This window comes from Anoplophora glabripennis, unplaced genomic scaffold (genome assembly GCF_000390285.2).
Source record: "Anoplophora glabripennis isolate ALB-LARVAE unplaced genomic scaffold, Agla_2.0 scaffold594, whole genome shotgun sequence".
Lineage (NCBI taxonomy): Eukaryota > Metazoa > Arthropoda > Insecta > Coleoptera > Cerambycidae > Anoplophora > Anoplophora glabripennis.
Window position 1 is genome coordinate 9,697 of NW_019416668.1, and position 288,358 is coordinate 298,054.

Here is a 288,358-nt window from a genome sequence, read left to right on the forward strand (position 1 = left end):
CGCCCGTAGCAAATAACTTCACACGTAATTTCATTGAGCTGTTAATGTGATACTCGCGTGTCTAAAGCGCGCTCTTTACAGTGTGGGATTAATTGGAACATGATGACTGTGGAAATCGGTTTTTCTATCTGATAAACAATTTATCGGCATGAATAAAATCCATAATATCAATTAAAAATGCTGTATTTTCTACTGTTTTGTGAATTTCTATCTAATCCTTAATAGGCGTAAATGTACCTACCAATTTTTCCTACTAATTTAAAGATTTTTGGGTAATTATAAATTGGCGTTTTCAGCTTCCATGTTGTGTAACATGTAGGCACGTATAAGTTTACTACGACAAAGTTGATTTTATTAGCCATATATAGTAATTAGTCCAGTGCATGATTTACTGCACAAAGAGTATAGTGCTATTATTAGTTACATTGTAGGTGTGCTGTAAACGGGCCCAATGAATTGTATTTAACTATTTATCGATTTTTCTGGATGCGTACATTATTTATGTCAAATTAGTGTGCAGGTGTTTCAAACCAGAAGCTTTCAAGTATATTTAAATAACAGCTGTGTGCCTAATAAGGAACAGAAAGAAACAGTTAAATCTGGACGATGTCCTAACTCGAATTTCGGACTGGAATCAAAACATGCGTGAAAATTTTAAACCGAAGCTGTCTGAGCACTTGTGACGACAGGCTCCGTATTTTTGAATATGTGTTACTGCACTGTCGAAATGGTTTTAGGGTTGTTTTTTTACTCCGGATGCTTTCTGGGTTGGATTCGAAACATGCTCAAATTTCGACATACTCCATACAATCTTTACAAGCTTCTGTAAATGCTGAATTATAATGACATAAGAGATGACCTGTACAGCGTTCGTTTTCTATAATCTGCTGCTGGAAGTATTTCTGTAACTTACGGCCAAATAATCGATCAATTAAATTGAAAGAGACCACAATAATCTCGGGGCAGATCAGTACCTTGTGTTTTATTCTGTTCAAATGATAGTCTCGGCATTTTGTATAAAGAGAACTATTATCTGGGGTTTAAAACGATGAGACATTTGCATTATTGGGAATCCCTCTGGGCTTCGATGCAAATCAGGTTGTCTACGACGGTTCCTCGAAGGCATTCGCCGCTATTATTACCAATTTCGTTATGACAACCAGTACTTTGCAGTTCCGTATTGATTGACTGGTGCCGAGAAGGGTTCATTTCTGTTGAAATTTGCCATGTTATACATAATAATTTCCGTAACTCCTTACTCCGTTGTTCGCGCTACGAAAAAATAAAAATAAAATAAAGTAATAAATAAATAAATAAATAACTCAACGTTATAGTCATAATTCGCAGTTCCTTTGACGAACAACTTAACAGTTATTTAGTTTGTAATGGAAAATCTGTGAGACGATGAGGAATATACGGAATAATATATCTTTTACTTCTTTATAGTAATTTTAGATAACAATGCCCATAAAAATTTTAAATACCCTCTAAAGTAACTTGTCAAAGGGTAATAGGTTTTCACACACTCACATTTCAACATAAATATACGACCTGGAATAATAACATTGGTGAAATTACCCCATAAATCGCCTTCTAAGGAATTTTAATCCAGTTTGAAACTATCTTAAAGTTTTCAAACTTAAAAAATGACTTTCTTAAGAGAAGCTTCATTGGATTTTATTGTTTCCCTTTATCCGATGTGAAGTCGCATTAAGGAGACCGTGTTGAAATGGCATTACTCATGTTTGCTTATATCAAGGAAATTGGGCCAAAGTTTTCAGAACTCAATCGATAATAGTTTAATCTGCGGCTAGAAAGTTTTTGGCCATAAACGTTTGCTGAAATTTAAGTCGGCTTAAGCCTTATATCGACAATTTCGGTTATGTCTAAAGCGTGCCGGAGTTTTACAGCGGTTCCAAAACAATTAAATCGATGTCGTTGAATCCGAGTCCGGTGTACGTTCGACGAAGCTAGCTCAAGATCAAGGTTATTTAAAAGTCAACTATTGTTTTTTTATGTTAATATAATTTTTGTCCCCAGCGCGGCGGTTCGACATCAAATAGCACAAGATCCGGATTTTAGAAACAAGGTGCTTTTGCTCGTTCGTCTTTATTTTGTTCACGATTCTGTTTTTTTGTTCTATTTCGGGTGTCAGAAAAATGGTTCACTTCCATGTTATTCCGGTGCCATCTTATCTCCCCGAAATTCCCGCGTCCCTTCCGCCCGAGTCGTAGCGAAACCGTCACTAATTCGAAATAATAACGTGGAGAGGCATTTAGCCCTAATGCCATATCCCCGTTGTTTGGCTTCCCTAATAAGATCCCGGCGTCGTTCCATATGAGGACCGGCGGGAGACAAACAGATAGCGAAGATAACTCCTTAATACGTCATTAGCAATTAGCGGCTAATAACATTCGAAACTAATGTATTCCAGACGCTCGCTATCGCCGGCTCATATCTGTTTGTTATAATAACGCGAGAGCTGTGACGACGTGCTGAAGAAGTTGATGTTCCGGGGGGGACTGGGGTTACGTAATTGGGATGCGTGGAGATTGTGTTAATTTTATCGGGGATTTTGAAGTCGTTTAACTGGAAAAGCAGGAAATAGTGTCGCGTTGTTGGCGTTACTGATTAAATTATGTAAAAGTCGATGTGAAGTGTATTTAAGGTTGACTAAATGAAAACGTGGTTTTGTGAGAGCAACTAAATACTCAATAAATTGAAAGTAACCCCACATTTATGAAAACTGTAAAATTACAATTTAATGCAATATAAATTCGAGTATAGTTTACTGGAGTAAAATTACATTAAGCACGTGATTTTGCACTTTTTGCATTATACATATAAGCAAATTATATAAGTCCGAGTAAAATTAGTTTAGTGAAGTAAAATTACAATAAACATATGATTCAATACCATTTCAGTAGGTTGAAAACTATAATGGATTCACACTTATAAAAAATGTATGAAAAATTACAGCATACAAATCGAATAAAGTCGGCTTAATGGGGTAAAATTACGTTAACTATGTGATATATTTACAATTATAAAAATTGTATGTAAAATTACATTTAATACCATTTAAATTCGAGTAAAATTACTTTTCACATTAGATAGATATAAGATTTTGCGGTCATTGATACATACCGCAAATAGGGGTGGTCCCAAAACGGTTCCCTGCGGGACACCGTAAGTAACAGTCCTTGGACAACTTCACAATTTAGGTAAAACTTCTTTTTTTATTTGAAGAGTGTTTTCGTCAAATTGAACTTATGAAATGAACGAAAAGAAATCCATGAGGTTTTACGTTTTATATTTAATCAGTTAAATTGCTAGCTCAGATCTCATCAGCTTATGTCGAGATATATCAGATAGTATCATTTTTTAAACTTTAAACAACTTGTATTTCAGAAGCTAACGGATTTTCGCTTAAAAAAATAGAATATAAAAATTTAACCCTTTACATTTCCCTTTGTTTGATACAACAAACTCGTTAAAAGATAACCTTTTGCAGATATTTCATCTGCCTTTGTCGACGTAGGTACTTTTCACGCATATTTCCGTGCCGCCGGATGTACAAGACATTGTATCTCCGCGTATACATACGAGAGATATATGTCGAGTTCCCCGCTGTGTCAACAAAGATTCCTCATCAGGTGGAATATTAAAATTCCCCGGCAATTAAATATTTTAATGCAGCAGAATGTCCCGGTTTTATACCTGGATCATCCGCCATAATTTGGAATAATTAATTTAAATGGAAGGTCTATGTACGTTTCTGGCCGACGCGACGTAAAATAATTAGGCGATTAATTTAAATTAGCGTCCCCGCACATGACAAAAATCACACTTCCCTCTTTTTACGACAATGCGGGTCGTGTTTGCGTATTACATGGGAATATTCAGCGGTCCTCTCTGATGTATTTCGGAGATAAACTGTAAAATTAGAGCTGTTTACTAAAATCCTGAAATTTCAGTAACAAAAATAATTGAAATTAGAATATTTCTTTAAAATATAAAGATTTTCGTGCAAGCCATTAACATAATAAATAAGAAACAAAGTATAAATATCTGTACTTTCATTATAAAATAATATTTTCTGTCACCCGGTTGAATCTCTTGTTTACAACTTTTTAGTTTTTTTATTTCATTACAAATATGATATTGGTTCAAAAGTGTAGCGAAAATCACTGTAGTGTACATAGTATATCCTTATTCTTAAGTAGTCAAGAACTACATTGTTTTAAGACACATCATCTGAAGACGATATGTCAAAAACTAGCACAGTCCAGTACAAAATCAATATTATTGGTCATGCATCCATTAGGCAAAGGCCAAGGAGAATTCCAGTGGCTAAGCAAGAGAAAGTGGAAAACCTTCTGAGGAACATGAAGCACCTAGGTGTAATCGAACTTTCGAGTAGCCCAATGAATTCATCGGTAGTGTTAGTTAGTTGGTCTAGAATCGATGACACTATCGATACCCCGGCAAATGCAAAATGCTTCTCTACGTTGGATCTAAAAAGTGGGTATTGGCAAGTGGAAGTCGACAAAGAAAAAACTGCTGTCTACAGGAACAGGTTAGCGGCGCTTCGATATCATGCTATTTGGCCTCTGTAATTCTCCAGCCACTTTCGACAGACTTATGGAGACTGAATTATAAGGGTTTACCTGGAAGACCTCTTTTGTAAACCTTGATGATGTTATTATATTGGGCAAGACGATTGAAGAACATGCGAAAAATGACGAGGAAGACAATCAGATGAGTAACCTAACCTAACCTAAAATTGAATCCCACTTCTGACATCATTTTGTACTGAACCATTATTTAGCGTAATTTTGTACAATAGCTTACAAACTTTGGCGACTTTGACGTTTCACTATAACTTTTATATATATTTTTTATATATTTATATATTTTTCTTGTTTCCCAAAATTTCCATAGAAATTCTAAGAACAGTGCAGAAGAAGAACATTATATAAGCTTCTAAGAACATGAAAGAGACAAATAGAAGATATTCTGGAAATATTATGAAACAAGTAAATAAATGTAGGAACTATGTATGCTAGGGTGTTTTTCGGGACAATACTTTTTAAAATTCCTACGACTTTTTTTTTTCGTGTCTTGAGCAATATAGGGAATAGAGCCATTTCCGCTCGACTCCCTGTACAAATAAATCAACGACTTACCTAACAGAAGGAGCGACGGAGCCGCCATCTTCGCCAACTGCCCTCTGGGCGAGGAACCTGGGCAAGTCCCCGGGCTCGGAGTGCTCCAGTAGGGCGCACATGGGCTCGTCCTGGCTGCAGAAGCCGACCACTCGCGCCAGGTTGGGGTCGCGAAGACCCGCCAGCCAACTGGTCTCCCTGAGGAACTCGTGCCTGGAACACGTGGGGTTGTTATTTTTTCGACACGCTTAAGAGGGGTGAGTGGATAATAAGAATTAATTTGGAGGGTAAACATCTCGATCCGAAATAATTGCGACGTGTTCGCGGTGGAAAACATGTAATCGCCTTGTGGCAATAATGAAGCATTTCAAAATAAATAAATTTATTTTAAACTCTCTAAGTATATCCACCGCTGTTAGATGAGTAGTCCTCAGCAAATTTTCGACAGAATTGTTCTAAAAACAGCCACGACATGTACTTACACCGATGTACTCATCAGAAGGCAAACACAGACAGATTGTATGCAGCAGGGAACGAATAAGGCATTTGCTGCGAGGGGTCTCAGTACTCTAATTCAATCTTTCCATGCGAATCATAATCAGAGTCAATACGGACGCAAGTGTTGTACGGAATAGTGAATTGGTAAAACCGATCAAATTTGATTTAGACGCAGGGTGCAGCGAGATGATTGCGACGGTGGATTGGGCCTGCTCTGTCTGGTTGTAATGGGGATTATGCTCGCGTGTTCCAGATGACGTTTTAACGAGAGGTTTACGGTTTTAAACGCTGCTTGGAAAATTCTGTATCGAGGTGTAATTACATGTATAGGTGCAACGACAGCGATCAATGTTGTTTTAAAAGAGCGGGATTAAAAGGACAATATTTTAAAAGAACGAACACTCACGCAATTTGAAATTTAAAATTATAACTAAAATTCAGAATATAAAGTGTCTCATAATTCACGCAAGATGTAATTTTGATGGAAAACACAGGTTTTTAATTGAAATTTATAAATATTTTATTGATTCATAAAGTATACAGTACAAATTACAAATTTCTTTATAAAAAGTAATTTGAGTTCCAAACTAACTCCAAAATCTGCTTAGAATGGAAGAAAGTCTGTTATTTGTGCATTAATTTATATTTAGACAAACTTTGTAATAAAATCTATAAAAATGTATTGCTGGTTGCCTATGTGCTATAGAACCCTCTTAAATATCTACACTATAATACCACAAGTATTACTTACGAAAGAGGACCTTTTTTATACTGTCTAAGATACATTATGAAACTTTGTTCTGTTCTTGTTGACAAATTGTTATGGTGTGTAGTTTCCTAATTATCATTAGCAAAATATTGTTAACATCGTCTCCGCGCCAGACATGGCTTACTTTACTCTTAATAACGTTAAGTGCAGAAGCAAATCAAATGTATCATTAAAAGGAAAATTTTAGGGTAGTCTTTTTTCATAAACACATTATATAAAGGCGGTTTTACGACTTTAAATGGATGGAATCTGTTTATATTCCCGCAATGGCGGCTATTTATAAAATATAATTACTGGGATTTCAAAGAATCTTTATAGCACAAACATCATCACTCGCGTATTTAGGCACAAACAGCATAATGGAATTTTTATTCGTTTAAATAAAATTTACGTTTTAATACTGCAAATGGAGGGTTTAATGAAATTAATTTTGTATAGGTATGTTTATTTATTTTGCACTCGCGGAAGACCCCGCTCTTATTTCGATACTTCGAGGGTTTACGAGAAACGTTAATTAAATAGGTAGATATACAGGCTGTCCCGGTACTTGATACGGGTTTTGGTTAACAAGTTACGGGCCCTCAAAAGTGGAAATTAAAAAGTTATTTTTATATACACTCTCTAAACTTAAGCAGGATGCAAATTTGGAGAAAAATGTACGGTGGATTTGATGCTCTAAAGAATTGAATAATAAACGGTGTCTGACTAATGAACTGTAATTTTTATTATTGTTATACTTTCAGTATATTAAATTAAAAAGGGCGATGCTTTAAATAAACCCACCATACTCGTAGATTTTTCTGTGTTGAAATCAATAATTTCCAATTTACACGAGAACTGTTAACTTTGGGTATAGGGAACTATAGTATCCTTTTAAAGTGAAAATTAATAACTTGAAAACTGTCACATTTTGGCACCTTATATGAAAATAGTCTAGAATTTGCTGTAGAATTAAAAAATGCATAAATATACATAGTGCTCCATTTGAGATAACAGAGATGATTATGACTTCCGGTATAACCGGAAGTGCGAGGAAGTTGATAAACCCCTGTATACAAATTTTCAGATTTCAATTCTGACTACTTTTTGAGATAATCCTACTGGTCCCTCTTCGTAATACAGCCGTATATAATTTTCATATAACTGCGATGATATTTGTGACATCAAAGTACAAAAACTTTGTTACCTTTTCGCATCTCCACAGCCTCTCCATAAGCTCTTCACGATAACCAGTTGTTTCTTGTGGAAAGAAGATCCACCGTTGAAGTCTGGAAGACCTTCTGCTTCGCACAGATGAACCTGCAGCAGAAATAAGTCTAACAGTTTTCTAAATACTTGAAAGTGAAACATTTATACTCTGAATGAAAATTCAAAGATTCTATGACTGATTAGATTAAACAGAAAGTTCATTGTCTTACGATAAAATGTTATTACAATCTCAGATAATCGTATTGTAAATGAATCTTCATGTAAATCAGTGCCAAATTGAATTAATACATATATGATTTATTCAGAAAACAAGCTAGGAATAAAACACGACGCAATAGCCGTTTCTTATTTGCCTTGATACGGCAGGAAAAAAGTCCTTCGACAATCAACGGGAGTTACACTCACAAATGCCGTATTTGCAGACCAAATTTATTTTTTCTCGGGAACCGCGTGTGTCTTCGACGCACCAGAATTTCAGCGTCAATATTGACTTGCAAGGGCAGAAAGAGGTAGGATATGTCAACTTATTGGACCCCTGGGCACATGAATGGGAGCCAGTATAAGATTTCGGCACGCACGGTCATTTGGCAGTTTCAAAAAGTCGGCTAACCTATTGTTTGTCCTTTCTTGTGCTTGATTCGAGATGGCGTTGCTTGCTAGCGTCTTGCAACTGACTGAGTTTTTTGATAATACGAGAATTTTTGCACACACCCGTACCTATTTTCTGTCATTTTATAAAATAAATTCAGATAATCCAACGACCACAGGAATAATAGTCTTGGGTAAGTACTGAAACTCAGTACTTAAAAATGTTCTTTTAATTCTCTGTTTTGGCGCTTGAAGGACTCCAATATCGCCGGTAAATCTTTATTGGAAAAACATGCCATTTCTTTCAATTAAACAAATTCGCAGGCACGTAGCGACGCCATTTTTATTTATCACCGTCCGTCCGGCGTTAAATGTCTAGACCGTGTTCAGCTGGTTCAATTATTCCGGAATAAGTAAGAGGAAATTCGTGTACAAGAACAGATGGGGAAATGTTTTTTACGTACACACGATTTTATGTTCCTTTTGTCCGTGAGGATTTTTAATACACCCGGTGGGTGGCATGGGGAATGCAAGAAGAAAAATAAAGGGTCTGCTCGCAATTGAAATAAGGAGGAATGAAAATAAATATGTGGCGGAGGGACATAAAAAGAGGCCGGGTGGGTAAGATGGATGGTGGAGATATACGAGATGTATGGAAGTCAAAGTGGTGATGTAAACAGTAAAAGAAGTACGCATTAGTCTGTGCTAGCGCACAAATCTGGCTGCTTGGCGATGAAGTTGTTTGTGTTTTTTGAAATTTGATGGAGATCAATGGACAATATTGCAAGAGTAGCAATTTATATTTAGATTTGGTTATAGTAATGCAATAGTTGGAACTGACATAATAGATGTTATAACTACAGGGTGTTAGAAGTTTGACTGCCTTAATTTTAACAGACGAAAAAAATGATCAAAATCTCCAACTTGATGTACAAAAGTTCGATTAATTAAGGAATATTCACTTCAGCTTGCATATAATACGATAAAATACAATGTTATATGTTTTTTGAACTTCTTTGACATAAATTTAAGATTCGATAAAATTCATATCGAGCAATGTGACAACGGCACGGCAGATAACACGAGCTACTAAGCTGTTCAGAAATACGAAATTCAGTGGATATCTGGAATTGGACCGTGTCTGAGTGTTTTTTGCATACCACTATTTCCTTTTTTTCGAAAGTGTTGTGCGTGCATCGAAAATGAGAATGGAAATTTTGAGCATATTATGTTGTAGTTTGTTTTGTACTTGACCGTTGAAAAATAACTGAATTTTGCTTTTTGGTAAGTACCTAAATTATTTTTAATACATCTGATTATTTGGACGACGTGAATCTTTAGGTACTTTAATTACATATTTTTCAAATACGTAATTTGACTAAAAGATAAGTTCCTGTTTTAAGACATTCATAATTATTAATATTCGTGCTAAAATTTAAGCACAGCACTGTCTTCGTACTACAAAATCGATACATTTTATTTTATTTATATAAAAATGGAAAACAATTGCCTTGAAATTTACTAAACGTTTCACAATAATAGTTGTTTACATTTTTTCCGTAGGACAAGTCGGCCGCGTGCACACGTGGTATGCACCAGCTGTGTAGCGTTAGGTTAAGCGCTGTTGTCACGTTGTGATGAAACTCCCCAATATTAATACTCGCTGTATTTTGAAAACTGTTAATCTTACGTAATATACAACTTTTTTGTTCATTTATGACTTTAGTACTCATGCTGAAGGAATGGCAGGCAAACTTCTAAACCATCAATCGTGAAGTTTTCTTATAATTACACTGGATTTTCAGAAAGTACAACTGCAATCATTCGTAGTTATTTGTCAGATAGATTTCAGTATGTAGAAACAGAGGTAACTCATCTAAACAGAGTATGGTGTATAGAGAGTACCGCAAGGATCCATACTAGGGCCTGTTCTATTTACTATTTATGTAGTATTTTCATAGGTTGCCGTTACTAGCAGAGGAACGTGAACATTACATTTTAAAATATCACTACGTACAAGTATAATCGAAATACTGGATGTATTACAAGCTCTATGACAAATTTTGACAGACGGTAGCTGGGTTAATTTCAAATAATTTTTCTTGTACGAACATAGGTCCGATGCGTTTTTGTTTAGAAGTTACAAGCATTTTAAAAAATAATTTCATATTCAATCGAAGTAGCCTGATAAATAAAAGTGGTGGTTGCTATAACAATAATAGCACGAGGCTTTTTTAGAGACTAGGGAAGAAACTTAAACCTCAAAAACGGACAGAGAGGAAAGAATGAGGACCCCTATGATATCAGTACTGATCATTATCGACGATCTAACATCACAAGAGTACTGAATCTTTCCGCACTGTTGTCTGTTTTTGAGGTTGAAAGTTTTTCCACAAAGAGTTCGTCTTTTATCTTCTAAAAAACTCGTGTGTCCTACATAGAAAACGTTGTGTTTTGCAATTTCATAACACTGCGGATTTGCCAAGATTTGTACAAAATTCGCCCAAATTTTTGTCTGTCCATTTTGCTGGAGGCCTCTTAGGAAAAAAAAGTTCTTGAACTTGAACAACAACGTTTTGATTTGATTCTAAAAAAGGCACCGACTTACAGTGATGATAATAATAGACTTTTTTTCTGGAGTGGGCACGGCTTTCTAGGGTGGGCCATGCACACCCCTGCCCCCCTCTAGCTACGCCCATGTTTACAAACAAAATTTCACTTCAGATCTGTCATAACCTAACTAACTGGCATATACGAGTAAACAAGCAACAACAGCCACAATAATATCCTCACAGTTGACAAATCTTACTCACCATGCCGAAGTCACCCTCGCCCAGCTTCTCCAGCAGTCTGAGCCTGTGCCTGGGGAAGTCTAACAGATGGGCGACTCCTTCCAGCGGTGGTCCTTCGGGCAGCTTAATCGGAGTGAATCGACCCGGCGTGAAATGTTGCTCCCGTCGCTCGCCCTGGAACGAAATGCATTATTTATTTCACGGATTGATGGTGGCCATCGCCGCCGCCGCTACCGCCGCCACCGCCGCCGCCGCTTTAGGTCGCGTTAATTGGTTCTTGGTGATTTGGGTCGAGCGATGGACGTAGGGAGCAATTCGGTCGCATTGGGACCTTTTGATTAATTGTGATGATTGCGGGCGTTTTAAAATTTTAGGTGTGCAAGTGATATGCTTTATAGATATCCACATTACATTTAAAAATAAGTATATGTTAAATATACAGGGTGTTTCATAATGACGTGCAAGTATTTTAAGGAGGTGTTTAGAAAGTAATTTTAGGAGGACTTCCAATATATTTTTTTGATTTGAGCCCCCCCCCTCCCTCCTCCCTGAGAAAATATTCAAAAAACAAAATGACCGAAAAAATTAACTTTAATTTTTTTTCACGAAAACGGTTAAACTTAGAAATTTGAATTTTGGTACACCTTAACAACTAGTTGATGGTAAACTAATGGAAAAAATTAAGGGATAAAAAAAAAATCTAAATTTTCGGCGATTTTTCAAATGGCTGTATCTTTGATAAAAATGGTCGTATTGGAGTAAAAAAAATTCTAATTTTTGGATCTTGCAAAAAAATTTTTTTTCAACTAACACGTATCGCGCAATCTTAATGAATATCATGAAACACAATTTTTCGAAATTTTTTTCAATCTTACTTTTGGTGTACGGACTTTAAAAAAATTTTTTCCAACTTAACCACCTTATGGATTAGATAGGTTGTTCATTTAGCTTCAATTTCTTTTTTTTTTTCGGTCACGATACGACCATTTCTCGCTGAGCTATCGGATTTTGAATGAAAATGGATCATTTTCTCTTTGTTCATCGATATCTCAGAAACCAATGGTTGCGCAGAAAATCGACGGTGGTTTTCAGAAACTTGAATGAATTATCTACAAGGTCCTGGCACGGTTTTTTAGAAAAAAAAAATTTTTAATCCTTAACATGACTGAAAAATCGTAAAAAATAGGACATTTAGGAGTCTTTTAGAAAATCACGTGCCACATTGAGAATATTGGGAAAATGACTATTGTTAAGTGTGCCTTTTACAGGTCATTGTACCCCTAAAAGTCCTACAGTTTCAATTCGTTCCATTAAGCCGTTTTTTTGTTTCATTCGATTGAATTTTTAAAGAAATTAAAGGATCACGTTTTTTTGCCTTTAAATGCTCATAATCTGTTAAAAAATGAAAAAAAAAATTCCTGATTCTTTTTACATTCTTATTGCAGAAAGCGTTTGAAATTATGAAAAAAAATTGTTCATGTTACGGATAAAAAAAAAAATTTCTAAAAAACCGTGCCAGGACCTTGTAGAGAATTCATTCAAGTTTCTGTGCAACCATTGGTTTCTGTTCCGCAACATTTTTTCTTATATGAACCGATTCGTTTTTGTTTAGAAGTTGTAGGCATTTAAAAAAATATTCTTAGCGTTAAGGTGCTAAATAAAAAATGCATGCTATCTATCAAAGTTTCTCATAGAGCTTAGAGAACACCCTGTATATAGAACTAATAAAAAATCTCTACATTTCAAATGTTATCACAAGAAAATTTCCATACATTTGTTTCTAAGTATGAAAATAAAAAATATAGGGGGGCGGAATGCTATGTACGTATAGCGATTTGTGTAAGCAGGCTCAGCTGAGCTATCGATGGATTCAGCAGTTCCAAAAATGTTTCCTCGTACTATTCGAATATCTTCTCCAAGTTGCAAATACCCTAGATATATTAATCTAGTCAATGGTCGTATTTTGTACAAAAAAAACTTAAGAAAACTTTCTACCGTCATCTGCTAAAAAATGTATTTACGGTTCCGACCTTTTCTGGAATTCTCCAGGCGTTCTTTTATAGTTCTCGGCAGCATACAATTTCACAAAACGTTACTAGACACTACATAAACGTATAGCTGTAGCAGCTGCATATTTCATTGCAGTTAATATTTAAATTTTACTTACGTCTTCCTGCATTTTTGTTTAGAGTCCGTTCCGTAGGTTTTATCCTCCTCGCGGGTTCCCGTACGCCAAATAAAGCGAGCAAAAAATTTTACAGCCATTTAAGACAAAAACCGCCGTAAATCCCCATCCTGGCCTCTCTCTCGGTATTCAGTCAGCCGGGCCACTTTTTACACCAACTAAATTATGTACATCATCGCGCCCAACACGGGCACTAAAATATAACCACGGTTATATAATACAGTAATTTCAGTAAGTCCGCAGGTTTTACGAGCAACGTATACGTAATAAAAAATAAACAATACATTTCTTCGCCGTTACCCACATAAATTGAAAAAGATTATCATGTTCATGCATTACAAATACGGAACTGGAAGATGTGCACTTCGCTGATAGGACCATGTATCATCCCTCCCGTTCCGCAACTGGTCCCACTGAAAAATGCATGGCACCAAGTGGCTGAATGATATATTTTTGCTAAGCGGACCGTCTCTATTACGTGACAATATACGTAGGGTGGGAAGTGGGAGGGGAAAAACGCATCTCGGTATCTCATGAAAAAGGTTTTAGTCCAACCAAATTATAATTGGAGAAAAAAAAAATTGTTACTTGTACTTTTATAAGTGGAAATGGTAAAAAGGTTTATAATAAACCTAAAAAAATAAATGCATGAGCAGGGGTGGCGGGGGGTTGATTTAGAGGGTTAAAAATTTGTGAAAAATTGTATCATTGGGATTTCTGGTGAAAGTTGACGTCAAACAAAAAAGTATTCAATGCAAAAGTTGTAGATCATGCAAAAATCTACAACTTTTGTAGAGGTCACTTTTTACGATAACCTCAAAATTTCCGAGAAAAATGCGAAAAACAGGTTTTTTCTTATTTTTCATTTTTTATTTCTCATTTCCCCAAAAATAATAATTTTGACGAAACTTGGTGAATGTATACCTTTCTGTGTCTTAAATAACCCCAAATCTTTTTAGATAAAAAAATCAAGAAGTTTCCGAGATATTCATTTTTTCCGGTCTGAAACACTTTTTCTTTAAAGAAAATTTCTACTTAGGAAAATCATCGTACAGAGGTCTGCCGGTGATATTTTTTTTCGTTTTGACATATACTTTTTAGTGAAATAAAGAAATCTGTAATCAAGTTCAAAAACATGCTCAAAAATATCTGACTGGAAAGTCTACTGTTGATGCGCAATCCGAAAACCTGAAATTTTGCAAAATCGTTTTATTTTTTCTGGCTCTATTTGAAAACGAATTTTAAAAATAAATTGCATATTTACATTACCATAAAAATAGCAGCGACATATTTAAAAAAATTAACCTGATGGTGGCCCCTCGAAGACGAAACGTCGGATCGGAAAAATGTTGACGCCATTGTATAGAGCGAAAAAAGTGGCATTGTAAATATGCAATTTATTTTAAAATTCGTTATCAAATAAAGTCAGGAAAGAAAATTAAACAATTTTGCAAAATTTTGGGTTTTTCCGGATATCTCCGGAACTACTCGGAATTTTAAAACTTTCTAAACGGCATATTGTTAGGTATAAAAAAACTAAACTTTCTTCTAATCTGAGCCACCCCGTATTTCTTACCGTTTTCTAGATCCTAATACTATCCCATCCTTATCTTGGACACACTGTATATCTATGAATTTTTCAAAATTAAAAAAAAATAAGTACACTAATAGATCCTACGGAAAAAAAAATTATTTATTTTATTTATTCATTATTCGATTTATGTTTATAGCAATACTGTACAAAAATAAAGTTTTCGGTCAGACAATGAAACAGTTTTTCTTGTATTTTTTCCGTAAAATTGAATGGTGTAATCAGTTTCTGATTTTTTTTTTAAATTTAAACAAAATATCAACAATTACTGAGAAATTCATTGTTGCAAGTAATTTTTTATTTATTTGCATTTTTTAGCATGTTTTTGAACTGTGATTATAGACTTCTTTATTTCACCAAAAAGTATGTCACAACGAAAAAAATTATCACCGTCAAAACTCTGTACGATGATTTTCCTCAGTAGAATTTTTTGAAAAAAGTGTTTCAGACCGGAAAAAATGAATATCTCGGAAACTTCTTGATTTTTTTATCTAAAAAAAATTGTTGTTATTTAAGACACAGAAAGGTATACTTTCACAAAGTTTTGTCAAAATTAAGTTATTTTTGCGGAAATGGGAAATAAAAAACGAAAAATAAAAAGAAAACCTGCTTTTCGCATTTTTCTCCGAAATTTTGAGGTTATCTTCAAAAGTGACTTCTACAAAAGTTGTAGATTTTTGCAACATCTACAATTTTTATATTACATACTTTTTTGTTTGACGTCAACTTTCGCCAGAAATCCCAATGATACAATTTTTCAAAAATTATCAACCCCCCAAACCTACTCTCCGCCACCCCTGCTCACGCATTTATTTTTTTTAGGTTTATTATAAGCCGTTTTACCATTTCAACTTATAAAAGTCCAGGTAACAATTTTCTTTTTCGGTCTATTTGTTTAAAATGAGATTCTCTATACAGAGCGTTATTATACATTATTTACTGTAAAATTGATTGAATTTCACTGAAAATGCTTCCGCGAATAATACCGCCATCGCATTTAATTTTTGCCAGGTATATTTATCGGAATTATCTTTTGTCGAGGAAGCCCTTAATTCTCTCCGTAAATTGCAGTTAACTATTGCGGAAACTATTCTGAAAGCTCGGCGTAATAGTGTAATAGTGCTAATAGTTTTCAGAAATGCGAGGAACTTTAACGCGAGCGAAATCGCGACGTTCTGGCTGCAGCGGAACAGCCCTGAATAGTTCAACTTTGCAGGAGGTTGTTAAGATAAGTTCTGATCTCACACATACAGAAAAAGCCGGCAGATATCTGTAATTAATGGAAGTTGTTAAAACTAACATCGGGACAATGAGAGAGGTTGCGCCGGAATATGTTGCTGTGCTGAAAGGTGGAACTCCAGGAAAGCTGTTCCTGATACGAGCCTGTAAAGATGTAATTGGTTTTTTTCGAAAATTATAATTGTAAAATGCTGTCTTTTACATGACGTTTATCTAATGTTGATAATGTTTTTTGTATACAAAACGTAAATAGTTATTTTTTATATTGATTGATATGTAAGATTACTAAAAATTGTACAAGGTGTCCCACTAAGGTCGGCGAGGTACGATATTAGAGAAAGTATAGGCCCTAGAGCTTCGAGAAAAAAATTTATTTGAGACAGAGTTTTGATCATTTATTTTAATAACTATTACCCTTTACTGGTTACGATATGAACAAATAATAATATCAACTAATAAATAAAAATACGTATTATACCAACAACATACCCCGCCAAGGAATGCTCTGCTCGGCACTGGTAAAGCGGCAAAGCTAAGTGAACCCGTCTACCATGCAAAAAAATTATTTACGACCTAGTAGACCAATGCAGGTTTGCTTTGTTGACCAGCGCGCCGCCGTCAATTCTACGTCAGGCGGACTAGTTTACCAATGCCAGACTCGCCGAATTGCTATTCGAGTATAAATTACGAGACACATCATGGTCAAATCATAAGAAGAAATTTCAGGAGAGGTGCATACGGTCCCGTGCTTTAAGATTTACAGGTTCCAATTGACATCTTAACAACTATACAAAAAACCTACTTTCCTAGTCGACAACGACCAAAATTTCACAGCTTGGAAACGTTCCATCTTAGATATTTGACGTGAATTGATGAAAGTTGGGCTGAATGAGTGAAAATGACTTAAGGGATAAAAATTAGCCGAGTTGTCTGACCCTTCCTGTATATTTATGAATGTTATGTTTTTTTTTTACTAACTTTGATTTAAATATACGAATAAAAGTGTCGATTTACATAGACTTGTGTTAGTCAACCTACCAAATTAATCGCGTATGTGATTTTACAAAAACATTTTTATGAGTGTAAGCGTGGAAAACAGGAACATCGTCCTGCCCCTCGGGTCCATGTGTTGAGGGCTCCTTCCTCGCAATCCCAGCTGCGGTGTATGTCCCATCGACGGAGACGACCCTTCTCGTTTTACTCCCAGGGCCCCAGGTGGCTTCACCGCGCCTACTACTCCGTCACTGACATCCTGAGGGGCTTGTCCGAAGGAAGTTTATGCGGAATACTTCCCGCGACTCCATATTACATTTAATAATGTCGGCCTTATGTAGAATAATTTGTTTCGAAATGCTCCCTCGGTGTAATTCTGGAAGTTTTTAAATTTAATTTCGAGCGGTCGACGCAATCTCGCCGCACGAGGAACTCGTCAGGGAAGTTTTTCCATTTTCTAGGCGCGTACGATGAATCTGGTCGTAAAGAAACGTTATCCGATGTATCGCGCGGGCGAAGCTCGCAGTGGATATTATGAATTCTTTCTGGCAACTTCATGGGTGTCGACATCTACGACAGCTTTTTTGTTGCTGAATCGTCTGTTTTGCTTTGTTCAGCAAAATCGGAGCATCTTCAGCATTTTTGTCAGCCATATTGGATCCGCCATTTTGAATTTCTAAATTTTGAGTAAGGATTCGAAATCAGCGACCTCGAAAACCTATTAATACCAAATTTCAGCACAATCAGAGCATCTTCAACATTTTTGTACGCCATATTGGATCCGCCATTTTGAATATCAAAATTTTGAGTACGGATTCGAAATCAGCGACCCCAAAAACCTTGGCGCACCATATTTCATAGCAATTAGAACACTTTTAGTATCTTGGCCATTTTTTCAGGTTCCTGGCCCACAGTGGGCCGCGCTGATCCAGAAACTCGCTGTATACATTGTCAAATATTGCTTCCAACAAAAGAGCAAAAGAAGCGATAGATACCTCCTGCGTCCTCTTATCTTTTAAAGATACACTAACCCAGCAGGCCTGATCAAACGCGGATACCGCGCTCCATTTCCACGATAATTGCAGTATCATTATGCCTTTTTAGCACTCCAGTTCCGCGATAAGGGGCGATGCGACATGGGGGAATGAAACCCGCTAAACCGTAGGCAACATAAGAAAAGCAACAAGTTTTTCCATCGTAAAAAAACGCCATCCAGATAAAAGATAAATGGAGAAATGGTAATAAAGTTCGGGTTATCTGACGGAACATCTCCCGTTTTACGTCTAATAAGGCATAATAACGTCGACCGTAAATCGTAATTTACTCCTTTTATTAAACATTTTTCACGTTTTTCGTTTTAATAACAGACGGCTTTCGTTAAGAGCAAACATTACAGAATTATGAGTGTGTCAGCTATATCAACATCTACGATTCATGAACGTAATGCGTATTTTTAAACCATTTTGGTAAAACATCAAAACTATTTAATGAATTGGAATTAATACATCTGTTCTTTTCTTGCAACAGTTCGATTTGAACCTCCTAATGTGGTTTCCCTCAACTTTTGTTGTGCTCATGTTGATGGGAAGACTATGACAACTTTAGTTTATGCAGTTTGTAAGGATAACTTAAACATCTGCTGTGATTCTTTAATTTTTGTGACCACATTAAAAAGACTACTTGGATTATTTGTATCTGAACATTTTAGAAGTCATATCAGACTAGTGTCCACCTTAAGCGGACGCCTTACCCTGACGGAATAGTGCTTTTTTGTACAGAAATAGTTTGCCCACTCTCGACAGACTCTCGGTACATATTTCCATCTCACTTTCGGTGGTGTACCACATTCGCAATGCTAGGAAGACATTATCATGCGAGTTGCACCGACAAGGGTTCGGCACGTACCTTTATAATGTCCGTGGCGGCGTAGTAGTTCTCGGGGGCGGGGATGGACCCATTAGGCGTGTTGTTGGGCGCCTGGTAGTTCTGGACGTCGTAGGTGGGCGGCCGGGACGACGGCGGGGGCGGCGGCGTCAAGTTGTAGAACGACGGCGACGAGAACTTCAGGTCCTCCTGGAAGCTGTTCACGCTCGTGAAATCTGTAAGAGGAACGTTTATTGGTTGTTTGTCATACAAGTACATTTTTTATATGTAGAAGAATGCAAGGTGTCTTGAAATACTTCAGATGGACTGTAATATTTGCTGGAAGGGCAACGGGGTTCCTATATAACAGCGTTCGTATAAATTAGAAGACCGCAACACGTATTAGATCTTGTCGAGGAATACCTGAGCCTCAGTACCCGCGACATTGCACGTGAAATGGAGGTTTCAAACACTACTGTGTGTTGGTTGTTACGGAAATAGCAGCTGCTTCCTTATCATGAACAACGTATGCACATTTAAAAAAGGAATTATAAAATGTTTAGTTTACATAAATTCTACTCAAATTTTCGCCGATGTTCTGAAAAACAAAAACGTTCCAAAAACGACACAATTTGCTTAACGATGTCGATGTTCCTTCCGTAGGAAAGTCGCCTGTGAAAAAACAAAATGCATCGCCCCACATCAAACACGACGAACTAAACCGACGAAACGCCCGTAGAACGCGTTGCCAGCCGACTTTGGGGCTTCGGCAGCGTATTTGCGTCTCCCAAATTGGTTTTTGAGATAACCGGCTGCGAGGAAACATCCCGGACCTCAAGGTGATAGACAGTTGGTATTTTTCATGTCTCATCTAACACGCGTATTCCTATTAAACATGAATATCCCGCGCAACACATGAATCTCTTATGATTTACAAGGCAGGTAAGCCGTGATAAATAAACCTACACGGGCGTTAAATTATTTCCAGGTGGAATTTCAGCGGTGGCAGCGTTATAACAGCGTATATGTTTCTGTAATGCCTTTCTTTATAAAAGATGGGGAATACTTGGTGGCATCGTCAACGTAAATTGGCAATATGTGCGACGGAATTAACCTTGTTTCGCTCTCTCGCAAGACAGAAGTGAGCAAAGAAATAATTTTTCATTAAGGGCACGAAAAAATCTTCGTCTGCGTTGTAACTTACTAAGCCCCTTGCTGAATATACAAATCTACTAAACACGTTGTTTATTTTTACCAAAAAAAGGTGCAAAGTGAGATCTCTAAAGTAGCCACTAATATTTGTCACAGTCTTCATTATGTTTTATTTTCAGTTCCCTGTCAACGTATCTTAAAGACACTAATACGATTGTCTGTTTGCTAGCTTCTGTTTATTTAACTCGTCTACACTTGGGACACTGCTACCGAATTCGAGCTCTCGACTCATTCCTGGGGCTGTCCCGTTGCTTAATTGCGTAAAAGAGCATGCCAACTGTCACGGTTGGAGATGTAAATGTCGAGAACCTGTAGATCTTCTCCGAGGAACAACTGCTCTCCGGCAAATGGAATCACGTCCTCGTACTTAAATACTTCACAATCTCTTATGAATATTCCGCTGTCTATTGGGGAAGGCACTGTTTAATAAAAACGGCTCATTTCGAGTACGTTGCGTCCTTAAATACTGGAGTGCTTAATTCACTGACAGCTTCTCAAAATTAAAACATTATACAATATTCCGAGCACCTAGATGTGCTTCTTATTACAAAATTTCCTTCGGGTATTGTATTGTTCCTTGAATTCAAATTTTGTTCAAGTCTCTCTCATTATGCAATTGGATTGTGCGCTGTATTTCTCAACTGAATGTTAAGGAAGGAATTTGGATGATTTATGTTGAACCATTATTTACGCGAAAGTTTTTAATAACAATTAAAACAAAACAAACAAACAAAATAAAGAAGACACAACGGATTCGAAGAAACATTACTAATTAATTTACACGCGATAACGCAATCCAAGATTCGGAGAACCCAACGCGAGTTCATAGCAAAATTTGGAAAGACTATCCATTATTAAATTAACCTGGAGAAAACTGCCTTTTTTCAGAGACCTCTCCTGAATTCGACACCTCTCTTCGACACGCCCATTTCTTGTGTACGGAAGTTTCGGTTCTTATCTTATTGGCGGGATCCCTGAATATCGGGGGTTGGAATGGCTTAATTATACCACGTTAATACCTAATTGATTGAATTTACAATTGTATGGATAATTTTGTGACTAAACTGAACTTACAAGTAACCCTACACATCCCTCTTGTGACTCCGTATAGCAACACGGGACACAGTAGTCAATCTCATTTAATCTATTCTTATAGATTGGAAAATCCGCCTAAAAACCAGCTATTTGATCTATTATTATTTTCCCCACAACATTCTAACAACTTATTTATATATCTTGGAATTCCTACGACTTTTCGAATGTATTTCGCGCGTTATTAGAAATACCGATTTTTCCCTTCGCCACGGGCTAAACCGACGCAATTAGTCGATACCAGATGCCCAACACATGTCCCCGACGATCTAAGTCTACTTGTTCAAAATTATCGCTAAAAAATCATCATGAGGCCTTCTCCGAAGGACTGCGATGGTCGAGCTTTGCGAATTTATTACTCCCGGTGACAAGAGGCACTAGTTTCTCAACGACTTTATGGCGACGCTAAACCTACTGAAGACCCTTTTCAATACTTATTGTTGACTGACTTGACCCATCCATTCCGAGAACTAATAATCTATCACAAGTCCCGGCTTTTGTTACAGTTAAGAGCAAAACTAAATACCTTCCTAGGGTAATGTATGCAGAAAGCTAACCAACACGAATAAGAATCGTCATCATCCAGCCCAGAGACAAGGTCATCGAGCTGATGTCATATTAGAGCTAGGACACTTCGATGAGGAGCTACACCCTCAGAATAAATGGATATACTGAGAAATGTTAAATTAGCCTTCACTAACCTGTATATTCTCCACTTTTGCTAGACGATATGGCGTCCTTCTTCAGCAGACACCCGTATTCTTGTTTGGCATTAGGCAATAGCTTGTAAGGTTCGTGGTAAACGGAAGAGTTCTCGCTATCCGATTCTTCACCTGCCACGTGACCATACAGATTACACTTCTTCTGCTTCTTGGAATCGACGCTGCTTATCGTGTTGCCTTTGCTTTTCACAGACAGCCTGGATCTTGATAGCCCGTTGTTGATGATGGGGGTAGACATGTGCTTGAGATCCTTCATGTTTATCGTTGTGGGTTTTGTGCTGCTGGACACCAAAGCTGTGTGCTTGTGAAGAAGAGCCACCTGGAAATTTGAGAATAATTTTATATTGGCTTTACATAGTAAACAATTTTGAGGTAATGAAATTACATGGGTAGGACAAGGACAGTAATGAGAAGCATGTGCAACAGAGGATGGAGAAGAAAACGCGTCTGCTCTTACTTTCTTTCTACCCCTTCTGATCATTAGAAATACGGTACATGCTAACAGGAGCACAATCATCGCCAAAGCTCCTGTAATAAGGCCTATGTATGCTTGAGTACTGCTAGTAGGGCTCGTGGCGGGTGTGACCTCTTTCCTGGCATGGGTCGTCTCTCCACTGGACGAGCCTGGTGCAGTCGTTGACACCGTCGTCTCAGGTAGTAGGTAGTACCTTTGAAGGTCGTCTTCAGTGAGGTTGTTGGGAAGAGCGACTGGAAAAAATAGAATAATTTGAGTATTTTACAATGAATCAGTAGAAAACTGTTTTATAATTTATCCTCGAAATCATACAACAAATATTTCGTTCCCGTTGCTTATAAATCGCAACTTCCCACTTGAAAATTTGTTTCGTCCTGGAGATATAAGCCTTTCCAGTTCAGAAACAATTTATTCCCTTTTTAAAACTTTTCCGGAACGTCCGCATATAAACTCGAATTTCCTACTATTGTTACTCTGCCCAACTCTATCCCGAAACTATTTTGCTGCCAATTAAAGTAGATAATTTCAGCGTTAAGTTTTTTATTTCTCTTCTGCTTAGTTGATTAATAGGAAACGGTTAGTTCTGGGATCTGTGTAAGTTTGATTTGATTAAAAGGGTGAATCGTAATTTAGTTTAAGTGGTTACTGTGGAGGGATTGTAAAATTCGAAAGCGATTGGTTCGTTCCTAGAGTGTTTTGTAAATAGCAATGTTGATTAACCGATAAAAGAAAGCCTAGTGGATATGTTCTATTAATAATATACCACCCCCTCTATCATACAATTTTTTATTTTCTTGGAAAGATCATATAAAATATACAGAATGCAATTTTCAAATGGTAGTTTCCGTATAAATATAACCCTCATTCAAAGTTATTCCCTGTGTAAGACATTAACATGAATTTAATAGTAAGCACAGCCAACGTCTTACTTTATCTCACATCCCTGTGCGTTGCAAGTAACATCCGGTGTTGACTAGATACTGAGAACTGAGTTACCTTTGAGCAGACAAAGCAATTATCCCTCTTCTGATTAGGTCCCAAGTGCGCACAGAGCTAGATATTATAACAATGATCAACAAACAATTATGTGGGGGGGTTTACTTTAATTTCAAAGGTAAACAGCGACGTGCCCGCTTTCCACATGCCGGGGTTGCTACCCTCTGGGCTGTTTACCGCCAACGATTCAATACTTCTGTTTACTGCGTATTACATTACACACACACAGGAACCTCCAAACCGAACCTTTTGTTTGACTTGGATCCGTATCGAAAAATACAAATTCGGTGGTTCAACAAATCGCGCAACCCATTCCACAAAGTTTGGTTTTTCATTACGTCGCTGTAACGGACCCCTTTTTGCTAGTCCCAACGTCATTATTAATTAGATTATTAAAGCAGATATTTATTACTAAAATTCTACATGCCTGTTCGTCAATGTCGTGCTCCCATTATAGTAAATAGACTATTAATACATTTTTTTAAGGAGGTAAGTGGATTTTACCGTAGAAGTGGATGTTGCTATGAACAATGGGAGGTAAGTGAGGTAACTTACCTCCCTAGGGAAAAAAAGCGATTTCGAGTTATAAATGCATATTTTATGTACAAATAAATAGAAATATTTGATGAATATTACATTTTATTGATTATTGTGAATGAATATTTATAGTAATTGTACAGTTATTACATTTAGTAACATTTATAAAATCTGGATAATTATTCCCCTCGCGTTTACTAATTGTCACATTTTTCTCAAAATGGTTTGACTGCTCCATTTCAGTTTACCGGAGGCTCAAAATTATCTGACTGATCCATTAAAACAGCATGATGCGACGTACTACTAGAATCTGGAGTTGAAGTGTCACTGTAAAGAATCCTGTTTGCTATTTCATTTTTGTTACTTAAACTGTCAGCAACATAACTTTCTGCAATTGTGGTTGACTTCCACCCACCATGTACTCCCACATCAACTCCTGTATTAGCCAGTAACGTTGCCGATGTTCTTCGGAATGAATGGCCTGTATATGTTTCAGGATGTTCTAGTTTCAAAAACTGTGCAATTTTATTAAGAATCATAGAAAAATCTTGCCGACTGGTTAGTTGTAACATCTACCTGTTTGATAGCGCATAAGAAAGCGAAAAAATTTTAGTTTTAATTTCCAATCTAATCTTGATAAAGTAAGGGGTCAAAAAAAAAAATCTACATTTTCGGCGATATTTCAAATGGCTGTATCTTTGATAAAAATGGTCCTATTGGAGTAAAAAAAAATCAATTTGAAGCTTGAAGTTTCAAATTTTTGGATCTTGCAAAAAAAATTTTTTCAAGTAATACGTATTGCGCAATCGTAATGAATATCACGAAAAAAAATTTTTCGAAATTTTTTTCTATCATATTTTTTGTGTACGGACTTGAAAAAAATCTTTCCAACTTAACCACCTTAAGAACTAGATAGGTTGTTCATTTAGCTTCAATTTCTTTTTTTTTTTGTCTCGATACGACCATTTCTCGCTGAGCTATCGGACTTTGAATGAAAATGGGTCATTTTCTCTTTGTTCATTAATATCTCAGAAACCAATGCTTGCACAGAAAATCGACGGTGGGTTTCAGAAACTTGAATTAATTCTCTACAAGGTCCTGGCACGGTTTTTTAGATTTTTTTTTATCCTTAACATGACTGAAGAATCGTAAACAATAGGACTTTTAGGGGTCTTCTAGAAAATCACGTGCCACATTGAGAATATTGGGAAAATGACTAATGTTAAGCATGCCTTTTACAGGTCATTCTACCGCTAAAAGCCCTACAGAGTTTCAATTCGATCCATCAAGCCGTTTTTTTGTTTCATTCGATTGGATTTTTAAAAAAAATTAAAGGATCACGTTTATTTGCCTTTAAATGGTCCGATAGCTCAGCGAGAAATGGTCGTATCGAGACCAAAAAAAAGGTTAAGTTGGAAAAATTTTTTTCAAATCCGTACACAAAAAATAAGATGATAACAAAATTCTCTACGGTTTTCGACATTTTCTGCACTTTCGAAATTTTTGCTTACTTTCGCCAATATCGAAATGCTAAAAGAACATAAATCATACCAGATCCGTAAGATTTACTGACATAAAGACGATGTCACAGTCACTAACGTGATGTAAACAAATTCATTACAAAGGACTCCAAATAAAGACCATATCCTGAAAAAAAATATATGAAAAAGCAATTCCCTTCCTCATAAAAAGTGGGTTATTTCCTTTTTAATTAAGCGCATTCATTTCCTATATTGTTTCAGCGCCCAACAAAGAATGTAATCTTAATTCAGGCACGAGCTCCTACAACAGGACGAGTTCGGAAGGATCCCGATCCTGTTTCATAAATACGGACGGGATCTGGCCGAACCAGCTGCAATAATATAATTTCCAGCAGTTTATATGCCTTGGGCGGGGCAAATTACACGTACCTAACCTGGAGCATCCAGTTCGTTCTTGTTATATATGAATATTATTCTGCAGGCAGAGACTGGCACACGTGCAAAAAGTGTATTAGTTTCCTGGGGTCCTCCCGAGAACTTACCTCCGTGTGAGGGATGGGGACGGAGTGAACGGTTGAAATTGAGGTCGGTTGCAGGACACCTGGTTATAACTTCCTTAGGCATATTTTTTTCGGTTTGTGGGAAATTTAAAGAGATTTTTTAAATTTATATTGAAAGAAACAACTACTCAGCGGACTAACGCTCCGAGTAATTTTTGTTCTACAATATCGCTGTTGCCAAAGGAAACTCGATACTGAATATTAAAATGAACCACAAATATTTCTCCGCCTTGTTTGCCTAAGTTATCGAAGTATGTTAAACAAGTAAAAAGAAAAACATTTCTAGAAAACACCGCGGCAAATCCTATTTACCAACCGCTGTATTTTATGTAGACTTTACAAGGCCCGATATTGGAATTACACTCACGTTCGTAACTGTTAAAAAATAATATCCAATTCGGTTTGAAATGAGTAAACATCCCGGCTTCGGTACTGAATTATTTAAAAGAAAAATAAACGCAAAACTGCTGTCGGTAATTTGTTATTCTTCTATACGGCTAAAGGTTCGGAATTATACGGAGTTTTGTTTGCTTCCATTTTGCTAAACCTGAAAAAAATTGAGGGCGGAATGGATTATTACCCATAATTTTTTCTGGGTGTAATTTTTCGCCCAGTGAATTTTGTACTGTTTCTGTATTATAAAGCCTCTATATTTTTCATTGGGCCGCCTTCGAGAATGCACAACTCGCACACCGCAGTTCGCTAACTTAACTGCAACTTACGTAGCAGTTTTAAAATAATCTTTCGCGGCGAATTCCACCCTCAACCGTGCAGAAAGATCGGGACCGGTGCAGTTTGTAGCGATAGATAAAAGCCGAACGTGTCTCGAAGTTTTTGAAAACTGTTACGAGTAAAAAGTCCGGGAAGTTATCTGCCGCAACTTCCTGCTTTTCTGGCTGCTTTATCGCGATGCAAGACCGATTTATCAAGTGCGAAGGTGCGACCACTCCGATTTTCTAAGCGCTCAGCAAGTTTTGTTTAATACGGAAACAATAACTTCGCGCGGAGAGAATCGATATCGGTTGCATGACGCGAGATTCCCGTATTTCGTATTATAAGTAGGCGGCGGCTTTTCAAAAATATAGTATATTACGTAATAAGTGTTGTAAAAAGCATTTTACGCGGCGTCGTGCGTATTTCTATGAGTGCGTAATTGCAATACACCACGTATTACGTACTATACTTTACCTACGACCACCACTGTAAATACTTAAAAACACACCGTCTGCGATCAATGTAAGATTCCTATTACGTACGCTAAAAAAATCGCACAGCTTGGTAAAAAAATCGTACAGTTTTCCTAGCAACGGTCAATACAAATAGTATTGTATTCGTTGTTGTTGTTAATATCGGTTCTAATTCGTATCAGTCGGATTAAAGGACATCTTATAGGATTTCACTTATGAGAATGATCCCAGCCCGCACCATACCACCGAGCCCCGCCTCCCCGGAACGCGGCACTACTCCGGCGTCCGAAATTCTGTTGTAACATCGAGCAGGTGACTGAAATAGATCACTCGGATAAAAAACTATTCGCGGATTCCTCTTTTTCCGTGCGCCGGCCCATCATCATATAAGGTTTAGTACGTGCCGCGGTTTTAGAACAAAAATCCTCTGGGGAAGGAAAGAAATAAAACGCGCGCACTGAATGGCAAGTGGCGAGGTATACTTGCACAAAAATGTTACTTGCAAATAAATGCCAAAGAGCCGGGGCTGAGTTCATAAAGATCTTCTTCAAAAAGCGAGGCGGCCAGCGGACTTTTAAGGCAGCGCCCCGTTAAATTTCCAGGCTATGGGACAAGACGTTTTAATGGATTTAGGACATTAATAGTGCGTACAGAATGTTTTATTCTGCTGTTCGAAACGTGCAAAGAAGTCCAATTTGTCATTTTACGAGGTAAGGTCGATGTTAATTGATAAACAGTTCAAGCTAAGCTTAAATGAATAAATAATAGTTATTTATGTACCAAGGGAGTTACAGGGACCTATCGTCAGCGGGCATAATTATCCTTGTATCTCCCGTGTTGCACACAACGTTTTATTTTTTACTTAGAGATCTGATTTACTTTAAATTTAATAATTAAATGTAAATGAGAATGAAAACAGTTTTCCAATATATAAACCATGCAAGGATGTATCTATGGCACCAGCAAATTTGTTGATTTTGCTAGTTTGATGTTTGATTCTGAGAGACATATTGATAAGGCAGAATGGATAATATTCCAGCAATGGTTGCTGCTAGAGCCAATAAAGCCAATGAAGAATTACTGCCTAAGAAATCTAAATTACTTCGTGATACGGAGTATAGACGTTTTGAGACTTGGACAAGTCTGTTAATGAAACTATATTAATAGGATATTTCCAAGAATTGGAAGAATTGGTATTACCTTTTATCACTTTAAAGAAATATTTATAATTTTTGATCATTTATATTTTTTATATATCTCTTAGTTAGAATCATTCAGCCCTAAAACATTGTAGACAAAGTATTCAATGTTGAAGACCACATTATTAGTGCGCAGAAAAGTAAATATATTCCAAGAAAATATAAGATATTGTCAAGAGAGGATTTATTAGAGAAGCATCAAGTCATACATATTTTTTTGGAAAAGGTAATATAGGAAGTAATCGGCTATATGATTGCAGGTGCTTAATAGGTTTTTGTTGGTTGTTCTATTAGTAATGGGTATTTTAGGAGGATTAAGAATAGACGAGTTGGTAAAGCTTTCGGCAGATGACCAAGGAATCGTTGTAGCAAAAATTAACGATACAAAAACTGGAGTAACAAAATCTTTTACTATTGTGGAAGAAAATGAAATGCACGCTCTCCAATTGTATCGACGGTATATATCTTTGCGACCAAAAAAAAATTAAAGAACGGCGGATTTTTCTGGCATATCGGAATGGTCGATGTACTGCGCAAAAACACCTTTGGTAGCATACCATCCAGGATTGCAAAATATCTCGTTTAATAGCAGGAATCCACAAAACTAGTGATGACAATTTTTCTGAATTGATTGTGAGGGAAAATGAACAACACTTATTCGATGGTAAAGAAAATTTAGGTAGTTTTCTGGTGTTATTCTTAAAGGTTCCTTCTTAAATTGTACTTTCGTTTTTAAAGACGGTTGCAAATGATTTTCGTTATTAATTTAAAGCAAATTAATGTTATATATCAAATATTAATGTTAATAAATTTGTACCTTCATTTGTCTGCTTCATTTATACAAGGCACATTTACTATTCTATCATTGCAGAAAAAAAGGTACAAAATAGGATCAAAATGCGGGCCATAATATTTAAGTCCGTCTATTTCGCCCTAGAGTGATAACACGTTGTTTTCCTATTCCGTTCCCTAGTAATAAAGAAGCTATATCGCCTAAAAATAAAATATTTTATTTATGTGGCTACAAATATGGAGCTGTAAGAGTACTTGTTTTCTTTCTAATAAAAAAAGTAGTTTTCTCATATTCTCCACCAACATGGCAACAGAACAATATATTATTTCAGGTATTCATTTTTCTGGCAAGGAAGGCCAATTTAATCAATTTATAATTACAGTGTGGTTGAAACAAACGTTTGATATAACTTCAAATTCTCCAACAAGTTATATTCCTAAACCAAACACTCATAATCGGAGGAATTACATTTTGGCAAAGCGCACCGCCTAGTAATTTCCCTCTCGTGAAAAGAACAATCACCCACGAGCAAAATAAATATGGCACACACCTACACTACCAAAACCATTAGCACTTCGAGGTAACTAATTGTTTTCCTGTTTGGTACTTAATGAAGTTGCCGGAACTTCCTGTTTTTGTTGCCATTACTTGAAAACGTGTGTTGCTTTAGGAAAATGTTATTTAGGTAACCACTTTGTTGTAAAAACAAGTGACCCTTCTGTGTATAAACAAGGCAAAGGCAAAGAGGATAATCGGTTGATTGTTATTCAATTTGTGGAACTTTTAACTATCGGCGGGGAAATAGGATATGCTCGGAGTAAGCTGAAGTCCGTAACGTCTTTTCCGTTTAATTTGACATATTATCAATCTAAAAATTTAATTTCAGGTACTACATTTATAACGTGCGGTCCACATTTCAGTTTTATTAAACTAGGTACTCTTATTATTAAGCATTTTTTGGGTGCACTTCGAGTGCTTAAATTAACTAGGGATGTTTTCCGTTCCATCTAAAAGGATAATAAAATTCGACGGGACGAATTGGAAGACGCGCAGTTATTAAATAAATTGAGTCGTTATACAAAAAAAATATGTTTTATTCATATTCGTGCCTTTCCGTCGGCCCCCGCTGGGACGTATTTTGTTTTTAAAATGTCCATTTAAAACTGGAGCGGTACTGCTTGTCTCCGGGGAGAATGAAATTTTAATGTGTCCGCATGAAAATTCTCTTACATTTATTCGCTTGTCAAGACCAATTCCATCCCCAAACAAACGTGTAAAATGCCTTTTGCATTAGCTTAAATGGATCTGTCCCGCGGAAACGGTAGGGGGCGCTCGGGTAGCGCCGTTACTTGCGTTTGATCCATTCCAAACAATGTTTTTTCATCAGGATGGTTTTTTCCACGACCTTAAATCAAGAACTATTCACTTTAGAGAAATAAGTAGTTTATGGAAAGTCCTTTTTGCAACTCACCTACTTTTTTTTATGTTAATAAATTGTTGTTTACGTGTTTGTTCGTATTTATTCCACGAGATATTTAGATGATCGCATTTGCCTTGGATAATGGTGTTGCTCGGGTCTCCCCTAACTCGTATCAAAATATTTCGGATACTTTTAAGCGTATGGATTTCTCTCATGTAAATATTTCAAACATTTTTCAGATAAATTTGAATAATATGGAAATGGTATCGAAATATGTAAGCTGAATACCTTAAAATTTAATAATATATTGCTTTTACTGAAAGCTTATTCTCATGTAATCCTTTACATTGAAAACATAATGCTACACTTAGGAATGAATATCGGCATATCGCTTTTTTATGTATCTTCCATAAAAAAAATTACCACCCACGATCAGTTAAGTGTTATAAATCAGGTTTCAAGTTCTAATATAGTTATTATTTACGCCATAAAGGAAGTAGGTATTATTTACTAAGTCGACGACGATTTTGCGCCCGAGCGGAGCGAGGGCTGGCAGTAAAGTCCGAGACTGGTAAATTATACTTAACTGCTGCGTGGTGCATAACATTTTATCTGCTCTCACAGTTCTTTATGGTTCATAAAATAAAGATTAGGTTTTATTTTTTGACACTTCTTAATCAATTCATTTTAACATTCGAAATCATGCAAAGTCGCCTTGGTTGTTTGGATTTTGTCGTTTCTAAGGTGTTTATAAACAAACAAGAAAGGGTGATCATTTAAATTCACGATAGATAATTTAGCACCCAGATAAGAAATAGTTCCCGAAAGTTCAAATTAAACAAGTTACATGTGTGTCAACAATTTTGCCTTAGCATGTTGATGCATTAATAAAGTGAATTAAATGGAATATTTCTATCTCTTTGGGATTCATAGTATACCTGTTGTTATCAAGTACCTAACACGAGAACCATAATTCATAATTACCCCAGCCTCTGGAAGCTATTAGAGCCGTTATCTCGTGAACACTACCCATGTCCATCATCTTGGGAACCCCGAAATGGCACCCCCAAGCCGCCCCGCCCCCCCATCCTCCTCCTCGTACCGGAAAACGCCATCTGCCGGAGATTATTAACAGCGCCGATAAATTAGTTCTTAAACGCGCGTAGTGGGACCCTCATTAGGGAGAGCGCCAGTAGCTTATATTACCTTAAAACAAACACCTGAGCACGGCCATCACATCCATGTTTATGGATGAGGGAGCGATCATTTTTAGAGGAGGCTGAGGCGGACTTATTTAGTGATATTTATCGGTCGGGAGCTTATAAAGGGTTCCGCAAGCCGCCGTAAAACGGCAGCGAGTTGAGTGTTTTCCCCGCGTTTATGATATTTTGAATTATAAAAGTGACGGACGGAAACGCCTCCGCCCGTTCGAGCCAACATCGAAGATATATGGTGTTGCAAACGCTGCGCACGCTCTCAACGCGATACCCGAAGATGCAAAAATGTAAGTATTATTTTAGCAGGCACTGCATTAAAGAAACACAAGTGGAACGTGTCATCTAAATATTAACAACGGAAGGAAATCTGCAGCGGGAACACAGGGCATTCAGTAAATCTATTGGCGTTACTAACATCTCTGCAGAGAAGCAATAGAAATACACATCGAAATAATTTCAAAAAACAAGAATTTATAACATGCCCATAAAAATCAAAGATGAGAACTTCACAAAGTAGATAGTTCAAATCAAGCTTTAGTTTCTTCCAAATATTATGGTAAATCTTTTTTGAGTTTTGCAGTTTGCAACAACCCATAATAAAGTTGGATTACAATTCTAACTCTTGAGCCAGTGACATCATAGAGGTTAACTGTGCTGCAATGAAGCTTCTGTAGTCTGTTTAGAAATGAAAGAGAGTAATAAAAGCTCATTATGTATGCCAATCGTAAATAAATGAAGTACTGGTGCTTATATTCAATATTTTTATATTATGTACTTTCCGTATAGATGAGGTCTACTTTTAACAAAACTTTGTGCGATCGGACTGTACTAAATTGTAACAGGTAGCTAAAATTTAATCCCCGACAATCCGTCTTTGTCTATGCCGCTTCAATTTCTCGGTCCATTTCTCTTATAAGTAAACAATATAAAAACAGCATTTCAAAACATGAGGCTACTTTAAGCATCATAACCGGGTTAAGAGGGTTTTTAGTAATTTAAATAAAATTATTCAATATTATTATCAAAATATTTATTTAAATTTAATGAATAGACTTTTATTCCACACAAAAATATATGTATTTTGAAAATTTAAATTATGGTGAGTAAATCTAGTGTTGTATAAATGTACAATAAAGAAAATAAAAAAGTAGGTATATTAAAATTCATCCTCTGAATATTCTGATGAATTATCTTCGTCTCCTAGATTGATAACGATAGGTTCCACAGTAACGTCAATTAAATTATCGAGTTCCCACATTTTCTCCTCTTCTTTTTGTACATGATGTATACATCTTTGCCAGTTATCTGCAGTTACTCGTTCCAAGGAATTTTTTAACAAAATTTTTACGTCACTTAATTTAAACGTATTATTTCGCGCTACATCTCCTTTTACCTGCGCCCAGACTAATTCGATTGGGTTAAGTTCACAGTGATAAGGTGGTAACCGTAGTACCGTTATTTGGCGATTTGTTGCCATTTCATCGATAACATATTTTTTCTGATCTTTATTAAGATTGACAAGTGTCAAAAGTTCCTTTTTCACCATATTTGTTTCAAAAGAAATGTTTTTTCCGGATAACCATTGAATTATATCGGCTTTCCTCCAAGCAGTCGTAGGCGTCCGCTCGGTCTGCCGTGAATGGTAACTGGCATTATCCATGACAATTACAGACCCCGGAGGAATAAGATCCAACATCTGTGTAAAATACTCTTCGAAAACATCTGCGTTCATGTCTTCGTGCTAGTGACCTGTATTTTTAGATTCAAATAAAAGTAAACCGCCATCTACAAAACCACTGGCACTACCTATATGTGTCACTATTAATCTTCGCCCTTTACCTGAAGGTGCCTTGAACCCTGTTGAAAGTCCATCCAAAAATGCTTGTCGAAAACTTTTTACATTTTTATCTTGCCATACTTTTGTTACAGTATATCCCTCGTTGACCCAAGTTTCGTCTAAATAATAAATATTCCTCCCTTCGTCACGGAATTTTCTAATTGATCTTAAGTAGGATCTTCGCCAACAAATAATTTCATCTTTATCGATAAGAATTGACCTCCTGTTCTGCTTTTCCCAGCAAAAATTCAACTCTCGTAAGACGGCCCATAATTTGCCTCTACTGATTTTTGGCAAATCGTTGTCCTCTGAAAGTTCATTTAAAATTTTGTTTAGCGTTGGTATTTCTTTTTTAAAATAAAATGAGTGTACTTTAGTAACTAAACACAAGTCGAATTTTACTCTACTGCACTAGCACGTCTTCGTATATTCAACTCTAAGACTGGATTGATATGTCACAATACACTGGCTCCTGCCCTATGATGTATCCAGTAAAATATACTAATGTACACCCATTACCTGTTAGCATTAGTGTTACCCGATAATTACCTGAAACGAAATATTAGCACGCCCATGGCCGGTTCTTATCTCGGGGTTTTATTACTCTCTTTCATTTCCAAACAGAGCTTATTGTACCTTCTTACATACATTCAAACTTCTCAACTGCCTCAGTAGTAGAGTGAGTTTTTGAAGAATGGTGAGTTCGTCCGAGGAAGGTATTAACACTGGTTCCGAATTAGACTCACTACTGGTTTGGGAACATCCGTGAGGATAGTGACCTTTCACAACCTCATTGGGTGAAGTTGCTCCTATGGATTAGTGTTGTGGTCAATCTTTTTGAAGTTTTGCAGTTACTTTGGCTGCGACCCAGAATAAAGTACTATTATATTTCTCAAGCCAGTAACAGCAATGGTGCAACTAAGCTACTCCATTATTATTTCTTCGTATACGCATTCAGACTTAATGAACATTCGTTACGGATGTTCCTGTAGTCATAGATTCGGTTCCATTGAGACCATCATTCAGCTTCTTGACGTATTGCGTTTTGCATTATAAATCGAGACATAGACACACTTCCGCCCGCCGTTCGCCGTGATGAATCTAGACCCCAGGTGCGAACGTCACGCTCCAAATCGACGGCCCTGCCCCCCCCTCACTGGGTATCGGATGATGCATTACCTCAACCTGTTCGCGAATAATGACATCGCTTTAAATATCTTGTAAGTTCGCCGGAGATAAAGTCGCGCCGTTTACGCCCTAATATAATGATAAATTTCTTTGGCGCCTGATGATATTTATTCTTAATGACGGGGCCCCGCTTTGAGCCCCATTAATTTGCGCATTATCTCCTGGAAGTCTGAGTCGCGGGCATAATTATTTTCGTTTTATATAGCTTAATTTTTATTAATAAAGATGGCGCGCGAGGCGAATGAATTTCAGTGTGACAAATGGGGAGCCGTAGGTTGTGTGGGGGTTAATTATTAATATAAATAGTTCGGAAAAGTGGGGCAGGGTTCGGAGACGGAGATGGCGCGTGGATATGCCTTTCTTTGTCGTTAACGCAGCATTATGTTAAAATAACGTGATTTAGGAGGGAACTGAGGCCGTCTCAAAGCTGCTTATAGTTTCTTATAGTTTCAGTGTTCCAGTTTGCGGTTAATGTACGCGTCGCATAGTACGCGGGTGGTGTCTGATGTCAATGCGAGGGATAGTACAAAGGTTTTAAGGATAGGGACAAGGCAAGTATTAATTTTAAGTAAATAAAAAACAACTTCCTTACAACACAACATAGTAAGACTAAATTTAACGTAATTTAATAGTTACTTATTATATTATCAAATACCTATTTAGGTAGCTAATAAGGAAACTATCTCACAACATAGTTTTATCCCTTGAAACACCTTTTTCAAGACGTAATAAACTACTGCTGTAAACAAACTAAAATCACTAGTCAAAGAATTTCAGGAGCCAACCCTGGTTAACATCTTTAAGCAGATTAGAACTTACATAATTTAAGAGGTTTCGAAAAATTGTTACTTAAAATTGCTTACTTTAGGGAATTGTGTGTTGCGTTAATAGCAAAACATAAAAAAATATCCTGTAGAAATTATTAAATAATCACTAGCTTTACTTTAATTCCAATGATCCAGAAATTACTTTACTATGTTTTCATAAAACTAGACTAGATTTCCACTACTAAAGGTATTAAATTACTCTCTCATTTCACGTAGATTTACTTATTGCCTACAAATAATCTCCAAGTGAATGTAAGTGGACCTAATTAAGCTTTATTGGCAAAGTTATTTGATAAACACTTTATTATTAAATACTTACCATTTCTATGAAGCTACTGAACAGTCAACAAGGCGAATACCATCAGTACAAAACTATGAGTTTAATAAAATAGTGTAGGACATCTTCTAAAAGAAGAAAAACTATAATCGACATAAATTGACCTGGTCCATAGTCCCTGAATCGTTTTCAGGGTATATTTTCGCTAAGCTTTCCATAAATCCATTTAATTCAACTATTAACTAATAATCTGGGGCACGGATTGTCGCACACATGATTCATCTTCGTTAGAAATCATAGGAGGCGAAAAATTGTTGTATGATTGAGACTGCAATTTATCTGCTCAAAGGTTGCCGTTTTTCGTGACTCGGTAACTTAGGTGTAGGAAATTATTATTTTAAAACTAATTGCACACCACACTCACAAAAGAGCTTGATGGGGGGGGGGGGGGTGAGACAGCATGTGCAGTAATATATGTCTTATGTCCTTCTTACGTCTACGGTTTCGACCAATAGTTTCGCGTGTATCATGCTTGATCACTGTTTACTTTATTGGAATATGTAAAGTGACCGTAGTGTAAATACTTACATTTATAATCTCAACGGAATAGTTCAAGGTAATATTTCGAAGCTGAACTTGCGGAAGTGCTTAATTTTTAGGTGGCGTCTCGTTGAGGGTTTCCGTAAGAGTAATTTAAACTAATGCATAAAAAACCTTTCCCGTTATCATTTTTATGGGGCTCTAGTAGCTCTTAGTGGAAAATATACCTACTTATTTAGCATACGGGATTCCGACAGAGACCGCCCGTATCGACTCCCTCCTAAGCCGAGGGGGATTAAACCCCTCCAGGACCTCCGGCGAGTCCGAGAATTTATGAATTTTATATTCCTTTTATCTGTATCCTTTTTCTGTAACAAAAAATGTATTTCAAAGGGAGGTTGTCGGACGGGCGCGTAAGTAATCCCGAGTGCATCGGAGTGAGCGGGATGTCATTTATTCGAATTGAATAAAAAGGCGGCGAGAAGGGGCACTTGACGAATCCAATAATGATAATTTTTTTTATTCTTTACAGACACGCCGTCACAATTTGGCGAATAATGATTTCTGACGTCTTCTGACGGTGCGAAATGCTCGTGTAACAGATAATTGATTTTAGATTTTGATGTTCTTTAATACCCTTGGACTTTTTCGAAGCTGTCGATTTGGTCAGTCATGCGATGTTACTGTTTAAGCTGGGATACCGTGGTTTTGATGCTGATATCTTAAAATTTTATAAGCTATATTTAAGCAATTGTACACAGAAAGGTAAATCGAGAGGCGGAATATCAGCTGGTGGTCATGGAAATTGGTCGTACCACAAGGAGCTATTTTGGACCCCCTTTGTTTGTCATATACACAATGGAAGATGAATTGTAAGCAATAAAAGTAATAATTGTGCTATTTATTGGATTGATTTTATTGGTTATCTTTATACGGAATGAAGTGAAAAGTTATATTGAAACATTTCAAATTTCGAGAAACAATTTTGTTATATTTAAGTTATACAGGATATTAGAAGTTTGACTGCCTTAATTTTAACAGGCGATAGAATACATTAAAATAAACAAAAAAACTTTATGTGACATGGGTCCTAAACTAAAATACAATGTTTATAACTTTTTTGAACTTTTATATGCTTAATAACCGGTCAAACTTAAATATTTTTTAGATTTTTTAACATAAGAGTCAAAAAGTAAAAAAATTCAAAAAATCTTTTTTTTGCTTTTTTTTAATTGTTTATTAACGAATTAAATAACTGTATGCATTTTCACCCCTATCTCCAATTTCCACCCTCTAATTTAATAGCACTCCGCGTTTTTTTTCGTCTAAAATGACCATAGAAAAGATACCTGTAATAAAATAACTTGACGTCATAGTTTGAAATCCTATAATCAATAGCCTATAAGGTGTCCAGCAACCACCAATACGTAATTCAGTTGGTATCTGGATTCGACCGTGTCGGAGTGTTTTTTGCGTACCACTATTTCCTTTTCTTGAGGTGTTTTCCAGCGAGTGCGCGAAAATTGGATTCGAAGTGCGTGCATCGAACATGGTGGTGGACATTTTGAGCATATGTTGTAGACTGCGGTACACCAAAACAAGAGACAAAGTAGCCAAAAATCGCGCCGACAAAAAACACCGCGGACGGCAGTTTGAAAGTCTCCTCCTCCGGTTTTTAATATCGCCGCAGTAATTGGGGCCATCAGATTGCCGGGCCCCATAAAACCGGTGGCGAATTATGCAAACGGGGCCGTCGCGCGACGCTCTAATATTTATAGAAAATCGATCGGTCCATAAGCAATGCAAGAAGTTGGAACGCGTAACCGGCCTGGTACATCCCGTATGCAAATTGGAATTGCCATACGAGTCTGATGTAGCGCAAACTGTTTTGCGGCTAACGACCCATTTGGAATTACAAACTACTCACTAATGCAGCTCTTCGGTTCGGCTTGGGCCGGTAGGCAGGCGACGGACGGATGTGCGACGAAGGCCAGGGGCTGCGCCGTAGGGGGAGATAACGCGAGAGGGTTCGGAATAGAAACGTAAATAATAATAGTATAGTCCAGGGCACCAAGGGTTTTCCCTCCGAATTCTTTCGGATATAACCGATTCACGTGGAACTTGGACTGTAAGTAGAAAGTAGCTCGAGAAACAAAAGTTATATAGTGCCGATGAGCGCTTTTGCCCACGGGGTGGAAGCCACCCCTTATAGGGGGTGAAAAATAAAATATTGAAAATAACCCCAGGAATCGATAAAGCAATCAATTTTAAGTAAAACGTATCTTATGAACATTTTTCAATAAGTCAATATTTTCCGAGTTGGTGGTTAAAATGTACATTTTTTATTAAAAAAAGACGTTTTTCAGTAGTTTTCCTCGAATAACTCGGAAAATAGACATTTTATGAAAAAACATCACGAAGAAAATGATGTTTATAGAAAAAGAAAAAGATTGAGTTTTTTTTATTTATGTAGATGTAGCAATAGGTGCTGAGATACGGCTAGTTGAAGATATATTTCATGTTCGCCAGAAACTAAATTGGAAGCATTTAACGTAAAATAACTAAAAAATTCTATTTTTCAAGAAAAATGTACAAAACATTTTTTAAGGTACTTTTAAAAATCTTTAAAATAAACTTGACTTTAAGTCATTAACATAAAAATTAACAGTTATGATCAAAATAAAACTGTTAATTCGTTTTTTAGGAAAAGAAATCAGTACAAAAACTGATGAATCTTTCACGAGATTTAAAATAAAAAGTAATAAAGTAATCCTTCTACAATTTACATTTATTAGGTGCTAACAATATATTATACAAGTTTAAGTGGCTTAGAATGCATATTCTTGTTTGAAAAAAAATTATTCCAAAAAATTACATATTTTTGAAAATAACTAGAAATAAAAAAGATACGAAAAATATTCAAGAGTACAAAAGTTTAGATTTTGTTTCACGGAATATATTGCCTTTTTTATTCATATAGGATAAACATTAACAGAGATGTTGCTCGCTGCTAGAAGTATGCAGTTGAGGGCGAAGGTCATCTTTTTCAAACCCTCAAAAATCACAAAAATAACGCGTTACAAAATATTAAATTTTACAGTACTTTTAGCTGTCGAAATTTTCCGTAAATTCGTCTTTGGATCGTCTTAATAGCTTTAACATTAAGGAAGTTATCGTTAAAAAACTAACGGTACCTTACCGCTTCAATTTTAGGAGCATATCAATATTTTGGTTTTCCACACCATTGGAGCATTCATAGGTATACATAATAAAATAATATATAATATTTGAAAATTTGAAATTATGACTTTCTGCATGGAAAAAATATTGAGAAATAATTATTTTGAATATTGCATCAATTAAAGTAAATCGCTAGAAAGTTTTTACGAAAAAAAATATTATTTTGCATTGTTTATTGGATTACTATATTTTGTCATAGGTGGTGATTTTAAGAGTTAAAACAATGCGATAAATTATAAATTGTATTATAAACAGGTAAAAGAATTTAATTTATGCTGTTTGTACTATTAAATCATTTCAAACTGTTAAAAACTATTTTTTAAAAATATTTTGTTATTAGGGGTAGTTTTTTAAGAGGTGAAATATTGTAATAAATTATTTATAATATCATAAACTATTGAAAATATTTCTTTCGATAATATATGTGCTATAAAAATATTTTAGGGCCAAAGAAACTATTAATTTTATATTTTTATCATTAAGGGTGGTTTTTAAGGGTTGAAACTTTATAAAAATAACGTAAATTATAACCCACAATATAAAACAATATTTATTCTATACAGGGTGTTAATGATAAGTTTTGCCAAACTTTAATGGCGTATTCTACCGATGAAAATAATCAAGTTTTGCCCTATAAAAATTTTTGAGAGAACGCAAAAGTTCCAAATATTTATATGATTTCTCCTGTAACTTCACTGGCAAAACATGTTTAGTGATAAAATTTGGGGGATGACATTTTTTTAGTAGGGACTATTTTTTCATGGATAACTTATTCCAAAATACACTCCAGTGACGTAGTTATTGGGGGAGTAGGGGACCTTTGTTTAAAATAAATCGTACGCCACTGGTTTTTTAAATAATTTTAAATGTTTTTAAAATGTACAATCAATTTGTGGGTATAAAATATTCTTGTAAAGTATTCGTGAAATTTACTGGTCTTTAGATAATTTTAATAAAAAAAAATATGGTATTCAACATTTCTTGTGATGTATAGTGATTTGAAGTCTCCCAAAAATTTTAGGTATTGAATTTATTATTACATTCATATTACATTCATTACAAAGGAAAATTAAATAAAAATAGTGATTTTCTCATGGCACAATTGGATACATTTATTTTCAGCAGGAATTTTTGAGCAAGTAATGAATTATTGAAATGGATTTTACTAGAAAACGGCTCATGCTATTAAAATCTAACAAAAGTACCTTTTTATGCAAAATATGTTAAATTTTCATAATTTAGGTTCAGGAAGTAGAAAATATTGCGTACAAAAAAAATTGTAAAATTTGCCCTATGATGTCGTATTTTCTTAGGCCCCTGTGGCAAATTTTGATTTGTATGTTATGCCTATTAATAAGCATATAAATAGTAATACAACCTCAAAATTTCGGGAATTAATATTAAATCGTTTTGAAGTTATGCAATAAAAACTGTTTCCTGAGTTATCTCTTCAAGGGGCTGTATCTCCCTTAGGGGCCGCCACTGAGTAAAACTCTACTAATGTTTTCATCATATTTCGACATGTTTACATACTCTCCAATTTTGAGTACTTATTTCGTTAACATCTTGTATATTACCTAGAACAAAACTTGGAAGAAAATAATTGAAAATTATCGGGGTCCAAGCCGTACTCCTGCAGAATTCGAAAGGAGAAAGTTTGTCGCATGAGCCCGACATCTCTCGCTAAATATTAATTTTTAATCTCCGCCGAAGGCGACCGGCAATTTTTTGTCAACGGCGCGCATGCAACTTTAACGAATCGAGAGTTTCCACCATTCAGTTTTCCATTCCTACTGCGCGATATTACCCACTTCTTTCCGTAAATACGAGTCGCGGATTTCCCCATGGAGACTTCATATTTTATGTATCCCCGTGTACGTCGGCGTAGGTATTGATTAACTACTAAAATTTTATTATGGACTGAGTACATAAACATTTACGAGCGCATGCTTGTTTTAACCCAAACACGGTTGTCATATAATTTTTTTTTCCTGTAATCCGTCGTGTACTTTTTATCACCGCGCTTAATTATGCGATCCTAATATCGCTACACTGGCTAAATGCAGTGAACTCCTCTTCTGGAGGCCGTAAAACCAACATGCCCTAAGCAAACAGTAGAAACAGGCACTAAGTTAGGATGAAACTGTTGGTCATAAAACAGGACCCTTCAAATTCTGCTGTACCAATAGTGTATGTTATAAATAATAAGTTACTTTATAAAAACAATTTTAAAAAGGATATGTTACTGTAAATTTAATTTGAAATGGATACATCTTTAATATGAAACGCAAGAGGTAGTTCTGTAAGCATCGGTGGTTCAGTGGTAGAATGCTCGCCTGCCACGCGGGCGGCCCGGGTTCGATTCCCGGCCGATGCAAGCTTTTTTCTTTTTTTTTTTGTTAACTCGTAAATAGAACAATTTTATATGTACATTAAAATATATACAATTTACAGCGCAAATACTTGTTACAGATGAAGCATGTGCCGAATGCCGAAGCTTATAATACGATTCGAGAGGACGTAACAATGTTGCAACGCGTGCGAGCGAATTGGATACGTCGCGCTGAAGCTTGTGTGCAAGGAAATGGTGGATACATGGAACATCTATGAAAATCAACAGTTCTCAAAAGGTGGCTCCTCACAATATTGAGGGAAGTCAGATTTAAAATTACATGTTACTCCACACAAATCTGTGTATTTACCTCATTTTGACATAACGGACTGTGGCAAAAATAATTGACATTAAGTTCATTAACACCCTCTAGTATCAATACTATAATGGGAAAAAAAACATTCACTTTCGAAATTTCCTTAGAACTAAACTATTATAAATAGTAAACACGCGGTTATTGCACTTTGTTAAATTAATGGTAAATGGTGATCTTAGACCAGTTCATTCAATTTCTTGTATTATTTGATCGAATATTTCCAACCTTCCTGTCATATCACTGTATACAAATCAGCGTTATAACCTGCCAAAAAATGAAGCAAATTGACACTGGAAGGACGTTTATCTTAATTATCAGAAAGGTTCTTGACATTGAACAGCGTGTCCACAGAGATGATTTTTTTTTCATTAAATGAATAGTCAAAATACCATCATAGTAAAACTTTCTCATATTATTTTGACAACAAGGTTATTCCTGTATATGAATGGTTTCCTTCCGAACAGATCTACTACCACCAATCCTCTTCATTGTCTCAACGATTAGACTAAAGCACTTAATCATTCTGAGACAGTTGATTGAATCAAGATATAGGACATTTTGATGTTGGCAAGGCTTTTCACCATTGTGGCGTTCGTGGGAAACTATTTCCCTGGATAGTGTGTTGGTGATTCATATTCTGATACTCTAGACTTTGTAAGTGGTGTTCCTCAGGGATCTGTACTGGGTCCACTACTATTTTTAATTTACTCATCCGATCTAACCGGTTTGACATAGCGCAAATGTTGTCAATATGCAGATGACACTCAAATCCATTTCGACAAACTGGCTTCAGAGTGGTTTAAGCCTTATTCAAGAATGGTGTAGTAATTGGCCTCTCCAATTCGAAGACTACTTATTTCATCAACAATATAATTATTCCTGCAGTTAAATCACAGATTGACCTTGGAATTGTTATGTTTGACGACCTATCCTGGTCAAACCTAGTCAAAGTCCCAGCTGGAGGAAAGCAATGAACACGCTGCGTGTGGTTCCCAAAGGTTTTTCCTCCCTGATATTGCAACAACCGTTAAATTTTACAAGATTTATGTTAGGCCAATTATTGAATACGGCTTTGGCGTTTGGTGTCCAATACTTTTGTTTCAAATTGACTGAATTCAAAGATCTGTGGGATTTGTAATTTACTTTCACAGTATGAAGGCCTAAAACGTATTGACTTTAACATACGCAGCTTTCCATAATCTGTTCTCAGTAGATTTAAAATGTTATATTGATGAAACACTAACTCCCGTTGTTTGTGCTTTGACATTATGAAGTTTATTTTTCGTATGTAACAAAACAAGCAACAATCTTATTGTATTGTAATTTGTATTAAGTATAAAAATATTAAACTCTACCTGATTCGAAGGACACCTCACTCAGCAGTATCCATTTGTCGGCGAAGAAGAGTTTTAGCCTGATGAATTTGGCAGGGCGTCCACGGAGTTGGATGGTAATATTTCGGGCGGATTCTCGCATCCTGTCCGCGGGGATGACGGTCCGGATGGGGTTCGATTGGTACCGCTCGCCGTCGAGGCTGAACCAAATTTCCGCCAGCGAAAATACCTGAAACGTTGATATTGAGAGAGTGACCTAAATCACAACTATATACACTGTAAAAAATTTATAATAGAATAGGAATTCCGCATGATAAGAAAGACAACAGTATACTAACGTGAGGTGAACGTGAAAAGCATTCTGAGACAGCGGTTTACGCATGTCTCGGTTGACCCGCTTGGCACGCCATTGAATTGCGGCTCTCTCTGACAGCCCTACTTGTGACTTGCATTTAAATACTTTTATCAATTTCTGTATTAGTTTTAATTATGCTATTAATTATTTAACTTCTGCGCCTTAATATAAACCAAATAATCTACAAAACAAACACCTCGGCGACTCCCGACATGTCCAAGGCGGAGTCCTTTAATTAAATGTTTGATCGTGTCGTTATTTATCCTCGGCAAAGTTACACCTCGATGGAGTCGGCAGCCCTTTAATCTCCCACGAAGTTTCGATAAAGACGGCCTCTTAGCGGGGATTACCTGAAGACGCCCCGCTTGCCTTTCAGCGGAGTTACACGGTCAAAGGTCAATGCGTGGTGCCTACCTGCATGGAAGTTAGTTCGCCGAGTCAACTTGGCGGTTTACTCCGCGTTAGATGGAAGTTGCCGTCTTGCTTCTGGTTCGTTCTTGTTCGCGATCGGGTGGAGACACTGGCAAAAAGTAAACGGCGTCTGAACAGTTATCGGAGAAGAGAATTATTTCGACTGAGGTCTGTACTTATTTGAAAGTGTAGCTAAAATTTGATAAATGGTTCGTGGTTTAGCTGAAAACAGAGATCGAAAATGTATGCAAGGTTTCAAAATACTTAGTTATTAGTCCTTAATCCTTTAATACGTGGTTTCATATTTGGTCACCATTTGTGAATCACCCTGTATTGTAGTTGACTTTTACATTTAATAAAGTTTTCAGGAAATAAATTCATGAATTCCGTATATTTATGGCATATGTTGTAAACGGATTATTGGTGAAAGTTGATTTATTTTTAAGTAAAAGCAAATGTCAGATTTTCTAAAATGTAAGTAAAATTGGTACCTACTATTGAATAAATATTAAAAGTCACTAAAACTCTTCGAAATTTCCTAAATTCTTGACCAATTTAGTGCAGCTGATTTACTACAATCTTAATAATTCTCAATCACGACTAGCTCAAGAATTGGCAGTTGTAGAACAAGTTTAACTTGTCGGAGGCTGTAACTTTTTGAAAAGTGTCATATTGTCAACGTCTCTTAACAGTTAAATAGATTATTTTCAGCTTCTATTGAAGAAGAGGCGGAATATTAAAATTGTGTAGGCCATATTAATGTTCAGATAAAACTTACGGGTATGCCGGCAGATCCTAACTGAGCACTGTAAAAAAAATCACTCAAATTTCACTCAATTTTACTCAATAATGTATCAATTTCTGTCCGTACCTGATTGAGTGAAATTTTCACTCTATTAGTATGAGTACAACTGACTGAGTGAAACTATTGCATCAGACATGAGTGAGTTTTACTCAAAACTATCAATTGAGCGACTTTTGACTCTATTCTGAGTATATAAAATCAATTTAGCGATTAAATTTAACTATTATTGAGTCATTTTTTACTCAGACTTGGTTTTTAATTACTAAATATTGAGTGCAAAAATAAATCACTCAAATGATTAATTAGGATATACAGTGTTGAAATTAATTCACTTCGCGGGGGCCTCCTCCTGTCCTGGCTGAGATCCGCCAGCTGAGAACTGCCGCCGCCGACTAAGGCCCGTTCTCCTGGCGATCACGCTATTCTGGAGCATCTAACAGGCCCCTTCTCAACTTTGGTCGAGATTACAGAAGCCATATTTAAGTGGTGCCATCTTCACGGCGCCATTCGAATTCTCTAAATTAATATACATTTAAACTCACTCCGTAATGAGGACATTTACTCTGATTTAGGTACAAGTGCATCAAATACGAGTGTATATTTGAGTGAAAGTACTCAGTTTTAGTTAAAATATAATCACAAATGAGTAAAAATGCCCAATATTGAGTGAAAATGTACTCAATAATTTCACCCTGAACCTTTATTGCTTTCACTCACGCCGATTTTTTTACAGTGAGGGTTTTCTGGTAGACAATAGAATACGTTAACAACTTTTTCTTGCCACTAGGTCGATCAGAGTATAGGTCGGAAAAAAATTAATTTTAATAACGCTTCGCTGTTCTATCGGTCAAAGCGTCGCGCTGAAGTCCATTAGGCAATAAGAAAAACATTTTGTGGTAATTCAGTTATAAATCCATTTGCTATGGAAATGTGTGTTTTGTTGAAGCCAAACGAAAACACATTTTGACGTTTTCATTACCGGACTGGATATTGCTTTAAACCGCAAAACATATTCCGCTGATGACTGTATTTCCAAATGAATGTAAATTGTTTTTATTGAAACTAGAAAAAAAATAAACAAACGGGCGAATCGTCGGGCTATGAATTCGCTGTGCGCGGAGCGGCATCCGGTTTGTTTTTGCTGGGACAGATTTTGAAAGTTTATAGTCATTTATCCTGTCAAGCCGTCCGGCGTTTTTTCGAACGGTTAGGTTTTATTTTCGTTGGGACAAGACAGCGCGGTCCGTCAAAATAAAATGTAGGTTTGCCGACAAATAACTAGCTACTTTTTAGGCACATATTTCATACAGGGCGATTGACCAACAAGTTATAATGAAATATTTACAGATCTCGGCAAAGAAATGTAAATGTGTAAGTATTATTGTGGTGTTTATACTACTCTCATCACCGTGATCTAGTGATTATATCAGTCTCTGATGTTTAGAATGACCCACATCAATGAAGAATTATTGAATATTGTTTTAAAGGTATTACTGTCGACTTCTTTGCATCAGAACTGTATATTATTTCTATTCCTGAGTAGTAAGCAAAAAAATTAGGAAAGAATCGATTAAATATTTTCTGTCTAGAAAATTGTCTGTACTTGAAATCGCGACTACTCACCTGTACTCCTCTGCTGAACATGTTGTTTGTGTGCAGGTGCACAGAGTTGAATTCTCTTATGGCGTCGAACTCAAAGGTGATGTTGAGCTGTTCACCATCGTGAGTGTCGTTGTTCCAGCCTATCCATCTACTGCCTGAAATGAAAAAAGAAACGTTTAATCTGTGAAAGACGTAGTAATAGTACCAAAAAAATTGGTGTGGCAGTGGCAGAACGTTTATCAGACTTCAAAACTGTTTACAAATGTGTAAATCCCAATTGTTTCGATGGAGACAATTTATATTGTAATATTGACAGAAGATACTGAGAAATCAATCTGATGATTTTGATGAAGTGATGGATTAGGTTGACCCTACAATCACAGTACTAATAAATACCCCGGTTACGGTTGTGGCTCTGCCAAACGTCGGTGATGTATGAGGTCCATGAGAATCAGCACATTTTTACTTCAAATACATTTTAGCAGTGTTGAATCCCCCCCGAAACAATAGAACAATCTCAACTTCAGCCAACTTGTTCCGTGCAGAGGGAAATCGTGCGCTCTCACTCCAAGAAAACGTATTACCGGTTATAATTCCCGAACGCACCCGCCGAGTCTGAGTTTAAGTTCAAGGGGCAAAGCCTGGCGGTGCGCGAAACAATGCCGCTCACGATATTTTACCCCGTCCGGCGGACTTTTTTACCGCAACAGGTGAATATTTGATTATCTCGCGATACACAGACCTTGGGAAAACCGTTTCTCTTCGGAAGTAAGAAGGCGACGCCCGCATAATGTTATATATGTTGCGCGGCGTGTTTGCTCTGGAATTCGCTCCCGGCAATGTCGTCGCGATGTTTCACGCGAACGAATGGCGCGCCGCCAGCGGCGTAGGCCTATTTTTAAACGGAAATCTTGGGCTGCACTTTACAGATACTATACGTCTTCAATAAACGTTGAAGTTGAAAGTTATTATAGCGTCACAGAATATTTAATTTCCATTAAAATAGTATATTTTACAAATATTGTAAAATTGTAAAAAAGAGGACGCAAAAAATTTTTAATTTGAATCTTTTTCAAAATTTTTAATTTTTTTTTCGATTTTTGAAGAGTATTTAACGCTAAATTGTGAGAAAAGTAACGCAAAAAAATTTGTTTCACCTTAATCTTTAATTAATGTTTAAGAAGCAATAAACCTCCTTTAATTTTTTTATAAAATTTTGGCGACTCGGGAAAGGAAAACGGTTCGACCGATCGATTTCAAAATTTACGAGCCTAATGGGCATGTATTGAGCTAAAAAAAAACCTACAAACATTGGTACTTTTCGCAGTATTTGCAAAGTAGTCGTTGATTTTCCAAAGGTGCAGAAAAAAAAATTTTGCACTCAGTCAAGGTATAATTTTTTTTTTCTCAAACATACTAAAAGGCCCTTGAAGGGTATTGATTGATTTAGGTTTCTAAACCCCACCATCCGTTCGCTTTATCATCATTAGTCATGAGATGTCGATGATAAAAAAAAAGGTGACTTTTCACTTAATAGCCGATTTCTCAATGAGAAATAGTCGCACAGAAAATTTAAAAAAATCAAATTGAAGCTGATGAATCAGACTAAATGACCCTGATTAAAAAAAATCTGAGCCCATGTGTAGTTTTGAAGACAAAAATTGTAAAATTTTTGCCTTACATTATTTCTTTTGATTGCGCCGAGAGCGATGCTCAAAAAATTTTTTCATCTCAAGATTTCAAAACTAGAATCTTCAAGCTTCAAAATGCTTCTTCTTTTTTCTCGATACGAGCATTGTTCGCGAAGTTATAGCCTTTTAAAAATCACTAAAAAAAAATTGCACCTTTAATTTTTTTGCTGAGTGTATTATTTTACATAAAACTTTTATGAGTGTATGTAAAATGATCATTTATTGTAAGAAGGATATACTGACTGAGTTATACAGTGTCCCAAAATCATGGAACAAAATTCATATTTTTTTCTAGTTGAAATTTAAAAAATTCGCTGAACCAGGTCTATTAGTAAATAGAAATTGTCACTATTCTGCAATATTTTCTATTTTTTGAGCCATGTTTGACAGACCTATAACATTACCGACTTTATTTTTAATAGGACGCTCTATATTTTATGGTATAAATAGATAGCCCTTCTAAAGACGAAGTCAGCAATATCAGGTTATGCCTACTTTTTTGTGATAGTTGTCAAGAAAGGGAGGAATTAAATGAAGACAATAATTTAGTACTACTTTTTATTTTACTACTGCAAATGTTCAAAGTGGCCCCCATTAACCATTGCACAATACCCAATTCGGTGTTCAAAGTTATCAATTACATTTTCAATAACATTTGGTGTTATGTTTCGAATTTCTTCTCTGATACTATTTTTCAATCCTTCGATAGTGTCTGGTCTGTTTCATACACTTTGCTTTTTAGATAACCCCACAAAAAAGATCTAGTGGAGTTAAGTCAGGGAAGCGTGGTGGCCATTCAAGCGGTCCTCTTCTACCTATCGATCGATTTGGAAAACTTCATTAAGGTAATTTCTTACATCGAGGCGAAAATGTGGAGGGGCATCATCTTGTCGGAACCAGACATCACCAGCAGACATATCGTGATCATTCGCGGTAGGAAAAATTAATTTCAGGGCTGGAAGCAGCTGAAAACGCAAAGAATCCAAATAAATGTCATCTGTCAAATTGCTCCCAAAGAAATAAGGTCCCAGTATGCGATTTCCTACTATCCCAGCCCAAACATTCACTTTTTCCTGCCGTTGTGTATGTTTATTTTGCATCCAATGCGGATTTTCTGGGCTCCAAAACCTAGTATTTCGCCTGTTCACGGTTCCATTTAAAAAAACTCGAAACGGAAACCAGAAGGCACAAATTTTGAAAACAGTGAAATAGATAGTAAGTATTACTGGCTTCTCTGTAATATGCCACCGATCGCGGTTTTACCGCAAACTCGATCCGTCCTATTCCTTTTGTTTGCCCATCGAGATTGTATATTAATTTCTATGCTAAAACACGCATAAATTTTCATCTCCCAGTGCAAACAGGAAAATCTCGCGCAGGTACTACCAGCACACATATCAGGGCCTCTTCCAGCGCACATTTACTTTTATTACATTCGTACATCCGCCGAGATTAGCGCTGTGATCGCCTATGAACGTGTCCGTACATGCCGGGAACATATTTGGGCCTCGGATGCGACGTTATCTGCGCCGACAGCGAGGCCGGAGCGGCCTTTATCTTACCCGTTGTCGAATACATGAATTTTAAATACAAAAATTTCCAGGTGTGCAAACTCCGGAAAGAATATTAAGCGGGGCGCCTTTGTGTCGGGCGACTGCTCCGTACCCGAGAGCTCTTGTTCGTACACTGAGAAATTTGTTTGAACCGGCCGTTTTGTACGCCTCTTATCAGGGGGATAGGTCGGGAGGGCCTGGGGCAGCACTTGCTGAGGGCGTAATACGAAAATTATTTTTCCATTCGATTCAGCATAAAATAGATTAATCATAAATGAACAAAACAGTGTATTACATGGGCGTAACATTAACCGTTTTGTACTATAAACTGAATAATTAATAATTGAACATAATACTAAAAACTCGTATTCAATTATAAAACATAGTGAAAAGTATAACGATTTTAAAAATACTAAATTGTGTTAACCTAACATTCGAAAACAATTATTATCCTTATACATTTGTTTTTATTGAAGAATAAATAATATTTGTTAATATTTAATGTCGTTCACTGCGTATTAAATACGTGGTAAAAACTAGGTCAATGACCGAATAATAAGGTAGGTCAAGATTCACTTTCCATAAACCTTTGTAGGTCAGCGGCCAGAAGTGGACCGAAAAAGGATTTAAATAATGATTTGAATCTCTTGATACCTTTTGATATCTTCCCTTAAAATTAATGACATTATGACTGAATCACCATGTGATCACTCTTTTTTAAAATATTATTTAATAGATTAATGTTTTTATATTTTTATTTGTTATCTCAGTATAATTTTTCAAATTAAACTGTAAAATTTCTAAGGCAGCTCTTTACGATACACCTGGTATAACTTCTAACTTATAACGATGAACTTAACTTGAAATTTTAAACTGTCACTAAATATGACGATATTGAAATAAAATCGCCCTAAAACTTTTCCATAGATTTTTTAAAACTAGCGCCTTCGCCATTTTATGCAATCGAAATAATACAAGCTTTGTGATATTCAAATCGTTAAGAAATTGCAGTTATGCATCGAAACTATTAAACAGAGAAACAAATACACGGAAAACGTATTCTTGTATTCCCGTTTTAAGTTTTTAATTGAATTTCAGATACAAAAGTACGTTAGAAAAATAAGACCAAACAGAGAGATAAAGGGCGTTCAAAGTTTGGTTAACAGAACTAATCATTTATTTCCTGCGGAATTAAATTGAAATTAATTTCCAATTAAATCGTCGGGAACATATTATGTGACAAATTAATTTTAGATTAGGATTTCCTAACCAATTATAAATAATTTTATGTAAATCTGTATTAACAGAAGCGCGATATAGAATGAATATAAATGGCGGAATTAAATATAGACTAGAATGACAAACAAAGCCGTTGAGGGTGATTGAACTGGAAACAATGATAATTCGGAAAAGCTCAAGTCTGAAATACTGAAGTTCTCGATTAGATGTGGCTTGGTAGTTTTTGTGCAAATATGTTTATAATTTATAATAATATTTATATGTATATAACAATGTTGATACAAATAAGCATGAACTGATTATAATATTATTGTCTTATTTTCTCACACCATTCTACAGCGTCAATATCCTGCTATGCACAATAAAATGTTTCCGAAATGTCCCTCCACAGAAAGAAATTAAGCAGAGATGCTATAAGTAACACCACAAATTATATTACAAACGTTGGATGATGTTTCTCAATGAAACATTTTTATTACGTTTCATTGAAATCAAGTTAATTAAATAATGAGTATGTATGGTATTTTTTTCAAACATAAACTTTATTCTAACCGTTTGAACATCATTTTTGAAACGTACTGGAAATTTCACTGCAATATTTAATACTAGCGAATTGTTACATTCAGCTGTCGTTATTTACCTAAGTCGTAATTAACTTTTCTCGGACATTTACCAAACCAAAAGGTATTCCAACAAACTCTTTACAACAAATCTATGGTGAATTTTACTACTGTCTGTATCTATCTAGTGTCTATTTTGCTTCATATTTTAACTGCTCTATCTAAAGTTTATAAAAACGGGGTTTAATAGTTTTATACTTTAAAACTTCTTTAAATATTTTGTGTTCACGACTTATATATGCACAATGCTTAGAAAACGTACTGTATACAGGTTAATGAACTTTTGTCAAAAATTTAAAGGGGTGAAAAAGGAGCAAGAACTGAGTTAACTGATGTAACAAACTTGTATCGGAAGTTTAAGGTCATAGAGAAAATAGCTAATTAAAAATGTGTTTAAAACTGTTTTGGGACTACTGAAATACATGTATTTTACCGCGGTGAGTACTTACAAAAAATTTTGTAACTTTTTTACGATTTTGTAGGTTTTTTAGCCGGACTGTATTCGAAAGTCAGTTTGTAAGACATTGTTGTAGTGATTGCTGTGCTGTTTTACGAGAGTACATCTAATAGCCGTATTTCCAAGTTTTCTTTTGAAAATGGATCATTTATTTAGCAATCGCGGATATTATGATATGCTCATAATTTATGGCGAAGCTAACGAAAATGCCCACAGAGCTTGTCAAGTCTTGTATATTCCACGGAAGTTCGTGTAATACGATTCGAGAGGACGTGGCAATGTTGCAACGCGTGCGAGCGAATTGGATACGTCGCGCTGAAGTTTGTGTACAAGCAAATGCAGCAGTTCTCAAAAGGTGGCTTCTTGCAATGTTGAGGTAAGTCAGATTTAAAAATTACATTTTACTCCACACAAATCCGTGTATTTACCTCATTTTGACATAATTATGGCAAAAATATTTGACATAAGTTCATTAACACCCTGTATTCATGGCCAGGGCAAATAGTATTTTGACCTGTTATTAATAAATCACTGGAGCAAAAAGCGGTAAAATAAAATCGAAATGGCTGTATAAACAGCAATCAAGCGATGTGAAAGCATTCGAATGGATATATTCAGCCACACAAGCTGAAATATCTGCCTTTCAGAGGCCTGTGCCACCCAGGTGTCGCTATTTTGATGAAATCATTAAGTTTTTCGATTGAATAGAACCGACTCCCGTTCGCAGTTATTGAGACACTAAATGTCAGCCATAAATAAAGTTATCTACAAAAGAGCGCTGTCGGTTTATTCATAGACATGGATTAATGGCCGTTTTTAAACGGCAAAAGTTTAGCAAATGAGTTTTTGCGAATTGAAGTCTCGATAATTAATAGCTACCTTTTACCGTGCTCTCTACTTTTTAAGGGGCGTTTTAGACGATGTATAATGGCGACTGTTACATGTTTATAATTTGGAAGGATGCGTGAAAAATCCGATGGTATGAATTAACTTCGGAGATAGCCGAAACAGGTTTAAACTTCCATGAGACTTTAAACCTGCTTTAATCTACATAGTTTCTTTAATTATTGTGAATAACTTCAACTTAGTCATGGTGGATTTTTTGCTCTACTGTTTTAGAAAAAGTAGAATGAAGTAAAAACCACCATTACTAAATTTTTTGTATGAAAAAAACAAAATTTTCTTATTTTAAATGCACCCTTTATATTATTCAATATTTGGCTTCTTCAGAAAATTCTAGACATATTTCATGTACAATGTCCTATACCTATCTTCAACTGTTTCGGAAATACTAAGTGTTTCCAGATTTATTGCAAAAATTAACATTAAAAAAAAATTATTTCATTACAGAAAAAAACTAAAACTACTAAAAATACGTAATTTCAGATAATAGAACTGATTTTGTTGTAAACAATTTTTTTAATATATTGTCTTACCTGAATGTTCTCCTTGTAATTGTTTCTGGTAGTCGTCATCCCCGTAGAGTCCGTCAACAAGTTGTCCTAGACCACCCTTCATTAAACTTCCATCTAAAATGCCATCGTAGCTAATGTCCTCAAGGTCTATGTCGGGTTCTCGAACCTCCCCTCGAGGTGCTTCATATTTTATAATATTCTCTGAAAAAGAAATAACACAATAGAAATATTACAATTTTCATTGTTATATAAGCCTATCTACGGAATAATAATCTGTTCCTGTACAAACTACATCTGACATAACCTTGTGAATAGAATGAGGGACAGAGTAAAGTTAAGATTCTGTGGAATAACAACCAGCATAGCTTTATTCCAGATTATTTCTAATTTCGTTCTTATAAACCTTCTAGTAACCCCGGGAGTAAAAGGGGGTGTCAACTTCTCTAATGAAGATTTATACATGCGGTCGGCTCCATGGCCTTGTACATATGTAACGATGGCGAATATTACGGCACGTGCTATACGAAGTGATGAAAGTGAAGGTGTCCTGAGAAAAATGTTTCTTTACTTCAGAAACAGAGATGACAGAAAAAGTGGTAAAAAACAAAATACTGTTTAAGGCTTTCTCAGCGAAATCCATGTTTTTAAGTAAAAGATAATATCATCAAATTCGGCCACCCCAAAAACTTCCCTAGACCAAAATTCACTGAAATATCTCATATAAAAGAATATCCGTACCTTCTTCAGGAAGTAAAATTATATTAATGTTAATCGATCGATGTTTTGAAGGGTCTGTCATCTTCTTTACTGGATACTCTTTACTGGACTGGACTATACATACAGGGTGGCCAAATGAAAACAGAGCCATTTTCAGGAACTGCGTCAAGATTGTAGAAAAACGCTCAGACCCGTCGATTTTAGATTTAAAGGGGGATTCTTTGCTGGTATTTTTGACTCCGCCACTTTCACCCCAAGCAAGGGTAAGCATCACCCCAAAATATTATGGGTGTTTAATTTTCAAAAACACAATTAAATAAACTACCAACCAACACTTCCAAATAATACTAGAAAATAATTTGGAATCCACTAATTTTACGTTCATTGTGGGTGTATAGCATTCATTTCTGTTTTTACAATTGCGTTTTTTTACGAAAGTGACAACAAATCGCCAAACACCAATATCACGCAAGAAATACAAAATTTATACCATTCGCGTACCTACTCGAATGACTGAAATTTTTACCGTTATTAATTGTTTGTACATAAGTTTCAACTTTAAAATCAAAATTCTTAATAAGTATTGGGCGAAATTATAAAATTTAAAGTCTGTTGTAAAGAGAAATGCAAGAGCTTTCAAAAGAAATATTACTCAACCCCCAATGCCATTTAAACATTTTGGGTTGATGCTTACCCTTGCTTGGGGGTGAAAGTGGCGGAGTCAAAAATACCAGCAAAGAATGTCCCCATTTAATCTAAAATCGACGGGTCTGAGCGTTTTTCTACAATCTTGACGCAGTTCCTGAAAATGGTCAGTTTCGTTTTCATTTGGCCACCCTGTATAAGGTGTCCCACTTGATTATCTAACTTCTTTTAATAGAGCGTCCTGTATATTTTTGCACTTTTTATACCATGCTGAAAACGATTTTGAAATATTAAGGCGCCTTTTAATAATAAATGGAACCCTACCACCAAAAAAGCTAAAAATCTGGAGTGTCATTTAACAATGAACATTTTTTTCAGCGCATATCGTCCCTGTAGACATTTGACGGGTATTTCTCCTAATGTGTTCCGTGAAATATCGCTGCGGAATTCATTTTTAAAGCATCACCGTCGCTGATCTCTGCCCTGATTATGCAGGACATGAAATATGAAATTGAATTAAAGTGACGTTGTTTCATAATGGGGTGGCGATGTCGGCCTAGGGAGATGTCAGCCAGTTCACTCATTTTTCTCATTTCTCTCTTCGGATTTACGAGTTTCAATTTTTTTTTTAGGGCCGAGAGATTGCTGCCAGAATTTCACGTTGCTAAAAGTATAAGCCCCGGAATCATCGTCATTTAAAATGTATATTCAAAATTATTAACGTCCATTATTAATTTCACATTTTTCGGTATTTAAGTTTCTAACGAAAAGTAACTAATAAAAAATTGCTAAATTGAGAACGGCAATGCGAGATGAGGATAGTGTCTTTTTACCCATGTTTCCAATTCAATCCATAAAACCAGTCGGGCAAACCAATTTTCAATTTGAGTGCAGTCTCAAGTTACTCAGACAATGCTAGTCAAGAAATAAAATTTTCACCGATCTTTTGAATTCCGACCAACGACCGATGTGATAAATATAAATCCGGAACCCAAACCACGTTCGATGAAAGGTTAAGACGACAGCAGTGATCGCAATCCCAATCCAAAGGCACCTAAAGCGAGAAACAGTAGCGAAGATCGTCCTTGAAAATTGGCCATGCTATCATGAGACGTGATCGAACGTCAACTCTGCGTGAAAAACTACTATTTCGTTGAAAATCCACGTTGATTAAACAAACAAAAAATGTTAGTTAATCCAATTTTCTGAAAAAATAATATAAATGATGTAAAATTGTTCAGCGCTCTTCAAATTGTGTGAAATTTTCATTGCCACCCCATTACTTTTCCGCCGTCAGCTGGAACACGGCCGATGCGACCCATTTTTTTTATTTTCGCCACATCCTGAAAGGCGGACCTTCAATTCCTGTTAAATTTCGCCCGGCGCGCACAACATCGGAATGATTAATACTTTAGCACTAATCCATTAGGCTTTTAGAAGGATTACACGGGCAAATAACCTCCCGAAATGTTTGTCCCACATCAGCCACACATATTCATTTACTCGGCTCCTAATCTGCATAACGCGAGCCCGTTCCGTAAGTACACATAAGTTATTTTCCCTCGCGGGTTGTAATGAAGATTAACGGAATCGCGGGGAATCTCAGAATTACTCCGTCGTAAATTTTAACGGGGCATTAATATAAGTAGGTCTAATTAATAATTTTTCTAATGCCCCGTTTGGTATGAATGAGAAAATAAAGACTTAGGCCAGGAAAATAAGCTGGAAAATGACCATTTCGTGACTTTTTGTTTCGGCAAGCTGAATTTGTCACTATAGATGCCAAATATTATGTACAATAACATATTAGTTTAAGGAGTCATAAAAATGGGGGAAGATTGTTTACAAGGTGGTTAATTGTATAATTTTTATGTAAATTCACGTTTTTCGCTTATAACTTTTTTCCGTTCATTTCCACGAGAAAATAGTAAAGTATTTTTTTTTCGTCTTCAAAAGACCTACAAAACTAGCCCTCGAGCGTCAAAAAACATTGATTAGATCAAAAGTTATAAACAGGAGAAGTTTATTTATGACTTTTGAATTAAACATTTATAAACTGCGTTATTATTACCAGAACATTTTGGCATCGTATCCTTATCATTGTTTAATAACTCACACGAAATCTGGAATCGGTAAGTTGAATAGTTTACAAGTTATGGCCTTATAAACAAATTAACTAATTATTAGTCTGGACGATCCCGAGTAGGGTTTCTGGTCGAGACTTCGCGAAGCCAGAATTCCCGGGAAATCTAGCCTTACTCGAGACGAGAAAAAAGTGCCAAGAAATCGAGAAATTTAAAAATCACGCGCGGCTTAACGTTCGTTTCGTCATGCGTTCAATTCGTTTCTCGACAAATAGCTGAGCGGTTAAGGTGGTTTCTCGACTAGTTCATGATTTATTTATTTTAAGTTTTAAGGCTTTAGTATACTTTGATAATTTTTTAATGTACTATTTTTATAAGACTGTGTAGAAATTTTATTAGCAGATACCTAATGTTGATGTTGATTCTGAAAATATTTAGTTCCTGTTCCTTTAGTTGATTATTTTATTTTTTGTTTTGTTAATTAAAATATTGTGATTATATGTAATAAATTAATAGGAAGAACGCTTCTGTATCTTTAAATAAAGCTTGTTTTTTTTTAAGATTTCTTCGGTTAGGTACATTCCTTATCTACTATTTGTTTAATTAGAAGACTGCATGATTAATGATTATTATTAATTATTGGAAGAAAGCTACGATTTAAAAACATTGAAACAAAGATAAGTATATTGAAAGTGTTTAATAAAAAAAACAAATTAAAAGTTTCAGGAAGAAGATATTCAAAGTTTAATTTAGTTTTGTTAGTAGAAGTAGAAACATAAGTAATTAATAAAAATACTGGATAAATAATAAATGTTGATGATGGTTGTTAAGTATAATAGCATGTTTATATTTCGCATTGCAATATTAAAATTATGATTTTTTTAAGTTTTAGAAATTTCTCGAGAATTCGAGAATTCCCGGGAATTCCTAGTCGAGAATTCTCGAGTCTTGAGAAAAAAAGTAGGCCGAGAAATCAGAAATCCTAATCCCGAGGACCACAATCGCACTGATTTTTTTCAAGGTAAATTTCATAATAATACGTTGAAATCTCTCATTTTTTTTATAATTTCAAATTTGCAACCTGGATTTTTTTTATTTTTTAGCCTTAGTTACAAAATGAAATATATGACGCACGAGTGTGATATAATTATACACTATTACATATTCGGAAAGAAAAGAGCTTTAAGTTAAAAAAAATCGTCAAGATTCATTGAAAAACAACGAAGTTACAGACTGTCAAATTTGACGGCCGATTGTTAAACAAATTAGGTTGGTAGCGGCGAGAAAAAATCATAACCGGCAACCCGAGTACTTTCCAGGTAAAAATATTTTATTTGTGGAAGTATGTTAAGTGCATAAGAAATAGTGTCAAAAGTCAGTGGGTCGCTTGATTTTCGGCGACCCGTGACGCGGCGGAAGGGTGGGGGAAGCGAACGACAGCGAGTTCGAAGAAAATGACGATAATATTTATAGTCCTGCCGTTAAATAAGGGAAATTCGCTTGAAAATAATATATTTGACAGTCTGCAACTCCGTTGTTTTTCAACGAATCTTGATTCTCTTTTCATAAGCTTTCCTAATATGTAGTAATATACAGGGTGTGGCGTCTTTGCAGAAAATTAAAAACCTAGACTCTTGACAATAAATGAAGTAAAATAATATATGCTACCATAAGGCGATTATGAGATTTGAGTATCAAAAATATTTTCCAAAAAATTACAAGAAGTGACAAAATGTTAATGCCGGTCCTGTTTAACATAGCGCAAAAAACATTGACCTAGTCCGCACTCCGTACGGCACCTGTGGAGTGTCAGTCAGTGTCAGTGTCAGTACGCGGGTGAATTGCTGCGAAGTTGTGTCAAAAAGATCGCGCTTCTACTGTTTAGGCGTTAAGTGTTTATTAAAGTCGTTTCCTATTTTTTATTTTTTAAGTTATTGTTTTAACTAAATCGGCAATGGATAACGAGGACAACAATAATACGTTTACTACTATCGAACGATAGCGGTAAGTTTGCATCTTTTTTGTTTGTCGTGATCCAACCTATCACTTGCTAAAACAATAGTAGTCTTTTCTGTAATACCATGTACTTTGTTTCTACAAACCTCTTGTCTGGGATTGCACATTATCATTTACAGTGAAATAACTAATTGAATTTTATGTTTATTTTTCCTTTTACTTAAAACGAGAGGACTGTATTAAATTGGCCAAAATTATTTATTATTGCATTAAAATCTCTTTTGTGTGTATTTCATACATTTTAATTTGGCACACCGATTTGCCCAAAAGCACGACCGTACTAAGATTTATTTCTTCTCTACAAAATTGAAGTTCAATTTTCTTGACAAAACGTGGATATGTGAATTTCTTATATAAGGGTTTTTTATTGCATATATTCCTAGGAATCTGCATTTTATTTTTTGTGCACTAAAGACGCCACACCCTGTATAACTAGGTCACGCTCGTGCGTCGTATATTTCATTTTGCAACTAAGGCTAAAAAATTAAAAAAAAATCCAGATTGCAAATTTGAAATAAAAAAAAATGATATATTTCAATGTATTATTATGAAATCTACTTTGAAAAAAATCAGTGCGATTGTGATGCTCGGGATCGTCCAGACTAATAATTAGTTAATTTGTTTATAAAGCCATAACTTGTAAACTATTCAGTTTACCGAATCCAGATTACGTGAGAGTTATTAGAGATTGATAAGGAATGAGAGGATGCGATGCCAAACCGTTCTGGTAATAATAACGCAGTTTATAAATGTTTAATTTAAAAGACTTAAATAAACTTCTCTGTTTATAACTTTTGATCTAATTAATATTTTTTGACGTTCGAGGGCTAGTTTTGTAGGTCTTTTGAAGACGAAAAAAAAGTACCTTGCTGTTTTCTCGTGGAAATTAACGGAAAAAAGTTATAAGCGAAAAACGTGAATTTACATAAAAATTATATAATTAACCACCCTGTAAACAATCTTCCCCCCATTTTTATGACTGTGGAAACCAATATGTTATTGTACATAATATTTAGCATCTATACCGACAAATTCAGCTTGCCGAAACAAAAAGTCGCGTCCAACTTTACATTTCCTGGCAATAAGCTTAACACATTTTGATATTTTGTGTGAAAATACGTTTTCAAAATCAACATTTTAACTAACATGTTATTTATTTGACTGATCTCCCATTTAATATCGCATTATAACCAATATCTATATTTAGCAATTTGCCGCAGGACCGAACAGTAAATTCCTATATCTTGCATGCCGTATACGCCTGGTTACATAATAAATTCAATTAAATATTTTATTAAATAAATAATTCGAATTGAATCCATGATTATCATTTACAATGCAAATGCATCACCATTAATTCTCACCAGTTTAAGTGAAATAAATTGTACCACTCGGTGAAAAAAATTCGATTCGCATTTTTAAGCCGGAAATTATTTTTGGGGTCAAATTATTTTAAATTTATTTGAGCGAATGATTATTTTAAATAACTGAATATTTTATGGGCGAACTAATGGAACGCGTAATCAATTTTAAATATTTAAAACCCACGACAACGTAAACAAAATTCAAATTTTATCGTTCGTTTAATCGAGTGACCAGAATTGCTATACGCGCGGTCGAAACGTAATAGTTTTGTAGTTGAAATAATAATTATGTTCATTGTAGTATAACAATTTGACTTTAAAAATATTTCCAACGCTTTTTAAATATTTTTCTGAAACGAGAGCGATTGTTAATGTATTTCATAAATATTAACTGGTAGACATTTTCTATACAGGGTGTTGTACTACAAGCTCTATGACAAACTTTGAGATATGGTAGCTGGGTTAATTTCAATATTTTCTTCTTATATGAACATAGGTCCGACTCGTTTTTGTTTTGAAGTTATAAGCATTTTAAAAAATATAGTTTCATATTTCAAAGTAGCCTGACAAATAAAAATGATTTTTACTATTTGCTTTATTTTGTTTATCCGTTTGACATTTGTATATATGACAAGTTTATCGTACAGCCTATAGAACACCCTGTATATCACGTAACAAAAGCTTGACTAAATTTGTATATCAAAATTAATAAATTACTCCCGTTTTCCAGATACGGGCAGCTTATTATGAGAAGATATGATTTATCCCAAGTTACAAGTACGGACGAAGAAAATCATGTATGCAGGGTGAGTAAAGTTTTTGTACTTAAACTTTAACAGCTGATCAAAGATCATTCTAATACAAGGTGTTAGAAGTTTGACTGCCTTAATTTTAACAGGTGATAGAATACATTAAAATAAATACAGAAACTGAGAAGTTATCAAAATCTCCCAAGTTGATGTACAAAAGTTCGATTAATTAAGGAATATTGACAACTGGGTGCATAGAATACCATAAAGTACAATGTTTATCACTTTTTTGAACACTTTATGCTTAGTTCTAAAAAATAATTAGCGTTGTAATAAATTTAAAATTCCATAAAATTTATTTCGAGCAATACTCATTTCAGTTGCTATCTGGAATTGGACCGTGTCTGAGTGTTTTTTTGGGTACCACGCGCGAGTGCGCGAAAATTGGACAATTGTGGGTTTAAAAATTACTGAATTTTGCTTTTTGGTAAGTACCTAAATTATATTTAATATGTATGGTTATTTGGATGACGTGAATCTAATTAGATTCACGCCCCTATATTTTTGTTCATTTATGATTAATCTATCTCATGCTGAAGTAACGGCAGTCAAACTTCTTACATCCTGTATAGTTTAGGCTTCCCAGTTTGTATTAAAAAAAACGCACCACACTCTTTTTTCAATTTGAATGCCTCTTTTATATTACAGGAATCTTTTTCCTTAAAATTCATTTTATTTATTGTTATAACATATAAAAAATTAGGTCATCGATAAAACAGGGAAGGATCAAATTCAAAATTATACTAAATAATTACATTAAACAATATATAATTTCTTGTTTCAACCGGTTTTTATGAGTTAAAATAATTATTTGAAAATTTTAAACTATTCTGTAGCTAAAGTTTCAGTTTATTAATTTAGGAGAGAATAGAGGAAAAGTATTAAAAAATTTATAGCGTTACTAGCTTACATTTATGGATAAAAGTTTTGCATACACGTTAAAATAGCTATGTGTATGTTGGGTTTGTATAGTTAGAGAACTTAGCAAATTTAGAGAAACATTCTAGCAAAAGTTGAAGCAGTATTGCACAAATTATAATTCATACACTTTTCTACACCGTGAAATGTTCTTAATTGTTTTTAACTTTAGCAGTGCCAAGAAGGAACAGTAGTTTATATCAATCTTTAAGAGTGAAGATATATGCAAAGGGAAATATATTAAACTATGATTATATTTTATAAAACATGTATTTAAATATTCAATATTTAAAAACTTAACATTGTCGTTACATTGTTCTTCACGTGCCTTGAAATCTTCGCCTTCAATATGCAGAACTCAAAATTATATTAACAGAAAATATACCTATATAAAATTTAACAGTTCTTAATGTAATACGCGTGTATATAAATTTATATACTGATGACTTAAAGACCCTAAACACTTCGTTCATCCTCGACGATTTTTCCCATTGAATAAAATAGTTATAAAACTTTATTAGGTGTACGCGTGAAAGCTGAAGGGCAAACAATTCTTCTCGGCGGGCTCGAGGATGAACGAAGCCTATGGGGCCTCTAATATCACCGCGATTGTGTATCCCTATTTCTATAAGACACACAAACTGAAGTTTAAATTGTTTCAGACGAAGTAAGATAAAACTTATCAAAGGCTTATATCTTTCAAACATTAACAGTTTACTTTAATACACCGGATTAAAGTTTGCAGGCCGGGTTAATGCAACAGAGGTGAATAATGTTTATCTAATACGTCTATTTACAAGTTCTTACTTGAAAACTTAGTTAACCTTTCAGTGATTAGTTTCAGATTGAGTTGAAGTATACTAGTTGCATAAAGTTAAACATTTTCCTGATATAATTTTGATAACGCACCAACCTTCCAGGAAGGGTCTACGACGGGCTGGCGCCGGCGACCAGATGCGTACTCATATACCTACGACCGACTCCACACACAGGGACTCTCCAACGAACACTCTTATTATTACCGTTGATAGAGCGTTTTATTCTTGCTGTACAGCGAAAGCAACCCTCAGTTGTATTATAGAGAATTTTGTCCTGATTTTATGTTTTCGCTTAACTTTCCAATCGGTAAACTAACCTGGAGCAAGAAATGCACGAGAAATAAAAGGGAAAATGACCATGTTTCGAAAATTTTCGCCGAAATTCTTCACAAGGCTCACAGCCGTTTGCAAACACCAGAGTCTCGGGAGACGACGCGCCGGAGGCCGATGCTGTCGACAGGGCAATAAAAACTTCTCCAAATTCATAGTACGTTAGGCTACAAGTCCAGTTATTCGAGGTGACTACAATCCAAAGTGGCCAAGGGAAATTTGATGGAAGACGACAGTGTCATCGAAAATGTTTATTTCTTGGGAAATCGAAAATAAAAAACGTTAATACATAACGTCTATTTATCTTCTTTGGTGCTATTTTCCCCAGGCAGCTGAATCAACCCGGGCAACATAAATCTCAGGTAATTTTAATTCATATCCCTAAATAAAGATAATAGAGTGAAATCGCGGCGCACGGTCTCTACCGAAATCTGTTCATCAACCGAGAGCGCTTTCAAATTAATTGCGCCTCCTTTATTTGAACGAATTTTCAATTAGTCTAAAAGTCACCCTTAAATTCTCACTACAGTGATTGTGTTTACAGTTATCCGCCTCGGTCTACGCAGATATGCGATTTGAATTATATATTAATTAATTAGTGTATGGGGTATATGAGGAAAATGCTGTAATGTGAAAGGAATGAAGTCTCGAACGTATTTCGAATTTTACTGAACTTTTGAAGCCGTTTGAAGAGTCCCTACGCGCGGAAAACCCAGCGAAAATGGCTTGAGGGCGTCTAGTCGACCATCCTTGTCAAGCAGAAGAGGGTGAGTGAAAATCGAAAATTTCACCCATGTTTCTAATCGAAAATCAAAACTAAACACCGATCCAAGCTGTCGGCAGAGCTCGAAGCCCAAAATTTCACCCCAATGTCAATTTTGAGACACCTTATAAACTTTTTATAATCCATTTTTTTGCAATTTTACATTTGCCAGCCCAAGGTTGGACATCATTGAGCTAATCCGATTGGCCTTTTGAACTGTTACAGTTGTGTTGGATCTCACATTTTTGTGAGCTATTTTTTCTTAATTTTAAACGAGTTCTCAACATACAGGGGGTATCAGTAGCAGAGGATTTCCGCCCTCTATGATACTTCCGGTCCACCGTCTACCATCGTAGAGGTAAAGGACCTCCGAAAATGGTGTCCTGTATATTTTTCGTGGCTGTTTAAGTCTTGCAATTAGCTTACGTTTTTTTAGCTTTTAGAAAATAAATTAAAAGTGAGTCAAAAATGTAGAGTAAGGCTGTACTAAAACGACTGCCGAAACAGATTTATTCCGCAATTATATGGAGGGTTCAAACATCCCGAAAAATTATTGTCTGTAAATGTTTTTCTTAGAAAAATTGTGAAATAATTCTTTTTAATTAAAGCCTGTTTCTAATCCACTTCTGATGTTTTTCGCCAAGGTACGAAGAGGTATATAGCTAGCATTTTTGCTGAGCCTGACAACCATTTTTTTAAATTCTTTTTTCAGGAGGATTTCTGCAGGAAGCTACAGACAGAAGGAGCAGCCTTCGAAGATGTACGTTCCTAGTGCCCAGACGTTGTCTGGGGCTAGGAGTATATTTTTGCTGTTGCTTCGATCAACGTGATTACAAGGAAAGCGCAGCGCACAAATTTGTATGAAGAAATCAAAATCATTTCACTGATTGTGAGATGCATTTTTGGCCTTCTTTTGTCACAGACCGCCGAGCACGTTTTTGCTAAGTAAAAGAAGAGTACTAGTTTAAATTAAATTTTCAGGAAAATAATTTTTTTGTATTTTTTGCTCCCTTTTTTGTTATAAAAAATTTCCCCTCCGCCCCCCTACCGAATTTTTTGCTCCCTTTTTTGCTATAAAAAATTTTCCCTCCGCCTCTCCACCGATTTTTTTGCTCAATTTTTTGTCAATTTTTAACAAAAAACAAAATTACAAATTTCAATTAAATATTAACGAAAAGAGCGAGGATTTTTTGTTAAATTTTTTGCTCCCTTTTTTGCCATAAAAAATTTCCCCTCCGCCCCCCTACCGAATTTTTTGCTCCCTTTTTTGTCGATTTTTAACAAAAAACAAAATTGCAAATTTCAATTAAATTTTAACGAAAAGAGCGAGGATTTTTTGTTAAATTTTTTGCTCCCTTTTTTGTTAAAAATTTCCCCTCCGCCCCCCTTACGATTTTTTTGCTCCCTTTTTTGCTATAAAAAATTTCCCCTCCGCCACCCCGCCGATTTTTTTGCTCCATTTTTTGTCGATTTTTAACAAAAAACAAAATTACAAATTTCATTTAAATTTTAAGGAAAAGAGCGACGATCTTTTGTTAAATTTTTTGCTTTCTTGTTATAAAAAATTTCCTCTTTTGTGGATGTACTCTCAAATACAAATCTTTTATTCCAGACTTTTCCAGAATTATTTCCGTTCTACCTGAAGACTAGTTTAATTCAAATTTTGTGATTTTAGCGAATTGTTACCGATTTAGTTTGTAACAATGAACGAAAAATTCATGAAACACTTTTTAAATAAAACAGAAGTGAAGCCAAAGAAAAATTTATTAAAAAACATGACAAATCTCTTTACCAACATAACACAATTTAGTACATTGTAATATCTGATATAATATAAGGGTAGCCTAAAAACTAGAATGTTTGTTCATGCTTCAAAGACACAGGGTGAATGCGACACACCGTTTTGTTGGTTCTGATTACGCAACATATTTCACCGCCCTCGTGGTCTAATTAACATTTTTCGTAAACTCGAAAGAATTCTGTAAAATAAAATAAAAAGGGTTGTTACATACAGGGTGTTTTGTACTATAATATACAATAAAATAAATACCCAATTAAACAATGCATTATGTTTTTTATACGTATTTTTGATTCATGTCAAATTTTACATCCCGTAGTAAAAAAATATGCCAATCTGATGGCATCAATTACCTATATTGTTGCAAGATATTTATTTTAACAAACGCAATGTTTTTTTTTTAAAAAAAGCTCTTTATTTTAAAGGTATCCATTTCAATAAATGAAGTCAAACAGTGGTTTTCCATGCGAAAAATCCAGGTATGCAAAAAGTATATAAAATCGTAGACAACTGACGATATTGCTCGAAACAGCTATTCTAAGGGCAACCTTGTTTAAATTATGGGACCTATAGCGTAGGGGGTTATAGGCACGGAAAGTGCCAGATAGTACAACGGCGTGATGTTACTTTCATAGCACAACGCTGATATTTTGATGCGGATTACTGTTTTCGTACGCACATGTTATTTCAAGCTGTAAATATTACCTAAATTAAATTGACAATGAATAAAGACATGCGACATGGTGCTTAAAATAGAGTAAGACGGTACTAAATACCCTAAACATAAAAAAGAGAGCAAAGAGTTCTGCCGAAATAGATTTACTAGCAAATTATATGGGGAAATACAAACATCCTTTAAATATTAAATTAGTCACTAAAGGTCATTTGAAAGTCAAGTTAAGTTTTTTAAATGGAAACCCCTATTTTTATTGCGGATTTGGAAAGAGCAGGCCATTTTACGTCCAAAGATGGCCTTGACCTTGACCTTCAAATGGACTTGAAGGTCAAAGTCAGGGTCAAATGCAAGGTTACCATCAGATAGCCAGGGAAAAATCCTTACACTTTTGTCTGAAACATTTTTTCCCAAAGTGCTTTCTTCGAAAGTTTTTCTGCCGTACCGGGACTTTTGAATAACCCTGTATATCCATGGTATCGTTCCGGAGAGATCGGGTAAATTGGCCGCTATCTTGTGCTCTGTCTTCGCACCGGTATCTTTGCTTACGACATTTACTGTTCATCGATAATCCCCATAAAAACGATTAAAAATGATTAGGGTGTAGCGATTTTGGGAGAAACGCTTTTAGCTGTGACCCACATCGTCCGGCGCCCATTCCGCATGAAAATGAGTTAGCAGGGAAAACATTTATCAAAGATCAAATTCGAAACTGCTGGTAGCCGGAATACGTTCCGGCTCCGCCGTCAGGCCCAGACAAGTTTTATCTTGAGAAAGGTTGGCTGCCTCCGGGCGTAGGGCGAGCGTAATTGTGTAGTAACCGCCCTTGAATGGTAACTAGGCCCTGCTTGCGGGCGCAAGGCTGACCCTCCACCTGATCTCCCGCGATGGACGTCCAGACGGTTCCACAACTATAAATTGGATTTATGTAATTTGTTACAGTGCCGGTCCGGAGAGAACCGTACCGACCAATTTTCGAAATTAGGCTGTATGTACAGGGCGTTTCAAAAGAAGTGTTTTGCTCTAAGAAATGTTGTCGTCTTCCATCGTTTTCCCTTGGCTTTTCAGACATTCAAGCCCTACGTTGGGCGCCATGCCGTCTTTCACCTCATCTCTAATATGGGGAAAACCAGAATTTTTACCAAGCTCCTCATGAATTAGGATTTTCGGACGGCTTCCTCGTCATGCCAACTTCAACGGACGCTTGGAGGCGTGGATGTCGCGATGGTCGATTATCCTCTGTTGGAGGCGAGGCAGATTTCTGGAAATGTGTTACATGATCTTGTACACCCTCGGGATGGCACGGATTTGAAGGCTTTCGTCTGAGCCTAGTAACATTAATTATGTTTTGTGGGCACTTCAAGTATAAGTACTCTTGGTCTGTTATAACTGTCTTTGGCTTTGCCTTACTTAGCACTGGTTTTAGGTTTTTTTGTGAGTACCTGAAAAATTGGAAGCTTCTGGAAGCTCCCTACATTTATGGATTTGTATAAAATTTATGAAAAATGTTGTATTTGATATGCAAATTGGTCGTACTACATCGTATCCGTCCCTGGTTATTGAACTGCAAGTTATCATGGTCGACGTTCAATCACACTTCTCGATGGGGCCGCAGAGATCCTGTAGTGAAATCCGCTTTTGCTTTGGACAATTGGTCTTTCTAGATTTTACCCATATTTGAAGAATGGAAAGCGTGATGGAATTGCAATCTGATGCGGTAGTGTACCAGCGATTCCCCAGATTGATTTCGCAATTTTTATTCCAAATCCAAAACCGAGGTGATTTTTTCAATTTTGTCTCAAGTCGTCGGTGGTTCTCTGTCGATGACATCATTCCCTGGCAATGTCGTCTGCTGCGGCTCTAGTATTTGGAGTCGGTTTAGAGCTTTTAGAGAACTTCGGTGGAAATTTATGAAATAAAAAGTTAATTTTCCATGCTGCGCCTTTTTCTCGTGTCCCTCAGACAACACACAAATGCAGGCTATTTTAAAGTAAAATTCATGGATCTGTTAAGTGTTCCAACGTCCAAAAGGAGTCAATTCAAATGAGCAAAAAAATCGTAGTAAAGAGACAATTTTGACCAAGAAAAACTGCTTTGATAGAATTATCCATTCATCTTGAAAGTTTTATGAACTTGCAAACAGTTCTTTGGAGTCCAATAAGGAAAAAAAACTTCTAAATAATGAAATAATTGCAGAAACTTTCAAACATCTCTAGGTGTCATATTTATCATATTTAAATATAGTAAGTACATCTTAGTATTTTTCAGTACCAGCGAAGGAAACTAGATATGTCCTTTTTCTACCTGCACTGTCGAACTAAGAAACGCTTAAAATGTCGAGATAAAAAATACTGTTTGTTCAGACGGAATGTTCTTTTCATTGCGATATACTTCTTTATAACAATTTTCGCTTATTTTGAAGTCTTACGAAACGGCGGTTTCATCACTTTCTTTCATGTTGCGGCAGTGAAAATATAAAGGTCGTTCGGCTCCAACTTAGATGAATATTTTATTTCACTGTCAGTCTAGCCACAACAGCTATATCATATTTTTTGTCGGGCTATTGTGCTGCCAATAGAAACTGATAACGTTTAATAAAAGTTTTTTCAGGGACTCGTTTTTAATGTGGCAGATAAAACGTCGCCATAAATTTCTGTAGGATGGGATGGACGGGAAAACGTTTAAACACATCTTTAACTTTTCCGAGGAAAAAATTGGCCGTAATCGATAGATCGTCCATATATAATGCTGTCTGGAGAGATAAAATACGAACTTGTTTCGACAACAAGGGGTTTTTTATTTCGGAATTGGCCTCTTAAGATAAAAATAAATGCTTTTATATATGTGCAGTAACTTGTATTTATGTAATGAACAGGTGATAAATGGAAAGGTATAGATTATTCCTGTACGCAATGAAAAACAAGATTTGTCATCTAAAATAAATTGACAATGTACCTTACCTACACTGATCAAAATTTATACGTAAAAAATACAAATGAATTGAACATACATACAAGTTTGTGTGGACTATAAATTCAGTGCTAAGATCTCCATTGAAAAGGGGTGAAAACGAATAAAAAGTGGCGTTAGCTGGTGCAGAAATTCATTCCGCATAAATTGTGATACATGAGAAATGTAATTTTTCGCAAGAAAACATTTACAGTTCTAGGATATAGTTTCTCCACTGCTCTGTAATGTAAAATGTCTTACAAGACTGTTCTAGTTGATCAACATCAGTATTTAGTTTATCCGTTAAATAAAATTTGATGGCTTACATTATCCACGATGTAAAAAATTTCTCTTGGCCTTTTTCATTCTTCCTATATACAGCCGCTCCGTACCGTTAATGGATCACCCTGTATATAAATAAAGTATAAAATCAATCAATCAAGTAGGCGCCATTGCGTGGAAGATATCAGTGTATTCAGTTGTTTGGACGCAGGCCCACTTCAAAAACGAATGAAACCGGCGTGAAATGAATATTCAGCTCGTCCCGGCAGACGCAGGACGACGCTGGTCCTTATCTGACGATGAAAGGGCCCCCATTGTTGGCTGTTTATATTTAATTAGGTCCTTTTGCTCACACATCGGCGGCTGCGAAAGATGCCCCGGGCACGATAAAAACTGTAAACGAACGCTGTTTATTTGTAGTAACCCGTATTTAGAAGCGGAATTATTCTATTAGCGCATGGCAGTGACGTTTCGCTAAATGAAGTTTTGTTTGGGCCCGTCATGGGGTCTGCGAGTAAATACGAAAAAAAAGAAGTTAAAGAATCGCTATGATACTTGAAAATATTGCAATAATAATAACATTATAAGTAAGCACTCTATTCAAATATACAGGGTGTTAATAAACTTGTGTTAAAAATTTAAAGGGGTGAAAAAGGAGCAAAAACTTAGTTAGTTGATGTCACAAACTTATACCGGAAGTTCAAGGTCATGGAGAAAAAAAAATAATTAAAAATGTGTTTAAAATTGTTTTGGGACTGCTGAAATACATGTATTTTATCGCGGCGAGTGCTTACATACAATTCTGTAACACGTTTTACGAGTTTATGGAGCCGGACTGTATTCGAAAGTCAGTTTGTAATACACTGTTGTAGTGATTGCTGTGCTGTTTTTGGAGAGTACATTTAATAGCCGTATTTCCAAGTTTTCTTTTGAAAATTGCGCATTTATTTAGCAAATGCGAATATGTTGATATGCTCATAATTTATGATAAACGAAAATGCCCACAGAGCTTGTCAAGTGTACTATGCAAGATATTTTGAACGACGTGCGCCCGCACCACGAACAAGCAAGAAAAACTCAATTTACAGCGCAAATACTTGTAACAAATGAAGCATGTTTCAGTCGAAATGGTCTACTTAACGTCCACAACATTCACGACTGGACTATCTAAAATCCACACGAAGTACTATCTAAAGTCCACACGAGGTGCCTTTCAGCAACAGTTTTCAGTGAACTTGTGGGCCAGTGTCGTTAATGACACTTTAATAGGACCTTTTGAATTGCCTAGATGCTTAAACGGTGCTTCATAGGCCGCAGCAGTGTCCCCCAGTCCCCGAACCTCACCCCTTTATTATTTGACTTTTTTTTGTGGGGATATGTGAAAAGTGTTGTGTATTCCACCAACTGCGACATCGTATTGCCCAAGCTTGTAATACGAATCGAGAGGACGTGGCAATGTTGCATCGCGTGCGAGCGAATTGGATACGACGCGCTGAAGCTTGTGTGCAAGCAAATGGTGGGTACATCGAACAACTTCTATGAAAATCAGTAGTTCTCAAAAGGTGGCTCCTTGCAAATGTTAAGGTAAGTCAGATTTTAAAATTACATTTTACTCAACATAAGTTCATTAACACCATGTATAAAAATATACCTACAGGGTGTTCAGATACATAACCCCGTATAATTCACCGAATTAAGCATAGATAAAAACGGTTATATTCGCCAGTAAAATCGACGCCTAGAAGCCTAAAACTAAACTAAAATTGATTTTTTCGATCCGGCTAAATGCGTTCTACATATAAAGCAATAAATCTATCAGTTTTTCGGGAAATTAAGTCAGCAGACCCGTTTCATTTCCGCCGACAGCTTTCAGCATCAGAATGAATAGTTGATTAGATAAAAGCAGTGACGGTAAACACCGAACAAAGCAACAAATATCTGCAAAATCCGATACGCCAAACGTCAAAAGGTATATCAGTTTAGTGCGCTGAAAGCGTTCATCAAACCCCGGCAAAAACTAGGTACACTGCTATCTGGTAATACCTATCAAATGTGGATGTTCACTCCATGGCATGAATAAATAAATTCAATTCAGTCGGGCACCGTGTAGTTTGACCCCGCAATTTACGCGGACATTTCAAAATATAGGCACAAACGATATGATCAGTTCAATTTTCAAACATTATTAGGGGTGTTTTCGCTGCTGCCTACATCCAGCACAATCGAATTTATGCAGAATGCAGATGTGTTCGAGGTGTTGGAATTTGGCTCGACCGTTGTAGCAGGATGCGAGAAAAAATATATATGGGCCTACTGGGATCCATAAATAGATTGATAAAATACAAAATGAAGAGTAACTTCATTCAAAAATTTATCTAGTTTCACCATAAATAATCCTGATACAAAAAAAAAAAAAATAAATATAACAATTTTATCTTTGTTTCGCTGAAAGAAGGGTAGAAACATATCTAATGATGCGATCTATAAGGATGCCATCCAGATTGTGTTTTTTGATATTTGTTGAACTTTATTCTGCATTTTTATATGACAACATTTTTTATTGATTTATTAGTAATAACACGTGTTATTTTTCTAGTTTTTCAGGTATTTAAACTTTCAGTGTTTCAAGTTTTGCGAATTTGTTGCTTGACGTTCCACACTTTCTCAATAATTTGTTATAGTTTTCTTTTTCTGTACTTATTCTTTCAGAAATGTTTTCACGAAATTTTAGTACTGTTCAATATTCTAAATATAGACTGTTTTTATTTTGTTGAGCCTCATATTTTTCCTGTATCTGTATTTTTTATGCAGTTACCTCCATAAAATGTTGTTTTCACAAAAACTACCAATACCCGGTACTGACATGTTTAATGAAACAAATTAAAATACCCGTTAACTGAATTTCAGTCCGATTTTAGTTTTAAACATTCAATCAAAAAAATAATCGAGCCCGTTTGTTCAAAGTAATTTGATGTTTAATCAATATTGGATTTACATCGCAAATATAAAAAAAAAAAAATTCTCGACTTGAAAGCAAAATTAAAACTAAAATTGTTAACATTTTTAGGCGTTCCAGGTCTGTACGAATTTGTTTATTTAATGACATTAGTCCCTCCCGACTTCCTGTGTTCCTGCCACAAAAGACGTGCTCAGGAGCAGAACACCCTTGACATTTGGGCCTTATAAGATATCAGCTTGTTCGGGTTAACGGACGGGTTTAGTGAGATATGAAATAGAGAAGCGTTATCTTCGACGTGAATATCGGTCCTCTTTAAATTCGACCTTAGAAAACACGTCAAGCGTTCTACGTTAGAGGGGTAGCGTTTTGTGAACAGAGCCTCTAGGATCTCTCTATGTCTCATTGTTAAACTGTACAGAAAAGAAGACAATACTGAAAGCTGTATATGAATTGAAACGTGGAATAATATAAATAAATAACAAAAAAATTGGTATAGAGAAAGATAAGATAAAGATTGAAGATGGGAAAACTTGAGCTCTAATGAAAAAACGTCTACAATTTCCTATGAAATGTATTACATATTATATACTTCAATTATGAGACAAAATGATGCCATTTTCCTACGCATATATTGTCTCACACTATTCACACACTTCTATTATTAGATCAGAAAGAAATATCTGGTTTTGCTTCCAGATAAGAATGTAACACTCTTTAACCTAGTCATACATCCCAGATCTCTGTTTTTCCAAAGCGACTTTCAACTTTTCTAAGACATTAATGACATACGATTATTGTTTAATAATGTCTTTGTATTTTTACTCTTGTTCTGAATATATTTAATGCTCTTAATAAACATATGAGCAGAGATGTTTTATCCTCATTTTTATTACCTTAAGAGGCGTGGAGTAAGATATGTTACAATGAAAAGGGTGGCGAATATATTGTCACTACTCCAACCAAGATGTTTGAATCTCCCCATGGCATACATCAGCATGCATAATTTCCCTTCTTCATACTTGACAGAAAGAATATCATCTGTGTTATTAATATATTAATATTTCCTGCACCAAAAATTTTAAATTAACGATAAGGTATACTCATAAAAACTGAAACTATTAAGTTAAACTAAAGAGATAATGTTTCATAATCTGAGTTGGGAAAACTTTCGTTTAGTTCTAACATATTCAACTAAATCTCGAGTTAACCGATTTTTCATCACTTTTAAACTAAGTTTTAAAAGTTCTCGAACGTTAAACATATCTCACCGACTATTTGTAATGAACGGGCTCTTTTTCCCATGAAATCTTTTGCCAGTGTACAGGAACTCGGTTAGATTGATTGAGGTCGGGACAAAGCACAACATGTTCCCAGATCTCTATTCAGTGTTGTTGTTAGTCAGGTTCCTTTTGAAATATATCGCTTTCTCTAGGAAGCCCGTTACGCATGAAGCTTTTAGTTGACTTTGCTCATTTTAGAGAACAGAACGGAGAGCACAAATAAAAATAAAATTTCATAAAACCAAAAAATAGATGAGCACCGACTTTTGAATATATTGAGTATTGTTAAACGTTTGTATATCGACCTTTAGAAACACGTATCATAATTATGTTTCCTCAAGTTTCAGCTGTTTCTACAACCAATTGATGTTTACATTTCAATCTTTATAGTTTATCAGAGACTATTAAGTTAATTTTAATCCAGCGACCTGGGTAATTCAATTAGAGCCTAGCGTCGTCTTACAATAGCCATTTTAATTATTACATGGCGGATTTGAGCAGGGAAATTACTCCGTGGTGCGTTGTTCAAACACCAACAAGTTTAATTAAGTGCTAAGTTGATGCGTGGTGGCGAGATATACACTGTATATTTATTTACACAGCCGCGGATAATCCACTATATCAAACTTGACGCGCAAACTTGACCGGAACTTGGCAACAACTAACTTGGCGTTGCCCTAGCTGTTCTAGCCTCATAGTTAAATTATAAAATTACTGCGCAATAATTAAGCTAATTTTGAGATGTTTTAGAATATTTTTAAACAAATTATTTATATTATAAACAGTACCAGTTTTAAAAAGGAAGATCCATAAAGCGTTCCCTTAATTATTAATTGTTTGAAATGAAGATTGACTTTATATGATTTTAAGGTCAATCTTTCGAAACAAAAAATAATCACATTCGCATTTAGTAGATATAGATTTCATTAAAATTTAATTCATATCATTGGCATAAATCTCGCTTCAACAGAGAACATTCAAATGCTTTTGCCATAATTGACTTTAGGATGTTAACGATTCAATTCCAATGGTCGACATGCCAGTCCATTTTCACCGTTTGTTTCTCTATTCATAAATTAATTATCAGTTCTAATAGACGAGATTCTTTAATTGTCATATTTACCTGAAAATATTGACACATTTTTTAAATAAGAAATCCTCAATTAGCCTCTGCATCTGGGGGTAATTGAGGATAATTGGGGATAATTTAAGACTTCTAGCGAGATTAATTTGGAGGTGATATATGAATGTTAAAATTATTAAAAATAAGTGTTTTTGGCAGCGTACCCTTATTACCCTGTAACTTTTCGCACCCTGCTTCAGTTGATCATGTTTTATAAATATTCATGCATATTTGCTGATGATTTCGCAATAAACAAATTGTGTTTGTATCTTCTAACCCGTTGATATATAAATGTTAATTATAATACCGTGTTTTTAGTTTTAGTAAAATTTTTCGTGGTCCTGACGATGTTGAGTTTTAAAACCTGATTTATCTAGCGGTACAATACATCTACTAATTAGGCCCTAATATAATAAATTGAAGGATGAGGTTCCTACTTACGTTCCCAAGAGCATCCGTAGAGTTCCACGCGCATGCAAACCGTCCTGGGATGCTCGCTGTAGGGGATGAAACGCACCTTGCTGGCGACGAACGGCAATTCTAGACGTTGTCGCACCACGAGGTAGGTGTTACTGTTCCCTGTGAGCACCTGGAAAGAAAGATACGATTTGGAACTGTTCAATTTAAGTAAAAACATTTCTACTGACGAAGGCGAAGAACCTCGAAAGAAGAGAGGTTGGTTATCGCAAGTGGCCAGTCTAGTGGGAATGTAGGTTATCAATTTTTATTTCAAATGGTCTTAGTTTAAAATAAATTATTAAACATTGTTTATACGGAGCCTTCACAAATGATTTCAAGTGTCGAGTAAGAATTCGGTTTCCCTGAATGATTTAATTCTAATTTTCCTTCTGGCACAGAGTAATCCCGAAAGTGACGATTTGGCCGGCAAAACTGGTCTTATGCCGCGAATATCGACCAGAGCCAGAGTCATTACCTCAATCTAATCCGCACCATCCGAATTTTTTACCTCTGATTTCTGTTTGTAAGAGCCGTTGAAAAAGTTTATTATTACAGTTATTACCGACATGAGGGCGTTTATATTCCTGACATCGGCCTCTGATACCTCCATTAGGGGATCATTACTTCAAACGATTCCACCAAATGATTTCGCTCCAATTATTCGACTCCCAAATACTTCTCTGATATACTTTTTACAATGTAAAAAGAGATATCTGCGGAACAATATAATGAGGTTACTTATATATTTTTCGTACCGCATTTCATCAGTGAAATATTTTTTTTTTTTTCGGTGTAATCAGTATTTTTTTACGTGAGCTTGTGTAGCTCAAGTAGAAAGCGGACATCTTCCAGACAGCAAATGAAGTTTTTAAATGTGAAACAATTCCTTGAGAAAATTGAGAAAACCAGAAATAGAAAGAAAAAAATACTAACGAGTCCTGTTTACAGTTAAATTCAGTAAATAGAAAAAATAAATGGAACTTTCGAATTTGATCTTGAATTAGAACAGTCTGAACAGTCTTTCAAGATTAAAAAAACGTAATTTCTGTTGCCCTCGCCGCTGTAAATTGTTACAGTAGTTGCTTTAACCGAACTTTATGGGCTTTCAACAAATATCGTGCGGATTTTATCAAATTTGCTCCCGCGCACGCCACTGGCTCGAGACGAGCATTACAGTTTCATCATGCCCCGATCCTGCTCCGTCTGTTCCCCGAGGGAAATTTGCCGTATGATACTGCGGATAGTGCCATTCGATGTTATAGGTGCATTTGTTCATTGCCGGCTACCCTGTTCGTTTATTGTACAATGTTTGCCATATTTCTGATATATTTACCGCTCCGACCTTCGACCTCGCTCGGTACGTCACCGAAGCTCCCAACTAATCATACGTTAACACGCCGAAAGTTATCGAGGATGGTTTTCGTTATTTTCAATTTCTACAACACGCAAATGGGTATATCTGACGTGTTTTCGGTCTAATTTTTATCGCACACGAAGGAGCCATCGATTATGCCGATTTCCATTTTTTTTTCATCGGCTCGAGTAAATTACTTCACTGAATGGTGGTGTGAAGTATATTTATCTGCCGGTGTTCGAAGGGAAAAAGATGACACTTGGATTTTAACACAATCTTTTCGTGTGTCTATGTAATAGTTCACAATTTGAAGAGGTTCAGTTGAAGATGAAATTTCAATATCAAGAAAATATGTTTACTTATCCACCATCTCATAAAAGCAGAAAATAAGGCAGATGTTCTCGAAATGCATTTTATGCAAAAACAAACAGACGAGCCTACCGCAATGCGGTTATACTTTTGCCCCGCGTTATGAGCCCTGGGTAACAGCTGTCGAACCCAATATGGCCCCGGGTTCGTTTTTATTTTTATGTCTCTGTTACGTAGACACAGTAAATAACCATGTTTTGATGTGAACTGCGAAACTGGTAGGTTTTATTAGTAATTTACCACAGACAACCAATAGCAAATAACAGACTGTAAATAACATTACAAAGCTTCACTGTCGCTGATCTAATCTTCCACAGATCCAAGCAGGAAAATGTGCATAAAAAATAAATATTAATGGAATATAATTCTTAGTATAGCCGAGATTTAATCGATCGAGACGCTGCACTTGCAGCAAAACACACGAAAACGTTTAATAAAAATACAACAAATCAGGCGAAACGTTGCACGGCAGACGACCATCAGAATGCATGAATTTGGAACAAAGCCCATTACATTTTTTTTACCCGTTTATACAATAATAAAATGTGCAGCTGGGTCGCGGAACAGGCGATATAAATTTATAAAACTGCATGACACAAGTGTAGCAGACTGCGGTTTTTTGCCCGCCCAAAGGTCCTGATATTGCATCGTGTCGAAACAAGTATTAAAAAGTGTCCGATCCTTGATCTTGAATTCGAATTAGACGGGGTCGAAAAAGCGTGCCACGTACACGATGCCGTGCATTCCGGGAGCTATCCGGAGCAGCAGGACTGGCGTAAAACTATTTACGTGACGTTTTTTGCTCTGTTTCCCCTTTTTAAGGGAATACATCAGAATGGAGACAAATCTCTTTGCAAATAACTGGCACGAAATCGTTTTATTCTCGTTCTTTAGGAGAATGGTGTGACCTAATGTAGCTTTACACCTTTAGTGCTGTAAGTATTAAATAGAACGCTATCGTTATGCATAAAAAAAATTATAATCATTCCCAAAGATGTGTTTGAGAAACGGTATCAGGAGAATATATTTATCAAAAAAGGTTATTAGAAATACTTTATTTCGAAAAACATTGGGCCTTTTTAATTAAATGCTCTATTTTCATGGCTTTTATACCCGCCTCGGCTCTTCATTATTTCTTTGACGAGATTTAAGGTGTACCGAGGAACGGAATCACACCCGCCCTTTCGCACGCAGCCTGACAACCCCATCTGACTTTCTCAAAATTCCCCGGCAGTTATTAGTTCGGCGCCGGCAACGTTTCGGAAACCGCAACGCGTACATCCCACCCTCCAGCTATAAATGAGATTTGGTTTAGCAGCGACTGGAATATATTGTTTAATCCGGACAAGAAGACGATTCATCAGCGGTGTACATCTTGCGCTCGCTGCTCACTTGATATGAACAAATGGCGGTGTCGTGGAAGAGAAGGTGGCCCACTAAGGGTTACAAGACGTCCGTATGATAAGACTGACAAATGATGCTGAGTATGATTAAGGGAGCCCGGATTAGGTATGATGATGTGGGTAGACGCCGTTACAGTCGGTTAACAGCGTATTTACCCATATTTTTGGGCAGCTCACAAATAGGGACATGTGTCGCTCGTGGATTCCTCTAACTTATGGCATTTCAAAGCGCGGAAGTGTATTTTTCACCAGGTTTTCGGCGGTGTCTCCGCGAAAGACATATAGGCCAGGCAAATAAAATTTTTACTCGAAAAAATTCGTATCCGCGAGATTATTGTGAAATTGTCTAAAGGAACATAATACAAGACATCTCTCATCTCGTGAGTCAAAAAATTTTATTAGCTAACTTTTCTATTTAAACAAATCAGTGAGGAAAACAGTTTTTTCACTTTGCAGGGAAAACCATCAATTTTAGCGAAAAGTGACTCACAGACAGCTTATACGGAGTAAAATTATCTACAAAATGAGACTTGTTAAATTAAAATCGGTTAATAAACAAAAAAGTTATTGCAAAACAACAAGAAAAGTGCCCATTTTTTAATTTGTTTATAACTATCGCATTTATTGTCAAAATTTTATAAAGCCTATGACAAGTTGAGGGTTTTGTCATACTTCAAAAGTATGCCAAAAGTGGGCGCTGTAGGTGCAATAGTTTTCGAACAATTATATTTGTTTATAACGGAGGCTCCAAAAGTTATGAACTTTAAGCCTCTGTACAGGCGTTAATTTTTAACCAAACATGATTCTGAAAGCGTCATTGTAACCTTAAAGACGTAATTAAGCGACTTATTAAAAAATATCACCGTTTTTTGACATTAACATTCTCAAATTGTGCATTAAAAAACCGTGTGTTTTTCGCTTATAAACAATTTGAATAACATGTTGCTATTTATGTTAACTAACCGAAAATAGATGCAATGGATAGCTGGCAAAAAATACAGTTTTATAATAAAAAAAAAGTACCCTCTACGACCAACAGGAGCCAAGATAAGATTTTTTTTTAAATCATAGCGCAATTGTTTATATCTAAATATTAAGACTTGAATTTTTCGCAAAATAAAGTTTACGATGTAAACTACGATTTTCCGTGAATTGCATTGAAAAATGTGGAAAATTAACGACTCACGAGCCCTTTAAAGAGAAGTTTAAATTGATGCGCGCTGTAAATTTTGCAATATCTCGGCTTCTATTCATCGTAGAAACTTCTTTTTTTTTTTAAACAGGGGTAGCTCGACGAAAAAATAACAATGGGCATATTTACGAATTCGTAGAGTAGCCCTGAACCCCAGGAAAAAAATGCATCTTTTATACTTAATTTCTTTTAATTTACAAAAATGTCACAAAAAATATTGTTATACGAAATATTAATTAAAATTTCAAATTCGGAATTATTTTACTATTATTAAATAAGTAAATGAAGCTATCGTTCATTTAAAAAGTTATTCTTTTTACAAATTTAGGCAAAGTAAACTTGTTTTTTCAATATTTGTTAGCTATTTAATTACGATTTAAATGTAAAATTAAAGTAAAAATTCACAAATTATTTTCAAATTATTATTTATTGTTAAAAAATTTAAAAAAGAATAAAAAACATTTGAATTTATTGCAAAATTCTCAAAATTAAAAAATATTAATAAAAATAATTCGGTTGATAAAATTACAATTTTAACTTCTTGAAATTTTGGTTGTCGCAAATGCTTACTGTCAATTTCTAAGGCAAACCTGACTTTCTATGAAACGTTGTACAAAATGAATATCTATACTCCTGAATTTAAGTGTCCCGGAAAAGTTTTAAATAGTAGCTGCTTGGACATTGTAAGTTGTACTATAATCTTACGGCGCTTTTCAGGTCGTGCCTTTTGGTTTGACTTTAGAACGTAAGCCTCTTAAGCAAAAAGTTTAATGGCTTCATCACAGTGTGCAAAAAGAGACCCTCTTAGCGTCGCAGGGATGAGAAATTAAGGAGTAGTTGAAGGGTGCATTGTTAATCTGTGGACAATTTTAATTAAAAATGACGATGGACTTTAAAGTTTCGAAGGCATAAGTTTTCCAGGGAAATAAATGCGTTTCAATTTCGGTAGAATACGGTAAGAAAAAATATACAGCATTGATATTCGAGTGAATACAAAAATTTAGACTGACAGAAAAAAATTACAGGTCAAAATATGTTTCGGAAGTTTCTTTTACTTATTTCTCCGTAGGTAGTAACTATTCACAAAAAATCTGACTAACATTTGTCGTGTTTATTTTATAAACTGCCTTGTATTCCACCACGGGATATTTCAAAGGAAAATTTAAAGCTTTAATAAGAATTTTACTAAAAGCTGTTTGAAGTCTGGCCGATTAAAGTTAAGTTTTTTACTTGTCTTATTATTACATCAGGAGTAAAGTCGCAGCAAGTTCCGTTAGAGTTTATAGTTGGTAGTTTTGCAGCAGTTTTTCACGTTAAACGAAGAAAAGTTCCGGCCACGAATTAAAATCGGTGAGTTTCACGAAGTTAAGGCGGTTTTTTTCCTTTCATTTTATACAGGCCTTATTAATAGTAATTTAACCGCTAACTGTAACAGGTGCAATAAGAAGAACAGTGTTATATATGTCGGAGACGCCTTTCTCACAGGCCGAGTCCTTCAGACTTTGGAAATTCCAGAATTCTTTATTCAGGGAATACCCTTTTATAAATTGTACTTAGACCATAAAACTTAGAAATAGTTATTTATGAATTAAGCCGGTTATGTTATTCCCGAGATTCATGATGGCAAGCTTGGGTTTGGAGGGACTTACGGGCCACTCAACGTAGCCGCGGTCAAACGATAGATAGCATTTACCTTATAATTACTTTATAAGGGAATCCCTAGGAAATAACGAATTTGATTGGTTCATTTAAGAATAATTTTGACCTGACGAGTAAAGAGAAGTACAGAGAGATGTACTGAGGGCAGTTCTACTTGAGTTTGTGTTTGTATGTTTGTTACTTGGGGTGTTTCTCAAGAACCTTTGTTGGGTCCTTTCTATAATAGCTTTACCAAATTTCAATACTGATTAAGAGTCGATTGAATATTCAAAAAATTTATTCTAGCGGTGTGTAAAACTGAATGCTTTTTTGCGCTACCGCAATGTGTGTATTTCCATCTATATTTTACCGGCAAATTTGCGGCGGAATTGGAATAAAAAGCGTCTCTCGGCTTGCTCCGATATCCCGAATATAATTACTCGGCATTGTTTGTATTTCATTCGGTTCCAATAACACTGAAAACTGAAAACGGGTCCGTTCTCCCATCATAATATATAATGGCGGATATCGCGGGCCACAGCTCAAATTTATTAGTCTTCCATTCATCATCCTTTCCTTTCCCATTTCGACGACGTTACGGTATTTCAATAAGCGGAAAAAAGATTAATTCAATTATTAAATATGAAATTTAATAACGGCCCCGGCAAATTTATTGTCCACTATTTATTGAAGTTTGGCTTTTCATCGAAACAGACAAAAAGTCTTCGAACGACACGAACAAAAATGATAAAAAAGATATTTCACACAGGATGTTCTATATTTATGAAATTACATCCAATATTCTTGAGAAGGAAAAGTTGCCATTGTTACATTTTCGCATCACAATATTTTTTTAATTTATTCGTACTTGCTAGCCGAGACATTGATTTAAAAATATCAAGTATCAAGCACTCATATTTCTCAATCCATTAGCCGAATAGTCATTGGAACTACTGGCTAGTTGCTTAAATGTAAATCTATAATACACTAAGATTAAATCTCCAACTCAAATATTGTGGTAATAGTAAACAGCAAATGTTTATGTCTGTCGAAATAATAGAATCGAATTTATATTAATCTTCCTGCTCTAATTTCCCAAATCTGACTTTTTATTGACACTGTTTCGGGAATTTCATGAGTGCCTGTTAAATTAGTAACCCAATTTTCCGCTTCTAGCTTTTCGCTTCTCATAAATAATTCCCACCCTCCCTCCCGAGGGGGTGAATAATTAAGTTGTGCAAATAATATATTCAGAAATATAGAAAGGCCTTAAAATACATCCAGTAACTTTATCAAATTAATGGAAAGTCAGATAAATTCCAAGATATATGGGAAATATATTCCGCTATTAGATATTCAAAAGGGCGGCTATGGAAAGTACTGTCCCACGGCCACTCAACTTTTTTTGATGAGCTGTTCAATCTTGCAACTGTTTTGACAACTTGCGTAATCAAAATAAGCGGTTCTCATGAATAAAAATGGAGTATGTGCTAGTCAGTAAAATAATTTACTCCTAAGAAGAGTTTGGAGTAAAAGCAAAACCTTGAATTCGCATGAATATGAAATGCTTTCACTTCAGAGCATCTTTTTAACTTCTGGGAAGCTAATGCTGTACTTCTCAATCAGCTTATGGCACACGAGGTTGCTTTGCTATTGGTTAAATTGTAATAAAATCATCTTGACGATGCTAGAGACATATGGCTCTCTTCGTCAGAAGCTCTAAATTGCAGATTGTCTTCCGATCGGTATGCTGTGTATTTATAAATGCTATTCCAGATGTCATTTAAATGTAGAACACAGGGAAGATACGCGGCACTACCATAATAATACAAGAATTCTAGTGAGAAAGACAATCTTGACAAAGATTTTTCTTTGATATTCATACAAATATAAGTAAAAGCTAGCTAGGATTACCTCCGATTTATCATAAACTGATATTTTATACAAAAAATGTATTTCTCGTTCCCTAATGAATACAGTTGTCTAACTTATGTTAATTTATCAAAAAGTAAAACGTACTAAAACAAAAAAGGGAGTAAATAGAAGTGTGATTCATCTTAGCATGGTCGACATCCTCATTAATTAACCATATTTCCCAAAATTAATCAAAAGGATAAAGGTCAAACAATTTATACACCGTTCGTTCGCCTCATACTGAAATTAAAAGATGTTAAACAAGCCCCTAAAAAGGGGAGCTTTAACTCTCTGAAAGGGGGTGAGCGGTGAAAATAAAAATTGTAATTAATTTGCTAAATATAACTGACGTGGGATTTTAGAGGAGATAAAATTCATTTGATAAATAATCCTGTGTAGCTCTGAATATATTTTTCGGCTTTTGTTGTCTTTTATCTTCTTGCAAACACCAAAGGGTAAAGTCAAAAAATTGCTTTTGTGACCGTATATTAATAAAATGTTACGTAATTTGGCAACATTAAAATCAGTCGACAAAAATATAAACGAAAATCGACTGCTCGCTAGTATTTTAGGAGCTGCAAAGGTGATCCAACCACAATGTATTGTTATATAGTTTTCTCATTAATTTGAGAAAAAAATGCCAAACAAGATGGCACTAATTCTGATGCTTGTGTTAGGAAAAACATAATTTGTTCTTCCTGGAAGTAAATGGTTCAATATTTTTGGAGATAGCTCTTAAGTAGATTCTATGCGTATTCAAGTGACATGATCGTCTGTTAGCCAGTTCGAAATGATAACAGCTTTTAAACCTACCAGATTATTATAAAGAAAGAAAGGGGACAATTTGTGTAGCAAAAATAACACGATCACTATATATAAAACGATCACTATATTGCTGATGATTGAATAGTTTCAAGACTGGTTGATTCTTCGTTGGTATTTGACTTTTCCAGAGCTATGTCTTCTTCAGAAGAATTTTTATTTGCTCTGTGCACTGGTCTTGAAGTAATTGGTCTTTGACATTCCCATAATGACTGATACGAATGAGTTGTTTCCAAATTCCGGATAACTCCCCATTCTCTCGACTGAAATTGTCTGGATTTTGTTGGATTTCTATTACCCTTGGCAGTCTTAACCAAGATCTTTTTCCCTGACTAGAATTTTGGTATTACTTAGATCCAATAAGTGCCCTGCTGCTCTTCACTTCCATGGGTTCTGGTGGACTACATTTATATAAAAATATGATAAGAAAAGTCTTACTGCATTAGGGTCATCTTCTAAGTATGGGTCACTAACAGAGTCCACTAATGACTGAATACCGAGTATCCACTTTGGATACTAAGGAACGACTGACTTCTTCACTTGCATCAGTTTCTCTCGACAAATTCAAATAATTAAATTGTTTTATATTTATAGTTAAGAAATATTATGAAAATAACACGCTTCTTTTTCCGAGATAAATCTTATAATTGTGACAATATCTTCAGTTTACAAAGCTCCTTCTGACGAAGAGAACGATATGTTGCTCGATACACCAAGAAGTCTAAATGGATGACGTGGCAAAGAACCCGGAAACTGTTCAGCTATTGACAGCTTACTCGGAAGCTTACAAACCAATCTAAATGGAAGAGTTTTATTACCGTTTGACCAATAGCACGACGAGCTATGTATCATAAGCTGATTGGTGATTGAGAAGTAGAGCATTTGCTTTCTAGAAGTTAAGAAGCATTTTATTCATATGAACTGAAGGCTTTACTCCAACCTTTTACTAGTATCATATGCACTTTGAGTATATGCTCCTTTTCTTGATATTGATTCGTATGAATAAAGATGGAGCATTTCCTACCATTGGGCTCTTGTTCAATGCATTTATGCGAAGGCGATGTTTTGTAGAGAATTCAACCTAGCTACCAATGACAGTGTTTAAGGCCATTTTAACAGTTATTGCTTTTGATTCAAAAGAAAATCTGTGTGATCTTTTTGTATTTTAATTCATAAGGTTTTAGAAATACCTAACTACATATTCAATTTCGCCTACAGGCTCGCATTAAATGATGTTTTATAGTGAAACTTCTGAACACTGTCCAATCAGAAACCCTTCCAGGGATCAGCGGAGAGACGCAAAAAGGTCCGGCCTAAATGAAGTCACAGTCAATGGCAACCCAATCGCTCCGTTCCACAAAAGGTGATTCGCCCACCGCAAAATTCGTGTGGTTCCTCTCAACTACTCCATGTTTTTCGACATAGTTTCGGATGATCCCTCTTTCCGACACATCTCTGGGGGCTTAGGCCGGCCCGACAGACAAATCGCGGCTTTCCCGACGCCCCCGCTGCTCCGTTAAAATGAATATTTCAATTACCGGGAATAATTAAATTAATTTAATCCCGGGAACGAAGGTACAAAGGATATTTAGGTCGTATGCATATTTATGGGACGCGTGTATGGTCTTCAAAAGACAGGCCGATCCCTTGTGGGGCCCGCATTATTCTGGCCGTGCATAATCGACTCCGGAATCCTAGTTTCCCAACTCCCAACCATAAGCGGCCGTTAACAATTAGTGCCTCCACTTTATTACCCGAAGTTACTATGTTTATGAAAATGGATGTTTTAAAGTTTGTTTCGTGGGAAGGGTTGGTCCAACTTCGGGATAAATCTTCATTGTTATGGCCTATTTGTGTATAAAGATTAATGCCGTGAGGGAGAATTGAAGTGCCGGAGGAACCCGGGCTGATTTATTTCACCTCTAAGGACGCCGCGAGAAGTTTCGAGGGCACGGAGCCAATTAGGTTCAACGCGAGTGCCCGATGTGAGTTGAAGTTTTATGATTTTTAAGAGAGTTCAATTATCCTACGTCATACACTTGCCGTTACTGAGGAGATACTCTTTGCTTCGGCTCAAACTTCAAATTGATCGTCATGCGGCATAAAATGAAAGTGGAGTGAAAATCAGGCAAGTCGGAAAAACCTTCGTTCAATTTGAACATTGAGGAAGGCTTATTTCCTGAAGAACTATCACTTGTAACACTTTTTTAAAACTATTAAAACAAGTCTAGTAGATTAACTTTTAAATTTCCTCTAATGTATCTTAAAACTAAATACTTATAGTAGGATCATATTCGATGCAAAGTAATAAATCATTGCCTGTCAAGGGAACCAATGAAGTACGCTTTTAAGGGTTTTAAAAATTGAATAATTTCTTTATACATTATGAAGGGACGAGGGGATCAGTTCAGGTCTGGCACCCTTGTTCCTACAAAAATTCCTTTATTCTCATAAACTATTTATTTTAAATGTAATTTATTATAAATCCAATTTGTTTCCTAAATTTCACATATGTACTACATTTTACCTCTGTAAGCGCCACTGTTGTTTACTTGTTTTTTGGAAGCGCTCTCTAATTGACGGCAAAGCTTGGCAGGTTAATATTTAACGTATAACCGACCAGTTCGTACACCTGGGCGACTACAGCTACTACCAGAACACAGTGCGTATGCAGCGGTATTTCAGATTTTACATTGAATTTCATTTTAAATTTGAAATGATTTATCTTACGCTTCGTAAAAATGATGACACGATTTCCTTTTGATAAAAGACCGACAACTTTTTGCTCTACTTTGCATCGAATACGATCCTACTATAGGTCTAATTACTCATGGGCAATGTTATATGGTAGGTCGTGACAGTGATAGGTAGTAACGTCATCATAATATTGTTATTGATTAACTGTTTGTATTATTATTTAATTAAAATGAGTTACACAGAAGTAGAAAATTGAAATATTACTAGGAATTAAAATAGAATATACAGAAGAACTTTATCCTATAATATTTTAATTTTCTACTTCTGTGTAACCCATTTTAATTAAATAATAATACAAACTGTCAAACAATAACAATGTTGTCATAACATTACCTGTCAATAACAATGCCCATGAGTAAATAGGCCTCTCAGGGCCTAATTAGTGATATTTAGTTAAAATATCTAAACGCATTTTGCACTATATCAACGTCCGATTTGTCAAAAAATATTACTACTAAATGTAAATACTTACGTAATTGCAAAAAATACAGAAATGCTTAAAAGAGGTCTAGTAATTACAAGATGTCTTATTTTCTTAATAAAAAAAACTTATTTTCGTTTTTTAATGTTATCTCGCTTATTGTTAGAGATGGACCCAACAAACTCTATATGACTATTCTCAACAGGGAACGTTCTATCCAAATATGTAAAAATATACAGGGTGTTCCATTTAAATTAATAAAGTTAACATCGCGGCCATTTTATTTGGACTTCATTTGTTTTTCTACTATCATTTTCGAAAAATTCATAAAAAATCGTGTAACTTTCATAATATTTAACATTTTTTTATAACTCTTAAGGCGAAAAAGTTAATGGGGGGGGGGTCAAAATATAGTGAATCACCCTGTACATAATTTTTATCTATTGTAATAAAACCAAAATATTAGAATTTATCGATTTTTATACCATTTTTCCTCTTAATAATAACTTCCTCCTATCATTAATTTAACTGAAAATTTTGTTATACTTCTGTGAATTAACAGGGAGATCAAAAAAATAAGAAAATATATTTTTTTATTTAATCATTCAAAACATGAATTTCGTGCAATGCATTGATAAATACAAACTAATAAAACTTGATTACCATAATATAACTATTGTTTAGAAGCAAACGAAAATGGCATAATTCTTTAAACTCAAAATTCGTGCAAAAATTATTTATTTTATTGCTTTTTGATGACATATTCGTATTCCTCTCATTTTGCTATATCAAATTTAAAAGAATTGTCCTGTTAAGTTCTACCGTTCCCGAGAAAAGTCATCTTTTATCGCGCATACGCATTTTGCGCAGCTGCTCTCAGTCATCCCCACTCAGCCAAGAAATTCCAGTGATCACGGTACCTTTCTTGATTTTCTTTTTCATTAAGCATTTTATCTGCCGAAAATGCACTAAATGGATATTGAAAGTACTTGCAGTTAGTTATAAAACATTTTTTTCTGGACTTCACGAATACGTTAAGCTATAAATTATTATTAACTTTACGCTTCTATATCTCAGAATCTACACAGTAGAATGCGTAGTTTTTATGTGTGCAAGATTTTGTCGATTGCATAGAAAATTCCCTGGGCAATGTTGAAAAATTTTAAAAAAATTCTAAGTGGTTATAAAAGTGTAGAAATATGTATATTTAGTATTAATCATTGTTTATTATGACAACAAGTATCTCTAAAAAATTGTGTGCCCTTTCTAAACCCTAATTTAAACCCGCAGTATGCGATAAACTTTTTGAAATTTTCTTATTTAACAATCCTCTCACTCGAAAACCACGCGATCCATCGTTGCAAAATTTTTACGGTAGAGTTGACATATTTTACTATTTGTTCACAAAGTTTTATCAATATTTATAAATATTTACTTATTTTAAAAATTGCTCCAAATATACATATGATTTTCTACTATTTTCCACCCATTGTTAATGCAAAATTCAACTTTTTTGATTCGCAATTCTTGTAACTTTATAGAAAATAAACAAAAATAAAGGATGACTTTTTTGATCTAGGGCTTACTTTCAATGTTACAGGGAAATATGTTGAAAAACGGGTTATTTTTCGTTCTTTCTGTTTGTTTGTTGGTCCCCTGAATTTAGCAATGGTTTTTTGGAATAGCTAAACTCGGATTCTTATTCTATTCTATTTTTTGTAATTTTTCTGTACAACAAAATAGATGACTTCAAATACAAACGCCTGGACTAAAACTAGTCTAGAAAACTATCCATTCATTTTTGTCAAATACTCTTAAAACTAAATAGTTGTCAGCCAATGCCAATTCTTTCACGCCGAGTTAATCTTTATTTGATCAAATGAGCTAATCTTTATTTGATCAGTACATCTGCTAACAATAATGATCCCCTAATTGGCGGCGGAATCGAAAATAACTGCGTCTAATAAGCGCTGAAAGTTATGTATTTCGCAACAATATCAGCGAACAAGTTTATAATTGTATTTGTAAGATTAAGCAAGCGGAATCCTGAAACCGTCAGCGCCAAGTTGATTAAAAAGTTTAAAACTAATTTGTCGTCGGCGGGCATTGATACGTCCTTATAAACTGTCATAAATCTATTTGCGCGAGTTATACTTCACGCGCCGGTCTTCAACTTTTAATTGAATTCGCGGTACCCAAAAATAGAAATTTCATGGCTTTTAGATGTATTATTGAAAAATTTATTACCAAGTCAAATCGCGGCAGGGACTTTTTTTAAGATACTTTGGTGACGTAAGTTCCCCAACGAAGCGGAATTCAATGAGGAGCTTTCTCAAACCGTATTTTTTAACTTCGTAAATGGAAAATCGACAACGTTTCTAAAAATGAATATAGTACAGTCATTGAAGCTGAAAATCAGCTGCACCCTCCGAATTCTCTGAAACCGCATGGATTTGCATGCAAATTTAGAATAAGGCTCATCTTAGGCTCAAGTTCAAAAGTGACATAAGCCCGATTGACGCTTTTTGTTTTTAGGGGTAAAAACTACCCCTGAGTGAAAAAAATTGAAAAAATTAAGTTTTAAGCATTTTATTGATAAAAATCTTTTTCAAGCATAAAGATTAAGTAATGTTCCATGTTCTCGAACATGTTCTATGATATATTTGATCTCTTCGATCCTTTACTTAACTCTTAAAAACTACCCCTATGCAAAAAATAATGATAAAAAATTACTGTTTAAAGATTTGGAATGATTAAATCTTGCAATTATTTAAAATAAAAGTTACCTTATAGCTAATAAAATAATTTTTTCCTTTCAACCCCTAAAAACCACCCCTGTATTGACAAAAATGATCAAAAATTACTTTTTAAAAGCTTGGAATGCTTTAACGGTGCAATTATTTAAAATAAAAATTCCCTCATAACACTTTTTAACACCTATAAGTCACCTCTGTGCTAAAAAAATGATAAAAAATTACGTTTTAAATCTTGGAATGCAGTAATTTAAAAATGTCACTTTACCATAACTCGGTTAATTTTGAAGCTATAGTATCCTACAAAAAAGCATTTTAAAGATAATTTCAAAAGCTGTAAGATCGTTTGCATATAAAACCTTTTAAGTCCTTCGTTTTTAAAGGAAATGATCGAAGAGCTCGAGACAGGTCATTTTGTCGCTAAATACTTCAAGCGGCGATATCTCCTTTATTTTTTATGTTGTAGGAATAAAGAAAAAAGCAAAATATTTGTTGAAACAAAAGCTACATTTTTGTTGTCTATCATTTTTTACGTATCTTTCATAGTTTTAGAGATATTATATAAATAAGGCAATTTTTTTTTTGAATAATGAAAAATACGTTTTCAACTTTTACCATACATTATTAAAAAAATACGCATTATAAACCGGTCAAACTTCAGGATCGTATGAAAAACACTAAAACAAAACTAATTGTAAAGGGTCTACGTTTAATTTTAATTCTGATGGAAACGGTACAGCGTTTACTGCTCATTTTTCCTTAAAAAATATGAGCAACCTATCTGTTTTTGACGATAACTCCTTCGATTTTGCTCTAATTAACTTTTATAAGTGCTCATTTTGAAGGTCTTTTTGAGTACTACAAAAAACTCCAGGAGCGTTATACACGAAAAAATAATTATTTTAACGTTATTTGACATTGAATTCCACTAACCATATTTCGCTTTGTATAGGACGTACACTTTTTAAAAAACGATTTTCATTGTTCATTACACTTTTTTAATAAAATGTGTAGTTTTTGAGTTATTCGCGAAAAATACTTTGAAAGGGTGTTTTTTTTTTCACTCAATATTGAAGTTTTCAATCAATGAATAACTAAAAAACAATTGATTTCTCGAAAAAATTCTTCGAATATTTTTTGCTCAAAATTTGATTGTCTATCGATTTCCAGCGTTATTTTTGAAAACAAATTTCTACCCCCAAGAAGGTGTGTCAACCCCCAACAGGGTGGAAGCGTCAATCGGCGCTATGTCACTAATGTTCATTGACCTTTTCTCTAACTACCTGCCAAACTTCAAGTCGATCGGTTCAGTTTCAAAGAATTCAGAGGTGAAAAGCTTCAATGACTGTACTAATATTGTTTGGTGAAACTTGGGCAGTCGAAATACTAGAGGGGACAGGTTTTTGAAGCCCTAGAAGTTCGAACACAACAATATAAACATGATGGAAGTGAACTAGTATTTTTATCTTTGCAGCAGGACACAGGTATGCAATATACCGAGTTATTTTGCACCAAGACTTACCTTCTCTCCTCTGGAATCTTTATACGTGACCCACTGGTTGAGAGACGCTCTCCAGTACTCTACCAAAAACGCCTCGGCGTACTCCTGGCCCTGACCGTTACCGAAGCGACCCTGTGTCTCGGTCCACGTCATCAGGTGGTTCTTCTGGAGGTCCACCTCCAGATACTCCTTCACGTCACTGCTTATCTGCGCCTTAGGACACCACGCGCCTCCGTTCTTCTCCTGCCTTATCCTGAAACAAAAGAGCAACGTTTGAACCGTTCATAAGTCAGTTTGGAAGTTGATGAAAATATCATGACTCTTCAGAAAATATAGAGTTAGCGAAATTGATGAATTTCACTAAGGAAGAAGTTCAGCAGTGAAGGTTTAGGCTGACAGTCTTTAAGAAAAATTAACATTTAAAACCAAATTATTGAAATTGGAATATTTTCTCTATATTTTCAGTGTAAAACTGAACTAATGACCAATATTTTGATTTATTTACATTGATTTATATATTCAACATCAATTTCTAACGTTTCTAATTTATGGTCTTGCTCCTCCTCATATATTTATAATTTCCATTATTTTCCCAATCAAGCGTTTGGTTCTATCGCACCCCATACATCTACAACCGCTCTATGCACATTATTTGATTAGTCGCCACCGGTCCGAACAAATCGACAGAACCGGAAAAAAACGTATTAGTCCAGTAGGCGGCGGTCCAGAAGCAGTCATTTTCCCCAAAATCTGTTTGTCACGGTTGGAAATCTTTTACAAGATGGCGCTGTTACAAATTTTTTTTATTAATCGTTGTTTTTCTTAAAACTGTTGTCCACTTTCTAAAAATTAATGAAACCATGAAATTTTATAGAAATACTCATCAATTCATGCATAATAATAAGCTTCGAAAACCCATTATTTCTTTAATAAATAAGCAAGTGGTAAATTGATCCAAAAAAGTTCATCTTGCGTTGGAAATACTATTTTTTCTACTCCTATAAAATTTTACGTTCAATTTAATTCAAAGTGAAATGATTATATGGTAATAATTTTTTTTAGTTGTTAAAATTGATGACATTGATGGTTCCACCTCTCGCAAATACGACATAGCTTGGATACTTCCGTTCTGAGCTTAATTTATGCTTAAAAATAACTTATCTTGTGTTGTCCTGCTACAAGGAAACACTTTTATCTTAATTTCCAAGTTTCCGTCATATTTACGTCTGCCTGTACAAAACATGAGAATTGGATGAGGTTTGAGATATTATGCAACCTTCTTCAATGCAAACTACAAAACTAGCGCATCATAACATCGTGAAGTTCAAGAAAGAGGGCAATCGGTCTAAAGTTATTCATGAACAAACCAGGAAAAGGAAAACAATTACGTTTCGAGAAATACGAAGTACTAAAATAGTTTTGAAAAAAATTTGCATCTATTAAGGTAAAATATAAACGCATGTTACGTAAAAAAAATTATATTTTCAATTTCCAAACAAATACTTATTTTACTAAACATTTCTACATATACAATATACAGGGTGTTACTAAATAAGTGTCGCAACGGAAAACTGTAAATTCCTCTTGAAAAAATTATTTTTTTCCTCTTCCATTTTTCTCTCCGGGCTTTCGTTTTCGAGATACACGGTGTCAAAACTTTAATTTTTTTTTAGTTTTCGCCAATATCTTAGGAATCGTTTGAACTACAGGACTGAGCTTTTGTACACACATTACCACTATTAATAGCTACTTTTTCGCACCCTTCTCGAATTCATTGGACGTGCCAATGGTGGAGATTTTAAGGTATCGTAAGGGTTTTTCCCCCCCTAAATTTTACGCCACTGGAAAAATGGACTTTTGACAGCAAATTCTAAAGCGCCAATGAATTTTACACAATAAGAGTTCTCTTGGTTCATTGCTCTAAAGTCAACCGTTTTCAAGAAAAATGACTTTTTATGAACATAAGCAAACATTTTGCTAACGTTTCGAAAATCTTTTGTAATTCAAAAAATAGGTAGTAATAATTAACAATTTTAACGAAATTTAACAACAGAAAGGATTTTAACTTTTTTTTTATCAATTTCGCTAGTAAAATTTACAGAGTGTTCAAAATTACGTCCGTTGGCTTGAATGCACGCATTACATCTTCTAATCATGTTTCTTTCTGTTTCACCTCTATCGGTCAACTTTTCGATAGTATTGACATGGAACGTTAGCAAAAATGTTTGCTTTTGTTCATAAAAATTCATTTTTCTTGAAAACGGTTGACTTTAGAGTCATGAACCAAGAGAACTCTTATCATGTAAAATTCATTGGCGCTTTAGAATTTGCTGTCAAAAGTCAATTTTTCCAGTGGCGTAAAATTTAGGGGGGGGGAACCCTTACAATACCTTAAAATCTCCACCACTGGCACGTCCAATGAATTCGAGAAGGGTGCGAAAAAGTAGCTATTAATAGTGGTAATGTGTGTACAAAAGCTCAGTCCTGTAGTTCAAACGATTCCTAAGATATTGGCGAAAAACTAAAAAAAAATTAAAGTTTTGACACCGTGTATCTCGAAAACGAAAGACCGGAGAGAAAATGGAAGAGGAAAAAAATGTTTCATTTTTCAAGAGGAATTTACAGTTTTCCGTTGCGACACTTATTTAGGAACACCCTGTATATATATGAAAATTTGCGCTTTTCAGGACAAAACTCAAATTTCAAACATAAAAAATGGCCTGAATATTTATCTTCCAATCCAGTCATCTCATTAGTCTCAAAAACAAATGCCCCTCGTGTTCCACAGCGCAGTGATAAAGTGCATAATAATCCGACAAAATCATGATATCTTCTATATTAATCAACCTCGAACGCATCAATTATATGGGACCTGCAACGACCTCAACTGGCGATATGGAATTGCACTTTGGTCCCTAATCAAATAGGTATTTATTGAGCTATTAGTTTGGTCCGGTCCAACGGACGATCACGTGACCAGTCGGTTCTATCGCAAGGCAGTTGTTGATGGCCGCCATTAACTTTGTCGTGCTCTCCGCTAATTGCTTAGTCCAAATGGCTGGCAACGAAGGGCTTGAAGGAAATAAATATGTTGCCATTTGGCGATTAAAGCATCTTCTGAAGATGAAGAAGTTTGCTTAGAAGTGATACTTGAATGATCACACTGAAACAAGATCTTTTCAAATCCCCATGAGGAGTTTGGCAAAGAAAGATTTCTGGATATCTGAATAGTAAAATCATAATTTTTGAGGATAAAATGTTATATCGTACTGTAAGCTTCATATAATGTAGTAAGGATCCTTTTATAAATTTTAGAGGGGTTATTGATGAATGATGAACTAAAACAAGTTTGCTTTTAGTCCAAAATCTTTCCAGACTTTTTTAGTTTGCGCTTAATAGTAACTTTTATAGAGGAAAGTTTGAGTCCATTCGATATTCTTCATTCTTAAAAATTGTTATTCATTTGAGGGTTGTATATTTTAACGATTTAAGTAATTAATTCTTCTACAAACTGTTTTTATTTTCCTTCGAAGCAATGAGCAGAAACTGAGCGTTATGTCGCGTCGTGTTTCTCGCAATAATCAGTATTCACATTTTTTTCCTTCATCTCCTTACCGTTTAAGAAATACAAGCATTCGACCATTTTAAAATGTCCAGCTCGTGCAAACTCCATTTTTTCCCGTTAGGGCGGTACATGTGGGACGCAATTCCCGACAATTGCGAGCATCTCCCAACCTGTACCAGCCCTGAAGAACAGCAGCCCCCATGAATAATTAATGGCCGTAATAGATTGAATACTCAAGGAGAATAACAACCATTTTTCTCTGCCAGGGGCGCCTTATCTCGTGTATAAGAATCGGGAGAACGACCGAGTTAAATTTATTGCATTAGTACGACTTTTGTAACTGGTTTAAATTATACATTTATTGGGATGAATTCAAGAGGGAGTCGTTACCACTTTTTCAGCGAATCAGAGTAAAAAACTGCCAAAAAATGAGGAGCTGTGATAGCGCCAATTTATTTAAATTAAATTCCCGTAAACTGATCAATACGTTTCCACTTGTCTACTTAACTTTTAATAAAATAACCACCACTGAAATAAATGACATATAAATATAAACGAATAAAAATATAAAATTGTTCATTTTTACGTCTTCTATCGCTTTGAAGGAATGGGTAAATACAGGGTGTGGCGTGTATAATCAATACACAGCTTCCTGATGATATTTATAATAAAAAAGTCTTAGACGAAAAAGTTCTAATTTCGCGTTTTTTTATAAATTAAAGTTCATTTATTCAACGAAAATGAAGGCCGACCCTGTGTTATTTATTAAAAATTTTGGAAATGTTTTTATGCGACCCGAGATGAAAAGAAGGTTAGGTTACATTGTCAAAAAATTTGTGCAGTCAATTGATTTTGTATTTGTATTGAATTTACTTAATTATTAAATATTAAGCATCGTCCATCGACCCATCAGTGTTAAAAAGTGAAAGATTCCTGACAAAAGTTTTTATTTTGTAATTCCACGATAGTGACAGTACAATTTTTATAAAGAAGTAAAAAATAAATATAGCGTGCCGATTACATTAAAAACGAGATTCTTATTTCTTACTTTGTTTAATTTTTTATGTTAGTTTGTGCACAAACTAGTTTTACAATGCATTTACTATTTCCGAACGTGTCGATATGGTGTTAATGTATGGTGCAGCCGGAGAAATTGCGCTCGCGGCAACTAAGTTGTACCGGAAACGATGGCCATAACGTCACCCCCCATGTGCAAATACAATCCTACAGTGCTCTCAGCGGCTGCGAGATACGGGAAGTGTTATTCCTCGAGTAGAAGGACGTGGTCAGCAAGTGAACCTTAATGTTGAATATGCAGTGTTGGAAAATCTTGACGAAGAACCCACAATTAGTACTCTACAACTCGCACAGCATGTAGGAACCTCATCTCGTACCGTACATCGCATCTTAAGGTGCCAGCTGTTGCACCCTTATCATGTGCAACCAGTTCAACACATTTTACCCCCGGATTGTCATCAACAATCTATTTTTGTTAGTTTGTACTGTTGCATTGAAAAATTCCTCAAAAATTGAGAAGTATCTTTCTATCTTTCAACGATGATTTGTTTACGCGGCTGGTCTACAGCACGTAACTCATCGAACAACACACGGACAGGACCGTTCCAGAGAAAATATTTTGATCCATAATTGAACTTTAATTAACGAAAAAAAACCGCAAAAATAGTTTTTCGTATAAGATTTTTCTATTACAAATATCGTTAGGAAGCTGTAGTTTAATTTTTATAAATTATACACGCCACACCCTGTATAATACCATCTATCATCTTAACAAAATCACCCAGTACAGTGGTAGACTATCTTATCCATTCACGTTTTTATTTCAGACGGACGTTCTAAAAAATTCAAACAATACTTTGTATGCAGTTTGTTACGCCTTCTTAATCGAACTTGAGGGTGTTTTCTGGAATATATATGCACCCAGTAAAATATTCTCCCCTTGATCTTCTTCCTTGTTCGAAATATTATTTCCGAATAGTTCGCCGACAAATTATTTTCAAACTTCCTTCTGGATTTTCCGCCTCTTGTTTTGTGCTGTTGTCCTAATTCCGGACCCGACTTGGGGCAATGTTAAATTCTCTGCTTTGAGGTGTAAGGCTTCATAATTAATTATTTCGTATCTTCTCGTTTTTGTTTTGTGAGTAGGGTTACTGTTTTGTTTACAACAAAATAACAACACAGATTGTTCTCTCGTAAGAACTGTTCAATATAACCATCGTTTTCTAGAACGCATAAATTAATTCTACGCAAAAAATAAAATACACCACTCAAATAAAAATATCACAGGGATTTAAGTCTGGTAAACGTGGTGGCCAGTGAAATGGATCATCTAATCTCCTGCTTATTATTTAAATGTTCTCTTACATTGCGACTGAAGTCACCCCCGGTGTTCCATTATGCATAAAATACATGTGATTACGTAGTATTTTTTATACAATCTGAACTTATGTATTTCTTTCTTTGTCATTGCTTTATTTGTAGCAACTTTCCTAAATTCATTACAATTAAGACATTGCGTTAATGTCCCACTCCAAAAAACTTGTAAATATTTTATTTCAAATTGTAACCAGCGTTAATATTCATTGACAAATAGCTGCTCGTTACGTTTTATTTTTGTCACGTTAAGGATCTCGACACCGACATTACGGGCCTGGGGTCAGTACCCCGACCCACCAAAAAAATCCGCTGTGTTATAAACGGCCGATAATTGTCTCAGATATTTCATTCTTGACAATACGCCGTCATACGCTCACAATGCCCATTCTTTATCCGTCTCATTCATTAATGGAAATTTAAAACGACATCAAGCTGACAGAAAAACTTGGCCCGTGTCCCGCACAAATTTTAATTCGATTGCGACGGCCATATATATAAAACGCGCGGCTCCAAAGCAGCGGCGGTTTTTGCGGTAATTACCATTCCCGGACCAAGTTAATAAATATATGACAATTACGGTTCGGGCAAAAGTTGATTTTTGTTTCTTTAATAAGACTTTCGTGCCGGTCTCGAAGATGGCTGTGGATGTACGTGCAAGGAGCGGCGTATTATACTCGTACGAGGTATTGCGAAAGGAACAAGAGGTAAATTTTAATATTTGTCGGAGACACTTGGCGGACATAGGAATTAGTTTGCTCCATTGTCTCCATCGAAATAATAAACGGGTGACGTGAGACTATTTATTACAAGTTCGAACACTAAAGTATGGAAGCTGTTATACAAGTTATAAAATAGGAACTAACGGTCCGCCACTGTCAGCCCTAGCAACCTGTTCACTACTTTTCTATCAAAACAATAATAATAAAAAAACCCACACGGCTATGGTTGTTTCATCAATTGAATGATGCAGTTGCTTCCCGGGCTTTCAATTTTGTTCCGTTCACAGGGGCATTACCCAGTGCATTCCTCTACCCTATTAGTTTACTTTTTACCAAACATAACCATATAAGTGTTTACAAAAGTTAGATAATGATGGTCTTTCACACACAGGCAGAAACTTAACCCTGAAGAGATAACAATTTGGTACTCTAATATTTCTGTAACATAAACAAAAACAAGCCCTCAACAATCCATCGACGGTGACAGTTCTTCGAGTGACTACGAATTCATAAGCGGTTACAAGGGTGATGCCGACATATTTCATCTGTCTCTAATGAAGTACATTTCTGTTCCCTCTTTGTAGGGAAATACCGGGAAATATTGTGTTTTAAATGTTTAATGTGTTTATTGATATGAATGTTTTGATTTTAACGTTTTGATTTGTTGTTTATTGTTAATAACTAGTTGGGCGCCTTCATTGATATAAATGTTTATATTTGTTTAAAATTTGCAATTGATTGTTACTAATGTAGAGCAGACTCAACTTCTGGGTGAGGGTTCCTATAATTTTATTTACTATTATGACTTGCTTAAGCTAATTTCAAACAATTTTTTATTCTTATTCTATATAAACAATAAAATTAAATTTCTCCCTTTTAGAACTAATGTTATAGTGCTATGACTTATTTTTGTATTGTTGGCATGTCGATGTTTGGAAAATGAAAATATAATTTTCGTATATGCATATGCTTAAAATTTTACGACTATTCAATTTAAATTCAAATTCAAGTTTGCAAACTTAAATTGGCCAATGTAACAACAATGCACTGTATGGTTTCGATGGTTATATAATCTCCAATATGGTGCAGCAATGGGTCCTTAGTTGGTATTAGCCGTAGAATCCCCTTATTGATTTTTATTTGTTATTTTAGGAGCAAATTGACGATGTTACTGCTTCAGGATTTTATGAGAGACTAGCTGCGATAAGCTCGGATTTTGGTTTTATTGAAGTAAAAACAAATGAACTGTTGCTATGCAGCTTGTCAAACAAACTTTTATGAATTTTTATTTTGAAAATATTGACTTTTTGCATATTTTAAACTGTATGATCTTTGCATATTATGATTCCTTGAATTTTTGTACATTTTTTGATACCAATAGCATTTTTCTAGGTTAACTTTTAAACTCTAACCAAACTTTACTTAATTTTGAAAATTGTAGTTAAATTACGTTATTTAGCTTAATTTTCTGTGTGTCTGTCCATTCACTGTCTTTACTACTACCCCCTTTTAACTTTTCAAGGAGTCTGTATCTGTTTTTTGAAACTAAACGACTGAAAATTCCTAGGTTCACCGATTCACCGAGAACTTTTAAAGTTTACACAGAAATTTTAACTTGGGTTGGAGTCCAAATACAGTTTATGAAGTTATGAAGGTCTTTTACACTCTTCACATACTATTTTGCAGTACTACAACACTTATAAAACTAGAAATTTACAAATTCTGACGGAACAATAATCCGTCTACATTTAAACGATACATGAAACATTTTACAGTGGCTCAGGATAAATATTGATGCTGTACTTTGATTTTATACCAACTTTTATTGCATGCTCCTTCTTTATGTGTAAAACTCCGTTACTTTCCGTCGATAATTTATCAAAATTCTGATATTTTTCCACGTACTTTACCAAGTACTCAGTTTCAGTTTAAATGTAATCACAAATGAGTAAAATGATCAAAATGCCCAATATTGAGTGAACATGTACTCAATAATTACACTCTATAGGTTCACTCCGAACCTTCATTGCTTTCACTCACACCGATTTTTTTACAGTGTAACGTCCTTCTAATCCACAAGAATGATCTGAAATCTACTACCGTCACAGAAATTCATATATCTCGGCAGTTACAAACCACATTCGTACCTTCCCCAGCGGTCGTAAACCGTAAACCATATAACATCCAGAACTGCGAAATATTTAATTACGGCAAAACACCATTCGCAGTTTGGACAATATACTGCCGTTAATTGCTCCTTATCCGGCAATTGCATCTAAATTCCGTGCGCGAGTGAGTTATTGCTATATCCTACGTTAAAATGGCGTATTAACTTTCGACGAATAATAAGTTAGTGCCAATGAAAACGGCGATAGTACCGCACTGCAACGGAGTGCAGAAGAATTTATCGGCACTTGATTCGTCAAATGGCTGCTAGTTTATTCAGTTGCGTTGTAGGGTTTTTGTACAGGATGTGTTGCAAACAATAGCCCATCGAGAAACCAAAAGTTTTTAAAATATCTCTTCTTTGTTTTTCTGTATTTCTGACAATATTTTATGACAATTTTCGGAAATACATCGATACCAACTTAAGTAACATCCTGTACAGGATAATCTCTTCATCGGAAACGCATAAATGGAAGAAAAAGACGCGATGACATCACCCCCCGACTTCCCAGTTCCGACCGTCGTCCCCGAGAGCAGTTTTCCTGCTCCCTCGCCAAACATCCTCTATTTATTGCATTTATTCGACGTTCGGGAGTCTTTGATGCACTTCCAGGTATTTCCCGTCCCTACTTAGGATTCAGATCAAGCCGTAATACCGCGAGGGTTCGAAAGTGATATCATCCCGCAACACCTCGCCAAATCTCCGATGTTAAAAGCCGTCGGTGGGAAAGGAAATGTGGTAATTGTTTCCTGGAAATCGATAGCGGCAGGATATTGCGTAAGAAAAAGTTTTTCTCGGCGATGTTTGGGTTTCGTGGAAAAAGACTGGCAGGATAAAAGACCGAGAGTCGCGTAACGCTCCCAGATTTGGATGCGATGCTTTTATTGTTGTAATTTATCGACAGATGTTTCGAGAAAGACGTCCCAACTAGCGCGAATTATTTCATAGAAGACGAGAACATCTACAGGACGATTCACAAGTGTAAAAAAATGTATGAAGAGAAATATCAGAAATACCTTAATAGTCTTAATTTTTTTCTCCATTTACAATTTTTTTAAATCACAAGAAACCAAATTTTACACCATATTTGAACAAATTACTTTTATTATCCAAGAAAAAAAGCGGTGTACAGCTATTACCTTATTTGCTGACTAAACAAATTGCATGGTAGATATGCGCCAGTCCCACTCCGTCTCTCACTGCTGCGCGACGGTAGGTAACCATGACCACCCTTGTAAACAGTTTGCAGATGTAGAGGCGAGGGACGAGGAGCCCACGTATTCCGAGTTTTGCAAGCGAATTTTGCAAGTCGAGTTGAATTGACTGCACATTAAAAATGTAACATTTCCTTTTTAATTTTTAATCATTTACTTTTTTTTACAAAATTTCTAGGGTTCTTCAGATCTCCTCGCACCAGACGCCACTTTAGCAGATATTGAAAAACTTATAACATAATAATAAATCTGCCAATTTTAAGTAACTGTATAATCTCTGTTAAAATGTATAATTTTAAGTTTACATGACATTACCATGACTGCAAACTTGAAAATATTTCAGTCAACTTTAATTTCAAGGTTTTGTAGCCAAGTGTTCTTAATGCAAACCACAAGGCTGAAAAGTGAGTCAATTCTAATTAAAAATACTTCAAGATTGAAATCAATTTCTACAGCAAAGGCTGAATAGCTTGCCACAATATTATGAATCTATTTTAGAGATGGGCAATACGGATCTTTTTAATGATCCGCATGATGCGAAATGTATCAACATAAAGATCCGCATCAAAAGATCCGCATCACGGAATCGTATTCAGTGCGGATGTACAAGTACAATTTGTACTTCCTCACTCATTCCCGTTTCATATATTGTATCGTATCACACTCTGTCGCGTATATTTTCTAATTAAATTCCAATATAAGAAAGAACTATCGCATTACTTTTTCAATCTCTTTTTTTCACAGTAGCAGCAGTCAAAGCACAAATTGCTTTTGTGTTTTATTTATTAATTTATAAATTAATTTAAGGGGAGGTAATTACCTGTCAATATACCACACGGAAAGATTTGCAAATTTTTTGCAAACATCTATAAATTCATTTTTTAGCAGAACCATGAATATCAGCAGAAACGAAGCAGTAATATATTTGAATTCAAGTTGAGAAAGCAGTAAATTATTTTTAAGTGAAATGAATTAATGTTTAAATTTATTTTCGGTCAAAGGATTCAACATTTAAATACGAAATACATTACCCTGACAATACGAAACACACATCACTCTGACAATTACTTTTTACGTTATAAGTTTGTTTCAGACTCCACAATTTCATATAAATCATTTCAATATTTAGTTTCCTATGCACTAAACTGTTTCTAATGCATCGTATCTCATCGACCTGTATCGGACACGAGAATCAGTTGAGACCGATTCATTCCCAATTCGCATTGATGCGGTGATGCGAATATACGAAATTATTTTTTCATCGGGATCCGCATGAATCGATTCCCACTAGAGATCCGTATGATTTATACGTATGATGCGGATCTTGCCCACCACTAATCTATTTAGTTTCAAATATTTTTACGATTTATACTTCTTTTATAAAATCTGATGAATTTGCAAAATACGATTTTAAACTAATCTTGAAGTCTGCTTTCTACCCGTCCAAAAGTTTTTCATTTTCCCGTCATTTTGTAAAACACCACCTTAACAAATCTGATTAAAAAAAATCTATGAAGTATTTCTGTGTAGAACCGATGCGGGAAAAAGCGCATGAGAAACGAGCGTGGCTGTACCGGAAATGCGCCTTCTCAGTCTTAACCGGAATAAGAAACGCCAATCCAGCGGTGAGAAATCATGAGATAGAGAAAAGAAACCCGAGCTCTGACAATCCCTGGTCCAGTACCAGGTAATACCTGTCATCAATAACGACGGAGTAGAAGATTACCGAGATTTCAAGCCATTTAGAACAATTTAGCTCCAAAGACAGTGGCATTTTATCTTATATAAGAAAACAGATCCATACAATGGGATCGTTCTTTAATAAAAAAGGAATGGGGGACATTTTCTTCCGACGTCTCATACAGTGCACCTCCAAACGAAAAAAAAAAAAAACTGATCGAAATGTAGTAAACGTATTGAATAAGAGACGAGTGAATTCAATATTGTATGTGAAACACAGAAGGGAACCTACTTATATGCAAATAATGTATATTGTAACTGATAGTGCAGGAAACCACTACTCGGTTGCATGCTCCACATCTCCCTAAAGATTCACGGGGAATCACTTCCTTAATTTTTTCACACTTGTTTAATTTCACCATGTATTACATACCCTCGAATATCAGAATTTGGAAGGAACACATGTTGATCATTGATGAGATAAAAGTAAAGAGATTTATTCGTTTTATTCCAACGAATTACCTAAACTAATTGAATAACGTTCCTGATATAATTACCTAACAACCACCGTGCAGGTCTACTTTCGCAGATACACATCAATTACGATCCACTCGGGCAACGAGATCGGCCGAGGACCACTTGTAGAAATTCGCAATATCATTAAATTACTTGGAAGCCTCATTTGCTTCGCGTACGGACTGGCGGGCTTCACGAACATGAGGGCCGTAATAAGAAAAAACTCGCAGATATGATGCTATCTGGAACGTCTGCGGTAGTAAAACAAATGACTCCAATTAGCTGACCATCCGTCCACCTTAATTCCAGCTTCCCGAGGGAGAACGGGAGGGTTATCGAACGGGCGACGGCCACGGAAGCGGCGCGTGTAGGCCAGTGTCTCGTCCAGAAACCGTGTTGTCGTACCAAATGTCAAGGACACTCGTATAACACTCACGCGACACTCACGGGGTTCGTGTTTAACTACACTCATGAGTGTCAATTTGAAAGTAATTTAAAATGGAGTGTCTTAAACTGCATTGACTTCCTCAAGATATCCCCAACTGAGACAGACGTTCATTCTTCACATGAGTGGACGAAACGTAAAGGAACACTCAGAATAGTTCCTATTTATTCATACTCATTAGTGTAGTTTGCCCAAAAACGGTTTTAACAAACAATTTTAACCTTTATTCAGTATTAAGACTACCAACCATCCACATAATATGGCTTTTGTAATTTTAAGGTATTATAAAGAAGGTAAGTCAGGAAATGACACTCGTCGAATAAAAAATACCGCATAAAAAAAATTCTGGGTGTAAAGGGGACTCTTACAAATACAATTTTGTAAAGAAAAAATCAAAAAGGGCAGTTAGAAAATGATTTAAAAATACACTTCTGCACGACACTGGAAACTGGTCTACTGTAAAACCTGACCTCGCACAATGCGACTGGCACAACAAAGTGTGATGAAAACGGACAAAAACTTTTGAAAGAATTTTGTAAGGAAAGAAATAAATAGAACTTTATAGCACCTATTTTATATCAGCAAATTCAACTGCGTTTGCCGCTATTGTTATTATTAATTAATAAAATTAATTTGTGGTTTTAAATAATAAAATAATTTGGCATACCTGATGTTGCAACAACTGTTCAAAATTTTGTCCACAGACGTGTAAACACATTTGGGTTCGTTTTACTCAGTTTCTACGAACTAACACAAATTTTGTCTTGCTTCACCATAAATTCTAAAAAACTATTGTAAACACTATCGCAACGACGATTGTAAAATCGGATTTCAGTATTCGGAGTCGCTGAGGACACGTGGCTCTCCACGCGTATTGTGAATGACGCTAGAGACTACAGTTGTCCAGCGATGTAAAGCTTGATAGTACTACAACTTCAATAATTTTTTTCTCGGAAATTATCAGGATTTTACAAACATTTTTTACGTTATTGACTCCATTTCTCATGCCGCATCTATTCCCCATTTTTTTTTTGGATAAGTTGTGAATTGCACTGTATTATCAATGAAATAAGGTATTTAGGTTGAAAAATATTTTATACTTCATTTTCTACTTTATTTCTAACGACCGTAGTAGAAATTAAAACCGAATGCCCCATTAACATAAATCTTTTCCTTAAAATTTAAGCAACACTCCCTTGTCTTTCCTTTTTGTTCTCAAAATTTTCCTCGTTATACTCCGAAAATATGAGTCTCGTATATGTACTCTGCAGACACGATCGTCATCAACCTCCATAGCGAGCGTAAAACGGATGCCATATGCAAACTCCATTTTGCCTCACAATATCCACATGATGTTGCAAAGTAAACGGCGCCTCCACTTAAAAGTTAAATGAACAGGAAAAACAGTTTAGCGGAAGTTAAAACTTCTCGCTATTAAATTAGAAAAATGTAATAAAGGAAAATGCAATAAGGTGATTATAATACCTTCCACTTTGACCTTATTTCTTGGGAGATGTTGTTTTTATGGCGCTCAATCAAATACGATGTAATATTCAAATCAAAATTTTACTTTTGTAAATTTATGCCTAACGAATTCCAAAATACTTTTGGGAGTTGCAAGAAATTTTTTTATGTATACTTAATAGAGTTATATTGAACTTGAAAATGTCATAAGCATGAAAATATTTTTAGATATGAGCAAGTGGCAGAATTACACTGAAATCAAAAATAAATAAGAACATGTGGATAGCAACAAATAAAAACCACATAGTAAATAGTTATTTACACCATAACTGAGGTAAATCATGCTTATATCAAGATTAGATTGGAAATTAAAACTGAAATTTCGCGCTTTTTTATGCGCTATCAAACAGGTATATGTTACAACCAACCCAGAATACCCTTTCTATGATTCCTAATAAGATTGCACAATTTTTGAAACTAGAACATCCTGAAACATATACAGGCCATTTAGTCCGAAAAACATCGGCAACGTTATTGGCTAATAGAGGAGTTGATGTATTAGCAGAAAGTTATGTTGCTGACAGTTTATGTAACAAAATTGAAGTAGCCAACAGGATTATTTACAAGGACACTTTAACTCTAGGTAAAAGTCAACCAATTGTTATAAAAATTTACTTCAGTACATAGTTGGTCCAAATTAAACGTCAACCAAATACGACTTGAATAACCCAAAATTACATTTATTAGCATCAAAATAAAAACCTCCTCCTTAGAGGAAGCTATTAATTTTGAAATGTACACGACTGCCGTCACAGTACCACCATAAAAACTTTTCTTCCGTACTGGGCTCTGTAAGATTTTCTCATTATGATATTGCTCGAAGGGAGCGAAATAGTAAGACCTGCATTGTTACAGTAAGTCTGACGCTTATTATGAATGACATCAAATGAGCTTGGAGGTAAATTCCGGGCTTGGTTTTAATGAACTAATATGATATATATCTTCTTACTTTAAGACACACTTTCGGATGGTTCTCATTAAATTAGTGTCAGCGAATAAACGAGTAAAATTTTACGGTCAGAATACAGAAAGGAAATGAAATTATTTCATAGCATCCATGTTTATTCCTCTTTTTATGTATGGGATCACCATCACTTAAACCTGGCAATATCTAAGAACACCTACCGAGTTGAAAATTATTGTATCTTAATAGAATGTTTTGTTGAGATCAATATAGTATATTCCATCAAAATTGAAAGTACTACCACTGTACAACATGAAGATCAGACTACAGTGGTCTAAAGAAATTTAGAAATTAAATATTTTTACAACAAAGAGTAATGGGGTGCATTCTTATCGTGAAAATGCAACATTCCCTCATTTATATAGAATCTTTCAAAAAACGACAAAGACAAAAGTCCCTATTAAAACTGTTCACAATGAGCTTAGGCGTTAATATAGAACCGATATTTAAAACTAGTAGTGCGCACAGCTTATTTTTCATTAATAACTTCGCCTGAGAATAAAATTGCAACAGAGAAGTATTGGCGTTGTCAGCAGTAATACTAAAACAGGCCAGTGCTTGATGCGAAGGAAAGCCCTAGCTCTGCTGGAAGATCAAAAGGTGTCAGGTGTCAGGTCCAGGTATTAGTGTCTTTTTAGCAATAAGCAGACATAGTGACATAGGATATGAATGGAATCTTCTTTCTTTGATCCAGACGTGAATGAATCCTTTTAACATTGCTGAAGCCCGAACAATGGGTTCAGGTCCCATGAATAGACTATTTGAACCTTGACCTTTCGTTGTCAGTAACGTTACTGCGTCCAGAAATCCAGGTCGGGTTCACACGACCCAACAAAGACAGGGCATTAACACATTCCAGGACATGCGGTAGATAATCTTCTGCGTCCAAAACATGATATCTCTCAAAGATTCTCTCTCTACTACTTTACGAGTTTATGACTGCTTTCTTCTTTTTTTTTTTAAATGCCTCTCAGGTATGCCTGCAGTCCTTTGGATCAGCCCACAACCTTTTGATGGATCTATGGTACAGATCTGCTTCAGCGAGATTCGAACCAATTGCTGAATATCCATACGGATCCAGTCTAATTTTTGAGTCACGCTTTTGACACCTCGACGACCACAGCTCCTATTACTGCGTTATTACGTTTCAGAATATAACTTCATCTGACATACTCGTCTTAAAACTGTACAGTCATGTTAAAATTATACTACGCATTAGGGAATATAATAGCAGTCTCCTCCGTACAGGTGCCTTAGTTTACCAATTAGTAATTTTGAGAAAACAGGTGAATCACTCATCTGAGGACCACCATCCGTACTCGTCTTGGCTGTGACCCCGGACTAGGCAAGCGGCCTCGATGTTAGTCCCGAGGCTTGAACGCGGGGTGTTGTTATGACAACAAGGATTATTTTTGCTCTGTAACGGGGAGAGCGGCTATAGTTTATTCCTCCGGGACCTGGAAACTGAAATAAATGGACACCTTCGGTTGAATAAGCGGTTTATTTATAAGAAAAGACAAATGGAGCTATAATGCCGGCAGAGGAAGATTAAGCGCAAGGGCTTTGGTTATTTAAATGTGCATTAGGCTCAGCTTTTTAAAGAGACGGGATGAAATTATTAGTGCGGATAACGGTTCATCCCCTTTTGACGAGTTCCAATTTGGGACTGAGACGATGAACGCGGGGGTGGAATTTATTCCTGGAGGTGCTATAAAGGTGGGTTTTACAGAATATGTTTGAAATTATTTTGTTTAATGAAACAAATTATAATGTTTACTGAAACAAATAACGAATAGTCCAGGGAACGAAGAGAAAAATAGGGTAAAATCTCCGAATACTTTCGGAGAGATAAGATTTTTATGAAATTTGGAATAAAGCTTATGCAGATGAAAAGTTATATTTATGTTTGATACGTGCTTCTAATTTTTAGGGGATGAAAACCACCTCTTATGCTAAAAAACTGAATAAATACAAAAATAGGTGTTATAATAGACTAAAATTATATCTTAATATATAGAATAAATATTGTTTTATACTGTGGGTCATAATTTACGTTACTTTTATAAAGTTTCAACCCTTAAAAACCACCCTTAATGATAAAAATATAAAATCAATAGTTTCTCTGCCCTTAAAATATTTTTACACTGCATATACAGGGTGTCTCATAATTAGCTGCCAACCCTGAACAGGCCGATTCTATGATCAAAACTAAGTAAAAAGTTCATATGAACGTGGGTCCGGAAATGCTTCCTAAGAGCACAGGGACCCACTGAAGAGGGAGGAATGGAAATCATTTTTTTGCCAATATCTCTCAATCGCGTTGTGATAAATGAATGAAATTTGGTATACACAGCTAAATTTTGATGAGCAATTTGATGGACTAATCCATTTATTTCCACAAGGTCCATTGGGGTGGGTACGGGGGGGCCCTTGGTACTTTGCGTGTGTAACTTTTTCATCTTTGACTTTTTAACAAATTGGACAGCAAATTCCGTTTTCCCGAACTGTTTTACGTTAAAAAGGTACTCTTGTTTCAAATCGTTATCTTTAACGGTTTCTGAGAAAATCGCTCTTGAATTAATCCCACTTTGGTCAATTTCATAGTAATTTAAACAAAAAATAATAATAATAATTTAATACGTAATCAGTAATACACATTATTGATGTAGAACAATTATGATATGATGATTTGTTTATGGCTTTTGCGATGGTAATGCTGCGCGGCAGAACGCGAGTACGGCAGAAGGTTTCCAAACAGAAGGCTGACATCAAGGAGGACATTCCTCACTGTATTCCGCAATTTAGCTGCAACCGTCACTTTTCGAAGGGATCATAAGATGGAAACTTAATTTTGATAACAGACAACAAGCTATTTTAAAAACTGTTCAAAAAACCCTCCACCTTCTCTGATACAAAGTCTTGCCCTACGTGTAACACTTCTCGAAGCTATTAAGATGCTAAAACGGTTTTGACGAATTTCATTGGCTGCATCATTGATACGCTGCAGCAATTCCTCACGGGTATCGACTTCGGTGGCGTAAACTTTTTGATTTAGATATCCCCAGAAAAAGAAGTCCAGCGGGGTTAGGTCGGGAGAACGCGGCGGCCAAGCTACCGGTCCGTGCCTCCCTATCCACCGTCCAGCGAAATTTTCGTTTAGGAAATTTAGAACATTGCGACCACTATGTGCCGGGGCTCCATCGTGTTGAAAAAACATGTTACGTCGTAAATTTAGAGGCAGATCATCGAGAATTTGGGGAAGATTTTCTTGAAGTAAGTTTAAATAAAGATTTGAATTGAGACGTTGTGGAATTTCAATAGGTCCAATCAGAGTGTCGTGAATTATTCCCGCCCATAAATTTATGGAAAACCGTTGCTGGAAGTTTGTTCTCCGAACAACATGTGGGTTCTCTTCTTCCCAATAATGAGAATTATGAAAATTTAATTTTCCATTTCGGGTAAAAGTAGCTTCGTCACACCACAAAATTTTGGAAGCTTGCTCGTTGTCCAGCGACAAAATCCAGCGACAAAATTGCATACGTGGCGCAAAATCTTCTGGTATCAAGCCATGTACACGTCGATAGTGATAGGCATGTAGACCTTGTCGCTTTAATATTCTTCCAACCTGAAATGTTAGTAGCACATCTAATCAATTCTGTTAAGGAAATCTTTAAGATATGTAGTACCGTTGGCCGAGGAACATTTATTTGCCTTGAAATGTTCCGTATGCTAGTCGTAGGATCTTGTTCAATAGCGTCAAGGACCTCCGCTTCCCTATTAATCCTGGGACGTCCTTGACCCGGTGCCTTTCGAAAAGTGGCGGTTGCAGCTAAGTTGCGGAATACCGTAGGGAATGTCCTCCTTGATGGCAGCCTTCGGTTTGGAAACCTTCTCCCGTACTCGCGTTCTGCCGCTGCAGCATTACCATCGCAAAAGCCATAAATAAATATCATATCAACTAACTCTTGTCCCGTAAACTCTTCCATTTTTTTCGCTTAGAACTATTAAATTGGCAATCGGGTTGACAATACTTTGACATAAGAATACCTTGATAATTTTGTTTAAATTACTATGAAATTGACCAAAGTGGGATTAATTCAAGAGCGATTTTCTCAGAAACCGTTAAAGATAACGATTTGAAACAAGAGTACCTTTTTAACGTAAAACAGTTCGGGAAAACGGAATTTGCTGTCCAATTTGTTAAAAAGTCAAAGATGAAAAAGTTACACACGCAAAGTACCAAGGGCCCCCCCGTACCCACCCCAATGGACCTTGTGGAAATAAATGGATTAGTCCATCAAATTGCTCATCAAAATTTAGCTGTGTATACCAAATTTCATTCATTTATCACAACGCGATTGAGAGATATTGCAAAAAAATGATTTCCATTCCTCCCTTTTCAATGGGTCCCTGTGCCTTTAGGAAGCATTTCCGGACCCATGTTCATATGAACTTTTTTACTTAGTTTTGATCATAGAATCGGCCTGTTCAGGGTTGGCAGCTAATTATGAGACACCCTGTATAAACTCCCTTCAGCTACGAGAAGGTTTTTCCTTGGTCAGGTACAACTACCTCATATCCCCCAAAAACTCCTAACGTCAAAGTCCAGAGAATTATGTGCGAACCTCGACGAACCCTCATTATTTATTTACTTTCGAAATAATTTCCTCTCTCTTAGTGGGCAACGTTCCGCGATTGCCGTGAAGGGCCCCGAAGGTCGAAGGGAAGCGACGTACACGCACCCCGGGCAATTTATGGCCTCGCCTAAATTATTATTCAAATTTTATATTTATGGCCGACCTGTTATGGCGGGCTAATGAGATTTATTATAGCGGATTACAACCAGCAACGGTCAAGTATGCGTCTCACATATATATTAATGTTAATGCGCGATATATTAGTGTTTTCGGTATAACAGCTTGTGTTTTATGTTGTTTTGATTTCGCCCCGATGCGGGGCTTTTAACACCGCTGTTTGCGAGCTACGCGGGTTCGGAGGCCATGCATCATGCCTGCCAGTATTGTTTTTTGCGTCTGTAATCAGTTCCGCATTGGTTTAATTAATTTTTGTTGAAAATATAAAATGCGACAGTGTCGTATGCCAAGTCCCGAGCGATTTCAAATTTCAATCCTCTTTCGAAAAAGTCTAAATGTAATTTGAAGATCGTTTATGGATCTTTGCGGACCCATTATGGCCTGTGTTCGAACGTCGACCTTGAAGTTCCTTAACTAGAACATAGTTCCTGATCCGTATGATTACGCGAGCCAAGGTCAAGAATATTCGTTGCCTTTCGATACTTTCAAGCTATTTTACCTTACTGAACATGAAAATTTATATTTTGTTAATTATTTGGCTTATATACGTTTTTAAAAAACCATCTGCTGCTACTACAATTACGACTTGTAATGAAATACAGGTCTGGTCTGGTCATATTTTATTTCCGATACAAAGTTAATAAATTATATAAATATTTCGCCAATCTCCCCTAATAATTCTGATTCCGCCCCCACATCATTTGTATAACTTTATGGCATCGATATAAGGGAATAAAAAACGCCATAAGAAGTGCGCAAATCCTGAGGTTCTTATTGTCTATTGGTTTATTGTCTCTGTCTTGCATTAGGAATTTGGGAACAACGTACGTCTAAGATACGTACATACGGAAGGTAGAATACTGGACAATAATTACGTTTTTGATTTATTGCGATGGCATAAAGAGTATAAGCCATGGCCTGGAATTGACAGCAGTGTTGCCATACGTACAGTAATTACCCTATTTGTACGAAATTTTTTTTACAAGAATGATAAGAGGTTTTGAGACCATACTAAAGCATTCCAACTCTATTACAAATTATTTATAACCTTTAGTAAAAACGAAAACGGTATTCTAAAATAAAATTAATATTAATTAATAAGGTGTTCAAATAAGCCATCTGCTTGAGCTTCCCAATACCCTAATCTGTCCTAAAATTCTTGACGAACATTTGACAAAAATTCAGGAGTAGCTGATCCTAAAATATTTCTAATTTTGAGCCGTAATTCGTCAAAGCTTCAATATGCCTTATTTGATCACCAGGAATAATTTCTTGAGAAATTTGCATTTTATAGGCTTTTCTTTTTTAAGATGCGATGAACTGTACGACTCGGAATGTCAAGTTCTTCGGAAATTTGGGAGGAAGAACACTGCTCACTTACTTCCACAAAAGCACAGACCTCTTTTTCTCTCCTTGCTTCAGGAATTTGACAAGGTTCCTGCTACATTTCGTACACCGATTAACATCCACACTCCTCAAACTTATGAAAAATATTCAAAACAGTTCTAGTTCAGTGGGGACTGGTTCGTCGGGGTATGAAAATATAAATCGACCAACGACTTCCTCTGCACTTTCTGCACGACAATACCTTTTAATAATATTAATTTTTTGTTCGACACTGTACACCATTTTTATTTTGTAATATTCCGTCTACTTCTTACCAAAGGTTTGAGTGGAATAATAATACAAATAAAACTAAACAAACAGCAAAACGCTTTAGGTATTTGGTCAGTTCACAAAAAATGCAACGGGGTACGTGCGCTCCCACAGCCAACCAATTACGAGAGTCCGAGTCGGAGCCTCGATGATACATGTCATGTCCGACCCCTTCCACCCGAAGTTGATAGGGGAGATGCGTGTAATTTACTTGGTCTATGCGAAAGAATTACCTGGCCAGACCGGTATATTAGGTACTTCCAAATCACATGAAACGGCAAAGGAACAATTATTCACCGGAGAGCATTGAAACAAAACTTATAGTCGACTGTCGATAGGAAAAAAGGGGATCCCAGAGCCCTGCAGCTGCTACGGTATTTCCAAATAACGTTTATAAAGATGATAAATGCAACGGATCGCATTCCTCGTTTATCTTGCTGCATGCGACGGACTTTTATTTATTTCGGAAAAATTCCGCAAGACAGTTCGAATTAATTTGCCCGTTTTATTACTGGAGTATGATTGTTTTTGTCTGGCGCGGATTATTACGTCATTAATAAAATGGACGGCATTCATTTTTTCAATTCCCGAACGGTATGTTTCACCTAATAATTGTCTTCTGACGTGAAAAATTTTGTTGGCTACACTACAACCTGTTATCAGAATTATTTGTTTTTGTTAATCAATGTTTGAAATACGTAATCATTTTTCTTAGTATACCATCAGAGAAACGCTGAATAATACGAAGTAATCTAAAACAAGATTGAAACAGGCCCTTATTAAGTATTAAGCAAAACAATTTCGAACACTTATTAAACCAGATGGAACTTCATTCATGTCTATAAATATTCAAAATTATTTCCATTTAATTATAAACATTAATGAACTTTATTCATTAACATCCTTAGTTTGGAAGTGTAAATCCTTTAAGAAATCAACAACAAAAAAGTTTCTGGCGACGTATTCCATAAGTTGAAGTTAAATCCAATGAGGAACTATTAGATGTTAGAAATTAAAATTCCTGAGGCAAGCAACACAGGTGAATTAGTTTCTAGCAAGTGAAGAGGGTAAATACAGAAAATAATATCTGATTTAAGTAATGTAATAAATAGAATTATGATAATAATGGAATGATTGATTTGGCTTCAAATATACCTAAACAGTAAGAGTTGTCAATAATGTGAGTTTTATTATATTTTATCTGGAATTTTGGATCAAGTTTTATTAAGGTAGTTTTTAGTATTTTAAATTAACCATTTGTATAGGTTAGTCTTTTACTAAAAAAAAAAGATGTAAAAAATGATGGATTTGAGAAAACAAATACATGTTTCTAAAGGTCAAAGGTGGCCTCCATATAAATACGACCCCCACTCAAAGATACTCCATACACATTCTATATTATACCATCAAGAAACTTGAAGTTTGTCAGTTATTTATAATACATATTTTGAATAATATAATTCCAGATATTCTGCTTTTTTTATTGTTAATATTTTGATCTAAGTAGGGACTTTATTTCAATATACTCCATGTATGATTTGCCCAACAGTCTTCTAAAGGTTTTTATTTTTGAACTGCAAACTGGCATCCGCGGAAGCAATTTCGTATACCCGCACAAAGGGCTTTCCTCCGAATTTGTCGGCTTCCGTACAGATCCCCGATTATTCAGATTGATTTCTTATATGACATTCCGGCGAATAGGTCAAACAATTTGTCAGGAGATCTCATATAAACTAGTTTTTCGGCTTGGCACAAGAAAAGGAAACGTATATCGGGATAGTTTGATGAATTGTTCCAGCCCCGAAATAGCCTCTTTTAATCTTCCTTCCCGTCACAAATCGTTTAAAATAATATTAATAGCGGGATGGTTGATAAATGATTTTCCTATGTATTTGATCTGATTGGTTCGTTTTTTGTAATTTATCCCCCATATAGTTTCTTAATCGACCTTTCAGTAGCAGGAATTTCAATTACGCCCGGATTATTATAAATCGTTACAGGTATCTGTAATTTTGGGATTTGTTTAATCGACCGAGCATATTGGATTCGTTTTTTCTGTATGCGTTGCTTGCCTGCGGGTAATTTGTTGGGTATTGCCATTTGCCTTTATAATTATTATAAAAAACAAAAAAGTTTAATGCTGAAGCTAATTATGCACTAAATTAGTTACAAAAATTAATTAATGGATAAAAAAAATCCTAAATTTTTAGGTGACTTTCCAAAGGAAGGCTACAATTTGGCGAAAAATGTTGGCACTGCAATAAACGCATCAATTAAAAGATAATTTTTTTAAACTGAAACTATTTCCTTCGCAAAAATCCATTTTTTTTTATTCATCGAAAAATGATAAATATCGAAACATGTAAAATAAATAAAAATTTAGAATTTCTTTATCCCTTAATTTTTTCGACTAGTGTAGTTCTGCTCGTACTTACAAATTAAAAATTTTCAAGCTGTTAATATAAACATTAAGTACACACTATACCAGTGGCGTCGGAGTGCAATTTTGTGACAGGGAAATATCTTTTAGTGTCGCACCTCAAGGGCCTAAATATGAAACGTACTTAAAGCGTTAAATAAGAATTGCGTTGGAATTAACACCACTCAAGTTCCAAGTCTCTCGAACCAGAATAAAGTTCATTACGTCCTCGAAACTTACGCCGAATCGAAGCGAAGTTACTCGCAGTCTGCGCCGCCCAATCGCGATTACTCAGTGTCGTCATTATCTCGCCTCTTCTAGTTTTAATTGCATAGGAATTACTCAGCTTAAGGGTGCAACAATTACGGGAGAATTATGAAGTCTAAATAATTCGCTGCGCTTTGTCATCCTCACTCGAAAATTAGCAAAGAACCGGGAGGATTGGGATAATTCAGAAAGAAGCGACGTTAACTTTATTGTAAAATGCTTATACAGGGTGTTTTACGTAAGAGGGATTTTTCTGTAACTCTAAAATTTATAAAAAAATGTTTTTTAAAGAAAATATTTTTAGCACATGGGCGCTATATAACTTTGTTATTTTAAATGGAACACCCTGTATATTATTGTGTTTTTGAATTTCGAGATAATCAGTTGTTTTTGAAAAAAATCACAATTTCAGCTCTCTAAATGAGGCTAGATAGTATCTAAACCGTAAGAAATAGAAACCTGTAGTTTTCACAGTTCGTTTTGGCATAAATTACTCTATCTTGAATTGAAATTGAATGCCCTTTTGACTGATATAAGGTTGTCCATACTTATCTCTAACAGTTTTCCAGAAAAATCAGGTTATTTTCTAAAGTCCGAAAAAGAAGCTATGTAACAGCGTCAAGAAGGCCTTGAAAAACCACTTTTATTTTACAAATTCCATGTCATTATACAATTACATGCCTGTTTCTTATCTGAAGCTTCGCATCGATCAATTTATTCGATACGTATCTAACGGCAGTATACCAATTGTACTATATACTGAACATGCGGACACTCTGTATATTGCTTTAGTAACAAGTATAGTTTCGGTGTTATATAAAAATCTCCCGGCGTCTAGTTCAAGAAAATAAACACTGATTTGTAAAGCAGACCGAGATAATGTTACAACTTTTCAGTCCACATTATAAAAACATAAGAGAAAAAGTTAGGGACGTGAAAAGCGGGAAACTACCGATGTAGATTCTTTCATACTCGCGGATTATGAATATTAACCACCGTTTCTTCGCTGCAGTTCTTTGCTTCGGCTTGAATGGAAATTCATCCCCGGGGAGTGACGGAGGTTCTTTTTATCTATTACTACTTTAATCTGCAGCCGGGAGAGAACTTACGTTCCACGGAACAGTCCCGGGGAGTCGCCAGCGACATCCCACGACGTGCGCCGCCTCAGGTGAGTCGCTGAACTCGTTGAACTCCACCGAATTTATTACTCCCGACTTCCCTAGATCAAGAAGGATGGCTTGGGGACGGGGAAGGACTTACAGATGCCGCGCATATTCTATATGGAGACAGGCACAGATAGTCCCGAGAGAATTCAGTTCTTTTGTGGCATTAGAACTAAATTCTACTATTTCTTTAGTAGTCCCTCTTTAAAATTCACCTGAGAATTTTTATTAAAAAACCGTCACAATTGTAATGATCGCATTCAGGTGACTTGGGATGGGAACGTTTCCCTTGCAGTGTCCAGTACGCATTTGTGGGCGGAGCTACCTCAGACGCAAACTTTTTCAAAGTCTCTAAATTTTTGAATGGAGGCAAGGTATTTGTAATTATGTAAAAGAATTATTTATACCTCAGATTGTATTCCAATTTAATTTATTTTTTTAATATTACCTTTGTGACAAAATACTACGTATATTTTATATCTACTGGAATTTTTATGTAGACATTGTACAGGGTGTCCGGAAAGGTCATGTCAAAAATGAAGGGGTATACAGGGGAGCTCAAAATAGTTGTAGTACTTCATAAAAATTTTTTTCCTATGGGGCTTCGTTGTGGAGTTATTCGCCTTCAAAGAAAGAAGTGAAAACAAATTCCAATTATAACTTATAAGTCGTTACCATGACAACAATGTTTGGGCAATCAAAGTAACTCATAGTAATGTTCATTTCCAAGTATAAATTGATATTCAATATACATGTATTATACAGGAGCAGACAAAATTATCTATTTAAATTTACACATTTTTGAGAGCGTTGCCAAATTTGTCATTTCTCTTTCATAGTACCGTTTTTGAGAAAATCGAATTTCATTAACAACATACATGTATTGTATCAAAAATGCGATATTAACATTTTTGCAAAAATCTTGGAAATTGAGATGACTGTCAACAAGTATGTATAATTAGCAATCATAAAGCACTTTGACACCATTTGTTGATTCAATACCATGGATATTCATCTAATGTACGAACTTGCACAATATAATGCTGCTGAAGCTGTTCGGATTTACGTCAACCGAAGAAAATTGCATTAATTATGAGCAATTGCCATTTTCGACCATTTTCGAGCCCTCGCGCATAAACAAATTATAAGAATTTATTCGGACTTGTCTCATTTTACAGGTTTATTTAATACCTACCGTTTTTGTATAAACCTTTTTTCGCTATGAATAACATTTTGTTACGCGAGTCAAAAAACCACTTTTCCATAACTTCGACCATTTTTTAAATAAAGATTCCCAACTAGTCTCGAGTTGATTCTTTAATATTTTGTTTATAACACATTTCCGAATAATATTCCGCAGAGAAACTTCTAATAATATTTTTTTCCCGAAAATGACTAGACTAAAATTTCAACCGGAAAAAAAATATGAAATTTGTTTGTCATTTTGGGACACCTGTATAAAATCAATAATAAAGTTCGGTTATTTTCTGAACAGACTTAGTATAACTTAATGTTTACAAATATTTGAAATTAAATATTTATTTCCCTCGGGGTAACGTTCATTTAACGAAATAAGCATCGCGGACGTTATTCCAGCAAACGCATTTGTTTTTGTCATCGACAAGCATTAAAATTGGTATAGGTGCCGGTCGAAAATCCCGTGATAAACTGTAACTTATAAATTCGCACGTTTATTATAAATTACCGCCTCGAGCAAACAAAGTCAAAATGGCGATATTTCATTAGCTGGATCTTTGGACTGTTAAAACAGGCCTTTGTGCGCGAATCCTTTCGAACCCCCTTGAATTATCATTTTCGACTTTTCGACCTCTGCCGGCATCATAAACACCGCCAACGCTGATAAAAATATAATAAATTACGGCAGGCATTCTCGCTTTCCAAAAGCCTCCATTAATTGAAAGCGATATTAATTCATTCCCCGAGATTTACTTGTGTGACAAGATAAAAATGATTTTTCACGGGGTGGGGTGTTTAAATAAAGATGCGTTTGAATTTTGAAAAATTAATAATTAATCCCCCTTCTGATTCGAGAAGGTAAACAATGCGACAGCGGCGCGCACTCATTAATATCCTTCGGACTGAATAAAGAGACCTGGCTTAATGCTATAATGGGGGTCGGGGGATCGATCCGAATAAAGACGTTTTAATATCAAAAGTTTACACATAAATATGTAAATAATCGTCGGGAACGGGTGGCGCGATTTTGACTGATGATTGGCATTAAGTTGGGCACCGCGGCGGCTGTCGGGATGGAACGAAATATAAATCATCGAAATGAATATGGAGTGTCTCCGGAATTCGACTCATTATGGCGACTCCGAGGGAAGAAGCGGCACAAAGGTGGCACAGGCGTAGGCAATTTCCGAGGGACATCCACAACTCTTTGAAATCCTCGGCTGAAAAGCGCCCGACAAGAATGAGCCCATATAGCGAGCAACTGAATATTTCTCTTCTAATTTTATTTTGGCCTGCAATTGAATGTCGTTATTTTACTGTATATTACAGTTTACAACTATTTTATATATTTTTGACGCTCTCTCTCTCTCAATAACGGCTGTTCAATATAATTCATATTGGCAATAAATTTTTGTGACCACGCGAAACGTACACACATCTGGCGATTCATCGAAATCATCTAATTTACATGGGAAATACCAATCAACAAGTCGCGCCCTTACAGAGGTACCTACGCGAGGTTTTATTTCAAAACCAAGCGGCATATTTCACTCGTTAGCGGCATAATAGAGGAGAGAACAATTCTTTCTGCCGCAGGCTTGAACCCCGTCCATTTCTTTGCGCCCCAAAAAATGTTTATCGACCACCTGTTTGTAAAATCAAATTTAGTACGAGCGGTTCTGCGGCGACGCAGCCTCAGAGGCGTAGCATGCTTAAGGATGCTAAAAGGAAAAGAATTAACGCAGAAATTGATGAGTTACGTTACTAAAGTGCTTTGAAAAAACACTTTCAAGAATGATAAGTTGTAAAATAAACAAACATAAACAAAATTTGGGAAACGAGCACGGACATGATGCTTTGCGGCTTCCACCGTACCACCCAGATTTAAACCCCATCAAATTATTTTGTTTGAGCTGCTATGAAGCTATGTGACAGAGAGGGATGTTAACTTTAAATTTCACATCAGTTACGACTATTTGCGATGAATTTTTTTCAACAAGGTCATGTATTAAACTAATTAATTTTAATGGCCTAATTTAAATTTGAAATGTTTTTGATGCAGAATTTTCTACGGTACTCATTTCATCCTTAATAAAAATAACATACGTGAAACCGGATTAATTAAAAATTTAGAGTAGAAACTAATTCATTTTTGCAAATCCTAGTTCATTTACAACGGTGATATACATTCTAGGAATGTGAGTAAAGCAAATAGATAATTCTATGAAACAAATTTTTCATTCACGAGTAAGTCGCACATGTGTGAATTTTTGGAACGCGTTTACTGTTATTCAAATAGATCGAAAATATATGTTAGTTTTACATCAGCAATCTAGAAATAACACGGTGGATAAGACTATATACAGTGTGTCCCGCTTTTCAGGTTAACACCTCTGGAAATGTGATAATGCTGTGGAATTTCCGCATAGTACCCTGATGGGAGGTTATATTGTACAAATCATTTTATTGATGTGGCAAAAGCCTGGCCTACTACGATTTCTTAAAAGGGTACTTTCTCCGAAATAGGCATTTTTTTATCAAAAAGATAATTTGACCAGGCTATTCAACACCCACCAAAATACCCATATACCAAATTTCAACGACAAATGTCTATGGAGTGTTTTTTTATGTGGTGACAAACTTCGAAAAATCAGACAACTTCAAATTATAATAAGCAGGTCAAAGATTGTCATGAAAGTGAAAACAAGTACCAATCGGACAAAGAAAAAATACAGGTACTATAAATTTAAAACTTTTAATTATATTAATTATTATTAATTAATTATAAATATAATAACTTATAAAAAATGTAATGAATTATAAATACTAAGTTGTTAAACAAAAAAAATGCAAAACGTTAATCTAAATTAAGTTTTAGTTTTCTCCACCAAACCCCCTTCCAGTCGAACACATTTTTCCAATCTTCTTCTTAAATTTAAAAATAATTTACATAGATGTTGTAGAGTAATCTCTGCACAAGCTTGTCCTACACAATTATTAGGTTATCCAAATTCCTTGATCTGTTTTTATAAACTTTTTGTTTTATAAAACCCCAAAAGTAAAAGTCCATATTTCGAGAAAACTAAAATTTAATTTAGATTGTTTTGCAATTTTTTGTTTAACAACTTAATATTTTTATAATTCATTACCTAAATTTTTTGTAGGTTAATTATTATTTTTATTGTGGCCGCAATTAAAAGTGTTAAATTTATAGTGTATGTATTCTTTCTTTGCCCGACTGGCACTTGTTTTCACTTTCATGGCAATCTTTGACCTGCTTATTATAATTTTTAGTTGTCGTAGTAGTTTCGAAGTTTGACATAACATAAAATACACTCAATAGACATTTGTCGTTCAAATTTGGTATATGGATATTTTAATAAGTGTTGCCTAGTAAATAAAAAAATGCCTAATACCACTTTCTGGAAAAACGACCCCTTTAAAAATGCGTTTTTGCTTTGGTTTCATCAATAAAATGATTAGTAGAATATAACCTCCCTTCAGGGTACTATTTGTAAAAAAAATTGGCTTGCGTAAAGTCCACAGCCTTCTCACATTTTCAGAGGTGTTAACCTGAAAAACGATACACACTGTATAACACAGGCTGACAAAATTTGACCTATCTTTTAACCCAGATACCAAAATGTACTTTTCCGAGGTCCAAAGAAGAAGTATAGTACTTTAACACCCCATTAATTGTTTCAGCAAAAAAATTTACCTTCCCATGTAACATAACCTCAAATATGTCAAAAATCGCGATTTTGGCACTTTTAGTTAGGATATCTCGAAAACCAGAACCAACTGAGAAATTTGGAACTTGGATTCGAATTCAGCGCAACAAAATCCTTTGGAAAAGTTTATTCGTGTTGTTGAGTTACAATTTTGTCGGCCTATGTAATTTTTATTATTTGAAAGAATTATAATTTGTCAGTTGACTTACTAAAAATCAATCTAAACTGTATTTCTAAGATTGGGAAGTGTGTACGTGTCTTTCCGCATCAGGTCGTCGCCCAGGAAAAGTAGTGTGCGCGATGTTTAATAAAGACTTTCGATTTATCTCACCTACACTACACTTTTTATCGTTAAATAAATTAAATCGTCGTCTCATTAGTCCCTCCAATCCGTACTCGCACCCTTCCGGTAAACTCACTTAAAGTACTTTTGGATTTCTTCGCGCGGAATAAAAAAATCCTCTGTTTCGTTCGCAGGTACGCTTCCGGGAAGTAATTTGTCTAATTGAATGTGATTCGGCGAGGAGTGAAAAAAGTAATAGCATCAGTCTGGGTAAACAAATTTAAAACACATTCGGAGTCAGCCCTTGTGCCGAACTTTAAGTGTAAAACTTCAAAGTCCAATACGACTTCATGGCGAGATTACTTGGGCGAAGAATTAAGCGACGGGGTGCGATTGATTCCCGCACGTTGTTGCCAGCCCTACAGCTCGACACAGGCTGTTTTTTATCCGATAAGGTCTATAAGGTGTGCACACCTTGCATCAAAATATTTTTTTACTTTTCAAAATCTAAGAATATATTTGTAGAGGGTTAGTCACTATAATCTGACAATTTATTGTGAGTTTATTATTGAAATTACAAAAAAGTTTTTAATACAAAAATTTTATGAGTTTTTATAATACAGTATCAGAAAAAACAATTGAATAATGGAAACACTAAATTATTATTTTTTTAAATGGGCCATCCTATACAGGGCGATTCACAACTTATCCAAAAAAATTTGGGAATAGATGCGACATGAGAAATGGAGTCAATATTGTAAAAAAAAATTTTGTAAAATCCTTATAGTTTCCGAGAAAAAAAATACTGAAGTTACAGTACATTCAACTACTACATAGTGGGACAACTGTAGTCTCTAGCGTCATTCGCAATACGCGTGGAGAGCCATGTGACTCCTAATACTGAAATCCGTCGTTCCGGTAGTATTTACCTGTTATCTGTGGTATTTACATCAGTTTTTTAGTAGTTAGTGTCAAAAATGGCTTGCGTGTATAGCAACTCAGAGTTGATGGATATCGTTTTAATTTATGGTGAAGCAAGACAACATTTGTATTATGGTGAAGTATTTGTGTTATGGTGAAGCAAGACATCATTTGTGTTAGTTCGTAGAAAGTGAGTAAAACGGACCCAAATGTGTTTACACGTGAGTGGATAAAATTTTGAACAATTGCTGTTGCAGCATCGGGCAAGTCAAATGATTTTATTATTTAAAAACACAAATTAATTTTATTAATAATTAATAAAGGCAAAAGCATTTGAATTTGCCGATATAAAATAGGTGCGATAAAATTCTATTTACATATTTCTTTCCTTGCGAAAGTTTTTGTCCGTTTTTATCACGCCGCCATACCGGTCGCATTGTGCGAGGTCAGGTTTTACAGTGGACCAGTTTCCAGTGCCGTGCAGAAGTGTATTTTGAAGAATGATTTTTATTATTATCACAAAATAAACGGATAACATTATTTCTTTGTTAAAATAGTTTGTTATAGGAAATAAATTAATGATGATAAATAAACTTCTGTCAAAGTCATTTGTTTGGTCCACGTGCCTCGTCCATAGCCACTGCTATCCGTCAGACATAAATTTCCCTCCTGTTTTTTTCAAAAATAGATTTAAACTGAAATATGTCGAAAAGTCCTGAATCAAACAGTAACATATTATATATTTTTGAAAAGAGAAAAATTTAACGAAGCTAAGTATGCACTAGTATATAGGGTGTTCCATTAAAAAACAATTCTTTAACTTAGTGAATTCCATTATTCAATTGGTTTTTTTAATACTATATTACAAAAATTCATAAAAAAAGCTAAAACTTTTGTATTAAAAACTTTTTTCTAATTTCAATAATAAACTCACAATAAGTTGTCAGATTATAGTGACTGACCCTGTACAAAAATGTTTGATTATATCCAAACAACCTTCAAGAAGATTTAAAAAAATGTTTTGAGCCGTTTACAACACATTCATTGCCATATAAGTTAAAAAGTTTCGAGTGGTAGAATTTGAAAAAGTAAACAAAATTTTTATTAATTCACCGCAGAAACGTTTGCGTTGACGTTTTATGGGGCCCCGGTATTAAATCGAGTTAGATATGTCACCCCGACGTCTCCGGGAGGGGTCGCTTTCTCCTAGGCAATCGTTTTTACGTCGACAGCGGACACCTAGACAAATGTTACCCGCATTTCTTCGGGGATTTGCCCGTGCAAAACAGAGGGAAAATGACTGTTTTCATTGCTACGGTTCAGTGTTTGCTCAGGACTCGAAACTAGGAGCAAACACAGTGGTGAAACGCGTAGTTATATTCATTTTACATGAAAAGTACATTTGAGGCAAACGCATTAAACGAGACGGGTTTTTGGCACATTGTTAAGAGTTTTTAACTACTTTGTTGGAGTAAAAATGACGTTTTGTTTTATTTGCAGCTCTGGACATCTCTCATGATATAAGTTGCTCTTCTGGCATTTTTTTGACATTCACCATAAATTAAAATCATGTCAACTTTCTCATTGTTCGTGAAAATTTTTTAATTTTTAACAACCACACTAGTTTGTTTATCATGCAAGAAATAGCGTTTGACAGAAACTAATATGTAAACAGACTTGTGACAGCAGTTTCAGCCATTGTTTTCATGGCAATGTTGATTAAATCAAGACTAATTCCAATAGAATAGGATACATTTTTGTATAATGTTTGTTAATGTAACTTTTTAAGGAGAAGGAAGGAAAGAAAAAAAAGCAAATTTCCACACCACTCGCCATGAGGTTTGGCACGTTACTTTTGTTGAGTGGGTATTCACCACAAGCTCTACCATCCCACAAAAACTAATGTTTGAAACTATGAAACAGTATTTAACATGTAACCTAGCAGCAAACTCAAGCAGTAATCAATAACGATAAATTAAATGCACAAAAATAAATAATCTGTTTACTCACTTCATTTTTATAACAATACTTAAGATTTTGTTCTAAATCTTCGAGTACTGGTACCAGTATCTTTTTCTGGTTCAAAGGTCCCTTAGCCTCTTAAATGTTGAAGCAATCTGACTGACATTTTCTTATCCGGTACTTGTAAGTTGGCGTAATCTATCTGATATCATTTTCTTTGCTACTGACAAAAAGTAGGCTCTGACTATACCAGCTCTTTTTTGATTCGTATACACGCTTTTTCGTAATGCAGAAAAACTTAAAATTATAACACAAAATTTCACTGTATCGCCACAACACTGAAATAAATAACTTTATACACTTACACCACATAAAGGCACTTTATATACAACCTACAAATCGATAAAGTGGAAGATTAAACGGATATGTAACCAAAGGAAACAGTGCAGTTGTCGGCCATTCCTGTTTTAATCAGGTGCGATGACAGTCACCTCTTCCACGCCTTCAAAGGCATACCGCAACAGAACAGTAGTTTTTTAGTGTTCGACGTTAGAAAAAATATATGATGACTTTGAAATAACAAGTCGTTGTAATATTAAATGGAACACTGTTTTCACAAAATAATTTTTAATTAGTTTTGTTGTTGTAACATGCCATAACAGGGACATAGTGAACGTAGAAGAAGAAGAAATAAAAAAGAAGATGGCGAAAACTGTTAGCGAATAGGTTAGAGTGTTAAAATTGTTGAGTATTATTAGTAATATTTTAGTGAGAAGTTTTGTCTATTTGGTCCCTGTACCAGTGGTTAAAAGCGTTGTAGTTTATGTGCAACATAAAATAAATAAATCCTAAAACGAAGCCTCATTTCAAGATAAACCCACGACCGATTCCCATCCCAACCACGACAGCATCGGGAGATAAAAAGGGGCCGGTGCATTGTCTAACAGTTGATATAAAAAATATTTACAATTAGTTACGTATCTCTGTACCAGTATTAGTTAATATTAAACAAATCATGTAAAAATTTTTGTTTTCTTCAGAAACGATATAATATTTTGTTTTTAATGTTCGGCGCTTCGACCACAGTGATATCAATAAAATATGGTGACTTTAAAGTAACACCTTGCTAAGTTACACAAATCTGAGTTACTAAATTATTGTCATTGTCACAGTCCACAATGTAGATTGATTTAAAAACAATTGGCCCAGTTGATAGTGCACTCACACATAAATTTACACCGCTCAGTGGCGTACACAAGAATTAAAGTGCAAAACTAATTATAACTATTTATTTGATTAAAAAATATATATAATTTGATTCGTGTTCAGGGGAACAAAGACAAAAATCAATAGTAGTTTAGCATTTAAAAAGCACCATGACATATTTGTTTTTATTAATATTTCTCTTAATTTATTTGGTTTTATGACTTTTCGGTTTTCCGTCGCGATTTAATAAAATCGGAAATGCGCCAAAAGGATAAATGGACGAACGCGGTAAACGACGCCCGGCCGCCATAAATACAAATAGTGCGCGCCGCAGAGCCCCCATTAAAATGATCAATACCTGTCGCCAGTTATACATATGAAAATTAATGAATGAAATATTCTACAGTAGATAAAAATTGCAGCGGTGAAAAATGAGGCGGGCGCGAGCGCGGCAGCGCCGATATGCGGCGTTTCGTCGGATGATAAATCTAAACAAACGTCACGCGGATAGACGGCGACCGCCTTGGGCGCCGTTAACACGGATTCCAACGGGGTGCGAATTTAAAGTATCAGCACACGCATCTCTTTCAAGGACTAAGTATTTGAGTGAGCCACCCCAAAAAACGTGTCCGGTTACGGTATCGCACAGTTTGTTGAAAACTCTGTTAAATACATTTTTATCGGGCAGTGGCAGCTCGTGACATTGAGAATAGGTGAAGTATATTCCTTGATTGACTAAAAAGAAGATATCGAGAGAATAAGGCACAGGTCTCTAGCAATTTAAAAAATCCTTTTTGTCTTCAATTTTCCATCTGGAAAATGGCGTTTCCAATAAAATACACACTGGATCATACATAGGAAGTATTTCTGCAATTATTATACAAAACAAATATTAACTATGAACCGATATAATCGTTCACTGAGCGACGCGTATCGTATAAACTGTTAAGGTGGGTACAAACTAGAAAGCATATGCGGCGAGTCAAAGCGAGAACGCATGCATATTTCTCAACGCATACGTGGCTGCTCGCGAAAGGTTGCGAACGAGAATGAAGCGAGCCGAAATCTGTCGGTTTTTGAGCACCGCTCAAAGGGAATTATGCGTCGCAAGTTCACGCATGCGTTCTCAGTGTGGACGACACTAGGACACTAGTATACATTTACGTTCGACTGAGGTGAGTCGTTATTGCGTGTGTGCAGTATGTCTGAATCACAGGAATGGTCAAATGAGCAATGTTTGCAATTAATAGATTATTATGAAGAATACCGTTTGTTATGGGATCCTAAACACCCGTCTTATTATTCAAAAACTAAAAAATCCGAGGCCTGGGACGCTATAGCAGAGAAAATGGGAATGGACATGAAAACTGTACGACAAAAAATGTTAAGTTTATAATTAATTCGTTTATAACAAAAAAGGCAGCTTGCGTTATAACAACTACTTCATCTGAAGACATCTTTAGGACGAATGAATGGAGCACAGTGAGAAACATCGCATGCGTTTGAGGAAAAGTTTCACCATAATCATTGAAGAGCGAGAACGCACGCATATGCCTGTGGTCTCGCTTTGACTCTTCGCATGTGCTTTCTAGTTTGTACCCACCTTTAAAGGTAGGCGATGGGCGACGCTCCTTCAATTTCTGCGTCACTCGTTCCGCCACGCCGTAGTTTAATCACGTATTGGCCGCCTCGTTGCCATGACAACCGCCGTAAACAACGCTACGAAGAGAAGCAGAATACAGGCTGATTTTAATCTGCGTCACTACTACCTATGTTGTATGGTCTGAGGTTGATGTTCGCGCTCAACGAATGCAAAGTTTTTTTTAGAAGGCGTTCTGTTTATTTTTGCGTATTAAACAAACACAATACATTTTCAATATAGAATTGTACCTAAATTATAAAATTTTTATAAAATTTAAAATAATTTCAAATTGCACAACCAAATAGAAATTTTAGGTGAAGCGGTGCGTCACTTGTGTCTTGTGTCACCTAACGAGCCGCCTCTAAAAAATCAAGGCTAACATGATTAGTTTTCGGAATATTTAAAAAAACCGAAATTTTGGAAATCCGTTTTTGTTTCATTTCAGCCTTGTTTTAGGTGATATTGAAAAAAAAGAAGACTTTCTCATGGCCACTTCTTGCCCTCTATAGAATGGCACAATAAATTTTTATATGTAATGTTTCGTCTCTCCAGGACCATCATCAACTTAATTTTTTTAAATACGACCCTAGAAATTTTATTACATTTTTTCCAAGCCTTCATGATCCCCAATACTGTACGCTTAAGCCAGAACCAGATTCAGACGTTTTGTCTCGAAAAATTCATCTTCAGTGTATTCGTTTCAAATATTTTAAGTTTAACACCCTGTATCTTTTTAAAGAAGCGTCCTAGATAAAAGCTTTATAGAAAATACTCCCCTTAAAATTCACCAAAGAATACGAGGTTTCATTTTTGCTCACCGTTTGTGAATCACCCTGTATTTACTATTGTGCTTCTAGTGAACTATTACCGAACTTCTAAGAGGGGCAACCGTCCCCTCGCCCCGCTCTAAACGGCGCCCCTGACGGCCAGGATTTTGTTTCCGCATAAATCCGTGAAAGTTTATATGGGAATTTATGGCGGGGAAGACGCCGATAGTGGATTTTAAAACGTCATATTGCAGGCCTCTCACGGCTGCAGCGCCTGGGTGGGTCGCCATGGCGACGCATCACCTGGGCGAAAACTGCGAACAGATCGCGGACAGACTTCGATAACCCCGTAATTGCATTAGCCGCTGTAAACAATGTAGCCGACGCGCTCGATTATCCATCCGGTGGGCGGGGCGGCGCGGGGGTGTTGTACGGGGTTAATAGAAAATCGCGACGCTCAGAGAAAACTAATTTAACTAAACATGCCGAACGTACACCCACCGAAGAAGTTATAGTGCGGTAAACTGGCGTAACCATGGAGTGTGGTTTAATACTGTAAAGTTTACTTGTAGCTAATAATAGTTATTTAGAGTACAAAGTATTGTAGTAATTGGGTATATTATATTTACTATATTTTGTATTAAATGATATATTGTAAAATTTGAAATACTGAATAACAATATTTATGGATTGTATTAATACAACGTTTGTGGTAATTAAAGACACACAATTATAGTTTTGTTTACAATAAATTGTGTTAAAAGTAGTGACTGTAGATCATGCGTATAGGTTGGCACAGTGAATCAGGCCATTTACCAATAGATCAATCAACGTATGAATAAAGAAATCCTATAGTATATGTGTATAATACCAGTACCAGAAATAATGGAAATGAAAATGACCCTTGAGCAGTTGTTAATATCGTGGGGATTCAAGTCATATGTGGAACAATTCCGGGGTAAGTACTTAGGTATTTCATTATCTTTCCACCTAGAATTTAATGTAAATTTGTAAATACAGTACGCGCCTAAAGTATGGAATAAATTCAGTAAAAATGAAACAAATTTTTTTTGGGAAAAATCCTCGAACAGGTCGATTTTTAATTTAAAAAGGCGATTTTCAACCGTCATTTGTTTTCGAGTAATGACGCCATCGACATTTTTTTTACATAGCAACCCCCTATTTTTTTTTCTTGATTCTGAAAGATCGTTTCATTGTCGATCCGACAGTATTAAAATGTTGCCATCTCACATAGGAAAGTTTTCGAGTAAATGACGATTGAATGTTAGAAAACCCAAATCAATTAAAATAAAGCAAAAACGTTATCAAATTTAGTTTTTTCCACGGTCGGGAGTAGAAATCAGTTTCTATGACATCAAAATTAAAACAGAAGTAGTCGATTATTCCCAAGGGAGTATAATGCTCCCAAGAGAGTTTACATTATGGAGAACGTTTTTCATGCAAAAAAAAAAGATAACATTGAAATTGTTTATTGACATTTAAATTAAATGTTACATGTGTACAATTTTCAAAATTAATATTAGAAGGAATATTACTTTCGCTTACATTTACAGTTTTTGTGATTGCGCTAGTAGTGGTACCTACTAAAACCTGATTAGCAATTTTGGTCTTATTTTCAATGGAGTTCTCGACATAACCCTCAGCGACTGTCGTTGATTTCCAACCAGCATGACGCTTTATTGTCGTGATATCCACACCAGCATCTGCCAGTAATGTCGCTGAAGATCTTCGTAAGCAGTGACCAGTATAACATGCAGCATCAGTTAAATACGAAGCTACTACACTCGGAATTTTTCCCATGGTATTCTTGCCAACTGGCTGCGAACTACATTTTCCTGCTTTGTAGTACAAAAAAAGGCGCTTATGCTTGACGTGGGGAGGACGAAGGGACAGGTATTTTCGAAACAATTCAAGCATATTTCCCACATCGGTAACCACAAAGGTTCGTGGAATCTTTGTCTTAGTGTTTGGAATTTTTACAATCAAGGAAGAGCCTACATCCTCAATATCATCTACAGTTAAATTGACTAGTTCATCAGTTCGACAAGCTCCGGCAATCCCCAGAATTAATCCAACCTATAAAAAATCAAAATACTTAATAATTGAAATACCTAACAACAAAAGTAATCTTACCTTAATCATTAAGAATTCTTTGTCATCTGCACTTGATAGAAAACGGTCGATTTCACCCTTTGTCAATATTTTCGATTTTTTCGCTTGATATCCGTCACCGGTTCTTTTCAAAAATGCGATCAGCTTGGGGAATTTGCTTATATCTATGTTGTCGTAAATTATCAAGCATGACTTAACCATAGAATATTGCGCCCATAATGTGGAAGACTTGTAATTCTTTGCATTTTCACTGAAGTATGCCAACAAAACATTCTCGCTGTATACTTGAACATTTTTCTCGGCGCACCACTTTTTGAACCGATTGTAGGCTATATCGTATAAAGATCTTGACTTCGTAGGCAGCAAATTGCTTATTGCAATATTTGCAGCCTCCACAATCTCTTCCGACTCACAATTATTCATTGTGCACTAAACAAACTTTAAACTAAACCAAACTAGCACCTTAATTTGACAATTCTTTTTGTTTGTTTATTTTGTAGTTATGACAATAACTCAACGACTACTAAATAAATGCTCAAATCCGAATACAATAATTCTGGTGCTACTTACTTCATAATGACAAAATATGTGTTTTTAAGTTAATGAGACCGTGGAAAAAATAGTATATACCATTCGGGAGAGATGTTATTTTGTCATCGGTGCATTGTAGTCCTCGGGCTTCGCCCTCGGGCTTCAAATTGCACCTCTGCCAAAATAACGCATTTCTCTCCCTTATAGTATAATGTACTATTTCGAAATGCCTGAAGTATTTTATGGATCACGTAGGTGTAAACCTTTTCAAAATGTCACTGTCATACCAACTTTCTAAGTATTGTAAGCGATATAAAAATTATTGTTGAATTTAAAGTATTATGGCACATTTAACTATCACACGAAGAATTGAAATTTTAATTCTTATCGGATGCGTGGATAAGACTAGAACGCAGCAGGAAGTTTGCGATTTATTTAATGAAAAACATTCAGATCGCCGTATCAGTCAATCAACAGTCAGTAAGATAGATTCTAAATTTAGAGAAACTGGCAATGTTGTAAATATTCCAAAACATGGACGTCCAAGCATTAGTGAAGAACAGAACATTTTGATAAGTATGGTAGATAGTCCTCATAATACTTCACGATTGGTTGCATTAAACAATGAAATTAGTCAGACCACAGTGCTACGTATCCCGAAGAAAAAAAATATCATCCCTACAAAATTCAGTAATTTTTCCTAACGATAATGACCCTGATATTCCTGATGACACCATATGGTTTCAGCCTCCGCACTATGTGCGCCCTGTTCGAGATTGTCTGGACAATTGTTTTCCTAGGAGGTGGATCGGGGACCGATACAATGGTCCGCGAGATCCCCAGATCTTATACCCCTGGACTATTTCTTATGGGGCTACTTAAAGTCCAAAGTGTGCAAGAAGAATTTCTACACAGACTTGTCAAGAAGTCGGTGGGTGGCAATTCGAACATTTAATTTAGGTAGAAAACTTAATGAATTGTATTTGTTTGACATAGAAATTGTTATTTTTTTATTGAATAAAATTTACGTTTTCTAACATTCAATCGTCATTTACTCGAAAACTTTCCTATGTAAGATGGCAACATTTTAATTCTGTCGCATCGACAATGAAACGATCTTTCAGAATCAAGAAGAAAAATAGGGGGTTGCTATTTAAAAAAAATGTCGATGACGTCATTACTCGAAAACAAATGACGGTTGAAAATCGCATTTTATGCTAAAATATGTTTTTTTTTAAATTAAAAATCGACCTGTTCGAGGATTTTTCTCAAAAAAAATTTGTTTCGCTTTTACTGAATTTATTCCATACTTATTATATATTCTTATACTTATATTCCATAGGGAAGAAGTGATTCTCGTATTCAATAACTGCAAGCCATGAAAGTTTATGTCAAAATTTAGTTCTGAAATTAATTATATATTCGTTTTTATATTATCAGTTGTTGATACTTAAATATTTATAAAAACGTAATGAATATCTTTATAATATGAATGTATCGATGTTTTTTGTTTAATATAAATATATTATTAATACTGTCAATAATAAATATATGTATATGAACTGCATCAAATAATTCTATTCTTTTGGTAAGATAATAATCCCCCTTCCCCTCCAGATGTATTTTAAAAAACAAAATAGTATTCTTAGCAAGTTAAAATAGTAATTAAATCAATAATTCTGTAAAAAATTACAAGTACTATGTATCAACAGTTACAAAACAGTGTATTAAAAATTATTATCAATGTGTATTTTTTACATAATTTATTGGTAATTTTTAATATATTTAATAGACATTTTGTGTCAATGATACATAAGATGTATTGCTGTACTATATCTAGATGTATATCTAATAAAACATTTTAAGCAGTCTAACGTTTCGAATGTAAATTCGCTAGTGCAGAACGTAATTTATTAAAACCGCTAAAGTGAAGTAGTTTCCATTCGCTTCTAATGACTACATTTAAATTCCCTCGAAAATATGTAATTAGCAACAGACGGAATGAATTTAATCTGAATAAAATTTCGCCGGATCCGAGACGATCCTAGAAATTACAAATAAACTTCCATTTCCTTTGATCTTCTTAATTTATACGTTCGCGAACGTCGAAACAAGTAACGGTAAATGGATTCATATGTCGCCGGGATTAAGTTCGAGACTCACTTAAAAATTCAAATCTATTGTGTACTTTGTGCTTTCCTTTTGAAGTTTTCGACTATCGGAAACTCGATTCCGCTTTAAATGTCGTTTGTGTCTAAAATAATGGGTTTTATGTGAAGGAAAAACGTTTTTTATGGATACGTCTTTTACAGGACAGATCCAATAACCGAATAAGTTTACAAGCTATAAATAAAGTACGGTTCAAAGAGGGGAAAAGCAAAGCACAGATCAAAAAAATTTTGAATTTATACATACAGAGTGATTCAATCATAATGCCATTCTTATACTCGGTGGATATTCAACCATTATTGTCTATACTTTCATTCTAATGTTGCCCGCTGTTAACAACATTACGCCTTGAGATTCGCGGCAATGTCGTGCTGTATCTCGCATTATGTAAATAGCAGAAGCGCGACAAGAGAGATAAACTAGTTCTGGCTGTCGCCAACTTCGCGGAATTAAAGAAATAAGCGAACACGATGAGCCGCCTATAAATAAAAACTCGAAACTATTCCTCTAGAAGCCGCAAATCGGCGCAAATCCCCAGTAACTGCTAATTCGGTTGGCAAGTTGGCGCGATGAGGGGAAATTTATGTAAATGTGGATTAAATAAAACAGCCAGCCCGTCTATAGTATCAAAATTCGCAACTGTAGACGATATAATTCGGGGGATATAAACATCTCTCCTTCTAGTGTACCCGACAGTTTGCATAATCTGAAAAGGATTAGTCCTCTCGCGACCGCAGCAGGACTAGCAGTCTTCCCTGATAACGCCGCATGCCTCTCTTGTAACTCGGCTGCCTTCACCTATTACGGAATAGAGGAGTAAGCAGTGCGTAATAAGCTGCCAGTGGCGGCGCGAAATATTTTTACCGAGAAATATATATTTTTCATTCGAATATTACTTCATTGTACTCATATCTTATTGTTAGGACTTTGTAATTGAGCAATTTTATGGAAAAATTATGTTGCCACAATTTTTGCTCATGTTTCGAAATATTTTTACTCGAAAATATATATTTTTCATTCGACTATTGCTTCATTGTACTGATGTCTTATCGTTAGGACTTTGTAATTGAGCAATTTTATGAAAAAATTATGTTGCCACAATTTTTGCCCATGTTTCGAAATATGTTAACTCGGAAATATATATTTTTCATTCGAATATTGCTTCGTTGTACTGATATCTTATCGCTAGGACATTGTAAGTGAGCAATTTTATGAAAAAATTATGTTGCCACAATTTTTGTCCATGTTTCGAAATATTTTTACCGGGAAATGTATATTTTTAATTCGAATAATGCTTAATTGTACTGATATCATATCGTTAGGACTTTGTAATTGTGCAATTTTATGAAAAAAATATGTTGCCACAATTTTTGCTCATGTTTCGAAATATATTTACTCGGAAATATATATTTTTCATTCGACTATTGCTTCATTATACTGATATCTTATCGTTAGGACTTTGTAATTGAACAATTTTACGAAAAAATAATGTTGCCACAATTTTTGCTCATGTTTCGAAATATTTTTACCGGGAAATATATATTTTTAATTCGAATAATGCTTCATTGTACTGATATCTTATCGTTAGGACTTTGTAATTGAGCAATTTTATGAAAAAATGTTGCCACAATTTTTGCTTGTTTCGAAATATTTTTACTCGGAAATATATATTTTTCATTCGAATATTGCTTCGTTATACTGATATCTTATCGTTAGGACTCTGTAATTGAGCAATTTTATGAAAAAATTATGTTGCCACAATTTTTGCTCATGTTTCAAAATATTTTTACCCGGAAATATTTTTCATTCGAATATTGCTTCATTATGCTGATATCCTATCGTTAGGACTTTGTAATTGAGCAATTTTATGAAAAAATAATGTTGCCACAATTTTTGCTCGTTTCGAAATATTTTTGCGCGGAAATATTTTTCATTCGAATATTGCTTCATTGTACTGATATCTTATCGTTACGACTTTGTAATTGAGCAATTTTATGCCACCATTTTTGCTCATGTTTCGAAATATTTTTACCGGGAAACATATATTTTTAATTCGAATATTGCTTCATTGTACTGACATCTTATCGTTAGGACTTTGTAATTGAGCAATTTTATGAAAAAATTGTGTTGCCACAATTTTTGCTCATGTTTCGAATAATACAACCAGTTATTTATTAATAAATCATCTTACAACATGTATAAATATCCTAAACGGGATGTAAACTAATTACGTATATATTATTTTATTATTTCCTGGGACCAGTCATAAATAAATATTTTCACCCTAATCTTAATAGTAGTACCGACACTGGGTAGTTTGCGATGTCTCTCCCGTCAACTTCATTGTCTGCGCTCGTTTCGAGTTAAACCAACCAGCCCGTAATAAGTTACGCTGCTTTAACATTCAAATCCAATTCGACTGATTCAGTTTGTGTTCTTTTCATATCCGTCTTGTATTTTCCTCATAACGTTGTTTTCCAGACCTCGAGTTACTTACTATTTGAAACCCCTCATCTAAATTCGAGGTACGCCAAGCGTCAGCGTTCGATTTATTTATTGAAAGAGTTTTCTTCAAAAGAGTTCAAAAGAATTTCCCTTCGCGTTCGCATAAATTCTACCATAATTTTAGTATGAGCAGAACTTTCAGTACTAGCTTTTTTGTGGAACTGATTTTTTCTTTTTTTTTTTGTTAAATATGATGGGAAAACTTTGTCCCTCTTGTTTTATTACACCTTCCTCTCTGATATATCAAAAATCAGTGAATAAAAACATTTTAATCGGCAGTCCGACTTGTGCGGGAGAGGGAGCGGCCTATTATTATTAACAGATCCACATTTGCGATCCTCGAAGAAACTTTATAGATAATAACAGTTCGTACTACGTTTTCCGGTGTACATGCTAATATTGGGAACGTGCGGCAGCCAAAGCGTTATGTATTAGCCGTTTCCCTGGAGGACGACCGGTATTCGCGGGAGAAGCGAGATCATTATTGAAATGGAGCCCCCAACCGAGCGCCAGGGGAATCCTCCTCAATTAGGTCCGACTAAATACTGACCAATGTCTGCGTCATGTACCGCAAGCTGATACCGTCAATATTTAGGACCGGTTAATATCAACTGAGATAAGTGAGCGGATAGAGGTCTGGTGGGAAATCATCGCGAAAATAGAGGCGCTTTGCAACGGGGAACAATACCCTGCAACTGCAAACGAGTTCTGGAAAAAAACAAACATGCACTAGCTAACAATAACTAAATAAAAAACGTACATGTGGAAATGTCACCTTATACTTATTATGGATATTCTTGAGGTAATTCTAGTGGAATAACACGCGTACTACTGATAATTGTAAATGTATTGATCTCAAAAATTTGTTTTGCTACAACAATTAGAATTTTACATTTATTTTGGGCCACGTTGGGCGCCAAAATTGTATGTGTAAAAAAATTGTGCGGTCTGATTCCGACAACAATGGGTTGTTATGCCGTGGCATACGCAAAAAAATTCTTGCTTCAAATGTCCAACATTTGATTTTAAGGTATCGCAAGTTTATATATACGCAAGAAAATAACAGAGGCCACCAGAAAGGATCACCATTACCCGAGGAGCGATTCCGTCGATTTAGAAACAAGAACCGAAATGAACATTACCCTAGACGTTTTCATAGCGCGTTTGCCTTCAAAGAGCTTAGCCCGAGAACAACAACAGCGGCATAACAACTGCCTTAAAACCACCATTCAATGATATGATTGTTGCTCAAATTCTTTTGTAAAATCCTATTTGTTCCAAAACGGTATATTAAAATCTACAAACAACCCTTTATGGGTTAAAAAAAGTACACAAGTAATTATATTGATTCATTCTTGACACAATTTTGTGAAAAAGCGCGTTGAAAAATTGATACGTATTATCGTCGAATTAGCCGATCATGAAATATGTGTCCCGTAACCTTCCGCAGAATATATCAGCCAGCGGACTCGGCCGTTCTGTAAACTCAACAAGCCTGCAGTCATAACGCGAATTGATTGCGACGCTGTAATCGGACGGTCCCCGTAAAATTGTAATTTACGGGTTTAAGTAAGTCCGAATTACAGCCCCGCATAAATCGAGGCTTACGTCGGCTTTGGAATTAATTTTAAAACATATGTTCACTCGGTAAAGCCTTTATTTCGTGTCGGTAAATTAACCGAGATTATTCAGCATCATATTGTAATTGCCGTAGGTTGTTGTTTTTTATTTTCCGGGGGGCCGAAACGGTTTAACTTCGTCAGCCTGTCGCAACGTCGGTGAATTATGGTCGGGTGGCAGAATTCTGGGTTCGGGTTCGGGGTTGACGTAGAGAATTTCATATTTTACATGTTTACGCTGGACGTTTGTAGGTAAAAACGCTTTAGCAGATCGATTTTAAATAACAAACATTAGATGAAGTACTGCCCGAACAAACTTTGACACCAGATAAAGTGAAATATTTTTAATTTAATTAATGGTGATAACTAGGGCTGTCAGAACTGAGCCGCGAGACATAGGCGTACGCATTATTTATTAAAAAAGCAACAAATTAAATTGTCTACAATACACCACCATAAACACCAACGAATAGATAGTTATTTACACCATAAAGGAGGTATTTACCAGTCGAGGACGATTTTGCGCCCGAGCGGAGCGAGGGTTAGCAATAGAGTACGAGACTGGTAAATTATACTTAACTGCTTACTTACTTTGGGCAACGTCAATTTCAAAAATTTCAATGACATTATTGTAGTCACAAATCCAGATTCTAAAAATGGTATGTCACGTACCTTTACAATTACTCGTCTGAGTTCAGTTTCTCACCTAAAAATTCTCAAGAAATACATCAGATTAGATTGGACATTAAAACTGAAATTTCACGCTATTTTATGCGCTACCAAGCAGGTAGGTCTTACAACCCGTCGGCAAGAATACCCTTTCTATGATTTCTAATAAGATTGCACAGTTTTTGAAACTAGAACATCCTGAAATATATACAGGCCACTCATTCCGAAGAACATCGGCAACGTTGTTGGCTAATACAGGAGTTGATGTATTAGCAATCAAGAGACATGGTGGGTGGAAATTAGCCACAATTGCAGAAAGTTATGTTGCTCACAGTTTAAGTAATTAAAATGAAATAGCCAAAACAGTGACACTTCAACTTCAGGTTCTAGTAGTAGTCTCAGGTGACTGAAATGGAGCGGTCCAATCATTTTGAGAAAAATGTGACAATTAGTAAACGCGAGGGGAATAATTATCCAGATTTTATAAATGTTACTAAATGTAATTACTGTACATTTACTATAAATATTTATTCATAATAATTAATAAAATGTAATGTTCATCAAATATTTCAATTTATTTGTTCATAAAATATGCATTTATAAGAAAGTTCCTCGCTAACCTCCTGTTGTCCGTAGCAACATGTCGCACCAAAGGCAACAGTATACCAACGTGACGTGAACGTGGAAAGCATTCTGAGTCAGTGGCTCACGCATGTCTCTGTTGACCTTTTTAATATTTACTTCGGTACAAACTTCAGTGTACAGAGCAAATTATTTCCTAGTTCTCCCTGAATTATGAAGCACTAGGCCCACCCCGGCCCGTAAAACACCCTCGAATAGTTCCCCCCTTGGCGTCCGCCACACGAACCGCACATTCTTGTAGGTGCACGTAACGAAAGAAAACACAGCCGCAGTTAGAACAAACACACTCCAAAACCCAACACGGATCCGTGTTCGGCCTCTCCGCAAGACCCTTTCCCGGTGGAAATTTGAATTTACCATCCGAAAATGAGCTTATCCAATTTATATATTTCCCGTAAACAGCGTAAATTAACACGAACGGGGTATTTACCCCGGCGATGTACAATATCGCGGGTCTAAGTATATTAACAAGTGGTTTGTAAGGGGTTGAATACAAAGGGTTTCGGAACGGTATCAATTGCTAGTTTAATTAGGCGGATCATCAATTCGGGGCACGTAGATCCCTCTGTACGGGGAATATCGACCGCGAGAACCCGGAATTAATTCATACACGGAAAAATGACGGCGGTAAATCCGTAACTAACAGACACTTGAGCAATTAGTGTAGTCGAGTTACAAAGTAATCGCCGAAATTTAAGAGTATATCTGTAATTATCCGCCTTTTATCTGTTTTATTTATAATAATCATCAGATTATTGCAAAACAATTGACGCTGATAAACAAATGCTTAAATATTAAAATATTTCTTGATAAGCCAATTAAAATAAGATGCAAATTAAGGCAGAAAACGAGAAGAATTTATTTTAAAAAACGGTTCATTAGTAGCTCCCACATTTTTTTACTTTACAATGTTTTTGATGGTAATACAGGGTTAGACACTATAATCTAACAACTTATTTTGAGTTTATTATTAAAATTACAAAAAGGTTAGCTAAATTTTTCTCTTTTCAAAAATATATAATATGTTACTGTTTGATTCAGGACTTTTCGACATATTTGAGTTTAAAACTATTTTTGAAAAAACAGGAGGGAAATTTATGTTTGACGGATCGCAGTGGCTATGGACGAGGCACGCGGAACAAACAAATGACTTTGACAGAAGTTTATTTATCATAATTAATTTATTTGTAGAGGTCGTTTTCCAGATATCTCGCTGTATTGACAAGATACCTACTTGAGAAGTTCGAGAGGGAGATTTGATATTGATCTCGAAAATTAAAAAATAACTCAATCACGCCATCGAAGGTAAAATTTCTCGCTGTCATAATACGGGATCAAAAATTGTATTACCGTTAAAAATAAAGTGTTGACACTAGATTCGGATTCAGCAACCCCAAAAACGTATGGGTATGGTGGTCTAGTCTATCACACATTGAAATTCAAAGAAATGTCCTGTATTCTTGCTATTTTGTTATCACCACTGACAAAGAAGGAAAAGAATATATAAACATCAAATATTTAAATACATATAGATTCCTTCAAATATATTATATATTAGAGGCTTTAGAACCTCGCTTTAGATCCTATGATCTACAGAATTATCTTATTAACAATAAGTTGCATCTAATTAATAACACACCATGTGGAAGAAAAGAACTATATGTAACAGCATAAAACCACTTTTTACGAAGAAAATTTCGAATATTCGGAGGGATATACGGCATATATTACATCGATGTATTAAAATTAATAAAAGATTCTATATAATTCCTCATTTTATTTTGTCGCAGCTGAGTCTTGGCATATTTCTCCCAGGCCACTTCACTATTAAATTACGAAATGGAACTCTTGCTGTGGCACCATTATGGAATCGATAAATATTTAAATAGCAAGATAAAAGCTTACGAGGTTGCAATATTCGACAGATTCTAGGATTCTTTTATTAAATAGTACCTAATTATAGAATAAAGATCATATCATATCTCTAACTATAGAACAAGCAAAAGCAAACGAATTTAAACTGTCAAAAATAATTAAAAAGAAATCGAAAAGTCCTTTTTCCCAGATTAGATGATCTATCTCTACGTTTTTGGGGTCGCTGATCACGATTCTGGTGTTTATATGACCCCATTACGTCTAGATCAAGATCAAATACATTAAATGAATGATACAATTTCTTTGACCCCGGATTCTGAAAGAGCGGAAAATTTTACATTCGAATACCTTCGACCTGTTGATCGAACCGACCTTCGAAGGTTATTTGCAGGTCATCTAGAGGTCAAATTCTTCTTATGATCTCTTGGCTGAAATCTTAGCTAGGAATGGGTCTCAAACCAGTTGACCTCAATGTTTTTGGGGTTGTTGATCATGACTCCGGTGTCCATATGACCTCAACACATCTAGATCAAGGTCAAATAAAGGTCAAACACGTTAACTCGAATGATAGAATTTTTTTGACCTCGAATTCTGAAAAAGCGAAAATCTGTTGATCGAACCGACCTTTGAAGGTCATTTGAAGGTCATCTAGAGGTCAAATCCTTCTTTTGATCTCTCTGCTGATATATTGACTAACAAGCGAAATATCGTATATATTACTTCTATGACAGTTCAGGGAAATTAATCCCTCTCGGAAAAAAATACGTACTTAACAATTGAGTGTGATTTCATGAAATGATAGTCCAAAGTGAGAAATCAGGTGAGTGTTCAATTTCAAGCTTGAGTATTTACATTTAACAGACTTTAAATTTTATTTAACGAAATTACATTCAACTGTTGAATATTTCTACCGCGTTCGACCTTCATTTGACCTTGATTTAGACGTGATCGGATCGTAATCAGCGACCCCAAAAACACAAAGGTGACCTAGTCTGGGAAAAAGGACTTTTCGATTTCTGTTTGCGATCCTGTGTAATTTAACAAATAAAGAAAAAAATTGATACATTAATTCTGAAACACCCTGTATATAATATCTTATTATTTCATACAACTTTTACTTATACGGATGTTATAGAACTTCAACTTCTACATCAATTAAACCGTCAGCTTCCTCCATTCTGATGCAAATTAACCGGAAGCGGTTTTTGAGACCGTAATTATTGAACGGCGTTACGGCATTCGTACCCCCCTCCCCCCTACACGCGCGAAACCCTCGTCGGGCTAAGCCAGTCCCGCCCGGAAAAGTAAAGATTTAAACCCGTTTAACCCTGGTCCCGCGCGCTACCGAGAAGATACAGGGGAAATATAATCTGAATAAAAGTAATCAAACGGGGGTAATTTACATTTTGTTCCGGGGTTACAGTTTCCGGTTATATTCATATCGGTTAATCCGGTCCGGATAGCGGCACATGTGGCGCGTGCTCCGGAGCGCTATCGATCGCGACGCGCCTCGTTCGCCTCCGCACGCACAACGCCGCGTTGCAGCCGAGCGCGGCGGGATCCCCTCGAAAGAGATGCACTCCGAGGAGGCGAGGATGCACGCGGGAGCTCTTGAAAACGAGAGTCGCACGGTAGGGCGTCGGTCGCGGTTACGCGACACGCATACGGAGTTCGTTACGGCCGCAAACATTAAGCGGATCGCTTGCACTGCCTGCCGGATCAATGAACGGTCCTCTCAGCCGCTGACGGGAGCCGCTGGGAAACCGCAGGCGGCGGGGCAAGTCGCGACAGTAGCTGGTCAAGGGCGATTATTCGATGTTTCGCGAAACAGAAGAATCTAATCAGCGGTCGGTACGGCCAACCTTAAATTTATGCCTTAAAAAATAAATATACGGGGTGTTCTGCTATATTTCTACTTTCATGGGGTTTTAGGCAACATTGTATTAACGTCTAGAGTTCCTGGTTTGATAATAAATGGAGAAAAAACGGAACTGTGAACTATTGATAGGCATAGATTGGAAAAAAGTGAGTGATGAGTGGAAGCAAAAAGGTACTGAGTGAATCTATTGAGTGAAACTATTTACATTTTGTACATTAGTACATTTTGAGTCAATATTGAGCATTTGGATAATTATACAAATTTTTTATAATATTTTAACTAAAACTGATAGTTTCACTCATAAAATTTGAGTTGTTCTCATACTAATAGAGTGAAAATTTCACTCAATCTGGTGTGGACAGAAATTGATACATTATTGAGTGAAATTGTGTGAAAGTAAGTCCAATTTTTCTTACAATGTAAGAATTTAATTACAAGTTTTTGTTAACAGAATAAATGCAAAACTCACGGTCAACTACAAAATAAGTAACTGTTGAATTTTTGAATGGAATAGAATTACAATACTGTAAAAAAAAATTCACTCAATTTTACTCAATAATGTATCAATATCTGTCCACGCCCGATTAAGTGAATTACATTATGAATACAACTAAAATTTTATGAGTGGAACTATTGCAACGGAAGCGAGTGAATTTTACTCAAATCCGAGTTTCCTAACTATCATGTGAGTGACATTTGACTCTATTCTGAGTATATAAAACCAATATAGTGTTGACTTTTTCTCTAATATGATTTAAATTAAACTATTATTGAGTCATGTTTTACTCAAACTTGGTTTTTAATTAACTAAATATTGAGTGCCAAAATAAACCACTCATAAATGATTAATTATAGTCGAGGAAATAAAGCCCTGAACCTCTTAAATCTGTGCAATAAGCTGGATCGTGATGCGGTTTTTTGCATTCGATTCGTTAGAGCGTCCAGAAAGTTTGTCACCCTATGTGATCAATGAGAAATGAAAATTGCGTCGGTTGAGCGACTTCAAAAACCCCGAAGTAACGAGTTTCGGCTAAGTTTATAACGAATTTCCACAAAACTCCAGGAGACGACGTGGAAACCGGACACCCTGGGCACTAGGTACCTCGCAGGCCGTTGCCGTTGTGATATTCGTGTTCAGCTACCTCAAAAACCCCGAGGTAACGAGTTTCGGTTAAGTTTATAACGAATTTCCACAAAACTCCAGGAGACGACGTGGAAACCGGACACCCTGGGCACTAGGTACCTCGGAGGCCGTTGCCGTCATGATATTCGTGTTCAGCGACCCTAAAAACCCCCGAGTAGCAAAATTGAACTCATTTCCGTCAATATTTTCCAAGTTATAAATTTTTAATTTTTTAACTCTTCGAGATGCAATTTTTAAAATGTATTTTTCTTATGCACCGATGCAATTTTCATTTCCCATTGATCACATAGGGTCACAAACTTTCTGGACGCTCTAACGAACCGAATGCAAAAAACCGCATCACGATCTATCTTACTGCACATATTTCGGAGGTAAGGCCGTTTTTAGTGCTTTATTTCCACGACTATTAGAATATACAGTGTTGAAATTAATTCACTTCGCGGGGCCTCTACTTGTCCTGGTTGAGATCCGCCAGCTGAGACCAGCCGCCGCCGGCTAAGGCCTGTTCTCCTGGCGATCACGCTTTTCTGGAGCATCTAACGGGCCCCTATGAACTGTGGTCGAGATTACAGAAGCAATATGTAAGTGGTGCCATCTTCACGGCGCCATTCAAATGAATCAAAATGCGGAAGTTTCACATATTTATTTTCTTTTCTTATTAAATTCCTTTCATCGTAAAAAGTCAATTGCCACATAAATTTTAAATTTTTAATTAATAGTTTTCGTATAAAAAAAAAATATAAATTCAAAATAATTCTCTATGCACTAAAACGCAGTCTTAAACAAAGACGGCTGACCAATATTGAATGAAAATGTGCTCAATAATTTCACTCCCACCGATTTTTTTACAGTGAATTTGTCCAGACTACACGTCGTACACTATGCCACGAGGTGACCTAATGAGGACGACGGGAATAGACAAAGACAACGCACGACAACCATAGAACTCAATAATGAGAACATTTACTCCTATTTAGGTACAAGTGTTGCAAATACGAGAAATCTATTTAGGTACAAGTGTTGCAAATACGAGAAATGCCCAATATTGAGTGGAAATGTAGTCAATAATTTCACTCATTGAATTCCCTCTGTATCTTTATTGCTTTCGCCCACACCAATTTTTTTATAGTGTACTAAAAAAGACATCTTTCTTAAAACATCGTTAATTCGCTGTTACTTTTTTATGTTGGTTCTCTAAAAAAAATTCCTTAGCACATTTAACATCACCTAAAATTTGATGCTTATACGAAATTTTATATCATTTTTTTTAGGCAGCTAATAGAGTTGTGTATACACCAAACACATAAATCCGTCCTCCGAGAACTGTCGCACCTGGCGTCGGCGAACCCCGAAGTGGTTGCGCTTATTAAAATACTCTTGTTGAGAAACAATTAAGCAAGTAACTCACTATAAACCCGGCGTAAATATTTTAATAAAATACGCCTTTTTTCCGCCCCGAGAGCCGCCTTTTTATGAAATCTCTCCTGACGCGAACAAGAGTCTCCTTAATTGCGAAATTATGTATGCACTTTGAGATATTAAAAGTCTCGACGAAGTCGGGGGGGAAACTTACGCCTTTGTCGACCAGAATCTCTCCTTACCTGGAACAAAAGAAATTATTAATTATTGTCGCTCCCCGCGGACGCTAGTCGAAAGGCTTTGTTTTTAAACACAAACAGCTCTATTGCCCCTTCGCTTTGAGAGAACTGCAATTCCAGAATTTAAAGTACGTTAGTCAAACACATCTAAGCGAAGTGGCACTGCATGCTACTTTATTATTACCTTGAAAGGTAGAAGGGTTACAGAGGGGAAATTACTAAAAGCAAATAAACTGCAAAAAATGAATATTTCCGAGGTCTGCGAATTTTTTATTTAATTTAATCACCTACTAATTACCTGTAGTCCAGTCAGTGATCATTTTCCCGTATAATTTTGCCAAACAGCACCGATTTTCATAAAAAAAACTCCGGGAATGAATATATTGACTAATTCTAAGCAACTTTTGTTCTATAGTTTTTTCTGAAAGTCAATACTTTTCGACTTATTCGCGAGTAAGTGTAAATTATTTAACCTAAAAAAAAACACTTTTTTCAGAGGGTTTTTCGCTAATAATTCAAAAACTCAAAATTATGAAAAAAGTCATTCCTATCAAAAATGTAGCTTATAAAAAACAAAAAAGAATGGTGTGTTTATGGTGTCTGGAGACCCAATACAAGCGGAGTAATAGCTTGTTGAAGGTTGGTTCTTATTCGTCGAACGCCAAAATTCAAAGTTTGAACGTAAAATAACCAAAAACCAATGCATTCTTCAGGGAATACTCATAGAACCTTTTTTAAAGTGCTTGAAAAAACCTTTATTTTTATTTCTTATAAAAGTCCCTACCATCAAACGTAAGCGAGAAAATAATGTTGGTCCATATTTTTTCGGCGACAAACAACGTGAAAATCACCCCCTAATTGCCACCCCAATTGAAAATAATCGTTACCACTTTATAATTTACTTTATTTATGTACTTGTAATAGGCTCTAGAAGTTTTAAAGTGCTTAGTTTTGAAAAAAAATTGAGCTTGAAGTGAAAAGAGAATTTTTATATTTTTGGAAAAAATGTCTTCTTCAAAATAACTCAAAAAATATTAATGATACGTAAAATTTTGTAGAGTACAAAATTGTAGGTTTTGCTTTTTTGAAAATTTAGTTTTTTTGCTGTAGGATAAAAATTAAGTAAGATATAGCCGTTTAAAGTTTGCATATGTTCGTAATTAGCAACTTGTTCAAGCCCTTTCAGCTCAAACCCTTACAAAAATAAGAGCTGACAGAAAATTTAACTTATTTGATCTTATAGCCCTTGAAAAAACCTACAAATTGGTTTTTAGAACGGCCTGATAGCGTAAAAACTAAGCGAGTTATGGGTAAAAAACGAATCACATATTTTTGCAGATATCTTGAAGCATTAATGAAAACACATTGTCTAAATAGTGCTTCAATTATTGACCAAGAGGAGGACAAGGAGGAAGACGAAGATGAGGCGAACGTGGAAAGGAATGAGGACGAAGAGGAAAAGGAAGACGAGAGTGAAGAGGATTTTTGATTATTTATATTATATATATATTATTTGCAATAAAAAAAATATTTTTAGCTATAATTGTTCGATTTTTTTGCAAGGAGTGGTTTTGATAAGGATTGAAACTTATAAATAAACAATAAAAAATCAAAACAGTAAGATATTAATTTAATATCACTATAATGATTAAATTATTCCAAGTTGCTGAATAATATTTTTCAACATTATTTTTTAATGATCACTGTCATAGGGGGTGGTTTTTAGGGATTGACAATTTTCAATTCATCATAATTACTTGTTTAAAGATGATTTGAACCTATTACACGCTCGAATCTACAATTCTATAATTATTTTCGAATAGGGGTAGTTTTCACCCCTAAAAAATAAAAAGCAACCTCCGGCACTGGGTCAACTTTGAAGTAGAGGGTAAGTAGAACCTAAATCCAAATTTTGGTGCAAATCGGTGCTGTTTGGGAAAATTATACAGCAACGCCGTATTTTACCTCCAATAACTGAACTAATGGTGTAACTGGCGACTTGATCAGAACCAACCAATAGGAAAATAAGAAAAATACGTAAATCTTTTATTATCTGGGGTAATAGTTCGGATGCCGGTAATAGTCCACTTCACTAGCAGGAATTTTATAAATCGGCCATTTTAGATATTATTTTTTTTTGTTTGTGTATCTAGATACCGGCAAGCATCACATTGATATGGGTTCATTCCAGTTTTTGTAGTGTTCAAAATTTCTCAAAAATGAACAAAATTCATAATATACGACACAAATTGGCAGATAATCAGCACAACATTATGTAATTAAAATATATTTAACTTATGAGCCTTCAACTTAACAGACCCTAATATTTCGTTTGCACAACTTCTGAAGTTAGAAAACTAAAGGAAGACGTCTCTGTAAACGATATTGTCTGCACTAATTACACTACGTACCGGGAGACCCAAGCAGTGTACTCCTCCTCACAATTACCTGATATTATTTCAATTAAATTTCGCTCAGTTCGAAAGCCCGCCGCGCCTGTACCGATTTCCATCCAATGCGAGTCGGTGAAACAAAACCGATGTAGGGATAATCCCCAAACAAAAATTAAAGTTGTTTTTTTCCCGTGTCGGTCCTTTGTTGCGTATTAAGTGGATATAATGGATTTTTCATCCCAAAAACCTTTCAGCCCATTAAATTACGGACGACATCATTGGACCGGACGGTTTCCAGGAAGTAATTAACTAATTGAAAAATAATCAAATAGATGCCTGCCCGAATTTCGGTCGCCTTCCACCGCGCCTGGATATTAACAGAACAAAAAATTTCTGCGTTGCCGATATGATCCAATTAGGGTTATGTGCAGCGTGCATTGTGACTCCAATCAGCTGATTCTCTTATAATGGCAATTTATGAATGGAAATATAGACTGCAGAACAGTAATTTTTTTACAATGTGATTTACTGATGATTAATATACCTACAATCTACAATAAAAGCGATTTTAGTTCCTTGGATTTAGTACAACTCTGATCTCTTAAAAAGTTATAAGCGTTGAAAGCAAAAAATGAACTATTGACTCTTTTGTATACATATCTAAAGTAGAAAACCTTCTGCATAACCCTCTGAATATAGGAACATCAAAAACAACCCATTCAATATTCTAGTTTGACGTGGGTAAGAAGCTTTGGAGGAATTTCGTTGAAGTTTGATAGCAGAGGATGAGAATTTAGTAAATTTGGCTGACCTGGAGTCAGCAATTCTTCCAAAGTATTGGTTCAGATATCTTGACGATTTATTTATCTTCTGGCCTCATAACGATTTCTTAACCACATTAATGGAATACGTATAGATTTCACTGCAGATGAAGTCCTCTAGCTGATATTTACATTGGTTGTGCGCATCCATTGGCATGTGTTCTTCCAGTCTTTGATTCGATTTGATTCTTTGATTATCTCAATTATTCTGGATTTCTATTGCCTTCCTGTGGAGTGTCGAACCAAAGACTTTTCTCTCAGCCTCATCGGAATTCTGGTATTAGTCCACTGCTGATATTTCTGCGTTGTTATTCTTCAGATATGATTTGAGTAGCATTTGACAGGGAACATCATCAACATATTGAATCAAGTTGCTGACTCTAAAGCTTGCTTCTCGAAGGTTTCATTTAGATATTTGCCAGGACAAAGGTGAACCCATAGTTGGTCCGTCAGTTTGTTCATAGAACTGATTCTTAAAAGGAAAAAAATCAGCAGTTGATGAACGCAGGGCAGTAAATCTAATTAATATAAGAATTCTGGTGACAAGACAATCCAAATCTGCATGGTGTGAAGTCACCTTAAGCTGGACATGTTACAACTTGGAACTGAAGCGTTCGGAGTCAAATATCGTCGGCTCAACAGCGGACATAAATAAGGAACGACGCACGCCGGCAACAGACCTTCATATATTTCCCAATATTTACCCTTTTGCTGCACGTAATATGTAGAAACTATATTTCTACCTGAACTGGTCCCCGGGCGGTTTGAATAGCGTATTGCACCGGGTTTAACGGAGCGTATGCGCCAGGAATGAGCAGTTATCCGCAGGATTCGAAGAGGCGAGCTGCACGTTACTTGCCTTCCGCTTTTAATATGCTTTCTTCCTACACATACATATACAATTATTACGTCGGACTGCTGCCTCACTAAACGCTTGTTTTACTCCTGACCGTTCCTTATTGTTTTCCCCGGAACTGAAAGGTAATGACTGCTGTTAAGTCGTTTTGGTTGTTGTTCGGTTGAATAGTTGACTAGTATTCTATTATTTAGCGCAGCGGCTATTATGTGGGTATTTCCACATCCGGGTACAATGGTTCCGTATGAAACAACGAGCATAAAATTTGCGCCGCAGGGCAATCGCGTCGAGTCTGTTTGGTTCGCCACCACGGTGTAATTATAACGAGCGTTCAAATAAAAACGTGGTCAAGTTGGTTCTGAAAATTTGGACGTAGGGCGTAGCGTATAGCAAATGAACTTAAACGTCATCTGTCAAAGCGCTATATCGCCGCTATCAATTTGAATATTTTCGTTTTAAAAAGCGTTTAAAATGGTGTTTTCTCAAGAACAAAAAGTGTTTATCATAGAGTCCTACTTTAGAAATGGACGCAAGATTGATGGAATATGGAAGTATTCTATTGAGGAATGTTTCATAGAATTTCAAAATCAATTTCCCGGCGTTGTTGAGTACAAAATTTTTCAAAGTGCAGTTCAGTGTTGTGTTATTGTTTTTCGTGAAACGGGCAGTGTAACAAGAAAAGAAGGAAGCGGCCGACCTAAAAAGCGGACTGAAGAATTAAAAGAAAATGTCCAACAAATAATGGAAAATGCGCCCAGAACTTCTGTACGTGTTTTATCACAAATGGTGGGAGTATCAGTCGGTACCTGCCACACAGTGTTAAAAAAAGATTTGCGTTTGTTCTCCTATCGTTTAACTTATCAGCAAGAACTTCATGAAGTTGATTTTCCGCGACGGGCTGTATTTTGTGAATGGTTTTTAAACATCTACGGTGAACTTCATAATATCACCTTTTTTTCTGATGAAGCCTGGTTTCATTTAAGTGGTTACGTAAACTCACAGAATATGAGAATGTGGTCTTCTGAAAAACCAGATAACTTTTTTGTCGAGGGCTCTCTACACTCAAAAAATTGGAGTTTGGTGTGCTCTCAATCGAAGGAGGATTTATGGACCTATTTTTTTAATGGTACTCTTACTGCGCAAAGGTATAGAGAAGAAATTATCGCTCCTTTTGTTAACCAGCTGGAAGAAAACGAAATTACAAACTTTTACTTTCAACAAGATGGCGCAAGGGCACATACGGCAGGCGAGACGATGAATATGTTGAGGGAAATTTTCCAAAATCGACTAATAAGCCTCAATGCTGAACATGAATTTCCACCGAGGTCATGTGATATTACGCCGTGTGATTTCTTTTTGTGGCCTTACCTTAAAAACACTATTTTTGAACTGCCTATTCCTGATTTAAACCATCTGCAGGCTCGACTTATAGACAAGATTCGTGAAATTAGCAGTACCCCGAGCATATTAGAAAATGTCTTTAATTCTTTGAGGAACAGGTGTGAAAAGTGCTTGGAACAAGGAGGGGGACACTTTCCGCAGCTCCTTTGATTGTTTGTTATTGTTATCACGATTATTCTTTAAAATAAAGTTATATAGTCATTAACGTTATTGAAACTGACAGCTGCTATACAGCTCGTTGAGAAATGAGGTTAAGTTGGTCGCTATAAGCTACTCCCTACGTCCAATGTGTCAGAGCCAACTTCGACCTCGTTTTTATTTGAACGCTCGTTATTTAAAATGTATCATTCTATATGGGTTATGTACAGGGTGATTTTAAACAATTTTTTAAGTTAACCGTTTATACGAAGCCGTTGCCTGTAGCATATCGTACCTAGATTTATTATTTTTATAAGTATTTACGTTCATTTAATATTTCATATGGAATTTCACTTACTATAAACATCAAACAAATTGCATTTTAACCTTTAATTTTTAATTTGTAGCAACCCTAGTGTAAAAATTAATAAACATATTGTATAATGCCAGTTCTTAAAAACAACTACGCCACTGCATATACATTTATTGTATATTATTAGATTAAATATAATTCAGGTCATAACACCGTGCAAGTCTTTCCTGCCATTAATTTTTTACCCTCTAACCAAATAAATGTTTTTTGGCACGATACGTCTTCGCTTCTGTCAAGGATTATTATGATTGATTATGATGCAATAGTAGTTCTTCTTCGGATTATTTGGGTCTCTAAATGAAGCTCTTGTTAATGGAGCTCTGCGTTCTGTGTAATTATGATGTATTTGTTTTCTTTACTTCGATCTAAAATCTCTAACATTACCTTGTCATGTCCCATTGAAGATGCTTTATTGTATTGGAAGAATAAAAAAACAAAAAGGAATACCATATTTCCCGCTTTATTTCTAAGAATATTCTATCATACTGTAAAAGGAATAAGGTAACTTTGTTAGAGTGATTAAAATAATTATGGTATCTACGGTGTTATATGAACCTCGACCAATTGCATTATTATCCTATAACACCCGTGGTACCTTTAACGCTTAATGTCCTACGAGTCTGTCATGTTATTAATGTTTTTTTAAACAATTTTTATTTAATACATTTCCAAATAACAGTAACTGGTAGGATGTATTAAAATTATAATTTTTCTGTTCCTTTGTATTTGTATTAACTTAACGCTTGAAAATATACCGCTGTAATTCATAAAATTAGCCCAAAGGGTCATTAGTAGTCTGGTACTTCCTGCAGAAAAATGGAAACTGTCAGGGACAAAGTATACTTTTAAATAATTTTTAAGCGCTTAGGGGACTGAAGCCCTTTATTTGTGGGCGATCCATGGGCTTTGTTACACAATTCTGCACACGTATGCAACCCCTTGTTGTTCCATTTCTGTACCGACGGCGTAAATCCATTCGTTAACTCTACGCAATTAGCGGGCTGCGAGGATTAGCAAAAATGTATCATCGTGTCTCATGATTCTTTTTTTGTATCAAGTTATTTGCATTTTTTTCATTATTCTCCATATTTGTTAGTAAATAGTTAGCAATTTTTTAATTGTTTTCAAATATTAATCCCACATGGCTCTTTTGTAATTTTAGAAAATACGGTCACCATAGGACCAAAAATGCAAGTAACACCACAATGTAGAGCAAATACAATCGACTTGAATTTCGTAATTTGAGAAAACAAACTTATAATACATGTTCAAAGGTCAAAAGTAATCTCCGTACAAATATGACACCATCCAAAGCTACATCCTGTATTTATAAGGAGTTTTTGGTCGCTTCCTGTCCTGCGGAACGATTTTACGCTTTCGGGCGCCACCCCGGGGCCTTGTAAAGTGCCGTCGACCAAACCGCTCGCGTACGCACGCCATTATATGCGGAAAACATGAATTCTCCATCAGCAGTCGCGGACCGACCATCCAGCTCTCGTAAAAAATGGATATGCGGATTTGATACAAGTGCGTATAATGTAATTTATATTCCTACTAATTGTGGGCCGTGCACAATGAATACCAGTAAAGCCCCGCAAAGCCTCGGGACGTCTGAATAATTTCGAATAGTTCGTCTGCGAAGGGAGAACTGAACGGAAACATGCAGCCGCTGCGCATGGAACATTGCAAGAATGCCAAAATTAGAACATACATGTAAGTATAGTAGTAATAAATATCGATTTTGTAGTACGAAGACAGTGCTGTGCTTAAATTTTAGCTCGAATTATGAATCTCTTAAAACTTTTAATCAAATTATGAATTTGAAAAATATTTAATTAAAGTACCCAAAGATTGGGTCATGCAAATAATCATACGTATTAAAAATAATTTAGGTACAGGGTGATTCACTATATTTTGAGCCCCCCCCATTAACTTTTTTGTTTTTAGAGATATAAAAAAATGAGATACAAAAGTTGCACGTTTTGTTTTATGAATTTTTCGAAAATGATAGTAGAAAAACAGATGAAGTGCAAACAAAATGGCCGCAGATGTTAACTATGTTAATTTAAATGGAATGCCCTGTATATTTTTAGATATTTGGATATAACGTTAACTGTCGATCATAGTCATATAGGGTTTATTGGGTCCACCTCTAACAATAAGCGAGATACTATTAAAAAACGAAAAGAAGGTTTTTTATTAAGAAAATAATAAAAAAACCTTCTTTTCGTTTTTTAATATTATCTCGCTTATTGTTAGAGATGGACCCAACAAACGCTATATGACTATGCTCGACAGGGAATGTTCTATCCAAATAAGTAAAAATATACAGGGTGTTCCATTTAAATTAACAAAGTTAACATCCGCGGCCATTTTGTTTGGACTTCACTTGTTTTTCTACTATCATTTTCGAAAATTATCGAGCAACTTTTATATTTCACATTTTTTTAAAACTCTTAAAACAAAAAACTTAAAAGGGGGGTCAAAATATAGTGAATCACCCTGTATTTACGAAAAAGCAAAATTCAGTAATTTTTCAACGCACAAGTACAAAACAAACTACAACATATGCTCAAAATGTCCACCACCATTTTCGATGTACGGACGACACCTTCGAATTAAATATTTACGCACTCGCACTTCGAATTTTATCGAATTTTAAATTTATTTATAGTACTGCGCAATATAAACGTTCTTTTCTATACAATGCTGTCAAAATTTACAACTCCTTGCCTACTTACATAAAAAATGCGTCCTCCGTATTTATGTTCAAAAAACAGATCAAAAGCCTCTTATTTTCATCTCTTTCTATTACTTCTTAATTTATAATGTGTATTTGTCATATTACGTTCTATTATATTATTCCACTTTTTGTATGTTCTTTATGCACTATGTATGCTAGTGTTATATTTGTGTACTCGCCCATATGGTTTATATGGACACTACATTTGTTCTTATTTGCTCATGGTTGGTTACGTGGAAGAGCAGCGTAGCTGAACGACGCCAACCACAATGCCTAATTGTTAATTTTATTTTTTCTGTATGTTAAATAAAGACATTTTATTATTATTATTCCAATGCTAATTATTTTTTAGAATTAAGCATAAAGAAGGGGACCGCCTATCCGGGTGTCTTGGCCGGCGGATTTCGATCTGCCGAGACAAGCATCACGGACGCAGGCTGGGATTTGGATGGGTGACCTAAGGCAGGCTCGGGAACGTGGTTGTGGCAGCCTACCAGAGACCTGGGTCGCCCAACATTTGCCGCATGCGTGTGGTCCCCGATAAATGGTAATGAGAACAGAGCAAAGAAAATCTTTGTAACTCAAGACCATGCTATCATACATAAACTGTACGAGACTTTGCCACCAAGCCACCCGTGTAGTAAATAGGATGACTTGAAGAAAAGTACTCGAGTAATGAAGGAGGGTGTTCAAGGGGCCTAATAAGGCCTAAGTGCCGCGGTGGAAAAACAATTCCACCACCCTCCGACATACATACATACATAAGCATAAAGAAGTTCAAAAATCTGATAAACATTGTCAATATTCCTAAATTAATCGAACTTTTGTACATCAAGTTGGAGATTTTGATAATATTTTTTTTCTCGGAAATAGTTGAGTTTGGGACTCATGTCATATAAGTTTTTTTTGTTTATTTTAATGTATTCAATCGTCTGTTAATCTTGAGGCAGTCAAACTTCTAACGCTCTGAATACCTTTTGCTACAGAGAAATGCTCAGTTTAAGGTGCCTATCAGGCTTCCAACTCAAACGTACGTCTACCGAAACCCAATCCGCTCGGAAGGTCATATTTTGAGCTCCGATCCGGCCCCACCCCGACACTAAAAACACCTTTGCGGTGTTTAGACGAAACAAGTTATTCTCCGAATTCCGCTCCGAATTCCCGCAGGCCCCCGCAGCTCGCGCGAACACCTTTGACACACGATCGACGTGGAATTCCCTAGCCGGCAGTTCCGCGTTGTTCCCTGCATAATTGAAATCCACGGGACCGGTCTTGACAAATGTAATGCCTCGAAACAATCAGTTGTAAAATATCCTGACGCCTCGGTATTTACGTGCCATTCTCCGAAATGAAATAACTCGCGTTCGCCCCGCTTCACCCCAAGATTTATCCCTGTTTGCCTAGCTTGTTTACAATCGCGGTGGAGGAACAATGAGGATCCGCCCGTAAGCCGAGCGCGGTGCAGAACCTCACCGCGCGCCCCGTGTAAACGATCTTTTCTCAAACTGAAATCTCCTGAAAGTAATATTCTTTCTTTGGTCGGGATTATAAAGCACTTTTGTCTATTAAATATTCCATTTTTCATCTTCTGAAATTTCAGCCGGGTTTCACGTTCATCCGACACGGATTAAACTAGTGCAGGCTGAGGAACCCGACGTACAGTTTATTAAAATAATAATGATTCCTCCAACACTTTATCGTGTACTGCCATCTCCATTTTTTGTTACTTAAACTGTCAGCAACATAACTCTCTGCAATTGTGGCTGATTTCCATCCACCATGTCTCTTGATTGCTAATACATCAACTCCTGTATTAGCCAGTAACGTTGCCGATGTTCTTTGGAATGAATGGTCCGTATATGTTTCAGGATGTTCTGGTTTCAAAAACTGTACAATCTTAGGAAATCATAGAAAGGGTATTCTTGCCGACTGGTTGGTTGTAACATCTACCTACTTGATAGCGCATAAAAAAGCGTGAAATTTCAGTTTTAATTTCCAATTTAATCTTGATATATCTCTTGAGAATTTCTAGGTGAGAAACAGAACCCAGACGAGAAGTAATTGTAAAGGTACGTGACATACCGTTTTTTACCATTTAGAAATAATAATTCAAAACCAGCAAAATTACAACTTTTATATAGCTTGTGTGTTTATAAACACCTTAGAAACGACAAAATCCAACAACCAAGGCGACTTTGCAAGATTTCGTATAATATCAAAACGAATGTTATACACCACGCAGCAGTTAAGTATAATTTACCAGTCTCGGACTCTATTCCTAGCCCTCGCTCCGCTCGGGCGCAAAATCGTTCTCGACTAGTAAATAATACTTACCTCCTTCATGGTGTAAATAACTATTTATTATCTCAGAGAAAACGGAACTACTTTGTAAGCCTCCATAAAACGCAAGTACTTACATCTGTCTTAACCCAGAGTGATAAAAACGTATTACTGCTCTACTCCTTCAATAATCTATAAACCTACATAAAAGCTGTCTGAAGTTTTCGCAGAAACTACAAAGCTTTTAGATAATTCAGTAAGCAATTTCGATTTTATTCCATATAGGGTAAAATTCATCGCCCGAGCATCTTTCCCGAGCAGTAAAATTACAGAACCATCGGCGAATTCGTGGTCGGTCAAATTTTATCACAGGTGGCTGCGGAACGGGAGGCGGGGACGGCGACGGTCAATTACGGGGGAAGTTTAGGCCCCATCAAGTGTCGGTAGTGGTCATAAAATTGGAGAATTACAACAAAGGGTCGGAGAAAGTGACCCAATGCATCTTGGTTGTTGGATTATTCATTCCGGGGGCCGTAAAAACGGAACTTCCGACTCGTGGAAGCGTAGAATATTGATGTTGCGGGTTGGATAGCTCGTTACTTATTTAGAGGAGAGTTTCTTTCTTAAAATGTAGAATGTGGTACAAAATCTCTGAAATATTTGCTGCCTAATCGTTATTTATTGGCAAAGGAATAAACGAGATGTCTCAAAAGCTCTAACTCAATACTAATTTTACAGTTAAATATTACAATTAAAATTTAGATTTTACGTTTGAATAATTTCAAATCATATTTTTCTTTCTTATAATACAACAGATACGAAATTATGCGAAAGTGAATATTGTCTTCTATCTGCTCAACTTTCCAATGATAAATTACTTTGTTTCCAGTAATATGTGTCACTGTCACTAGATCTAAATTGTATTTGCATAAATAACTGCTGCCAGTGCATAATTTACATTTGGCTTACTTTTTAGGCAATGCAAACTTGACACGAAATGGACCTGATGAAAAGTCCCCATTTTCCATCGATTCTATTTGGCTTAGACACATTCCGTAAGATTAGAATGGACAGATGCATCTTGTTTGGTTAAATAAACAACCAAAAGTTTCTATGTATTTGATTTGTGAAGTCCTAGCTATCTCAATTTATCAGAGCTAGTAAAAGAATTCGATTTCAAAAAAGGAGAGCACACGTTTTGGTTGATTGTTCGAGAGACAACGAAAAGATATTTTGTAAGTAAAATTATATCTAAAAAAAATATTTTTATTAGATATATTTTTTTATATTTTACAATAACCTTTCACAAAATTAAGCACATCGAAAATAACTCTTCATTCCTTTTGCAGAAACAGTTTATTGGAATTTTTCCTTAGAAATACAGTTTTAAATAGATTGTAATACGTGAAAAATGCAAAAAGTTATTGGCGTAGAAGTTTTTCATTCTGTAAAGTTACAGCTCCCAAAATAATATTACATTGTCTCCGCCAATGATTTTTTAGACTTTTAATATTGTTGAAGGTATTATTTTCTAGGAAAAAATCCACCCTAGTTTTGTAAAATGAATGATTTTATAGTTATTTTTGATTTCGATTTTAAAATATAAATGATCAGAACCGTAAAATGGTACTTTAGCACTAATTCAATTTGCGGAATAATCAGTGGGGTTGAAATTTGGCTTTTAGTTACACTGCTGCAACATACCTCCGCTACTGGTAGACATGTACAGATGGCGCTATATTGACCAACTTCTTTTCCTATTAAGAAACTCCATATTGACATTTATTAACCATAAATAGACAGTTATCCCCATGTAGATGATATTTTTATATATTTAGTAATTTTTGTGCACTTTTCAGTGTTCTCTGTATATCCAGTGACATTGATAGTAGCAAAAATGTCTGTATTAGTTGAAATGGAGGTCCTGTAAACGCCAAAATATGCAAGCAATACGATTTCATTTGACAAGCCATTTGAAAGCTACAAAGACCCATATAATCCAGACACGCCACTGCAACATTTTTCCTATCCGCCCAATATAAGACGTTTTATAAAATATTTTCCATATGACTGGGTATCTTTTGAGTCCATCGAGAGCAGATATCGTCCACTGGAAAAGCCAACTACGCTCCTAAAACTGCTATTGACAGCCATTTCGAACGCATTGTGCCGGACTTATTCGAAATCAAACAGAAAGGACTTGGAACTACCTTTCTAATTCAAATAACCTTTCAATCGAATTCCTCCGGGAGCTACTTTCCCCTTGGAGATAAATTCTCTGCGATTTTTTTGCTACCTTCTCGTTAGGTATTTGTATAAGTTCCTTCGTTATTAAATGCTCACTTTCCGATCATACAAAACAAATTTGTAAATAGAGCGCTTGAATTCCCCACGATATTTCTTTGGCCGCCGATAAAAAAAAGTTCGTATTTGAGATGGGTTTATTTTCCAGGCACAGAGTCAGACGGCGTTTTTTGTCAACAAACTTATAACGTATACAAGGTGGCTCCATTTATATAATTAAACTTAACAACTTACAAAAACTTATTCCTAATTTATACAGAATGTAATTTTATACTTTACACTTTTTCAGCGTAGACCAATCAGACAATCCATCAAATATAAATGTATGTACTGACGAACGACCCTAGCTGCTGCACTACGTGTTGCGAGTATAATTCAATGCCGGTAGGGGCATCTAGCCCTCGGAGTAGTTGTTTCTCGCAACACTGGCAATTAAAATCAGTAAATGTAATTATTTGATTTGGAATAAAATAGGTTTAATCGCAACAGCAAAGGTGCCAGGACAGTCCCGTGAGGAACACTACAATTAATTCGTTTTGGGACGTTAGAAAGTGTGTGGCCATTTCTAGTACGATTTTAAAAATTACTTTCAATAAACTTAGAGCCTTTAATGTTACGAAAAAAATGTATCTATTGATGTTACACATGATAGAAACGCAGCTATGTGTCGAGGACGTATCACAATACAACTGTAATTTTAAGAATGTCCGACCCGACAACAAAGCCTAATTTGTTATTGCCAACCATAATGTATCGACGCGACGGCACATAACATTTAACAGTTCGTATTCCCGTATTTCATCCCGTGACAAAAGTCCAACCTGCATGCCGGCGCGTACAAATATTCAAGCAATTTGTAATGTACGATTGGATTTCGGATTCTATACATTCTCCGATGCTAAAATTTATATGAGTTTTGACTGGATCCATGAGCAATCCGTTCGGTTGCCCCGTCACACCGACACGCGAGCCAATATTGCAGATAAATCAAATATCAACAATCCGGGATTCAAAAATGATTGGGCCACATTTTCCGTGCCTTTTTGGTTTTTATTTAACGGTAAATTAACCAGAGAATATGACATACGCATAGACATGCTGACCATGATTGTATATTTTATTCATCTCCCATCAAGACAAGTAGCAGACGAAAATCTGCAACGCGGGTCACACACTATGGTTTCAGGAAAAGGGCCACAACAGATTGGCGCCAGGGAATTGATACTGGTACCTGCGAGTGACTCCATCAGGCACTCTCCAACGAACGCTCGCCCCGACAACATTTCTTTTCACTGCACTTCTGTCTTCAATAAAAAATACTTTTATTTTACCGTTGAAAGAGAGTTTCATTTTGCTACGCACCGAAAGTAACCCTCAAGTGTAATGAATCAGTTGTAACTACCTTAAAGCCTTCATCAGATCAGTTATTTCATGGTGGCTATTCCGAACAGTTTTAAGTAGGTACTCCATGACACGTATCTGTAAAATGTCAGCGTCTTAATTCTTGAAAATGAGAGAGATCTTCGGTCTTAACAACTTCCTTTGTGGATAACTATGGAACTTGATGTATCTCGTAGGATCTTCACCGCAGGCTCAGAAACTCCCCGTAGAGATTTGAAATTTTTCGACAATGTTTGTAATTGTGAAGAAATTGAGTTATTTATTTATTGATCAATATAAGGCTTTATACAATGCGAACGGAAATAATTTGGAGTGTAACTACAATTACTGGCTGGATCTGGTTAATAAGTTGCAAGGCACCAAGGTAGACGTTCGACTACCTCCTACGATGGCTCCGCAGAAATCCTGCAGCGACCTTTGCATTAAATTTCAACTTATTACCGATTTTTGGATCTGCTCGATTCATACCGAAAGCTACGCTTTTGTTTGGTGTGGTGATGCTTCTGTATGTTGCCTTGCTTCGATTTCGAAGCATTTGAGACATTTTTATTTCCCATAATTCGAAACTGAGGCGGTTTTTTCGCATCCTGCGCATCGTCGTCGGTTGTTCTACCTCTAGCGTGGCTTCTGTCGGTACCGTATGTTGCTACATTGGTGATTGGTAGCTTTGTGGAGCCCACTGACGGAAATTTTCGAAACTTGGTTGAAAATTTAAATTTCCCGTTCAGTGTCTTCAACTTCGCAGGATTGATGGGCCAAATGCTCTGGGGCATCGGCAACCACATTTATCGAGGTTGTCGTTGCATAGATAGACTGTGGACTTCGTAGCACAGTTTGGAAAGTAGAATGACAACCATAATCACTCGGAACTTGGAAGAGGACACACTCAGTGTCGAAAAGATTTTTTGGATGTGGTGAAATGACACTCAAATTACTTTATATTGGTAAAAAGTGACATTCAAGGATGCTTATATGTCTTGCTGGTATATTTTTTACCGTGTGCTTATCCATAATCAGGGAAAATGATTCACCGGAATCTTTTTTTCATATAAACTCCGTGGTTTACGTCACGGATGCAGAACGCATAAATTTTATATATGTGCGTCTCGCCCACAACTTCCGCTATTATTGTAAACGAAGGGCCTGTTTTTATACGAAAGCGGACAACAATTTGTGGATCAAGTGCACATCTAACCCACTCCTAATGCTCAACCGAGTGTAGTCCGGCCAATTCGATCGATTTGTCCCCCTTATCGCTATTGGACCACTTACGCCACTACCTAAACCATCGGCTATTATAGCCCCTACGTGAAATACGGCAGTTCCCCTGTTCACAACATGTGCCACTCCGTGTTATTGCTCCGAAATGAGATTTGGAGACCTTAAAGATAGCCCCACAAAGGAGACTTATAACGACAATAGAAATGAGAAATTATGTCGCGTTTTTACAATGTCCCTTTATCGGACGGTTGTTATTGATGTTATTGTGTGATATAATGGGAAACTTCAAGGAAACCGTAATTCGCCTCATTCCGCGTAATGGGAGGGCAACGGCGCTGCCCACTGTTGCACTGTAAGGGGTTAACGAGATGTGCGTCTATACATTCTTCATATTACTCCAGAAAGTGTCCGTTGTGTTTCAGAGTAATCAAATTTATTTTGAAAAGCGTTTCAATTTGAGATTAACGGGTGTTTTTGGAAACTACATGAGTGGTCTAATGCTTACAAACGTTTCGCGATTCTTCACTGTCGGCGTCTTCAGTGATGACTATGTAAACGCTGTGCCTTAGAGTATATCCGAATCCTCTTCACAAGAACATAGAAATGGAAGAGTAGAATATTCACGATGAACCAGATTTTCCTTTTATGTTCTGCAGAAATCCCTCTATTCTTGTTTCCATGAGACCAGATGTACCATGAACTTATCTGAACCAACACTTTGATTTTATTGTTAGATCTGCTCAGTCTTAAGCCTTTCTCCTCCAAAGTTTCCAATAGATATTTGCCCGAATTGGGGACAATGGTGAAATCCCCTTCAGTTGATTCAGTTTGACTGATATCAGAATTTATTATATCAATTATATTTCAGAAAACTTAAATAGTGCCTTAGGAAACATAATTGGTATTTCAAAAAGCCTCAAATGTAATACGAATAATATCAGATAGTTACTAATTGTTATTGTTTAATATCAACAATATTGATGAAGCCATAAGGCAATAATGTTTATCTGCTCCCACTATAGTAAGTAGACTATTAGTACATTGTTTTTAAGGAGGTAAGTGAAAATGAATCGATTAAGAAATGTCAAAAGGTAAAACCTAATCTTTATTTCATGAACCATAAAGAACTGTGGGAGCAGATAAAATGTTATACACCACGCAGCAGTTAAGTATAATTTACCAGTCTCGGACTCTATTGCCAACCCTCGCTCCGCTCGGGCGCAAAATCCTCCTCGACTGGTAAATAATACCTCCTTTATAGTGTAAATAATAACTGTTAGAGATATTTTTTTGAAATATCACCAAATTTTTTTATCTTGAGCATAAATCTATTTCTGCGTAGGCAAAAAAATCATTATCCCTGTTTTTTATCCTTCCAAGTTTAACCTTCTTTCAGTATTTAATTGGGGCACGACAAAGGATAATTTATAGGCCTTTTGTTCCAGTTTTTCCTCTACTTATCAGCAACATTGATTCCGGCCAGAAGCCGAAACTTTTCCCATAAATTTCCCGCGGCAAATCAGAAACTCATCAATAACACTACATCATCATTAATAAATTAAGTCGCCGCGGCCGCCCCAAACATAACCGTATCCTATCCCCCAAACTTTTTAAAACTACAGCGGCGGTACCTGCGAGACTTGACAATGACGTCTCCTCCTTCTTATCTCCGTCTGTTTCGGCGCAATCGAAGGGGAGAGACACCGCTCATTAATCTTGCTAAACCATGCAAAACTTATCGGGCTCTTAGAATACAGTGGCTACATGATATATCGGTATTGAAACTTATAATAGGCCTTTGGGAATCTCCCGGTGCCGTGAAACTCCTAACTGGCTGCGCCATTTGTTGCAAGTTTACAAAGGCCGGCGCGCCGAGAAAAACGAGCTGAATATTTTACGCGAGATATGCTCTCAACTTTTGATTACCTGTCTGTAACTGGAGTAGCCGATATCTGATATTAGCCTCGGTAGCGCTTCCTCCGGTGAGTGTGTCTCCGCATTTTTAGACTTTTCCCATATTTCACGACGCCCGGGGTAGCTACGCTCTCGTTGTTGCTCTTTATTCCCGTTTATAAACTTGTATTAACGGTAATAAATAAAAAGATAGGAACATTTTTAAAGAGCCCTCCCCGTCGTTCAAATAAAACCACTACAGTGTTTTGTTCAAAATTCCTTCAGAAAATTTTGCAATTCCTGGGATATACAGTGTGTTCTCGGAAGGATAAACCAACTCCAAAGTTACCAGCATAAATACTGATTTTTTTGATATCCCACGACTTTTATCTGAATTTTTTTCATAGGACCCAGTCTTGAAAGGTTATTGAGGAGTTCGGGACTTTTTGGGACACACTGTATATAAAATTCATAATTAGACATCGGAAACTTTGTGGCAACAGTCAGATAAATAAACAGTAGTAATCTACAGGGTGTCGGGGAAAATGTGGGAAATCTCTCGGGTGCAAATGGAACATGAAAAAATAAGATGACAAGTTCCTATGGATATCGGTTTTTCTTGTATATCTTTTAAAGTTTTTAATATAATTTTATAAAAATTTTATGTGATAGACACTAGTAAGGACCTATTAAAATAGTATCCTTGAAACATATTTAACTCTTTTAGTTTACCAGAAGCGGGCTAAGTTTTACAACTTAATGCCTAAAAAATAGAAAAAATTTTAAATTTTAAATTGTATTAAATATATTACATTATATCTATTATTGAAAATGGTTGTGATTAATATTTTTTTAATTAATTTTGATTATGTTGCAAAAATTTTTTGTATAAAATTAGTAGGTACTAAAAATAATAAAAAACTGTATATACATGTTAAAATTTCAAGAAGTTAAAATTGTAATTTTATCAACCGCATTATTTTTATTAATATTTTTTAATTTTGAGAATTTTGCAATAAATTCAAATGTTTTTTATTCTTTTTTAAATTTTTTAACAATAAATAATAATTTGAAAATAATTTGTGAATTTTTACTTTAATTTTACATTTAAATCGTAATTAAATAGCTAACAAATATTGAAAAAACAAGTTTACTTTGCCTAAATTTGTAAAAAGAATAACTTTTTAAATGAACGATAGCTTCATTTACTTATTTAATAATAGTAAAATAATTCCGAATTTGAAATTTTAATTAATATTTCGTATAACAATATTTTTTGTGACATTTTTGTAAATTAAAAGAAATTAAGTATAAAAGATGCATTTTTTTCCTGGGGTTCAGGGCTACTCTACGAATTCGTAAATATGCCCATTGTTATTTTTTCGTCGAGCTACCCCAGTTTAAAAAAAAGAAGTTTCTACGATGAATAGAAGCCGAGATATTGCAAAATTTACAGCGCGCATCAATTTAAACTTTTTGCCAGCTATCCATTGCATCTATTTTCGGTTAGTTAACATAAATAGCAACATGTTATTCAAATTGTTTATAAGCGAAAAACGCACGGTTTTTTAATGCACAATTTGATAATGTTAATGTCAAAACACGGTGATATTTTTTAATAGGTCGCTTAATTACGTCTTTAAGATTACAATGACGCTTTCAGAATCATGTTTGGTTAAAAATTAAAGTCTGTACAGAGGCTTAAAATTCATAACTTTTGGAGCCTCCGTTATAAACAAATAGAATTGTGCGAAAACTATTGCACCTACAGCGCCCACTTTTGGCATACTTTCGAAGTATGACAAAACCCTCAACTTATCATAGGCTTTATAAAATTTTAACAATAAATGCGATAGTTATAAACAAATTAAAAAATGGGCACTTTTCTTGCTCTTTTGCAATAACTTTTTTGTTTATTAACCGATNTGTCATAGGTTTTATAAAATTTTAACAATAAATGCGATAGTTATAAACAAATTAAAAAATGGGCACTTTTCTTGCTCTTTTGCAATAACTTTTTTGTTTATTAACCGATTTTAATTTAACAAGTCTCATTTTGTAAATAATTTTACTCCATATAAGCCGTCTGGGAGTTACTTTTCGCTAAAATTGATAGTTTTCCCTGCAAAGTGAAAAACTGTTTTCCTCACTTATTTGTTTAAATAGAAAAGTTAGCTAATAAAAGTTTTTCACTCACGAGATGAGAGATGTCTTGTATTATGTTCCTTTAGACAATTTTACAATAATCTCGCGGATAGGACTTTTTTAGAGTTTCTCTTTTATTTTCGCTAATTTTCCTGGTGTAGTCCCAATTATGCGTATTTTTGCCCCATCCGTTCTCGGAGTCTGCGACCATCGTATCCATTGTAATTAATTTGCCGGGACCCACACGCACTAAACTTTAATGAAAACAAGTATCATAAACATTAATATTGTTTCAATTAAAGTTACATAATTAAGAAGGGCCACGCTTACGATGTGTTCACTTCGGAGAAGCCTGTATTACTTTCGCCCAAGTTCGGAAAGAAACACAAAGGCTGTAATTTAATCTACCGCCTGCGTTTACCCTGCGAAGGAGGAAAAATACTTTCGCTTTTTGTATACCTTTCTGGGTTTTCATTTGTGTGGTTACCAGGAGCTCAAATAAGAATTCGTGTTTAATATTCCGGAACTGGAGTTGGCTGGTAATTTTTTTGTGTTACATGAAATTTTTTGCACTATAAGTGAAAATTTAAAATTTACTACAATAAATTTAAAATATATACAGGGTAGCCCATCAAAAACGTACCGCAAGGCATTGCAGGGTAGTAAACAACTTTTCGGCAAAATCCAAAAACAGGTCAAATTTGTTTCTGAGGGGGATAACTTTTGGCTCAAAAAGCATAACAAAATCTTCAACCCCCTAAGTGGGGGTGCTATCCCCTAAATTTTCAAATAGGAATGGGGGTCATTAGAAAGGGTTTTTAATTCTCAATACATCGATTCTTACTTTTTGAAAATCGATTCATTATTTTAGAAAATATGCAGCTTTGAAAATACGAACAATATTTTTGACGAGAAATGCGAAAATCGATTTAATTTTACTTCAAAACTTACGGTATTAGTCAAGTAAATGCTGAAAATGTTGTCCGCCAACTTGCATACAATGATACAGGTTGTCTTCAAACCGTTGTCGAACATTCTGGAGCACTTGCGGTGTTACTTCGCGACATACATTAATGATTCGTCCTCGCAGATCTTCCAAGGTATCAGGTGGAGTGCTGTAAACTTTGCTTTTAATGTGCCCCCAGAGAAAGAAATCTAAAGGATTTAAGTCGGGTGACCGAGGGGGCCACTCAATTGCACCTCTTCGTCCTATCCAGCGTCCTGGAAACGTCTCATTTAGGTAATTGCGCACATTGAGCGAGTAATGTGGAGGAGCTCCGTCTTGCTGGAAAATCAGTTCGTGTTCATTGTAAGCAGGGTCGTCCTCTATGATATTTGTTAGAGCTGGGTCGATGACATTTTGTAGTAAATCCAAGTACATATCGCCTGTCAAATTTCCAGGAAGGAAAAAAGGACCTACAATGGAATTTCCAAAAATACCTGCCCATACATTCAACTTCTGGGGGTGTTGGGAGTGTGTCTCATGGAAAATCCTTGGATTGGTATCAGCCCAGTAACGACAATTATGGCGATTCACTAAACCATTCAAGAAGAACGTACACTCGTCCGAAAAACACACATTAAAGAGGAAATTATCGTTTATCGCTCGTTCAGTCATTATTTCGCAAAATTGCAAACGACGATCAAAATCGTCTTCATTTAGCTCTTGCACTAGCCGAATCTTATAAGGATGGAATTTGTATTTTTTTAATATTCGTTGGACACTTGTACGACTCACTCCTGTCGCAGTAGCCAATTGCATTGTACTCAGCGTACTATCCATTGCCACTTGCCCCAATACCGCTATTTCCGTAGGTTCATTTAGTACCGGATTTTCAACCTGCCTCTTTTTGTTATGAACGGAGCCAGTTTCGCGAAATTTGGCCACCAATTCGCGAACAATTTTTCCAGACGCATGTTTCTCAGGATGCCGTTGGTTGAACAGTTCGGCGACCCGATTTCCGCATTCATTGTTTTTGAAAAAAAGCTCAATAATTTCTACTCTTTCTGGAATTGAGTACACCATAATTAATCAATTTAAAAGACTCGGCAGTATTGGTACTCTTCAACTACAAGTCACAAGACAGTTATCTAGCAACTTCTTGTGGCCTATCTAAATACGAAACAAAAAGCGGACAATTTTTTGCTCACCAAAATCAGGCTAAAGAATTCGCAAATCAGAAAAAAAAACAGCGAATTCTTTTGAAGGAATTTACCAAGCTAATACCGTAAGTTTTGAAGTAAAATTAAATCGATTTTCGCATTTCTCGTCAAAAATATTGTTCGTATTTTCAAAGCTGCATATTTTCTAAAATAATGGATCGATTTTCAAAAAGTAAGAATCGATGTATAGAGAATTAAAAGCCCTTTCTAATGACCCCCCACTTGACCCCCATTCCCATTTAAAAAAATTTGGGGGATGGCACCCCCACTTAGGGGGTTGAAGATTTTGCTATGCTTTTTGCGCCAAAAGTTGTCCCCCTCAGAAGCAAACTTTACCTGTTTTTGGATTTTGCCGAAAAGTTCATTACTACCCTGTAATGCCTTGCGGTACGTTTTCGATTTGCTACCCTGTATATTTGTTTTATAAGGCGAAGCCGACGTTCCACACGTTTTTTCGGCAGCGGAACCCAAAAACTGCCGGCGTTCCGGCCCGCTTGACCTCGCAAACTTGGGTTAATGGTAATTCTGTCGATCGGCGCTTCCTTGAATACCTAACTGATTGCGAGGGTCGGGAATCGAACGGCGGGCAAGCACCCCGGCAGAATTTAGATTAACACCGTCACATTGTCACAACCCGGGGACGAAACCGTTTAACAGATAAACTCCGCAAAATAATCCGATTTTATCATCCGAGGTTATTAGGTCTTGATTAAAACATCGGCTAATGCGAATCCGAAACGAAGTTTCGCGGGTCGTCGGCCAAGCACATTTTCGAATTTTGATTTCAAATGAAGTCCTTTATCCGACAGGTGCGCCCAATCGCTCACTTTTCGCTTCTGGAAATAGTCCAGGCTTTATCGTCGCTCCCGCTAGGAACATGATTCTTATTAGATTTTTTTTATAATGTTATTAAAAAAATGACCCTTGAAATATATCCGCATGTTGCCAGACGTGGTCAAAAATTGTTTAAACAAATTTTTTAGGCTTTTTGGCGTATCCTGAACAACAAAGTACCTATGCAAGTTTTGTCTAAAATCTACCGTTTTCGAGATATTAACCATTTTTTGTTCGAAAAAAAACCGCAATTTTAACCATTTTCAACGTCAATAAACTACACTAATGGAAAAAATTAAGGGGTCAAAAAAAATCTAAATTTTCGGCGATTTTTCAAATGGCTGTATCTTTGATAATAATGGAGTAAAAAAAAGCAATTTGAAGCTTGAAGTTTCAAATTTGTGGTTAATGATATGGCCTTCTATTTTGGGACACCCTGTATATTCCCTTTTATGTATTTTATGAGGGCCTCCCTATAATTTTTGAAATAACCATACACTGTTCGATATTTAGGTGGGAAATATTGATAAAAAGTTTACGGAGGGAAGACCTAGAGTACCAGGGAGTTTCATTTTCAACGTTTCAGCAAAATGTAGTTATATAATTATTATAATTTGAGCCACCCTATAACAATATACGACGTTCCTGGAATCTCTCCCTAACAGCTACCGGGTTATTTCATAAAATACCGCAACAAAATTTTCCTAGATGGAAAAGTAAAATATGTGAAACTTACTCCTCCTGAATGGGGCCTTCTGACCCCCATACGTACACCACTGCTTCCTACAAATCATGATATTCAGATGAAAGAGAAAACACCCGCCTACAAGACACAAAAAAGCTGCGAAATCATATTTCAGTACTTTTCACGATCCCTTGAAGTACCAATCGTGCCATTGTTAGGACCGTCGCCGGTAATAATCCTTCACTTTTTTTGTCCGTCCTCGACCCTGCCAGATTTCAGCTTTTAACGTCTCAAAATGGAACCGTGACACCGCCATACATCAAACAGATTTTTCGATTTATGACGTCGGTTCAGGAATCTCTCCGAACTATTCGAAGTCGGATTGAGGCACGGCGCAATACTTCACTTCCATTATAGTTACAAACACCGACGTATATCCGAGAGACTCGGGACATTTTTCACTTTCCGGCGACTGTATTCAATAAGTCCATTGCCTCATATCTACGTATGAAATACGAATCGTATATCTGTTGCGAAAAGTTATTGCCACTTGCTCGCAAAGAGACGTGTGCGACACTAGTATGTAGTAACCTAGAAAGGGTAGAAGTGGTGTGGCGGAAGGTGTGGAATATTAGTATTCTTAAATGCCGTAAATGCAACAGTGCTTTAGAAAATTTTTTCTTCTCCGAAATATACGACCGTTTTTCTTTTCTTTTATTCTACTACTACTACAATTATTTTTTTCGTAAATGTTAAAGCAACATATTATGATTTTGTTTAATTATAATTTTTTTTATAATTTAATTTTTTTTTATTGATTTTATTGTATTTTAATTGAATTTTAATTTTGTTGTAATTTTTAATTTTATTTTGCCAGGACACCAACAAGAACTTGTCTTGTATAATAACTTGGTTTAGAGCTGACTCTTTCTCAGGGTGTGTTTCACTATAACTGATATATTTTGAAGTATGAGATTTGTTTAGAAAATGAAAAATTCAATTTAACATTTAATCAGATTGTATTTGGAAAATTTAACAAATTTTATGTCCCTAAGTACTACGTTAAATCTACTAGCTATTATACCTTTGCTCTAGACTCTAGAGCAAGCAACTGGCGGACCGCGGTCCAGATCCGGACCGTGGAAGGTAAAATACTGGACCGCCAAAAATTTTTTGAAAATATAAATTACTCAAATAAATTATTTAAAAAATATTTTTTTACGTTTGAGTGCCACCCTTATCATTTTTTCTAGTATTTTACAATTGTGTGTGTTTTGAGTTCTTAATGCAAATGAAAATAAAAAATTAGTAAGAAATATGAATTTTTTTCTGGACCTCGTTAAAAAATTTCAAAAGTATCCGGACCCCACCTAAAATTACTTGCCGACCCCTGCTCTAGAGGGTCAAAATTTAGAGATGATAGTAGACTTTGGTACGTTTGAAAAAATTTACTTTAAAGTTATAAATTTGATTGTTATTTACGAATTCGTACGGTGATATTTTTAAATTGGCCAATTTTTTAAAAGTATGAAACTCAGGTAACGCATTTATGTATTGCTGGTTTCGGAGATGCCTTCCAGGAGACGTAATCCTCGTGATGGTCGATGATGGATAGAGTACCGAATACTCTGGGTCGTCAAACTGGACCCATGTGTTTGATTTTCCAATGGTAAATTGCACACCTGCCGTTGTATTTTCACTAATTTTTATTTGACAATTTATACTTTGCACTTTTGGTTAAATAACATTTGTTCCTATTATGTAAGTTTCCAGTAGGTATTCGGTTAGTTGAGAAAAATTTTTACTGATGGAAAATTATACTTTTTGACCGATAGCAGATTACTTCTAAATGTCGTTTGGCGTTTCAAGACTGTTAACTAAGTTCACCATTTATTTACTCAATTTTGATTTGCTATTATTTGTTTTAGGCGTAACTGAATGATGTTTACTGCTTGGAAAATTATGAAAGACTGACTACTACGAGCCCTGTTCTGGTTTTTATAAACAGAAGACAAAAGGACCTGTTGGTATGGATACATTATATTGACGTTTTATGAAATTTTTTAACTGGAAATTATGCCTTTATGTATATTTTTACATCAAGACAATTAGATATTCAGATTCTACATAATTTTCTGTAAATTTCAGTACCTATCTTCTACCTTAATCTACCTTCTTCTACGTTAATTTTCAAACATTCTACAATTTTTTTCTAATTTCATTTTCTCATGTCTAATATTTCACATTCGTGTTGTCAGTTTTCTCTACTTTTTCTAGCGTGAATATATCTAAATTTTCAACATTACGTTATGCTATTTATTCATTTAACTTAGAATATCAGCTATTTCTAATGAGATACAGATATGTTTTCCGTACTTATTTATTGGCTGCTACATACTTAGATTTTTCATAAAGGCATTATTGGAATATATGGTGTCGTTTGAAGTAAATACTGTTTAGTTTCAACATGCCGAATTTGATTTGGGAAAAGTTTAATTTTTAATGTGAAACCAGCCGACAAATACTTGTTTTAGAGATAGAAGACGCTCTCTTTTATCAGTTATCTGTCTGTGAAAGCAAGTACTTACGCTTTTTTTTATTCCTCCTCCAGTTCCGCTGAAATCCGGCCAGCCGGGCAGAAAAGCTCCGGCGCACTTGTAATATTTCTAAATGAACCGAATGAAGCGCTCTATTCCAACTCTCCTCTTTTCGAATGCCGTATACATATATCCACTCGAAATGATTCAAATGCCGGGTAACTAGAGTACAAATAATTTACGTGAGGGCGTCTATGCGCCGCTAGCGCGCACTTCTACACCATAATTTCTATTCCGAGCGGAGTTTTATAAATTTAATATATGTGCTTGAGGAGTTCACAAACTCGATACGAATGAAACGTAGCGCAGTGTGTCAGGATCCGATTCGTTATATTGTAGCAAAAATATTGATAGTTAAGTAAAAAAAAAAATGATAAATAAAAATGTCCGGGTTTTAATATTAATAGAATCTGTGTTCCTAAGAGAGCGTAACAAGGTCCCAATTATGTAGGAAAAACCTAATAACATTCTAACCGTTTCTCATTTACATATGCTCAATATTTCCCGCAACAATTAATCAGTCAAAAATTGGCAACAAATTCCCGATGAATATTCATTACCGCGAATTTTTCGCTAAAAGTCCTAAACCCCCATAAAAGCTGGCATATTAACCGCCCGGAGTGGTTATTAATATTTTATGGGGCATAATTTGGAGGAGCAACTCGTATGGGAAAAGCCTAACACGGCGTGATTAACAAACTGCTTCCCGGTATTACCTCCTCCTACTTAGGATTTCGAGTGTGAAGTCGTAATGGGCAATTACGCCGTTATAGGGCAGATGCCGTAAAATTTCGGCATTAAATCGACGTGATGGTGGTAACACATAATTTTGTATTAATATTAAAGGAAACCCGAGTCGGAACCGACGAATTCTTCAGCAAAAGAGACCTCGTATTCAATTTTCGGCAAGAACACCCTTTCTATGAATGCTAACTAGATTGCACAGTTTTTTAAACTAGAACGTCCTGAAACATATACAGGCCATTCATTCCGAAGAACATCGGCAACGTTACTGGCTAATACAAGAGTTGATGAATTAGAAATCAAGAGACATGGTGGGTGGAAATCAGCCACAATTGTAGAAAGTTATGTTACTGACAGTTTAAGCGACAAAAATGAAATAGCCAACAGGATTCTTTACAATGATACTTCAACTCCAGGTTATAGTAGTACGTCGAACCATGCTGTTTTAATGGATCAGTCAGATGATATTGAGCCTCCGTGACTGAAATGGAGCGCTCAAATCATTTTGAGAAAAATGTGACAATTAGTAAACGCGAAGGGCATCCAAATTTTATAAATGTTACTACATGTAATAACTGTAACAACAATTACTATAAATATTCATTCATAATAATTAATAAAATGTAATGTTCATCAACTACTTCTATTTATTTGTTCATAAAGATACAGATTAGCTTCTATAGGTGGCAAGAGAAGTATGTTCGACGTCAAAAAAGTATGATGTCTGTAAAATAGCACGCTCCTTAATCATGCAAAAGCAATCCGTTCTACGGAGTCGTTTTCTAGATGGTTTAAAAAAGTAACAACTTTCCACGCTAATTCCAGGTGACCCGGCTTACGCTGCTAATTATAGCTCGACTACATATTGTGCAAAACCATACTTATCGTATCAACTTCGACGTCACCTGTTACATGGGTGTTATACAACAATGATGAAAACGTAATATAGGCAGTTGGTAGAAGGAAGCACAAAAACAAACGCTTAGGTTTGGATTCTGGAAGGAAGCCTAAATAGTGGAAGTGAGAACAGTGCGGAGTTGAAAGGAAGATGATCGGCGGGCAGTGTGGCAAAGTAGTGAAAAATCAAAGTGTTTAACCCGTATTAATTAGCAGGTAATTATTCTTTAAGTACTTTGTTGTTAATTGTTCTATGTAATCTCATGATTGTGATGGTTACGGATGATTAATGATAATAATTCTTTGTATGTTTAGCCACCATGGCTTTATGTTCAAGGGCATATATTTTTCTAAGGTAAAATTGTTACAATTATTATTATCGATTCCTCATCATTTATTACATGTTAAAATATATATATTGTCGTGACTGCCCAAATAATGCAATAACAACTCCTTTGTTTCACATTTAACTTGTTTTGTAATGATTACATTGTTCGAAAAACAAATAATAAAGCATTTCTTGTGCTCACTTTATGTCATACGCATATAAGAGCCTTATTGAATTTACTAACATTTTCGCCCGTGAGGAACGAATCTCAAAAAAAAGAATAATTAAATACAAAAAAAGAATTGCTAAAACAGATCTTCCGAAATCTCAACTCATAGCTGGATTGCCTCCCGTATGGAACTCCAGTACCTTCCGGCCCTGTCGGCTAACTAACACCAAACCTCTTCAGTTTTACTTGGAAGTGTGTATGTAAAATTCGAGTGAGGTGACATTTAGTGAGAAATTAATAAGTCGGGTGTTATTTATCATTAGCAAAGGATATTAATTTATGCCCCTTGTTAGCGGTTGTTTTGTATTTATATTTGGGTGGTAAGAGCAACGATCGTGGGTTTCTCTGTCATGCTCTTTCCCCACAGGAGCTCTAGGTGAGCCTGGCACTCTCATTTTATGTTAAATGGTTGTTAATGTTTTTGTTGTTCATTCTAATTGTCACATGTTTAATTTGAAGACTGTTGTACGTAAATAATAAAGTTATGTTTATTTACTCTGCTTTTTTTATATAAAATTAAACCATACTTCCCCTCTTTAAAGTTAGTAGCCAGCGCCTTCCGGTCAATTAAAAATAGATGTATGTGACGTAGGTATTCCTTATGACGATCACATATGTTTGGCCACAACTACGTTTATATTTTTTTTCGATCGAACCCGGGGTTGTTAAACTACAATATTTATTCGTTGGTGTTAGTTGGGTTTGGTTTCAAAAGAATTAATTATAATCCAATGTCTCTTAACGTTACCAAAATATTGCGCCTTAAACGTTGTCGATAATTTTATAACCATCGACTCAAAATTACCAATCACTTTCGGCACTCTCCTGACTTCCGCGATCGCCTCCGAAGCAATAATCAACCTCGTCACGTCCAATTTGGCCCCGGACCCCTACATAATCCTAATAATCCCCATAATTATTAATGCTGGGGCTACCTGCCACCCTCGCGTTTAATATTTCCCGGTATTTATATTTCATAAGGAGCCGGTACGCGGGGTGAATTCGAGCGAAGGGGTTGCATCCCCGGCAAAACAAACGACGCTCCCGGGACGAGGCTCTCAATTTCCGGCATATTTTTAGTATCGCAAGCCCGGTGCCAATCTGCATTTAATGAATAAAAAAACGGACTCGGCCCACGCGGCGACAAAGGGGTGTTTGCCCCCTGTCTAGATAAAATCGCCGGATGGGGTGTGGCGAAAAAGCAGATTAGAAGCGAATTGTTGTCTGGGAAGTATGATAGATGGCCAGGAATACTGCCGTAAGTACTCACAGCTCTTCAAAGAAGCGGGAAAAAGTGGCGTTTAGTAAAAGCCCGTTCTGCAATGATACAAGTGTGACAGTAATTTTATATAACATTATTTTACTTATTTATGTGACGTGTGATTTTACACTGAATTCTGTAAAATATATTTTCACATCATAGTATTGTTTCGGCTGTTTATAGTGCAATAAATCTGTCATGACCTAATTCTAACGAAAAAAAATTCTAAGAGAGATAGTGTTTTTTTCCTGTGGCGCATAAACGGCGAAGTTAACCTAAAAAATTTATAATAAAAAGACATAATTATCATAAAACGTTGTACTTACTTTATTTCATAAATAATTACACAGCCCCACAAAAAACAAAAAGTATCGGATCTGGCCCATGTATTTCCATGTATTTTTTTCCGCTGAATCCGAATCTGCCTTCAGATTTGGACCAACGGGTCTGAGTCTTCGGGAAAATTCAAAAACAAGTCAAAATTCACAAAAAATGTCATTTACGATCAACGAAAGTTATAAAAAGTCAAATTATTCTACCAGCTCACTAGACGTATGATTTTTCACTCGTTTAATTCCAATTTATCATCATAGAGTCAGACAAGCTGGTCCAATTTTATTCAAATACAGAAAATAGATCAAAAACTCCATTTCATGGCACTCCGCCGCCCGCTAAAGTGGCTTTCATTGAAAATATAAATCTTCAACTTCAATCTCTGTAAGAATGGGAGCTGTAGCACTTAAATAGCGACTTGTGGAATTTTTTGAAAAAAAAACTATACCTTACAAAATATCTATTTGACAGAAGACGATTGTCGAAAACTGTGTCTACATATGACCAAGCTCCTTGGAGTGCATCTGCCACATGTGATATTCTAGATGTGTCACCTTTAGTATGTCTTTTTCTTTGTCGGTCATTTCTTTCTGCTCCTCGTCATCTAATCCACTCTTCTATTTCATCAGTATTTACACTTTCATTTTCTTCAATCTTCACAATTATATCGTGAAATTGTATTTCTCCTCTTCATCAGTAACACCATGACAGGAACCTCCTTGTTCAGGTTAGAAGTCGCTTAATTTTGACCAGGACTTGAATGATTACTTGTTTCACCTCACTGCATGCATCTGCGACACTGTAGTCATCTTTTAAATCAGCCTTTTTCCAGCATAGGGGGTTCCTTACCACTGTCTATACGTTTTAGAATACGTTTTAGAGTTGCTAGTTTCAGAACTTTCTTCCTGGAAGCTTCTATGAGGATACTGACCAAGGCTAAGGTTAAGAGCGCTTGTCTACTACAGCAGAAGAAAATACTGCCACGTCTACCAAGTCCTTAACCTTATCTTTTACGATGAAGAGAGGATAAAATTAAAACTTCTTTCGACTAAAGAAACTGTTTTGAAATTTCGAAATAAATTAAATAAGGTACTTGATAAAATTTCAAACTACACGACCTAGTAAGTTGCCAAACAAAAGACATTTAAATTTTCTGAAATGAGATGTAGACTCAGGCCACTTCTGCCAACGCTATACAATTTATTGCATCACTCAATTTACATTCAGATATACACAATGTTACATATTTTACAGGCGCTTCGACAGCTCGGTCCCAACTTCCCGGCATGGTCCTGCTATAATGACTTAAGGACGAATTCGGCAGGCGAGGTAACAATTATTAATAAGATTTATAGAGGGCTGCGCTTAACGGCAGTCATTTCCTGGGCCCCACAGACGGGGCGATAATCGATGATGTATGGGCAGTGCAAGTCGTCCTTCGTCCTGGACCAGGATGCACACGTAGTCGGTTTCATTACCTCTCAGGCTGAGTTGTATATTCAGGCCCCTTTGGATTCGGGCCGAAATCAATACTCGGCTTCTGGTTCTTTGAAGTGGTCGCAGCATTTAGTTTAGAATAGGGCAGATACTTTGACAAATGCCTTAATCAGCAATTCAATTATTTTAGTGATGCTCCTAATGTGCAATGCAGAAATTAAGTAGTTTAAATATTTTTTACTATGTATTAGCAAAATTTGTTCCTACTTTACGTGTGATACTGAGGCACATAAAACGGAGCGGAATCGAAATGAGGGACCTTATTTGTGATCCACCATAAATAGTGTAGCCTGAGGGGTTATTTCTTTATCTATCTACCTTTATGACCAGTATCATAACGAGTCTGGATTTCAAAAGAGTTTACTATTTAATTCTCGAAAAAACAAACAAACAAAATAATAACACAACGGCTCGAACAACATTATTAACTTACATGCGACAGCGTACCGAGATTCAGGGAATGCGAGATTCATAGCATAATTTGGAAAAAACTTTATCCATAATTTAATTAATTAGTCCGAGACTCTAAAACTAAGTCGACTGCTCAATGTGGAACCTAAGGAAGAACTCACTTTTTCTCGTTGATCTCTCCCGAATTCGACACTTCGCTTCGACACGCCCATTTCTTGGGTCCAGACGTTTCTGTTCTTATCTTACTGGCGGGAACCCTGGATATCGGAACGCTTTGGCATAACTATGCCATGTTAATAATTACCTAATTGACTGACTTACATTTATATAAATAATTTTGAGACTAAACTTACAAATAACCCTAGCCTTCCTCTAGTGACTCCGTATAGCGATACGGGACGGATTAGCCATCTCATTTAATATATTCTTAATAGCTTGGAAAATCCGCCTAAAAACCAGCTATTTTACTTTCTTTTCCTCACAACATTCTAACAACTTATTCTTGGAATTCCTACGTTCTTTGGAATGCATTTCGCGCGTTATTTAAAAATATCGATTTTTTTTCTCTTTATTTTGTCTCAGCATAGGCTGGCGCCTCCCGGACGCGACAGATGACTGTCACATGGCCCCGACTCTAAGTGAACTTGTTCAAAAAATATTACTAAATTTCTCCGAAGGGCGACGCTAAACCTACTTGAGAGCCCTTAACTTTCGATAATTTGTGTTGACTGAAATACCTTACTTTTTGGCCCATCCGTTCTGAGAACTAACAAATAAATTACTACGCATCCCGGCTTTTGTTACATTTTGTTCCTATTTTACTTGTAATACCGAGGCACAAAACGGAACGGAATCGAAGTGAGGGACCTTATTTGTGATCCACCATAAATAGTGAGCAACCTTTCGACAATACAGAAGCGCTCATGATTACGTGCCCACTCATTTAGACGTCAGACAGTACATCTAATTAAATTCGACATGGGGCTGCAATTCAGCCACCCCACACCGCTTCCAAATTGACCATCAAAAGAGAACATCGCTCGGGCGTATGCGAGGATGTTAACCTTCACCCATGGGGACCTTCAAATTTAATTAACAACAACACGACGTCAGGTATCAGCAGCGCGATGTGCAGTCTAGATGCGATCCGCTCCCTAGGGCGCATCCCAAAGTTTTAATTAAAATCGTTTAGTTGTTCCCGGGTCCGCACACACCTATAGAACGGTTGATTTTTTCGGTTAGTTGCCCAGGTTGTACGGAGATATTGTATAAATTTGTCATACTGGCTTTACACCCTCCAGAAACAGTTCAAAAATCAAATTGAAGCTGAATAAATAAGCTAACTGACCTCTGTATTGATTAAGTCAATGGACAGTCCAAAAAAAAAATGGAAATTTCTTTTGTCGACGTATTTCTTTTGATTGCTCCGTAGCTCAAAAAATTTCTCAGTCTAAAGATCTTGAAACTAAGAGACTTAAAGCTTCAAAATTTTTTATCATCTCGATACGACCATTTTTCATTAGGAATCGAAAATCACTAAAAAATTCATGAAAATTTTTTGTTCCTTTAATTTATCCAACTAAATTACATTTTGAGAAAAAAAAATTGTTACCTGGACTTTTATAAGTGGAAATGGTAAAAGGGCTTATATTAAACCTAAAAAAAATAACTGCGTGAGCAGTGGCGGCGGAGGGTTGATTTGGGGGGTTGAAAAGTTATGAAAAATTATATCGGGTTTTATGGCGAAAGTTGACCTCAAACAAAAAAGTATCCCATACAAAAGTTATAGATCAAAAAATCTACAACTTTTATAGAGGTCACTTTTTAACATAACCTCAAAATTTCCGAGAAAAATGCGAAAAACCAATTTTTTTCTGATTTTTCGTATTTTATTTCTCATTTCCGCAAAAATAATTAATTTTGACGAAACTTGGTGAAAGTATACCTTTCTGTGTCTTAAATAACCGCAATTTTTTTTAGATAAAAAAAATCAAAAATTTTCTGATTAATTTTTTTCGGCCGGAAACACTTTATTTCAAAGAAAAATTCTAAATCATCGTACAGAGTTCTGCCGGTAATTATTTTTTTCGTTTTGACATATACTTTTTGGTGAAATAAAAAAGACTGAATCACAGTTCTAAAACATGCTCAAAAATTCAAAAAAAATATAAAAAATGAGTTTAAATTAAAAATATATTCAAAAACTGATTACACCATTCAATTCTACGGAAAAAAAATAAAAAAAAGCTGTGTCTCATTGTTTGACCCAAAACTTAATTTTTGTACAATATTGCTATATCGCAGCTATATTGCAATATCTAAGTCGAATGACAAATGCACAAATGATAAATTATCTCTGGATGATTTGAGATTTCAGTAATACAAAGTATTAACTGCAAAGTTTACCGTTGACGCGAAATCCAAAAACCTGAAATTTTGCAAAATTGTTTTATTTTTTTCTGGCTTTATTTGAAAAAGAATTTTAAAATAAATTGCATATTTACATTGCCACTTTTATCGCTCTATCCAATAGCGTCAACATTTTTGCAATCCGACGTTTCGTCTTCGAGGGGCCATCATCAGATTAATATGTCGCTGCAATTTTTATGACAAAATCTAGTCATTTTTAATTCTGAATTAGATGATATTTTCTGAGTACGTCTCTGAACGCTTTCAAAATATCTATTGGAGGAGAGAGGGAGAGAGAGAGAGAATAAAAGTCAATACAGCAAAAAATATCCAACAATTTTTTTAATCAATAATTTAAAAAGTTGCACCTAATAAAAAAAAATAATACGAAAAATTAAGTGCACTAATCGATCCTACGGAAAAAAAATTATTTATTTTATTTATTCACAATTCGAGTTAAGTTTATAGCAATACTGTACAAAAATAAAGTAAAACAATGAGACAGTTTTTTTTATATTTTTCCGTACAATTGAATGGTGTAATAGTAAGTAAATGTAAAATGTAAATGTAATAGGAGTAAAGTAAGTAATAGTAAAGTTTTTTTTTAAATTTAAATAAATTATCAACAATAACTGAAAAATTCATTGTGCAAGTCATTTTTTTTTGAACTGTGATTACAGATTTTTTATTTCGCCAAAAAGTATGTCACAACGAAAAAAATTATTATATTATCGGCAGAACTCCGTACGATGATTTTTCTTAGTAGAATTTTTCTTTAAAGAAAAAGTGTTTCAGACCGGAAAAAATGAATATCTCGGAAACTTCTAAATTTTTTTACCTAAAAAAAATTGTCGTTATTTAAGACACAGAAAGGTATACTTTCACCAAGTTTCGTCAAAATTAAATTATTTTTGCGGAAATGAGAAATAAAATACGAAAAATCAGAAAAATAAACGGTTTTTCGCATTTTTCTCGGAAATTTTGAGGTTATGTTAAAAAGTGACCTCTATAAAAGTTGTAGACTTTTGCATGGTCTACAATTTTTGTATTGGATACTTTTTTGTTTGACATCAACTTTAGCCAAAAATCCCAATGATACAATTTTTCATAATTTTTCAACCCCCCAAATCAACCCTCCGCCGTTCCTGCTCACGCATTTATTATTTTTTTTTCGTTTAATATAAGCCCCTTTACCATTTTCATTTATAAAAGTCCAGGTAACTTTTTTTCCCTCTAAATGAGTTATTTCGATCGGTATAATAAGAAAAGTTTCCAAAATCAATCGGTATTCGCTTTAAAGCGCCTAATTATGAAAACTTGATAATTTAAGGAAGTCTCTGATTTAGTTACTTCAGTAACAACAATCTGTAATTGTGACTGCGTCCATTATTATTAAGAACGCCAAGGGGTAACGGCAAAGGCCAAAACTTCTCTCTACCGATGCTCGCAAACAATTTTTCATGTCGTCCACCTCGTCGCGCTCCCAATCAGCGGACCTTTTCAGCTTCCCTTGTCGAACTCCATTAATTATCGCAATCATAAAGGGGCATCACGGCAGCCCCGCTCAAAAATACACTCGCCGAATTAAAAGTTCTTAACAATACGATCCCGAACAAATAATCATTCCTAACGGATTGGTCCAGTTAATTAACAAGTTTAAGTAAGTTTTGAGCGGATTTGGAAGAAGGGGCTTAATATTATACAAAGGAACAAACTCCCGGCTTGCAGCGGGCGGATCGGGACGCGGCCTTCGAAAAAGCAGATTAAAGGGACTTTATTACAACATTGAAATTCATTAGCGCGCCATAAATTCAGTTTTTTTGGCCCTTAATCGAGGTACGAACTAATTAGATTTGTTGGGAAAATATGGCGGGGGGGTGTGGACATGTTTTTTTCCTCGGGTAATAAATCGACCGAAATTATACTTTTAAATCGGAAAAACTTTCACTTTCCGCCTTTCCGGAAGTTTTAATTGAATATACACCTCCGGAGTCTCAGCCTTAAAACTTCGTTTCCGGCTAAGTTAATTTCTTTATTGAGATGGGCGATCTGGTGGCGGGTGATTTATATGATTCCTGTATGATTCTAGAACTCATCAGACATGTACAAAAAATACTAGCAAAACAATGCTACATTAATTAAACTGCATTAGGTATTTATAAAAAATGTTTCAAACTTGAATGTAATTTTTAATATGTCGATAGTAATTGCCTTATACATGGTATAAGGCAATTACTATACTTTATACATGTATTTTACTTACTTGATTTAAAATCCTTCGTATATACAATCACGAAGTAACATAATAATATAATTTCCTTCGGAAAATCTGGAAAATTAGGAAAACTTTTTTTAATAACAACTAAAATAACAACTTTTTTTAAAATCTTTTTAAATAAATTTAAGTAGGTATATGATTTTTTATGGGAAAAATATTTCTTTGAAAACGAATAAGTCTGAAAATATATTATATTAGTTTTATGTCAAAAGGGTTAACTGTTTTAATTTTTATTAAAAGGGATTTTTGTTGAATGTGCGTTTATAATAAAAAAAATTGAACGTTAGTCAGATAATGTTAGTATTTTAATCTTTGAATCAACCAAAAATAATAGCAATGATACCAATTGGACATTTTGATAATTTTTTTTGATTCGTGCATCTCGTAATATTAAATAACCAACAATATTTTTTGAAATTATAATTTCCTAAAAAAAATGTATTTTAATTTTATGCTATAGCTATTTAATAATAAGCAATTTAATATAAAAAGTGTGAGGTATCCAATAGAAAAATGAGAAATACAAAGAAAAAAATGCAATTTAATATTAATCAATAAGTACAAAATCTCATTTTATCTGTAGTATCTGTTTCTTAATTTTTCATTTACTCTTTATTATAAGTAATAAAAAAAGTACAAAAATATCAAATTAAATTTGCATTCAATATTTTATAACAAGTTATAACAATTGCTAGAAATGAAACTTAAAGTAACATTGACTTTTTTAAATAATTATTTTACCAATATTTTTATTGATAGCCTATTTATTTAAGAAATACGTTTATTTGAGGTCAAGTAATCATATTTTATTATAACAAAATAGACCTAAATTAGCTGTACTTAACATTTTAACATGTGCTAACCTTCTACGAAAAAGTACGATATCGATGATATTTCCAGATCACGACTGGAGAGTAGGAAAATTCGCATTTAATAAAATTTCGATTATTAAATTAAAGTTTGAAACTTTATTTTTATTATATTTTATATATTTTTAAATTATTTAATTTATTTTAAAAAAAATTGATTAACTTATTTTAAATGTTTTATTAATTTGCGGAGCTGTTTTTGTGGAACACATATTTTATTGTAATAAATATGTACTTTATTTCGAAATGAAAAAAAAAAAAAATGCTTGCATGTATGAGCAAACATAATCTAGTCATTTTAACATTTTTGTGGAGTCGGACTACTCGTAAGCTGCATGATTTTTGTCGAGACATAAAAATAAAAGATATATACGAAATATTCAAAATTGTCTGCTCCTTAAGTTAAAAAAATAAGTGAGCTTTTAAATGGAATTATCTTGTATATTTGAATATAATGTTTTGTTTCCATTACAATGATTATGACTTTTGTATATTCACAGAATTTAGAGTAAATTACATAATATTGACTAAATTTTCGTTTTCTTTAAACAGGAACTAAAATTTTCCAAAAGAATTTTAATTAATAGGTTAATACATAGAAAACTTAAAGCTGAACAAAACTGATACACAAACATAAATGTGAATTAAACATAAAACATATGTAAACATAGTTTAATATCGTTAAATCACTAGAAAACGAAAAATAACATCCATTTTTAAAAGGTATGTCTAACAAAGTTACAAAGGAAATTAGAAATACTAATTTAAAATAAGAAGTGTTGTTCTTTATATTTTTTTAAAGCTAATAAGTTACACCATGTTCACAAAAATTTGTTTATTTTGTTTATTTGTAATTTTTATATAACAACCTCGTTCTAATTTTGTATGGTTAGCCTGGTAAAAAAATATCCTGAAAAATCGTAGTTACTGGCACAGGATTTAAAGGTTTTTCTTGTTATTAAAATTTGTGCACTTCCATGCGAAATATTCTATACATTCCATTGAAAAAAAAAACATCTACAGTGTGTCCCGTTTTTTCAGGTTAACACCTCTGGAAATGTGAGAAGGCTGTGGACTTTCCGCAATCCAATTTTTTTACAAATAGTACCCTGATGGGAGGTTATATTCTACTAATCATTTTATTGATGTCACAAAAGCCTGACCTAGTACGATTTTTTAAAAGGGTCACTTTTCCAGAAAGTAGTATTAGGCATTTTTTTATTAGAGATAAAATTACCAGGCTATTCAACAACCATTAAAATACCCATATACCAAATTTGAACGACAAATGTCTATTGAGTGTTTGTTTATGTGGTGCCAACTTTGAAAAATGCCTAATACCACTTTCTGGTAAAACGACCCTTTTAAAAAATCGTAGTAGGTCAGGTTTTTACATCAATAAAATGATTAGTAGAATATAACCTCCTTTCAGGATACTATTTGTAAAAAAAATTGGCTTGCGGAAAGTCCACAGCCTTCCCACATTTCCAGAGGTGTTAACCTGAAAAACGGGACACACTGTATATAACACCCTGTACAAATCAATATTTTCCCTAGGAACACACATTAAAAAATATCTGATGGCCTTGCCCCCACAAATCCGTCCGCCCTTGCCAAAATACTTATACAGAAATTAATAGAGCCTCATAAATTTCTACCTGTGACACATGGTAGCAGAAAAAGCATAATATTTATATTTCCACGTCAAAGGAGCTCGACATATCAAAGGCCCGAATTGAAGAGCATCAAAGCATTATGACGTGCCTCAAAGTGAATATTCATCAAGTATAAAAACTTCCTCTTGATATAAAAATATTTAAACAGGGAAGTAATTTATTCGTAATTCGCGATGCTTCTAGTGTTCCCTTGTTCACCTCCCTGAATATGGAGATAAGTGCACTCCAAAGTGAATTTGTAACTGAATAGTACTGCAAAAATATCTAGTTTCACTGTCTCTTTTGCTGATGCACTTCCCAATGTCGCCTCCCCTACTTTCGGTCCGGTATCGGATTCGCGAGGCGTCTTTGTTCTTAATAATTGGAAGCTTTGTAGCCTACTGTTGCTGATACTTAATTCTTTACAGTACTAAAAAAAGACAAGTCAATCTAAAATCAAATGAAAAGAGTTTAAAAATATATTAACAGAAACTTTATTTATATACTGCCCACTACAGTAATAATCCGGGAGAATTAGACAAAACACATGCGGCCTACTGCAAAATTATAAAGTCGAAAATGCGAACTCGTATATCTTCGCCCCAAGTCAAGATATCGAAATTTGGTAAAAAAGGATGGAAAGGTAAGTACAAGATCTCGCGTCTGTGTAAATTTCAGATTTTTAATTTGCAAAATAAAAAAGTTATTAACAAAAAACCAAAAAAAAAACGGTAACTAGGGTCGTTATCTCGGCGGTTTTTTAATATATAGATTTCAAACCAATTACATCAAATAGGCCCGACCTCTGCAAATACACAAATTTGAGCTTTTATTCTGTGTATTTTTTACTTAATTTTAAGCCCATAAAATTTGAGGTAGGCCCGATTTTTGAAAAAAAAAACTTTTTCGCCAGGGTTTCTAATTTGATTCTTATCGTCACGAAATTTTATCGAAGTTACTTGAAAAATTTCTCCCAGGAAAAATAAGCACCCATTCATTAATCGTAACGCGGCTCTACAGGGACCATCGATTAGACCCGAACCAAAGCCGTGATTACAGGGAGTAAAAAAAAAGCAAGAAGGCGAAGTGATCCGCGCAAAGTTCACCACACTTTCCCCTTAGAAAGCCCGACAGGCTCTCTCCCAATTTAAATCGGCAATTAATCAAATAAATCTATTAAACCGGGCGATTGTTAATGCCCGCGTGTGGCCGTAAATAACGGCGGATAGTAAAAACGAAAAATGGCGCGCCATCAAAATTGGCTGCCGGAACGGTCGGCGAGCGAATGGGCATTTCCACGGAGCCAGTCGAGGGGAAAATGGAATCCCTTTAAAAACAGATGCCTTTAGGTTACAAACCAAAGTGTATCTCCTGCGCTGCGGACCGATGTACTGTAAAGCTACTCTCCCGGTGCCCCGGGGAGTGTGCGAAAAGTACAAGCAAATACGGACGCGGCCGGAAGGGGATGTTATAATTTTCTTCGAGTTTTCGGGACGATAAAATTTTAATGGAAATCCGGGGCACTTACTCCTGGGCATGCATTTTTATGTATATCGAATGTTAAAAGTTTTTATTTTCACTGAAAAATATTGAGGAAACTTTAGGAAAGTAAAAACGAAAAGATACGTCTGATGGATCAGTTTTATAACGTTATTTATTTGTTTCAGGTAATCTTTTTATACAGGGTATTGTGGTTGAGCCTTCAAGTGAGGAGAAAAACTAAGTAGCATGGAAAACTTTATTCTACTAATTTCGCTGGTAACCCGAGAGACAACCGAGCAGGAACTACGCTTCAAGACTTCTGGTTCGTGCCTCGAAATGTTTTCGGTTTTATCCTTGTCCCCAGGTACCTACTTTTATTACCCTATCCTACTTAACACTTATCCGGGTCATTGTCTACTCGGTTTGTGCTTATGTACCCTAACAAACAACAACTAATTTATGTTTACAGCCTACTTATTCTAATCTCGTTTGCTAAATACATTTATTTGGGATAATCTCACATAATTCAAAGTATAATTTATATGACTCATAAATTGCCAGAAAGCAAAATATATTTATTGGGGCAGGTACTAAATGTAATTGTAGTGTACCGCTACAAGGGTCGGTGAGGTACGATATTAGGGAAAGTACCTATACGCCCTAGAATTTTAGGGAAAAAATTTGAGTATAAATTTGTCCCACCCAAAAAAAATTCATGAGGAACACCTGAAAATCAGCCTCTTAATCTGGTCGGCGAGGTACGATATTAGAGACAGTATAGGCTCTACAGCTTCGGGAAAAAAATTTGAAGAATAAATCGACCGAGAGAAATCGCTGGAAATAATTTTTATGTTCGTAGCTGGGCCGCTGGGGGGCGCAATCTGCATACCAAAACATAAGAGTTGAATTTTTCTCAGAAATGTTTCCTGTTCAGGTATATTAAATAGTACAAATATGGATAGCCGGAAATGGTGGGGGAAGCCCCTAATATCTGACCGTAGTGGGACACCCTATATTTGGGGTGAAAAGTTTTAAAGGAGGGAAACCAGATTAAGAGGCTGATTTTCAGGTGTTTACCATATTTTTTTTTGAATGAGACAAACTGATTAGAATTTCAACAAACTTTAACATTTTTTCGATACGTTGAAATACATTTAGAAATTTTTTCAAGTCATTTATTTTGTGTTGAATATGTTGAAGTTATTCAAGTGGAGTTGTCCGCCGAAGGTCGTCGTCCGAGTTCACGGGAAATGTGGAGGTCGGAATTTTGATGTGAAAGCAAAATGGTTGTTTTCCTGCATTATTAACACGTTTTCTAAGAATATGATCCCCATTGCGGGTAAAAATTGTGAAAATTGAAGTTTTGACACGTGTTTGAAAAAAAATTATCGATTTTCACAATTTTTTTTCAATTATTTTTAATAAAAAAAAAAACATCCTTAAAATTATATCATCCCAGTTGATTCACGTTCTTTGTAATTTCATAAAGAAAATTCAATTTTCATAACGATCGGTTAATGAAAGAAATGTCTTTCAATAAAAACGCATTTGAAAATTTCAGTAAACTAGAAATTTGAGAAAATTAACAATAATGTAGAGTGTTTCTGATAAATAAGTGATTCCAGCACCATATAACAGTCCTTCTTCTTCATAGGCATCATTCTGAGCTTGCATCTGTTGTTTTCTTCTAATCCGATGGGCTTTCTCTTTTAGGCTCATAAAATTGAAACGAATAAGAATTTCCGTTTCAAATTTTGGCAGTGTATTCTTGTATAGTTATACTAACAATTTATGCAATAAAAAAAGGTCTAATTTTTTTAACCCCTTATATGGTTACCCCCCTTAATACACTGTGGTATTCGAAGAACGTTTGTGACGTCACACCACTCGACTGGCTCAATCCAACGTCTCTATGTGCTCTTTTATTATTCACACTTTTTGCATTTTACCACCAAAAAGCCTTGAATGAATGAATTGGGGGTGTAAAGCTACTGGTTTTCGAAATATTAAAAAACGACAAATAAATGTAATATTTTTTTTAATTTCAACACTTTGTGTCCCAAACAAGGACAATGCGGCATTGTGAGCCCAGTCCGGAACGAAGACAGTATTCCAAACAAACAAGCCGAACGGTCCTCGAAAGAAAGTGGAAAATACGTATTGATGCGTGCGACGGCCGGGGTGGTGGAGGGGTACAAAAGGGCGGAAGTGATCCGTGAATTCGACGCCGGCCCGCCTAAAAATTTCGAGTCCGAAGGTAGAGTTGCAAAGCCGCGCAAAGCGGCGTTCTAAGCTTCAAGAAGCATCCCGTGATGGGGGCTTTGATCATCCAGCCGAGAACCGGGCGTGCTCCCCCCGCCGCCGCCGCCGCCGCGCCGTAACCGCGTTAACGGCACGGAACACTCCATTTGCAAATTAAAGGCCAGGACTTCCGAGCCATTGCATTCCTCATCACTTTATAGTTTCATTTTCCATGCTCGTTACTCTCGACTGCCGCCCATCCACGATTTGTGAGCTAGATCGTGATGTTACCTGGCGTTTTAGAAGGCTGCTGATTTCCCATGGAAAAAATCGGTAAAATTATGCGTTTAGTAAAGGATACCTGACAATTATTTAAATACGTAACACGTACTTCGTTATTTTGTGATCGTTTGATGCGAATTTTTTAATTACCTCGAAGTGTCACAAAGTTTGTGGAATTTTAGGCATTCGAACTATTTTTCTAGCAGCTATAAATAGCAGTGTTCGGAGTATTTTGACAAAAAAATACAAAATAGTATTTTAAATATAAAAGTTTTTTTTTAAATTTTTTGATGATCTTGAAATCGGGCTTGCCTTACACATACAATACAGGGTGTCTGGAAATACCGTTCGAATAATTCTAGGGGTGATTCTACAAGTTAAACTATGAAGAAATGTTCATATGAACATAGGTCCGCAAATGCGTCATAAGGTTGCTATGGCGATTCAAAGATTGCACCGGGATATAGGTTTTATTTTATATCTCTGGAACCGTTTCAGATAGCCATCTGAATTTTGGCATATGAATTGCCTTTAATAGTAGGTACTTTTCAGTGTTTTTACTAAATTATTATTTTAATCAGGGGCGTACCGACAGGGGAGGCCTCGATTTAATTTGTTCACATTTTTATTAAACGTCATATTTCTGCAGTTTTCTTTAGAAATTCTGATTCCGCGGTATAAATGACAAAGAACTTGGTTCTTCAAAACTGTATCAGATATGACCAAATGTGTCTAAGTTGGTGGATAAAATTAAATAGTTCGCTATAACTTTTTCCTTCGCCTCCTCAATTCTACTTTAAGAAAAAACACCCATGTCCCTTATTTGGAGCTAGAAGCAAAGTACCCATTTTTACTTGCGAATCTTAAGGTTTTCGGCAAATAATTATTTATACAAATGTTCAACTCCAAAGAGGAAGCGCAAAGGCCATTTTAATAAAATACAACATCACAGTAATGGGTACACCACCAAACATTATATCATAACTTAGTTATTTGTTTGTACGTCAAACATTTCTGGATGGTTTCAGTATACCAAAACCGTTTCAATTATTTTTACTTATTCATAATGTTAATGTGCATATTTGACTTTGAAATTTGCTCTCATAAGCAAAACAGTTGAATGATTACTGTTACAACGGCCCCAAACAGCTGCAGGCCATGGAAGTTTAACCCCTGGCAAGATTTTGTATGTAATCGCAACGGCCGAGTGGATGCTGTTTACTAACGCGTGCTACTTGGTTATCCCATTTACAGGTCAGCGTTGTATCAGAATATGACGACTAGGTTAAATAAAAATTGTGATACATAGTAAGTTATTTTTAACTGGTGATGTTATGGGAAGGAACTACTCTGCGGACTAAAGCCACGTCCAGCACTTAACTGCACCCGCAATATCTAGAAAAATATAATTCGCCAGCAGAATCGGTAGAGGTATAGGTCATTTTCTGCAAGTAGGCATAGAATAGACGTGGCAATTAAAGTATAAGACACTTTGTATAATAATGTTATGTTGGAATAGGCAAACTCGGATTCTTATTCTACATAATATTTGGGATTTTTCTGTACAACATAATAGATGACTTCAAACACAAAAGCCAAAGCCTACTTTTACTGCTCTATCGCCCGGACTATTAATATTCCCGCGTTTCCAGTAATATCGAAATTGGTTCAACGTGTTTATCTGCTATTCCGCACATAAATTATCGATTAAAGAGCACCATGAATAAGCTGAAAGCACTAATTAACTAATTACATGCCCATTATCCCTATCGAGATGGCTGTGCAACTCACTGGCTGTGTAATCTTTCGCGAAACTTTATATCTGCAGATCTTAATTAATTGCGAACTTTTGTTCTGACAAGTAGTTCTCTCGTTTTTTAGTCAACGACTCGGACTCGCTCCGGAACAAAGAATGAGTTAAATTAAACTCCCTGATGGGTAGGATGAGATGCAGGTAAACGGAGCGTTTTGAAAGCAATTCGGCAAATGGAAATGCTGCTTTTCGTTTAAGTATAACTTAGTTAAATAAACAGGTAATGTTACAAAGGAAAGTGGCCGGCAACTAAAGCAGATCGCTGTTTTTCGACAAAGCTTTATTCCAAAATCCAGTGGGTTCAGATCGGGTCGTCGTAATCATCATAATTTTCATTACATTTAAAACTATCTTGTTTTATTTTGACCTGAATTGTATATTTTTGTCATAACCAGCAACAACTTCAGCAATATTTCTTAAAGTAGATATGTCAGACATATGTGTGGCATCTAAACACAATTCCCTATATTCCCCACTGCAGAAACTAATCTTACATCGGTCTGTTGTAAAAAGGGGATACAAGGGACGTAAGTTTGATGAAAAATTCCTTTCCCCAAAATAATAACTCAGTAAAAACTACAACAGCCAGCGACAAGTGGATGAATGCTTACGTGAGGTCGCGGGTGCGGAAAGAAGTAAAACTTCAAGTTATAGGTCAGCAGCTGGCTCTACAAATGTCGATCTCACCACACCATCGAATACCATATTATGTAGATGCTTTCTTTTTTTAATTCTTCATTACGGAAAAATAAATCCTTCATTACTCGAGTACTTTTCTTCAAACCATCCTATTACTACACGGGTGGCTTGGTGGCAAAGTCTCGTACAATTTTTATGTATGATAGCATGGTCCTGACTTACAGAGATTTTATTGCTCTATTCTCATTACCATTTTTATCGGGGACCACACGCATGCAGAACGTGTTGAGCGACTCAGGCCTCTAGTAGGCTGCCACAGCCACGTCCCCGAGCCTGGCTTAGGTCACCCATCAAAGTTCCAGCCTGCGTCCGTGATGCTTAACTCGACAGATCGAAATCCACCGGCCAAGACACCCGGCTAGGCGGTCCCCCATACTGTACACTTATTTTCCTGTATTTTATTGTTACTGTTATTTGTATATTATTATCTGAGTATCGGTTAGATTACTCATAAGGTACTTTTTCAGAGTTTATCTTATTTTAAATCTGATGGCAGGCGGGTGGTACGGAAATTTACTTTTTAATAAAATTATCCATCTTTCATTTAAATTATGAGATTTAACAACAGTGTATACGACAGTTCCCAAGTGTATGTATGTTCCCAGGGTTGTTTAACATTACAGTGGCTTATCCAGGGAAAATTAATTTTCGAGAAGGAATTTGAGAAAACAACAACAATAACACATGATTTACAGTTTTTCTTTATTTCTGAAAGTAACACGTTAGGTATAAGGTTTTTCTGACTTTTCTCTTGGAATAGCAATTTAACGTTGCATGTAAATCATAAAATAATAATATATCGCCCCTTCTCATAAAAATGTATTTCTTGCGTATTATTAGTCGTTACTAATCCACAGCTTCTTGCCAAATCCTGCTATAACCAAACTGGTCATCATTTGCTGCAAATATATTCCCAGCTGCTCTTCTTGATGCCCTGGCAGTTGACAGGGGAAACAGGGGATGAACCGCGTGGCAATTACGTGAGGTCATGGATGCGGAAAGAAATAAAATCAAGCAAGAGTTAGTACGTCGTAAAGCTGCAAATCGACGCTCTACAAAAAGGCCACTGGAGATTCCATCCCAGTTCCGTCATTAAAAGAGCAGACTGGATGATTGGATCTTCTTAGCCGAGGTCTGGAATAACAATCGAACTTCATCTTTCCGCTATATAAACACCTACTCAAAAATAATGGAACGTCCTAGCTACTGACTTATCAGACTCCGATGGCTTGCCGAATCAAAGGAGACAAAATAAAACATCTCTGATGTGGCCTCTGCCCTTTCAAGAACTGATACGTTGATTTAGTCTTTTATTGACTTGTTGATTTTATTCTGTTGTGTTGTGGAGTAACTGGGATATGCGATGCCACTGGGAGTTTAGATGGAATAGATTCGCAAAGAAATAAGGCATTGCTAATATAACTGAGATAACTCTTTTTTTTTTTGGAAAATTATCTTCCATATCACAACAATCACGTATTGATTTAACAAAAAATTAATTGAATTGGTACACCACATTGTAAATCACGTTAAAATTGATTTTTAACTGAAAGTAGTCCTGTTACAGAACTCTGCGGCACTCCATAAGCTATTGGTGAACCTATTTCACAAACTACACCTTATGTATTTTTCGTCACCAGCAGATTGAGCTACGCGTATTTCTTTGTTTGAGAGTATGAAGCATCGGGCTTTCGGATGACCTTCCTGTATATTTATGGAGCCTAAACGGGGCGAGAAAGACAGATGAAGATCCCAAACAATTAGTTATCCTCGAGAAATTATATTACACAGATCTTAGGATGTATAAGCCAACGCTCCTAAACAAATATGCCGCCTCTCTGACTCCGTAATGAAATATTACAATTTTACGCATGGATTGTAATGGATTTAGTGCGATTGCTATTGCAAACAGAACAATGGCAAATATTAACATTTGAATTTGAGCAACATCAAGAGAGAAACAGGCTTCTGTTCGAAATCCGGGTCGGGATCCTGAGAAAAGCGCCTTGAAAAATCCTCCCTTTATTGCACGCTCTGGTTATAAATAAAGGAAGAGATACGGGGGTCGTTTCAGTAGAAGCAACGGAATTAAAAGTATGTCTTTTTGTACGGCAGTAGATCTAATTTTATGTGAGATACTAGGAAATAGGCAATTGATACGACCCTAAACATGAACTGTACAATGTAGTGCTGTGATTTTTTTTTTTGGAAAAAAAGAGAGTGAGTTTTTTAATTATAAATACATTTTTGATGTACCTAAAATAATGTAGTGCTATATAATGTAATGTAGTGCAGTATAATATAATGTAGTGTAATGCAATTTAATGTGGTATAAGGTAGTGTAGTGTAATTTAATATAGTGTAAAGAAAAATCATAATATTGATTTAAGAATGTATTAAGATAAATAAATGATTTATTAGAATATTATCTAATTATACCATAATCTTGAACAAAAATTTAATGTTTTCTTCTTTTGCGGAAGAAGATTTGATTCAAGATTATTGTTGGTAATATAAATAAACCGAAGAAATATAAAATCAAATGAAAAAAATGTTTCAGTATAATAAGCACTGTCGCGTATAATGTTGGATAATGTAGTGTAATGTATAATGTAATGTAGTGCAGTGTAGTGATATAAGGTAGTGTAATTTAATATAGTGTAAAGAAAAATCATAATATTGATTCAAGAATATATTAAGATAAATAAATGATTTATTTGAATATTATCTAATAATCTATCTATAATCTTGAACAAAAATTTAATGTTTTCTTCTTTTGCGGAAGAATATTTGAATCAAGATTATGGTTAGTAATATAAATAAACCGAGGAAATATAAATTCAAAAGAAAAAAATGTTTCAGTATAATAAGCACTGTAGCGTATAATGTTGGATAATGTATTGTAATGTATAATGTAATGTAGTGCAGTGTAGTGATATAAGGTAGTGTAATTTAATATAGTGTAAAGAAAAATCATAATATTGATTTAAGAATATATTAAGATAAATAAATGATTTATTTGAATATTATCTAATAATCTATCTATAATCTTGAACAAAAATTTAATGTTTTCTTCTTTTGCGGAAGAATATTTGAATCAAGATTATGGTTAGTAATATAAATAAACCGAGGAAATATAAATTCAAAAGAAAAAAATGTTTCAGTATAATAAGCACTGTAGCGTATAATGTTGGATAATGTATTGTAATGTATAATGTAATGTAGTGCAGTGTAGTGATATAAGGTAGTGTAATTTAATATAGTGTAAAGAAAAATCATAATATTGATTTAAGAATATTATAGATAAATAAATGATTTATTAGAATATTATCTAATTATACTATAATCTTGAAGAAAAATTTAATGTTTTCTTCTTTTACGGAAGAATATTTGAATCAAGATTATGGTTAGTAATATAAATAAACCGAGGAAATATAAATTCAAAAGAAAAATTTTTATCAATATAATAAGCGTTGTAGCGTAATATGTAACAAAATGTTGGATAATGTAGTGTAATATATAATGTAATGTAGTGCAGTGTAGTGTAATGTAGCGCAGTATAATGTAGTGTAATGCAATTTATTGTGGAATAAGGTAGTGTAGTGTAATTTAAAATAATATAAAGAAAAATCATGATATTGATTCAAGAATACACTAAGATAAATACATGATTTATTAGAATATAGAAAAAAATAATGTTTTCTTCTTCTGTAGAAGAAGATTTGATTCAAGATTATGGTTAGTAATATAAATAAACCTAAGAAATATAAAATCAAAAGAAAAAAATGTTTCAGTATAATAAGCACTGGAGCGTAAAATGTTGGATAATGCAGTGTAACGTATAATGTAATGTAGTGCAGTGTAGTGTAATGTAATTAATATGAAATTTAGTTCACCCGTTCCTAAAAAAGCAATCAATGACCAACGCACATGGCTTCCCAGATAATAACTAGCCACCGAATTATATCACCTCCCCGAAACATTCGCCCGACATAAACTCACTGCCCGATTTCTAATTTCCTGTCGGCAAGCGTCCCTTCGAAATTTGCACCGCGCTGCTAATGATAATGCGCACATTAGCCGGATTCGATCAATCAAATCCCGATAGCGGAGAAAGAATCCGGCGAGTAATCACTGTCTGTCGCATCAATCACCCTACCCGCGGATATGATCTAGGAGGCTTGTGCCCGGCTTGTAGCCCGAAATCCCGAGTCATAATTCGGCCCCATGAATTAGCGGTTCGTTCTGCCGTAGAAGTGAACGAAATTACTTGAGGAACCTTGTTTTTACCTAGAAACAAACATTGCGCTGTGGCAGACTGATTTTATATTAAAGTAAACTGTCAAATTTAGTTGCCAGTATTTATAATTCCTGTTTTATAATTAATTTAAAATTTCACTCATGTTTTCAATCCACAGCAAGAAGTCGCCCATTAAGTTCGAAAAAGCTTTAAAAATAATTGATCGAAAGCAGACATCGCTGATGTCCAAAAGAATCACCTATGTTTCGAATTTTCTAATAAAACCGAAATCCATAAAAACCAAGGTCAATGGACATAGATCCAGAAACCCAACTAGGTTCGATGTTTATTCGCGATAATAATGGATATTGTCGAAATTTAGACTGTCCACAAGTAAGCAACCGCAGCGAAGATCCACCTCTAGAACTGGCGGAGCAATCAAGAGGTGTGGTTGAATGTCAACTCCTGGTCACTACAGAATACGACTCTACTATTTGAAAGGGAAATTTAACCTGCTTCCTAGGTACCTAATAGTCGTAACAGATCAATCTATAACAATAAAACAATTAATAGAACAAAAACTCGAAAGTTTCGTGAGTATCCAGTTTTAAGTGGCCTCTCATTGGGGTTTTCGTAATAATAGAATTTGTCACTAAGCTAACAGTTAAAGTCTTTTTTCTTCATAGGAAACATTTTTTCGTGAGAATGACGTTTTTAAATATTAATTTAATTTGATCCTCTCGCATTTACAGTCTTTTTGTGAAATTGAGGAGATTTTCTGGTGTCATTTGTTTAAATACTTCAACCTTTCACGGAAAACTACAAAAAAGACCAATAAAGGATCGTTTTCTATATTCCAGACATGGGTAATTAGCGCTATATTTGTTTTGCGCTTCCCAACGCTAACAAATTGCTTTCGATTCGTCTTCCAGGAGACCCTTGTTTAATTTTGGTCCCCACATGATGGCATCGAGTTTTGTAAAGTTTTCTTATCAAGGGGCTCCTATGCCGCAGATGAGCGCAAGGGAGTAAAGTTGTAATCCCTCGCACAATTTGTCTAGGTATATTGCGGGGCATAAATCAAAATTGCATATGGGACGCATCAGGAAAAGGATTTTTATTCTTTTGTTAGATGATTTTTGATAATAGTGGGTGATTTATTAGAATCGAGCAATATTTTAAAGGCTCTGGCGTTCGAAGGTAATAGATTGAGAAAAAACATGGACCCTGTCTCTTGACACTCCCATTTGTTTTGTAGAGAACATTAAAATCTGTCAAAACTTCCCAAAACCCTTGAAGAAATCTCTGATCATATCGAAGTACGTCGAAATACTTAGAAATAAAGAACTTGCAGATCTCGATTGTCAAAGGTTAATGTCCTTGACACCTGGGGCCATTGATCTTTAGCCTGGGATTATTGACTCTTGGCACTTGGAACCATTGACATTTAGACTCGGAGTCATTGACTTTTGGCAGCAGAAATCATTGACCTCCGACCGACATTGACCTTTGGACTGGAGTCATTCACTTTTAATCCCCGGATTACTGGCCTTTGACTCCACTGATTAACCATTCGCCTTTCGATAAGATCTTAAGTTTAGAAGTATTTTGAAGTGTTTTGAGGATTTTTTAAGTATTTTCGAGGCACTTTGACATGTTTGAGCAGTTTTTGATCGACTTTACTAAAATGTTGACGAAATTTTGTAACCCCCTCGTAAATTCACTTCGCGCGAACGAAGGGAATCCTCGTCTGGAGAGATTAAACAAACAAATTTAGCCTATCAAATGCCACTAACCACTCTCCGACCATTTCCATATTTGCTCACGTCTATCCCACATTATATCGGACGAGGGACTGACCTTCCGCTCTTAGACGCTGACACTTCCGAATATTTTATTCATAATTCCATTAGACTTTCTACCTGATGATAATTTTATTCATGAATTCAGGCTAACGGACAATCCACATCAAAAATCATAGATCCATAGTAATCTGCTTACGCGCCAGTTTATGGGCCGGGATGATGAACGATTTGGGGCTATACGGGGGCGTTAAGCAAATTTCGTAAGCGGCGAAAGCAGGAGTTTGAGGATAATTCAGATTTGGGAGGTTCAGGTTCAGAGAAGCACATTTGGAATAAAAATTATGAAGATGTGATCGCAATAAACAAATTTGGTTAATTCGGAATAAAATATTAGTCAAAGCCAACGGTTTTGTGTACTTGACCGATCCTGTTTATTTGGCCAACTCGTGTAAATATTCCGAATACCCGTCAATAAGGCGAAATTTATACAGAATATGGAATTAATGACGTGCTATTGATGAATTTCATAACAATAAATTGCAATATGGAGTGCGGGTTGTTGACATACATAATAAATGTTCTGGGATTGGCTGTGTTTAATATTTTTTACCACGTCAATTAATAATGGGGATCATGTGCAAATGAATTAAACCACATTAATGTCATTTCTGTCCTGCGTTTTCAGCCCATGTCAAACAATGACAGGACTTTAATCTTCAATTATGAAGGCAAATACTGATGAATGTGCGGCAGTACCACTTCATATAATAAAACTTTAAGACATAAAAAATGGTACTTATAATTAAGATAAAAATAATATTTAAAAATTATAATTAAGTAAGTATATCATTCAATAAAATAAAGCCAGTTGGATCGAACATCGATTTTCAAGGTTATATGTAAAGTACAGTACAGTACAGTAAGTATATTATATTAGAAATAGATTAATTATTAAGATAAATATAAAAAAATTAAAAAAAAATATTAAATTTGCATGATTTTTAATAAAAAATCCTACCTATATTGTTTAAACAATTCGAGTATTGTTGAGTCATCAAATATTTACTTTATAGGTTATTTATTGCTTAATAAAATCGTCTTGAAGGTTCATATTTGTAACTTCAATAGTTTATGAGACATAAACTGTTAAAGACTGAATAATAGAAAGAAATATTTCATTTTTTATAAACAAATTCAAGTAACGAACGATCTACAATAGCTACAAACTTGATCAAAGTTCATTTGAAAGATTAATATTCCACAAAATTGTCTTGAAATTCCATAACTGTATCTTTAATAGTTTCAAAGTTATAACTGTTTATAAGTAAACAAATCGCATGTCCTACTACCAAACTAAAAATTCTATAAAAAAATTAAAAATAAATTTTTCTAAAAAAATAACAGCACTTTCGACGATTGTTTATAACAAACTGTTCAGTAAATAAACAAATTTTCAGCAAAAATTTTCTTTCCTATAATCTCCTGGAGAATTAGAGAAAGAAAATAATTCTTAATATATATTTAAACAACCATAAAATAAAAAACGATTGTAAACAATAAAACATTTTTCATAATATACTCGATAGAATGAAATGTAGTTGTAGAGGAGGCTGCAAAGGCAGCTACACTGGGAAAAGTTTCTCAGACAACACCAGCAAATTTTCGGTTTTTACATCAATGAATGCTTTTTTTAACAACAAATTTGCGACTTTACCACTTTTAAGTCCCTTTTTATATATTAAACAGCTCAAATTTTTAGCCGCAGCTAAAGCCTTTACATGAATATGATGAATGTACAACCGTTTCGAACAGCGCGGAAATTAGCGAAAGAAAAACGTTGATACGCTTTTGCGGCCGCCCCATAGAAATGCGCGACATTGTTATGCGAGAAAACAAAGCGCCTGCATTAGATAAACCCGCAAAAATGACAGAAATGCGTGTTTAAACATGTTTTTTCCCGGGGAATTTCCAATGCGGCGCAAAACAAACGAGGTCGCTGAAGGATATGCACAATTACAGCTACACGAGATAAATTTCACGGAACACGCGACGAGTCCTGTTGATTTTGCACTTTGCGAACATTTATGGAAGCGTGAAGTGTCTTTCGAGTGGACACGGGACAACGGGACGAGTCGCGGCAATGATATATGGCTTCATATAATCCCCCAGTTCTTACTCCGGTCGCCGCCGGCATCCGGAGGACGGAGCAGCCGTATGTTACGTCGTGGATGGCGGTAATGTTTCAAAATAAATTTAATCGCGAGGAATGGGACCTGCTCGGTACAATCGGCCAGTAAAGCTAGGAGGGCTAGTGGTAGTCGTCGTCACCAGAGAGCGGGGTGCGAGTATTCTTGAGTCAACAACACTCTTGTTAAAATAAAATGCACTAATGCAAGAAATTAAAGGGTCAAAAGAATTTCCGAAATTTTTACGTGATTTTTGACAGACTGTATTTAGGTGAAAAATGGTCGTATCGGGAATTAAAAAAAAAAGGATTTTGAAGCTGAAGATTCTAGTTTTTAGAATTTCTAATTAATTTTTGTACAGTCTGTAATCACTTAAAAACAGTTTTTTTTCAAAACTACCCTTTTTCTTTAAAAAATTTTTTTTCATTAATTTAAACGTTATTTGCGGTAAAAATGTAAAAACCTTAACAATTTTTTTTCAGAAAAGTTGCGTTAGCATGTTATAGGAAATTTATTCCAGTTTTCGAAACTGCCCTTCAATTCTCTGTACGACCATTTGTCGCCGAGATATCGATGATTGAAAAACAAAGGATCCTTTTCCATTAAAAGTCCAATATTTCGATTAAAAATGGTCGTATCGAAATTTTAAAAAAAGGAAATTGAAGCTGAATAAACAAGCTATCTGGTCCATGCAATGACTTAGCTGAAAAAAATTTTTCCAAGTCCGTGGAAAATTTGCAAAATTTTTTTGTAGCGCTATTTCTTATAACCGTGGCACACTGGGATTTTTTAAGGTTTTTTTTTTCAAAATTCTAGAAGATGTCCAGATTTCAGCCGATCTTCATACACTTTTTTTTTAAATATTCGTAAAAACTTGTAGGTACTTTCATGCCCAAGTGCTATAAATTTGATTTGGGTCATATCGACCGATTTTTAAGGAGGTTCGATACCAAAAGAAAAATGGTAAGAATGTTTTCAAAGCAATTGAAATCTGTTAATAAATATGCAAACTGACTTGTGTAAAAATATCAGATCGATTGACAACGTAGTTTTTTTGAAAAATGAATTTAAAAATTATGCTCTTTTACACAGGCTCTTATGGGAGTTGGGAAAAAACTTTCATCAAACGTGAATATTGCTCTTAAAAATGGTTAGGATCGGGAAAATAAAATTGTAATTAAAGAATTAAATATTACTAAACATTTTAAAACAATAAAAATATGCACTTACAATGTATTTATTGAGATAATGGAATGAATAGATAACGTTTTGACAAATTTGAACAAACATCTGATCCAATGAAAGGAAATATGGCAACACTGTACGCTGTATTTAATGCTTCGACTGATGCGTTATATTTGAATAGCTCAATTATAGATTATAAAATTATTCCAGTCGAAAATATAATAATATGTAGTAATAATTAATATTAAATAAATTTTTCGTGATCTAAAGCAATATACTAGCAATTTGAAACAAAAATTGAAAGGATCTCTTTGCAAAACGAACAGTTTAGTTGTTATGTCATAATCTTCAATTTGACAAGTCGACGTCTCACTATCATACATTGAACTTCTTGATAGTTATCATATGGATTCTCGGTTTGCACATTTTATTTTTTTCTCATCAATCCACATTCTGTTTTACACTCATTTTATACTTTTCAGTCATTACTTTTCCTTTGTACCTTGGTTGTTCATTCATGTTTACGGAATTCGCGCAAAGTTGACAGTAATGACAGTTGACCTAACTTTTGCCACCACGCCATGGCAATGTTGCCAGATTTCATCCATAATTTTACAAGCTCGTAATGAATAAATAGACGCTTTTATTCAAATAAAAAGTGAACTGACGTGTATTAAACACGACAAAAATATGCAAGCTAATATGTGTTGTATAAATTTCATTCTAAATAGCATACTTAGTTCGCTGAAATTAATTTATGTACGGTTGGTACTGCAACAATACTCCCGTGTATAAACATAGGCATACTCTCCGCACCGCCCGCCCCGTAAGAGGTGTAACGAACGTCCTTAAGAGGTTAGGTTGCCAAATTTGAAATTCTTTTTGTATTTTCAGAGAATAAAACGTTGGTTGTTAAGGGCGAGAAAGCAGTAGGGCTAATGTTTTGAGGGGAAGATATACCTACTGAAGATCTGAGATGGTATTCGTTTGATTTCGGTCATATTGATTGAGTTTTAAGAGATTAAGTTGCCGATTTTCGTTATTCCAGAGAGTAAACGTTGAATATTAAAACTCGATCAATATGACCCCAATCAAACATATATATATATATATCATCTTAAATCTTCAGTAGATATATCTTCCCCTCAAAAAATTACCCCTACCGCGCTCTCTCCCTTAATATTTAACGTTTTATTATCTGAAAATACAAAAAATAAATTGAAATTTGGCAACCTAACCTCTCAAAACTCAATCAATATGACCCAAATCAAATTTATAGCACTTGGGCATGAAAGTACAAGTCTTTATGAGTATTTTAGCAAAAAAATGTATGAAGATCGGCTGAATTCTGGTCATCTTCTGGAATTTTGAAAAAAAAACTTCAAAAATCCTAGTGAGTCGCTCTTAAAAAATTTTGACCGAAAGTGCTAAAAACTTAGAGCTTCAAAAAGCTTTTCTTTAATTCCCGATACGACCATTTTTCACTTCAATACAGTCTGTCAAAAATCACGTAAATTTCGGAAATTCTTTTGAACCTTTAATTTTTTGCATTAGTTTAAATTAAGTTTGGAAATTAAAACACCCCACAATTATAAAAATTTTGGTGTAAATCCATTTCTTCCTCAGCTTTGTTGACAAGAGCTTGTTACATTTTAAAATTAAGTGAATATTGAAACTACCTAGTGTTAATTTTCATGTCGCCCCCGTATCTCTGTCCAAAATAAAAATATGAAAGCTGCAAAAAGCTGTTACTTATTTCATAAACGACATCGTGGGTGTGTTTCGAAAAAGATATATGCGATCTCGAAGGGATAAAGAAAGTCTTTTTCCAGGTTTTTACGTTATATTTTCAGGAGGAGATTTATGTACATATTATTGAACAGTATTTTGTAGGGGCAGAATGAATATAAATTACGGAATAGTCCCCGATATATATTCTTCTCACAATTTATGCTTAAGCGGTGGCATATTTAAAATTTGCACAAGGCACTTTTAACTATTTTTTCGTGTCTGTAATAATACTTCCACAAGCAGGATTTAAAAATATTCATTTCAATACCGCTTTCATCGCGAAGTTAATACTTTTTCCAGACGTATAGAACCTCCTCTATTGGCGGCGCTTCGATATTCCCACCAATTTTTTTTTTTTTTCGCCGATCGCAAACATCGCCCAAGACTCCCAGCAATCCCACTCCTGACCTAACACGGTCAATACCTACACCAGCTCGGAATTTGCGGCATGGAGCAGGCATGTAGTCGCGACCGAAATGGAAGTAATTTGCAAGTGCGTTCACAATTTAAACGGGAGATGGATCTGAATACGGCGTTATTGCGGTCGTAAAAAGGTTGCGGCGGAAAACGTCTCGCGGTACGTTAATAGCCCGAATTCGGCTGTGAAGGATCGCACCGGTGACTTTCCCAGACCGTTAAAATTATTTAGGGCGCGTTGCCTAGTTTGGAAAGTCATGATTTTAAGTTGACAAAATATCTGCATAAAAATATTTGTTGAAGACGAACGCAGTAAGATTTTTTTGTACCATATGCACTGTAAAGAAATCGGTGTCAGTGAAAGCTTATTACTATCTACATGATGTCTCAAATTCGATAGTATAGGCCACTGTGAGGATACAAAAAATTTAAATAAAACTTGGGACATGTGGTGTTAAATGGGATGAGGTAAGCATTTTCAATCGAAAGTATTATGTTTGGGATTTGATAGAAACGCCTAATGACGTCATAAATTATTGTTTCATTGTTTCCTGTTAAAAAGCTCTCCATTTTCTAATAAACTTTTATTAGAGATTTTTTTTTATATTACTTTAAAAGTTATAAGCAATATTGTCCTAAAGATTCTTTGAAATGATTAATATCTCGCGAAGGTGTTTTGTAAACCTTATTTCTTAATACCCCCCATTAAAAAAATCGAGGGGTGTTAGATCTGGTGACTTTCCGGGACACTGAAACACTGACTCTGGGAAAGTGTTATCTAAATATTGCTGCACAATCCTGGTCTTGTGGGGTGGAGCCCCGTCGGCGTCGTGCTGAAGCCATAGGTTTCTCCTTAGCTGCAAAGGTACATTCTTCAGAAGTGCAGGAAGTTCTTCTTGTAAGAAATTTAAATAACTCACGCTGTTCAATGTATGCTCATAAAAATAGGGTCCAATTAAATGCATACAGATGATGCCGCACTATTTACTCCAAAATGGTTTTGGTTTTGGATTGGATTTACAATGAGGGGATTTTCAATGGACCACTGACAAACCGACTTTCGTCCGTCCAAAGAACGCGCCGAAAAAGGTTCTGATCAACAGTTTCTACATTTACTACAATTTGGGCTATAAAATTAAGTATGTTCTCAATGTGACGCTCAGGTAAATACTCCTAATTGCGAATGTTGTAGTCATGATACCCATTGGTCTTTAAAATTCGTTAAACGGTTGATTTATCCAAATTTAATTCTCGGCTAGCCTGCCGTATAGAATTTCGTGGATTTTATTCGAAATACTGCTGTATTAACATTGTTTCTTACCCTTCGGCCAATTATTTGATTTTTCCGAACAGAAGCATCTTCATTTCGTCGCAAGGTCGCCTCCAATCTTGTAAAGGTTCTACGATCAGGAATGATGCGTTCTGGATACCTTTCTCGATATAACTCTACAGCTCTTCTTGAATTTTTTTGTGACTCGCCGTAAATTAGCAACATATCAACTTTTTCTGAATGAGAAAACATTTTGTAAGCACAAAAGTTATACGTTCGACGTTGTATTGATTAATGACAAGTATTTTGTGACATTTATGCACTTTAAACAACGAACACAATTATTTTCCAACGACTACTTGATCCTTCCACCGCTAAAGTGATTTTTAGGTGGTACTTCTAAAATAATGCCAAGTCTATACAATACTTTTTTAAAAACTCAGTATTAATGAGGTTATATAACTTCAAAGCTCTTTTAAATCAGTATCTTGCTCCATTTTCATTTAAGCAATTTTTTACAACCATTTTTTTGTGAAAAAGCGTTTGATCTTCAAGTGACACTCAGGGACATACCAGAAAAGTTCTTTGATTCCAGATTCCAACATAAGATTTTTCACTGTATCAGTTGCTGACATAAAAAAAACATTTGACCTTCAACTTGTGAAGTCCAAATCCAAGGTCGCCATCTAATTTATCATTCAAAACCTGCAATTGTACTAGAAACAATTCTAACGAGATATTAAAGAGAAAAATATTAAATTGACATTTGAATGACCTGCAAGCATACACAGGAAAAATTTTCTTACTAGACCAAAGTATATTTGGACGTAACAATTGGCGCTTTATCGATTACTGGGTATTTCATTAATATTTTCAAATTGACCTTGGTTCGACCTTGAAACCTAAAGTCAAGGTCAAACACAAGGTCATCAGCGTATTGGTTTCTAGATACCCTACATCATTTATCTGAAACTGAAACTTCTATCTCATAGGACCCAATCCTGGTAAGTTACAGCGGGGTTTGTGTCTTTTTGGGACACCCTGTATGTTAACGCCACGGTAACACGTTGATACTAATTTATCCGCCACTCGGCACTATCTCCGGGACATATTTTCCGTGTGTGCTCCCACCAATTATATCTTCCATTAGAGGCCGTCCCGCTCCTACCTTACTAATCTGATACGCCTGCAGAATACATAAATATTAAAAACGCGAGCTGAGCATTTCTCCGGCGATATCTTTAATTACTCAGTAATAGACTGCGCTGAGTGCGGCGGCGTGTATCTGCCATACCCAGGCGGAGGCCACCACCAAGTATGAATAAACATCTCGCGGCCTCTACGGCTCCGACCGGAGGCAAGACCGCACCATCTCATATGTAATATTTATAGTGCAGATAAATCATTCGGTTTGATATTTATTCAGAAGTTGCGGCTGCTCTACATCCTACTTGAACTACACTGTATCGACCCGAGGCCGCCAGCGTCTGGGGCGGAACGTAGGGTATGACAAGGGGCGGCAAACATAACGGGGCAAAATTTAAGTAACAAGGGGAAATACTACACCGCAAAAAAAATCGGGGTGAGTGAAAGCAATAGAGGGACGGAGGTCTCAGCTGGCGGGTCTCAGCCAGGACAGGCCCCGCAAAGTAAATTAATTTCAACACTGTATGTCCTAACTAACCATTTACGGGTGATTTATGTTTACACTCAATATTAAGTTAATTAAAAACCAAGTTTGAGTAAAAAATGACTCAATAATAGTTAAATTTAGATCATATTAGAGAAAAAGTCAACTCTAAATTGGTTTTATATACTCAAAATAGAGTCAAAAGTCGCTCAATGTGGCAGTAATTAGGAATTGAGTAAAACTCACTCATTTCCGATGCAAAGTTTTACTCAGTTGTACTCATACTAATTGAGTGAAAATTTCACTCAATCTGGTGTGGACACATCAATGAGTAAAACTGAGTGAAACTTGAGTGAATTTTTTTTATAGTGTACTTACTTACGTATCTGTAACATACAATATAGGTTATGGCAATCTATTCATCCAATCAGTTAACCAATGATTCTTTTAATCGAGACCTAAAACATTGACTCTAAAACAGATCTGTGTAGAAACCACTGTGGTAGCTTAGTACAATGTAATCAATGTATCACCACCACGCCACTGGCTTTTACTTGCTTCAGTAAAGTTAGCCCAAGTTCTGAATAATATCTAGTTCTGTGTATTATTACCAAAGGAGTATCGTTACCTGGGCTGGAAAATTAATCAGGCCGCCGTGAGAGGTGCACTACTGCTCGGTATTTCACTTTATTCCCATTTAATACAGCCAAAGGAGGCAATAAACTACGTGAGATGAAGGAACATTTAACTTGCCAGTGTGGTAACATACATTATTTATCATTCATTAAACTGTTCGTTTATTAACAGATTTAGATGTGCTGAAAAAGGAAAACCGCCCAAAACCTACGGATTCAAACTGGGAAGAAGCTGAAGAACTCAACACACGCAGGTCGATCGTCCTTTCCAGTGAGCCAGAATCGAAAGATTTGTAAAATCGAGAGTGGCCAATTGTCCGGAACAAAGGCGGGTGGTTCTGTAGACCCTCTGCGGACCCATCATAGACTGTGAACGAACGTCGATTCAATCCGCCACAGGTCCCAGTAACCAGCGTTCGTAACCTGGCCAGTATATGCATACATTCCAAATTTCTCAAGCAATGTTACTTCTTGTGGCTCATATCTATTAATGTCCAAAGTTACGCAATAAATCATAATTTTTATAAAATATACTAAGAGTTATATTTATCCAAGAACATAATACCAAATCGAGCTCAAAGCTTCTGTTGCTCTTAAAGCAATCCACCCAGGCACCTCCTACCTGCTGTGAAGATCCTAAAAGGTTACACAATCCTAAAGCTCGAAACAGGAAAAGTGCAAATAAGCGCTCTAAGGGGGCCAGAAACTATGATAAACTTTAGTACCCCAGCAAAGCACTCAAAGACAGTGAAAGAGACACTAGAGTATTAGACTTCGAAGTGCTCTAAAACCATGAAAAGGGTTAGCAATCCTTGAAATATGTTAAACGATAATGATGATACGCCAAAGTAGGCAGCCAATCAAATTTTGTGACAATACTAATACACTGAGCTAAAAATTGACGTAAACGTAAAATATGCTCTAGAATTTGGAGCATATTTTACAGCGCCGCGTCCCCCGCGCCTTCCGCGCTCTCTCCACTCATAACGCGCGGTGATGTATCGCCCGCGAAATTTGAAAGCGTTCGCGGACCATATTTTGACTCCTGCGGCCCACTGGTTGGGAACCACTGCTCTAGATAAATCAGCTAAAAAAGGTGAGTCCTCCTTCCCTCTCATCGCTCGTGTTGTGAAACAATCTCCTCGGTGGAATTTAATATTTGCCTATAAATTTCGAGCATACGGGGTATTAAAAATTCAAAACATACCTCATTTCGCCCGGGGTATTTGTCTGCCGTAATTATTTTAAAGCCCTGTTTAGTGGAATGCTCGCTGAGAGGCCTTTTCGGCGTAATAAGAGATTTCTGCTCATTGTGTTATTCTGTTTACGTTGACTTCGGGAGCGCGATACGTTATAAAAGCGAAAATTAGTAAATAGAGGGTAAGTTCTTTGCCATGTTAATTACGATGCGAGACAGGGGTTAGGGGAACAATGGATGAACCTGTGTTTGTTTGGTAACAAGGTAATACGGGGGTTGTACTGGAGGATCGGCTTTATACTCGATTACAGCGATGGCGGTTTTATGGCTTAGCGAAGCTGCTCTGCCGAGTCGAAGGGGATATAGTTCGAATATTATTTGTGTATCACGGTTACTTTTGTATATTTGAAATGTCAAATATTATTGTCGTATCGAAAATCACCTATCTTTCGAGAAATTTTAAATAAATATAAACATTTATATCAATAAAGGCGCCCAACTAGTTATTAACAATCAACAAACAACTCAAAACGTTAGAAAAAAATATAAAATCAAAAAATTTAAACATAAAACAAAAAAAAATTTCAAAACAATCAAAACATAATAATATATTTGCATAATGTGGTTTTTGGTAGTAAATGTGAAGAAATCATAACAACTAAAGTAGACAGCAATTGCAATTACATAATCACAGAAATTGAAGTGCCCCCGAAATTCCGCAAATATTTACAGTAACTAACAAAAACAATGTAACATTTAAAAGGAAAACAAACCGCACCATCAGTCTGGTGTTTAATGAAACTGTTTCATCGGACTTGTTATTTTGCGCTCCAAATATTTTGTTGGTTTTAAAGATAAAATAAATATTATGCGGCGCATTCGGATCGCGGTTTAATTAATATATTAATGCAATTTTATTTGAACGAATAAATATAATGGGTTTTGCGTCTAATAACATAAATTATTTACTATCTGTTTATTACTAGACACAAAACAAACACCGATATTAAATTCCGAATTGTACATTGGAATCGTTTTAATACGCTTGTGAATAATGTCCAGATTTGTTATTAGTTTTACGCATTGTTTAAAATGGTGTACGGGAAAATTATTGCTAGACATAAGCTGTAATAATAAGGTTAACTGTGCTATCAGGAAAGATAACAAGCAAGATTTTTTGTTGCACCGTATGAGGTTCAGGCAATTTAAAAAATAATAAATTATGGAAACTTACAAACCAACTGTAAGACGAATGTTTCAATAAAAATAGGCTACGGATATTTTTTAAACGATTAAATTTAAAATTTAGCCCAAACCCATATTTCTTAGGCTGAAAACTACAAGATCCATATTTTCCCTCCTGACGATTTCCAAATATTTGCGTTGGGCTTTGTATGGTGTATTTGCATTGGATAGAAAAACACAAAGGGCATCCTCAAGTTATGATAGCACCTGGGTATGGAAACGAAGCAACTATTTCCGTCCCTCTTCAAAATTTCAGGACCGGGGTAGTTTTTATGATCTGGGGACGCTCGGGCGATATAAACTTACATTAAAACTCCCCTTAAACTCATACGTGCCCTTCTTATTTAATAAAGGGCCTGTGCGCGTTATTAAGGCTACTCGCCGGGTATAGGGTTAATTTTTTATCGCTTTCGGGAAAGCTGTAGGGATTACTTACGTCAATCCGACTTTTATTCCCTTTCTATGTACATCATAACGCAAATAGACAAGCAACTACTGGATATTAGTTCGCTTTAGGCATTTTATTAAATTGTAGAATGAGTTTATTATTCAAAAGTGCAGTAAAAATATAATCAGGCTTTTTCCAGCTTCTTAAAAAAAAATTAAACATTATATGATATTGAACTATTACATGTTATACCCAATAAAAACACTTAAAAAGCCAGGTACAAACATCCGCTGATAATTTCTTTTATGAACTACGTACAAACTATTATACCCGACACATTACAATTTATTCTCCGCCTCCAATGAGGTCATATTTTTATGGCGCCTTAAAATATTAATTATTTGTTCGTAGGCGGTTTTTATGATGAGCCATAAGCCGTCGACCGCCATTTTATATCATAAAACGACAACGAGGCGCATAATCATTAACAGGTAGAATTACGGGGCTTTCATAAAATATTTTAGTAATGTGCTTACAGCCCACAATGTGTACGGACTTCATTCGATGCATCGGTATTTACGATCTTCTTATATCAACGGAGAATAAATTGTTTCATAGACTTGTCCACAGAGTGTTATAATTCATTCAACCGGTGTAAATAACAAATCCTCAACACCAATATCTCATTTTCTCTATTCACGAATCGTGAGATCCAATTATTTTATTAAAGGCATTGTTGGAAACAACTACTCTGCAGACTAATGCTCCGACCATCATTAAATTACACTCACGACAACTATATAGACATATAGCGGTTTCGAATTTATTGTAAAGATATAATGTACAAAAGTTACATCTTCAATGGTCGCTGCTGTCCAGTTACAGAACTACCTTTCACTTCTTTAGCCTTAGTTGGGAATCTTTGACCTGCCCTTGTTGTTCTCGGGCTAAGCTATGTGGGGGCTGACCCACCATTAGAACCCTTAGGCTCGTCCTTGTTGGATATAAAGCCGCTACGGTCAGAACTGCTCCTCAGACAATGGTGATCCTCCGAAACATTCCATAATGGCCTCTGTAAGTTGTCGCTTCCAACACTTCCAAAGGTTTGGCCGACATCTTCAATGATACCCCTGAAAATGCTTCTCTACGACTGAGCTCAGTCACAGCGAATCGCTAATATCATTAAATTGGTTTTGTTCTATAGTACATGCATATCAGCAGGTCACTCTCTGTCAGTTTGGCAATATTGAAGGCCTAGGAATTGAGTACAGCAGTGACCCTTTAAGATGGAAGTCAATTTATATGTTACATCCTATCTACACAAGCACTTTTTGTCTATTCAGGTATAAAACTGATTGTTCTTGGAATTCGCAATGAAATATTTTGTCATTTTTCGCACAAAACGAAAGGAAGCCGATATAACAGCACGTGCATGTAGAAACTCTTCTAAAGAATCCAGCAAATAAACTTCAACGCAAACTTCACGCTTGCGACAGCTTTCGAACTAATCGGAAAAATTCGCAGGAAAGCATATTCATTTGAGCAACATTGTCAACAAAAACTTGCCACCGCAACTTCTTCAACTCCCTCCCATTCCGAAAGAGCCGCAACCCCCGCCGATAATGAGCGCGTTAACAACCGGGAGGGGGCGCTCCCGGCCCGGAGTTACATCCAGCAAGCAACTTTCAAGATGTTCATTAGCTCGCAGGTTTATTCACGGAGGATGGCGTAATTTAGCGGTGTGTGCACACTCGGGGCCTCTAGAGTGCATCCCCGAGCTATTCGTCGTCTCCCCGCAGTGCTCCACTGTCATTCACTCGTAGGAATGCACCGTTGCCATGGCGCCTGACACTCTGCGGGTCGTGTGTGGCGCTAACAACGTAAGTGAAGACGTTCGGGACCTCGAGAGGAAGCCGGATAGTCAGTGGGATGAAAAATCGTAGCGAGCTGTATATACTTCTCTCGTCAGCTCAGACGAGATTAAATTACATTATTAAAAAGAATACCTCTATGAAACAATTACGATTCACTCATAAACCTATACCTCTCAATTTTACACTCCTCCAGAAACAAGACACAACAGATCCTTCAAGGAGAATTCCCGCCGCACTCTCAGGAGATACCCATCTAGCCAGCGAATACCTCGCCCTCTCGACATGAAGCACCTTTCAGGTGTATTCATGCAACAGTATCTCCTATCTACAAAGAGCCGGGAGTTAATCATTATTAGCTCCAACGGTCAGGTAAGATCGCCTTCCCATTACCCTCTATTTCAATTAGGCTTTATTAGGTAAATAGCCAGCGCCTAAATTGAATTAATGGGATTCTGCGGTGCGAAACTAACTTAAGCCCTTCACAATAGGCCTCTCAATCTTCCATTGACCGAGACCGAGGGCCAAGAGTAAATTTATTTGATGTCTGAGGGTGTCATTGTCTATCATTTACGTATACAACGGGAAATAATAAAAACACCCTCAAAAAACACTGTTCAGATTATGTGACGATGCACTTTATGGGCTATGGGACATTTATGGATGGTTGCGCCATCTATAATTTGTCTGGAAAAGTTGGCTATGATGTCAGCGCACCTGACAACCGCAGAATAACATTAACCTAACCTCACTTCAACTTCAACATTTTTTCATTGAAGTGATATTTAATATATAATTCTTAGATTTTTTCCTGCTCCCGCTGCCTTCTTAGAATGAGACGTTAGTATTTATAACTTTTTGTTCGAAAGGGAGGTAGAAAGTAAAACTAAATTAGTCCACGTTTGTAGAGGATTTTTGCGCACGTGCTACAACACATCTCATTCAATTCGGGCAGAATTTAAACTCGCTGTTTGCGCATATCAACCCCGCGCTCTAAACAACCCGGGGGTGTGAAATACACCACCGAAACACAAAGCGCACTACAATTTTCATGAGTCATAAATTTGACATGCATTATAAAGAAACTAGAATGCACACCACTGCCTCTAAGGGATGCATAAATAACTTTATTATGGCTCTTTTCTTATGGAATGACATTTTTTATGGGGGTGTATTTCAAAATACTACCTACTTATTACTTTAGGACATTGTGCAATGTTTCTATTATTAATGATTTATATGAACTTAGAATGTCACCAAGGCTAAATAAGTGTGATTTAGGTACTTTCTTTCATTCAAATTCATGAAAGAAAGATTTGAATTTTGTGCCAAAAAAAGACAGCGTGACAGGGTTATTAAAAATGGAGCAAAAGTTTAAAAAGAATAATGGTTTGACAACTACAGTTCCCAATTTGTAAAAAATATGGTAGGAATACTGATTACTACACCCAAAATACATTACTAACAGCATTAGTTTATGTATGTACAAAAAACATAAAACGCTGAAATAAAGCAATTTGGGATGCAATCAGTTAAATTTTTTATTTATACTTTCGCCAATTTCAATGATCGGTGCGTCGAAAAATGCAATTTGTCGGATGGTCGAGGTATTAAAAGTTTGTCAGACTTCATGGACGAGCTACGTTTATTTGTTGCTATCATAGTTGTAATTAAATGCGGTGTAAAGTTCTCGTTAAAACCGGTTTGTTTTAATCTAGATCACTGATTCTGAAACTAAACGAAAATAGGTTGCTATATAATACAACTCCTAAAATCAAATTGCGAGTAGTAGAAATCATTTTATTTTATTGTATTACCTGGACTTCAAACTTACAGAAATTAGATATTTTATGTAATTACATAAAGTTAGACCCTAGAGTTAGAAATTATTATTTTGTTAACTCGTGCTGGTACTTATTATTACGTACTATACTTATATATTTTATGGTAAGGCCCATATGAATTGTTTAGTGTAGAAAAATAGAATGCCTCATTTTGTTTCATACTATTATGCAAATACTTACATATTATGTTATGTTTTGTTTGTTGTTTGAATGAATGAAAATGATGATTTTATTTATTTGGGCGCCATAAATTTTTAATATCTTATTATTTATTCTGTATAGAGCTGACTCAACTACAGACTTTGTTTCCTTTATTTCTGTCTTGTCTGATTTCACTTAAATTTATTTTAAAATGAAAGATAGATTCAAAATTTAACGAATCTGGATATATTACAACTTTTAAAATGAAACTTTATAATAATTGACAAATTCCTACTTAACCTAAGTTAATAATAATTACATTAAATTTCCCCCTTTTATCTATATTTGCAATGTTATGATTTGAAAATTTTATGTCGACATAAACTTTTAGAAATGAAATTTGATTTTATGTTGTATGCATATGCGATTGATTTGAAATTTATGTGTTTAATTTGGCCAAATTTATACTTCACTTTGTTCTTACGCTGGTTTCATAGTCGAATTCCGGATCTGTGATGCATTCCTCTGCTACCTGCGCTATCGCTGCCTCAAAATGACTTTGACGTTTAGCGATTAGTGTCTAGATAGGAAATTTTAACTAACTTACTGACTTTTACTGATATGCTTTTGTTATTTATATCAAATTAACGATGTTTCTTGCTCGGAAACTTATGAGAAACTGGCTACTTTGAGCTCGATTTTTACTTTTATTGAACTAAACTTTTGAGAACTTTTTTATTTTAAAATACTGACTTTATTCATGTTCTAATCAGCATGATCTTTATATACCTATTTAGATTCTATTAATTTTTCTGAGCACTTTTTTAAGTCCTTTCCTGTTTATGTAGCTTAACGATTGAAATGTTTTTAAATCTACCGATTCATAGAAAACTTTTAAAGTTTATAGACAAATTTGAACTTGGATTTGGATCTCAATTCAGTTTATGTCTAGAAGGTCTCTTACACACACTGCACAAACTATTTTCCAGTTCAACAACACTTTTAAATCTACAATTTTACAAATTTTTGACGATACATGGATCTGTCATTACTAAAACGTTATATGAAACTTCTTACAATGGCTTAAGTTTAATTCCACTCATAAATTCACATTGTAGGTATGCTATACTTTAATTTTATACATGATTTATTGCATCTTTTTCATTTATGGGTGAAATTCCTTCTGTATCCGTCGATCAACTTGTCAAAATTTTAAATTTTTTTTGCTTAAACCTGTACACTAGTATGATATGTGACTTTAAAAAATTATTCGTTACTATGAATTTTAACTATTTTATATTACATTATCTCAACTATTTAACTTATAAATTAAATTTTTATCATAATTTTGATAGCTTGATAATCATTGAACGATTTTATCTTATATCGCTATAAAACTTATTCTACATTTAAATATATCCTTCATTTTAATCTTTTTTTGTGTTCCACGTCCCTTTTTTGTTAGTTTTCTCTATATTTTAAGTATATTTCTCTTAATTTATTTAAAAAATTTACATTTTGATCTCCTTTTGTATGGTTTATTTTATCATATGAGCAAATCATAACACTATATATAATATTTCCGATCTTTAGTTGTAACATAGTATTAATCCTGGATATATCTGTAGAGTTCTGTCATTTTATGCTTTCAAAATCAATTTTTTATAGTGTAATTAACAATGTTAAATGTATTGAGCACAGCGCAGAGTATCTCCTATAAATTGTCCACGTATTTTTGACGGAATAAGGATCGTTATTAGTTAATTTTATTAATTCTTTTACTGATCTTCCGAATGATCTCGCGCAACATTGTTTCGAAGGTTGAATTAATATAATTTCCATCGGCTCAGCGAACTTCTCCGTTCAGAGATAAGGTTCGCGTAAAATATCCGTCCATTATTCTTATTGTATCTACAGTATCACCTGCGCCATCAATTTTTACTGCAGATATTTACATTAGTCCTCTCGTCTGTAACGAATTAAACTGAATTTATTCCGTCCCGCGAACTTTTTACGACTGTCGAATGCCGGGGGTAATTGAAAACCCTTCAAGTAAATTAAAATTCACGCCTTCTCGTCCCCGACGACACCCTCTCTAATGGCCCGGCAGGAACGTGCGAATAGAAATAACATCGCCGTCGTCAGACGTGGGGGAGGGAGTTCGATCCTATGACTTCCGAACCGTGTATTGTAAATGGCTGGAAGGTGTTGATTCCCAGGAAAATGACTGTGTATACATCGTTTGCGCTCCTCTGGGGGCAACCGCTATTTTTCATTATTTGGAGGGGGAGGGTCGTTAGTAATGCGTGCCCGTATGATTTATCAGTGTCAGGAAAAGCCCGAGAACTAATTTGGGCGTAAATTGTATGCAAACATACTGTTGCGCAATGTCTTGGTCGCGGTACAATGACCTTTGACCACATATCCTGCATTATTAGTAATAGACCCATCGGACCTTGTACCACTTAAAAACTACCCCTATGCAAAAAATGATAAAAAATTACTTTTTAAAGATTTGGAATGATTAATAAAATAATTTTTCCCTTTCAACCCCTAAAAACCACTCCTGTATTGACAAAACTGATAAAAAAATACTTTTTAAAAGCTTGGAATGCTTTAACGGTGTAATTATTTTAAATAAAAATTCCCTCATTGCTTATGAAATAATTTGTATCTCATAACACTTTTTAACCCTTATAAATCACCCCTGTACTAAAAAAATGATACAAAATTACGTTTTAAATCTTGGAATGCTATAATTGTGCAATAATTTAAAATAAAAATTCCCTTATATTGTTTATGAAAGAATATTTTACTTTTGCCATTCTTTCAACTCTTATAAACTACCCTTTTACCAATATTTTGTAAAATAATTTTATTATAATCGATTTTTAAATATAATCAATCATAAAAAAAATGTTTTTTTTTAAACTTCACTACGTAAATATTCGAGAAGAATGTTTATATTTTTGTATTGATCATTTTCTTTTTCTAAAAAAAAAATTCGCAACCTTGTCTATCCTTCACAAAAATCTGAAAGAAATAATATATTGGCGTAGGTGCTAAGACCGCCCTGTACATTTTATGTAAAAAACAAGCGGATATTCGTGTTTTTATCACACGAAAAATCTTATCCAAAATTTAAGTACAATTATCCAAAAAATACATAAATTATATTATCGTAAAAAATTAAAAAAATAGGTACTCATACCTATAATATAGGGAAGTAAAACTATACTCAGGTAAGTTAAATTAAAACACCTTATTTACGTCCAAGGTAGTTATCCTTAAAGCATGACCTATTCTTACTACTTCTACTGAACAATCTGTACAAACAAGCAGATATCTCAAAAACTACTGGAAAGTTGCGCATAAAAAACTACATTGTCGTAAAGGAAATTTTGCACACACTTTGATTATACAGTGTATATCAGCCAAATGGAATAAATTCTATAATAAATAAATGGGGGCGTGTTCGAAAAATCGCTCGGATACGTCGACTGATATTTTTAGTTGCGCATTTTTTTCAACAAGAACTTCTTATACAGGGTGCGTCATGTAACAGTGGTCAATACCAACTGCATTATTTTAAATGCAACACCCTGTATATTATTAAATTTTTGGATTCTAGACATATTTCATGTGCAATGTCCTATACCTATCTTCAACTATTTCGGAAAAATTAAATGTTTTCAGATTTATTGCAAAAATTAACATTAAAAAAAGAAAATTATTTGATTATATCAATAAGTAAACAGTATTACTTGTTAGTTTTTGAGAGTGTTGTAACGAATTTCTGTAATGATTTTTTTAATGTTAATTTTTGCAATAAATCTGAAAACATGTACTATTTCCGAAATAGTTGAAGATAGGTATAGGATATTGTACATGAAATATGTCTAGAATTTTCTGAAGAATCAAAAAATTCAACAACACACAGGGTATTGCATTTAAAAAAAGAAAGTTGGTATTTACCACTGTTACATGACACACCCCGTATAAAAAGTTTTTGTTGAAACAAATGCGCAACTAAAAATACCAATCGACGTGTCCGAGTGATTTTTCGAATACGCCCCCATTTGTTTATTATTGAATTTAGTCCACTTGGCTGATACACATTGTATACAGGGTCGGAAAGTCCCCATGGTTCATCGGCCGTTACGTGAGAGCAATAAAGAAAGTCATAGAAATCCCATTTCGCCAGGGCGACATGGGCGGTGACTATTAGACGCTTTCATTATAGCCATCTTTCTCTGTCGCACGGATTTCTATGACTTTCTTTATCGCTCTCACGTAACGGCCGATGAACCATGGGGACTTTCCGACCCTGTATATAAAATAATGCATTTAAGAAAATATATGTTTGTTCCAGTATTTAGATACAAATTATGGCCAAAAATATTTTTAAAAGAAAGAAATGTCGCCAAATCACAAAGTTTTCTTACTTTTAAAAAGACAACATCCTAAAAAAATCACTCAACACATACCTTCCATTCTGAGGACCCACAGACTTCGCCTCGTAAGATGAACTGGCGGAGATAGCGTGATCGGGGATGCGACCCGCCTCCATCCCCAGAGCGGTACGGCATTCGCCTGCAAGGAAAAGGTCATTTTAATTAAAGCATATTTTATTTTGGTCAAAAAACGTCATTTTATACAACCGTTCTATGGTTATTTTGTTCCTATTATGTTATATACCTATGCATAGGGTGATTAGGTGGACATTATGGTGATATTTATATGAACGAAATTCATGAAATAGTAGGAGTTGTTTTTTGAATACTGTTATCAAAAACAAACAAATGGAGACATATTATTGTTTATCTGCTGCCAGGTGAGCTCACGCAACATGACAAAAATGTGTGAATTCAACAGAACTGAACTGAATTCTTGAAAAATTTTGCCTCATCAGCAGTAGCAGCTCGAAATTTACAACCAGTAGATAATATCAAAATTACATAGATCACATTATAGATAAATGGGCAACTTCTGCTCGAGCACATTCTACAAAACGAAACCGTGCCATTAATTTAATTAGAACTGATTTCCATACCGTATTAATGCATAACGGTGACCCCCTGCATGTAAATTGACGGCAATACCCGACGTCAAATAAATCCAGATCCCGCGATCGCACGCGACACGTATTCGCTCCGGTAACTTGATGGAAGTCGAGCATACGTTCAGATGGGCCGGGAACATTTATTGCGTTTGGAGGGCGTTTCGCACCCCGAGCCTATACCAATGCAACCGTTAGGGAAAATGAAACGCAATAAATTAATTAAGGTCTAACACGGATCGCAGTGGGCGAGGAAGGCGACGGTGTTTTTTTTTCGGAAAGGGTGGAAGTAGTCGACAGGATTCCATTTGAAAATTTTACCGGAGTTTCGGATAGGCAAGCGGCTGCGCTAGACTCACAAAAAGCGAAACGTAAATGATAAAAAAATTGAGTAGGCACTTATTTCCAGCTAAAGTTATTTATTTATTTATTTATTTAAGGGACAGGTACGGGTTTCACAGTCCAGAGTAGTGTCCACAAAATCATACATTATATAAAATCAGAAATGTAACAATTGTAATAGTTCTTAAAAGGGGTTATAGAATGTTGCTTGTTACCTTGATAATGAAACTCTTTGTCTGTACAAACAATATTTAATTTGTGACTCTCAGTGTCAATGACATTGATCTAGTTTAGTGAACTGCACTTCTGTCACTACGCAAAGTAGACAAGGACGCACTTAGGAAAGTTAAAACAGGTGATATTAAGAAGCTGTAAAATTCTAAACAAAATACGGTATGTTTCTACTCTTTTTCTTATTTAGTGGGAAAAACTAAAGTTCAATAATAAAAACATGTAATGTTTACGGTAAAACCGCGAAAAAAATGCTTAATACCACTTTCTGGAAAAACGACCCTTTTAAAAAAATAATTAGTAGAATATACCCTCCCTTCAGGGTACCATTTGTAAAAAAACTGGCTTGCGGAAAGTCCACAGCCTTCTCACATTTCCAGAGATGTTAACCTGAAAAACGGGACACACTGTATATATCGCATTCATTGTATACGATTCTACTTAAAATTGTGTAATAAATGTTCCTGAAAAAACGTTCCAACGCCTCTTGAAGGGGCGTACTACCGTAGAACACCCAGTAGGTGCGTTGAGAAGGGACAACTTTGCTCGGCAACAGTTATTGCATTAGAAGGAGCGTTTCGCACGCCTGGCTCGAACTAAAACGACTCTTAGGGAAAATGAAATGCTATAAATTAATTAGGGTCGACACGACGAGGATCGAGCCCAGAGAAAGGCGACGGTGTTTTGTTCGGATCGGACGAATGTATGAATGGGCCCTAGATGGACTGATTATACTCCGGTTGTGGAGTAATTGTTGTTTCGTTTTTGCTTTGTTGCATGTCGGCAACGACGGTGGAAGCGGGACTTGTGCTACAAGTCCCTTTAATGGCTTTGTTTCAAATGATCATTAGCACTACAAACGGTCCGTCGCAATTACGACGCTTGGCGGCTGGGCGAGAATCTTGGCGGGGTTTCGTTCGGTTCTTGTCGATTGCGGATGTCCACTCGGTGCTACATATAGAGGGTTTTACCTTGAGTGGGGGTCATATTTTTACAGAGGCTTCCTTTAAACTTTAGAAACATATATCAATAGTTTATTTTTTTAAATTTTGTTTTAAAAGCTACTGTAACTTCAAACTACGGCGCGCTTTAGTCGCAGAGCATGCACAATTGACAACTGGGCTGTGCATTGTTCTCAAATCTTACTTTTAAAGGAAAAGTTAGGTATTAAGAAGAAAAATAGACATAAATTTAAAAAAGCTAATGAAGGAAATGCTGATTCCGTATTAGCTTGACGGTATTTGAATCAGATTTATGCAAAATATGAATTAATATTAATCTATTAATTTCATAATAACGCTTTCAACTATACAACCTTGTAAATTCTAACAGACAAATACGATTACCTAGTAGCTGTACAATTATTTAATTACGAAATTTCAGTACCCAGCCTGCCTTAAATTATTTGTTTAATTCAGTCAATAACCGGTTTATTGAATTAAAACAATTGAAACACATTTATTACAGAAATTAAAATCTGACATGCATGAATCAACTGTACTACCTGTTTTAAAATGCTTGTAATATTTATTTTATTTCGGAACAACAGAGATAAATGTTTGAATATTGCGATGGTAATCAATTCGATCTACTATTGTGCGTTGTACACGAATAAACAATAACAAAATTAAAAAATACAAAAATGTCATAATATAAAATCAACAATGAAAATTTACAGACATTTTAGCAATGCCAAAACCATAATTAACAACAAAACTGCAAATTATGTCAATTACAAGCTTTTTGTGAAATTACTAGTAAAATAATAAAAAATATACAAATAAAGTTACAAAAAACTGTTTTCAGTGTGTATTTTTGCATAATTTCAGCTTATTTTTGTTTTTTAATAAAAACAACATTTAACACCACGTTCTGTATACCCCTGATAACAATTCCGCGTATAATCAGTCTTCTTCTCCTGCAACATTTTGACAAACATTAATGCGTGCGGAAGATTCTTTCTCGATTCGACAATGAACTAGGAAAATGGGGATTGTGCCCCATCGAGAGCACTATTGTGGCCTGTCACAGGCTGAAATAAAACCTCGGAGGGTTGGACTGAGCATTATGGTAAGTGGACACGTGTGTAATCAACCCGCTAAGTGATATTGGCAGGGTCTTGTACACTCGCAGGCTAAAGTGGGGTATAGAAATGTACCAGATACTATCTTAAATACTCACTGAGCGACATCGAAGCGCAAATTTGTCAAAAAATTGCATTGTCACCGGTAGCCGTCTGTAATTTGACGTTTTATTCTGTCAGCAAGAAATAGGTGCAATAAGTTGCCTAGCAACTTTTACTAGCACTGACGCAATTTCGAACTCCCTACATCTTCAAAATGAACCGCTTTCTACATTTACATTTTTGATTTCCTTGATTTAATGATTCAGTTATAATTCCTAACTGAAATTTGAAAATATCGAGTTTCGTAAGTAATCTCACGGAGTGATAGTTTTGTCTCTGACTGTACCACCACCAGATCGATTAAAATTACAAGGAGTCACATATGTGCTATTTGTTCAATTGCTTAGAAATTCATTACAGTGAGCTCGACTAGGTGCATTAAATTTTCCCGACGGTTGAGAGCAGTCTGTAAATGACACAGATCAAATGATCTGGACGCTAATTTAATTAATGCCAACAGTCTTATTTGTTGTGTACTGCGTGCTATAAAGTAGTTAAACTTTGCGAGGCGACGACAAATTATGGAAAATGAACGCGAACAAATTAAATGATTTGAGAATAACTGGTATTACCGACCTGCTGTTTCGCAAGTACCATGGAAGCAAACCTTACATCGTCACTAGACGAAACAACTTTCAACTGATGATATCGTGGAAAAACTTTCCTGGATAAACTGGAAACCGGTATATGTCTGGTGGTTCTGCCGACAAATGATCCTAGCTTTTGGCTTTAAATATCGGTATTTGTTGCCGACGCATTTGGGCGAGTACGACCCTGGTATCGCCCTCTATACAATTAGCCGTACTTTGCAGGGATGATAGCTGCGAATGTACAAAGCTTAAATACACAAAAGAAATTATTTATTTGCACTTTAAGCACATAATCCACAAATAGAATTTCAAGTTATATGTTTTGCGCAGTCACGGGCTTTGCAAACTGGAAAAGCGGATTATATTTGGAATTAAGCTCGTGACAACCTACATATAATTTGGAGATTCCCAGTAGCGAGACGGAAAACACTCGCCTTTGTTAAACAACCTTCTACAGATGTACGGTTCAAAAACTGACTTGATTACAATTTCCGAGAAAATTATAATAGTATGGACGGGAAGCAGATAAATGGTAGCGTCGACTTAAAAGTTAGGACGATGTCAATAAGTAAATAGGTACAAATAAAATAACCAATGTGTCCTCATTTATAGTCATGCAGGCCATTAACACAATAGTTAAGTAAAATGCAAATTATGTAGGTATTTGTGTTATAATAGGTATATCTAATAATGACGTAACATGATATCGAAAATTAAAAATACATGCTTTTCTATAATAATACACGGAAACTTGAAAATGAAAACATACCGTCACTAAATACTGAAATAAATATATTCATATCATATCACAACATGTCCACACACGTTGTAGTCAATTGGCAGTAGTCGTTTTTCAGAGACTGCCATTCGTAAGCGTTCGGAACGGGATCGGATTCTGCTTAAATTTAAACTGTTCACTGTTTTATCTTGTTGATATTTGATATAGCCAAACTAGATCAACGTCAGATGTCATTGATACTGATAATTGTTCGTAAAAACTTGAAACGACATTAAAAAACTATTTCATATCAATCAGATCAGACTTTTTTTCACAGTAATTTTTCACAAAATAAAGTTTTATCGTTGAAGTTATTCCTCCAGCACGTACCTATACCGTTTCCTGTGAACGCCCAGACTGTCAAGTCCTCGGAGCAAATTCACCGCAACCTACGACAAAGAGAACAATGCCCATTTTCATCGTCAATAACCAAACGGTCTGCGAGTCGTTTTCACGGCTAATGCGATCGCTAGTTGCAACCGCACACGCCATCAGAGCACCGTAGATGGCCGTGACGACGTTATTTCCAGTTATGCCAACCGCTCGGACTACAGATTCCCTATTATAGCGCCATTAGAGGATTACTGCAGCTTTTTTAACGGCTCACAATAGGAATTAGCGGGGCCAGGCGTTCTGTTATTTAATATTTGAACTGGGAGGGTGGAATTAATAAAGGATTATTCGGATGGGGCTTCGATTTTATGCTGTGTCAGATCTTCACGTGTAACGATGCCAATCTCTCTTAATGAATGTTTTCCGTTTCCGATCCTACCTTATTGTGGGCATAACAAGGGGGCGATTCGCTTTGGAGGATAGAATTACGAGTGTTTGTATAACCATTAAGAATATGATTAGGCGGGATTCAGATAGCTGATGGCTTGCATTTTTTTGTGTAACAGACGCAGAGGAGCACAATATATCGGGAGCAGGGGAGAATGGGAACGGGGGAAAGCGAACAAAAAATGACGAAATGTAATTTAATACGGTAAAATAAGTTGGAATATTGATTGTGCTTTCGCGTATTTCAAAGAGACTCAACTAATTTGTCGACAAAACTTTACAGAAGAATGTTATACTATTCTGAGATTCAACAAAACATTTGAAAATTTTAGTCTTTAAAATAGTTATTTATGTACCAAGGGAGATACAGGGATGATTATGCCTGCAGGCGAAAGGTTGCAAGTCCCGTGGTGCATACAACGTTTTATTTTTTTCTTACAATTAGACATCTGATTTTATATTTACTTTAAATTTAATAATTAAATGTAAATGAGAATGAAAACAGTTTTTCAATATACAGGGTGTTCCAAAATATCATGTACGCAAGGGAGGGGGTGATTCTTTGGCTTATTTCATGACTAAAAGTTCATGTAAACATAGGTATATCGCCTAAGTGAAAAATAAAATAACGAGCGTTCAAATAAAAACGTGGTCGAAGTTGGCTCTGACACATTGGACGTAGGGAGTAGCTTATAGCGACCAACTTAACCTCATTTCTCAACGAGCTGTATAGCAGCTGTCAGTTTCAATAACGTTAATGACTATATAACGTTATTTTAAAGAATAATCGTGATAGCAATAACAAACAATTAAAGGAACTGCGGAAAGTGTCCCCCTCCTTGTTCCAAGCACTTTTCACACCTGTTCCTCAAATAATTAAAGACATTTTCTAAGATGCTCGGGGTATTGTTAATTTCACGGATCTTGTCTATAAGTCGAGCCTGCAGATGGTTTAAATCAGGAATAGGCAGTTCAAAAATAGTGTTTTTAAGGTAAGGCCACAAAAAGAAATCACACGGCGTAATATCACATGACCTCGGTGGAAATTCATGTTCAGCATTGAGACTTATTAGTCGATTTTGGAAAACTTCCCTCAACATATTCATCGTCTCGCCTGCCGTATGTGCCCTTGCGCCATCTTGTTGAAAGTAAAAGTTTGTAATTTCGTTTTCTTCCAGCTGGATAACAAAAGGAGCGATAATTTCTTCTCTATACCTTTGCGCAGTAAGAGTACCATTAAAAAAAATAGGTCCATAAATTCTCCTTCGATTGAGAGCACACCAAACTCCAATTTTTTGAGCGTGTAGAGGGCCCTCGACAAAAAAGTTATCTGGTTTTTCAGAAGACCACATTCTCATATTCTGTGAGTTTACGTAACCACTAAAATGAAACCAGGCTTCATCAGAAAAAAAGGTGATATTATGAAGTTCACCGTAGTTGTTTAAAAACCATTCACAAAATACAGCCCGTCGCGGAAAATCAACTTCATGAAGTTCTTGCTGACAAGTTAAACGATAGGAGAACAAACGCAAATCTTTTTTTAACACTGTGTGGCAGGTACCGACTGATACTCCCACCATTTGTGATAAAACACGTACAGAAGTTCTTGGCGCATTTTCCATTATTTGTTGGACATTTTCTTTTAATTCTTCAGTCCGCTTTTTAGGTCGGCCGCTTCCTTCTTTTCTTGTTACACTGCCCGTTTCACGAAAAACATTAACACAACGCTGAACTGCACTTTGAAAAATTTTGTACTCAACAACGCCGGGAAATTGATTTTGAAATTCTATGAAACATTCCTCAATAGAATACTTCCATATTCCATCAATCTTGCGTCCATTTCTAAAGTAGGACTCTATGATAAACACTTTTTGTTCTTGAGAAAATACCATTTTAAACGCTTTTTAAAACGAAAATATTCAAATTTATAGCGGCGATATAGCGCTTTGACAGATGACGTTTAAGTTCATTTGCTATACGCTAGGCCCTACGTCCAAATTTTCAGAACCAACTTGACCACGTTTTTATTTGAACGCTCGTTATATTGTAAACTGATGAAATTTGAGATTTGCTGTACATTATAATCTTTATCTTGTGATAAAAACGATTTAATACTGCAGCATAAACCACATACAAGATTTTATTTTTCGAGGCTATATTAATATCCCGCCGCTTCTTTTAAAAACAGTTCAGACAAAATTAAAAATATTTCCGACCCCACATCCCTTACGCCCTCGATTTTATTACATTCTAAAAGAGTATCCAAACTTTGGACCCCCCCCTATTCCATATGCAGAATTTCGCCCGAAATGGAAGTTTCGGCCGACCGAAACGCCGAAAGCGTTTTTTCTTTCATCAAAACTTTCGGCGAACGTTGAGCTTTTAATTCAGTCTCAGCGTGTGTTTTACATTTAGTTGTTTTACATTTCTACGTCTGATGTCTGCGAGCACATCAAATGAACTGGCCCTTTTGTACAAGCCTTAGGCTCCGTATTTATTTTATTAAAATCGCAATTACCTGCGAGCTAATTTAGGAAACCGCAGGGAGAACATTCATAACCGACAAATAAAAGTGGTGGCCTTTATACACCTTACTTACAATTAGTAACGTATACCATCCTTTGGCAACAAAAAAATTTGGTGACTTTAAAATAATATCGCAATTTGGTTGTGGAAGAGTATTTTCCATTGCAGTTTCACGTTCTGTCACTCCGTATAAAAATATACTTACAAACGAGTTCATCTACTGTTGAAACGGAAACCATTATAAATTCAACGAAATAGATTAAGTCCTGTTGTAAAAACGCAGAAAGAAAACCTTCGAGTCATCAAATTAGATCCACACTTAAATCTGTATAGGACATAGCTAGTACCATGCGAAATATCGCCATAATTTTAAAAATGCTGCCACCGCCGTTCTTGGGGGTGAAAATTCGAAATATTTAGAATTATTCAAATTTCGTGGCTGAAAACGTACATAGGTATTGTATTTTGCTAGTACCATGCGAAATATTGAGAATTATTCAAATTTCGTGGCTGAAAACGTACATAGGTATTGTATTTTTGAAACCGAGTGAGTTGTGCGAATCTAAATGTATACAGGACATAGCTAGTACCATGCGAAACATCGCCATAATTTTAAAAATGTTGTCATTGCAGTTCTTGGGGGTGAAAATTCGAAAAATTTAGAATTATTCAAATTTCGGGGCTGAAAACGTACATAGGTATTGTATTTTGCTAGTACCATGCGAAATATTGAGAATTATTCAAATTTCGTGGCTGAAAACGTACATAGGTATTGTTTGCTAGTACCATGCGAAATATTGAGAATTATTCAAATTTCGTGGCTGAAAACGTACATAGGTATTGTATTTTTGAAACCGAGTGAGTTGTGCGAATCTAAATGTATACAGGACATAGCTAGTACCATGCGAAACATCGCCATAATTTTAAAAATGTTGTCATTGCAGTTCTTGGGGGTGAAAATTCGAAATATTTAGAATTATTCAAATTTCGTGGCTGAAAACGTACATAGGTATTGTATTTTTGAAACCGAAACACGAAATAGATTAAGTCCTGTTGTAAAAACGCACAAACAAAACCTTCGAGTCATCAAATTTGATCCACACTGTGTGTGCTTTTAAGTGGATTGCCAATTTTTTTTGGTAAACTGAATTTTTTATTCGGACAGTAACAAAAAAATCCAATTACACTTACGTTGTCTTACAAAAACCAATTTCTTTTATATGGTATTATGTTTATATCAAAGACGAGGTTTTTCGGTTTCTATAAACAACTGGGGAAGAAGCAAAGAATAACATGCTTTCAGCGAATAAAGCTTTGTGCCTGGAACAACAAGGTCGAAATTTTTTTGGATATAATTAGGTAGGTAGGATAAATTAAATCCAAGATAATTATAAAGCTCATGCTCTAAAGTTAGTATTTATTCACATTTCTAAAATTGCCAGATAAGTTGCTGGAAACGATTGTATCTGACGAATTCATTATTTACTTGAAAAATGTCATAATAGATGAGCAGGATTTTTTCCAAATATTTTAAATAATCTTATGGTATACATTTAGTTTATATTGGAACATTTGGATGAGACATCTGAAGCAGATGCTGTGGCAAAGATTGTTCTAAAACTTAAATTCATTCCACTTGTTCAGTAAACTGGAATATATCGGTTGCAGGACAATCACCTAAAGTGAATAAAATCATATTTCAAACGGGTCACGATGTGTCAATGATGTCAAGACTACACTAAATCTATAGGGCTCTCATTTGGGCTTTTTACTTGTGGGCTTACTGGCTTTGTGTATCAATGATATTAGCAATTCTTGTGTACATTCACATATCCTATTTGCTGCCAATGTGAAGGTATTAAAATCTATATCAGGCCTTATAACGTCAAAACTTTCAACGCGCCTGAATATCAATGAAATTGTTCTTAAAAATAAACAAATGCAATTTTATTAAATTCATCTCTAGATATTTGCACACAATAATCACCCACCTTTCGAATTATTATCTAAGAGAAACCGCTATTTGTAAAAGATCGAAATGGATGGCTAAGTAGCATAAGTCGATTGGAAAAAATTATACCAGCCAGCGAGCTTGGAGACTGCTCTACGTCCACCTGAGCATTCTCCCGTGTCTGTTAGGATAACAGCCAGAGCGAATACGTTAAAAATTTTTTCGTACCTTTCGAATTTAACTGACTATATTCCATAATGAGAAATCGGCGGAACCAGCGAGGCCTGCGTACGAACGTCGACCTTGGCTCTTTGTCAATATGCATGTTTTATTGCAAATAAAATATATTCATTAATTTATAATGTATGTGATTGTACACAATTGGCCCTCAATCTTAGCTCCTGCAAAAAATGCCACTATTTTTTACTTGACCGAAAAAAAATGAATGAATGTTACTGGAAGCTCTTTTTAATTCTTGCTTCCGAAGAGCCGCCACCGGTTACCCGGTCAAAGGGCTGACTTTAGATCGACACCGCTTTGTAATCTTTATTGACTTATGTCAATTTCGCCCGTTTCACAAAAATTGCTCGTGCAGCCATAAAAGTAGAGCCTTAATTACTCTTCTCGCCCGAAGCCTCCCACTTTTACACGTCCATGTAATAACATTTTTTCCCTCTCACGTTTATGTAAATATTTTCACACGCAGAAGTAAAATAAATTGGCAATTAAACAAAAACTCTCATGTTTAAGCAATCTGCAGCCCGTAAATGGTAAATAATTACAGTGTTGAGCTGGGAGACGGCCAGGCAAAAAGCCAACGAGGTGTTAATAAGCGGCTGCTTATTATTGAAATCGGACGAGTTATTGGTCGGCGCCCTGGAGAATTTACCTTTAAAGAGTTATTTAGGTTCGGCTTTACACTTTTATTTGTGATATCGTAATTGGATGCTTTGTAAATATTAGTCGTCGGCTACGGAACGACAGCAGCAGCGATAAATCGGGACATTTTAAACGCGAAAAGCGGCATAATATTCATGAAATTATATAAATTGTTGAGATTCAAAGTGTTAAGAAAAAAAGGGAATGAAAGATGAGTTACAGGTGTTTTATAAATGCACCTTTTCCCTTTATCCCAATTTTACCTTTTGTAATTACGCATTGAAGAAGAAGAAGAAGAAGAGAATAATAATATTAATTTGACACTTAATATTTCTGGAATTTAAATTAAAGTAATATTAAATTTTTTATGACATTTCAATTTCCTTACAGAAAGAACTAATAAAATAAAAGGCTTCTTATTGTTCCATATTAACCTCAGAAAAAACTTTACTCGCAATTACCTTGTCAAATCTTGATTAGTTGATTGAATATTGCAGGTGTAAGGACGTGACATAATTTTCTATGATTTTTAAACTTTAAACATATTATTCTAGGGTTTCTTCCCAAAGACAATTAGAAAATATACGGTGTATTATACGAGGTGTCTCAAACTCGATGGTATAAGCCTACTGTGAGGATACAAACAATTTAAATAAAATTTGGGGCACGTGGTATTAAATGGGATGATGTAAGTTCCATTTTCAATAGAAAGTATTATCTTTGGGATTTGGCAGAAACGACTAATGACGTCGTCAATTATACTTTTTCTAGAAACATACCCAAATTTTTTTCTTCGACAATATCGAAAATTGTTATTAAGAAAATTTGATCAGAACTAAAAACTACGCTCATATATGCAATTACATCCATTTACATTTAAAAAAAAATTGTTATTTTTTACTAATCTTTCTATTTTGAATGAACATTTATCTCTTGTGATTATGAAACACATGATAATCTTTTCGTTTCTAAATGTTTTCCATTAAAATCATTTTTAATACTTCCAGTATTCTTAAATTTATTTATTATTTTCGTAACAGTCGAATTATTAATATTTTTATTAGGATGCCTATTATTAGAAATAATAGCTGCTTCTCTGTGTTTTATAATTTTCTCCCACATTGAAAACAATTTCTCTTTTCCCTTCACAAGTTAATAACGCTACCATTTTTATGTGTCTTATAAATTCTAACGCGTTTTGAAACTCACTGCTAACAACAAATCATTTGTATGTCAGTGCATTATATTACACGTAACTACAGTTAAATTTGCATTGACATTGTAGACAAAAAAAGAAAAAAATATTTTTTTTTATTGTAAATGGAAGTAATTGCATATTTGAGCGTAGTTTTTAGTTCCGATCAACTTTTCTTTATAACAATTTTAGATATTGTCGAAGAAAAAAATTTGGGTATGTTTCTAGAAAAAATATAATTGACGACGTCATTAGTCGTTTCTATCAAATCCCAAAGATAATACTTTTGATTGAACGTGTTTAAATTTTTTTGTATCCATACTAAATACTATTAATTTAGCTCTAATTAAGGATCAAACATTTCCCTTTTCTCGCGTAAATTGAAAACCCAAAGAGCTCTGCCGCGTTTTTCTGCCGTTCCTTTAGAAATACGATTATTCCCACGCCCATAAATCCTAAAGCGTCTACAACACGCTTTTGAGTAGGTAACTCGGCAAATAATCAGTGCACTTGATCCAAATTGGCCTTGCTGTGTGGGGCAAATGATATTACGCCGCACCTGCCGCGTAATATCGTTGGCATCATGGCTTGCCGCGAGAACGAACGGTTCGACGCCGCGTATAAGTGAATTTGGCTCGAACCGCGGGAAATTCGCCGTGAAATTTTCACGTCAAACGTAACTTGTACACTTTGATAACTCAACTCGCCTACTGGGATTACACGAAATTGGGAGAACGGCCTAAAAAAAACTGGCACGCCGACAGAATTCGACCCAGAAAACGCCGTCATGTGCGGAACGTGCTACAAAGTGATACCGAAGAAATAAAATTAGATACAAAGGTATGAGAAGATGGAATTATTTTTGTGCCAAATGCTGTCAGGAAAATGTATATCCAATATTTCAAACTGATTTAAATATTCGTAAATATCTTACAAATCTAGGTTACAAAAAAGGGCTCCTAGTATTTTAAATTCTATTACAAAAAACCGGCATACCGATTTAAATTTTCTAGTAAAACAGGGCGCAATCAACAAGGAACGAGCTATAATCAACGACGCCGTTAACATAAATCCACAAACCCAGCCACATTCTACGAAGACTGAAGACAGTACCAGGGATCACCGAAATCCAAACAGGCCAAAGGCAAGATACAACAGCGGAAGACCACGTCGAGAATTGGCGGAATTATCAAGATGTGTGATCAAACGTCAACTGCAGTCATGAGGCTAATACAAAAGTGCCCTATAACCCAAGAACAAAGGGCGAAAGGACACAAAAAAGTGTCAAAGGGTGGGTGTCAAGTAAAGTTTTGGCAACCACAACATAGTCTGACCTACGCTTAGGTGTATAGGCAGAAATAGAAAAAGACCGACCAGCTAGAGGTTCTTAATAAACTACATTCTTCGAGTACGTTGCGTTGTTAGAAGAGTCGGAAGAACTCAGATCCTCGAAATGGGATCTCCGATAGCAATTGTTATAGCAAGGATCAATGTGTAACAAAAGCTGGGACGCGTGGTAATTTATTGGTTAGTTCTCGGAACGAAAGGGCCAAAAAGTAAAATATTTCAGTCAACACTAATTATTAAGAGTTTTCAAGTAGGTAGCGTCGTCCGAGAAATTTAGCAATATTTTTAACAAGTTCACTTAAACTGTCGGGGCCTTGTGTTGACGATCTAGTATAAAGAGAAAAAAATCGATATTTCAAATAACGCGCAAAATGTATTCCAAAGAACTTAGGGATTCCAAGAATAAGTTGATAGAATGTTGTGAGGAAAAGAAAGTAATAAGTAAAATAGCTGTTTTTTTGGCGGATTTTCCAAGCTATAAAGATATATTAAATGAGATCGACTAATCCGTCCCGTACCGCTACACGGAGTCACTAGAGGAAGGCTAGGGTTAATTGAAAGTTTAGTCTCAAAATTATTTAGATAACTATTAACATGGCAGCATAGTTATGCCAAAGCGTCCCGACGTAACGCCTGGACCCAAGAAATGGGCGTGTCGAAGTCAGGAGAGATCTACGAGAAAAAGTCAGTTCTTCCTTGGGTGTCACATTGAGTAGTCGCATTCCCCGAATCTCGGTACGCTGTCGCGTGTCAATAAATTAATTAATAATGTTGTTCGAGCCGTCGTGTTCTTATTTTGTTTGTTTGTTTTGTTTATTGTTATTAAAACTCTTCCTGTAAGTTTTGGTGTTTCCTTTTGTTTCTCTCAACTTTGTACGCGGGAGCCAATGGCTCCAGTGACAAGTCAACTTCAGTGTCACCCTGTATAGCCAGCCACTGGATTACGTTCTACGTAAGCAATAGAGGGTAAGTGCCTGAAATTCATTCTCTGAACATACAACATTTCTAAGTTCCCACGTATTAATTAAAAGGTAATGATAATTATAAACTCCCTTTCGAGAATTAAATAGTAAACTCTTTTGAAATCCAGACTCGTTATGATACTGGTCATAACGGTAGATAGAGAAATTAAAGAAATAACCCCTCAGGTTACAAATGTCAGGATGTGATATTATGTATCTGTTAGTATTTCCTCATTTGATCTTTACATCTAATCGTGAATGACCTTGAATCAGTTACTTTTTAAATCTGAAAGGAAAATATGATTGTGCTTGGTTAAAATATTCAGTCAGACCAGATTTTTATATACAATGTTAAATGTTTGAACAACAAAACGTGATTTTCTATTGATGATACCTGCCTACTAAAAAGAAAACAACAAAATGAAATGAAATAATTCCAAACGCAGATATTTCGGTAATAGTACCTACCCGTTACAATTAATTCATCGTGTTTCCCAAACTGATGTTTCGACTAATCTGTTTACCAATATTAACCCTATTATTCGACTTATAACTGAGATGATGCCAACTCAACATTCCCGACTCTTCAGCCTCGGGCTTCATAACAGCCAGAAATCTGCGAAATAGGTCAGACAGCGCCCACCTCCACCCGTTCCATTGTTCAGGTATCTAATTAATGGAGGCTGAGTGTTTGATTCATGCGTACGCTTGTACCGCGCGATTACAATGGCGGGTCAGATATTAGTTACCAAGACTACGTCCCGCTGAGGGTAACGCGGCCGGAAGCGGCTGTTCGGAAATTACCGGGGAAATGTCTACTTTCCAGCTAATTGTCAGTTTTCGGATGTGTTATTGTGTTTCTGCTCCACGTCGATGGAAGATAATCAGGAATAATTCGTCGACTGACGGCGGCGTTCGTTGCCTAAGCAAGATAACAAATTAAAATTTTCTCCAGGTAATGAAAATTATTTCCATACTGGTTCTCACACATCCTAGTCCACGCGGTAGAGAATTCGATGCATTTGTATTTGAAGTCTGTGTTTTGTTGTACAGAAAAATCCCAAATATTATGAAGAATAAGAATCCGAGTTTGCCTATTCCAAAAAACCATTCCTAAATTCAGGGAAACAACAAACATACAAAAAGAACGAAAAATGGTCCGTTTTTCGACATACTTTTTACTGTAACATTGAAAGTAAGTAAAAAGTCTTCTTCTTCTTTAATTTTTGTCTATTTGACGATTTTCTATAAAGTTACAACAACTGCGAATTAAAAAAGTAGACTTTTGCATTAACAATGGGCGAAAAATAGTAGAAAATCGTATGTATATTTGGAGCAATTTTTAAAATAAGTATATATTGTTGTGAAATATAATATTTTTTTTGCCAAAGTTGTGTTTGTTTGTGTTCTTTGTTTTGTTTATATATATATTTTTTTGTTGGTTAGCTGCTGTTTGTTAAACACAAGCCTTTCTTTGTCTCACCGTGTACTATACCTTTTCCCTTGCCAGCTGATGTTAGCTGCTTGTTTTATTATTAGTGATCTCAGGAGTCGGTTCTATTTATTTTAATACACAAACAAGTACAATGCAACACACCAAAAAAAAATAGAGATTAAACTTTAATACAATCTTTATTCCAAAACTTTTGTGGGTTGACTGAAAACTTGCAACTTGTAATTCAAAATGTAACAGTAATAAAGAATATTTTATTAATTTTATTGTCTTTTCTAATCCAATACAATTAAATACAATACAAGGATTGTTTTTAATTCAAGAAGAATTTTACTTTATTAGCAATTAATTTAAACTATTCAATTTTGAATACGTCTCTTTGTATTGCATTTTGCCTATCTTACAGGGACATAATTTCTTACTTACTGACAGAAAATTCAACTCTAATTAAACATGCCTGTCCCTATTTATAAATTGGTTCGAGCTCGTGGGCTTTGTGAAGTTTTTAGAAATATGATTGTTTGGCTTGTATTTATTTTTATTCAGGTAAGTTCTATCGTTTATTATGCATCTTTTTTTTTAGGTTTGATGCGATAGAAAAGTATTATTTATAGGTTATAGCTATCTGTTTTGTTTATAGTGCACTTTATTTTTATTTTAGGTACCTGGTATTTGCTAACTTGAATTGTTCCTTGTTGGAAACTACGTAGATGTCCTGCATACAATTTATGGGGCCACTGTAAGCCTCTATGGACTGCTTACAACTGGTAACGGAAATTTTCTTTTTGATGGCAAATTTCTTTCTTGTGGTTTTGAGAACAAACTTTTAACTTTTCTGGTAAGTTTAATTTTCTTACTTGACTATTTCTTTCTTGTTCAAATTTAAATTTATTGGAGCTGCCTCTCTACTCTGCATTCTCCAAAAACCCAAGCCGTAACCAATCAATAAACTTTTGTTTTTCATCCTTTCTGGATTATTCTGGTCCTATTTTTGCTTAAGGTCCCTTCACAGAATTTTCAATCCTTGGATGTCCTTTTTTAACAACACTTTTTCACTACACTCCTTATGACTAATACAATTGTTTGCAAATGTCCTTTTATTTTAACATACAATTCTATAACTAATTATTAAAATACTCCTTATTTTATGTTTTTTATAGGTCATCTCCAGCCACTTGTAAAGTCAACTTTAGTTTTGACATTTGTAAAAATTATAATTTAATTTGACATTGATAAAAATGTTCATACTATGACTTAAGTTAAATTGAGATATCTTCTATGCATTTACTGGTCTTTCCAGGATATGTATACCAGAATTCATTTATAGATATTGAGCTTTTATTTGATATACGTCACTCTACGTTTAAATTCTGTTTTCTCAATGTACTGAGTGTTAACAAGTGTCGATGTCATGCATTTTTTTGAAAAATTTATTTTGTACTTGTGAATTAAATAAAAATTATTAATTTTATACTATGTGATATCCTTAATTGTTACTAGTTTTATATTCAGAATGTTTATATTAACAATTTTATACTATTTTGTTGTTGCTATAATAATGGTTAATATTTTTTTTTATATGATCCAAAGTTCGGTCAGGTAATTTTCCATTCGTGTCTCTATAGGTATACCTTTCCAATTCGTTATAATATTGATAAATATTGATGAAGCTTTGTGAATAAATAGCAAAGCAATTGTCAATTCTACCGTAAAAATTTTGCAACGATCGATCGCGTGGTGGACAAGTTTATTAATTAAGAAAATGTCAAAAAGTTTATCGCGTACCGTGGGTTTAAATTAAGGTTTAGAAAGGGCACACAAGCCGTCGAGCCTTCTGCTTCTCGTGAAAGGTTAGGCCTGTCTAGAGTGGTTGGAGACGGCTTCGTTGTTCCGATTGAAAAGTTGAGCGAAAATTTAAAAAGTCACGTGACTTCAAACGTGATGTAACAAAACCCTCATATCTTTTTAACCGTTGGAAATATTAAAAAACTAGCTCTGGCGCCCTCACACACTTTATATTTTATTTTACAATGAATAGTTCCTTTATATAAAATTTGAGATATGTGACCCTTTCATCTTCGACATTCTGCGACCCTCTAAAACAAGAGAAATCGGACGCGATACTTTATCAGCGCCTCTCCGATCCCGCGTCTATTAAGGGCGGCGGCAGATTTAGGGGATTTGACGGGTCCGTAACGATACAATCGCGGCGCAGCCTTACGCACCGACTTGACAATGCGGCGATTACGTTTCGCGTCTGATGTGCAAAGCCCCGAGATCTGGAGGATCTTCCCTGCCGGCGTGAACGTCAGACTAACACCCCACCGTCGGTCAATCCTCAACCGCACGTAGGGAAGCGCTCGGCGAGGTTCCGGCCCGTGGACCCCCGGACAATGGGGAGTCGGGACTCGGCGCTGATCCGCTTTACGCCTTTCTGTCGCTCCCCGTGACAGCCATTTGATCCGCGGAACAAGGCTCCTCAATCACTAGCCGAGAAATTAATTTCATAGGAGGCGAGGCGCCGCCCGCTGTTCGGACAAAGCGATTGTGAAGCGACCGGGCCCAGTCTCTCTAGCACAATAATTAGGATTCGGCGGGATTTGCGGGAAAATCGTCGTATGCCGACGCAACGAATCCGATTGTCTCGATGCTTAATTAAAAGATATACAGGGTGATTCAAAAAACCGCTGACAGACTTCCAGGGTAGGTAATACATGAAAAATTAAGACGAAAAGTCTTAATGAACATGGGGTCGCAAATGCCTGCTTAACGAGATACAGGGCGTCAAAGTTTCTGTAAAATTAAACATTGTCTGCAATAATTCCAAAATGCCTGAACGTTTCTATTTCAAATTTGCTATACGTAATTAGCACCTTAACACCAATGTATGATGTACTGTTTAAAATTTTATGAACAGCAGTGTCGTAGAGACGGGGTCAACGTGACCCTTTTTTTAAAATATTTTCTACGCCACTGCTAATTTTATCAAACGGTCACTATTTACATATTAACAAATGCAAATATCCTCACAAAATTTTGGGGATTGAAGTTCTTTGAGTAGAGGAATTGAAATCTGTTCACATTTTGGTTAAAGTTCATAGAGGGCGCTAGCTGCAGTAAATTGAATGTGTTAAAAACGACATAATTTCTTTGTACTTTAAGGTATCTCATCTTTGGTATCAAATTCTTATTTTCCAAGTTCTTTTACACAAAAAAGGTACACTTTATGAAAGTAGCTGTCTCGCACCGTTTTCGAGATATTTGTCTTTGAAACTTCCAATGCTGTTACATTAAATTACAATTAAGTACCTACAGCTATTATTAATTTAGTGGTAAAGTTTCTTAAGTAGGATTTGGACGAAAATCAAATAATTGACGTCTTCCACTTGTCATTGCTGTCATTTGTATGCTAATTTCTATTAATGCGACATTTTTATTACCGGTACTTTATGATCTGCTGGATTAAAAAATATACCCGATATATGCCAAGAATAAGCATGTATGTCAAGTACCTATAAGAGCTAGTCGCAAACGAATGGTATGACGTCATAGCGTGACTTTCGTACGTTTTCCCACACTCCGATTTCATAAATTATTTTGAGGGATCCATTGTTGGAAAAAAAATCTGATTTTTTGCACATCGACTTACTACGATGTAAATTTAGTTAAATTACCAGCCCAAATATGATTAATTTGCAGCAAACAGTTTTGATTTCAGGAACTTTGACAGATTGTTTTTTTCCCAAAAATTGTTTTAATAACCACCTAACCTAATACCACTGTTATAAGCAAATTATTCCTAATTGTTGTTTTAGTTTCGCATTGTAGGCTTGTGCTATTCAAAATAAAATTAAACAAAGACATTATTTAAATATGACGGTGGATTGGACGTGGTGGTCCAATCCAGCGGCCCACCCGTTCACCGGACTTCAATCCTCTGGATTTCCACACTTGGGGTCATGTTAATGAGCTTACTGAACTGAAAACACTTTTACTTAAATGACATGGACAAGCACTAATCATTAGATTATTTATTCGAATAAAGAAATTAATAACATTAGTCATCATTTTAATTATTTTATTTGAGTAAATACTCAAAAATACCTCAATTTCCACGAGCACATGCCCAACATCTTTTTAGTAACGAAAATGTAATTTGTTTATAATTTATTGTTGCTTGAATCTGATGAACAGCATTTTTTATTCTTTCTTCTCTAACTGCTCAGAATGTCAAAGTTGCTATCGCAGCCCACTATGTAATTTTAAAAAACATTATATTCGAATATCGAAGTGTGTTCTCAGTTCGTTTTTTAACTTTTTCTCGAAAATCAGGCTTTTTTCGAAAAACATAAGAGGGTAGTAATTTGTAGAAAATTGAAAGGCGAATCCGAGAATATCATGGTTGTTACCGTAAAGCAGTGGCGTATTATTTTATTTAGAAAAATGTGCCACCGATACCCTGTCAGCCCTCAGATTTTGGATAAATAAATGTTTACATAAATACATGTGCCTAATTTCAAATTTCACTTACTAGTTTTTAAATTATTTAAAAAAAATAAAAATATTTTTAACGAGGCGTTCTAGATAAAAACTGTATAGGAAAGACTCCCCTTAAAATTCACCAAAGAATACGAGGTTTCATTTTTGGTCACCATTTATGAATCACCCTGTATAATAACAATTTCAGGACACAGGTACATAAAGAGAGGTTCAAAATCCATTAAGATTCCACCAATTGTCTTCAGAATTTTTCTAACAGTACCAAAACTTCTATAAATCGGATCAAAGTACTATAAAATGGCATCAGAAAGCATTAAAATGAATCAAAATATAAGACTTCATAAAAATTTTCCAAATCTTCTGTGAAACACAGTAAAATAGTTTAAAATTTTTTCAAAATAAGCGTAGAACATTAATGTTTTGTACAAAAACTTCATGTCATTTTGTCGCATGTCGTACAGAAAGGACCCTTGTGAAAAAATCTGAAATCAAGTAACAAATCAAAGTAGGCCTAAGACATTTAAATTTTTCTGTTTTGAGAAACTGTAATGATGAATAAAATCAGAATTTTCTAAACTTCTAAGGTGTACTGGATTTTACGGAATTGAAAAAAAAAAAAAAATGAAATCGAGGCGCATTTTATTTTACAAACAAGCAGAGTATTAGTTGGGGTAAAACATGTTTGCTCTGTTTATATACACCGCTAGAAGTACTAGAATAATAGAACAACATAAAATAAATTGCTACAATGAAACGAAGAACAAAAACAAGTTTTTTTTTATAAATCACCCTGTACAGCAGCTATAATAGGAAAATAAATTATCATTACAATGTTTGTAAAAAATAATAACAGGATGATTACTTTTTGATGCCATGGCGCTAATTAGTGCTATATTATTTAGTAATTAGGACCTGCGGCAACTGAAAAATATAATACAAGAATGAACCTCCAAGCCACATTTTATAATAGCCAATTTGCTGCACAAAGACAAATTTATTTTTAATTTTAATTAACTTGCGTTGTTAGGGTCTTCATTTTCCGTTCTTCAGAGAAAACGTTTCGGGGAGTGAGAAAGACAAGTTTTATAACGCCGTCATTTATTATTTGTAGATAATTCCTTGTCGTACAAGAAATTAAGTGGCAGCAGACAACTCCGATCTTTACAGGGATGTAGATTTTATGTTGTTCGCGCAACATAACACAAATAATAAGAATGTAAAAAATAAACATAAGTATTATATTTATTCCAAGGAGAAATGCATTTTTTTTAATCCCAATAAATTAAATGGCACCCCAGTTCTAATAGAGCGTAAAAAATAAGAATTGTTTTCTTAAGGAATATACGCGAATATAGGCGAATATACGCGAATATAGGAATATACGCGAATATAGGAATATACGCGAATATAGGAATATATATATATATATATATACGCGAATATATATATATACGCGAATATACGCGAATATAGGAATATATATTTTATTTTAAACATAGGGCGTTAAATATAGTTTTTTTTTTAAACAAATTTTATAATCTCAATTTGCAACAAGCTTGCTTCAAAGGTCGATAGGATTGTTATCAAATTTCCCACTGCCAAGAGGATGAAGGCTGGAGAAAATTCAAAAAGAAAAACCTGGACGATTAGGAAAAGTCTCAGAGTACAACCAACGAGCTTCAATTCCATGACCATTGGCACGGCCATACATAAAACGCGTGTCTGTCATAAAAACAGAAACAACACACTTTTTTAGTAGAACACATGATAAATAATGGACTCGTTTTCATGAAATTCTAAATATGATGACACTTTTTGTTTATTCAAATTTTTTTTAACAAAACTCGGCAGTTTTACCGCGACTTTCCCGCCACAGACTCTATCTAGATGTCACTGAAGTGCTGCATTCTACAAAACAATAAAACCCCACATAAAATGATAGATGAGTCCCGTCGCTTCTCTCAATGCCGCACAAGCCATCGTGGAAAGTGTAGTTTTTAGTTTCCCGGCGCATATAAACGTCAGCCAGTCGTCACATTTCACCGTCTCTCCCGATAACATTTCTCGGGTCGAGAGCGAAGTTTAATTTCAAATCATAAATTGCTCCATCCTCAAGTAGCACGCGATATTACGTTCTGGAGAGGCAGCAGGAAATGCCTGGCCTGACCCAGCTGGGATTGTTTTCTACGCAAACGTCACGACGTCCAACGTGATCCATTGTCCGGCATTCCTCAAATTCCGCTCGCGTCAGGAACGGAGCAATAACAAAAAAAAAGTTGCGGGTCAGTGGATGCCCGCGTTCTTGAGTTATCTTCGTCTATTTCGCATACGTTGTGGGCTCTATAAGTTACACAGTTTTAACAGTACGGTTCTGCATGTCATTCAGTTTGAACCCTGCAATCTATTGAAATTATTTGCGATAAACATTATCTATATAGCAAAGAAATCTACTCATATGCACATAGCATACATATTGAATAATTAACATAAAAATATCATATTTAAGTAGTTTTAAATTATATTTAATGAACGCATAAAGACTATGTAGATGTGGCAACAGCGCTAATAATTAACTAGCAGTTGGACACACTGCGAACTTACAGACCTCGGACATCGGAGATATTGTGCGTCAAATTCGGGTAAAGATGCGTACGCGTTCAAAAATGTATTGTGTGTAAATTATGTACAATATTATATATAGCAAATATATCGTATTATCCTCGCGAAGGTTTGTATCCTTTATTTAATATTCGTAAATCATGTGAACTGGTAAAACAACGAGAATTATGTTAATTTAGTTCTAAAGAAATGAAATGACACTAGCGCCCGTCTCTCGTCCAAGTCAAAGAAAATGTTGTATGCAATTTTGAAGGTTCTGTGATGGAAATTACATTATTACTCACTGTTCGTGTTTTTAATCTCTATTCGAGTAATGTTACAAAAGTTTTGCAACTATAACAATTTTTTTAGATATAAAGTCTGCTGAGAAATATTTATGTTCCTTTGTTATTCCGTACAAATGCTTTTATCTCAAGTATTATTAATTATATTAATCAAGTAAAGAAAACAGTATGTAACCCTAAATATTGCTGGGTAATGATTACGATGTTTTTATAAACCATTAAATATAATAAAATGATTTATAAACTGTATTTTTTATTCCAATAAATATATCACAGCTTCCTAGTCTTTTTTAATTAATCTAGTTTTTTAAAAACATTAAAAAAAAATCATCTGTTGTGGATAATTTATTGTTGATAACAATGTACATGGGATTTAGGAAAAATGTATATGTTTGAAATCAATTTCGTTTTAATCAAGTCTTTCAAATGTATTCCCTCCTTGCTGTCAGTTGATTGCGACGTTGCCACATTAATCCTCAAGTCAGATAGAAATGCTATTATTGGTTTCTGTTTCTAATTAATACAGCTGTACTATGTTCAAAACTTACAATAGTTTAACATTAAAAATAAGATAATACTGTGTACTATATATGGAAAAGTTTTGTTTCACAATTTCTACATTTTTTTCTCAGTTATGGGCAAAAAAGAGCCGTACCGTTCATCTTCGCCATATAAACCTATGTTAAAATGAACAACTTTCAACAAAATCTAGATTCAAAAAAAATTTCAAAAAAATATGACGCACAGAGGGAGCACTGGCTAATACGCTATATAAATTTCAATTTCCTTAATCTGTAACTCTTCACCCACCTGAACTTCTGTTTTGCATAACATATATTTCATCTGTCCCTAGAGGTAGAAATCGCACGGACTTAGATCTGGCAATCTGGAGTCCTATGGAACAGGTCCGACCCACCTACTAGGAAATGTTGCAAACACAACCAGCCCAGTCGAATATTAAGTAGAGCATTCTCCGAAACGGCAGGTACAACATATTGTAAAAAATGTAAAACAGTGGGCGCCTATCTAAATTAAACCAACCCATCGAAACTTCAAACCAAGACAGAACCGATTATTGAAATGTCAAAAAGCGACCACCTTTAAAAATTACAATAAGCACTGATGTATTTCCTCGTGGTGGTACGAATATGTGATTAATAATTACGGAACTGGCGTCTAAATTTTATTAAGCTCAAATGTAAATAAATATCTTCGTTATTATAAAACTTTAAATAACAATTATTTTGATTCAACTTTACAAAATGCCTCCCACAGCTACCGTTTCTCATTCTACGCCATTGACGATAGGCGCCCGCATGTACTGCGAACATATTTCGAGTTAACGAACTAATCGTATCTTTAAAAATTCCGCTCCATTTATATTTAGCGCGGAGTGCCAACATAAATAATCCCATTCGATAGGTGTATAAAATATAGAGAGGCATCGAGGGAAAAGGTAAACAGGAGGCACGCAAACATATTTATCTCGGCATCCCGCTCGCACAATTTATTTCAACGCGAGAAATATCAAGGAGTGTCTATTAACCTGATTTCCGCACCATTTTCATAACCGAATAAAAATTCCGCGAGCCCCGGGAATAAGAATTACCGCGTGCTCTTCTTCGAATATAGCAGTGAGATTATTGCAAAGATTTCCTTTATCCATTTGTATGAAATTGAAATGGAAATTTTTAATGAAATCTAAACTCTCTGTAATTCTCTGTCGGCAGCGCAATTGCATAAGATATCGTTGTCTTAAGAAGTGTCTCCCATTTTCTTTATCATTTAATTTTTTCAGAAGAAGAAATAATACCAGATACGACAGAAATAACAATGTATTCCAAAAAACGACATATACAGAGTGCTCCACCTAAGAGGGATTTTTCTGTAACTCTGCAACTGTAAAATTTATAAAAAAAATATGTTTTTAATAAAAGTTGCCTGGAATCATATGGGCCATGTAAAGAAAATATTTTTAGCTTTTCAGGTTGTTCCTTTTTACGAACTGTGAAACTGCAGGTTTCTAACTCTTACGGTTTAAACACTATCTAGCCTCATTTAGATTATCTCGAAAAGATAAGTTTTAAACACCATGTACTTTTAATAAACCCTACCTAATATTAACCAAGGAATTCAAAAACGCAATAATATACAGGGTGTTCCATTTAAAATAACAAAGTTATGTAGCGCTCACGCGAAATGGAACACTGTGTAAAACTAAAAATAGTTTCTTCACATGTCCCATTCCCATATGATTCCAGACAACTTTTATCAAAACCATTTTTTTTTATAAATTTTACAGTTGCAAAGTTACAGAAGAATCCCTCTTAGGTGGAGCACCCTGTATGTAGATTAGGGAGTAGATGTCCTGATTGATACTTGCTGAAGTACAATTCGTGTTTTCTGAAAATCAATTTACACTTTCTGAGACAAAAAGGATCTTCTACCGCAAATAAACTAAGAAAATCCGTAAAACTTCCTCCATCCTACATAAATCAAGTTATTAGTCCGTTTTTGTTGTGTGAAAAATAAACTTTTTATGATACCGAGATCCTTATAAATTTCCATTATTTGTAAGGAGAAGGCATTAGCCGCCCCCCAGACAAAAGCGCAATCGAAATTTTATATAAACACAGGACAGTATTTTATGTGGTCTATTTCTCCACGTCCCGGTGGATATTTATAAAGTGAGTCCAGGGCACAAAAGTAGGGCGAAAGTGGAATCAATCTAACCTTAGTCGAAATGGATTGCGTCTATTAAAAGGAACTTGTTATTTGAACAGTTAAGTATTCTTTTATATATCAGGCAAGTTTTTCGGGTCAAGGAAAGCTGCGAAAGCTGAGAAAATCCAAACTAGCGATGTTTACCCGGGACGATTGATATTAGATTGCTTTCGATCGCAGAACACACTTGCAAACATCGAGTTTCATTTTCTAACACTCCTTTTAATTACTCGTTCTGCTGGTCACGCTACAAACACCAAAATAATGTTGTTTAACTGTTTAGCAATTTAATAACCAAGTTGTTTAACTGTCAACAATTTAACAATTAATGAACACCGTTTACCACAACAATTAATCAACACTGTGTAACAATTAACACTGCTTGTTGTTTAACTGTTCAATCAGTCAACACTGTTTAACAGCAATCAATAATGTTTACATCATACAACAACAATCAATCAACACTGTTTCACATAACAATCAATCAACATTGTTTAACACAATTATCACTGACACAACAACAATTTTTAACACAACAACAATCTATCACACTATGTAACAACAATCGACACTGTTTACAATAACACATCAACACAACAACAATCAATCAATACTGTTTAACATAACAAACAGTCAATGTCAATTAACACTGTTTAACACAATCGGCACTGTTTAACACAATCAACACGGTTTAACACACGAATAATTTGCACTATTCAATCAACACTATTTAACAACAATCAGCACTACAATAACACATCGAAACTTCAAACCAAGACAGACATTGTTTGTTGTTTAACTGTTAACTCTTTAACAATGTCAAGTTGTGTAACTGTGTAACAATTTAATAATCAAGTTGTTTAACTGTTAACAATTTAACAATCAATCAACACTGTTTACAATAACATATCAACACAACAGCAATCAATCAACACTGTTTAACACAACAAACAGTCAATTAACACTGTTTAACACAATCGACACTGTTTAACACAATCAACACTGTTTAACACAAGAATAATTTGCATTATTCAATCAACACTATTTAACAACAATCAACACTGTTTACAATAACACATCGAAACTTCAAACCAAGACAGACACTGTTTGTTGTTTAACTGTTAACTCTTTAACAATGTCAAGTTGTTTTACTGTTTAACAATTTAACAATCAAGTTGATTAACTGCTAACAATTTAACAATCAATCAACTCTATTTAACAACAATCAACACTGTTTACAATAACACATCAACACAACAACAATCAATCAACACTGTTTAACATAACAAACAGTCAATTAACACTGTTTAACACAATCGACACTGTTTAACACAATCACCACTGTTTAACACAAGAATAATTTGCACTATTCAATCAACATTCAGTCAACATTGCTTAACACAATCAATACTTTTTAACAGTACAATCAATCAACACTATTTGTTGTTAAACTGCCTATTTTCCTCGTTCTGATGTATCATAATAAATTAATTTTCAAATATTTTGAAATCAATTATATTTTTAGAACGCGTACTAGTGTCCAGGATCTAAAAATGTTTTGGCACGACAACGCCATCTATGTGCTAGACTTGGTAGTAACAGTTATAACGTAAAATTCAAGCCATTTAGCAGGTCTACAAACCATGTTAACAAACAAAAATATTTCTTCAGTTTCAATTTGCAATTCCCGATTGTAGTGTTGCAATATCTGTCCCGACAGCATGCAAACAAATTTGATCGGGCTTCTCCGGAGAAAGGGTGTTTTTAATTCCCTTATTCCAGCAAATTAGCATAAAAAACTGATTAAGCCTTCCACTCTCTCCATTTTAATCCATACTCCCCCTACAACCCTTCCATTTAAAAACAATAAAAACGTAACATGATTACTTTTTCCTCACACACGATACGAAATTGAATTAAATCAAGAGATCACCGAAAGTAAACACCGCCCGTAGCCCTCCGGTAACCCGATTCCCTTCAGAGTAATACATTTGCATACCGGGCGATGTTTGGACGGGGTCCCTTAATTGCATGTGTACAATCCGGTTTCGTATCCGTCCGTCAAACACAAAACATTGTATGAGATCAACGCGAAGGGGCTTTTTCCGATAATAAGACCGACTACCGCCGCCCCCGGACGATCTGAAAAGTGGTAATTCGAGACTCCCGGAAGGGTTGCAGCCCCCAAACGGCGGCTCATTAGCGAGAATATGTATCCCGCACAGAGAGGACGAGGATCGTGTTACGCGTCTTCCAGTTTGGAAGCGATAAAGACTTATCCGATTCAACGAAATGAAAAAAAAAGGTTGTAAGAGAACACGATATACATCTGAACAGTTGTTGACAGGGGGTGTAGCAACTTCAAAGTGTAAGGTGTTAAAAAAATTGCCTCAGTTCTCTTTTCTATGCGTGGAATTGTCTTGTTATAAATTTTATTAATTAGGAAAATCCCTTGTAGCCTTTCCAATTTGTTTTCATATTAAAATAAATCTCTAGTGACAAAAGAGCTCGGAGGAAAAATGCAAGCGGTGAAGACGTTCCGCGCCGTAACATTTAATTAAAGCTGAATGTAGTAGACGAAATGCAAGTTTTTTTTTAATTAAATTCAATTAGAAAGTTAATGAAGTGTTGACTTAGTCACGAGGAAAGCCCCTTCTATGCCGTTTTTGTTCGGAGATACGCGAAGGCAGTTGAACAGAAGTGTCCTCACTTGCTGCCACTGACACGCTTTTTGCTCGGAGTGGAAAAGGAAAATTCGGATTGGATTTGTTTCTAAACAATAGCATACAATAGTATTTATTTAATTTCAAAATGTTCAATATTTTATTATTGTAAGTTACTGACGAAATAAAAAAAATGTGAAAAAGTTTATGGTGAAGCTCCAAAGTTCCAATTCCATCATAAAAAAAATAAAAATAAAAACATACGTAAATTTTTAACTTCTTATCGGGATACTTATGGTGAAATAAGTCACATACCTCCTGTTGACTACGTGTTTCATCTATGCATCCAATCATAATTAAAATTTCAATTCTCTATTTTCCAAAATAATTTAACAACGAATGAATTGGAACTAAAACGACTGTTTCGGAGATTTTTAAAAATCTGAACTGGAAAAAATATATGAATTCTGTACCATCATTTTGGGACACATTGTATATTACACACAAATATTTTCAAGACACTGAAAGATTTATAGAAGTTTATATTTTTATTATATTATAGTTTTATTTAATAAAACAATAGTTTCCTTTTATCTTCAAGAAAACTTAATTCGCACTTGACATAAAAATAAATATTCACTTATTTGCTACACTTCCTGTTTTTTTTTGCCGCATTATTCGGAAGTTTCAATTCCCCCAGTACCCTACCTTCTATTTTCTTTTATTAAAGATGACGGCAGTTCGCAATTTACACTCTCCGAGAAAAGCGTCTCCCTCCCGCAGAATTTCATTATGAGACGAATTATTTCCATTTTACATTGACCACAGCTGCTGCCATTTCCACCAAATATCAAATTGAACTTCTCTTCCTTTTTCCCTCGCGCGCAGCGCGTCTGCGAACTTACAACTCTAATCTCTCCTCCGGATTTTCTATTGCTGATATCGCCGGGACGATTACCCGGACCTCGAACCGAAACAGACCTAAAAAAGCCCACCGGATTGTTTTCTGTGTGGCTGAATACGGTTTCGTTCGACCGTTCGTCTTAATCGCATATTTTTCTATACGAAAGAGAGCTAGTTTATACGCGTGCTTTAAATGTTTTTAGTGCTTTGTTCCGGATTTATTTATGAAAGCAAATATAGATTTTGAAAACATCTAAGTTCATGTCATAGTTTCAGGAAATTTCTTAGGTAGTTTTAGCTCGAAAACCCTAATAAATAAAAGCTCTAAACCATGGGTTTTAATAGATACTACCGAAAAATTAAGTAATAAAAAAAATAATAAAAAGTTTTGAAGATACAGGCTGTTTTGTACTAAATATCATGACGTCACTATATATTTTTCGCTTTACTGGAAATATCTTGTAAGCAATCACTTGATAAAACAAATAAATGGTTTAACTATTGCATGTCTCTTGCGGGCAATCGTTCGACATGTCGTTTATTGACTGAAGCGATATATTGAAACCATTAATTATATTTCTACGTTTTAAATTGATTGTTTAATTTTGTTTACAGGTACAATAATACATTTTTAATGGGTTGTGTTTGACGTAGGTTAATGCAGGTCCGCTAACGGCAATTCGATAGTTTTTAATTAATTACAACGGGAATGATAATTTCCCAAATAGGCAGACCAGTGGCGGATGGCAGGACAATTCATCAGGGAATAAAATCTGGACGTTTCGTGAACTATTCTAATCGAAAAAAAAATATTTTAATATTAATATGCCTTCATTAGTTACCAGCAAACTTATTGAACTAGATAGGAAACAGATCTATTTAACTTTAATAATTAGTTAGTTTGATTTGAACGAGACTTATTTACCTGATTATTTATTATTTATTACCTGATAATACCTGATACTTGATAATACCTGATATTATACCTGATTTATTTACCTGATTATTATTTATTTACCTGATTTACCTTTAAATATGAACTGGAAAAAATATGAATTTTGTTCCATTATTTTGGGACACGCTGTATATGTGAAACTTACATAAAAGCTGGACTTTTCGAGATTTTAAATAAAAGTTATTATTAAAACTACATATGTTGACTGTATTCAAACCTAGGATTAGTTTGGGATAAATGAAAATGATTTAATACAAACCAATATTTCTCTCAGTGTACGATCAACTTTAGAGTGACACCTAGGTAGGTAAATCAATTAAATTAAAATGCCTATTCCTTCAACAGTTTGTTAGTACTATTAAATGCGAATGCAGATTTTATAAAAACTCGACATCGCCAATACAAATCCGTATTTTAACCCAGATTCCAGACTTATTGCCTGGTTCTTTCTCGTCCGACATGAAGAGCTTATTCCCCTCTTGTTTGCGATCAGAACTCAGAACATGTAACCCGAATTTTATCGTCAAACGAGTTATGGATATTGTTCGATTCCAGGACATTTTATACTGCAACGAACGTCAAAGGAATGGAGTTCGATAAAGTAAACATTTCAAAATAGTTTCTATCCTCCTGCAGCTGAGCCAGATTTATTGCAGCTAGCTCGAGGAGAATTCTACACGTTGGGTACCGCTAGGACGGATGAATCTGGCTTTTATTGCCAGCTTGTGCGTTATGGTGCTAAATAAAATTTTATACACTGTTCTCAGGGAACTATTAATTTCATTTCAATTCATTTTTCTAATTCGGCAATTTTTCACTAGATTCTATTCTCATTATGTCCAGCGAGACGAAGTGGTTCATTGTTCATTGTAAACGAATAATTCATATTTTTGTTTTTTTTTTTTTTAGTGTAATAATAGTTTCAGACAAAGCATTCGCCACCAGATTTCTAGCTCTATTAAGAACACCCAATACGCTATTTGCCTTATACTTATACTTCCTTAATCGCGCCGAAGTCGAAGGAAATCAAATCTCAAGACAAACAAGAATAATACAGGCATGACAGATGAATAGAACTCCAGACAAAGATTGGTGTTTCATTTAGCCGAGTTTAAAATAGCGCCGCACTATTTTTCCCAATTTGTTTTGTTGTTGCCACCCAATTGTTTTATTCTTCTTATTACACCGAGTCGTTTCGGGCTATTTATTTTGTTTTCCCAAATGAAAGGAAATGGGAGACGCCATAAAATGGTGTGTTTGTTTGCTTTTTTGTTTCCCTTCAGCCAAGTTAAATAAGTTCGTAGTTAACGAGTTCCGTAATGTTTTTTCTCATACACTGAATGTGAACTTTTACAACCAACAACAGGTTCTGTTCAATTTCTGACTGGCCCATTAATATTGTCCATCTCTCTCCTGCACGTCCACGAACAGAGGGCGGTAATTATTATTTAAATTGAACTGAAGGAACAAGGTACTTCATTTGAGAATTAAGTACATGAAATGAATCTGTATTATCAATAACAACAAACAATAATGTGTCCAAAGTAATTATTTCTATTAATGGAGATGACTGAATACTTTCATTCACTGCTTTCTAGACAGAACGGCGTTAAATCAGCGACAAATCATCGTGCAAAAACTTTTGGAAAGAGAAGTAAAAATTTTGAAAATTTATGATTTCTTAAAGGTCGACTATAAAAATGTTTGATTTACAGACCATGAAGCTAGAAACCTCAAGCTTTAATTATTTTTTCTTCCTCTACGATCATTTTTCGCGAAGTTACAGCCTGTTGATAATTTGTGACTAGTATATTCGTCGAATAACTGTCAGTTTTATATTGATTATACAGATTCATGCTCCTTAAGGATTGTGATATCATCGAATTACAGTAATCGCATTTTTAGTCCTCTCCGAATCTAATTTCGCGAATAGAACGGGCCACGAGAGATCATCTGTAGTGGGAGCACGCGGCACACCATATTGGCGGAAAAGCTGCATGCGTCTCGAGCCGTATTTCTGCTGACTAGCAACGCTACCGGACGTGAGGAGCACTCGACACACACACAAAAACAACCCATTGTATGATTATGGCATTAAAAAAACCCTCCGCCGTGCGGAACGCGACAGTCATTCCAATTCGACGTTATTATACACTCAGAAAAGTATATTATTTGTATTTTATATATGCTCTGTTTAGATAATATCCGGTGCTTGATTCAACATATTTTTTAATCTATATTTTACGCTACTCTACCAAAAAAATAAATAAATAAATCACAACCCCATAAACAAACCTACGAGCTGCAGGATGAAATCGCAAAGGAAAAACGCTGAACACTCATCGTGATGCTATGACAACATTTTGATGACACTCCCCGTATACTAACATATCAGTTAACTCATTATTACTGTAAATATATGACATGAAACGTTAACTGACCCAGTTTGGTCGCCAGTTTGATGAAAAAAAAAAGCGAAAATCGCAGATTTACGTATTTTAAAGATTCAATTCATGTTCAAATATGTTGGATAAAGTTTTTTCAACCCTTAAAAATCCTTAAAAACTAACCTTCCATGGCCAAAAAAATAGAAAAAAAGTTTTTAACAGTTTAAAATATTCTTTTGGTGCATTCACAATGTATTGCATTTCTTTTGTTATTCACTACAAAGCTTACGACTCATTACAAAGTTGCAACCCTTAAAAACCATCCCTTATAGTAAAATAAAATATTATTGGAAGCTTGAGATGTTTTAATGGTATGCATATGTTGAATTATAAATATTTTATTGGTTTTCAAATGATCTATGATATATTGCAGCTTTACAGCCACCCAAAAAACCCTTATGGAAGACCTACCTCTCATAAAAAACCCTACCCCTTATAGAAAAATTTCCTAAAGATTATGAGTATGAGGATATAATTAATTTTTTAAAATTTTATTGAATTTGTTCTTAATATTTTTTTATTAAATTTATATCAAAGAAAAACATTTTTATATACATTATAATACGTGTGTATGTATATTATTAAAATACTTACTTAAATCAGTTTACAAGTGCTCCAAAATACACAAAGATGATGGTAATTTACCCGCACAGAAAATTTTACCGACAAAATGCGATTCATTTTTTTGCCTTAACTTTTGTAATTTAGTTATATAATAAGTTATAAATTTACTGAAAAAACCATTTTGTAGGGAATTTAAAGCACTTTAAGTTCTGCGATTTGCAGTCTTTTTGAGCCCTTCGTTTTTTAGATTTGTAAGCTAAAAGGGCTCAGGAAAGGCAGCTTAGTTTTGAGCTTCTAACGTTCATAACTCAGTCAAATTTTGTCCTATAAAAATTTAAAAAAAGCAAATTGTTCAGTAAGAAAAAACCTACAATTTATTATTCCATATTTTTTTATAACTTTGTTAGTTTTTGAATTATTTTGAAAAAAGGCGATTTTTTAAAAAATTGAAAAATTTTATTCAAAAGTAAATGAATTTTTTTTTAAATTTAGGTTTCTAAAATCGTTCAAATTCCCAGAATCTACTGTTAATACATAAATAAAGTAAATTGCAGAAGGAATACGTTTAATTTTTTATCCGTCAAGTCATTATAGATCAGTGCTTAAGCCTTCAAAAATGGTAAAAAGTGAAAAAAAATTATAGTAAGATGAAACCCATTGGAAAAGGAAGAGAATATAACAGAAATGAAAGGAAAAATAATTTACGGGCGATCCGAGGTCGGGAAGGGGAAGGGGCTGAGTTTTTAAAGGTAAAAAACGGTTTATCTTGATTTCCGGAAAAGCTACAAGTCTTATGGAAAAAAGTTAAATGGCAAAGTTGTAGGTAATAAAAAGATCTACAGCTTTTGTATTTACACTTTTTTCACTTAACCTCAAAATTTATGTGAAAAATTCAAATAACCAAGTTTTTGGTTTTTTATTTTATTTTACAAAAAAAAAATTTGTTCACGAAATTTGGTGAAAATTGACCTATTTATGTCTCAAAGACGCTGTAATTTTTTTGATTTGAAATATTTATTTTTTCACCTTATTTTTACTTAATATCGAAAAAGCACCCTAATTTTCAATCGAAAATTCTCACGTTAAAATATCTGCTTTTTTAAAAACGTCGGTGGGCTTTTTCTTTGTTGAAATCTCTACTCTCTGATGGTGTAAAAAAATATACATTACTATGGTAAGTTTTCTCAGGAAATGCACCCTCCAGAAGGGGTGGCATCACCCCTACGGTAAAAGCACACCTCGGCACTATATAACTTTTGTTTCATGGGCTATTCCTTAGCCACAGTTCAAATTTCACGTCAATCCATTCCATCCGAAAAAATTGGTAGTCAAAATGCTTCAGTGACCGGACTATTTGTTTTTGTTCCTTCATCACAGCCATTAATTGTCGCGAAAGCGCCTCCCCACTATTGAGACATCCCCCAGATGCGCCCATCACCTCAAGCAGCGCCACGGATGAGTAAAATAATAAATTTAACGGCCAGCAATAAAATAAACGGAAGGGGTGGTCGGCGTCCAGGAAAATAAAATAATTGCCGCGATTGAGATTCAGTTAATGTAACAACGGAGCCGTTTTATTAAATTTATGACGTGTGTCAGCTTTCTGGGGTCTAATAAAACGCCCGCCTCTGGGTGGCGTACGATGATTAATCTTTTCATTTCCACAAATCCGACCGCTATTAGTACTTAGTCGGACGACGGGTTTCTTATCCTTGTCGCAGAAAATCGGTGTAGGTACACGGTTGTCTGCTACACAGTACCAGCAAACAGTCATAATGATACATGTTATTTCAGGTGCAAATGTAAAAAGTCATTCTTTATTGCGCTGGACTTTCCGTATAATTCAACAAAGTAATGCCCTGTCCAATATATCATTCATTTTATTATGCAAAACAAATAATATTTCTTAAACTTCAAATATTCACTCATGTTCTCTAAACAGTTTAATAAATCTTTATTCATTCATTTACGGGGTAAGAACCCCGCCAAAATTACAAGACCATGGACAAGTTATCGCAGACGACCCATGACACACATCGGAAGGCGCAGGACGGGAAAACAAAATTTTACGCATGTTTCGATTGGCGTATAGGCCAGGAAATATAAAGTTGGACGCAAGCTGAATTTATCACTATAGATGCTAAATATTATGTACAATAACATATTAGTTTGCACAGTCATAAAAATGGGGGGAAGATTGTTTACAGGGTAGTTAATGTTTACGTAAATTCACGTTTTTCGCTTATTACTTTTTTCCGTTCATTTCCACGAGAAAACAGTAAAGTACTTCTTTTCGTCTTCAAAAGACACAAAACTAGCTTTCGGGCGTCAAAAAATATTGATTAGATCAAAAGTTATAAACAGAAGAAGTTGAGTATGACTTTTGAATTAAACATTAATAAACTGCGTTATTATTACCAGAACGTTTTGGCATCGCATCCTCTCATTCCTTATCATTCATATCACACGAAATCTGGAATCGGTAAGTTGAATAGTTTACAAGTTATGGCCTTATAAACAAATTAACTAATTAATAGATTTCATAACAATACATTGAAATATATCTTTTTTTTTCTAATTTCAAAGCAACCTGAAAATTTCTTTTAATTTTTTAGCTTTAATAGCAAAATGAAATATACGACGCACGAGCGTGATATAGTTATATATTATTACATATTCGGAAAGCTTATGAAAAGAGCTTTAAGTTAAAAAAAAATTCGTCAGATTCATTGAAAAACAACGGAGTTACATACTGTCAAAGATGACGGCCTATTGTTAAACAAATTAGGTTAGTAGCGGCAAAAATAATACTGTCATAACCGGCAACTCGAGTACTTTCCCAGATAACAATTTTATTTGTGGAAGTATGTTAAGTGCATAAGAAATATTGTCAAAAGTCAGTGGGTCGCTTGACTTTCGGCGAGCCGTGGCGCGACAGCGAGTCCGAAGAAAATGACGATAATATTCATAGTCCTGCCGTTAAATAAACGAAATTCGCTTGAAAATGATATATTTGACTATCTGTAAATCCATTGTTTTTCAACGAATCTTGACATTTTTTTCAATTTAAAGCTCTTTTCATAAGCTTTCCGAATATGAATAATAATAATTTCTAAAAATCTAAAGCCTTTGAATACTTGAAAATTTCACCACAAAAAGAAGAGCTCTCAAGCTTTAAAATGCTTTTTGAAAAGTTCAAAGCGGACGATTAGGTGAGCCGTGGTGACTGTTTAAACATTTTCGCAATTTTCACGCTTATAAACAATTGCAATAATTTAATGTTTTTTCAATTTTTTTTTATTTTAAAATATGGTTTGAAAGTACTCGGAAAGGCGAGTATTTTAAAAAAAAACCTGATGATTCGCCCATTATTTTCGGAGTTATAGCCCGTTAAAGTTAACCCTTATTTACAGCAAAACTATAAGGGCTGTTTTTTTTAACCAATAGGTTTGTTATTCCGAGTACTTTCCAGATATAAATTTTCAAAATTTGCAATCACGGGCGTCCCATTTAAAATGTCACTCAAAGATATTCAAGACCGCGTGAAATCAATGAGGTATCAGTGGTGGGGGGAGCAAACACACAGCTACTCCGATCTGAATTCTCGAGTTCAAAATTGCGACACTCGGAAAAATTTCACTTATCTCAGCGTCTAATGGACCAATTTCGATGATTTTTTTTTTATATCGATGTCTCGCAACTAAAAAATTCAATTATCATATTTTCAACTACATTTTATTATTAATTATTGGACTTTTGACATGCCGATAAACAGTTACTTTAAAAAATGATTAATTTATTATGTTTATTTATTTACTATGTTAATTTTCACGACCAAAATTTTTGCATGTTGCACCATGTTGTTGGTATTAATTAAGTATCCAAAAGATTCTTATACTTTTTTTTATAAATAAAAAATAAATTTTAGATAAATATTTTAAAAGTAAACGAAAAAATTAAAATTATAATTATTCACAATTTATGTGAGTAATAATTTTTGAAAGACTTAGAAATTTATCGTACAACTAAAAATTAATACCAATTTTCAGTTGTTTATTTAAATAATTATTGTTTAAACAATTTTATAATATTTAAACAAACTTACTAGTATTACCAAAAATTTGAAAAAAACATTAAATTATTGCAATTGTTTATAAGCGTGAAAATTGCGAAAATGTTTAAACAATCACCACGGCTCTCCTAATCGTCCGATTTGAATTTTTCAAAAAGCATTTTAAAGCTTGAGAGCTCTTCTTTTTGTGGTGAAATTTTCAAGTATTCAAAGGCTTTAGATTTTTAGAAATTTGAATTTGAAAATTTTTTAATAAAAAAATAAAAAAATTTAAACAATTATTATGTAAAAACTATCGAACCGAATTGGATGAAATTTGGTGTGATGATTCTATGCACTAAGAAGTTTAATTGGGAAAAGTATGAAGATCCTAGGTATTATTCAAGTGTTTGAAAAAAATTGACAAATAAACTAGCATTTTTTGCAATTTTTTAAATGATTTTTCCGATTTTTGCAACAACAATAATTATTTTTTCGAATTGCAACTAACTATCTATCAAAATTTAATTACAAAACTTTTTTTCCTCTTCCATTTTTGTCTAAAATGAATAGTTGCTAAGTTGTCGACGTGAAATCCAAGAAAAAAATGCATTTTTTTGATATTTTTTTATACTTTTTTGTAATCACAATTAAGCCCACGTTTTTTTTTATTTGCATAGAAAAATTATCATATCTGATGTTATTTGGTAGCCGTTAAAGCAAAAGTCTCCGATCATATGCGTTTTACCCAAGTATACCCTTTGTAAGACAGATACCGCCTGGACTAAATGTATTATTATGAAATCTACCATGAAAAAAATCAGTGCGATTGTGAAAGATCCTCGGGATCGTCCAGACTAATAATTAGAAAACTATTTAACTTACCAATTCCAGATTTCGTGTGAATTATTAGACAGTGTTAAGGAATGAGAGGATGCGATGCCAAAATCTTCTAAATAATCTTCTTCTGTTTATAACTTTTGATCAATATTTTTTAACGCTCGAGGGCTAGTTTTGTAGATCTCTTGAAGACGAAAAAAAAAGTACTTTACTGTTTTCTCGTGGAAATGAACGGAAAAAAGTTATAAGCGAAAAACGTGAATTTACGTAAAAATTATACAATTAACCACCCTGTAAACAGTCTTCCCTCCATTTTTATGACTGTGGAAACCAATATGTTATTGTACATTATATTTAGCATCTATAGTGATAAATTCAGCTTGCCGAAACAAAAAGTCACGAAATGGTCATTTTCCAGCATATTTTCCTGGCCTATAAGGTAACTTGGCCCCAAGAACATGTGGTAAAAGTTTATCCAAACTTTTAAGGAACACTAAATATTCAGAAAAAACGACAAATATGTGTCAAAAATATTGAATATGATTGTAATGTGAATTGTTTTTTAGCGAAAAAATATTTATTTACCAAAGTATGTTCTAAAATTAATGAAAAATTAAATGTACAGTGTGTTGCATTTAATATAATGAAGAAATCTCTATTCGAGACAGGTTTTTTTCTTAGTGATTACCACGCTGCGGTAGAATCCGTCTTGGTCAAAAGCGAGACGCCCTATATTTTTAACACAGATCAGTGGCGTATCCATTCCACGCGTATCCACGTTAATTTGACAGTTAGTTAACCCGTCGTCGCGCGACGGAACAGTTTTAATTCGCGAAAAGCGTGACAAGCGGCAATTATGACCTCAAAATCGTAACACCCCGACGACAGCAGATGCGCTCTGCACCAGCTCCGCAGGCCGGCTTATCTCCCCGAGAAAAAAATCCGTAAAGTTAAAAACAAGAAAACAACGGCCGCGCTAATTAACTTCTTTTATTCGGGGCCGCTCCCCGACGGAAGGTTTTCGGAAAAAATGCGGGGAAGAATTCACGGGTTGTAAATGAAATCGCCCGGAGCAAATTAATTATTTAAAAGCAAAGTTGTTTTAGGGATAAAAACAGATTTTAATTACTGTAGACATAATTAAAAGTAAAGCGTTCTGACGTTTACAGAATCCTCGTGGCTCGGGCAAAGAGAGAAAATATTGGATTTGCCGTCGACAGCAACAGCAATGCACTATTTAGGAAGCAAAGTACTTAAAACTTTTTGCATTCGCCTTATAGAATCAAGAAGGATGCTCGGCTGTAAATATTTTATCTCGAAACCTACCGACCATCGCATAAAAACAGAGCAAAAATGGTGAAATGTTTGTTGTAAAGTGGACCGACTATAAACTTTTCAACCGTTGGTTCTAAAACAAAGTAGATACAAACAGAGGTATTAAATTAGGTACATAAATTGAAGCACAGTTGTAAAAATGGTTCTTAATATTTAGTCTGTAAACGATGACAAAGAATACAAAAATTTTACTACAAAACATTTACAAAATACGAGAAAAAATGTTTTAAATTTGTGCTCATTAAAGTGTATCTTAAGTTTTTGCATCAGGTGCTCCTTCTTCAGTATTATTGTGGTTTTCATAGTGCTCTTATAACCGTGATTTATTGTTTACATCGGTCTTACAAGTCGAACCTATGTTTATAAGATGCAAATGTATGCAAATTATACAGGATTATATGTTTACGAATCATTCTTTGAACGTGTTTTGAAGGCGAAGAATATTGAATATTGAAGTCATGTCGAGAAAACCCACATGCCACAGATTATCCGATCACAATACCGCTTTTCCACAACGCAGCTGTACATCACATCAATGGAACCATATCCTTTACCAGGACTAACAGCTACTCATTCTCAATGTCAAGCGAGAAACATTCTTAAATTTCCTTATCTTTTAAAATAATTCGGTACAATTAAAATATAACACTATTTAAAGAAAAAATTTGTAATAACTACTGAGGATTAGTATTAGTAAGACACACGGCAAGTTCTTGGTATTAAACGGATAAAATTGTAGGCGTAAATAATTTGTTACATCTATTTTAAATGTATTATAGGTACTATAAAAACATGTTGCTTATGCCCGAGTATTTGTTATTTATATGCCAAATTTATTATATCTGCAATTGTTACGGTTTTTTTTCACGATTATTTGTTGTTATTACTTGAAAATAAATTATTTTGTTAATGTTAGAATGTTGTTTACTGGAGAATTGTTAATTTAATGTGGAAAATAGGGCTACTGGTGAACTACCCACTACAAAAAAATGATAACGCACCATAACAATACTTCATGAGTGGTGTGGAAACTTGCTTTTATTTATAACGTTCTCTCATAATGTTGTTTAGTAGATCTTTAAAATATCCATCATATTAAAGGGTAATACTACTGTTCTTTACCCCTTCAGAAAAGAAAATCGTTTCCGCATATGTTTCAGACCGATACTGCTAAATTTGTTGGACATTGCTCTATTCAAACATATTGGTTAAAGTATAGAGTTTAGTAGTTTTTTCCTTAGCCTCCACGACCTCTAGAATTCACGCCGATGAACACGCTACACGGTAGAACAACTGACAAAGAACTTTCATTCCAGTAAAAATTGACTCTGATTTCAATTTAGATTTTTTCTTTCAACGTAAAAACTAAATACTGAGAAAGATACGGAACGGATTAGAATCATTCGATAAATAACAATCCTGGATTACGGAAAAACCATTTAAGACTACGTATTTATTTCGGTTCGTCGGGAGGTAAAGTCTGAGCGAAACTAAATAAAAGATCTATCTAGGTGCAAATTGAATTGACTTTAAAATACTGCTAAGCAGGCAACTTGTATAGAGTATAAACCAATTGTAACTCACGGAAGAATTCTCCAACGCCAGACGGAACTTTTACCAGAAATAGGTACGCTTACGTCGTCGGATGTTGCCTATCTCAACTTTCGTTAATTACTTTAACTTAATTTATTCTACACTGCGACCATTTCTGTTTACAATTTCTATTCCGGACCCAGAAGATTTGTAGCGTGCAAGAAAATGTTACCAAATACTCGAGCTCATGTTGATTAAAACGTTCTAGAAATGTTTCTTTGAAGCTAGGCCAACATTTTATTTTTTTAATGAAACTATGTAATGCTAACACGTGTAGTTTTAATTTCTAAATTGTATTATTTCTTCTACAGTTTTCCATATACTCCGAAACACTCCAAACACGAAGCATTCTTCTATTACAACAATTGCTGTTATTATTTCAAGGGGATAAACGCATTACCTTTAGCGCTATCTCGTTTGAAATTCAAAGTCATCTGATTCGGAACCGATCAGCCACATTAATGAATATTCATCGTGTCTGACTTGGCTTATACGAGGCTAGGTCGATCTATCGAACGCTTTCCTCCCCCAATCAGTAGCGTGGTCTTACAATAGGTCCTTAAGATAACTTTCAAAATCTCCAAGCCTTCATTTTAAAGACCAAATACATTAATATTAGCGTTTTGAGTAACCAAAATCTGTCAAACTGCAAAATGACACTTTAAATTAATTGCAAATCAAAATTGTCAAAATGTATTGACAACCACCGAAATCCTCACTGATTTATATAGAAAAAGGGACAACTGTAACCTTACACAGCACGCCCCTAGGTTTTTTATCCCATTTTCTGTAATAAACAGAGTAATTGGTAGTTTTAGTTCTCTGGTTTTCATTACGGAACACAATCTTTGTAAAATATTAAATTAAATGATCTAAAATCGAGCTGTTACGTATTTTCTAACGTTAAAAACTTATTTGTCTTGAATATTTTCAAGGCACAGTTCCACGCCACTGGCCCCAGATCTGTTTTTGCTCATCTGTGGGTGGATATTTAGATTATTGGATCCAAGCCAGTCGCGCATAACATAACAAGTCCTAACTGGAACTTAAATTTCTTGCGATCATGAAATTACTAAATATATGGCACGTTTTGCGCCAACCGCCGCCCAATAAATTAGACCGCCCTAAACGGAAGGGCGTTACTTTATTTACCCAGAAGAACGGAGCTGTTTTGGAAAACCGTGTTTCTGGACCGGTCGCCAATACAATTAATTTAATTTAATAACTTCACCAAAACAGCAAATGTTAATAAACAAAAAAATAATGTTGGAATATCATCACAAAAAAATATATTTGTACCTACATGAAAGAAAACAGCATGTAGAATAGAGAGAACTGAAATTTGTTGAAACTAAACTTATGGAGTTCCTCAGGGCTATATGCTGCGTCCCGTATTAGTCACAATTTATATTAATGACATTGTGATTGAGCTGGATGTGCACTGTTTGTTACTTGAAGATGTTATGAAATTTAGTTGGCGAATAGAGACCACAAATGATGTTTAAGGAATCAGAATTGTTTCCCATCATTGAAGGAATTATGCCCTTAAATCTGACAGTAAACTAAATCACGGAATGTTTCTTTCCTTTTGACATAAATTCACATTTCTTTTAGCTTCTAGGAAACTTTGACCTGCCTTTGTTGTTCTCGGTCTAGGCTCTGTGGGGGCGGACTTCCTATCAGAACCCCTAGACCTACCCCGGTGCAGAACAAAGCCCTACGACAAATTATAGTTAACCTGCATTGTAATTTGACTTGACGCCATTTCCAAATGACATAAATGTTTTATTTTCAATGCACCGTGTGTATACATAATATACATTTGAAAAAAACTTTCGATGGCTCTCTTTACGTGGGCCAAAAACTGCATTGCAGACGATCATCTGTAAAACATAACGGTACTTGTCTTCTGGGAGTCAATGAATAATGAATGAATTACAAATTCCTCAACATGGATGTTTTCAGGCATCCGACTTGGAACAAGTAGCGGGTCGATAGAGATTTTATCGGTACCAGCATACGTTCTTGTCCATTTTAAAAAAAGAATATATTGATTTTATCCTCAATGAATCTCGTGGACAATGACTTTCGAAATAAATAAAGAAAATTGTATACGCTTTCACATTTCTTTTAAGAAATATAAATAAAACGCAAGAAAAACATTGGAAATACTGAAATGCCCACCCACATAAAAAAGTTTATAAATATTTTAGCGTCATCAAAAATTAAAGGATCCTTTTTATAGAAATACCCCCTTTTCAGTCAAGAAAATTGTTAATAAAGCATAAAAAAGCGTCCAACACTTTTGAACCTCTTTGAAAGCTTGTTTGATATTTGCTAATTGATTTTTGGTGCGTAGGAGTTAAGTGTTTCGTGGAAAGTTTATAAAAACAAAACTTGGACACTTTTGGGGAGTTAGACAAAAATTAGTTAAGAAAATTTACACTTTGCTATCTTGATCCTTTGATAAGATACGGAGCGTTTTCAAGAGTTCTACAAGGTTCTCATTTGGGCCCATTTCTTTTTAACATATTTACTAATGACGTAAGTTATTGTTTTAAGCATTCTCAGTTCCTCCTTGTATTATTTTTCTGGAAAAAAGGAAACTATAGTGAAACATGGTGATGCATTACTGTGAATTAGTTGTTTATTAAATTACTGTTAATGTTACGAAAAAAACTCAGACTTTAATATCATTTTTGCGATGATTAAGTAAACTGCCAGCATCGGATTTCCCAAATTTTAATATCGCAGTGTTCCCAGGTAAATTAAACTGGAATTTCCCGCGACATTTCGCCGAATAAACATTTAATTAAACAATTTCCGGCAGCCCGAAGATGAGATACCGACTTGTCTGAAATTTTATATTAAAATTCTCCCATAAATCCGGCTCAGTATGTTACCACAAGCAAGATTAAATTTTTCTAACGCCGCGAACGCTAAGATACGCCGATGTGCTTTTCACCGGAATATTTAATAATTTCCCTAACGAACCAAGGCCACGAATTAGGTCCCAACAAATTTTTCGGGTCAGCATTCCTCGGGGGAGATTTCCAGCGGGACGGGGTCTCATAATTACGTAATCCCTTTTAAATTGAATATTAAATCAGGTTTTAATAATGTTTAATCACCGCGGCCATTCTCATTCTCGTTTTCGATGCCAGTAAAGTCTCGAACTGCCAGGCATTGACAGTAGGAAAGATGCAGGTATTTACAGATGCCGTCGTAGAATGTCCTAAAACTCAATTTCACTTTCAGGTTTTCATATTTAACATTACTTTGCAAACGAAATACTTTTCTGCTCTTTTTGTTTGTAAAAATTTAGTCATGTGTCTTTTTTGTTCATTGATATATTTTGTTAAATAATTAATTGTGTTTTGTTCTTTTTCTCACTGTTTCATTATTAATTTTCACATATATTGCTAGTTTCATCTAGTTTTTATTCATTTTTTTACCATAATGTATAGTTTATTTTTGTTCTTTTTTTATTATTGTATTATGTTATTTTTAAGTTATTACATTAATTTCTGAACTAAATTTTCTTCAGACTTCTAAGCAATTTAAATATATTTACACCCACTATTAAATTCTGAAAGTAACCACTTTATAGGAAAGAAAATAGAGTTCAATGTGCAAATGTAGCGACATAGCGGTACCAAACGATAACATAGTGACCATTCGAAAGGACAATCGTAAAAGTCTCCGCCGGCTAAGGATAACGACGTGTTTGGGGCGTATCTGGCTCATTTGATCCTGGAGAAAGGGTTGGAAATTCTTAGTTCTATCAAATGGAACAAGGTGTTGAGATTAAGTAAAAACAAAATCTTTCCGATATATTGAGACCGTCTGGATTATTACCATTTCAATGCCAATACTGATATACAAATTATATTAAATGCTATAATAGTCTTTTCAGATTACTTTTTTTGGTTCCGTTGCTAAGAAGTACAAACAATATCATCTCATGGATAAACATAATTTTGTATTGCTTTCATTCTGAGAAAAAAATACTTTCAGTACTGTGTTAGATTCTGTTAACTGACTGGACAATTAATTGAATGAGTATAATTTAAAAGAGATTATCCAAATTTCATTCACACTACACCTTGCACGGTAATGGCTGATGCTGTTCAAATATATAGAATGAAATATCAGTAATAGAAAATATAGAGTTGAACCAATACTTTTCGCTTATTTCTTCTATTATTGCCTGCATTCATATTTGGCATTAGTGCGGTTTATTGAAGTCCATAAAAACTCCGGTGATATTAGTCTGCAAACTTTTATCTACGTTCATCTGGCGAAGCAACGATAGCAGCTCATAAACTAACTTGGCGCTTTTTGCCGCGAAGAGTATTGACTTGTAAATATTTTTCCGAAAAAAAAAAAAAAAGATACATCAAACAGCTCGACGTCCTCCGAGATAAATATGCTAATTTTAAATCTCCAGGTTGTTTTTTACCCGGTCTCTCACTTATGTAAACTCTATCAAAGTTGCCGCTAAAAAACTTCGCTTATTTTCCCCCCAGCCGAGCCTGTACATATTCCCGTCTTATAACGGTGATTTATTACCAGGGACTTCCATCTGGAAAGTATCCGAATCGCAAGTTCTCGCGGGGAACGGGGAGGGGGGGCTCTGATTTCTGGATCTGACGTTCGCGTTATTACCGCTAATTTAAAACTTTAATCTCCATGTTCATTTTTGCGCGATTACCCAGCGATTCAATTGCACACAGGATTAAGAAAGTTTGATTGGCTCCGTCCTCTACGCGAATTTTGGAAGGGGGTGTCGCACCGCACGAACAAAAACACCTAATTTGTTACTCAGACCGGATAAGGCAATCGTAATTCCTAAAAATAATTGCCGTTGTAGGTGGATATCGATTTTGCAACAAACTAACATCATCTGAATCGTCATTAGGTCAATTACGTGAAGGTCACTTGTTCCTTGACAGTAATATAGTTTCAAACTCCGGATTCTGAAAGAGCGAGAAATTTTACCTTCGGAAGCGTGTTTATTTTTCATTTTCAATGTCATTTAAAGGTCAAATCTCCCTCTCGACTTCTCAAGTTGGTGTCTCGTCAGCATAGCGAGAAATTGGTAAAATAATCTTTCGAGAATTTGGTCCTACATACTCTCAGCTTGTGACCTTAAAAGAATTAGTTTGACATTGAGAATATTTCAAATCCTGCTACCTCAGAATATGCAGGAGATGGTGACACTACCTCGAAATGGTCCATCCTACAGTAGCCAGAGGTATTACCTTAAAAAAAAACAAGGGTTGACCTTGAAATAACCTTGAACATTGCCTACCGCTCAATCCAAGGTCACCATATTGTGATTCCCAACAATAACCCGAACATTGTTTGTTGTAGAGGTCATTTTCGCAATATCTCGCTATTCTGACGAGATACCAACCTGAGAAGTTCGAGTAGGGGATTTCACCTTCAAATAACTTTGAAAATGAAAAAATAACAACGTTTTTCAACGTTAAATCTCTCGCTCCTTTACAATCCGAGGACAAAAATTGCATTACCATAGAAAAACAAGAGTTAACCTTCATATAACCTTGAACTACTTCGTTTTGATTTCAAGACGATCTGGTAGCTCCATACTCCATTTAGATACACAATGTACGTTAAAAATAAAGATAAAGAAACACAGACGACATCCTGCGATAAATTTAATACCGTGAGCTGTAAATAAATAGAGCAACTCGTGGCGAGTCGTTAATATCGCTCCACGACCATTTACGGCAGCCAATGACACGCTGGATTTGTTGCTCGTAAAATACAAACATAAACCGATACTTACCACACCGGAAAACTGATTTAATTAAGACACAACTACTTACTCTTTGATTATTCACTTATTTACTGTACGAGTTTTTGTCGATTCCGGTATGTGATTTATAAATTATTTACACATACGCGAGAGGCCAGAACAGCTGGAATTTTCAACCATAAAAAATGACGGACGTTTCATTCCTTTAAAACAACAATAACAGTGGCGTGCTGCCAATTTTACCACGTAAGGGTTTGTGCGAGAAGAAAGCGCATACCGTTTCTCTAAGGACACGAACTCAAACCTATCGAGAAAGCCCCATCTTCTATATGTGGACTTTACATTTATATGGTATTAAATTTAACTTGATGTGGAAGGGAACTGTTAAATCTGTTATGGTACCAATTCTCCAAAAGCCTAAAAGTAATACGAGCATATTATTTCAGATCAGCAAACAGCTCTCTGTTACAATTAAGTGCATATAAGTCATTAATGAGAGGTGGAAATAAAAATGGCACCAAGATGGACCCTTGAGGGAAGCCATTGGTTGAAATGTAGATATTAGTGCAAAAACCGTAGTAACAAACGTACTTTTGCGTTGATTATAAGTGAGAATTATTTAAAATTGATATAGCCGGGATTTACTCGTATATATTGGACATTCAAATTTATGGAAAGGTTATAAATTAATTCTTTATTTCCAGCCGACAAAAATTCTTTTTCATTTATTGGCAGGCAATTAATGTCCACTCCAAGGTATCAGGACTAAATTTACAATCGAAATGAATAGGTAGAACAACAATTCTCTATCGTCACTGTCACTTACATATAATTTTGTTTTGTTACTATTTACTAATTCTATATGAAAGGACCTGATGAAACAACCCTAAGTAAAATGTGCCTGTAAGAAAAACTCTTAAAATAGAGCAAAAATCATTCGTTCTTATTAAAACACTGATCTCTTAATCGGATACAAAACCATACGCACCGAGAGACCGCCGCCATGCCGTAAAGATGTGGAGATTAGCATAGTGACCGGACTATGCAACAGGTCTCGTATTTCTGCCTTTATACGCGGTCGTTTTTACCCTTTCCCTACGACGCCAAACTACCCGTTGTCCGGGGGGGTGTATTGATTGATGTTTACGCGATCCTTGGTCGGAAATGGACAGATATTGCTGTAAAAAAAATGGCTACGTCCAGCTCTTACTTCATTTTTATGGAGTATATTTGCCGGAATGTTTCCTGCCATTTTTTTGAGCCCAGACATTATTTGAAAATTCTTGACGGGGTAGAATTTACAAGTTTTATAATTTTTTTCATGGCAATAACTAGATCACCAGCAATTTTTTCATATTTGTACTTTTAGCCAATGCTCTCGAAAAACACATATTAAAATTCAAAGTTTCGACAAGGTTTAGGTGTAGTATTGGCTATCTGGACTGGTATAAAATTAATTATTATCAAACCACTGGAAATAAATCCAAGAAACTTTGAATTTTTAAGGATACATTTACTGTAACAATTCTGGATAATTTGCTTAGCTAGCATAAATGAAAACGTCTGATTAATCTAGAAACCTTTGTCGTTTAAGAAAATTGACAAACTGGCTGTCACGGCCTACGTATTTAATTTCGCTGGTGTCTAAGTCAAAACTTTTAAGCGGGATTTGTTGCCATAGACAGGATTTGCCGGGGATTTAATTATTTCAGTTTCTACTTTTAGTTGGATGCAACTTTTTACGACTAGATAATAAATGGCGCCGTTTAATGGCCCATAAAAACATACTGTATTAAAACAATTGACCGTGCAACGTTCAGAGCTGCAAACATGTCGGTTACAATTGTGTACGTGGTGTGGTGGTGGTTCGATTTTCTCATACCGTCGACAACTTTATACACCAGTTAAATACATCAATTTTTTTATCATATTAAAGAAAATTTAATTCTAAACGATTATTCCCATAATAACGAAAACGACAGATTATTAATTTCTACCAAGTTCTATTCAATCTGGTATGGATGTACATTGAGACGTTACTGGTGCAATTTTAAAAGTTTCCCTATGTTTTCAGTCAATTTCATGGTTACCTACAATATAGCTCATTTCACTCACCGTAATCCCCATTGGCTGGCAAGACGTCGGAGAGGAGCAGCAATCCAAAGGCAATAATTGACACAAACATGTTCGCACTAGAACTGCGTCCGGCACTACCGAATTAAGCACCGCATACCGATCCGAACGCGATCGATATTAAACCCTCAACAGTTCAAGTTCATGGTTTCGGCGAACTTCCACAAACCAAATCGCAAACGCTGTCTGCTGTTCTGTGAAGAGTTTCGATCTTGTGAAGCTGCCTTTAGTCCTTAGGAATGGTTCGTGAACTTCGGGGAAGCTACTGAGATCTGCAACAAAAATATTTGTTTTCAATAAAGTAATAATTCAAAATACCAGTGACAATGCCAGTAAAGCAATGCTTTTAACAATAGAGAGAATATAATAAAATATAATTTTGTATTGTATATTAATGTATCGTTTGTTTAATACAAAAGTTAATAGTTTTGGTCAAATGATTGTATACTCGTATACTTATTTTAAGAATATATTTGGATATAAATATTTCTCAGTAATAAAAATATTTTGTTTCAGAAACCCACAACACCTAGTACAATACCTAGGATCGAAGTTTAGCCAATCAGACATAGGTCGGTTAAGGACTTATTGATGGTCCTCATCATTATGTTTTTAGAACGATCCAGCTGCTTTAGTGTCGTTACTCGCAAGGAGATGTGTACACACAGAGCTTAAGTAGCTCCATCTATCGTGCTACTTCCCAACTACAACTACGCCATTCTGAGACCTACTACAATTTTCTTTCAAGAAAACATAAGTTTGATTATAATATGCTACATTTGACTAGAATAATTTCTAGATTAATACTAAATTATAAATATCCATGTATATTTTAGAGAACTGGTAGTTTTGAAACTAGACATTGTAGCTAAAGTTCGAGATAATAGACTTCAAAACTATAATATATTTACAAATAACATAAATTCCAAGAAAAAATATAGATTACAGCAAATATTTCACATAGCTTGACATTTGAATAGAATAAAATAACATTTACGGCAAATAATTCCATTTAAAACTATCTGCTCATTTGATCCAAATACTTTTTCTTCGGTGTGGTAGCTTTTAAAACAAGTAAAACTCTTCAAACTCATTAGTTTTTTCGTGTTTGTTGTTTCGAGACCAGACTACTACTAAAAAAGGAAAGAAACGGCAATGTAATTGTGCGAGGTCGTGCATGAAATTTCATCCTCAGACACCGTTAATAAAGGGAACGTAACCAAACTCGCGCCGCTAATTAACTCTGAAACAAACCAAAAGCAGAAAAGGGATAGGAAAGCGTTGAAAGGAATGCTCTTTAGATGACTGCGGTTGCACGGCATTATTTCATCGAAGTTTTAATAAACAAGACGTTTGGGTCTATGATGCTTCTGTTTGTGAAAAATAAACACCGCATTTTAGAGGTTATTTAAAAATATTATGAGCAAGTTAAGAGATATCCATATTGGGACATCCCCTTATATTTCAAAAGTTACCGTAATGATGTACAGTGTGTAGTAACATAAGGCAATGTCGAAAATTCAATATAACCATATTGGCAAAGAGCAATTTTGCAAGCACTATGAAAGTACGACCTCGCCAATTGGGCGAACAAATATTTCAAACAACTGAAGGTTCGACCAGCATTGAATCACATCCACAATACCTAGTACACAGCAAGTAGATACAGGGTGTCCAAAAAGTCTGGAAACACGTCAATAACTTCCCAAGTAAATTATTTTTGAAAAATGTTAGTCATTCATGTAGTAACTTTTGACGAGGAATTCAATGGTGACCTTGGATTTTACCTTGACGATGACCTTGAAGCTTATTTCAAGGTCATCTCAATATTTTAAATGGATGGTTTTTCGACGTCGGCAATCGAAAGAGCGGTAAATTTTACGTCCAAAAACTTCCTAAGGTCATAAAGCAGGGTTGACCTTGAAGGTCATTCAAAGGTTATTTAAATTTAAGAGCTGGATATCTCCGAAGGACGCAGTTATTTTGTTTAATTACAATTAGTGGTGACCTCAAACTCGAAGTTCTTGGTGTCCTTCAAGGTCATTTCAAAGTCAATTTTTTTTTACTGGAAATCCCCTCATGTGACGTTTTCATACTTTTACTTTTAGCTTTACCCAGGAACAACGACGTGCACGTAGTAATAATTTCTGTTCCATCGAAAAAGGGAATAGAGGTGACCTTGAAATAACCTTCAAGGTCATCGTAAAGATGAAATCCAAGGTCCCCATTGAATTCCTCGTCAAAAATTACTACAAGAAAGACCTTAGCATTTTTCAAAAATAATTTACCTGGGAAATTATTCAGGTGTTTCCAGACTTTTTGGACACCCCGTATGTGTGTATATATACCAACGCCTTCATTTTCGTTCGCCCCCCGTCGCTCGTCGCGTCCAGGGCCTTCTCAGTTAACATGTTTACAGTCCTAAACGCGTTTCCACAGGCAGGAACAACAAAGGATGAGGCACAAATTACAAGCCGGCGTGTTTTGGGGATGAAGATAAACCGTGGCGGCCGCCAGGGAGGCAGTTAGGCCACCCCCGACGGGCAAGGTGCGAACGGAGGGGCGGTCACCCTCCGCTAATAACGAGCCCGCCGTGACCCGTACACTTTCAATCTGCCGGTGATGACGGCCGAAGCCAGCGGGGCAGCCTTCTTTATTAAATTCGGAGGGGCGGTTTAGTGATTTTTAGGGAAGTGATTTTGTCCGGCCGATGAATGAGGAAAAGTGACGAAATACGAGATATACGTACTGTTAAGTATTCTTGATTCTGTGTCATACGCTACACGAGAATATATTTCAACAAATTTTGGCAGAAAGAAAATCAAATGAGAGAGAAAGTCAAAAAGAAACATGTAGTCCAGGGGGAACGAAGAGAAAAATAGGGCAAAACCTCGAATACTTTCGAATAGATCCGATTTTTATGAAAATTTGGAATTAAGCTTATTTCACCCTGTAGATGAAAAGTTATACAGGGTGTTCTGCATAAGAACCGACACAGGGCAGGTGCATGTAGGAGTGCCCAAAATATTGTAATTTTATTAATTAATTTTATTAGACCAGGCAAGCTAGACAATAAATCAGAAATTTTTTTCTGATGAACCGATCGAGTTGCGGTTTTCGGCATTGTCTTCGGAAAAATATCAGGAAAAAAGTCTATCAATTACACTTTGGGACTGGATCGAAACTGCATTGCGGGTGCATAAAGTGCATCTTGGAGTGCATCAATTTTTCCGAATTTTCTAAAAATGGTAAAAATTGTCTAAAAGTTGTAGAAATTTGTGTGCATGGGTTTTCGGGGTCGGAGATTCCGAATCTGACCCTGAAAAATATGCCCGACGGCCCTAGGGCCCCTCAAGGGGGGGGGGGCAAGCAGGGGGCCTTCTGTAAAACATCGAATAGCTGAGTAATTGTCTTCTAAATCCCCATTCGAGGGTTTTCGGGGTCGGAGATTCCGAATCTGACCCTGAAAAATATGCCCGACGGCCCTAGGGCCCCTCAAGGGGGGGGGGGCAAGCAGGGGGCCTTCTGTAAAACATCGAATAGCTGAGTAATTGTCTTCTAAATCCCCACTCGGGGGTTTCATCATCAGTACTGTCATCACTGTCTCCATCACTATGATCTATTACATTTTCGACTATTTCAGGATTGGAACAGTTGGTTCCAAAACAATTTGTACATGCAATTGTGCATGTAATTCCATGCTTCCTGCACCCACAAGATCTGCATTGTCGATAATCGGATTTTGTCGCCTAATTGTTATGCATTATCCGCAGTCGCACGGGCCCAAGAAATTCTTTTGAAAATCCATGATCCATGAAATATTATTCGGTTTTAAGGAATATTTCTTTGATTTAACGAAATGTGTCTCTTGGGAACGGATTGTCCAGGATTTCTCCAATTCTACGACAATTTTTCTCAGTGATAGACTTAGCTAAGAATAATGGATATTTTCCAGTGTCGGATTCGGAATCCCCGACCCCGAAAACCCTCGAGTAGAAATTTAGAAGGCAATTACTCAGCTATTCGATGTTTTGCAGAAGGCCCCCCTTGCCCCCCTGGGGGGCCCAGGGGAGTCGGACATACGTTTCAGTGTCAAAATCGAAATGCCCGATCCCAAAAACCCCCGAGTGGGGATTTAGAAGGCAATTACTCAGCTATTCGATGTTTTACAGACGGCCCCCCGCTTGCCCCCCCCCCTGAGGGGCCCCAGGGCCGTCGGGCATATTTTTCAGGGTCAGATTCGGAATCTCCGACCCCGAAAACTCGTGCACACAAATTTCTACAACTTTTAGTCAATTTTTACTATTTTTAAAAAAATCGTAAAAATTGATGCACTCCAAGATGCAGTTTATGCACCCGCAATGCAGTTTCGATCCAGCCCCAAAATGTAATAGATAGATTTTTTTCCTGATATTTTTCCCGAAGACAATGCCGAAAACCGCAACTCGATCGGCTCATCAGAAAAAAATTTCCGTATTCTGGGTGATTTTAGTCTAACTTGCCTGGACTATATAAACAAAGTTGTACCCCTGAGAAGTTATTAGCCCCAAAGTGGGGCCCTAAATTTCGAAAAAAATTAATATCTCTGCAACACTTTACCGCAGAAGAACCAAATTTGGTACATGAATTAGGTTTATTACTGGTCTTCTTTGACTATGATTTAGAGTTAATTGAAGCACTACAAGAAGTTCATTGGGGATGACTTAATAATAATATTAATTCACAGCAGAAGTTTTTATGTTTTTTTGCACATTATAATGAAGTAGTGTTTTTTGTGAGCCATGCCATGAAACCATACCAATAGAACTCTGTTTTTTATCTTGCTGACTAGTTTTACTTTTTCCATTTATCACAAACCACCCTGTATGGCGTACCCTTCTATTCCTCATCGATAGCAGCCCAGAGGACTATTATCATATAAATGTCTTCCAATACAATGGACCGTCAGAAATAAAATTAAATCGCACTTTATTCGATATGGATCCCTGAAAAGTATTTGCATAATCGAATTTCATAGACAACCGGGGCCTCTATCTGCCCGGCGTATAACTGTGGCGCAAGGGTAATTAAAGCAGAAAATCTGGAATCTGCTTATCAATCTCTGCGCTTAATAGAATCCACCAGGAGCAGGACATGCTCAAACGGCTGTCCGTAAAACAGAAAATCCAATTAAGGTTTTGTCGCGTGTGAATAGGGGCGGTGGAGGGCTACGTGTGAGGGTGGATACGCCGGTGCCCTTTGATGCTGCCGCCCTAGATTGGGTTTTTAAAAGGTTTCTGCATGATAGTTTCGTAATTTTCGACTTCTGTAATTCCAGAATTGGAATAGAGACATTAGTGAATTTTTTTACTTCATAACAAAAATGTATAACAGGGTTACCATAAATAAAACTATACACAGAATGTATATTATTAGTAAATAATGGATTAGTTTTGATTATAATTCTTTTTACATCTAAGTTGACTTCAATTGTCAAGTAGCTACCATTTGGCGGATAGGGAAAAAGTCTAAGCCATCAAAGAACTGAAGAAAAATGAAAGATATTACCATATTCCCAGATAACAAAGGAAATGCAACTGTCACCTTGGACACAACAGAGTATTTCCAAAATAGAAAAATTGCTGCAGACGAGGGTGTTTAAGAAGATCAAGAACGTCCCAATTAAGAAGGTTGAGAAAGAGGTTTGAGAATGCAACATTTTCAGGAACTACATAAAGACCTTATTTCGAGTAATTGAAGAGCCAAGTGAAAGATCTAAAGGGAAAGACAGAACACCATGACAAGATCAAGGAAATTTGATGAGATCTAGATCTAGATCCTAGTAAGTTTTGTCGTGACATCACTGTTCCGTCAAGTACCAACTAAAGAAGCTTTCAAAGAGCTTCATCGAGAGCTCATCGCGGAAAACAAAGATAACAACTTACTTGCATCTGATGGACCTTCATCTTTAGGAACCAGTTTTATGAACAAACTGAAGGATCTAGCAAATTTCTAAATAGAAGCCTTCAAGAAGAAACCTCATTAATCCACTGACTAGTTGTAAACAGTTAACTGGATCCTCCTGTATGACCTGAAAAACCCAGTGGCAAATGTATGTCCAAATTCGCTGGGCTATCCCCCGATGCCATACGGCCCAACAGTTAAATAAATCATGTCAGGCGAGCGGGACGACGGCACGCTTCTTATTAAGAAAATCCGGTCGATTTTCCCTCTTCCACCCTTTTTGCGCCCTCCAAAAAGTACCGTGAATAACTGGCAGCCGAGGTAAAGAATTAAGTTTTCCTCCTTACGTAGCCGGTAATAATCAGAGCAAGGGGACTTAAGTCCTTTGACGGTGACGTGTCTCCTGACAGCTGCCGCCCGAAGATAGCGAACTCACCAATCGGATTAGCCGACCGGTAAACGAATCCAGCAAAAACGGAACTCGGAAAGCCCGGCTCTTGTAACGGATATTAGAATTATGATAAAAACGTTTCACATCTTAATACTTCTCTTAAGGACGTTAACATTTTATAAGGAGAGAGGGCTATCGATTTTGTATTCCTCCGGGGTCCCACTGAAACTCCTCTAAAAGACTATTTCCAAAGAAGGATATAGAGATGCTTACGTTACTACGGGCTTAGGAGTAAATAATACTTTTTTCTAAATGGATATTAGAGAAATATGGGAGTCGATCTGAAATAGTGAAACAAAAGTTTCAACAGGACAAAATGTCGAAAGTTAGGTCTATATAACAATCAAGTTATCAAAACCTCGAGGTTATAAAACAATAAAACGATTGTATAAATCACTAAATGCAAATTTTGAGTTAAGTTCATAAGTCTGCTGATCTACTTATATGAGTATTCTCATAAGACAACGCCATAAGCTTTTACAAATACTACAACAGCTCTTACTTTACGACATCCTAGGAAACCCTTCCACAGTCGCTACTCACCTCTACAGCACCTCCAAGTTTGCTAATTTCCTGCACCAAGCAATAATTAATTATGTAGGTCCAAGTTAACTTAAGTACGTATTCACAAACAGAACAGTACTTGCTTAAACCGATATGCTAAGCTGCCGCATCCTTCCTTATTAGTTTCATAAGGCCTTTGTGCCCTTTCCGTCTTTAATTATCAATTAAGATTGTGGCGCGGCAAAGGTTATCTATCCGGGTTTATCGCCGAACCGTTTAGCCATCGTAAATCTCCCATAGGTGTTTGTGTGCCACGGAAATTAGAACTCCAGTTTATTGCTTGCTGTTTAGGTACAGACCGGGGTTGGCGGTAACAGTTTTACTTTGTAGATAATCTGGTCGTAAATAATAACATTATCGGTGCAGCACATCGCGCCCAGCCGAGCGGAATGAGCATGGAGCAGGAGAAAAATGGGACACAGTCGAGCGAGGGCTGGAATTAGCGTCAGTGTCAATGGGTGCTCCTATAAAAATTGAAATATAGGGTTGTAAATAGATGTGATTCTTCTTAGTTATACAATAGTGGTACAGAGAGGTTTCAAATGTTAAACTTAAATTTTTGAGGAAACAGTAGGTACTTTGAAAGTACTGAGGGTTGCTTTCGCTGTACAGCAAACGCTCTCTCAACGGTAATAATAAAGTATTTTATTGAAAACTAAGTTGTATAGAAAAAGCCGTAGGCCATTCTTGGAACGTTGGTGTGTCCGGTGTTCGTTGGAGAGTCTCCGTGTGTGGAGTCGGTAGTAGGTATATGAGTACGCATCTGGTCGCCAGCGCCAGCCTGCCGTAGACCCTTCCTGGAACGTTGGTACGTCCGGCGGCGCTCTTGACGTAATGCTTAAAAATGGGTCACTTGCGAACATGTGTACCCACAGTACATTACATAAGTTACATAATATGTTGTATTTTATTACAGAAATTACTTGTGTAATTCTTTAATTACATAATTAATTCTTTAAGAATAAAAAAAAATGATTTTGAAAACTGTGTCATATTTTAATCAAGATGTACTTTCTCATTTGCTGTAATTGTAATTTTCGACTTCATTCATATTTTATTTAAAAGAGGTGGTCATAGACATTTCCACGCCACTGGTGTGATACCGTGTGAAAAATTAATTTGTAACTTTTAACCCTTTTATTTCTTTTCAAAATTTTCTACTTACATTAAATTGAAATAACCTGTATATTGGTAGCACTGCATCATTAATATTAACATTCTACTAGTTTTACATTTTCGTATTTTTTTGCTGCTGCGACATCGCGTTTACGTCGTACGCCATATTTCAATCATATTCGAGCCATTAGCTATGCTGGAGTACGTCTGGAACAATGAGGCAAAAGCCACTTTGACTAATGGCAACTTTCTACAAGCATCAAGTACGCGCATTTGTCCATAAATGTCTATCTCTCCCACTCCCGCGTCACCCAAGAAATTCTAGTCTTCACTATGTTAATATGCGATCGATGGACTTTTTGTTCTTATTTGATCGTTCGCGAGAAACGGGCAATTCTTAAAGATGGTTGAAAGTTATGTCGATATATCAATATCAACGAAGATAATTTTCATAACTTTATGGTATATATCAGTCTGTATAACTTATCTATTTATTTATACAGACAAGTGACCAGTAATTTTGTTTGAATCAATAACTTTATTTCCTTCGTGTTGGCAATGAAATTTTGGTAATACCACGAGCGTAGACTTAAACGAATCATATGACAATTGACGCTAAACTGACAAGTGTGCATTTTTCAGCAGCGTCTGTCGAGCGTGTCTGTTATCGTTTTCTGCCATCGTTTTATTGTTTTTTTTGTGCTTCAATATTAAATCGTACGTATTCCAGACTAATCTGTTGGTCTCACAACTAAACCTTCTGGCATTTCATCAAATATCTGGTAAGTTGTAACAGAAACAAAATTTTGAGGTTAATAATAGTTCTATATCAGGAAATCCTCAAACATTTGCAAAAACCAGTTTGTATCTCATAAAAGTAGGCGTTTGGGTAGCCATATCAAGAAGACGTATAACAGGACCTATATTTTTCTATGAAATTATAAATGCCAAAATATATCGAATCCTTATTTTAAAACTATTTTTAGCACAATTAGGTACATGATGATGAATTGCAAATAGGTTACTTTCAACAAGACGGTGCAACCACATATACTGCAAGAGAAACAATACAATTTTGGAAGAATTTTTTGACAATCCACTGTTTAGTCAAGACCCCTGGCCAGTGAGATCACCGGATCTAATTCCTTTACAATATTTTTGGTTTAGATACTTAAAACACAGCAATGCTAACGTCGAAGAATTAGAAGCAGCAGTTATTCGAGAAATTAACAATATTAAAGAACAACAGCTGCGAAATGTGAATGAAAATATGCATAGGGGAGTAAATTTATGCGTAGCTAGTGAAGGGCACCATTTTGATCATAATATGTAATGTTTTTATGGCGAATATATGGTCATATAGCTTTTTTTATAAGTGTAATACTAAATGTTAATCAATTTCAAAAACAATTTTATTTAATTACACCTAACCCCTTCCACTAAAGTATAGGGATTTTTAATTGATAATACCAATCGTGGAAAGTTGGTTGCCTATGCTTGGAGTATAGTGAAGTGGGTTGTATAGTGGAGGGTCTGTTCAAGATAATTTTTAAGTTTTAGTCTCAAATAATCATGAAAAACGTATACGCCCTGTTTTTGAACCCTTTTAAGATTGAGCACCGGCAAATTCCAGAACTAATAAAAACTGTTTTTATTTGCGCAAAAACGGCAATACATCTAACTCGAGGCGCTATTCAAAGCCTCTGCGGCCAAACATACAGTGGCTGACAAATTGTCTCAACTCTAAAAGACCGACAATTCAAATTAATGTGGGGCCAAGGGCGAGGGGGTGATCTCGAGGGTGGAATACTAATGTAAAAATAAATTAGATCCAGGTATATGAGAGGAGCTTCTCGAGCATTAAAATTGGATTTTGGGCCCGCGGTCGTCCCGTTTATAATATTAATTTTTGGGAACGTCGGGATTAATTGTTCTCTCATGGAATGTTAGGAGAGGGACGAGCGAAAATAAACAGAATAAATTCATATTATACAGGGTGTTTTTGAAATAAGTGCGTTCGTTGAACAGGGTGATAGAGAGCAACTGGTAGTCTAAATGTTCCTGTTTTCGAGAAAATTAATTAAGAAAATTAACCATAAATGTGAGCCGATCCTGTGCATCTTGTGCACGTGCATGGCCAGAATGCCTCGGACCCGCTATATGCGTGAAGTTCTTCTCTAATTGGTTGGCGTTCCACGTGACTTTTACAATCAAGTAAATCTGATGGTAGGCCAATAATCAGTATGTGTATATCAGCGACCAGTCTTCTTTAGTTGTGTATTACTACTAATGAAAGAGGAATCTTGTAGCTAACAAGTTATCATGATTTTAAAATCGAAAAAATATTTACAGGAATAGTGTGTAAATAAATTTATGCAACGGTAGAATTTTCTACAAAATTAAAGATCTGCCATTTTTTTAATTTTTAAGATAAAAATCTAAAACTGTCGGAGATTAGTCTTGAAATAGCATTTAAAATAGTGAGTAAAAAAAATCATAAAATTCTAATTCGAAAAATACAACGCTCGAATATTCAATTATTTAAAAAAAAACAAATTTGATTTTGTACGTTACGTTTCAAAGTCCAATAACTTTAGTTCAAAATATGATATTGCAACTTTACAGGAGAATTTTTGAAGCTTGAAAACTGTACTTTAAGATGGCCCATTTTGTTTTATTTAAAACGTTGAATTTATAATAAAATTTAAAGAAAAAGAAGACCATTGCTAGAACTTACAATGATTCAAAATGTAATTTTTAAATAAATTGTTTAAAAAAGTCGGCCATATTGGATCAGCCATTTTGAATTTTCATTTTCTGATATAATATTCTTGTTCAGAGAACTCAAAAACCCCTATAGTGTCAATTTCACTAAATTTACTTTGAAATTTGTAATCTTTAAAATACATCTTTTAAAAACGTCGGCCATATTGGATCAGTCATTTCGAATTTTTATTTTCTGATATAATATTCTTGTTCAGCGACTTCGAAAACCCCTATAGTATCAATTTGATTAAAATTGCTTCGAAAATTGTAATTTTTTAATAAATTGCTTAAAAAATGTCGGCCATATTGGATCAGCCATTATGAATTTTTATTTTTTAACATTATATTCATTCAGTGACCTCGAAAACCTCTATAGTATCAATTTGATTAAAATTGGTTTGAAATTTTTTGATTTTTTTTTAAAAAATCTGAAAAATTGTTTAAACAATTAAATAATAAGCGTACAAATATAAGATTATAACTTTTTTCTATAAGCTGTTTCAAGGCGATTGCAAAAGGTTTTATGAAAATCCAAGGCTCTGCTAATTATTCCGAAACAATGCATATTTTAAAGCTACCTTTACTCCACTATCAGGTATGACAAATGTTAAAGACAAATTCTCAAATTTTTCAGATTAATAGTTTTTGGGTAATAATAACGAGATGTTATTTTTGTACCAACTATTCTCGCTTTCTATACAGATATAAATTGAAGCAACAACTTCCACCAAGCACCGTAATATACAATCTATTAAAAAAGAAAATAAAGTTAATATGACACAGGAATTACAATGAGATTAAACTAAAAGAAATACAATCCTGCAGTTACCGAACAAATATTAATTACATCACTGTTCTGCGGCCTCTCCTCTGTAATTACAACTTCAACTTGCGGGGAACAGATAGACATACAATTATTAACCCCGCAGTCGCCATTTATCATTGACATAAAGCACATACGTGCCGACCGATACCATCTTGCTCCTAAGCTTTCGGTGGCAGTGAAGTAGTGCGATAACATGCAAACCTGCACCACGTAGGCAGATAAGAGCCTGTAAACAGGGAGATGGAGATAGGAGGTGCATTATTACGGCTCAATGTCTGCCGATGCCGGTCGGGGACCCGGAGCCGATAGTGCTGAGTGAACGGGCTGCGTCATTACAAATCCTTTTCCTCCGCGTTATTTATCGGAGCCGGAGTCGCGGTTTATCATCAGATGGAACAGGTTGCAGTGCGCTTGATATATTGGAGGATATGCCATTTATACAGACCTATTAAAACAGGTTCCGGTGAAAGTTGCAGGGTATTAACGAATTTTTTGCGACCTTGGATTTCACCTTCATCGTAATTTTCAAGGTTTTGCAATAATTAAGAATATGAAAGCAATCTACAGATACTATTCACATGATGGCGATTGTAGTTTGTCATAGAGCTTGTAGAATATCCTGTATAGTCTCACAACTTATACAGGTGTTTCAAAAAGTTTGGAACCCCCCCCCCTCTTTCAGAAACTGCTCAAACAAAAAAATGATTAGGACAAAAGTTGCAGGGTTTTGAGTGAGCAACAACCGTGACCTTGACTATGACCTTGAAGGTCATTTTGAGAGGTCAAGTTGAAAATTTTAAATGGAACTGTATACTTTTGACCCCGGAAATGGTAAGAGCGGAAAATTTCCAATTTTTCCTTTTCCGGGGTGAAAAATATACGGTTCCATTTAAAATTTTCAGATTGACCTCTAAATGACCTTGAAGGTAATGGTCAAAGTCACCGTTGGATTGCTCACTCAAAACCCTGCAACTTTTGCCCTAATCATTTCTTTGTTTGAGCAGTATTTTCTGAGATAGAGGGGGGTTCCGTAAGTTTTCAAATTTTTTTTTGGAATTTCCCATAAAACTCTATGGAACCTAGTAGACCCAATAGTCCAGTCGGTATCTGTTTCGGGATGGATGTTTTAGGTATATAGTAACGCTAATTTTTGTTGGAAATAGCTCTAAATATTATGTAAAATGATAATTGCAATATGCGTTCACTGAAAAAGTTGTGCATAATTGTTAGCACAAGAAAATGTAAAAAAAATTAAAATAAAAATTATTAATAAAAATTAAAAATAAAATAAGAAATAATTTTTGAAGAAATTTTGAAAAAATTCTAAAATGGATAAAATCCAAAATTTTTAAATGGAGATTGATAGTTGAGACTCCAAAGGGTATGTATAAAAATTGGGAGCTTAAAATAATGATTGGTTTTACCGTGAGAGAGAATTGAAAAATAAGTATAATTCTGTATTTTCTTAATTAACAATTGAATTGTGCAAAATCTACCAGGCCGATTTCGATGACAAAATTTCTACAATACTACCAAATCATTAAGTACTCAGAACCATACTTTCATGAAAAAAAATTCATGAAAAAAAATCTTTCAGACCACTTCTATTTTGAAGAGAATCTCAAAACGAAACTTTTTTTCCTTCGACTATTTTCTCTAATGTCAAAATTCTCCGAGTTATACATGAAAGAAGGGAGAAAAATGCGCCTTTTTAATTTTTTTTACATTTTCTTGTGCTAACAATTATGCAATTATTATTTTACATAATATTTCGAACTAGTTCCAACAAAAATTAGCGTTACCATATGAAACATCCATACAACCTACTTTTAAAACAGATACCGACTGGACTACAATCAATTTAGACGGATCCATCTACTTTGAAATTCACAAAAATATTTGGCTAAAAGTTATTTTGTCTGAAAAATTCTGGTAGATTAACTCGACCCTTCCAAATTCCATAGTGTAAAATACGTGCTCCAATTTCGATCAAACACTCTAAACAGCCGGAAAACTGCAAATAGTGCCACAAAGCAATACAGACGCACTTATAGAAATTAACTTCTTTGACTCATTCGTTCCTCGTACAATGGGAATGGGATCAAAGGAGTGCCACAGCAGCAGACAATAAATGAATTGAACTTAACGGTCTCCACAGCGTTAAATACAATCAACATCGAGAGAGACCGTGCTCCATCTGATAATAAACAACGTCTTCCGACCGCAAATAAAGTACGTTTTGGGAGAGGATTTGTCAAACGTTTTCATATGCATACTGCAGTCAACAAGTGAAATTATTTTTCCTTTTTTGGAATTATATGACGTTGAATGGTTGCTAGATGATGAAGTCTAATGAGTTTATCTTCCACCAGTCGTCGTGCAAAACCTAGGTGCACAATATTAAGATCAAGAACAAGACGAAACAGGGAAGTTGAGAAAAAGTTCAAATAAAGTAACTGCTACTTGCAACAAACAAGAACAAACCGAAAAAACGCTAAAAATACGACATATCGACAATATAATTCAAGTTTTTCGCTCAAACCTTGTTTTTCGACGATATTTTAAAAGAACTTAGTTTAGAAGAACATGACGAAACAGGCAAGTTGAGCTAAAGTGCAAATAAAGTAACTGCTACTTGCAACAAACAAGAACAAACCGAAAAAACGGTAAAAATACAACATATCGACAATATAATTCAAGTTTTTCGTTCAAACCTTGTTTTTCGACGATATTTTAAAATAACTTAGTTTAGAAGGACAAGACGAAACAGGGAAGTTGAGCAAAAGTTCAAATAAAGTAACTGCTATTAGCAACAAACAAGAACAAACCGAAAAAACGGTAAAAATACGACATATCGACAATATAATTCAAATTTTTCGCTCAAACCTTGTTTTTCGACGGTATTTTAAAAGAACTTAGTTTAGAAGGACAAGACGAAACAGGGAAGTTGAGCAAATGTTCAAATAAAGTAACTGCTACTTGCAACAAACAAGAACAAACCGAAAAAACGGTAAAAATACGACATATCGACAATATAATTCAAGTTTTTTGTTCAAACCTTGTTTTTGACTATATTTTAAAAGAACTTAGTTTAGAAGGACAAGACGAAACAGGGAAGTTGAGAAAAAGTTCAAATAAAGTAACTGCTACTTGCGACAAACAAGGACAAACCGAAAAAACGGTAAAAATACGGCATATCGACGATATAATTCAAGTTTTTCGTTCAAACCTTGTTTTTCGACGATATTTTAAAAGAACTTAGTTTAGAAGAACAAGACGAAACAGGGAAGTTGAGCAAAAAGTTCAAATAAAGTAACTGCTACTTGCAACAAACAAGAACAAACCGAAAAAACGGTAAAAATACGACATATCGACAATATAATTCAAGTTTTTCGTTCAAACCTTGTTTTTCGACGATATTTTAAAAGAACTTAGTTCCGAAGGACAAGACGAAACAGGAAAGTTGAGCAAAAGTTCAAATAAAGTAACTGCTACTTGCAACAAACAAGAACAAACCGAAAAAACGGTAAAAATACGACATATCAACAATATAATTCAAGTTTTTCGCTCAAACCTTGTTTTTCGACGATATTTTAAAAGAACTTAGTTTAGAAGGACAAGACGAAACAGGGAAGTTGAGCAAAAGTTCAAATAAAGTAACTGCTACTTGCAACAAACAAGAACAAACCGAAAAAACGGTAAAAATACGACATATCGACAATATAATTCAAGTTTTTCCCTCAAACCTTGTTTCTCGGCGATATTTTAAAAGAACTTAGTTCATAATTTTTTTATTATTGCCTGTGCCCCTCAGGATATTCGACGGACGCCGCCGCTGCCTTCGCCCGGTCCCTATGATCGATGATCGGGCCCACAAGCAATCCGAAACCGCCGAAGCAGAGCCCCGTCGTCGCGACACTGTCACATGCAATGTATCTTTCGTGTTGAGCCGGGTCAGAGGCAGCTCATCTCGCTGATAATTGATTTGTAGCTCATTTCCTGTCGGAGATTAATGATAAACCGTCTGTCAACACAACATTATACATGCGGACAAAAACGGGATGTCCACTGCAGGTGCGACAGCGTCGCCGTCGGCGCGGGCGTCCGGACTAATTTCGCCCCCCTCTCCCAGGCCGAATAATGACGTAATTAATGGACGGTTGCTGAATAAATGCGGTCATTTAACATAACTCATGAGTTTATTAACAAAAAATGTGTGTTCGGCTCGCAAAACCTTATCATTAGATCCTATTATGTTATAATGTCCTCGGGATAATAGATTTGCTTCGTTTTTACCGGGACGCTTCATTAGTTAGCTCGCCGGACTTTTGTTCGAGGGCTGATGGGCTTTGTAGTTTTGGTCCGGGCCTTTAGAAGTGGCCGGAACTATTTTCGTAAGTCGTCGCTACCCCTTTTTGCTCAGGCGGGCTGCTGTTGATTACTTTTCATACGGAGTTTCAGATTCATAAACCGTCTCTTGGTCTGGAATTTGTTTCAATTAAAACGCAGACTAAACGAACTCAAAACTCAAAACTACGTCGGCTCAGCAAAAAATACCAAGGCTAGTGTATTCGGTTATACAAAAAGAATTAAATTAATGTAAAATGGTGCAAATTATATTTTCTTAATGAGCTACTTCTACTAAAATCTTATTAAAAAATAATTAAAATAAAAAAAGTCGCACGTAATAATAACACAGCCCCACAAAAAAAAGTATCGGATCTGGTATTCAGACCCATGTATTTCCATGTATTTTTTTCCACTGAATCCGAATCTGCCTTATTTGGCCCAACGGGTCTGAGTTTTCGGGAAAATTCAAAAAAACAGGTCAAAATTCACAAAAACGTAATTTACGATCGACGAAAGTTCAAAATTCAAAATCAAATTATTCTACCAGCTCACTAGACGTATGATTTTTCACTTGTTTAATTCCAATTTACTATCATAGAGTTAGACAAGCTGGTCCAATTTCATTCAACAACAGAAAATAGATTAAAACCGCCATTTTCATGGCATAATTCGTGTTGCAGAGTTCTGGATCCATCTTTTTATCCACCCACCCATTTATGAATTCATACATCTTTCTATCCAGTCGTAGGCATGAATACGCATATTTATTCATCCACCTGTCCCACCTATAAAACCCACCCATCCACCCATCTATCCATCTACTTTTTGTACTGAGAGATAACAGCCTAGAAGATTGACAAGCAATAAAACTTGTAGAATACTCTAATTTCTAAACAAAAGAAAACGATATCTACAAATCATTCTTATTTTTGTTGCTTAGAAATATGCCACCAAAAGTATCAGTAATTAAAAATAGGTCAAATAGACCAGGGCGAATCTGTCGAAATATACCACTTCTTGGATGTAAGAGGGGGCAAGATAATTTTTTCTGTACCTTCAGTATAACTCACATAATAAAAGTGTAGATCCCTAGATCTGGACGAAGTCCGGAACATTTTCAAAATTGCAAAAATGTTTAAAAAAATTTTAAAAATACCCTTTTTTTTAATTTTTTACTTATATCTTGTAACCTATGCATTTTGGTAGAATATTGAACAGGAAAAAAGTTTTAGAATTGAATTTTGCACAATATACTGTAAGTTAAAAATGTTTAAATTTATTCCCGATGTTGCAAAAAAGCAATAATTGATGAAAAAAAGGCAAAATAATCAAGTTTTTTGGATATTTTTTTTTAATATTTTAATTTAGTACACCGAGGGCATCCTAATTTTGGTAAAAAAAACTTAAGGTAACAATAAAACAACACACCAAATTTCATTACAATTGATTCGATAGTTTTCGCAAAATATTTTTTTTTTAAATTTTGAAAAAATTTTTTCGAAATTTCAAAATGTTGCACAGCCTCAAATAAATTATAATTTTAAAGTACTATTTTTAGGATAGTTTTTTGGATAACTCGTCAATATGCTGCTCCCAAGACATTTGGCGATCAATGTTCACTCCGAGAAATTCAGGAATATGGACATATCTAAAGCCGGCTGCTCACGATGTGGTCACTTGCCAAATATTTGCCAATAAAGGCTGTGTGATATGGACGACAAAATGGTCGAAAATGCGAAAATGTGAGTAGACTTACCGGAATGCACATATTAGTCAAACATAAATAAATGCCGTATCGTGTGGGTGGTGCATATCGATACATTCGAAAGCATGGTGCCAAATATTCGTCTAGTTATTACGGCATAAGGACGATACACAAAACCACGTAAAAGAATTGAATTGGTAGAGAAATTACTGTATCAAATTGGGATTGGATTAAATTTCTAACTTCCTAACTTTAAAAACATCGATTTCCAGGAAAAACGACAGACTTCTGATCCCTTCGACGTGCCTAATTAACGCGAGTCCCTCCCCTCGCATGATTCGGAGTGCTTAATTAACATGAGTCCTCTCGCGTCACGTTAAGTGCTTGATTAACGTGAGTCTCCTTGCTTCTCACGATTCAAGTGCTTGATTAAAGTGAGTTTAACCGCTACTAGTAATTCGCAGTGCTTGATTAATGTAAGTCCTCGCGCATCTCACAACTCAAGTGCTTAATTAACGTGGATCCTCTCGCCTTTGATTCAGGGTGCTTGATTAACGTGAGTCATCTCACTTCTCTCTAATTAAGTGCTTCATTAATATTCATTTCCTCGCCTTTCATGATTCAATTGCTTGATTCACGTGACTTCTCTCGCCTCTCACGATTCAAGTACTTGATTAAAGTGAATATTAACGCTTCTAAGAGCTTATTTCGCGAATCAAGGTGTTTGATTAAAGTGAATCTCCTTCTTTTTACAGTTCAGTTAAAAATATTGCATGTATTGCATCAACCGCACGTAACTGATTAAATACTGGAATCTTTTAGGTTTAAGTATCTAAAATCCTGACGCGTTGGACATTTTCTTTATTGTCGGATTCATATTGGAAAATTAAGTCAGAAAGCACCATCATATTCAAAAGGGCCGGGTGGTGTTGTGCCGTGTAATCCATCGCACAAAATAATATCGATCGGGTTATGAATTTGCAACAATACTACCGAAACGCGAGTATCTCTTCCACCGAAACGCGGCTGCAGCTCTGTCTATTCAAACAGTTTATTTTTTGAGCGGCGACTAACTAATTAATTGGGTTATAATTGCATGGAGTGGTACGGCGCTTTGATGTGAATCGCTCGACTGTTCTAATCCTTTCTGATGCAGGTAGCTGCCGCGGCTTCGAATGTGTGTGATTAACGTTCGGATATATTAGCCTCGTTTGTTAATGTGACAGAGGTTCAGGGAACCCTTATTTAAATATAATTTGTGTATTACGGTCTGTTTATGTGTAGATATTCGCGTACCCGCCTACACCGAAATAAAAGAAAAATTGACTAATTTCGAACTATGCTCCATTGCTCCACCACCAAGAGGAATTATTTCCACCAACACAAAATTCGAGGTTGTTGTTGAGCCAAACCGGAAAATGCGATAAAACTCTTTTTCCGTCCGCACCACCAACGCAAATTCTAAATCAATCAATCCATCTCGTTTTCGTTTTTGGTTGACAGCGCATTCACTTTGATCAGTGATAATTTTGTTACGGTCTGCACTGATTTCCGTCCGGCCCCCCTTGGACCGGCATCATTCATCATAGTAGCAATTAGCTTTAAAATCGGGTTTATTAAAGACCCTTGTTCGACCACCTGATACAATCGGACGGTGTAAGAGTAACAAAACGCGTCCATTTAAAAATGCAAGATGGGAAGGGCAGTCAGATAATGATGGCCTCGGCGAGTGAATGTTTTTACGTGTCGATCAATATGTAACCTGTCACATCATAACGTTTCTGTAAATTAAACACCTGTGTTTCGATTCTTTTTATTTCATTTGATTGAAACAAAGTCCACAGCTCTTGATCTAGAAGTTCAGAGAGCAATTTATACCTAAAAATTGTTATTGGTCTATTGTATAGGCTGTCTCGAACTCGATATTACTTAAAGATTCGTTTACAATGAGCAGTTACGTCTACGTTGGAGATGACAAATCTCATTTATATTTAGCATTACGAGAAAACTACACTCACTTCATGACAACCCCTTCTCTCTTTATAATTGTTGGGAAGCATCCAAACCTTCAATTAATTTTTATTCGCTACCTTCGTAGCCCTTGGCGACAAGTTTATTAATTACTACAACAATAACGCAATGACGCGACCGTGTTTGCGCTTATTAATTGAAAATTCAATTTAACCGAACGGAAAAATGATTAGAGATGATTTACTGGGATTGTTTATTTCGTGTAGTCTGATGTTTAATTACACGTTACAGACTTGTTATTAGGACGTATGCGTGTGTGTGGTAAAATCGATTAATCGGTATTTATTCAATATGTATAAACACAATTATGGCGTTCTTGGGTTTAATTGATTGCTCGAGCGGTGGTTTTGCCGTGGGTGTCGACTGAATTAAAATATGTCGACGTAGAGAGGAATACACGGTTGATGTAGCAAGGGAAAAGAGATTTAAAATTACTATGAATAGGTGTTGAATTTAATAATGCAGATAAATAGAAATTGTCACTTTTCTGCAATATTTTCTATTTTTTTTAGCCATGTTTGACAGACCTATAACATTACCGACATTTTTTTAATACGACGCTATAGATTTTATAATATAATAAAATTGCCGTTCTAAAGACGAATTCAGGGATATAAATGAAATAATATATGAAAATAATAATTTAGTACTAATTTTTTATTTTATTACAGCAAATGTTCAAAGTGGCCCCCCATTAACCATTGCACAATGCCCAATTCGGTGTTCAAAGTTCTCAATTACATTTTGAGTAACATTTGGTTTTACGTTTCGAACTTCTTCTCTGATAAGATTTTTCAATCCTTCGATAATGTCTGGTCTGTTCACTTAGGTACACTTTGCTTTTTAGACAACCCTTCAAAAAAAATCTAGCGCGGTTAAGTCAGGGGAGCGTGGTGGCCATTCAAGGGGCCCTCTTCTGCCTATCCATCGATTTGGGAAAACTTCATTGAGGTAATTTCTTACATCGAGGCGAAAGTGTGGGACAAGACATCTTGTTGGAACCAGACATCACCATCAGGCATATTGTGCTCATTAGGGTTAATAATTCCAGGGCTGGAATCAGCTGAAAACGCAAAAAATCCAAATAAATGTCGCCTGTCAAAATGTACTCAACGAAATAAGATCCCAATATGCGATTTCCTACTATTCCAGCCCAAACATTAACTTTTTCCGGCCGTTGCGTATGTTTTTCTTGCATCCAATGCGGATTTTCTGGTCTCCAAAATCTAGAAGCAAAAAGCTGCTTCGTCAGTGAAAATTATGTGATTTTTTAAGTGAGATTGTCTTTCAAATAAATTTCTAATTTCCTCGCAAAATTGTAATCTTCTATCTGCGTCATTTGCCCATAGTTCTCGTAAGACGTTAACATTGTAAAAATGCCACTTTTGAGACTTCAGAGTTCTGTGAACTGATGACTTCGACAACTTGAACTTG

At 35.4% G+C, this 288,358-nt stretch overlaps 1 protein-coding gene and 1 non-coding gene across 2 annotated transcripts; one reads left to right on the forward strand and one right to left on the reverse strand.

Annotated features, from left to right (window-relative positions):
• Positions 1 to 5,189: 5,189 nt before the first annotated feature.
• On the reverse strand, positions 5,190 to 125,650 carry LOC108914888 (epithelial discoidin domain-containing receptor 1-like; the record flags this gene model as incomplete). Its single annotated transcript, XM_018720803.1, has 12 exons — positions 125,646 to 125,650; positions 92,018 to 92,249; positions 75,855 to 76,002; positions 53,907 to 54,086; positions 46,932 to 47,065; positions 43,759 to 43,966; positions 22,379 to 22,629; positions 21,901 to 22,240; positions 18,938 to 19,131; positions 11,046 to 11,198; positions 7,622 to 7,734; positions 5,190 to 5,381 (listed from the first exon to the last, which is right to left on the reverse strand). Coding segments are annotated over exons 1-12 (2,150 nt in total), but the record flags the coding sequence as incomplete, so codon positions are not given.
• Positions 42,002 to 42,072, forward strand: Trnag-gcc. The gene has a single exon. It is a non-coding gene; the product is annotated as a tRNA-Gly (tRNA).
• Positions 125,651 to 288,358: the final 162,708 nt, after the last annotated feature.